The sequence below is a fragment of the Calypte anna genome, chromosome 21, assembly GCF_003957555.1.
Source record: "Calypte anna isolate BGI_N300 chromosome 21, bCalAnn1_v1.p, whole genome shotgun sequence".
Lineage (NCBI taxonomy): Eukaryota > Metazoa > Chordata > Aves > Apodiformes > Trochilidae > Calypte > Calypte anna.
In genome coordinates, this window is record NC_044266.1 from 3,877,712 (window position 1) to 4,166,069 (window position 288,358).

General features: G+C 41.7%; 5 protein-coding genes across 11 annotated transcripts; 1 reads left to right on the forward strand and 4 right to left on the reverse strand.

The window, feature by feature from the left end:
• Positions 1-3,346: 3,346 nt before the first annotated feature.
• RERE (arginine-glutamic acid dipeptide repeats) lies at positions 3,347-204,560 on the reverse strand. Of its 4 annotated transcripts, none has more exons than XM_030463519.1 (22): positions 204,493-204,560; positions 137,606-138,075; positions 124,767-124,837; positions 103,929-104,034; positions 102,715-102,811; positions 99,311-99,415; positions 85,250-85,298; positions 82,773-82,897; positions 81,848-81,947; positions 71,650-71,748; positions 49,944-50,024; positions 19,422-19,584; positions 17,118-17,210; positions 16,161-16,360; positions 15,148-15,309; positions 13,996-14,109; positions 12,049-13,427; positions 11,401-11,623; positions 9,835-10,558; positions 7,865-8,011; positions 7,469-7,649; positions 3,347-6,400 (listed from the first exon to the last, which is right to left on the reverse strand). In XM_030463519.1, exons 2-22 carry the CDS (start codon positions 137,928-137,930, stop codon positions 6,367-6,369), a joined length of 4,578 nt encoding a protein of 1,525 aa, XP_030319379.1. In that variant the 5' UTR covers positions 137,931-138,075; positions 204,493-204,560; the 3' UTR covers positions 3,347-6,366. The 4 variants fall into 4 exon arrangements, with proteins under 4 accessions (XP_030319379.1, XP_030319380.1, XP_030319381.1 ...); XM_030463520.1 differs by having other exon boundaries at positions 9,835-10,555; positions 204,493-204,559; XM_030463521.1 differs by lacking the exon at positions 99,311-99,415 and having other exon boundaries at positions 204,493-204,559.
• Positions 204,561-216,862: 12,302 nt separating this feature from the next.
• On the reverse strand, positions 216,863-229,442 carry ENO1 (enolase 1). 3 transcript variants are annotated; one of them, XM_030463530.1, is made up of 13 exons: positions 229,090-229,211; positions 228,274-228,372; positions 225,683-225,776; positions 224,305-224,400; positions 221,989-222,047; positions 221,351-221,420; positions 221,029-221,162; positions 220,657-220,879; positions 219,232-219,429; positions 218,789-218,990; positions 218,315-218,423; positions 217,867-217,925; positions 216,863-217,337 (listed from the first exon to the last, which is right to left on the reverse strand). In XM_030463530.1, exons 2-13 carry the CDS (start codon positions 228,328-228,330, stop codon positions 217,268-217,270), a joined length of 1,371 nt encoding a protein of 456 aa, XP_030319390.1. In that variant the 5' UTR covers positions 228,331-228,372; positions 229,090-229,211; the 3' UTR covers positions 216,863-217,267. The 3 variants fall into 3 exon arrangements, with proteins under 3 accessions (XP_030319390.1, XP_030319391.1, XP_030319392.1); XM_030463531.1 differs by lacking the exons at positions 228,274-228,372; positions 229,090-229,211 and adding an exon at positions 229,312-229,442; XM_030463532.1 differs by lacking the exon at positions 228,274-228,372 and having other exon boundaries at positions 216,981-217,337.
• Positions 229,443-240,640: 11,198 nt separating this feature from the next.
• On the forward strand, positions 240,641-248,549 carry CA6 (carbonic anhydrase 6). Its single transcript, XM_030463540.1, has 8 exons — positions 240,641-240,846; positions 243,716-243,864; positions 244,263-244,358; positions 244,959-245,025; positions 245,548-245,705; positions 246,190-246,313; positions 246,688-246,760; positions 247,315-248,549. Exons 1-8 carry the CDS (start codon positions 240,825-240,827, stop codon positions 247,967-247,969), a joined length of 1,344 nt encoding a protein of 447 aa, XP_030319400.1. The 5' UTR covers positions 240,641-240,824; the 3' UTR covers positions 247,970-248,549.
• Positions 248,550-248,556: 7 nt separating this feature from the next.
• LOC103537387 (solute carrier family 2, facilitated glucose transporter member 5) lies at positions 248,557-258,391 on the reverse strand. 2 transcript variants are annotated; one of them, XM_008503671.2, is made up of 12 exons: positions 258,263-258,391; positions 256,611-256,706; positions 256,023-256,183; positions 255,389-255,513; positions 253,140-253,292; positions 252,937-253,062; positions 252,462-252,649; positions 251,970-252,080; positions 251,370-251,471; positions 250,904-250,979; positions 250,405-250,532; positions 248,557-250,086 (listed from the first exon to the last, which is right to left on the reverse strand). In XM_008503671.2, exons 1-12 carry the CDS (start codon positions 258,317-258,319, stop codon positions 249,853-249,855), a joined length of 1,557 nt encoding a protein of 518 aa, XP_008501893.1. In that variant the 5' UTR covers positions 258,320-258,391; the 3' UTR covers positions 248,557-249,852. The 2 variants fall into 2 exon arrangements, with proteins under 2 accessions (XP_008501893.1, XP_030319389.1); XM_030463529.1 differs by lacking the exons at positions 256,023-256,183; positions 258,263-258,391 and having other exon boundaries at positions 256,611-256,692.
• Positions 258,392-262,309: 3,918 nt separating this feature from the next.
• On the reverse strand, positions 262,310-273,158 carry GPR157 (G protein-coupled receptor 157). The gene is made up of 5 exons (XM_030463535.1): positions 272,717-273,158; positions 268,028-268,241; positions 266,243-266,437; positions 265,539-265,799; positions 262,310-263,170 (listed from the first exon to the last, which is right to left on the reverse strand). The coding sequence occupies exons 1-4, from the start codon at positions 273,091-273,093 to the stop codon at positions 265,584-265,586; spliced, it is 1,002 nt and encodes a 333-aa protein (XP_030319395.1). The 5' UTR covers positions 273,094-273,158; the 3' UTR covers positions 262,310-263,170; positions 265,539-265,583.
• Between the last annotated feature and the right edge of the window lie 15,200 nt (positions 273,159-288,358).

Sequence of the window (288,358 nt, forward strand, 5' to 3'; positions counted from 1 at the left end):
ACTGTCCAGCCTTTCTAATTAGGGTTGAAATGAGCTGCAATGCCAGATAAATTTCCATCTAACAGATCTGACTAATAGTCTGGTTCCAGCAAAACCAAGACCCCAGGCAAAGTGAAATACAACTCCATTGACATCACACACAGCTATTTTCCGAGGCTAGTGCTTCAATTTATTCTGTAATTTCTCTCCCATACACATGTTCCCTGGTGCAGGAAACTCAGCCTTGCAGCTATAGAGAGGCAGGAGTCTTCATAAGCTAAGCAACAACTTTGCAGAGCATGCTTCTTTCTGGTGACATTGCCACAGGTAAGGACATTGGACAAATATTTAAAGCACAAACAAATAATGAAACAGAATTGCAACACGATACAGAAACTGAAAAGACCCAACAAAACATTTTTGGCCAGATTCCTGCACTTGTTATTTCTTCAGGGAAGAGTGGGAAAGAGGATGGAGATCAGACATAGGAAAGTAGAATCTTTATATATATACAAGCAGCTGATTTTACAGGGACCAGTTTATCATTTCTACAGAAATGAGCATCTGTAAAGAACAAAAATTAGCCTGGCTAATCATCCAGTTGGTATCTTTGGCTTGTGTTATGTTGTTTTTATCCTGTTCTCCAGTCCACAACAAAAGAAAAATCAGGTTTAATTACCTTACATTCAAGTAAAAGAAGAAAACAAGCAGAACACTAGTTTGCAAAGAATAACTTGCACATGCTGGGCACCTGAAACTCTCTTCCCTCCAATATTAGACATCCAGACTCTCTTTGATACACTTAGGTTGAAAAACTACCCTGGATAAAGACCCAATACAAACACTGGCAAGGTTTTCTCAAGCTTACCTGTCACATAGAAGAGCAAGGGAGGAAAATCATCTGTGACTGTCAACGCTGGAGCAGCTGAATGGGACATTTGGAAGAGGACCTGTGACAGGAACATGGATGGAACTGAGCAAACGGAACAAGCCCCTGGGTCCAAAGGATATTTGACAAGAGAAACCAGCTCCTCTGGGGGCAAAGGAACACTATCAGGAGAGGCAAAAGGGAAGCTGGCTTCCTTTGGGATCAAGGAAAACTGCCAGGAGGGGAAGGGTGACACCAAATGTCAAGGCCTCTGCCTCCCTCCACATGCAAACAGGCACGGCTGTTCTCAGAAGAGCCTGTGCCCCCAGGATCTCTCCAACCACCTTTCTGTCACCCTTTTTCCTCTCACCACAGGGGAAAAGCTCTTACCTGCTCACCACCACGTTTGCCTGCTCTGAGGAACTCGTTCAAATGAGCTCCTGGAACCTTCCAGCTCAGGTACTGCAGGGCTGCCTTCCATCCCTGACCTGAGGCACCTGCCTGCCCTGACCCGAGGCGCCCTCAGCCCCTCACAGACCCACAACGGGGTCTCCTCAGCCTCAAAACAGGGGCTCCTCAGCTCCACAGGGCTCTGTCCAAGCCCCCCAGGAACCTCAGCCCCTCACAGACCCACAACGGGGTCTCCTCAGCCTCAAAACAGGGGCTCCTCAGCTCCACAGGGCTCTGTCCAAGCCCCCCAGGAGCCCCTCAGACCCAAAACAGGACCCCTCATAGCCCCCCAGGACCTCCTCAGCCCCACAGGGATCTGTCCAAGCCCCACAGAACCCCTCAGCCCCAAAACAGGACCCCTCATAGCCCCCCAGGGCCCCTCATAGCCCCCCAGGACCTCCTCAGCCCCATGGGGCTCTGTCCAAGCCCCACAGAACCCCCTCAGCCCCCGAACAGGACCCCTCATAGCCCCCCAGAACCCCCTCAGCCCTATGGGGCAGTCCAAGCCCCACTGTGTCCCAAACAAACCAAACTGTTCTGTTCCCCTTTATTTATGAAATGGAGCGGTAAAAATCCTCTCCGGCCTTGTCCCTGCAGAGTTCATGATTTAAAGTCTGGAAACTTAGAACCTGTAAGAAGAAAGGGAGAGCAGCCTAACCGCTTTCATGTTCTATGTGAAGTACAAGGAATTAAAAATATGCAAGAAATGGCAAAATAAATACCGTAGCACATGTTGAAGCCAGCCTCGGAAAAAGATCTTTGAGAAGCTATTTCCAGTAGCAAGAGCTGACATTCCCCTTATAAAATGCCACAGGGTATAAAGAGGGCAGGCTCTCCAAATATGCAGCTCCAAACTCCCGTACCATTTGTCACGAATAATCCTTCATCTGCTTCAAGAACACTCAAACAACAGGGCTCTCTTTTATCACTATACTCAGACCACTAATGAGCTTGAACTGGAGTCAAAATACCTCACAATTTCTGAAAAATCACAGATCAAAACCAAAGCAGAACCAGACCAAGAATGCAGTCTTCTTGTCTCCCTTTTGACCAAACATTTATTCTCTAAAGATCCTGACCACTCCTTTCCGTGGCATCACAACATGTTCTTCAGTTTTGCAGACGCTAATTATTGTGAACTGCAGATATGGAACCCCCCAAACACCCACCTCACACACATACATTACAATCCCTGACAGATGGAGGACAGGGAGCAATTACAAATGTACACAAACATGGAACTTTACACAATGTGGAAGCAAATTTTAGCTTTTCAGCAAGCAATGAATAGACAAGAAGTTACCGTGCACCTTTCTCTCTGCTGCTGCCATTCTGTTTTTAATTCATCTCTTGTCAGTTGTGTATCAGCTGTGTGCAAGATGACTCCAGTGGCACAAAGCAGAAAATAAGACACCTGAAAATCTCAGTTACTGGGGTTTATACACTGTACTACATCTAATTTCAAGCTTACAGTACACAAGACATCAGGCCTCATTTTCCCTAGCATGTTTTTTTGAACACCTTTGGCAAATTAAAAAAAAATTACAATGATGACTCTGAGTCTTTCCTACTCTGCTGTGGAAAGTAGAGGAACTGAGCCCTCTGCTTTGTAAGTTCTCATTTTGGCTGATGCAATGCAACCTTAGGCACACACTTCATTTTAACTATTTGTTTGTGTGCTCGGGCAGCTGAGTGGCTACAATACATTACCAGGGTACACAGAAACCCCCTGAAACCAGGACAGCCAAAACATCCATACACATTCCTCCTTATCAATTTGACTGCTTAACTTATGGAAAACCATGCCTAAGTTAGGATCCTAAAGCGTAAAAGCAGAGCAGGGAGGCAGAATATACTCTGAAATTGGACATGATGTTGGTGTTTTGCGCACTTTGTATTAAAAATTAAATTACCTCAAGAAAAAAAAAACCATGAAGCTGAAAAAGACAAGACAGCTTTGAAACAAACTAGATAGCCATGCTGGCATCCCATATTATCCCAAATGACAATAACTGTTCCCACTAACAACAATCAACAGACACATTTTGCTTGCAGGCAAAACCTGGCTGCTGTAGTGTAGCTTGGTTTTATTTATGTCCACAAATATTTCAAAAAAATTACAAAATACTCAAATGGAGAGAACACAGAAGTCACGATTTCTGGGCTTCTACTCTGTTTACACTGTGTTATCCCATGGCAAACTACTCATATATACATTAAGCTTCAAGATATATATAAATGTAGCAGTCAGAATGTACACTCTGCTTTAACGGTGCAGTGAAACAAGCTCAACCATGACGACACAGAACAAGAGAGACGTTTCAAAAACATTAAAGCAAAATTAAAAAATAAACTTTCAAAACAGAGATTTCTTAACGAAAGTTGAAAGGTCTGGGTTGTTTTAACAGGGCATTGAACACCAAGATGGCTTCAAAAACCACTGCATGTAAAGTTGTAGTTAATCATTGGTCTAAAATGGAAGAATTTCAGTGCTTGTTTGCTGAATGCTTTTCTGAGAGGGAGGGGGGGGAAAGAGAGAGGAGAAAAAAAAGAAAGATTAATTAATAGCTTTTGAACAGACTGCAAAATTCAGCTGAAAAATAAAATACAGACCAAGAGAGAAGCATGGGACACAATTAGCTTTTTTTATCTTAAGATGACCTATACCTAAAAAAAACAGCAAAAGAAAAGGATCAGAAGAAATGGCTGAAGTGGCTGACAGCTCCCAAATTCCACATGGTAGAATCAGGGAGGGGAGGTTTAAATGAAATGTGCCTAATCAGACCTTTTAAGTAAACTGAGGCACTCTCTCTGCTGAGCAGACTGATCTTACTAGCTACCTGACAGTTACCAGAAGTAAAGAAGTTACTCAGAAGAAAACTGTTTCACCTGATCACTGCAGAAAGTGACTTGAAGGTATTGACTGAAGACTTTGCCATCCTCAGTTCTAGACTGACCTGATGGTTTCCCAATCTCAGAAACACTAGCTGCTCTTCCTAATACCTTCACAGAGTTCAAATACAGCAGCTGGAACCGATTAAATGCTAATGCAGTTTTTTAGCATTGAGAAATCTGGAATGGAGGACAGAAAAAAAAGGAAGATAAACATCAGATGAAATAGTCCTCTCTTCCCTGTACACTCGTCTAAAGTGGGCCTATAATAATATTCCAATGTGTATTTTTAATTGGAAAATGGATGTTACTAACCATGCAACAGTCATCTTTTGGCATGGCCACTGTTTTGAGACCTGAGAGGCAGCGGAAGCACCGCGCATGCCGTGCCTTCCATCAGAATGTATGATTAACTACAAGTTTATCAGACATGGCTCAGTACAGTCCTATGACACAACCATCACACTGAACAGTCTACAACAGCAGAGAGAGAGCACTCATGAGATGAGAGAGAGAGAGAGAGAGAACGGGGAGAAATTTATGCACCATCAGAAAAAATGGCCAGCAGATTCAGATGTCCGTTGGTTGCATCACCCTCTGCTCTGGCAAAGAAAACCCATGGCAAAACAGTGAAAAACTAAAATTCTGCCTAGGCAGTAATCAGAGTTGTCTCCAGAATAATGCTCACTGGCCTTCTGTGTATTCCTCTCCTTTTACCATCCCCATGGGAAGTAGCCAACAGGAGTTTTTCTGCATGGACCTGTTGTGTTGGGAGTCAGTAAATGTTACTGTCCATATATCTGGTTAATCCCAAAGCAGTAAGTTCCTGAGATACAGAACACTGGTGGCAATTAAAAAGTTTTTCCTTACAAAAACCAAAACTAAAACAGTCCAAGAGAAATACATACTGGTCTTTGCAAAAAAACTTGAAGAACACAGAGTTGCCTGTCCACTTTTCTTAAGAATGTATCAAACCTAAGAGGCCAGAAAGAGCATGTCCTCCAAAAATATGCACATGCATACAAAATTCTGGCTGCACTAGTCTGAGCCATGGACATTTTTAAAAAGGTACTTTAGAACAGGTTAATTCTTTGAACTTTTGCCTAAAATCTAAAACCAATGTAGTTAAAGATTAAAAGTTTCAAAAGGTAATAGGAAAGAAGTGTATTATAGTCACATTGAACACGAACCCTTGAAGTAGGCATCAAAAGGGTAAGCTGGTTCCAAGGGACACCTGTACTGCTGAGAAACCCAACTCAACAGAAATAATCTACAGAACAGAGAGATGCAACATGAACAACAAAATAAAACCAAACAACCAAACCAAAAAACCAAGAACAGAGAAACAGTCATTTGCAACATTATCCCTGTGACTCCCTTTAATGCTTATTTTGTTGATATCAAACCAAATGTCAAGCTTTTACCCTTTTGAAATTACTGATACCCATTATTCCCTTTAATTAAAGGGATAATTATATATATATATTTTATTAAAAAATCAACTCTGTATTCTGTCAATACCAGGTAGGAATTCACAATTTGTGATGTTACTGAAAATCAAGATAAACGTTTCTGGGGTTTTGTTTTGTTTCTTCCCTCTACCCAAAAAAAGTTATTTACAGACTTAAAAAGCCATGCTGCAGAACTGAGCTCTCTTTAAAATTATGAAGATTTCCTACAATGTATTAAAATAAAAGTAGATTTTTATTATTATAGCACTTGGATTCAGAGCTTGTTATGCCACCTACTTGCAATCCTTGTTCTTTTTAAAATAGCTATAGATGCATTGAGTGTCTCTTCACGCACAGTGACTCGTGTTGTGAACCTGATTCTAGCACCTACTCAAAACAAACTAGTAAGAAAGAAAGAAAAACAAACCCAAAAAAAGCAAGATTGCAGGAAGTTCTCTGAATATTCCACACAGTCCTGTATTTTCAATAGGCTTCTGAATACGTTGTCATGCAGGGAGACCCACACCAGTCTTGAGAAATCTTCTCTACAAATGAACACTATGCTGATAAGTCTCTACTTGTTGGGTGGTTGTTTCCATTTTAAATATATAAAGAAATCTTTATAAGATATTCTTTTCCTTTTGTAGCTCTTATTGTATGTAAAAATGTTCCACTCCTTCCCAAGGACTGGGGTTTCCATAGCCAGCATTACAAATAAATAATTTATTACAACTGTTTGTCGCCTTCTTTCTTCAGTCGACTGCAAGAGAAAGAAAACTCATTTTAACACAACGAAGGAGGTGGCACTTCAGAGACTGCTTCCTTCCTCCTAACCTCACCCCTGTGTCCTGAAGGGAACAGAGGTTGCCACAGGACTTGGGAGCCTTCAGCACAAAAGCAGGAGCCATTGTAGCAGCCGTGGTAACACTCCCCCGTGGGAGGAAGGGATGACCTTTTGCTACTCCAGTGTTCCTTAAACATGAACAAGATCACCAGTGCCAGCTCATCCAGCTGCAGCTTTATCTCCAGCTACAGATATTGACAGTCAGCTTCAGGCAGCCTGGCTGACCCCCAGCATGAGGCCGGCAGGCAATTTCGGACAGCTGAAGCAAGGACTGAAACAGAGTAAAGCAGCACAAGAGGTGTTTAACATGCTGCTGCCTGTATAGCCTTGCCACACACAGAGATGAGGAATGACCCTTGCTAGGTGCTGGTGGCTTTTTCTTCTTAGCTGATGTATTGTCAGTGGCACTGCCAAACAGCAAGGAAGGGGGTGTCATATAGGGTAGGCCACGAAGAGAACCACTCACTTACCAACACTATACAGCATTCTGGGGAGAAAGAACTCGTGGGATTTGTCAGCTGGTAGTACCCATAGTACTCACACATTTCCTGTTATCCTTAACAGGATTTAATTTCTTAAGATTTCTTACGATCTTAAGATTTTCTTAAGATTTCTTAAGACTGAATGAATTCCTATCGTCTTCTCATACAGAAAGCTTTTACCCACCTTCCCTGACTGTTCTCAAGGAAGAAAGATGTGAAAGCAGCAATCATGGGATCACACAAAAAAACCCACAAGTGTTTCTGCAATGTAAGATGTAACTGATCTCCATCCTGTGCGAGTAATTTCGACCTAGATTCCACTCTGCCCAATCACCTATGCCCAAATTAGGTCCCAGTACAGCTTCACCATCTTTCATAACTGTTATCAAGACAGTAACTTGGCAACCAGTAAGAAAGGCAGTAATTCAGAGGAAAACAGATGGAAAGATGAAAGAAGCTGTAGCACCTGCAAGTTTCCAACAGCCTTCATTGTGTTTCTCACCTGTAATAATCTTCCTGACTTGGTAGATGACCACCATGCATGTGAGGATGCCCGTGCAACCACTGCTGCTCCATTGCTAGTCTTTGCAGCTCTGCTGACTGGGCATGCATGGCCTGCAGTTGGTGGGCTGCTGACATAGGAGGTGGAATGGCACCAGGCAGATCTCGTGGATAAGGAGTACCTAAGAGAGAGTTGCCCATTTTTAGACACTTGTTTGCTCTAAGGTCTGCACAAAGCTGAAGTTTTTTAATTTTTTTAAACAAACCAACCTTTGGCTGTTACTTAAGTTACAGCTTGACTGCCAACTCCCCTCCCTTGAAATGCTAAGACCCAAAAAAAAAGATGATGGTTCAGCTCATGAACCAACCTCAGCAAAGGATCATTAAATGCTCTCACCAAAGACGGGATGTCGGAGCATTTCATGCTCATGAGGTGGCTGACCTAGCAATGGGTTGGGGATGGTCCCAGGTGGGTAGGGAAAACGTGCCAAATGGGGTCCAGCTGCTAAAGGATCCACCAGCGGGTGAACAGGTCCTGCTGAACCTTTGAAAGAAGACAGAAAAAAATAATCAACTGCTTTGGGAAGCACCACTCAGCCTTGGGAGATCAAAAACCCTATTAGAATTGAGCTGGATCAGCATTTGGCCTAACTGGCATGTAGTTCCAGAAGCTTATCTTCAAGTGACATCTGCTTATCAGTCTTAATTGTTCAAGCAACAACCCAGGGCTTTTGATTGCTACATTAAAAAGAAATTCTCTTAAACAGCTGGGGAAGAAAACCTCTTGTTTCTACTTCCCCTCTGCACTCTGCACACATGAAATGGAAGGGTCCCTGGTATTATTCAGTACAGAAGCATTTAAACATCCTTCTGCCTTTACATCCTTCTGCGGCATCCAAGATCAAAGCCAAATTACTCTGCAAATACAGGTAAGAGACCTGACACTGAATTGACTTGGCCTTGTCTGCACCAGTCTCTCACTAGGCTGCAAATGAGAATGTTCTAGCCATGTTTTTATCTGGAATGAGTAATTAGGGAGTATCTAGGCTTACTTGGAACAGAGGTCATGACTTACCTGACCACAAAATCCTTGTACAGACACCATCTGTGACAAATTTCTTCTGCTATCAGTGGAATATGCAAACCTGCCTCAAACTGAACCAGTCTGTAATTTGCAGTCAGTCTCAACCAAAGCCCACAGCACACAGCTAAAGCTGATAATCACTGCTATTATCTCTTCCCTGTAACCCCTGCTCCTTAACAAGCTCAGCCAGGCCCTGCTGATTTCCTTGCTATACAATTTGGCTTCTGTAACAACACTCAAATTCCTTCCAAACTCCAAAAAACAGACAACCCTACTACTTCTAATGCATATTGCTCCAAGGCAAAGTATGCTATAATTACTTGCACAAACACTACACTTGTAGCCAGCTGCACTAGAAACTGTACTTAAAGTACTCGGACACTTTTTTTTCTACTTAGCAGCTACTGCACCTGGTGCCTTGCTTGCTATGTTCTCTCTAGTCTGCCACCAAAAATGAAAAAGATTCTTAGTGCGTCATCTTCCAGACTCCAGAATTCTAGAGGAATAATCATGTACATTGCTTTAGAAATGAGCAGGGTATGGATTAACTTTTGAGATTATTAAATACTTAAAAAAAAAAAAATTTCCACACATACGAATATGCAGTAGCTACAAAGATGCCAACCCATAAATTTGCATGGTTCTATATTAGAACTGTGACAGAGTATTTCAGCTCAAACAAAGCCAGATGGTTAGCATGTCAAATGGCTAAAAAGATGGAAAGCTTCCTCTCTTGAGTTTTTTTCCAGTTTCTATATGGAAACACCACCTATGGCTCCTCTCCAGCTATAGTCATTATACACAGCACCAGCTTTAGCAGTGCTCCCAACTCCATGACATCTCTTCTAGTGATGACGACTTCACCCAGTGGAGTCTCCACCTGCACACACCAGACACCACTGTAAGGTGGTGCTCTGAGACTTCAATACTTAAAAAAAACAGAAACACCACAAAACCAATAAACCAGCAAAGCTTTCACAGTGCCAGTCACCATGAAGATCACTGTTACTATCACTTATTTTATCGCTCGCTGTTCGTAGTCCACCCACCCAAGAAAAAGTCATTGTTAGACACCACTGGTCCATCCTCCCCCAAGAAACCATTGTTTGCATTTCGGGTTTCACAACCTTAGACAGTCCAAAAGTCTCATCACCTACAAGTAAACTGGGATTTTGCTGCTTTAACCAATATCCCAGCTCTGCCTGTTTCGGCTGGGCTGGTGCTACCAGCTCAGCAGAGAGATTCCCTGAGGAACCTCCCAGATCTACTTCCCCTGGGCTCACCTTGATGTAAGGGATCCTGCTGATGTAGGTGTAAATGTGAGTGGATGTGTGAATGTTGGTGATGGTGAGGAGTGACATTGAACATCTGGAGCCGTGCCAAGGGGTCGTTTGTCAGTGATGCCATCCGCTCCGCGTGTATCCTCTCCGCAGCCAGTCTGTCGGGGTAGCTCATTTCAGGCCGTAGCTGTGGCCCTGCCAGTGCAAGTCTCTCTCTTTCCAAGGGGTTCAAACCCGGATGGAAGGAAGCAAACGGGTGAGGTCCCGCTGTCGGGGGAATAGTCAGTGCACCGTGCCTGGCAAAATGCTCCATGGGGTTAGTAGCTGGGTGCAGCGCATCCAGCTCTGGGGGCTTCACCTCAAAGCCAGGTTTCATCCTCTCTCTCAACTCCCTCTCCCGGATTTCTCGCTCACGGATCTCCCGTTCCCGCAGCTCTCGCTCCCGAATGGTGGGATCCACGTTATAGAGGCCGGGCATGTGGTAGGCCAGAAGTGGATCCGTGGGGTTCAGGGGGACAAAGAAGGGATGGTTACGGTTTGTTGGTGACATGACGTGAGGACGGGCGTATTCACTCAGCGTTCGTAAAGCAGGTGTGTCGGGACCGATGTAAGGTGGGACAGCAGCGATGGTTGTTGGTGGAGGTTCAAATGAAGGTCTCATATGTGCTGGCCCACTGAGCTGAGACTCTCCAAGGCGGCCTTCATGGGAGGAGCTGGATACCTTCTGCTGCACAGAAAGGGGAGGGAGGGGAGGGAAGAGAATTTTAGTTCAACACATTTGGCTTAAAAACACAGCAGACACAAATTTCCCTTCCTCCGCTTCAATCTTTACAGGGAGGTAAGTTCAGCCTGCTCAGTCTCACAATTCTGTCCTCCAGCGTGGTTTGGGGAATACTGTCTATTTTATAGGTCAGAAGATAACTACCCTGTGAAGCAGCCTCAAAGTTACACTAACAGCTTTGCCATTAGTAGAGCAGCAAGTGGTTGGCAGTTTTCACAGCCATGGGCAACAGCTGGCTGGTACATGTCGCTACAGACTACCATTCCTGCTTGCAGTGTGCTCTTCCTCTCCACACTTGACTGCTATCCTAAAACTCATCTCCACGATGTGCAACACAGCAAACTGCACTCCTTTCACATCAGGACTTTGCATCTCCCTGGAGTTTGCATCTACCCATAAAAACAAATTTAAAAAGCCTTCAGATTCTTTATTTCAGCAGACAGTACTCTTGTGCCTGCACAGTAGAAGGTACACAAAGGCGTTCACTGTCTTTTCCACTGCAAGTAAACATTAATACTTGTTATCCCCAGTTACACTGGCTTCCCACACATCAGGAACAGACCAGGAGTGGAAACTTTATTTCCCTTTAAGAGGAGAAAGTCACAGGCAGGCCAGGAGGTGCTCGCTCTGGGTGCCTTTCACTTAATACACCATGCTCCTGCATTCCCAAATACCTGCTTGCAAATGCATTCAAGTGCTTCTTGGGATTTGCCCTCCGTAGTCACCACCCAGGTCAGATCCAGCCACCCCTGCTCCCCTGAGCCACTCTTAGCTACCAATAAACCTACCGCAGCTCTTTCTGCCTCTCTTTCACGCTCTCGCTCCCTCTCTCTTTCCTTCTCTTTTTCTTTTTCTCTTTCCCTCTCTTCTCTGGCTTTCTGCTCGGCTTCTCTTTTGGCTTTTTCAATGGCCTCTTCTCTCTTCTTGGCCAGTTTTGATCCTGCCAGAGGCATGAAGTATAAGTCTGCTCTTGAGCAGGAATTGTAGCCACGGTCCAGGTGCTTATAGAACCTGAAAGAAACAGAACAGAAGGAGTGTTAGCACTGGGAAAGATGCAGGAGTGTGAGGTTTAAGAGCTTTATGTCCAAAAAAGAAACAGAAAAGTATCATTCTACATTTACACAACAGCACCACCTCCTTCCCTGAAAACCATGATAAAATTAATTGTATCACATCAAATTAATTGTACCACAGACAAACAAAGTATAAAACCCGTCTCTCACAATTACAAACTGTAATGCCCTCTCTGAATATGCTGGGTGAAACAGCACATTTCTAGAAAAACAGAGGGAAATCATGCTAGAAAGAGAGGCTGACAAGATGCACATGTAAAATACACTCAGCTCCCCCAGGAGCTTATTTCTCAGCTTTTGGGAGTGCCCCGCTACACATTAAACCAGAGCACATTGAAGAAGCACTTCTGACAACCTCCATACCTGGCTGATTGACTAGCATGACTTGGTGTATCCACCACAGTAGGTTCTGGTGATGGACTTCTGGGTGGAGGGGGAGGGCTTTCTGGTTCCTCAGTTTCATCTGGGACTTCTTCTTTGATTTGAATAGGTGGTAGCGTGCAGGCTGTCACCACTGGCACGTTTCCACTAGAAGCTGCTGACGTGGAGATGGAAGTCTGAAGTGGGATGCCAGGCACAGTGGGTGGTGTGGAAGTGGAGGGGCAAGAAGGAGGGGTGATGGAAGGTGGACCTCCTGGGACAAATGGATGCTGAGAAAAGGTGGGCTGGGAGGATACCTGATGGAGTCCGGATGGGGGGTGATTAGCAGGTGGGGGAAGGCTCTGATTCTGTGTCAGCACGGGAGGCTGGGCTTGTGAAGACTGCAATGGTTGGCTTTGAGGCATCAGCTGCAAAGGAGGAGGGTGTGCAGATGGAGGGTGATGAGTTGAGAGGGAGCTCAGAGGTTTTAAAGCAGGTGGCGGAGGCAGGTTGGAGTTCATTGAGAATGGAGATGGGCCAGAAAGATGAGGAGGGTGCTTGTGGGATGGAGCAGTGGGGAGCTGAGGGATTGGGGTAGTAGGAGGAGGTTTGATATGAGGCATGGCCATGGGAGCAGGGGGCAGGGGCTGCTCCCGGGGGGGCTGAGCCTGCTGCAGCGAGGTTGCAGTTGGCAGGACAGGCTGTGAGACCTGGAGAGAGGAGTGAGAATGAGATGGTGCTTGTGTCTGAAGGGGAACCTGAGACTGAGATGACTGAGTGGGGAGGGAAAAGGGCTGGGAAGGTACAGGGTGAGGCAGGAGGGGCTGAGCCTGCAGGCTGTGAGGGGCAGGCTGGGCCTGGCTGTGGAGGGGAGGCTGGGAGTGGGCCTGGGAGGAGGCAGGGGCTGGCTGGCTCTGAGACACACTCAGAGGCTGCAGCGGTGGGTGGGGGGATGGGAGCCTCTGAGGGTGCAAGGCAGGGGCCTGCTGGATGTGGGAATGAGGAGGTGGTGGGGCAGGGGCCTGGGGCTGGCTGGAGGGCTGGGATGCTGACGGTGAGACCTGTGGTGGAGCTGCAGTAGCACTGGACACCGCTGGCAGCGATGCTGGTAACTGGGCTGAGACTGGTGGTGTTGGAGGAGGAGCCTGGCCAGAGCCATTCTGTGCCTGAAGGACTTGGGGCTGTGCCTGCAGCACTTGCTGTTGAGCAGAGGAATCTGAGTCACTTTCATTGTCTTGAGGGCTCGGGATGCTGGGTGAGGTGCTCCGGTTATCCTGGTCAATGTCCTTGGGGTCACTGCTCCCTTCATCATTGACACTGCGGCTGTCGGAGCTCTCCCCTTCGCCCTCACCCTCTGAGGGAGAGTTTGGCCTGCTGATCTCCTGCAGAGAGGGAAGGAATCTCACTGCATGAGAACATTGCACAAAGAACCTTTCCAGCACACCACATGATGCAAACTCTTACACGTGGTGTGCAAACACAAGAGCAAGAATCACCCCTTCAACCTCACAGGACTTAAACCAGCCCAGGCAACACAAATATCATAAAAGAAGGGGCAAAGACAATGAAGCCAGGCTCTTTTTGAGCTGAGAAGACATCCTGAAAGCATTTGATACCATTAAATTTAGAGTACTCCAGTGGTGGTCTTCAAACTTGCCACAGGAGAAGAAAAACAAATTTTAATTAAAAATATTTGGAGCACGGGGTGGAAAATTATTCACATACACTCCTACACAGTTATTACTGATATTAAAAAAGACTTCTGGACTTACCCACTGCTTTTCAACAGAAGGAACACATTATAAAGGTGGTTGCTTTCCAGCCACAGCTTTAAGTTAGAATTTGCTGTGGCTTAAATCAATTTCATGTCTTTGGTTTGTTACTGGGTTTGCACCTCCTCCCACTCTCAAACCAGTCTCCTAAGAAAAAATATTCCTCTGTGGGACTCACTTGAGTTTTGGATTTTTTGGCATTGGACCTGTCTGGTTCCTCTGTGTCAGAAGCTGCCTTTTCCCGCTGCCTCTTGGAGTTCTTGAGAGGAGAAGATGCCTCTTCCTTTATTTTCTGCCACAAAACATGTAGAACACAACAGTTACCAGTGATGTAAATGCAAAAGTAAATTAAGCATATGCCAGTGCTATTTAATGCAAATAAATAAGAAGGGTCCCTATGGAGTACACTCTTCTAAAAGAGACCAACACCAGTTGTTGACAGAAGATGGAGCAAGCATTTCTGCAGTAGACAGGTCCATGAAAAGTCTCTTTCTAACACATGGAAATCTTGCTTTACTCCTGATATTCTGAGAGGGATATTTTTATATCCCCTCAAACATAGGGCTAGCAGTGAGTAGCTATTACCAGATTACTACCTTCTTTTATGGCCTTGGAAAGCTTTATACACCACATAATTACCTAACCTAACTTCAAGTTTTGCTTAGTTCAGTTTTATCATGTGAAAACTTGCTCCATACTCCAGTTTTCAGTTTTTTGGGTTTCTTTTTTAATTATGTATTTTTAACCTGCTACTTTTCAATTTACAGTGCTTAATGGCAAGCTTTCCCACTTCATCTGGCTTGCTTTCTTTAATAGTTTCTTTGAAAGGCACTTATTAGAAACAGACTAAACCGTCAGCTTGCTCTGAAAAATTATGTAAATATACATACAGAAAACCAGTAACAGAAGTAGCCTCAATTACTACATATTCATATTCCTTTGTAAACAAAGATTAAGTACTGCTTAAAAAAAATCCCCCAAACTGTCTACTTGTCTCAAATACAGCATTTCTGATCTGTATTACTTCTTTATACTACTTTAATGCCTACATTTGCATCTGAAATTGAAGGATTAATTTATCATAAGAGCAGTAAGGTTATGTGAGGATACTGTAATGGTTATCACTACACATCCTTACATGCAAGCACAAAGCATCAGTCAAGATGCACCATCACATTTTTTTTGCTTATGCAAACAAGTAGGAATTTCTAGGTCACCAAGAGATTCCCTGGGCCTTCCAGAATCTGCATCTCATTTATCTGCCTGAAGAGGCCACTGATGTCCAGTCCTAACACACACACACACACAAAGAAGAATGGAAAAATTTTACCTTGGTAGACTTCTTCACTGAATCTGCTTTGCTGTCATTGCTGGAGGTGCTGGCAGCACTGGGGGAGTTGCGGCCACTGGAACGGATGTCTTCATTGATAGGGGAGGCTCTACCATCAGGGCTGGCTGGCTGCTTTTTACGACCACTACGTAGTGTAGACATCTATTTGGTGAAGAGAAATACAAGTTCATCAAAGTCAGCATTTGTCCAAACTTGTCATTTTGGTCTGCTTTACAATAGAGGAATGGATGGAGTGCTCCTGTACAGAGTTTGAGAAATGAAATTTTCTTGAAAACTCATCCGGACTTCAAGGCAAAAGGAGGCAAGTCTTTAATTTCTCTACTCAAAACCATCAAGTGCTAGTGATTTTGTTTATTACTATCTGCTAGAAACAATATTAGAAAGATGCTCCAAAGCTGCTGCTGTTTGCATGCTGAATTTTCTTTGTGAAACACAGGCACTCACATTTTTAAGTGTGCAAACACTCAGAGTGACTGAGGTGATTAAAATAAAGGCTCTCTCTTGGCATTCAAGCAGTCAAGACCAGTTTCTAAAACCACGGTTTCAATGTGTTCCTGCTTTGCAATAAGGAATCCCAGTCAAGTGTATTTCAATCATTGAATCTGTTTCCCTCACAGGTTTTTGGATGATTGACTACCATAAAACAATGAAGCCAACCTTACCTGACAGTGCAGCCTCACAAGATATTTAGAAGCAATTATCATACCATCATGATCAGAAAGATAGAGAGGGACGGGTAAGGAAAACAAATCTATCTGCTGCATCTGCCCTTCTGATGACAGCCCACTGCCACCCACTAAACATAGAAATATCAAGCTTGACTAGAACTTGCCAAAGAAAGCTTCAACCTCAGCAAATCTCAGGCTTGCACACACAAATACAGCAGCAGACAAACAAGGTGGAGGAAGAGTCGTTTTCGAAGCCTGACCACCTTTTTCCTTGACAACACCTCCTCTTTACAGAAGAAACTGCAATGTAAGTGTTCAGCCTACCGAGCCTCGACTCCGCCTTGTCCTCATGCTATGCTTTCCACTAAGTCCATCATCTTCCTCTTTGACAGGCTTAAACATAAAGGGGGGTGGGTCTACAGGCTTCTCAATGGGTGGCAGCTCTCCGTATTTTTTGAAGTGAATGCGGCAATCAGTGCACAGTAAAATGTTCTCTCGACCACCGTGGTGCCAGTCCTTGGAAGCTTGGGGCAGAAAAAGCAACAGCTCAAAATACACAATACAACAGATATTCAAAACAAACACATTACATTATTTAAAAAAGCACACCACAACTAGAGAAAACAGCTGCTTTTCTATGAGCAACGAAGCTCCAAGAAATTCTTGGAAAATTCTGTCCTGTTCCAGGCTTAGTCTGTGTTCCAGTGCATATCTTCAATTTTCAATTTACATAATATTTGCTTACTTAAGCAATCACAGCTTTGAAAACAAAGAAAGAAGCCTTATCTGCTCTACCTGGGAGCTAACAGGCAGCTATTCTCCAAAGCTGTGGTTTCTTCAAGAGAAGTGAGCTATGACCTTCTTATTTCCTTCCCTTTCCATGCCATGCACATGCCCAAACATCAGACAACTTTCAGGAACACCTACAAGAACCCAGGGCTTCTGTAGAAGAGATCTGATGCAGCATAAAGTTTTGGGCATGACAGTCAAAGGCCAATATTGCTTTGTTGTATCACAAACTGATCTTATATACTGAATTCTGTAGACTTTTGCCTGTATAGGTGTCTGCCTCTCAGAGGATTCTCCTTTGTCACTGCAACATTAATTTCCAACGACAACGCATGATTAACTCTGCTAGGAATGCTGTGTACTTCAGCTGATTCAAGCCCACAATTTTTTGAACAGCTGTACATGAACACACACTGCTCTTGCTTGGATGAACCCACACTGAACAGGCAGGAGCAGCAAGGAGAGGAACAGAGCAATGACTCAGGTGCGTACTGGTTGTGAAGCAGTGGCGACAGGCGTAGCCCTTCAGTTCCTGTTCACTGTCCTCACTGTCAAAGTCATCTTCACTGGCTGAGCTCAAATCCACTGAAGGAAGAAAAAACAAGGGAAGAAGAGGAAAAGAGAAATGAAAAACTCAGCAGGATTTTACACTTCCTCCCACTTGGCTGAAATAACCATTAACAATAATAAATCTCACACAAATATCGTGGCTTCCTACAGCCACCTTGCCTTGCAAACCATTGTTTCTATTTTGCAAACTAAGCAGGGCCAGACCTCACCAGTGTACAGACTGAAGGAGGATTCCAGGAATGCACCAAGTGATACAATTCACAAAACCTTTAATTCAGTATGCAGTACTCTTCCAATTAAGTTGCCATTCAAATACTGACTGTGCTTGGTTAGAGGCTCTTTTCCAGAAGTACCATTTTCCAAGAGGAAGGAGCTTTCTCTCTTGAACCTGGTCAAGTAAGTCAAATATTCTATACTTAATCCTACTTTACTAGATTCCATGGACAGATACTGTGGTGACATTTCTGGGTCTTATTTTGTTAAAGACAGACCTCATCTTCTAAACCAGATTGTAACTGAGCTGTTACACTCCATTAGACAGTAACTACATTTAACCTAAGAGCTAAATGTGTTTTGTGGGTGGAAGAAACAATGCTTACATACAATGTACCTGTTTGAAAAACATGTTGTGATTCTTCTGCAGGAGGTACTACAAGGATACTACCAGCTTTCCAATCCTTACCACAAGCCTCCTTCAGAGTTTTAACCCATGGCAAACTTACATTTCAAGAATGTCACATTTAGAAGATAGAGAAAATATAAAGGGTTCCCACCCTTTGGGGCAAACAGTATACACCAAAGAAGCTGATTACATGGCTGTGAGCTAAAAAGCACCATGTAAACCACTGAAAATCAGCAGACATCACCAAAACTTTATCTTATCTCATCTTCTAAAACAACTCATCCTTTCTTTTTGAGAGCACTGCATTTTTCCAGCACCATCACTACCAATTCACATCGTAATAGGTCTGTAATTTGTCACAAGCAGAAAGCCCTGAGGCTTCTTTTGTTCACATCTTTAATTAGAAGATAAGTCCTTGATCCAATGCTGTTTTTCTAAAGGTTCCAAGAGGATATTTTGTAACACATGCAGGTTAGAGAGAGGGAGGAATTCTAGAGTATTTGCCATTAACATTTATCAACTCATCAACTCATTACCCTTCAAATTAACACAGGGTCCCCCATTTAATACCAGTAGCTGCTACTGCTACCCTAATGTCTACAATAATTCTTGCAGGTGTTTAAACTGTGACTGAAAAATTGACACCAAGATAGAACTTGCTCTTACTAAACTGATTTTATTTTCATCCTTCAGTTTGATCCATATGGATTGGTCCTTCCAGCCTCATGTGCTCAAAAGTGCTGAATATCTTGGATCAAGCTGTAGATTCAAGATCCTAAATACTTGTGCACACAGAAATCAGCAGTAAATCCCATTAATTTCAGCCAGGAGAAGCTAACAGCCCTTTCTTACTACCTCACCAACACCCTCTCCAGAATTCTCCATCCCTCCTGCTCACCACATCCCCTACCTGTTCTTTATTAACAGGTCTGCCAGTTCCTGCCTTCCACACAGTCCCTTTTCCTTAGAAGGCCCGTGAGATGTGCTGGGTTCATTCCATAGAAAGAACTGAAGTTACAGGGCAACATAAACCTTTACATAAGGATAAAAGTTTATATACCCATACAGGCATCATTAATCAGAACCCTTTGGAATGCAATGCATTTCACTGCTTTGGGTAATCATTCTTGTTTAGACATTTCTGCTCTGGTCAAGGCCAATGTCCTTCCACGATGCATTAAAATCCAGTAGTGCTGACTGCAGCACTCAGTGTGAGATCCAGAAGGTGTGGGTCACCCAGTATGGATGAAGGAGATGTCCTTCCAGTGGGATGAAGGACTTCCTTTTTTTTTGTGTTTTCTAATTCCCATTACTGTAATAAGCCCGGAGAAAACACAACACAAAAACAAGCAAAGAGTAGGGAAATGCAGTAGCAGGGTAAGGTTTCCATCCTTACAGGATGCTTTTATGTTTAAGAACTGCACAAAGCACTTGGTGATCAAAGATGCCTACCACATTCCAGCATAATGGTATAGGAACAGGAGAGGGCAACAGCCTGAACTCCATTTCCCTGCTTCATTCACTCGAAGGTACAGCACCATTACATTACTGTTGCTCCCTGCATCTAAACAAAGATAAATGCATTGCTTTTAGCTTCCACTTACAGAATTCACTGGAGGGGGGCCTGGAGGGAGTGTTGACTGGAGTGGAAGCGGTTCGAGTTTTAATTCTCCGAAACACAGCCTGTCTCCGATGCCTACGGTGGGCTCGAGAACTTGCTGCTTCAGGGGTTTTCTTCCAATAGTAATAGAAGGTGATTAGTTCTCCCTGCAAATACAGAAGGAGTATGTTAGAGGGGCATGCAAAGCTGACTTGCCAGCCTTTTTTCCTCCCTTTTGCTCTCTGTATGCGCACATGTGTATTTTTGTAGGAAGCTTTGTGATGTATTTCAGCCAGACAAAAGAATTCTTCAGACAGGAAGAAAAACTCCATTTTTTTTTTTTTTCGGTTGTTCACTTCTGTAAGGGAGGAACAGAAGTAAATAAACACCCTCTCATTCATCTCCTCCTCCACTAGAAGAGGACAGGGAAGTCTACATCCAGCTTCTGAGTGCTGCTGGTCCCAGCAGTTGGGAAGAAGGTGCCCTTGTCTTGCTGGCAGCATCCTGGGGACACCTCTGCACAGCTCAGGAGGCACCACATCCAGAGAGGTACCACCTTTCAGTGAGTTGTCAGAACAAATAACTGAGACTTGCTAAGAATACCCTGGTGTTTACAGAAAAAAGAGACACTGCCATTTTGTCAACCTACAGTCTTGCACACAGCTATTTTTAAATATCCCTCTTTAAGATGCTGAAAGTTAGAATCAAAATGTGTTCAGCAAGGAGTCTACAGCCAACTCAACCCAACTATAGTAAATTGTGTTTTAATTTGAATATATATGCCTACATCTAAATTAATTGAGCAGTTAAAAGAGCACACCTAGAGAAATGAGTGATAATTTTACAGCATAATGCATCTGGCTTACATTCAAAAAAGTGGAGCAGCTGCCATTCAAACTAGCGGATGTAATGCTGCACTGAGGAGCAGCATGTGGTTTTAATCTCTCCTCTCTTACTTTGAAACCTCATCATTTCCTGGTGACTTGTCTGCCTCTGAGGGAAAAGGTGTTGTTTCTTTCAAGTCGTAAGAGAAAAACAGCAAAGTTCTAACCAGCTCCTTGAAAAAAATCAACATCAGAACAAACATACCTGAATTGCCCACAAAAAGGGTTTCTTTGAACTACATTTTATGTGATCAAATAACCTAACCTCAGCCTGCTCCCTCCCTGGGGAAATCCTGCAGCCTCTTCAGGGCAGATCACTCGCCTCAACTCTAATAAGGACACACCCTTAATCCAAACTCTCCCAAGGGCCTCAAAAAGGCAATTACAGCCATAACCAACATCTGTACCATCCAAACACTCCAATGACAAAAGGAGGATGTTGTTCTAGACATTTAAGACACTTCAGGATTTTACCAAAGCCTAATGCAAAAACAGAAACACGAGAGGAAAAAAAAATAGAAAAACCCCAAAACAACCCACAAGCACAACTTGGAGTTCTGGCAACAGAGAGAAGAGAGGCATTTTAGATCTGCATTGCTATAGCCTGGGACTGATGCTACTGAACTCCACCAGAGACCTGAACAACATTCACACCAGCCTGTACACAGAGAAATATTGGGTGAGGAGGAAGAAGGAACAGGTGAGGAAAACAAATCCTTACCTACAATTGTAGATTCTGAAGAACAAGAGCCCCGCTAAAAAAATCTTCAAATATGCTACTGCTCTTTCCTCAAGAAAATCTAAAACTAAAATGGGAGCAGGCTGGCAATGAGCATTCAAGCTATGTCAAATCTGGGAAGAACAGAGAGTTCTGACACCCAGCACTGCTCCTGCATGTTCAACTGTACGTGTTTGCTTTAGAAATACCATTTACTTGGAGTCCATTAAGCAGGCTCAAAGTCCACCTGGCACAACTTGAGGATACAACCTGTGCCAGGAGGCAGATGAAGCTCTGCAGAAAAGCTTATACAATGCTTTTCACAGGTAGAAAGTCTCTGGCAAATGGAACTTGCTACATTTTACCTATAAATTCATGTATACAGAATCTGAGGTGTCAGCACTGAGGAGCAAGTCAGTAAATTTCATGTCAATGAATCTAATGTGTCCTGTGACATACGGCAACAGCAGAGTCCAACCCAATCTGTTTCTCTTCCCATCACAGGATAGGAAATGAGAACCTATTTGTCCTCTATTTACAAATCAGCTTAACAACTTACATAAACAATACCTCATAACCCAAACTTTTCAAAAAGAAAGGGTGTTTTATTTCTAAAACCCCACTACCTTCATGAGCATAATGTCCGTCCCCCCCTTCACAAAACTGCTGTCACAACTTCACGCAGATAAAGATGAAATAGAAGGTTTTGCATAACTTTCACCCCATCTACAAAATCTGGATATACTAAAAGACCAAAGAATATTCTGTGTTCTGAATTTGTCAGACTGCACAGCTCCGTGACTCAGTAAATGACTCAACTTTCTGACAGAGATGAAGAAGCAGAGAGGAAGCACACACAGAGAACGTTCATGTTCTTTGGATACACAGGGCTTAGACACGTCCTACACTGAAAAAATTCCGTGCCACATCTTATTAGCTGCCTGGCTATCTAATATTATATTGTCTACCTAAAGGATTAAATGCTGGAGTGGAGGGGGACTGGAAGGATTAAAGGCAGCAAACTGCTGACTGCACGGGTGGCAGAGGCTTGAGCACAAAGGAGTAAGTCAGGAAAGCTTTGGTCCTACAGCCAGGGAGTGAAAACAGCTTCCAGCTTCACTGCAATTCAAGTCAAATGAACTTTAATCAAACATGCATAGTGTGTGCTGCTAGAAACCCATGGCACATAAATTCAGGGAACAAAAGCTGTTGCAGAAATCAATAGCCTACTGAAACATTAACACAGGCACGCATTGATCAAAAGACCCTTTTACAAGAGGCAGCCTTGCAAATTAGCTGCTGGTTTTGCTTGCAAGCAAACAGGAAAGCATAAACGGGGCTGACATGAATGGCCTGTAATGATCATTTTGTTCCTGGCCATCTCACCTCAGCCCACCACAAGGTCTCGCAGTCAACACATCTCCAGCTCTGCTGGAACTGCCGGCAGCTGATGAACTGTGGCAGGCGGCTGCTGGCACAGGGCGAGGGCTGACAGCAGCTGCTCTGGATCTGCTTTTCTGGGTAGCAGGTCTATACCCAGGGGAACAGCTCTAACATAACAACCTGCAAAATACACCCTGTGTCCCCTCTGAAGCTGTTCTGTGCCAGGAACTGGGTATTGCAGGCAACACACAAATCACATGAGATAAAGGAGACTGAACCCTCCTTTCATGACATCATTGTACTTGTTCAAATTAAGGGTGACATCCTCCTCACTTCCCAACTTCAGAGATAAATTAAGGACGGAGTGAGACCACTGAAACAACTTCTGCCTATGGTGAGATCTCTGGCTGATGATGAAAAGAGAAACTCCAGGCTTACAAGCCAGTCCAGGCAGGGCTGAACCTGATGCTTCCAAGAAGGACCTTCCTCACCACTCCAGCTCAGTGGTCTGAGGTGCAGGGACCATCTGAAGTCAGGAGAACACTATCCCCTTTTGCAACATGCACCATCCAAGTGTTTCTGGCACCCTCTTCTCCTCCCTGCACTAGATCAGTCCCTCAAGGAACAGCTTTTTCCATCGGTGCGGGGAGATTTCATTTCTTTCCCAGTCTTCCTTGTTGACAGTAACAGCCTCACCCCACTCACCACCACCTCTCTCCTGCAATTGAAACTCCATTTTTCCACATTAACATCTGATTAACTGTCCCAACCAATAAATCAAATCAGAAGAATTGTTCAGGCTTATAATGTCACCTTTTCTCAAAAACACCGACTGAAGTTTTACAAGACACAGGGACTAGGTTCTTCACCAAAAAACAGGGTTCAGCTTCCACCAGTTTTAAAATTTTAAAATACATCCAGCACTCAACTCCTCAAATCTCTTGCCTTCTTCTGCCAAGGCCATTTCACCCCATGTTGTGGGTACACTGGAATAAAAAGTCACCCTTCATCTCCTTTTAGCTCTGTTCTAGGGATTATTTTTAAAGCGAAAGGAATGGTTCAGATCCACTGCCACAGGAGTAGCAGTTGCAGTTCAGCTTTGGAAGCTGAGCTGTGCCCAACAGCCCACAACCTCCCTAACCCAGACCACTCCATCCTGCACAGCACAGACCAACATTTATCAGATAAATGCCTTGGCATCTGGCACCTTCCTCTTAACCTCTCCCACCCTTTTTAACCACTGCTCCTATCCATATTTTTTTGCAGCTCAATCTCCAAGCCCCATCACCAGGGCAGGCTTTCCTAACTCTTCCAAACCCTTGACAAGCCAAGAGCAGCACCAGTAAGTGCTGGTATCCTGGTTCCTCACTTCTTATCTGTAGTTTTCAAATGTAAAGTACACAATACAAGCTCTGCCTCATGTTTGTGTTTAGTCTTGCCCTAGGTAAACACAGGATTAAGTCTGCGGATGCATTTCTGGATTTGAGAGGTTTTGACAGCAGAGCTTGCAGCAGAAGCTGCTCCTGTGGAAGTCAATCACACAAACACATCAGCTTACCTTCAAGTATCTATTATGGTGTAACAGAGTGAGCACACATAATAATTGCTGTTTAATTTCCCCAGAGCCCAGCTCTGCCAGGGAAAAAAAAAAAAACTGGTGGAGGAGGGGAAGAGCTTTACAGCAATTACACAGAAAAGGTAAATGACAACTCTCTTCACTGGCTATAAACCAGTCGTGGCAGAGCAGAGAGGAACAGATCATCCAGCTGGGGTTTTAATGAATTCACAATCTTTCTGGAATGCATCAAGATTTTATTAAGTCAACTCAATTTAGCTAAAGCTCCCTATTACTGAAGCCCTGTGGTAAAACCACTGTCTCCAGTGCCTCCAACTTCCCTGAATCCCCTGACTTTACCAGTCCTGGTTACAACATCTGCATGCCAAGGGACAGCTGGGGAGCAAGGAGCCAGCAAGTGGAGAGCATGCAGGGTTCTCTCTTCTTCTGAGCAGAGACTCAGGCAGAACATCTCCAGCTCTTGTCCTGGTCTAAACAAGACTGAAATTGAAAACATGAAGCAAGGAAGAGATAAAACAGCTCTGTGCAGCCCACAGGACCTGAGCACAGGCATTTTTACCATTTCAAGCTTGGTCTTTGTGGCTCTGCCAGCTCTGACAAATAGGTTTACATATGTTCTAATTAAGCAGTAAGTCTCAGCAGCTTGCTTAATAGCACTGATTAATGTCCACCTTGGGTGCACTGGAATACTGCATAATCTGAAGAATTACTGAAATTTTAAGAGATGCTTTTAAAAACCAAGCAATATTTTAGTAACATTACTAAAAAACAAAAAACCAAAACCAACCAACCAAAATAACCCCCACATTAAATATCAGGGAGTGCTCTCTAGGGAGAACCCTGCAGGTCTCTCAGTTCTCTAACATATTTTCAAAGTACAGGCATTTTATCCAGCAATTCCTCTAGCCACTTATTATCTTTTGCAGCCTTCTCTCCCTGGTCTCTGCTAAGAACTCTACCTACAATTACAAGAGAAGACTGACTGTCCTAATGCTCTGTGTTTCCTTGTTTTGCCAGTAAGGATTCATTTTTTTATTTGAAAACCCAGGCAAAAGAGGCTGCCCAAGTGGGGATCAAAAGAGGAGATTGGGATATAGGGAGCCCACTCCATCTCCTTGGGTTTTTATGCTGTCAATTCGTGCCCTGCTACATGAATAGTGTCAGAATTTCTTGGGAACCCAGCTGAGGCTCCATCTGGATTTTCTGGATTTTCGTGTTGTTGGGGGAAAAGCCTGCAATCAGATACAGCTTTATGCTTTATAATTCTCTCTGCTAGATGAGCACAGATCAGAGGAAGAGTGAGCTTTTATATCCTACAAATTATGGGTTTGTCCAGATAGGTGACACAGGCCAAGCTCACAACAGGTCACTACAGAACCATGTCACCCCAACAGTGCTGGAACCTGAAAATTTTACTCTAAAGGTTCCTCAGGTAGCAAAGAGAATAAACTCATTTTATTTTTTCCAGTTACTTAAACACAGAGATGATTTTTGTAACTGTCCCAAGAGAGTGTATTTACCCTCATTCCCAAATAATAACAATAACACCACCAAAACCATCACGAGTGAGTGTGAACTAAACTCAGCTCTTAGAACAAAATTATGCCTGGGAACTGGAAGTGGCAAGAGACACAAAGTAATGGAATCCCTGTGAGGAAACAGGCAGTGAACTGGAACTGCAAAGTGGGGAGAAAATAGGAAAAAATATGTAACAGAGGATGTAAATAATGTCTTACTTGAAACAAGCATTTATCTGTGGCAAAACAGTAACACTCAACCAGTGTACAGCATCTTCCATTTGAGGACAAAGCCAATGAAGTATCTACAAATTCAGTCTCAGCACATTCTTTTCAGGTTTCATAGGGTATAGAAACAAAGGGACAGAAGATTCATACATTGGCCAAGATCAGTACTGTGTGAGAAGTACAACTGCACTCATTAACCTCAAACTGTGTCAGGAGTTCCACCAGTGGCAGGCCCTAAAACTCCTTTGGAATTTAAGCCCAGGCCTATTGGACAGGCTCATCCATCCTTCTTAAGCACAGCACTGGGTGGCTATCCCTCAACAGCTCAGCTTTCCTTTTGCCTTCAATACAAGCTGATTTTTTTTCTTCCAATTGGATGTTCTTGTTCCACTCCTACCTCTTGATAGCACGGTTGTAGCAAACCAGAGAAATCCCAGTGTTATTGTCCAAAAACTGAAAAAAAACCACCAATAACACAGCTCTGTACCACATCTAACTCTCAATTTTCATGTAGCTCTTTTGCTAAAACTTTTCCTGGGTCTGTAAGGCTGCATATAGAGTTAGGAAATAAGATACTCAGTGCATGATGGAACATACCCTTGCTATCTGCTCCATGCAAACAATTCTTCTCCATTTTTCATTTTTAGGGATTTCAGTACCACTTGAAACAGTTCTGCAAAAACAAATGCAGAACAAACTAACACATCCTTTTATGCCTCAGCTACAGTTAAAAGCTGCTGACCCCCTCTCCAGCTTTACCTCATGCCAGAACAAAAAAAAAAGCTTTTGTAATTAAAGCTTCTTCCTCCAGAGACTCCTCTTTGTTAATCAACAGAGTTCCTAATCCCCACAGACTGTTGGCTGCATCCATTATTAATTATTAGAGCCTATCTTTAATAGTGTCACTTACCGTTCTTTGGGACTTCATAACCACCAGGTATGCCCCACAGTGCTCTCTCTGGCACTTATCAATTAAGAGGTTATCAAAACAGTGAAAAAGTCAGGACCCTGCTTGCTGTTAGACACAGTTCTCAGGGTTTTCTTTTCCATACATGTAAAATCATAGAATGGTTTGGATTGGAAGGGACCTTAAAGATCACCTAGCTCCAACCTCCATGAATGAGCAGGGACACCTTCAACTAGACCACATTGCTCAAGGCCCTGATATATACTGATAATTTCTATTCAATATTCTATATTCTAGCTCCCCTTACCAATTTATATTACCAAATTCCTGAGGTTCGATCCTGATTTGCATGGCCACTTTTAACTCCCAACCATTCAGCTTTTTTCTTTCCCCCTCTTTGTTGAGCCTCTTGCCCATGCTGCAGCACAGAGGGAGTTTCCCAGCCCAGCAGAGCCCAGTTCAGCACTGGTGGGATGTGTTCACCAGGTACAGAGCACCAACTGCTCCACACAGACAGAGCCTGGAGAATGTAACTTAGCTTCTGGGGAGCCTGGGCATCTCCCTATCAAGGCTTCAGGCTGGCACACACTGCAGGTTCCTTCCAACCTGGTTATTCTCCCCGGCAAAAGCAAATATTCCCTTTTCCCTTACATCCTAATGCCCAAAGCACTAACCCTACCAAAAGGCAAATGGGCCAGGTGAATTAAGCACAACGTAGTTCTGAACAACAAAGATGAAATGCTCCTGCAAAGATGGGAGAAGTTCCTGTTTTCTTGAGCCAGCAACTTTTTCATTCCATTTTACAACCCACATCAAAGTCCTGGGGCTTGCAGCTGTTTCACACAACAGCTTTCACTGCCAGCCTCTTGTGAACTACAACTTCTCAATTATGGAGCTCACACACCAGGACAAAAAGCATGGGATAAATATCCAGATAAATTAAAGGCAGACAGAAAAGCTTTCAGAGCACAGCTCACCACTGCCTGCACTGGATCCCCCCTCACATACATTTTTCCATCAATTCTGTCGACATCAAAAATTCAGCAACACAAAGCAAGAAACAGATTTTCTCAACGAAGGTGCCAAGCACTGAAACAACGTCCCTTTAGCTGCGCTTTCCTTTTGTACCAGCACAATAATTAAGGTTTTTTGTTGCATATTGCTAAGAGTTCAGGTGTGGAACAAACCCCCTTTACACTGCCACTGGCTGCATCCCAAGGATCCCTTTCTCGGTGCCTATAATCCATCCCATTTTCTCTGCTGAAAGCAAAGGTATCGGGTAGTGGTTCGGATGGGTGTGTATGTAAGAGAGAAGCAAGCCATAAAGCAGCTAAAACCATCACTCTCCACCCTGTAAACATTTTTCTATTTATCTGCCTTTCATTACATGCACAATCTTATTATCTGCGAACACCCTGAAAGCGACAGCCGTCAGGGTCACCCTATAAAATATACATTGCAATGTTACATGGAATGACTGAAGCGAGGAGAAAAATGAAAGATGGGAGGAGTGGAATACTGCAGGATGTTTGAAAGGGATCATCAGTTATATCTATGCATTTCCTGAGGTGATAATGGAATGACAGTGGCTGGGGGGAAATCCATTTTTGAGCTGGGGAAAGGACAGTTAAGAAAAAAAAGGTTTTGTACTGGCAGGATGTAATGGCTGCCAGAAAATGAAAAAGGTTTTTTTAACCAGAGCACTTCCTATTGTATGGATTTGATATGGGGGCTGAAAATTGTATCAAGTACAATCAGCTATTCAAACCAAGCAAAAAATATTGACAGTCTTGTGTGATTTCATCCCCAACTAGACTATTTTCTGTTGTGGCTTGCATGTCAACCTTAATTAATTTAAATGAAAGATTAATTTGTGTATGTGCAGGCATGTGTAGAAAGTGACATTCCAAACACAAGGACAGCAGCATTTTCTATTTCCATCATTTTCATTTAAACACAGTATTAAAATGTAATTCTGCTATTCAGCAGATAACTCAATCTTCCTGGATTTCAGGAAGGTATACACATCCTAGCTTCTTTTTTAATTCTGTACAACTGATATTAGGTTTGCAATTATTACAGAAGTTTTTAGGAAATATTCTTGATTATTGCAAAATGACAGTTTTACCAACAGAATCAAGCTATACTTAACAAAACATTTCCCATGTTATAATTTTTAGCTTTATCTGTTCTGTCAGCTGACTACTTCGCAGCAATAATGCAAGTTGGTATTTAAAACAAACCAATCCCAGTTAATTGTCACTTAGAATCAATACTCTGCACTACTGCAACACCCAGTGGATGCCTCAGGCTGACTGAAGTGCCACTGACACAACTGAGGGGATGACACAAAACACTGACTTTGAACTCATCAGAACTGGAAAGGTTTTATCTCACTAGAATATTGGGGAGGGGCAATAAAATAACCCCCACACATTCACACTCCTCATTAGCAACAAGAGACACCCATGACATAGCTCAGCAAATTCCCCTTCTGCTCAGCTGGAAATTCACACCCTGATAAGCTGGGTGACAGTTTACTGATCTGAAAAGTGTTTCAAATGCTTAAGTGCACTTAGGCACTTTGCAATTCCAAGTTCCTGACTCAACCCACCTGAGAAGCCCCTGGAGTCTCTAACATGTAAAAGAAGTTTCTAGCAATCTTCCCAGCTCAGGTTTAAGAGTTTTCCAGTAGCCCAGGACTGGACAAGGGTTTCCTGCTGAACCAATTGCATTATTCAACACTTCTGGGGCACCTTGCAGAGTCTGGAAAAAAGTTCCAATTCCCAAATCCCCACAGCTTCTCTGTAATACTCAAATGTGTAAATCTTAAGACATTTCATGGGCCACTGAGGACTGTTCATTATAGCTGGCACTTCTCTTTGTTTCCTTGTATGAAACTCTCTCATGCTTTCTCCAGGTTAAGGTAGAATAAATTATATTGCCAGGTTTCAAAACAAATCCAATCCTTGCCATATTCTATTATTGGAATCTGATGTCATTCTCAGTCAGTTCATTCCCATGATGTCAGACAGTTGGGGTTTTCTTTCCTCCTTACTGCTTTGCAGATGGGGTTTTAGGCTCTAGATAAAGAGCACAGATTGCCTGCACTGTGCTCTTCAGTCCTAGCCCCATTTCCTTCCTGGCCAGGCAGTGGTCACTGAGAAGATACATACCACAAGAACAAGGAAACAAAACCACCTAACTAAGCAAAAAATGGAAATCCTCAGAGTTTCATCCAATTTTCCTGTTTTCATAAGGCAAGGAGAGCTGAGAAGTGGCTAAGAAATTAGCTGTTGGTTTCTCAAATGTCACATTCTGTAACTGCTTTTCTTTAAATAGAAAAATAAGATTTAAGGTCCACTTAGTTCTGAGACAATCACCACGCAACTTTGCCACTGGCAGCTTCAGAGCAATGTGTCTGCACACTGACCTGCATTCCACATTTCAACAGAACAGATGTTTTTGGTTTTCCAAAGACATCTGTGATGAATCACACAAAGCCTGGCTTGTCAAATGTATTCCTTATTCCCCCTGACACACAGCTTCCTCCTTTTCCAGCTCATGACCTATAGGGGAGCTGTTGAGTTTTCAGAGTTTATTATAAAAAGCAAGAGCATTCCGAAAATACTGAAAATTACACAGGAGGCAGCAAACCTCATAAAATGATTCTCACTGCTAATGAGGGAAGATGCAAGCACCTGGAAACACAAAAAAACCCCATCCCTTTTTCACTGCAGCTACCCCTGAAGTCCTCACATCTGGTTATTTCATGATGAAAACCCTGAAGACTGCTAGTATTTGACCTCCTAATAAAAATATTTATCATGGGATGTCCAACACCTGAGCAAGCCAGACAGAGGAAGAAAGCCATCCATTTCACACCTGGAAAAAACCCAAGTAAACTCCCCCCAAACCACCAGGCTTATCACTGAAACTGCATTCACACAGCACACAAACAGGGGGTTGAGGAGGGGTTTCTGCTCTACCATCCAGTTCCCCCTCAGTCCCATCCCTGTCACTAAGCCTTGATTTTAACCAGACTCTGCTGCTCTCAGATCTGACCCCTGAGCAGCTGTTTTCCTTTTACTGCTCTCCAAGAACGTTTCTCTAACCCAGAAGATTTTCTAGATTCAGTCTGGAGGGCTGAGGGCTGCTTAGCTCTTTTCCTGTTTATCAAAGCAGTATATGAAAAGAGGAATATTGAAGCAGGACATGAAGCAACCCCTCGCCCCCCAAACCACAAAGAACTGCCACGTAAGCTGCTTATCTATCAGTTATTGTTGCTTCCCTCCAGTCTCAAATTCTTCCTGTCAGGAAAAATCCTTAGCAAGCAAAACTGAACTAAAAGACAACGGTGAGTGCTGTAAAGCAGCCTTAGAAAGACCCCATGCATTGTAGCTCCCTGTAATACCTACATAGTGAGCTCCAAAGTGAAAGAAATTGCTAATTCTGTGCAGTTCTGTTCTGCTCAGGTGTCTCCTGCAAGTATTAATCCTGGCTGCTCCCTTGGAAAGTCAATTTGACCCCCACTTCACAATTAGGGATCAAAAAAAAGCCCAAAGCCAGTGATTTGGAGCACGACTTTGGGCTCTGACTCCTAAGGTCTTGCAAACCATCCCACGGTGAGTTAGGAGATACATCAGGATGCTGCCATGCACCCTGTTGTCCTCCCTGGCCATGGCCCATGTCCCCAACAGGGACATCAGGACAGGTGATACGGGTGCCACAGCTTATATTACAAAGGGTGCTACCTTCAAATGTCACTGATTTCAGTGACACTGATGTCACAGTTCAACTGTACTGAAACAGTGGGCTCAATTTTACCTTTCTGTCATGTCCACTAAAGGGATTCTGACCCCTGACAGAAGAGCTGTGAAGCAGGAGGGAAAAGAAGTTGGATGGAACAAGGAAGATAAACCAACACTATTTTTCATCAATCCAAAAAATCAGCTGCTATGCAGAACCAGAGATCCCAGAGACAAGAACAGACACAAGAGCTCCAATTCCCCCCACTAGACAAGCTAACCTTCTAATAGCTATTTCTCAGGAGTTGGGCAAATTTCAGATTCTGACCCAGTGGATGACATAAAGCAGCTGCAGCATTCCAAAAGGCATCTTCATCTGCCTGGCTCTGCACAATACCTATTATACAGAATTGTAGCTCCATGTGCAGCTAAGCCACCAGGGAGAGAGAAGAGCCATTAAAGCAAAAGGGCAGTATTGGCAAAAGAACAAATGGCTATAGACCTTATGAGCTTTAATATGAAGTTTGATCCGCTCATGAAAGGGATTTAAGAGATGGTTGCCTGTGACAACAGAACTTCAGATTCAGCAATCCCCCAGCCTTGCTCTGGCCCTGCATTCTTATGCCAGAGGAAAAAGAAGTTGCAGACCCCAGGAAAGCTGTTGAGCAAGGGTGCTGCTCTGCTACACAGCCAGCCTGCCGCTGACCTACCATCTTCCTTAAAACAGCCTGGAAAGCTCATTCCAGAGCTGCTACTCTGCCTCCCTGAAACACTTCTCCACCCATTTCATTTTCCTACCTGAAAAAAACCTTGATTGCCAACCAAGTCAGCTTTATTTCCCTCTTCATAGGCATTAGGCTTGTGCCTGCCTGAGTCCTTCTGCAAGTTAAGCTGAGAATGAGACAATTTCTGAAGTGGAGGAAAAAAACCCAAAATGCCATATTCACCCAGTCAGCAATCTTCTGAAGATGAAGACTGCTTCATGGTACTGTTTTATGATCTATGCAAAACTATGTCACCAACTCCTCCATATGATGCTTGACAGCTCCTACCACACCACAACACTCTGCCTAGACCTGCACCTTACCCTACCAGTTTAGAAATGCTGAAGAGTCTCATCCCACCTGCATCAATAAAAGCTCAGAAATTCTTCTTTTCCAGTTTGACTTTGCCAATATGCACTGCAAAGACAGGCTGATCCAGCATTCCTTGTGGCACTGTTTATTCCCTACTCCCATGTCCACCAGGCAGTGTGCTGATGCCAACCACCACGCAGTGTTCTGCATCTCTAAATGCAGATTCCCTGTGTTTTCCATATGAAATATTCAATAACCAAAGAATGCTCTCAGCTTTATGTGCAGTTCTCCATCAATTAGGAGCCAAAACACAGCAATGACATCTCAGCTCTTAAAGGCTCTGCTGCTTCAAAACAACTCATCACCTCCAGTTATTCAACAGCAACATTACCACCTCACAACAGCCTTTCTGTTCTCCTTAACTCTTCCCTCTCTGTCCAGTTTTTGAGTTGGTGGCATCCTGTTCTGCCAATCACAAGCCCTGTATCCTGCAGCCTCAGGAATAGTCAAACAAAAGGCCATGGACTCAAGAGACAAACTCCCTCCTGATCACTGATCTATCCCACTACCCACCCAGCTGACACAACCAAGGCAGACATCTTGCCGTAACAATGGTTTGAGACATCACCCAATGCTGGAAAAGAACCCCTGACCCATGAAAGACCACAAACACTACTTTTACAATTAAAAATCACTTTTATATGCTGGATCTAGCCACATGCATTATGAGGACAAGGTATCATTTGAGTCCAGAGATGAGGGAGCAAAGAAACACCCTTTGCAAATTCTACACTCTTCAAAAAAGTCTGTCTTGAAAAATACTCATCTTCAGACCTACAAATAACCCATTAATCCTGTTAATTGACTATCCAAAGTTCCTTATTAAGTGAAATACTAAAGTAGGCCATGTTAAGAACTACAATTCCTCCCAGATCCCTTATCTTCCCTCTCTTCTTGGCCTTCTACAGAAACTCTACCCTTTTAGTAGCATTAATTACCACCCGAAACAAAACATTCACCTAATGCACCAACTAAGAGGCACAAAAGGCTGAGGAGGCAGCAATGAATTATGTTCAGTATTTGTTAAGCCAGTGCCAGGGCATCTGCTGCAAGGCTGTGGTGAAGGTGTTCCCAGCACCTCAGCCATCAGCTCTGGACAACTGGAAACCCTGGAGGGATGTTTGCTGCCACAGCTTCAACCATTGGCAAAACAGCTTTCTGACCAACAGGAGTGACAAAGAATAATGCTTCTGTTCATAATACACAGTTGTTCTGGGGAGATTTCTATTTCACAAGGACCCAGGCAACAATTTCCAATTGGCATGGTATGAATGTATGAACATCATCAGGTCTGATCCATTTTGAAGCACACACAGTGTGAAATAAAAAAGCAACATTAATCTGTGAAAAGAAAAAAAAAAATTAAGTAATTCTTCCATGTCAAGTAGAGATAGCTTGGTAGATCTCATTTGTTAAATACAGAATAATTTCACAAAAAGAGAATATAGCTTTATATTAAGCATTTCTCCTATGGTTGGCACTACTGGTTAAACACATTACCATCCTGCTCTACATTCAAAGAAGTTTTTAAGATGTTGTCACAATCTGACTGTCTCTGTTCACACATGTTATAAATCCATCCTCTTTCCCCCTTCCCCTAAAAGGCTTATTTTTTTTAAGAGAATACCAAGCTTTCACAGTAGTGCTTATTTTGCCAGTCATATTCTTTCGTAAAGATATTTTTATCTTCAATAGCAACACCACAAGCAAGTGTAGGAAACAAGGTAGAACCACTTGAAAGGAAAGGTTGGGAGAAACATGGCATAAGACTCTTGTATGCCAAAGGAAAAAAAACCCAATAACTGCCATGTAACCCCAAAATAATTGGCTCCATACTTTCAACATTAAAAGCAGCCCCTTTCAAGATAAAAGAAACCAGGCTGCCCATAGTGCATTCTTATCTCCAAAAGGTTGATGTTAACTGCACATTTGAAAACTAACCTCCAGGAACAGTCACGCTGCCACAAGGCTGTTAAACCCTTTGTGTTTGAAAACTCTGCCTGAACCAAGCCTGCAGCTTTATCAGATTTGGGCACTGAATTTGGAATGATGGGGGGGGCTTGTGTGTGTGTTTGCACTGCTCTAGTTTGGTATTTTGTATTTTGTTTGTTTTAAGCAATGCTACATTCTCATATCCTTCTTGTTCCTACCCAAGAGGAAAAATCCAGGTAACAAGACTTGAACTGTGGAAGGGATAAAACACAAGGTTGAATCCTGAATTAGGATATTCTGCAGGTACTGTATGTATGGATGTGTGCATGTTTTAATTCACTGTGAAGGAAAACATTTGTTTAACACACGACTGAATTGCATCCAACAACGTATGAAAACACCACTTTCCTTTTGGCTTTAGCTAGAGGTAACTTCAGAAAAAGAACATTATTTTACTGTACAGATACACATATTTCTACAAACATTTGAAATTTTAATTAGATAAAATATGAGGGACAAGTTGAAAGCATTACAAGATACAGTCATTTGCCCATGCCCTTTTCTGGTGCCCTGTTCTAGATTCAATGCTTTAGCAATTGAACACACACACACAATAAAATTCAACAAAACCTAACAAACCCACAACTAAAACTATTTCCAAACAATTCCAGCAGACCTTGAGCAGAGTAACATCCAATAATGAGAGCACAACTGGGCATCAATTCCCACAGCACCCTTGAAAACTAAAGTATGTAAGCAATTTTAAGACATAACTCTGAATTCAAGCAGTATGTTCTTATAGTGCTTGTATTTATTCATTCTTTTTTGCATTTAAAACCCTGCAGGCCTTCTTAACTTGCATTTCCCTAGGCAGAAACAAGCTGTTGCTGCCCCAAGTAGCCCCTACTCCTTCCTCCCTTCAGAAAAGACTCCAGAGACAAAGCAGCAAGACAGGTTTTCTATTCCTCATCTTCCCCTAATCCACCAAACCCTCACTACTGCAAAGTGGTCTCCTAATTGAAACAATTTTAATTGACAAATAGAAGAACAAAGCTTTTTCTGTGCTTCCCTGGCCATCTTCTCCTGTGGTTTTGGTTACTCACTGGGCTTACCTGAATTTGCACCAAGGTGACCCTGGACAGCCAGGAGGTGCAGGTGCACAGCACCAAGGCCCTCAGAGCTCACAGCCTTCAGGAGGCAGCTTCAGAGAATCCCTCAGAAATGCTTCAAAGCTGACAGAGAAAGTCTCCTACAAAAGGGCTTTTAACCTATTAAAGGATTTAATTAACGGGTGCTCCTTGCTTCTGCTCAGAGAAGATGCAGGTACTTGGAACTTGGGGTTTTTTTTCATCATCTGCATCTCTGAGGGCACACATCCCATGGCTACAAATGCCCTGGGGATGGAGGCAGCAGAACTGCCAGGAACCCAGCAGCCTTCAAGCAAGCAACGTCAACATTAATTATTGCAGAGACAAGGCAAAATAATACAGAGGCAACAAAGCTTTGGCAGCATCCAACTTATTTCCCTGCTGCTCTTCAGGAGCACTTCTAATGAAATAAAATGGAAATCCCCACTTTACACTGCAGATGAAGGTGACCTTGGGAAGTGAAGGAGAAGAGGAATAAAAGGAGATTGAGCTTAGAAATCTACCTGGTACCCAACAGACAGCTCCATCCCTCCACCTGCTAACAGAAGGGGACAGATCTCCTGAAGTGTCACAGCAAACCTCATCATCTTCTGCCCACTGGGTTTCCCCCACACCCCCCAGCTGCAGAGACTTCAGCTGCAGACATGAACCTTTCTTAAGAAACTCCCTCATCTTCTAAGCCTTCCTTTTGCCAACATTGCTATGGTGAAGCTGCAAAAGCTGGAGGCTACTCAAGGGAGGATTTGGGTAGCAAGTTACACACTCAGCACTGAAGGAGTGAGGAAATGTACCTGGAGAGAGACAGAAACAAGAATATCCCAAAAATCACTACCCCAGAGAACTTCTTAGCCCTAAGATAAGAAGTCTCTGCTAGTCTGGGTTTGTTTTTTGGTTGGGTTTTTTGTTTGTTTGGTTTGGTTTGGTTTTTTTTTGTGGGTTTGTTAATTTTCCCCACCCCCATCATTTTAACTTGACCTTTATGAAATGACAATCCAAGACCAAACAGTGCACCAGAAAGGCTATTTATCTACAGCCTGCAGGACTCCATCCCCATTGTCAGTTGCATGATGACAAGTAAAGAAATCAAACACAATACCCAACTCAGTTTTAAAAAATTTCCCATATCCTTTCTACATAAATCACTTGAAAAGGTCAAAGCAAACCTTCAGTAATTTGAAAAAACCCCAAAGCCTTAAAACTGGTTTGGCACAGAGATAAATATATAAAACCAGCTCCTGAGTGGTGATTCACACAAATTTGCTACATGCTACCTAATTGCTGAAGCAACAAAAAGTCCTACAGTTGCAATTTGCAAAAGCCAGCCTTGTTTTTATAGTCATGACTTGAGATTGTGTAAACATGGACTAAGGTTTACAAAAGAGGGATTGGATGAGGTGGGAAAATGGTGAGGCAGTTTGCACTTAAACACTTCAAAACCTCATCGATTTGTCTTCAGCAGCACTATTAATATGCTCCATGGAAAAATACTCTTGAAAAGTGGGGCAAGTGGGGTCACTCTTCACAACCACAAACAGCAAGCAGCACACAACCTCCATTTGTCTCTCTACAGTAGATAGGCACCTATTAAACAAAGCTTTCTACAAGTCTATGCATTATTTCCAAACACACCTTGGACAGCTATGGGTTAAAACTCTTTGGTTGCTCATATCTAAGGAGACTTCAGCTTCCTCTTTTTCATCCTTCAGCTGAAAATGATCTGAATGATTTTCAAAAGGCTTACAAGTTTAAGAAACACAGATTCCTCTGAAACCAAAACATTACTCATCTTAGAAGAATATTTGATAAATAAGGCAAAGCCAGGGAGGAGAGTTTTATGCCCACAGTGAGCAGACACATTCTTTTTAGAAGCTCTTATGCTCACAACAAAAGAATGTTCTTCTAAAGCCAGGCAACAACAACAACAATTTATCACATCAAATGCTGCAGAATAAGAACATGAGCTGGAATTGTTAAATCAATACAACTTGAACACAGCATTGAAGGTGGAAGGCCTTTGTCCATGCAACTTCATCGTAACAAGGTGAAAGTCCAGTTATACAACCCACAGAGTTATTATCCAGCCTGGCTCTGATTTAACAGGGGGAATTAGGATAAATTGCATTTTTCCATATGCTCTTCATGCATCCAGAGTGTGCAAGATTTATGGCAAAAAAAACTGTAATCAGATCTGAATCTGCAAGGTATGAAATTCTGCAGAACAAAATCAGGACCCAAACCAAAATCACCTATTTCTGTGAATTATGTTCTTCCCGAATCTAAGCCATTATATACTGCAAGTGTTTTACTTGAATACAATGAAAGGAACACTACACAGAAAGCTTAATCCATGTGACACCCAAACTGCAGAGAAGTCAGGAGAGGTCTGGCAAAGCTCAGCCACCAAAGGTGAGTTCAAGGCTCAGGTAACAAAAGCTCTTACAACACAAACTAGCAAGTAGACAATCCCTGAGGAGGACATGAGACCTCTTTCTGGGAGACCTTTTCCTACAAAGACAGGCAACAAATGGGCCTTCTGGGCTTTAGAAATAAGCATTTAGATTGGCAAAATCCCTCTTTTCCTTATGCTGGAACAGAACAAAGAAATCCAAGAAATGCAGCTGGCATTGCACATTTGTCTGAATTCACTCTGAAGCCTGAAGGCCTAAAAGAAACTTCAGGGAAGGGAAAGTAACAGATGGAAAGGAATAGTGGTAGGACTGCAGAAACTGGAAAGGAAGAGAAAATGGTTATTTTCGTAGTTTAAAGAGGTTTTTAATTTGAGTTTTGGTTTGGTTTTTTTGGGTTATGCTTTTTTCTTTTGTTTTTTGGGAAGGGGGGGTGGGTAGGAAGGTGTGGGTGGATATTTTTTTTGTTTGTTTGCTGGGGAGGTGGCACAATTTGTTTCTCCAGTTCCCTCTCACTGGAATGTAGGTAATGAAACACTTGAGCTTTGGCAAAGATATATATATTTTAAAAAAAAAGAATCCTAATTAAGCTTACCGGAAACAAAAGAAAGCAAAGCAAACTTCAACAGTAACAAAGGGCAAAAACCCCATGTTCACTGTATCACATCTTCCTTGCTGGCCAACAGCCCAGAGTTTTCATTACTTTTTTTTTTTTTTTTTCCTACCCCCCTTTCACAATCCCACTACCAAGCCCTGGCCCAGGACACTCAGCTTTACAAACTGTATTTGCAGGAGGTCAAAAACCCAGCATGTGGAAAGTGTTAACTTTTCATGTAGTAGAGGAGGTTCTTCAAACTACTACTGTTCAGCTCCAAAATCTCAGAGCTTCACAGATCATCAGAGGTTTGTGAACCACAGAGAAGGGCAGAGTTAGCAAAATAAATCAAGAGTTCCTGTGGGATGTCCTGGTGCTTTACACAACAAGAGGCACCAGGCACAAAGCAGGCTCAGAATTAAACAACGGGGAGGACTTCTCAAATTGCAGGAGGAAAGAGCTGTTTTATAACCTGGAATGTACTCTCTCTTTCTTTAACCCTTGGGGTTTAGAGGCACTGTACAAAATAATTCAGTTTGTGGCAGAAGCATTGGGAGGAAGGGAAAAGGGAGCAGGAAGTGTGTCTGGGGGAGGGAAGGAGAGGAATCCACTCAACTGTTCCACCCAACTAGAACAATCTATTTCACCATGGCAATAAAAGTTATCAGCACCTTTTAAATGCCAGATTTCTTCCTCCTGTTTGGTAGCATAAAATGAAGCAATATTCCATGCCAGTTTTCTGTACTAGATGACCAAAGCCAATGCAGATTTCTCAACCATCAGTACTGTTGGCATTTTTTATTGTGTCATTACACTCACAATTGTGTCATTACTCTCACAACACAACAAGTCTCTTTCATAAGACTCCAAGTTCTTAAACACAGCAATAATTTAGGAAACAATCTCTTCTGCTTTCATCTCCCCAAAGAAGAAAGTTTCTAAGTTCACAACTCTCAAGAATTTTAAAATTTAATCTTGAAATACCTCATCAGAAGGAAACCTACCTGGCAACATTCTGAGATGTATGAAAAATAAGGAATGTGAAGAGCAAAAGATTTTTGTGGAGTCTGCCTGAATTACTCCATGTTTGATGTGGCACTGCCTGTACCTTCTTCACTAGAGCAAAGGCAAGAAGTGAACAACGTGCTGAGGTTCCTTCCTCCAGAAGGTGTGATGCTACAGCATTAAGAGCAGCTCTACCCAGGACACAGGCAGTGGCAGGACTCGTAGCAAAATGAACAAACAGCACAACTGGTGGCCCCAATCTTGAAAGATATTTATTTCTCACAAGTGGGAATGGGAAATCCAGAGTCTAATCCCATGGCTCACCGTTTCATTACAGTTGTTTTCCATGTACAAGAAGACATTAAGATGCCCAAAAATGCATTCTACCTCTTGGCAGGGAAAGGAATCCCCCATCAAACACAGATATGAGGGCTCTGGTTCAGATTTCCAGCCTCCCACCCACCAGCTGAACAGGTCTCCCCACCCTCACCTGCTGCTGTCCCAGAAGCAGTGGATGTTTACCCAGAACAGAACCCCCATAACCTGTAGGGCATAAAATGCTGCTGATGGCTTAAGAAATTCAATACTATCATACTTCAGTTTATTCCACAATCTGTGTAATCCCTGGGAGTTTTCCTTGGCAAGGAAAAGCAAAAAGCAATGACAAAAAAAACCCCAAGAATGCGTAATCAAGCACTGGTTCTGTTTTACAGCTGGCTTGAAAGAAAAATGAGTGCATCTGCCTACTGAAGTAGTTACTGTCTTGTTCACCCAGTACAGTTATAGCAGCATATACAGGATATTTAGGACTGAATCATGGATTTGGGGGCTGATTCCATGCCAAAACCCCACTGTCAGTACCACTGCTACAGTGCCATCTGGGGCAGGAAGCAATGATTAAGGCCAATGATCTGTTGTGTAAGAAGAAAGTTAATTTCATGCTCAGTGTGGTATGCAAGATGCATTAAAAGTCTAGTTACCTGTCTGCTAATACATGATTTCTCTCTTTTTCCTGATGTCCAGCCTCTTGCCCTCAAATGCCTTGCTCTACTGAACCCCACACACCCCCTGAGCAAGGATTTCATGGATGTATGTGTTAAGGAACTGCAAAGTGCTCTGTGCAGATCACCCCGACTACTGTAACATGACTCTCTCACCACGTCAAAGCTGTCTCTATTTATTTACTTCTTGAACACTCAGAAGAAAACTGCTCCAAGACCTTTTGAAAATGTAATCTCATTCGCTGTAAATACATACACATAAAATGGCACCACTTGGGAAGACATCCAGATAACATTCTCAGTGATGTTAGCTACAACCTAGCTGAGCCTCTGTTGTTTTTTTTTCCCCTTAATGGTACATTTGTAATTAATCTTCATTATGCCTGACAAGGGTAAGAAAGCAGAGTGAGTGCTGAGGAGGAGAAAATCAACTAACAAGACAGAATGCTTGTTCCTCAGATGTTAGCAAGCCACCAGTCTGGCAAAAAGTGTCTGTGAGCAGTGTGCTGCCTTCCAGTGGATAATAACAAAGGATAAAATCTGGCCCAAACACGCACACACACACACACAATGAAAAACCCAATTATATATGGGCCATAAACAGCAAGATAAACCACAGAAGCTGAATTAGCTGCAAAAACTGCCTGAGTTTCACTGCAGTTTGGTTTTCAATGCCTCAACTGCCATCACTGCTAGCCAACCAACCCACTTGGCTCCACATCTCCTTCCCTTTCTAAAACACCTCTTCAACAAGAATTCCTTTCCTCCTCACAGGAACTTTCAAGTCAACATTCCCACTGCACAGATAAGGAGGAGGGACTGCCCAGCACCAGGCAGACACCACCTGCACCACATGATGGGTTGGTGCTCTTCCAAACAGGCTCCACCATCTTCAAATCCACCTGGAAGAGAAGCCTTTGACTTGCCATAAAACAAACCACTGAGCCACTTAGATCTTTGACAGGTGAAATAAGTACTTGTAGGATGAGATTTGCACACCACCATTTTACAGCTATCACAAAGGACATCCAGGCTTATATTCAGCTTTGCCACAGATGTTTTTGGTTTCCCAGAGGAAGTCACTGGGTTTGCTTGTGGCTCAGCTCTTACCTTGTAAAAACTTCTTTCATACTCAGCCATACTGTAACATTACCTATACAATTAAAATCATGAGATCCTCAGGTATCAGTTGTGGGTCAAGGAGAGGATTACGTGAAGAGTAGTTCTCTGTTAAGCCATTTCAAAAATCAAGACACCAGGTGGGATTATACTGGCATTTATTCAAGGAGTTAGCCCAGTTGTGTAATATTAGCACTGTTCTAGGACAGGATGTCCCACAAACATCACTGTTGCTTGTATGACTTTTTGGTTTTTGTCTTTCTGGAAGCCATTCTTCAGGTTTCAAAGCTTAACTGCAGTCACTATCTGAATGTGAAACAAACAACATGAAAGGTTTGGTGCACAGCATCCATGAAATAATCTTGCCAGGATAAGAGACTGAACCATGAAAATAAACTGCACATATTCTCACAGAGATACCTATTTTATGCTCCTGAGATTCATAAGACCTTAAGATTGATGTCTGAGTACTTGATGCAATCTGGCAACTGCTACAAAATAATAACAGCTAATAGCTTGTCTCATAGAGAAAGAAAAATAGAGAATAAAAACTACATAGCAGCTGACAAACAAAAATATTTTAATCAGTCACACATTCCCTTTCAGCATAGATGCAAAAAAGAGAATTCCCAGTATGAAAATAAATCAAGCAAAATGCTTAACGATGGTGAATTATAAACAGAAGGTAAGGAAAACGCAGTGTAACAGAACTACCAGAAGTCACAGAAGCATTGTGTTCTCTCTCTTGTTGAGGAAGTCTCCAACAATATTGTATCCACTTCCAAAATATTCTTGGCTTAGATCTTCCACTGCATACCTCTCACTACAAAGCAGAAATAGTCCTTTTTGGCTCCCTGACAGAACTCAATGCAATTGCCTAATGGCTCTCTTTTGTTTGCCACAATACTTTACCTCTAAACCTTCAGAGAAAAAAATAACAATGAGTTTCAATCTTGTAATGTAAAATTTAAAAAAAACAACCCACCAGAGTGCAGAGTTGCATTATTAATTGTGCTAAACATGATTCTAGAGTTCAGCTGGCACAGTGGACACTGGTTTTAGGGTCTCCACTTATAAAGGTTTCCTAGCAAAAACTCAAATAAAAAGGCCAGCTTTAGAGCTGATGACACCGTAAATTACTTTCAGAAAGCAGAAGTAAAATAACACTATTGAAAATTAATTCTATTCTTCTCTTAGGAGACTTAAAATAAAACCAAGGCACTTGACCTGAAGGTTTGTGAATGGATATTTTGGTTTTGGAAGATTAAGTACAGTTGTTACTCAGAGAGGTGGCACTGGGCCCCAAACTTGAACAATCAATGTAAAAAGACAGTTGAAAGAGCACAGATTTAAGAGCTAAGCAATATATACCTTCAGGATATGTTAAGGCAAGAGAAGAAACTCAAGAAACTGCAGCAAAAGGAACACACACGGTATGCAAACCATGAAGCTGGAACTGTGGCCCAAGGCTCCCCAATAAAGGGTACAGCTCTACCTGCCTAAAAGACCTGAAATCACTTTTAGTGATGAAGATGATGTGTTTTACATTGGAGTTAAATCTTTATGCCTCTGTAAAGACCTTTGTAAACCTTCTGGCTGTTTTATCCAATAAAATGATGATATTTACAATAGGTTTAACAGTTAAAACTTTCCAAAACAAGGCAAATCATAGTGAACACACACAGAGAACACCTCTTACATGTGATCTGGTCTTTGTAAACACCTTCCAGCTCAAGGCCACTTATATTTAGGAATATCTCCATCTGAGCTCAGCTCCTATGAGCTCAGCATTTCATTAAATTCTTTGGCTTACTTAATTCTGCTCCTGGTGAGAAGCGTGATCTGAATTACTGTCTTGCCTCCTCAGTGCACAGCTCTACCTTAAAGCCAAACGTATCAGTTTCCTGTTCTCCCTTTATCCATTAAAATACTTGCACTCAAAAAAAAAGCCCTGCAACGTGTTCCCTACGGAAGAGTTTGTTATGCAAATAAATCTAAGGTTTCGCTTACACAGGAAAAGCAGCAAACTGATGCCTCTGCCTATTTTTTGACGTGAACTGAAGCTCAGCAGAGGATCTGCTGTGGCTACAGAAAAATCTTAGGCTACCAGTTTTTCAAATGTCAAGCCTATAGTCCTCACTGCAACAAGAACAAAACCCTCCATCTGAACCATCCCTGCCATGGAAGCACTGCAGCAGCGAGCAGAGATGAAATGAAAAGAAGCAGTGGCTGCTTATGTTGGCACTTGCTTCAAACTAATGGAAAATTTCAGCTCTCACTGCATCTAGAACAAGTTATTAAGGGAAAAGGTTCAGCTTTCAAACAGAAAAGGCTTACATTGCTTGTTCCCTTCTCAACACTCTTGCAGCAAAGGCAATTCAGGAAATAGCACGTCTTGACTATGTAGTGTATTAATATCTGATTATTAGGGGAATACACCATCAAATAAAATACCTCTCCTCTGGGAAACAGGAACAGTGATAAGAGGACTCATGACCCACACAAACGATTGGTACAAAGAAGATATTCCTCTAAATGCAAATGTTAAGAAGAGCAATGTAAGGCTAACTAATGACTTAATACCAACAGACCAAAATATATCCACCTAATTATACCCCTCTTTTGATCAAAGGAAAACTGCTATTTGGATAATTGTGTCAAGGGAGAATCTTTACCTTTCACACGCTCAGGAGAATTTTGCACAAATATTACTAAGGCTGCTGTTTGTTGACATGAACAGTATATAGTTTGTCCTCAGAGAGGACAAGCACCTTGCCAGCCTGCACATATGGCAACTGCAGTGACCTTTCAGCTACTACAGGTTTGCACTGCATTTAAGAGCTACTTAGGAAGCCAATATTGTATATTATGTAACAAAAGATTAAGCATTAATGAGGCAAGAATAAAACTGTTTATCTAAACCCCAATCTAAAATGAAACAGAAGTTTATGCTGAAAGCTCACATTGCACTCCTTTTGTCTCCTAACATTAACAGAGCACAGCTTATTTAGTCTCAGCTAAATCCCATTTCATTTGGAAAGGAGGACTTTGCTATCAGAGTATTTTTCCTAAAGAATAATGTGACACATACACAGTTAAGGGCATGAATACAGCACGTTGCAGGAATTTTGAGCTAGGGAAAACAGTTTCTATTCATTACTTCTATTTACACTGTGTTTTAAAGCTAAATACAGAAGCATCCACCAAGAGGCAAGGCATTTTGGTTGCACTGTTGTCTCTTGCTAAGCAACCAAACCCAAAATCACACACACCAAAGATACCTACGTGCTCAACAGGGAAATCCAAAACTAAATTAAGCCAAAGTCTGCATGCTTCCTCACTGCCCTCTTTTTAGACTTCTCACTATGCAAGCAGCTCTACAAGACACACTAAGGAGTGTCAGCCTGCCAGAAAAAAAAAAGGCCAGCAGACAATTAGACCATGAGGACCATCACTGGAGCACAAACCTTCCCTGAAGAATGTTGGAGGAGTTAGAAGAGAAGCTGGAAGCACTCAGTGAGGCACCATCCCCAAGCTTCAGAAGAGGTCAAAAGTACTTGGGCTTATTCCCATGAAAGACACAACATTTCCAAAACTTCAATTCAATTGCAGGATATGCCATGGCTATCCAATCACAGAACATGATATTATTCTGCCCCTCTGGCAGCTTACATGGGTTTAAATTAGAATCATAGAATCATAGAATAGGCTGGGTTGGAAGAGACCTCAGAGATCATCGAGTCCAACCCTTGATCAACTACCGCCACAGTCACCAGACTATGGCACTGAGTGCCATATCGAGTCGCTTTTTAAATGTCTCCAGGGACGAAGAGTCCACCACCTCCCCAGGCAGCCCGTTCCAATGTCTGATCACCCTTTCCATGAAAAAATTCTAATATCCAATCTGAACTTCCCCCGGCACAATTTAAGACCCTGCCCTCTTGTCTTACTGAGAGTTGCCTGGGAAAAGAGACCAACCCCCGCCTGGCTCCATCCTCCTTTCAGGTAGTTGTACTCATCCCCCTCCGGTTCTTGTGGCCAATGAACCAGCAGGAGATGTTTGAGTTTGGCTGCTCAGGCAACACATCTGCCATAAAGCAGGCTGCAGTTAAACAAACCTGTTTCTTCTGGGACCAGGGCCTTCTCAGCTCAGACAAACTACACCTGCACCCTGGCTGCAGCTCACAGAAGTGTTGGTGAGTGACCAGCACAGGGATATGCTGAGTGGAACCAGATCCAGCTCCACAGCTGAGCAAGCTGACACCATGACTTGGCCTCCTCTTTCTCCTCCTCTCACTGGGCATCACTGCTCTGCACAAGATCACATTCACTCCATGCTGCTATTTAACTTCTGCCTGTACCTAACGTGGAGTTAAGTTATTGACATGAAGACAAGCAGCCAATCCCCGATCTTGCAGGTCTTTAAGCACACTTCTCCTGGGCCTATCACAATGCTGGGGCTTCTGAAAATCTCACATTCAAGGAGCTCAGTGTAATCACCTAAATAATTCAGAGCAGGAGAGTTTTAAATACTCTGAAAATCCCATACTGCCACATAGGTTTAGCAAATTAACCCAAAAACAGAAGGAAAAACCCAAACAAAACACAAACCCCATATTTAAGCAAATCAGATTCTTAAATAAAACTTGTTGCTAGCTCTGACAAATCCTGTAAGACCTGTGTGTCACCACAATGCAGAAGGAACAAACATGCTGCTAAACATAAACAGATGAGAGCAGGATATTTCACCAACAGTGCCATTTACCTACTGCTATAACTGCCTGTGAGGAAACTATTCAGGAGGAAGACGAAAGGCAGAAAGACACATGGGAACAGAGAAGATAAAGACAGGTCAACAAAAGTCCAAGGACATTCCAGAAGTTTTACTCCATCCCTGCCAGTGTTCAAGGCCAGGTCGGATGGGACTTTGAGCAACTTGGTCTATTGGGAGGTGAGAATAGATGACCTTCAAGGTCCTTATCAACCCAAACCAGGCTGGGATTCTGTGGTAGGATTTCTATGAAGCATTTTTCCTCCAAACTATTCCAAAATTAACACTTGATGATCCAGCATTAAGACTGCTGGCTATCCCTGGTCCCTGTCAGCATTCTGATTTCAGCAGAGGGCATGCTCAGATAAGAGCTGGTTTCAGTTCCTCTGTCTCTTGCTTACACAAGCTTGAAGAGAATGCTACAGCTATTTACACTCAAGCCCACTGGGAATCTCTCTGACATAAGCTTTGAAATAAACAGGGAACTTGAAATAAGCTCGAAGAGTGAAGACCTAAACAAAAATACAGCTCTGCTACGCAGTGAACCCTTTCTTTCTTAAAGGGTTTTTTTTTTCCTTGCTGGATATTTGTTTAGAAGAAGCCATTAATAAAAAAAAGCTGAATAGCTATATTAAACTTATTAGAACACACACTGACAGATTCAGGGTTTTCTTAAAAGATTTGGTACGTTAACTGTGGCGAGAAAAAAAAGCAAAAAAAGCAAAGGCACAAGTCAAATAGGACATTCCTCAACATGCTCCTGGAAACTTAGTACAGGGCGGCCTAATTCTCATCTCTCGCCACAGACACTCTACACCTTCCAATATTATAAAAGAAATACAATGTCATATTCACTGCTACAGCCTGCTTTCCTATAGAGAAGCATCAGATTGATTTAATGTGAAGTAGGCTTGGTCTCTACAGTGATTCTGTATTTCTATTGTACTACTTATCTTCCATGATTGCCATGTTCCAGCTGCAGGGCTTAAGGAGATAATATGACGACTTCTTCCCCAGTGGAAGCAGCATAAATACAAGTGTCTAGAAAAGGTACACATTATACCAGAAGCAGGATAATAAGGAGATTTAACTTTTAAAATGGGTTTTACAGAGAGGCAAAAACCCTGGCTCCCCTTCCCACAGGCCTCAGTGACTAGCAAGGTAAACACCAATAAATTAGAAATGTGCAGGAGGTTATTGACCTACAGCCTGCTTTCCATTGAGGGCAAGTCACTTTAAAAATGCCCCTGACTCATTTTCAAATAGCTTCTGCAGAACACAGGAGTTGTGAGTGTTTCTGTGTCCATATAAAACCAGTCAGAGTTTCACTTCATTTTAATATTGTGGCTAAACAGGAATATAAGGCCTTTTTTTCTAGTGTTCCTGGAGGGTTACTTCACACTACAGTTGAAAAATGGCAAGCAAAATATCTGAAATTAATTCTGCTGATGAAAAAATACAGACAAATTAATTCCACAGCCTTGTAATTTCCATTATTCAGTATCCCACTTTAAGGAGAAAAAGTAAAACTGGACAGTCAAGTATTACTTACTGCAGCCTTTATCCTACATGTCTCACTAAAGCAAAACTGTAAATTGTGGCTGAAAAAGACTGGGAATTGAAAGAAAGCAGAAGTAAGACACAGAGGCAAAAATATGAAACAGATTAAACCATCCGTTGTAGGTCAAAGGTTATTTTTGGATCAGTTACCACTAGTAGCTAAAAATCCTGCTCAGAACCATCAACACACTGCAGCCCAGTTGCTCAAACTGAGTATTTAGTCTTCCCTATACTAAAAATTCAGACGTAATGAAACAAACACACAACACTTGACAAATGATAGTTCATATAAAGTTTCACAGCACTTGCAAAACTTTTAGGAAAAGCCTTAGGGTTGATACCCAGGCTTAAATGCAGAAGGTCAAGCAGCACAAACAGGGTCAGACACCTGCCCCAACTCTCAGTTCTTCAGTTTTTCTTTTCCTCTCTCATGTACACTGTTCTTCTCTATCACAGAGAAAAATTTTGCATTTGATACTGTATTTCATAGCTGTATTTCATAGCTCCTGCAATTCAAACTTAGTAAGAGTACTTCTGCCTCGCAGTTATTTCAGCATCAGCAGAATTCATTTCTAAAGTAAACACCAATTTTCTCTAAATACACTGCTAGGAGATATTCAAAAGAAAAGTGGAAAGAACTGCTTAAGCTGCCTGCATGCTGTATTTGTGAGATGTTGCTAAGCATGCTATTACAGCATTCCTTCTAAGCTGTCATTTTTCCAACACTGGGCCTTCAGGCCTCAAAATCCAACAGAATACTAAAGTAAAACCTACCTAGCCTTGATAGATAATGGAGTTTTTCCATCACTCTCCAAAGAATCAGTGAGCATAAATAACAAGGCACTCCATGAACCATTTCACCCTCCCCTTTCTATTTGACTTACGTGGTGCTACTATTTACCAACTAAAAGACTGTGATATCACAGCATCCATCTCACAAGAACATCTCAGAAGAGAATAGAAGTGATAGGTTTTAAAAATATTTTTATAGTCATGTTCTCCTCCCCAACCATCCAAATTCCACTCACAGAAGTCTAAACAACCAGTTCGGCTTTAAGTAAATATTTTGCGAATCACTAAAACACTGCTAGAAAATAGTCTCATTCCATTACCACTGAGTTACCTCCCTCCTAAATTCAGAACAAATATGAAAACCGCTTTCCAAAACCACCCTCCCAGCAGTTAAATGACACCTGCAGAACAGAAACCGAAGCTTCTAGAGAAGCTTGGCAATTAGGACTAATGGAAGAGTAACAAGATTCCCAAGGCTTCTGAAACCCTCTTTCCTTTGAAGAAGTCAACCACTCCTCCCTGTCCATCTTCCCTCTAAAGCACTTGCCAAGGTTTTCAGCAGAATGACAGTTATATAAGGTTTATGAAGTTCAGGGGAGTAATTAGCCACAGATCAATTCAGGAACTGAATGCACACACTTGCTGGCCATAGGTCTGAGGAAGGTGAAGAGTTAAAATACAACAACTTAATTCTGCAGGTCGTAGGAGCAGGCACATACCTCTGTCATCCAGATTCAATTAGATTTTGTTTTGTTTTACCCTTTCTTTAATTACTCGCTGTCATTTGAGCCCAACTGGGTGACATAAACGTATTATCCCATCATAATGTCAAAATTTAAAATTAGATTTGTCTCCATAAATACACTTCACCCAACCTTCGTGCCTCGGTCCAGCAATGACGACTATTTTATGTAACATCTTTCACACACTAGGACCTAAAAAATTGCACTAAAAATTACAGCTCCCTTTTCTGGCTGTGGATTTATCTTCCATTTATCTGAAGAAGATTCAGTTCGGGGTGAAAAGGAAATAGCTTTGTAAGATCAAATCCTAAAGCAGCAAGAGAAAAAAGCAAATTACATAAAGTCCAAATGTACTTACAGTCTCCTTATTCGGAAGCAACTCCTTTCGGATCCTGAAGAAGTTCTTGCCGTACTGCCTCAGCCCCTTAATAAAACGTTTCTGTGATGAAAGATAACAAAAACAGCATGTCAGGAGGAGGAAATAGAAAATAAAAAATGAAATCTTATTAATCAGCACAACAGTCAAACAGCATTCTTAGCTTAAGTACTGACGACAGAAGCACCGTACACCTACAAAGCAACAGAAAACAGACAAGGGAAAAACGGCTTTGAAAAGACACCGAAAAATTCAAACCACATTCCTTTCTATGTCAAACTTGGAAGCTTTAAAGAAAAGCTTTAAAGAAAAAAAAAAAAGTCAGTACCACAGTCAGTTCTTCCCCAAAACGACCGAAGCCTCCTGCTGCGCCGCTCTTCCGAAGTCTATTTTTTCAGCTAAGAAGCAGGAGGCGAAGGGAAAATACGCAACGCTGATTTTCAGGGGAGGAAAGTGCCTCTCCAGCCTAGGTGCTGCAGGGGTTAAAGAGCCCTTCCCGACGCCAGCCCTCCAGCTTCTCCCTTCCCGATTTTCGGAGGAATCCCAAGCGTTCTCCTCCTTCCTGACCGAGCCCCGGGCCAGCCGAAAGCGGGGCCGCCGCTCCGCCTGGCACGCCGAGACACTTCTTCTCCTTCCTCCTCCTCCTCCTCTCTCCTTGCAGCGGGGCCGGCGCAGGTTGGAGCGCGGCGGGGCGGCCCCGCGGCGATGGCGGCGGCGGGGGCTGCGGAGGAGCCGAGCGGAGGAGCCGAGGCGAGGGGAGGCGACCGGCGCGGAGGGCCGGGCCGGGCGGGCGGGAGGCGGCGGCCGCGGCCGCCCAGCATGTGATGGCGGCGGGGCTGGGCGGCGCGGAACCCGCGGGGAGCGCCGCAAAAGGCGGCCTGGATCACCGGCTCCCCCCCCCCCCACCCCCCTTAACCTAACCCAAGCTAACCTAACCTAACCCCCTGGCCCTCTCCTCCCCGTCACCGGGAAAGCCCTGCGGAATCAGCCGCGGGATTCAGGATCCCGTCGGGCTCTGCCTTCCTCCCCCTGCCGCTGCTGGAGCTCATCCGCCGCACCCTCCGCTGCCCCGCTTCGCTCTCCGACCCCGGCAGCTGCCCCTTGCCCTCGAGTTTCCCCTCTGCAATGTCTTCTCCCCCACCCCAGCTTCAACTAAGTCCCGAGGCTCCAGCTGTGAGCATCGCTCACTCCCCTCCTCCCCTTTCCGGGGCCAGCACCCTCATTCCGTAAATCCATCGCAGCCCCGGCACCGTCTCGCCTACAACCCCAACGTTGCACATCCAGCCCTCAGAAAAACTACAAGGAGTGCAGGTTTTTTTTTTTGGAAGGGGCACTCCTGAGGACTTTTTTCTTCCCTATAAGTAACACAGCTATCAACACTAGCAAACAGTACATTCTACCTGAAAAAAATTTTTTTTTGAAGGATACTGGAGAAAGATGAAGATGAGGGAGAGGAGAATTAGTAAGTCCCTAGTAAGAAATAATACCTCAAGCTGGCTTAATGCATTTTGGACCACGTCTTCTTGAAGGAGATGGAAAGGTGATTAGATCCTTCCATATTGTGACATGGATAAGGAATCCCAGAAAGGATAATTTGCTACCAAAATAGAGCTCTGCACAACTCCTAAGCTTCTACCACAATGCTGAATGAGTGAGCAATCTCTTTGGAACCTCATGCATATTATTTTGCAGAAATACTTCCACAGGGATCTATCCTTACCTAACCCTGACCCTCAAAACCAGCAAGACTGCTTGGGTTCGCCAAGAACACGCCTTGGGGCACAGAGACAAGAATTAACCACCAGTTGTATGTACTTTGAGATTATAGTCCCTCTTCCAATATGCATGATTTGCTCAGACCCACCTGCTCCTTTTAAACCAGCAAACAGAGCACTCAGGAGCAGGGGAGGTCAGTGACAGGGCTGCCTGGGTTCCTCAACAAGGCCACTTTTACTCATTGCAAGGTTCCAGTCCCCCATTTCACAGGCAGAAGCCACACAGATATCTATAGAACAAGATACCAAGTGTGCAGACTGCAATATGCAACTGGTCACTGATGCACAAGCACACTCCTCACTTCTTACCATAGGAATGACACCAAGGGGGGTGCCAGTCACACCATGCCATGCCATGCCCACACTGCTTCTGTTCCCTGCTTTTCCGGACAAGAAACTTCGGCAGCAGCAACAAATGCAGGAGACCAGATTCCCTATTCCTCATTTTGCCAAAGACTCATGATCTGAATTCTCAGGGGACCATTTCATTGAAGATTCCTTTTATCCAAACTATTTTACATGTGCTTTGTGTTGTGACTCAACTCTGTATTAAAAGAGCCTATAACAAACTATTTTTCTTTGAACTCAAGAGATGTCAAAAATCCCTACTGGGAATGTAAGCTTAGCACGTACCCCAGCTGAATAACAGAACCAGAGGCAGCCTGAAATGCTGTTCCCTATTTCCAGCCACAAGTGACATCAATCCTTCTGGCACTCTGAGATTTTGGCCAATTATCAGTGTCGCACAACATTATTTACTTGGGCACTGGGGCAGTGCAAGATACCCGACTGTAAAACAGTTGTGTGCCTCTGCTGGATGGCAAGAAGAGACACTTCTTAATACACAAAGATCAACAAAGCCCACAAAAATTAGCTTCAAAAACTTAAGACAGAAAATCAAAAGCTTAACAAAATTACTGAGATCTTTTTGAAAACATTTCCTTCTTTTTTTTTCCCCTTCCTATTCTAGCCTTCCACTAATTCAGGCATAAATATGAAGTTCTCCCTTAGCCTGCAGCAAGAACTGCTACTTCTTTTCTCCAAGTCAAGCATAATAGACCACTAAATGTTTTAAAAGATAAAAGAACTCAATAGTTGCACACCAAATCAGAAGTGACCTGTTGCTCTCCAGTGCCTCATAGAGCAGACTGCATAACAAAGTTTAAATTTACTCTCCTCTGGACAGGTGACATGCAACAAATTTTATGTCTGCATTTTAATGGTGCAGGAGATGTTGCACTACTCACAGAATGCATCTGAAAATGACAGCTCCTGAATTAAAATAGTCTTGTAATACAGGGCTGGTAGATCAATGAGGCTTAAACCTTATGGATGAGAAAAAAGTTTTGACAAAAAGCATAAGCGGCTCTGGAAGAGCTCAGGGGTTTAAAAATTCAAGTTCTGTACTTTAAAAAAATTTTACCATTTACATTTAAAACATTCTTCGTGAAAGAATTCTGTCAGCATTACTGTTTTTCCTGATCACTTAAGACAAACCATAACACAATTTTAGGAAAATGCTGTGGATAATGATTGCTGTGAAGTAGCACTAGGAAATCCCACGGCTTGCAAGGTCAGTCAGTGCTGAAAGCCAACCCAGCTATGTTTTACAGAGTGGTTACCATGGCTATCGACCAGCCACATCACAAGATCTCCTCATACCATTTTATAATTTGAGCTTCCTCAATGAAATGTATTAGATTCTGCACTATCCTGCTACAATGGGTAAACAGGGAGCCATAAATAACCAAGCAAGAACAAGGCACAAGCATGTTAATGTTTGCATGCGTGTTACTTGCAGGGCCCCTATTTTATCCCAAGAAACAAATATCATGACAAGATACAAAAAGCCATTATGTTGTGACTAACAGAGCTCAGATGGCATGTTTATCAACGTGATGATAATACCACTGGCAAAGCTGTAGTTAAGGTTATGCGTCAGGGTTTCTATTATCAAGAGATTACAGCTTGGCAGGAAAAATTTGCTGCTGCACGCTGAAATTCAGCACCCCAGGTTTTAACTGAGGCTCCCACTTTAGTTTTCTCCTTTGCTGCAGAAATCTAAAATAAAGCTGTTTCTCAGAGCTGGTAAGAATAACATCTAGTACAAAATAAACTGTTCAATCAATTTAAGAATTTCAAACCTAACCCTCATGGGCTTGAGAAAGACAGAATGACTGATAAAGCTGTAAATTCTTAACTGCTATTAATGTCTCCTCTGAGGTGGTACTTCAATCAGATTTAGATCAAATATTTTTCTCTAAGAAAAATCCATGTGCTCTTTCATTCCCTTCCCATGACTTCCACCTGGTTAATTAGTGAAGAGCATGTTGTAATGCCATATATTTACAGAGAGCCTTTTCTATTCCTTCTTAATCCAGGAAATAGGGACTTCTCTCAACCTTTCTTAAAATAAAAAAAATAAACTCCTCTTTAGACCATGTTCAAGAACAGCAAGTACTTCTTCCAGTGTTTTCCTTAAATTAGGAACATACACCAATGGAAGATTTTGCTATCATGAAAGCAATAGGTACAGTGCATATTTTGAGTGGCCCAAGGTTTTCTGGGCAGATGGCAACTGAAGTTGCAGCTTCCAAATTTAATGTGCCTTTTTGAGTTTTATAGTAAATACAGGAGGAACATTTCCAGGGTTTTTTAATAGTTCACAGTAAATAAATGCTAAAGACATAAAAGCATCTATACTTCTTAAATTTGACATGATGGAAAATTATGGGAGTTGTTCTGAAAAGAAAATGAGATTTGGTGATATCTGCAAAAATTCTGTTAAATGTGCAGCACATTTACAGATTGCCCCAAACAATTTTTTAGCATGCAGACACTGTATATGCAGACGAGCTGAATTTCACTGCATGGAGTACATTTTATTAAAAGCTTGGCTGAGTTTTAACATTAGATTCTGCTTGTGTGTGTACAGTGCAAATGAAAGCATTTGCTGATCATGTTAAATGATGCATACTGTCCTCTGGAAACAGAACTATCCTGGTGTTTCCTTAAGAGGACACAGTTTAACCTAAAGATGTCAAGTATATCTTACAAACCCACAACTTGTGTTATCAACTTCTTTTTTCCCCCACCAAAGTGTACCTGGCTGTAGCAGAAAATGCTGCTAGCAGTTACTGTTTTACCTCAAAGGAATTCTACCTGCTCAGTAACAAACAGGACAAAGTATTGCTCAGTAATTCCACCAAGGGCAAAAAGAAGTACTTTAAGTTGAAGAAAATGCAACCCTCTTCTAGCAGTAGAGGGGAGGGCAGAAGGGAAAGATGTTCCTCAGAAATTTCTTGGTTTAACACTGCTCTTCCTCAGACCAGCTTGGCCTGAACAAGGATTGGTCCCAAGGTAAAAGAATATTCTAGGTTACAACAGCATGTAGAACAAGTCACAAGCATGATGACTCAACAAAGCTCACCTGAAACCTTTGTAAAAAAAATAAATCAGTCCACTGGGAAAGAGGAACTACCAGGACAATCTACACTGAGGCCTCTGCTACATTCCCTGAACATGCCCTGCTGCTGGGAGAACAGGTTATGCTCCAGCCTCATCTGAACTTCATTTTATTGTTTCCTGTCACTACTGTAACTCTGCTTAATGTTTTATTAAATGTAATTTTGAAGTAGCAAGCACTTTTACCCTTAGCATTAGATCCTTGTGCCGTGTTACATCAGTGAACAGCAAGCTTGCAAAAATCACCTTGCTGGCAAACTTGTTTCAGGGAAGGACACTGCAAGCCCTCCCTAAATGTCTCTGCAAGTTGGCCCACAGACCTTGGCTTTCTGTTCCAGATCTGTGCAGATCTCAAGGGCACAAAAACAAGTAGGTTTTTGTGGAAATGTCTAGGTTCTCACTGTCCCCTCAGTGTTGTTTTCACCCTACAACTTTTGGATGCTCTTAGGTGAATTTTATTGCTCTGCCTCACCTCTAACCACAGCACTTCTTTGTCTGCTCCTGCAGGAAGCAAGGCTGTCACCAGCTTCCAATTTAGTCACCTCCTGAAAAGGCTGCCCTGAAGGACAGGTCACGATTTGAAGGACCTTATTCTCTTCTCTGACCCAAGCATGCAAAGCTATGAGAAACTGTTCACATTGCTTGGCAACTGCCTGAAAATGTCTGCTGCTTAATTACAGACTACAACTTTTAAAGTAATGAATCGAGACAGGTCTGCTTGTGTTTTTGTTTGGTTTTTTGTTTTAAGTTCCCTTTCAGGACTGGAAACAGGTAAACAGTTCTTAATTTATGCCACAAACGTGTTTCCAGACTTCCAGTCTAAGACAGAAGGCACAAATGCAGGTGGTAACTTTGTAGAGCAAGACTGGAAGAGAACTTGTGTGTACAGATACTTGTTTTGGGCTCAAAGCATCCCTCACCTCTGAAATACACTTACTCAATTTGCTTTTTCCTTCAGCAGATTAGATTGTGACCTTTGCTCAAAATACATATTAAAACCAAATTCAGCTTTCTTTTAAAAGATACTTGTCTATTTTTTTTGTCAACTTCTTTTAATGAAATGATTCTATTGTGTCAAGACAGAGCTCTCCTCTTACCCTTGTGGCATTATGAAAATAAAATTCTTTTTCACCAAGCTCTCTTACTCAAAGGAAAACCAAAAATATTTTGATGATACTCATTAGATGCCAATCTATTTTAAGAGGCATTAATGTTCTCATTGAATATTCAAAGCAGCTCTTCAGAGTGCATTGCTGGTCATCTACATATGATAAAAATCTTCTACTCCTTAGGCCATATGCCTGCAAGATCAAGTACCCTCTACAAACCAACTGACAAGAAATATTATCAGCTGAAAGGCTTAAAGGTGCTGAGCAATTAGCTCTCCCTCCCAACGGGATGGCTGTCTTCCTGCAAAACTATACTGAAAAATTAAACCCTACCTCAAAGTGTAAGGGATTCACCCCCAAAGCATCCTACAGATGCAGAGAGCCACACAACAGCCAGGGTCTATCCAGAGCCATACACAGACAGAAAGTCATTAAGCAGACGCCCTCAAGGGAATGCCAAAAGATCCTCAGATGATAATGATCCCCCTTCCATGGTGCTGCACTGTTGGCTTTTGTTTTGAACAATAGATCTCCCATGGTACCTCTCGCTTGCTGAAAATATTGGTATTAAGTGAGCATGAGCACAGCTGTGTGTAAATTACATATATAAACAGATTAGATTTGTGTATTTATACTGGATGCAAACACATTAATAGTGCATTTGCATACACAGTTGGCTAAATGAGATTGCATGCAGAGCAGGATTACTGGTTACAAACACATTTATTTAGAATTTTCAATAAAGTATTTATATTGCCATTCAAGAGGTCAAAGTGGATTCATCATCCTTTCTCTCCTCTTTGCCTTTACAGAAGTACACAAAAAACAGTCTTGTCAATGCTGCCCATATCCTGCCAATCCCTCATCACAATTATTCTGGGAAAAGGACCTATGAGATAGAAGAAAGTCAACAGGGGTGCTTACCTAAAGGTTACCCAGATTTCTTTCCTTTATTGAAGGTGATGTTTTAAAGAAGGGGGTAAGAGTTCTACATCTGACCGCTGGGTGACCTGCTACCTAAATGGCAGTCTATAAAAATCTTCTTTCCCTTCTGTGTTTAATGCCAGGGATCAATGCAAAAGTCTGTATGAAAGGCAACATGATATTGAAGGTGACACAACAGCTCTTAGACACTTCCAAAGCTGGGGGAGAATTCAACTATTCCTTCACCCCGGGCTTTGAGCTGTCAGGGTGCTGCTAACCTTATGTACTAACCCTAGCATTATTTTACCATCAGGATTTCAACAGAGCTATTTTATAGAGAAAGATTTCACAGGTTCATCCAAAGCTGCCTGCAAAGCTTTGATTCACTTTCCACATTGTACCTGTTTTTGTGCGACAGCCTGAATGAGGAGAAAACGAAACAGCCAAAGCAAAAGCATTCTGTTTAAATGAGGAGTCTTTATTTTTCCTCTAATTGTGCCCTCTGATCAGTGGCTGCGGGTGCTTTCACCACCCCCCCAACAAACGATGCCCCCGCTCTCGCCTTCACATTTCACGTCGGTTCCTGTTAAAAGGTCCAGTCCTGCCTCTTGGGTTCACCACGCTCGCAGCCTGGCCCATAAATCATCTCCCAAGCCTGGCTCTTGGAAAGGCAGTGGCCGCCCTGTGCTGGCTCCGGCCTGCGTTGCCAAGCAACCTGTGCGAGAGGGATGGCTGAGAAGTGCTGACAAATAGCCAAGTGGCTGCAACAACAGGCTTCTCTCTGTCAAAAAACGTGTTGGGGAGAAGTGCCTCCCCCGCCTCTGCTCTGTGCGAAACACTGCGTGATTGTAAAACCCAAATCAAAAGGCTATTGTGATGAACACACACTTCCTGCTCAATTACTAATTGTTCAAAAGCTGCGGGGAGGCTGCGATCACAGGGCGGACGGCAACAGAAATGTGATCCCGTAAACGAGATAAAGTCAACAGCACGCCTAGAAACCTGATCTAAGAACAGCCTGCAGTGGCACATCAGAAGCTGCTGCACAGATCAAAAAAAAAAAAAAAAAAAAAAAAAAAAAAAAAAAAAAAAAGAAGGGAAAAAAAAAAAAGAAAAAAGGGCTGGGTATTAAAGCAGGAGGAGAGAAAGAAAACCTGACTTTGCTTCTCCTGAGCTTCGGAAGGGATATTTGATAAACAACCTTGGATCTTTGGAAAAAACAGTTCTTGGATTCTTACAAACATTATTATCCATCATAACACTGCTGCAGTTGCTGGGTCCCACATTTCAACAGACACATGAACAGCCAGGGCCAGAGGAGTGCTCTTGTTTAAAGACTGCTCAAGTTAGCAATCACTTTTCTCTAACAAAGCAAGGGTAGGAAGAGGAGACATCCATTTTTCCAAATCAGGTCTGAAGAGCTGACCCCCTGGTAGCCCTTCAGAGGCTGAGCTGCAGGAAGGTTTTCCAAAGAGAGAGAGTCCTGAACCTCCAGAAGGCTGGAAATGCACCGTCCCTCAGGACTCAGCATGCCTCTCTTCTGAACAGCAGGGCAAAAAGGCAATTTTAACACAAAGTATTTCCTGGTTCTACTGAATGTAATTCCCACCGGCAAGGCTTGCCATCGTGCTTACATTTATATTTACATGCCCCTGACAGACCTGCTGAGGGATGCAGGGTCCACCCTGTGCAGGCAGGACAGGCAGATCCAGATCTGTGCCACCCTCAGCTGCTCCAAAGCTTCCCTGAGACATTTGCTCTTTCATGAGCTTCAGAAAACAAAGCACACTTCTCCTGTCCCTAAACAAGGTTTCACACAGGGAGTCTAAGATTATCCTCATCTATGGGCACAAACCTTAAAAACCAACATACAGGAGACTGCCTTTGTTGGCAAAAAAAAAAAAAAAAAAAAAAAGCACTTTCTATTTATAGAATATGATGTGAAGATTGTTGTCTTCTGTAATCAACAGTTGCTCAGTGCTGCAAACAAAGCTAAAATGATCTGAGTGTGTTTTTACATAAATGATTTTTTAAAGATGCACTGGAAGAGTTAAAGAGAACAAAGGCCTGGCACATTTGTGACCCAGAGAAACAAAACACTATGCTGCTGCCAAGAGACAACAGAAAGCTTTTGATTATATTTCAGATTGCCTTTTTTCCGGTACACAGAGAGATTCGATTTCTGATTGTGATTTTAAACTGCTGTTAAAATGCTAATATACAAGAAGCCATCTTATATCAAAATTAAAGAGCAAATAGAAAGAAAAAGTTGAACGATATGTTCCTTTTCCAGGACATACTTCCTGTCCCTTATGTCTGTAAGTATCTTCTTTTATAGAGATAAGCAGCAAAAATTCCCACTTAACCTGCAAGCTTCAAGCTAAAAAAGAAAAGAAAACAAACAAACAAACCTATTTGCTTTCCAGTTGTTGGTTTGGGTTTTTTTTGTTTGTTTTTAAACTTGTGTAAATATAGAATCCAAAAGCAGAGATAAAAGCATACATAAGCAGGGTAGGTAATATCAACAAAAACTGAAAAGCAATTTCTGGGGAATACAAACAATGCCCTACTATACCACCTTTCCTCCAAAGGAATGGTTCTCATGAATCAATTTGGAATATTAACCTTTCTCTTCCTCATACTCCATCTCAAACAGCTGTAACCAAAAGCTGCAATGCTGGTGAATTTTTGAAGTTTTCAATATTCCCTTGAATTCTGCCAAGATCAGAATGTGTATCATCTGCCACAGGGCTGAGGAAGTCTCTTTTGTTTTCTCATCTTTACTGGGCAGATATGGCCAAGAGGAAAACATCACATATTGGCCCCTGTCTAAATTTCATTCTGCTCATACTGTTTCCTTTAACAACATGAATTTTACTCGGCTTAAATACCACAGGGAACACCAGTCTGCCTGCTAACACAAAGTGGATCTCCATTAAATCAATACGAAAATGCCCACTCTGGGCACTAAGATGAGTGGGTGAACACAGATACACACCCACCCCCAGCTCAGGAGCTGGAGTTCATCAAGATCAGACCACAAGGCTAATAACCAACATGAGGGTTATCACAAAAGAAGCTTCCACTTGAGCTCTTTCCCAAAGTGTCAGAAGACGGAAAATTTTCTGGGAAAAAGATGGAGAAAATGGCATTCTGTTACACAGATCATCCAGAGTTCTGAAAATACACGTTCATTTACTCAAGTTTACCACTATTATGCAAGCCTGGAGCTGTTCCCTTTCACTGTGACATTCTGTCCTTTCTGTCAATTTGTAACACTATGCACAAAAAAGCAGCACTCAAACTGCTGGAAATACACTGTATGATCCTTTCAAGACTCAAACACATCACTTCCAGTGGAAGCTCCCAATTGCAGAAGTATTGTTCCATTGGGATTTTAACCATTATTGTCAGCTATGCTGGAGACTATTTCTGCTTTCAGTGACTTCACGCAAATGACAGAAGGAAACAAATAAAACCACTTCAAGAGTTCCTCTATTTTAGAGTCATGAACAAATCCAAGAATAATGAGACAAAATGGTGGCAAGGATCCCCAAGGAAATTACACATACAGAGAAGCAAGTGTTTCTGTGGCTGACTTGGCCAAGTAAATCATTAAACAGCAGAGCTGCTCAGAGTAGCCATGCCCAGGTTTGAGTTCAAGTACTGCAATACAAATTCCAGCTGGTGATCCCCATTAACATGGCATAAGGCAACCTCTGCAAACTTCCTGCATTTCTCTCCAGGATTTATCTGCTACTGACTGCAGTGCACTGAAGAGGTACTTGAGAGCACAAGTCTGGATAGAAGAAATACTAGTGATGATAAAATCAAATTCCAAGCTAAGAGCATCAGACAGTTCCTATGTTCCCTTTTCTTTTGTGTAAGGGGCTCTGAATAAAAACAACCACTGATGCCAAAGATGAAAAAGTGACCCACAAATAAGTGAGGAAAGAAGAAAATATTTGAAAATGAAGGACTAGAACTGCAGCTGTAATAATGATGATCACTGGCAAAGGAAATGTGAAAGGGAGGTATGTGAGGGAGGGAGAGGGGAAGTGGTGCTGAGACTATGGCATTACCTCCCCAGACACGTAGAACTGGACAACATCTTCCATAACATAGAAATGAAATATGCACCCTAATAAAACAGAGGTGCCCTCTTTTGCTTTCCCCATTTTGTAACAAATGGAATGTTTGATTTGAGTGTTTGAAGTTATTTCAATGCAGTAGAGGGTAATATGCTGTGATGCTTATTTATTAGCTCCTCTAAATGCATAAGCCCCTGTCTGATCAATCTCCCCATGTAGCCTAAAAGCCATATAAATCTGAGCAGATACTGTGAAAGGGGCTGGGGGGGGGGGGGGAAGGGAAAGACGGAGAAAGGAAGGAAAGGAACAAAAGAGTATGAAAAACCATGGTGGATCATACACAAGTGGGTAGGGGAAAAAGTGAGGTATCAAGAGGCCAGGAAAAGCTACTGCAAAACCACAAACCCAGAAGCTACACGAGCTTTGAGTTTTTACCACAATATCTTCAAACCCACAAGGCACATGGAAGTATAAACCCAGCACTGGCCAGGAAGCAGAGAGTGGTAGTTTTTAAATGCACCTTCATGAGCACTGATCAACACATCTTGTACACAACACCTAAAGAGGAAGGAAGAGAAAACCTAAGCAGCACAGGTTTGTTTGAGCAAACCCCTGCAGAGGCAGAGCCAGGATTTGCTCCCCAGCTGCCCAGGGATTTCTGTGCTGGGGTTCAGCTGGGTCAACCACCTCATCTTTTGAAAAGGTTAAAAGCAAAGTTACTCAGCTTCTAGGAAATGGAAAACAGTCTTCTCCTCCAGTGGCATTTCCACAATCAAATCCCATCTTCCTTCCCAGTCATCAGAAACCCCTTGCATTTAATATGTGAGCAACTGGGAAATTAAACCTTCTCATCTCTAGCAGACCTCCTCAGCATTAGCAGGTACTGAGGATCTCTCTGGATCAAGTCCTTATTTGCTGTCAAATTCTTTTTATGGCAGTACAATCATTAGCTCTACTGGCACTGTTACCCTTGCAGCTAATTAGGAATATCTTGGATAGATGCAGAAAATGATTAATATTTAGTCACTCTGTGTCTATTCAGGAGAAGCCTATTATCAAACAACTGACACCTCCACAAACTTATATTAAATAATGGCTCCCATAGTGGATTCAGAGCCCCTGACAAAATGGCAAGTGATTTAAGTACCACCAAGCTGAGCAACTGGTGATGGATCACAGTTTTTTCACTCACCTCGTTGCAGCCTGTAACAGAACAAATGATCATTTCTCAGCCTAACTGAATATGGCTGCCCCACTAAAACACAAAAGACAAAGATATATAATTTGCTTCATTAAAATGCATTTTTATGTCATCAGAAAGATTAAAAAAGAACTGAAGCTATTGATAGGGAAGATTAGAAAAAGAGAATTCATCAGGCAAACAGAACTTGCAAATATGGTGTATTTTGGCATTTGTATTATGGTTGTGCAAGAAACAGAAGTCCTGAGCACTAAAGCACATGGAACATCCATACTAGAACAGGAATCAAAGTTTCTTAAAGAAGAATTTTGTCACTATTCCAATCTGAAGCAGTATTTTCTCTTTTTCTGCTGCAATAGTAATAGTTCTGGGCCATAGTAAATAGTTCTCAGCCTGTGAGGTAGAACCACAGAGAATCTAATGACATTTGGAAAAAAAAAAACTAGGGAAAAAAAAATCAAGATACACCTCTGCCAAAAGAAAAGGTGAACCTAAAATTCAATCACACTGCAGAGAGCATTTCCAAAACAAAATCTTCTGACACCAGATAGTTAACCAACATTTCTTATGTTTCAATAATAAAACTGCTTTCAAAAGCATCAAGGAACTCCAACAATCCTAGATGCTGAGGTTGGCATAATGCATACCATGAAGTGTAAGCCAAATTATCTAAAGCTATTGATTACATTTGAATTCAAAAGGGGAAGAAAACTGTGAAACATCTTATTAAAACTGTCATACTATTTGAAAGTCAGTCATACTATTAACATATATATATATAACCATTTTTTTTAAAATAAATATCAGAATTTGGAAATGAAGTTACATACAAAGGAAAAAGGGAATGGATATACCAGATCATTTGAAAATTAAGATTGAACCCCTCCCAAATATAGGGCAAAAAAGGTTTTACCATTACCACAAAAGGTGAATTCTTAGAATCACTCACATGGTTTTATCTGCCACAGCAAAAGCATTGACCCTAGAAAGTTCTGGACTGTGGATGATCCCTGCACTCTCCTGGTGCTCTCACTGCTGTAATGTCACGACTCAGTTTCCTTTTGGAGAAGAACAGGACATAGGATGATGCTATATTTAAACCAGGTTCCAGATCTCTCAGCAGATAAAACCTGAATAAAAGGTCAGAGCAGTAACTGTGTCCCTGACCTGATCGTCTGATGGGGAGAAGGCAAAAGGCAGAGGAGGCCGTGCAGCACCTTAGCATGTCTGGTTTGTGTTGTTCCCCTGAACAAGGCTGGGGTAAACAGGTTTTGTTTTGGCTGCAATGTTGCTGAGCTGCACAGCTCATGCTTCTAAACATAGAACTTGTAAGACATACTCGAGCACTAGAACTGACTTGAGCTCTGTTGCTAAGGAACTACGAGGGACAGGTTTTTGGCCCTCTTCATTTATAAAATAACCACTGTGCCCTATGGGAGAACGAATGCAATCTCTCAAGTCCCCCAGTGCCTTGTTCTCATTTTTAAATGAACACAGAAAGATGATGGAGAATGCTAGGAAGTGAGAGTGATCTCCATTTTTAAGATGCCCTTGAAAATAAGATGAAAAACACAGTTTCAACCATCAGCCACTGCTGCATTTAGTAATCTTTCAAGCAGCAGCTTCTTTCCCCTTGGCAACAGTCAACTGTGGGTATAAGGTTTTGCCCTATTAAAAGCCTTTTTCCAGAAAACCAAACAAAACACCAGCTTCTGAAAGCACCCACAAATGATTTAGTTTCTACTGGAGTTCAAGTTGCAGTTCAGAGTTCAGCTGCCATCCCCACACCCAAACAGCCTCTGAAGCTGTGGCAACTGCCAGTGTAAATATTTGGTGTATTATTTTGGGGGGGATCAGCAATATGCCAAGTGCTGCACAGATAAAAATATTCCACATCAAGGCAGAAAGAGGATGAATCAAGAAACACACTGCGGTTAAACAAAGCAAATTTTAAGAAATTATGTTGTTAAGAAAAGACAAACTTACACGGCAGCTGTGGAAAGATCAAGCTTAGCAAAAGCAGTGAAATCACCCATTTTGAAGCTAAGGTCACTGACAGGATTATAGATTTATCCCTGAAGGCAGCCTTTTCTCAACATGAAATGCTGAATTTTATTATTTTTTTTTCTTCTTTTTTTTAAATCTAACCCCCCAGCCCATTCAGGCTCTCTCATTTGCTGGAGGCTTTTAAAATTCATTCCTTTTCCACTGCTAGTTAAACAATGGAATCTTTCTGCAAACTAAAAAGGACAAAATTGATTGCCCTACACAAACTTTTCTGCACATGTAATTGATTTTTAATTCACTGCCTTATTTCTAAAAGGACTTGACAATAAACTCAGTGCTGTATGTGCAGTATTGATCCCTTTAAGCAAGGACTTGGATCAAAGGCTGATGCAAGTTAATCACAACCAAAAAGATTATCTTTTGTCTAGAAACCTGTGTTCAAACTAAATTCACCTTTTATAGCCATGTTACACTTGGTATTTTTGAGCTGTACTGCACTTTGTGATTTTGTATACCTGTCAACTGCTAAGTAACTGTAATTGTATGCATCTTTTAAATCATAATTTTATCTCCTCAAGCAGAATAATTTCATTCTTCATTGGTTCCTTTTTACCGTGAGGACTGATGGTTCTTTTACACTCTATGCACTTAGAATAAGCTACAGACAAGTTTGTATATTCCCACTTAAAATTAAAATCTTATTTCTTCTTAAAATAAAAGTCCTACTAGAGCAGGACTATCTGTGTTTATTGGTTTGGGTTTTTTTATTATTTCAATGCTAAGTCAATTTTCAACACTTGCAAATGACATCAGATGGCTTGATTACCGAAGTCCAGAAAATGTTGATTTAGCAGCTACTCCCTATGACATTGTGATGTTTGCTTTTTGCAGAGAAAAAATTACAACTTAGCAGTAGTTGATATCTTAACCTTCTATGCTCACTCAGTTACTGAAGTGCAGGCCAGCCATGCCTGCTTCCTTTTCAAATATCCCTTGGTGATTTCCCCCCTCCTGTCCACTCCAGAGGCTCTTTTTCCATTTTGCTATGAATTACATTTTCTGTAGCTGCCATATAAACAGTAAATAAAATTCATGGTATTTTTGCCCCAGTAAGCAGCTCTGTCTTCCAGCGTATCTGAAAAGCCTGGCTTCAAAGGACTGAGCAATGAAAATGTTTTCATGAGCAGATAGTCCAGAAAGGGCAGACAAGAGACATTTGAAAATGATTCTAGGCAAAGAAGCTGAGCAAATAAGGCTGTGTGTTTTGCATAAGTAATTTCTTGACCAGCTACACAGGATTACAAATAATGGCAAACATGTTAGGAAATTAGTTTGCTGTATCTTGTCATTTTTGGCAGAAGGAGATCCGCTGGTATTTTATGACAAATGAGCTTTCAGCTGAAGCCAGGTGTGGATATTTTAAAATTTATGACCTTGTAAATCCATGTACATGGCCAATTATGGTTTATCACCAGCAAGGATTAACTATCCCTGCACATAAATTTAAGAGGTTGTTTGAATCTAGCTTGTTTACCTCAACTGCTTAACATCAGAAGCAATGTAAAATATTTAAAGGGCAGCATGTTTAATGATAAAAGGTATCAAGGACATCATGGTGTGGCATCGACAGCTCTGCATGGAGATGTACAAGTAAAAAACCTTCTTCCTAAGGGTCACTTGGCAACTCCTGAGAATTTAACATCTCTGAAAAGATGGGACCAAGCATAGAAGGAAAAGGAGGAAGTTGCCAAGAAATAATGAACTACTACTATTTCACCTGGATTTTCTGACTGAGGAAGGTACAGTGCTGAATTTCAAAGGTGGTTCCATTAGCCTTGATGGTGTTCTTCATAATCAACATCCAAATGCTAATTAGGAGCAGAATACCATGCAGCAAAAGCATCCCTGAGCAATAAACTGCAAGGCAGCAGCAGTGAACTCTGCCTTCAGCTAGCATGCATAAGTAAACAGAATTAATAATTACCCAAGTGTGGACGGGTGACTTAATCTATTTCGATTAGATGCAGCTCAGCCTGAGGCTTTTGTGTTACTTAAAATGTGTTCATCATGTTTAATTAAAAACCTAATAAACTAAGAGTTCTTTTAGTTCTGATTTGTATTTCTCTCTTCTGTGAGTCGTATTGATTTTGTTAATACTTGTGATAAAGAGACAGAAAAAAAGCACATTCTGAATAAAGAGAAAAATGTAAGATCAAATCAGGAGGACAGTTACGTGAAGAACAGTCTGTTTCCTTCACCATTTCCAGTATATGAGGCATATCTGAATTGAAAACCATTTCATTAAATTAACAAAACTTTAAAGGAATATTGTGTCCTCTGTAAATTATAGGCATTTGACAGGTTATTTATCTGAAATGGAAGTGTCTGGAATAGCTCAGTTATGGACCCAGAGCAAGTGTATAGTCAGAACTGTACTAAACATCACTGAAAATATAAATGCCATTTTTACAGAGATTGGGTCCCAAGAGAGGTGGAAATTTTGTATGGACAATTTTTCTTGTGAAATATTTCCTCTGAAATATGGGTGTTCAGTTGAACCTAAACTGAAAGAATGATCCTAACTCCAGGAAGCAAAGGACCAGGACAAGCACTGGAGTTTAAACACAGGGACCTCAGTCCAGATTGTTGCAGTCATTCTCCACAGACACCAAACTCTTGAGTCTGCATGTTTCAAAATACAATTTCATTGTCTGATTTTAAATACTTCCAACAAGAGAAGAACTGACCAGCCCCATTCCATCCCTATTAGGGATTTCTTATTGCTTGTAACAAAAATGTGTCTGTCATAGGTAAAAATAGGCATTTTTAGAACTGACCATGAGATGCAAAGCAGAGCTCACTTCTCTTACTCTCTGACAATCCCTTGGTAAGTTTGAGTGAAGCATCTTTGTCTCCTCAGGTTGCTGAACATAAGACAAATGCTAACTACAGCTTGTCTCTATTCCCACCTGCTGCAGCACACAGAATGACCCAAGCAGTGGTACAGACTGGGTGCCACCAGTGCATGCTTTGAAAGTTCCTAAATATGCAATAATGTATTTATGGCTCAACAGATTTGCCCACAAATAAATTCATGAGCATTACAAAAAGAAACCAACCCCCCAACCACCAAGTCATTGCTGGAAATGGCTGTTATCAGGTGCAGCAGAAGCCTTTATAAACAGGAAACAGCTGCTGCTTGAGCTGCAAATAGATGCATCAGTAAAGAAGTTTCTTTAGCCACTTTTCTTAGTGTGGAAGACTGGTTTTAACAGCATGCCTCTGAATCTACAGACTGGAATAAAAAAAGGTTTAAAAAGAGCCACAGGCTTAGAAACACAAGGGAGACAGCAAACCTCCATCTTCATCTTTATAAAGCCTTCCATTTAATTCAATCACGGGCAAATTTTATCCTCTGTTTAATTTGATCTAAACCTCTGCAACTACATCATTAGTAAAAAATAACAGAATTCCATTCTTTATCTTAATTAGTTCTGATCACTGGAAAGCAGCTCTTACTTGAGTGTGATCACAAGCAAAAAAGCTGTTTTATTTAGAAAAGTCTAACTTTGGACAACAGATAGTCCTCAAAAAACTTAATAAATTTTCAATACATTTGAGTTATTCAGAGTGTTCTATCACAAATACTACTGAACCTACAGAGACCTGTGCTAGATAGTGGTGCTACCATGCACACAACAAAATCAACTACATTAATCACCCAGCAGAGTGGAAATGGGATCTGTTCTCCACCCAGTCCCACACCCTTGCACCCTGCACGAGAACTTTTCTGACATCAGTCTTACAAATCTGCCAGAAAATTCACTTAAGAATAACAAAAGGAGAAGTATGAATTTTGAGGGGGATATAAAAGCATGGCAGGATGCAGGGTATGCTTACAGGATGGGATTGATGACTTATCATCAGGAGACAGGTGGGACACTTAAGATTCTCAACAGAATTTGTTTGAGCTGAAAAATAATTCTTTGCAGAAAATATCAGGCAGATTTTCCTCAGGTTTAAAGAAGAAAAAATAACAAGGGGCAGCCTTGCAAGTCTCAAAAATGCTCAGAAGCACAGTACAGTTGCTTTAATCTGGTGTTTTCTACAAACTGCCAGGGACAAACATGCTATAAAGTTGTGCAGGTGGAGCTTTGCTGTCTATAAATAAGAGCACAGTTTGATCTTTTCTCGGCTGAGGCTGGAGGACTGCCAAATGTTTCTGGAAACTTGGATGGAACAGAACAAGAACAAATATGATAAAACAATCTGAGACTGACAATGATTTATAGAGTCAAGGATCATTATTCTCTACTCACAGAATCTGCACTTTTGCAGTAACATTTCACTTCCCAAGAAACTTTTGCTTTTCCTTATCTGTAAGTTTCCAATTCTCTAACATTTAACACAAATTGCTCACCAAAAACCCAGAGCTACAGCAGCTAAGGAATTCACAGCACAGTGTAGCTGATGGAAAAAAATAAGAGACTGAAAAAAATATAATCTACACAGAAAAAGAGGCGTCAGCTCTGTACAATTTAACTGGGAATCTGGGAAAGAACATACACAGAGAAAACAGAGGTTGAACCAATATGAATTAACTAAACACAAGGCAGAGCACTGGAAGTATCTGTTCCAACAGCCAGTTCCCCAAACAGAACTCACTGTTATGACAAGATAACTGCAAAACTTACCAGGAAACTGTGTTCCAGGGTTTCTATGCTCTCCTTTGCTTTGCTGCTGGACCATGCTGCACATGACCACAAAGGTTCTTTGCTGGCTTTAGAATAAGCCTATTTTAATACAGGTTTATATGGCCTTGTCTACCCCTAACCTAGTAGGCAGTAAGGTTCATGTAAGGAGAGAACAAGAACACATAATTAATTGGAATAATTCTCTGAAAGATTTCCACAGAAACTGGAGCTTAAAACCAAAGGGCTTCTCCAGCCATTGTTTGCCTAATTAAAAATGCTAAGAGACCATGACAGTTTCACCCATTATTAATCAGTTGTTTTATAGAACCACTGCAACTTTAGTAGCTTAACAAGACCACAAAAGTATTATTTTTATTCACTGAATTCTTTACCACTTAACTAACTAGCTTAGAATTCATTCATTCAAAGCAAGAACAAAACCAAAAAACCTTTTCTCTTTCAAGTTTTACATGAGCAACGCTGTCTTGCACCACATGATGGCAAGCTGATTTTCTATCCCTGTGTATTCCAACGTGGTACATGAGAAAGAAGCAGCTTTTCCAACACTGGAAGGTGAAAACCATAAACAAGTCTGAAAGTTCTTTTGTGATAAACATTTGGTCATAACTAACTTTCAATCATCTCATTTTCTACTTTAGTGCAAGCTGCAGCCTAATTATTGAGCTAGCAAATAAAGTATTTTCCATTTTAACAAAGCCAGACAGGCCTAGTCAGCTTGTTGAAGAGGCACTGACATCTTACATGTTACAGTTCACATAAATCTATTCTGTTAAGCACTGTTAACATCAGCATTAAAATGCAAAATATTTTTAGGATGTAATCCAAGTGAACTTGTTCAGCATTTCTCCTGGGTACTGAAAACACATGAGTTTCACCTTTTTTTTTTAACAGCCAAGTACTTGGGTGCTAGCTTACAGCTGTACAGTCTGACAAAGGGCTGCAATGCCAGAAAATGCATCTTGTATTGAATGCAGTATTTAAGAATCTGTTTGTTTACAAGGTGTCAGCAAATTAAGAATCTATAATTTGCTCCCAAATACACATTGATTTATTCTGTTTAAAACCCTACAGAAAACTGTTTAGTAAGCACAGTTGTATTATATCATACATAGACATATATTAAGGCAGCAGAAAGCTCACAATTGCAGCTATTAAGTTGCAGAATGAGCCATAAGAGGCACCTTTACTTCCCTAATTCTCACACAGATACCATCTCCCCAGATGCTGCAAAAATAATCTAGAAATAATTTTAAAAAAAGAGGTTCATTTGAGTGTGAAGTGCTTTCCCAGCAGCACATCCCCTCTGCCAAGCAGAACTTTTACAAGGTGTCTGTCTTAGGTCAAAATTGCAATTTCCACTAATCAGAGTGCAGAGCATCTTTCAGTAGGCTAATAACAACAGTAACACTTCAATCCAAAGCTATGTACACCAAAACCTCCACCTCTGTCTGAAGGAGAAAAAGCCACATCTCCACGTTTCTCCCCTGCCTGCACTTCAACCCCAAAGCAAGAAAAACCATCAGCACATACTGAAAGTGCAGCCTTATGGAAGAACCAGCAGTGGGACTACTAAATTGTATCAGTTGATGAGATTTTGGGTGCAGCAGGATGTTAAATTGTATGAGCCCAAATCCCACAGCAATTCCAGGTCGGTGGCTGTGAGGAGACAATACTGCACTGCATATTTACTGCATGCCTCAAATTCATCATGTCCATACATTACTTTGGGGGCTACCTAGGAGATGGATGCACTGGTTTCAGTAGTTTTGGAGCCTGACAATTTCTACATATTTTAAAGTAAATGTGGATGGCACAGCTAAATCCCAGCTTTCAGATAATCTATTTTTGGTCTGCTCTTTGTCAGAGGCTCATCCATCAAGACCTATGCTAAGTAAATGCTTTTTAATATTCAGTAAAGGGGAACAAGGGACTTACTCTCAAACTCAGTTCAGGAGAACCAGTGATAACCAACCTAGCATCAGCCAACTTCAGCTGAAACTGCAAGCTGCCTCCAATTTTATCAGTAAAATAACAGGGATACTTGGTATGCCTTCTGCATCTTGTCCTACTCCAATTATCAAATGTGGCCAGCCTCCCAGGAGCTAAAAATTAAAGTGACATTCACAGTCCAGAAGTTTTGTAGTTGTTCATTTACCCTACAGCATCCTCTCAAAAACATTCACTTGATCTCCCCTCTTACTCAACTTGTCCCCAGTCTAATAAAGCCCTGTACTTCAAATGAGGGGCTGCTAACTCGGAGCTCTGCAAAAATCTATCCTGTGCAGCAAACTACATGCCCATCTTCCTCCTCACCACACAGACAGCCTCTTTAAAGACAAAAAACAAAAGCAAGGAAAGCAACAAGATCTATAAAGCTCAAGGGAATAATTCATTTCCCTACCACTTCATCTTCAGTCCAACACTTCTCAATCAGTTTTGGCACAGGTTTCTTCACCAAGCGCTGCAGGGCTTTTCCAGCATCATAGTTACTTTCATGTAGCTAAAAAATAAAGAAGACAAATAGATCATTCAATGGAATTAGCAGTGATCTGATATTGGAGAAAAACCACATGAGATATGCTGTGCCTAATTATTCTTAGTGTTGATATACAAAATGAAATTTCAACAACCTGAAGGGTAAGCGAGGTTTTATTAGAAGAATAAACAGCATTAAAACAAAGTATGTTTTCCCCTTCCTTCCTAAACTTCTCCCAGGTAATGTCTCAGCCCATAAAGCAATTTATGTAAAGTAAATTACTGAAATTTACTTCTGTTAAGTAACCCTAAGTGATTTCTGATGAGAAATAAAGGTGGGCATCTGACTCAAGCTAGAAGGATAAAAAAACCCAAACCACTGGCCCCATAGAAAAGATTTTTGGTGTAGATGTATCTGTGTGTGTATCCTAAACACATAAATGTTTCTTGAACACTGTTGAATATGGGGTTTAGATAGGACAAGCCCACTGGGAGAAAGCCAGCATGACTCCAGAGCCACAGTACAGGGCAGAATATTTTAGAAGCCTTCTCTGAGCAGCAGCAGAACCAGCCAAAAGCTGGGAACTGGAAAGCAAAGCTCTGCCCTCTCTACCAGCCTCATGCAGGGGTGAAAAGGAAGCAAATCTGTAGAGTCTGGTACAAAGCAGCCTTCACTCTCACTTCCTGGCTGCTGTCAGCTCAGGTTTTAAATAGCTTGTGCATCTGTAAGCACACAGGTTCCTTACACAACAGGCTTCACGTTTTCAGTAAAAACATAAATACCCTAAATGGATGGGGAATATCCCAGAACACAAAGTGCCCACCTCACACAAGGCACTGAGCTCTTACTGACACACCTGATGGCATGGTGGATTTTGGGTACCACAGCTCATGCTGTGCCATCTTCTCATTGGTTTTATCAGCATCTGTTTTCTAACCAGGAATTCAACTGAACAGCTTGTGACAGCCCATAAAGCCAAAGGATCTGCACTACAAAGCACACTGATAATTACTTCGTTTCCTTTAATTAGTTTCCTTTAGTGAAGAAGTCTGTGCACACAAACCTCAATGTACTAAAAATTTGCAGCTAATTTATTCCATGTGCTGATGAAATTTCAATTCCATATAACCCTGAGCCTCCTTTGTAAATCCTGAAGACTTGAGTTTCTAGAAAAAAACTTTAACAATTGTTACAAAAGGCCTCAAATATGTGGTCTAAGGTCTAAAACCACAGTGGATCAGCTAGCTGTAAAAGCAGAAGTGCAGAGCCCTTGGGAAAATCAGGCCACCCAAAAAGTCACACTGCGTATCTCCTGCTGACAGGGACAAATACGTTATCAGCTGTGGTAAAGAAGAAATTAGTACATTATGGGTTACACTTCTCACAAATTGGCTCGAATTTATTATCTGTAAGAACAGCCCTTGACCTGATGAAAGTGCTCTTTCCCCTTCACCAGGTTATTGGGGCATTCAAAATTTATTTATACTAGAGGGACTTTTAGAGAAAGTGAAGTACTTCTAAAAATAAAAGGTCACTGCTGGCCAAAGATCATTACCTGCAATGTGTTTTTAAAACAAACACTAATGTTCCCTTAACTGGCAGCCTGGAGATTTGTTTCTTTTCCTTACCAACAACTAAAGTAACAATAGCATACAGGGTGTTACTGCAGTTAAAAGACATACTTCACTAATATAATGGGAACAAGGAAGAAAACTAAGCCAGAATGATTTTCTATTCATTTTCAGCTTTCTATATGGCATCTACAGGGAAGTTACAGATACTCTGGGCAACAATTATAACAATATGAACTTTTTCAGAATAATAATAGAAAACAATGCTTCATCTTGGAAAAAAACAAACATTTCCTCCCCACCCCTCTTCATCTACCTGATCTCTGCAAGCTACTGCTAATAGATGCAGCAACACACCAGAGCTGTCAGTACTCCTCACACCCCTCTAAGCCAGGAGATGCAGGAGCTGAGACCACTTAGTTGAATCTGCTGGTTTCAAACCTGGCTGCTCAGGTGGAACTTCCTAGGGTACAACAGAACCACAGCTTCTCAATCTTCCTGTGAGGAGTACACCAGCATCAGCACCCATTACTGCACTTCCATGCCTGTGAAAAGCTGATTTCTGTCCACCTTACATCAGCCTCACAACAAAGAGTAAAAGCAGAAAGCCAGACCTGCCCTGCCAGTGCTCAGTGCCAACACCCAAACACTGCTACTGACTTTAAACTTTGTTTTCTCAAGGCTCCTGTGGTATGGAATACCTTCTTAAAGGAATGGAAATAAGAGATTGTCTTTTCTAGTGGATACACATTAGTTCTTTTCTTTCCTTGCATTCCAGAACTAGGTACATGTTCATCTTAAAGAGAAAAGGACTGCTTGTTCTACCAGCTCACCTTGCAAATCCTTTCCCTCTGTGTGCCACTACCTTGAAGATTTTTCACTTAGAACATTTGACAGCATTTACAGAATAGTTTCTGTAAATGTTTCTCTTCTGTTTCTCTTCCCTCTTAGCTGCCTCCAAAACCACAGAGTAACGCCAAAGCCCCCCTGTAACTTGGAGGACATCTTTATTTTGCCTCAAGTACAATACATGGTTTTCCCTGGTAGTCCCACTGCCCAAGCAGTTTAAGAGGCACTCTGGCTACTGCAAATGGAAAAGCTCACAGGCCATCAAAACTGTCCCAGATCAACAACAAAACAGATGAGAAATAAGTTTTGGCCAAGTAATTACATTAATAACAATCACAAACCCAGAAGGCACAGGAGTGAAAGAAGAATGGTCACAAAACAGAAAAGACAATGTAAAACAAAGAGAACTGATGCAGGTTTAGATTTCTCCTGATAAATAACTTTTAGCAAGCAGGGAAAAAAAAAAAAAAAGAAAAAAAAAAGCTGTTAAGTGCCAGGAGTAGGGTAATGCAGCAAAAAAAGAAAAATATTTATTTTTTTAATAAATGTCAGAGTTAAATTTACTTGTTTCAATCTGGCTTATTAAATCTCTGCTCATTACTTTCAGTGATTTAATACATAAAAGCACTTTATTGGCAAGCAACTCAAACATAAATAATAGCTAATGATGACTGCCTATGGTTTCATTAACTTCTGTCTGAACTTTTCAAGGTATTGCTATAAACACTAGATTACTCCCCTGCCATCTGTAGAATCACCAATTTTAGCATTAACTCTGCCATCTAAAATTTGAACACACTGTGATGTTCTGTGTATCTACAATTATAAGAAAAGAAAACACAGATGTACCCACACTTTAACAAAAGAAACACAAGGAGCCATGCAACACTGGCCAGGATTTTAGATTCAAGAAAAAACCTGTCCAAAAACCTCATTTCTATTACAGCAGTCATTAGGCAATGTTAGATCACAGGCAAGCCCTGATTACCATAAAGTCTGAACATTACCACAAGGTTTCACATTTCCACTCCAGCTTCTCAGCAGAGCTGCCATTTTCTGTCTGCGTGATGTTGCAAATAAATTCTCCTTTTGGCATGGCTCAGCTGTCAGGCACCTCTGTTCTGTAATGAATCCATGAATTACATCTTGCAGCCCTGACATCTCTGGGCTTGCTCATCAAAATATTGTTCTTCAATTGTAATTTATAACTTAATTTAAATGTCCCTTTTACTGCGACCTTTTAAGATCAGAATGGCATTGCATCTGGCAGCTTCTACTTCAGCAAGGCATCCTTTTGCAATTACAGTCATTATGATCTCTGCTGAAAAGCCCATCTGAGTTAGGCTGTACTCATGCTACAATATTAAATAATTGCAGTCCATTAAGAAGACTCTGAGATTCCAGAAGCTTTTCTCTAAGGAAAAATTGCCACTATACATTGATAAAGAAATACTGAACTCCTTTGAAATCTTCCCAGAAAAGCCAATGAATGCAGAAGGGATTCTACAGAAGACACTTCTGTGGGGATGCAGCCAGGTCCAACATTTTATAGGATAGCTCTAGAATTTAGGAATTCTTCATGGCTCCTTTATGGAACGATCACTACCAATCCTGCAAGACCATTTTCATACTCAGGTAACACAGAGGAGCCAAAATTTTCACTGCTGCCAACCAAGAGACTTCAGTGGAACTGCAAAACAATGGCACTTGCTTGGTACTGCCCCAGTTATTGTAATCTATGCAGGGTTAAGAACACTGCAATTATTAATGAGCAATTTCTCCTCTCACTGAAGGGGCCAGTGGCCAAAATATCCAGTGGCTCTGTAAAACTGTAGCAGGTTTAAGAAGGTAGCAAATAAAGGACAGAAGGGAAATGACAAGGAAAATGAAAAATACAATGAGAATTATTGCCCTGTGGCTTGAGTAGCTCTGTCTTTCGGTGTCATTATTCTAACCCAGGCACCTATTTGATACAAAATTGAAGTCAGGCAACTTCTTTCAATTGCAGAGCTGACAAATTTCAGTGTGATGCAGATACTTGTTACAGCTCAAGACATCTTGCCCTACTATCAAATGGAATATGCTCCATAGCAAATATATCTTATTAGGTGAAACAGAAAAATCTAGCTTCAATTTTGCAGCATTCTTTGAAATGCCCATACAGTAAAATGGCAAGATTTGATTTTTATCAACCAAGCCTGATACCCAACAAGACACTAGCCTCAAATTCCCTTTAATTACAGGAATTAAATATATAAATATCTATGAAATATCTATGAATTTCCTTTGCCCCCTCCTCTTAGAAATCCTCCCCACCTGCTGCAACACACTAAACAATCAGGATCAGAGGAAAAATACACTGGCCTTGCCCCCCCAAACAACAAACCCACTTTGCTGAGCTCCCTCTGGTGCTCAAGGACAATGGAACCTTGAACCACTCAAGAACCTAACCCAGGCAACAAAAAGACTCTGCCCAACCACCTTTTTCTACCAACATGCTGTCACAACTAACTGGGAAATTTTGATTTATCATGACTTGACACGGCTTGGTCTGCAACAGAATTTGAAAGTAATAAAAAGAGAAGGTGACAGACACCAGTAAGCTATTGCAAGAGAAAATTACTACTAGATCTATTTTTAAAAAAAAAAAATAAAAAATAATTTTTTGTATTTTACAGATTGAATATAGAAATTAGTCCACACTGCTTAGGAAAAAAAAAAAAAAAAAAAAATTAACAATCAACTTCCATCTCTTCCCCCCCAGTTCCAACCCATTTTAAGCTTTTAAGTAACTAATTGCTACAAAGTGATCTAAGATTCTAACCACGAAGATCCATGAAAAAGCCAGATGCTTGTATTACACCCTCTTTTCACACCCTGGTACTGCCAGGGCTCTGCCAAACAGCTCAAAATACAGTTGCAAAAACCTGAACAGCAGAGGGAGCTCAGTGTGCCAGATGGTTCTGTGGGTCAACAAAAAAGTGCCACAAGCATCCAGAACTCGCCAAATAGTTGTCAAACTTGGAACAAAATTAAAAAAAAAAAAAAAAAAAAAGAAAAAAACAAAAACCAACAACAAACAAAAACAAACAAATACTTTTTAAAGAAAAACATAATCCAAAACAAATTTTAAAAGTAACCATGGCAGTCACTCTTGGCCCGTTCCAACAGTTTCTGAGTCATTTAAAAATTCACGTGCTAATTTTTTTTCCCCTAAGAGCAAGGATAAGGTGAATGAAAGTTAAAAGTGGCAAAAGTGTCTTATGTACTAGAAGTGGCTTCATCTTCCAACAGGCCCAGGCAGAGAGTGATGGCCCCTGAAGTGCTATGCTACCTCATTTGAACCATGAGTAGCTGTTAATTAAGATTCATCCAAAAGGAAAACTAGTAATAATAAGAAATGCTAACATATATTTAAATAATTTTTTATGCTTTCAACCTTGTCTGTAGTTAATGAACCAGAAAATCTGGTCTGAGGGCAAGTTAAAACAGGGAGTAATTTGTCTGGGTGACATCTTCCTTAGAACTGAGTTTCCTTAAGCTGATATTACACTGTCATGTTTGTCACTCATAATGACACGTTCCCATGCAGCAGTGTAGTATGAGAAGTCAGAACAATGCTATTAAAGAGAGATTTATATAATATTATCATAAAATTGTTTTGTCTTCCACGTCGTAGAATGCCAGCTCAAGTGGTGGTATTTTCTTCCCACAGGAGGACAGAGTTGCACTTTGATTTCCTCTGCAAAAACAACGCAGAGACCAAAAGGACAAAAACCTCTGAGATTAACCCTGGCAAGCTCAGTTTGCAGACTGTCATTTCCAGTTTCTTTTCTAGGGTCTGCTTTTTTTTATAACTGGCACTAACTCTTGAACCAGAGCAGTGGGTAAGGCAGGACACTGAGAATTAATTATTATTATTATTATGGAAGATTTTAAAACTGAGAAAGAAGAATCAGTTTAACACTTTCTTGACCTGGATTGTCTGAGAAAAAGTGTGGAAACTCTGACCAGCAGGCATAGGCCAGAAGCAGCAAAGGGCAAGAGAGGTGATGAGTTTCTGACCTTGCATTAATATGTAGCACAAGAAGGATCTTACAGAAAATCTGATACCAAATGAGAGCTCAAGGACAAAGAAATCAGAGGAAAGGAGGGGAAGAAACTACACTAAAGTTTACCCCAACTCTTAGTCCACAGTACTTGTCAGCAGCAGCAACTATATTTATGCTCAGTATTCATCAAGTTAAGTTCTTTCCATGGATTATCAGATTTAGGGCACCAGCTCTCTGCAAGAGAGCATGATAAATTTCTGAGCCTATGCTATTCCTCAGCCATTTCTGCTTTCTGAAATCACTGTCATAGTATTAAACAATTCTTTTGATAGTCCTAATCTGCAGGGCTTCCCAGCTCCAGTTCTTGTAACAGGCCCTCATCACACTAAGACATTTTAAAATTCATTCTTCCAGCCTCTGCATACATAAGCTCTCCATATGACAACTTCCTAATATCCTTGAAAGGTTCTGTCTTCTCTTCTTGGTGCAGGTGAAGCAATGGTTTCAGTGAAGTTCTACCATTACCCCTTTGGTGCAAAGGTCTTTCTCTTTGCTCATAAACTTTGAAAAAGACATTCATAATTTTAACTAGGAGCAGGCCACCACAAATTATACCACTGGAAGAATGATTTCAGATGTTCCTGCCTCCTCAGTTGTGCTAATTCAACTACTTGATAGCTGTTCTACACACTGCACATGTGAAATGATGTTATTTTAGAGTATCCCACAAGTGGTAGGTGGTTTGTTTTGAAAAATTAGCAAAACCACAAAAGCACTGCTTTGGAGGTCACATTAAAGCTTTCATAACCAGAATACTGTCAAAAAGCCACAAAGCCTCTGCAGATCTTAGTACTAAGTCTAAAACAATCATGCCAAAATCCTCCAAGAAAACTCTGACAGTAGACAAAGTTGTGAGAGTGGGATAAGGAAGAAAAACACATGGGAAAACACCTGTGAAAACAAGAACAGTTATTAATATGAAGACACACTAATAAAACCTTGGCTCTTGTGGGTATGAAGCAAGCTGCTATGCAACAGATTTCCGTAAGGTCCTTCTGTGTATCCTATTTAAGGAACCACTGTGATACAACCCCATGTTTTTCCAGCTCTTCATTTTAATTTGAAACCTGCAACTCCTTCTCCCCATGCTCCACAGAATTATTACAAATGGGTGGCCCAGGTTCCCCACCAACTGCATGAGTTACAGAAGAAAATTATCCACAAGAAAAACATAGAGGCGCCACAGCTGGCCATTAAAAAATACAAACAGACAAACAAGAAACCCACAACAAAACCAAACCACTTCCACAAGACTTCTTCTTTCTACAGAAGAGAACAAAACACTGTATGTCAGATGCTTTCCCACACTGAATGTGTTGCTGGAGTGGTGCACTTGCAGATAAAGAATGCTAAACAAAATAACGTAGTTAAACCAGGCTAACTTTGAAAGGGAATGAATTCTAAGGTTTTTGACTGATTTCCAGATTTCAAATAGTTTGGGATAGAAAACAAAAACACAAAACCAAAACAAGAACAAAAACCCCCACAACAAAACAAGAAACAAAAACAACACCCCCACACACACATATAATGCACAGCAGGCTGATTAAGTCCTGGCTGTCCTGCATAATATTCTTACTACCTCCAGTACCTTGTAAATGTGTGTTTTGAGGGGGTTTTGTTTGTGTTCTCATTATTAAAAGCTGATGCCTATCCACACTCAAAACCCAAAAGTACTCAACAGAAAGAATGTCTTACTACCAAGTATTAGTTATGAAACATTCATATCAACCATGCTGGCTCTCAGAATGCAATAATGTTGTCCACAGTGACCCAAAACAAGGTCTAGGAGTAACTCAAATTAGCATTTCCATTTCCTTTTCCACTTAAGAGGAAGAGTTGTGCCTTGAAGCAATGTGGTTCTACAGCTCACAAGACAGGAGAAACTGGGCAGCTATAAAAAATTCAAATCTTTTATTACCTTCCATTTCACCAATAAAAATGGCTTCATGTATTATGGTTCAATTGTGAAACTGGAAATAAAAAGATGTACTGAATAGGGATGGTTTGTGTTACATGACAAATATTTTAGGGTTTTATGCATCAAATGATCTTTGCTCATGAATATTTAAATAAAGCACAAAATCCAGCTACTTTTAGCCAAATCCAGCTACCTGCTTTATGATAGATTAACAAAAAACATGGTGAAACCCTTTCAGGAACTCGTATGTCCTCTTCCATACCTCTCTGTATGACAGCCAGCCCTGATGAGGAGGGCAACCAACTCCACATGAAAACTTTATTTCCTTCCTAAGGTTTACAATGACAAAGGTAGCATCAAACCCTAATTGCCAAACAAAGGAACAACAGTTGAAATTTACCTGGAACATTAAGTGAATAATCATTTCAGTGAGCTGATATATATGTTGCATTGTCCCTTCTATGATCTTCATTTCTATCTGGTGTAATAAACAATAAATCATTGTGGGGGCTACAGCATCTGTTATTACATAAATAAAACACTAGCAAAGGAGCTTGTCAAGACTGATTTATACAAAGTGTTGCTCTGAAGTTTATTGGATTTCCATAATAAGAAATCATACCATACCCATTTTTTTAACATTAATCTTCTGGGTTTCATATGATAATTTCTAAACAAAACCACAGCTTGGTGAAGGGTAAGATTCACACAAATTATTTAGCAGATAAATCTGATCTGTTTTAAACAGATGGTGAACAGGAAGACAAAAAGGGCACCATTTTGTCAAGACAGCAAATTAACTATCAAGAGTTGTTTTAAGTTAGTTCGAGAAGCAGGCTCTCAGAGGTCTGAAACACATTGCTAGAAAAATTCAAAGTGAGTAAGGAAAGAACCCCCACTGGTTTCTAAATATTGTATTAGATCACAGAGTGGATTTTTGAAACTTGAATAAATCAAATATCACAGCAGCCTAAGGACCTTTCAAGAGCCATGAGGGCCAAAACTTGCAGACTGTATTTTCTTACAAGTACAATATTCCATGGTCAGGCAGACTAAGAACTATGCTGTGTCAATACAGGGCTGAAAACCAACCCAGAGAGGAACAGAGGGCTTGCACCCTAACACCTACAAAAGAGAAATTTCAGCAAAGCTGAGGTTAATGAAATAATTACACCACCACCACAGGGCAAGTCCTACTGACATCACACTATGATGATGATATCAAGGGGGAGGGGAAATTATGACGACAGCAGTCAAAAACAGTACAAAGAAAATTCCTAAGAGGTCACTAAGCATCTGATGGCATTATGAATTTTCCTTCTAGGAAATAACTACCTAGACTAAATGCAAGGACCAATAGCCAGGTCAGGTATCAGCCAGATAAGAAGCAATTCCAGCTGGTGTACTTGGCCTGAGCAGCTTCCCTTCAGAACATTCTCTAGCTGTCATCTCACAGGCACCACCCAAATGTTTACCACTGAAGTGCTGCAGGACAGACTTTTGCAAACTAGTTGGTATTTGAAAGGAATTATGATATCCTAGGCTACTGTCATACTCCTACTGTCATCTCAAAATCTGTCTTATCTGCTAAATACTTTATGCACTGTATGGTTTCAGTAGGCCAGAAATAGGTGGAAAGACTTTTTCCATACCTTACTCTATATACTTACTGTATTGAGTGCATTAAGTGTGGTGTCATCACGGGAGGCTGCAACACAACCATCTTCTGTGGATCCTCCATCACACATGCCTGCAAAAGCTGCCATGCTCCTTTGGAGTTTGATGGGGGAAAAGTTGAAGTTATTCAGGTGCTGTTTGATGCACATATCAGGCAGTACAAAAATAGTATATTTACACCTTAATTACAGAAATATCAGGCCCTGGCAATACTGTGGAAACTGGTAAAACAAGGTACCACAAATGCTGCTATTTGCTATGAAAATTTGAGTCATCTCAGCACACAGAATAATTAATTCAGAATCCAATCTAAGAGGACTTCATTATCTAAAAATCTGCACTGCTGTAGTACCACAGCCTGAGCAGGATTATGGAAGACATAACTTCCAGATATGTGAGTAGAGTCTCACCACAGACAGCAAACCTGTTGTAATTGCAGTCTCATTATGTTAGAAAACTGACTTAAATTGCAGATTTCCAACATCTCTGAATCCTTGCAAACTACAAGTAATTTACTCATACTCTGAATCATTATGAGACCCACTAGTGCATCTGATTAATCTACCAGATCTATACAAAACTGAAATTCAAATTACAGCTCATTCAAAAAACATTTAGTCTCTGAAGGAATCCTATGCCCTTGTTACACTGTACACATCCAACACTTTCTCTCACACCACCACATGCTGTTGGCTTTGCATTTTACATCCAAAAACCACAGCCCAAGGGAAGATTCTGTGTTGGCCCAACATCAAATCAGAGTGTTCTTGCCTTAGAGTAAACGTTTCAGCTTATCTGGTTAACACAACTCTGGCACACCAAAACAGAACAGAACAGAGTGACCATAGCACATACAGGGCAGTCCACCCTTCCACCATAGCCTTCTAAAGACCTTGGTAGTATCTTGGCTGAAATTACCTTGCTGCCCTAAGGTACATAAGTAAATCACAGTCATTGACTCCTGGCATCCACACAAGTTCCTCATGCTGTGTCACGGTGTCACCATCTGGGGAAGGGAATGGCTGCAGATCAGGAAGCTTAGCCTAAAAAAAACCAAAATTTAAGAGTTCATACAGACATTGCAGCTACAAATAATGTCAGGAGGATGCACAAGTGTTATATTAATAAGACAAAGCTTGTGAAGTCTCTGGAATAGTATCTCATAGACAAGGATACTTAGACAACAGGTGGTGCAGCATTTGATCCAAGCTTCAGATGTTTGAGGAAACTGGGCCACCAAGTGCCAATCTATTAACTTGATCCAGCATTCCTTTTTTTAAAAGGGCCATTCATTTTCTGACAGCTATGCAGGGTTAACACACCACCTCTCCACCACCACCAGAGAGACCCTTCTCTATGTAGACCAAGTGCAAGCATGTCTGCAGCAACATCACAGCTTGAAGGGAAACCATTTTTTACAGCATGCATGGTCCTCCCTTGCAGAGAAGTCAAATATTGTTGGATAATTTACCCTTGAAGAGACAATTAGCTTTCATTTGTCAAAAAGATACTGTTACAACTTCTGCTTGCCAGGTTAAACCATACTGATCATACAAAAGATGGCAAGGTTATGGCTGCTGTATTTGTACCACTGTAAATGAGCAAAATACTCTATAGAGTAGACACAGAGAGAGCTAAGTGAAATAAACTCTGCTACCACGTACATACTGCACTGCATCCAGAGCGCTAATTAGCATCTTTAGTCATCCACTGGTATGGGATGAGATAGCTGAGAGCCTCTTCCGAAACAGCTTTTCAGCCCTGTAATTACCTCCTATACTTACACCACTAAACATATTTGAGAGGTAACATTTATACATAACCAGTAATTACAAGTCACAGGTTCAGATGTCTTTCATGTTCTGCTTGTTAATCTGTACTTTATTTCACTTCCCTGGGAAAATGGATATGTCATTCAATGTCTCTTCTGAAATAGGCCAAGCCAGCACAATACCAACTTTTATGAGTTATGCATTCCAGCAAGCAGGTGCTTTCACAAATTAATGTTCATCTATGTACCCTAAGAACATGCTTAATTACTGGAGTTACTTCGAAAAGCAACTTCTCCTTGAGCACCTCTGGTCATTAATTTGTTACTGTAAATATAATCTCTACATTTAGTGGAGACTCACTCTCCTCTTCCCACACAAGTGAATTTTGAGAACAACTGCAAGTGCACAGAAGATTTATCTTCACTTGTGTCCCTACTTGCTCGTACGATACAAGCAGTAATTTCAAGTATCAGTGCACTAATTATCAAAACAAGCCAAACAGTTCTCTAGCACCTGTAACATGCACAACAGACACTAATCAGAAACCACTACTGGGATCTCAGGTTTGTTTCTGATTCTGCTACACAGGCCTAAATCTCAATAATGTGAGGGAAGGAAGTTAAGAGTACCTATTCCCAGTTATATTCCCAGCTTATGGAGGAGACTATTTTGACACTTTCCACAGAATGCATCAGCCTGCAGAATGGAAAGCAGCAAAAATCTTCTTCAGTCTGACTCCCTACCATAGCCTACAACCAACAATGAATGTATCTTAAGATACCGATTAACAGGATGAGAATATATTGTCTTACTGATGACATTTGTCAGAATCACAGACGCTCAGCAAATGAGTGAAAGAACAATGGAAGTTTAAAAGCAAGCAAAATTAACTGAATCAAAATTATTCTGAACAGTAGACCCTCTTCCTACTTTTTTCCCAACCATAAATGCATTTGGTAATTATACCTCACAGTTCAGGTAACCAACATCTGCCAAAACAGCAAATGACAATTTCAGATGCAAGCTGTTCTGAAGGCATCATTTACAGTACTTATTATGACTAGTGGGAAGAATACTAGAGGTTTAATTGCCAAGAACTTTCTTCCTCTAGATGCAAAACATCCCTAAGAATGTTACACAGGTTCCATAAATGTTTACTTACACTAGTTCTTTAGCTATTGTTATAGACAACAACTTGACAATTTTACCATGAAAATTAAAATTTTCATATCTACTCTGAATATAACTGGGAAATAGCACTAAATTATATTTTTGTAGTTTATTGAAAATACTGCTTGGTGAAGCCCAGCTGAAAATGCATTCATTTCAAACTCCAAAACATGCCCAAGAATAGCTGGGACTTTTCCTTCATTTCCCATAGTTACTCAGATTCCTTCAATCTTAATTCTAGAAGTAACACAAAAGAACTTCTGCTACTACAATATTAACATACCAACATCTGAAAATGAAAAATCTCATTAACTTCTAATCAACATCTAGATGATGAATCTAAAAACCACTCACTCTAGTTGAATGCATGCAATTTTATATAAGTGTCCTCTTAACAGATCAAGTGGTAAAAGCATGTCCTCTGGATATTAATATACAAACAAAATCCCTTACCTGATGGCTGGGTCCAACTCTGATTTCACCTTGGGTACTGTTGAGCCTCCTATTACAAAAAGAAAAAAGAAAAAAACTTCTGAAAAAGAGTAACAATTAATGAAATTTAGGATCATAATTTTGTCATTACATGTCTAATGCAAATGGAAGACAGGCAGAAATAATACAATAGTAAGAAAGAATATAGTTGGGCATGTGACAGGCCACACTGCAAATGCCAAAAACCAACAAGGCAAGCCTGGAAGTTTTAGTGAAGCAGATGAAGAGGAGATGAGTGTGATCTGTCCTCAGTGCAGCAAGAAAACACCATGCAGCTGATAAGGGGACAACCATCTCCCTGCTCTGTACTGTTCAGGTTTTGTGTAGGACTGACTTTGAATCAAGATGCTTTAAAAGCCTCTACAGCTCTCAACTGCTCCATGTTTACCAAGCAGAGAATCTCCTTCCAACAACCATCTGGCTTCTCCTAGTGCTCTGTTCCTTCACCTGCTTATTTCAACACCAAATGTGGAATAATGCAGATAACATGCTAAGCATGATGCTATAAGATTAATACACAGGAAATACCATCTTCCTCATTAAAGTATTTGTGGTAATTTTTGTTTTGAAAGAGAAAAGCATCTTAAAAAAAATGTTTGGGGTATATTTTTGGGGTATTAATCTTAGAAGAACAGAGCCTTGTATAATCAGATGTGGCAAAAAGAACTCTTCTTTTTCTAGTCAGGGTTTATGGAAAACCATTCAAGTTAGTTTGGATCTCATGCTAAACTATCTAACTCTTGTTTTAACAAGTTAAAAATTATTATTGCTGCTGTTCATTCACTTGCTAAAATCACATCAGACAGTGTAACACAAAAGCGTGGAAAACCCAAGGAGTAATAAAAACATGTCTTGTACCATCTGTAGAAGTGAATTTAATTCACCTCGTGCAAAAAAGAGCTGTCCTTATAAATTATATGCTTTGCCCTCATATTTTTCCACTATTTTGAAAGCATTTTTATATAAAAGACTTAAAGTTCCAAGTGAACTGTCCTCCACATATTGGGAACTGCACTCTGCAGGGCTCTCTGCTGCTCACACCACTGGTTGGAGTTACTGAAACATCATATTACACAGGAGAAGAAAAATTATTTTCTCATGTTGCAGTAGAATTACCCTAGCAACAACAGAAGTTAGAGGAATGTAATATAAACCAGGATAACACATCTGACATGAGAGAATTTATTTTTCTTCCCAAAATTTGGACAGACTAACAGAACAAATAAAACTATCATTGAAGAGTACCCTTTAACCCTTGCTCTTTATTCAATATACTACAATATAAACACCAAGAAGGCACATGAACAAAACTATTTACTGGAAACACTGATTTCTCAGATGAATCTACACAACCTCTCTGCTGCAGTCTGACATCTGCAGTCTGGGTCTTGTGCCTCAAAACTGGTATTTGGGACACTGAAAACAGCTGCTTGTCTGAAAACTTAAATGACTCCAAAACCTCTGTAAAATATCATTAAAAAATATATGCAAATCCAAGGAAACTCCACATCCCTAAGGACCAACATTTTTCTTGTCCTATAAATTCATTTTTAAATAGTCATATTTTATTTATATGCTGCATATTGTATTAAAAGGATGATAAAATTCAGATGTATAGGACTTATGAATTTATGAACTTACGAATTTAACACTTAACTACAAGACATTTAAGTGACTCTCAAAACAGTGGCAGAGAAGAGCACACACATCAACTTAGCAGATGACCAGCTTCAAACTTGAATTAATCTTGCAATTTGCTGTTACAGGAAGAATGACATCATCTTAACAAGTAGGCTGCCACCCTGCAGGATTTCTTACTCACCCTGCTCTGTTCACCGTGATCAGAAGCAATGACTGAGAAACAGTTTCCTTTAAACTTTAAAAATGAAAATCAGGACCTTAAATTGCCAGCCCTTAAAAATCCTAACAATGGATAATCCAAGTCATGAAATACCATTTGAAGGCAAGTTGGTTACTGGAGGGTTTGACATGATCATTTGGCACAGGTTTATGAAAACATTTTCACCTCAACGTTTCTAAGTGTGTTGCCTATGTGTCAGAAGTTAAACTTCACCACAATGACTGCTCTGAAACGTTATGAGTTGGTGCACAAGTGGGCAAACTATAGCAGTGGATCTGAAATTTACATCCAAGACAATGTGACAGGAGAACCTGTCACACAGGAATAAACACAGGTTTTGCAACACTCAGCCTCATGATTTGATGCCTATGCAATGCTATCTTCCCTGCTAAGTAGATCTACTCTAAAACAGGTGCCTAAAACCTCCTGAAAAAAATGAGAAATGTCAAAATGGTTTCCTCCAGGGTGTATTTTTGCAAGACTCTTGATCCAGGTTATACACAGAAAGGACTGAATTAGAAAGTCAGTGTTGTATTTACAAAGTTATACATTAAATACAAAGACACATTTTTTTAATGACAAGGTGTCAGAATGTGCCAGTGAGAGTGGAAGGGGAATCTGACAACAGAAAATCCTGATGCTCTTTTATCCCCAGAATTCATTTTACAGCCAGACACATTTCTACTAGTCACTGCAAGCCAAGCTTAAAACATGCCTATGCAGTTTCTGCCACTCCAGCCAAAGGCCCAACAAGTAGGTCTTGTGCTTCAACAGAAATTAAAGCTATTTTCCATTTAGCTAGCAAAAAAACCCCAGTAGGCCAAGCATCCTCCAGCTCCTAATTTCTTCAACTGCATCACACTGACTATGATAAATAAAGTATTTAGCAATCAAGATTGATTACAGGATGCTGGAGCATCCTGCAAGTAACAGCAAAGATGAAAGCAAAGTTCTGGATGGGATTTCTGAATTGTTTGTGTGGAGATAGAATGCTTGGGGGAACTTCATGGGGTTATCCAACCATGTCTCCCCACAAGAAAATCAAGTGTCAAAAGAAATATTTGTGTGCCTTTTCATTGCTCATTTGCCATTTCCTGATTTTATTCACACCCCAGAGGTACTCCCTGCTCCAGCCCTAAAAGATAAGGACTGGGCTGAACAAAGATGCTGTGCAGGCAGCTCTTTCAGATGGCACTAGACTGCACTTCTGTTAAAAAAGGGCACAAAGCTGATTGCTCTCCAAGGGCACACAATCTGTTAAATAATTTTTACTGTTTCCACATCCCCAGGAATGGGTTTGCAAATGGCAAAAAATTCTTGCTGTGGAAGTGAAAATGCACTGTAGATTTTAAAGCTAAATTACACTGGTGGAGAGCAATTACACTAATAATGGAGCAGCACTCTGTGTTTATTCTATGGGAAAGGAAAAAGGCAACCCAACACTGTATATGAAATGTGACACAAAAGAAACTGATGTAACAAAGCAGTATCCATAGCAACAACAACTTAATATTTCAGTCCTCTTCAGCTGCAGTGGATTAAATATAATGACAAGATGTTCCTTTTGAAAAGTAACCTGTTGCCATGACAACGTTGTATTTTGCAAAGTAAACAGGGGCTGGTCAGAAAGGAGATGGAAGCTGCGACTGCATATCAAAAAGGCAAGAAGCTTCTGTAGCAGAGCAGGGCAAAACAAGCACCTTCTAATCCAAGAGAGGCTCATTCTGAACAGTCTGGTGAGAAGAGAGAGGATGTTCAGTTCAATAAAGCTTTGTCCTTTCAATTCCAAAGCAACAGAGGAGGTTGGAGGTTCAAGGCCAAAAAGTTCAAGGCAGCATGGCCGAGAGAAGAGAGTGCAGAGGTGAGGATGAGAAAGGCACAGGAGAGAGGACACAGTGGTGCAGAGCTTTAATTTAGCAGCTCTAGAAAGAAAGAAAGAGAGGAAGGAAGGCTGGGAACATTTCCCACATGATTTCCAATACAGAAACAAGTTGAACTCTGTTTGTTTATTATCTATCTCCTCTATACTGCACACCAGACCCACACCATTTCCATGAGAGCAGCACAGCATTCCCATACTGGTAAGGACTGGAGCCCAGCAAAGGAAGAGACACCAGACCAAGTCTGAGCAGCATGAGGTACGCCACATCAGCTCTGAGGATAACAGTGGTTCTGGACTTGCAACACCAACTGCTCCGACAGTACTGCCAGAGCCAGACACAGCTCAAGGCTGGAAACTCACACCTGAACTTCTCCAGAGATTGGAGGCAACAGCAAAAGGATTTGCAGGTTTCTGCACAGCACTTCCCTGCATTGTCCTGCTCTTGTCCTACCCTTGACATGAATCCAAGTCAGTCCTTACCCAGTATATGTGGTGAAGATCTCTGCTAGGAAGCCAGGCTTCTGACAGAAACACATGCTGAATACATGTGCTGGACCCTCAAGGCCAGGGATCACATGTACAAGTTCAAAGTGGAATCTCAGAAGCTGTGATGCTGCTTCTTTCATGTTTTCATTTTTACTACTGAAGTTCAGCAAGAAACATGCTGGGCTGTAATTGCACATGTTTTACACTAAGTGACTTGCCTCAGACAGGGGTGGTATCACTGCAGTATCACAATGAGCCAACTCTATTCTTCATCAGTTCATTTCACCCAGCAAGAGACACAGTTTTTGTTCTGCTGTGGTCACTACACACTCAGTGCTGTCCACTATGTACTGCACTTCCCCTGGTTTTGGAAACACCTGCTCCTAGCCAGCAAGAACTCAAAAAAATATAAAAATAATTTAATTATAACTTAAAAAAACCCTAAAGCAAAACACCGCAACCTACACATCACATATAGGACATCATTTTGTGCTAGTCCTGTGACCACTCTTGGCATAATCATTCCTGATTCTGTATACTGAGGTGATCTGTAATTAAACTGGAGGGATGCTTCAAGACAAAAGGGTTTTTAAACTGGCCAAATCACTCAGCCACAGGCTGCCTCTCACAAAGTCTTTCAGATTCTCTTCAGGGCTCTCCCGAAAGGGTTTTCAAAACCAGCCAACTCAAAACCACTGCCCACTGTAACACATGCATATTAGGAAGGCAAATCTTAAAGTGCAGAGGAAGTTTCAACAAGAAACCAGAAGCATTCTGTCTGAGTAGCTCACATCATCCTGGAACAGAGCCTGTTTAAAGAGGGGATGGGGCTCTCAGAAATGGGGACCATAGGGTCCAGAGACCAGAACAGTGATTGTCATGCATCCAGACATCACAAGGTGGGGACAGATTGTTAGATACAGAAATGCATAAATACAGTTGGAAAAGGTCATTATTTTTATAGGATGAATGATTAAAAGAGGAAAGACAGCTTAAAGCTGAGATATACAGGGGCTTGGGGGTTGTTTTTGTAAGCAATAATAGGCTCTTAACACTAAACAATTAATTCTATGAGATCTGGGTTTATTTACATGTCTGGTTTTGGGTTTATTCAGCAAGCCATCAATTTTCTTACCAGACTTAGAGATGTATGTAATAGACAGAAAAGGTTGTAATTTGTAATCATTCATTTTAACGTTGGTGTAGCCAAACAGCCACTATTACTGTCAAGATAACCAATTTCCAGTTAGCTGTGATTTCTGCACAATTTATATTAATCTGAAGTAGCTAGGAAAGGTTCAGGAAAATGTTTTTCAGAAATCCTTTTATGCAAATGGTCTGATACCCAAGATAAAAAAGAAAGAAAAAAAAAAGCTCTTTAGAGCAGTTCTAAAAACATCTGTCAAGGATCATTTTGTTCCATCTCTAGAGCAACAAAACAGGAGAGAACAAAATTACTCCACTCCTACTTCAGCTGGTTAAGAAACAGTTCATCAGGGCTTGAAAGGGACTGGCATGACATTCAAGAGATTAATTTGCTAGGACACTGCATTTCATTTTATGCCATGCATCCATAAAACAAAATTCAGACCCTCCCTTGCCACATTCTTATCCACTGCTATGCAGGCTCTGCCTGCAAAGATTTAACTATAACAGAGCAGCTTTACATATATTTGCTCCTCCACAACATTAAAAAGTCAAGGTTTCACCACAGTGATGCAAAATAGACTGCCCAGAAACACAATAAGCCTCTGTCATAGAGCACAGCTCTATTCTTAGTTTCTCCAAGCATCTGCCTATGGCCACTGTTGGGAGACAAATGGATCTGCAACTTGACCCAGCAAGACCCTTCTTATGTGTGTTATGTTCCTGCATTACACATTCAAAATACAAAAGTGACAATCAGGTGCAGGTCATTCAACCTTTAACCAAAAAATCCCACAACTACCACAAAGCTGTGAGTGCCTAAGAATAAGAGAATGGGTTCTCTACCCCCTTCTAAACAAACAGCAAATCTTGTTTAAAGACTGAGTTAGTCACATTACTTCATTTTTTGTTCCATAAGAATAGGTACCAATTTACGGGTTAAATCATGGCTTCCTAGCTTTTCCTATTATTTTTACATGAAAAAGCTTACTTCAAGTTTAAACCAATTTCATGTATACCATTTGCAATTGTGCCTCAAATAATTTTTTTTTAAAATCAAGGTTTTAGAACTACCTTTTCTAGAAGTACTTTTCTAGAAGTACCCTACTGCTCAGAAACACATGCCTGCAAATGGCCAGCCCCCAGTAAGTTTAAGTTTTGTTTAAAACCTGTTTTAATAATAAAAACTGCAGTAGCTAGTCTGTGTCCTGAGTGAAAAAAAAATCAAATTTGTGTTTCAGGCAAATGAATTTATATGGGAACATTTTTAGTGAGTGCTCAATTTAAAGCAGGAATGAATAAACATGTGCTAACTTTTGTACCTTCAGTACAAGCTCAAACCTGCTGAGTGCAGAGCCAGACATTTAAGGAAGTGGAGCACTGGGTGTTGCACATGCTGCTGGTTGGAGAAGGAAGTAGCTGCAGAACTGAGTCAAACAGGAGAAAGCTGTTTCAAGATAACATTATTTTTCATCAGACTTTTATCTACATATGAGCAAAAACCACCAAACATCACCATATAGGCCTTAGAAGTGTTATCCCCTACTCAAAAGGCAGGATGGAAGTGATCATAACATAGCCTGACAGGCAAGTTACTGCAAGGAGACAAGTGTTCTCTCCATTCAGGAATTACCTGTGTAGGTGACGTTTTCCTGGTAGAGTTCAACTCTCTAATACTGTTTTTTCCAGTATTTCTTTACCTTCACAAAAGACATCAGTATTTTGGGCACAAGTTAAAAAAAATAATTAGTGGAAACTTTTGCATTATACCAAGTTTTTTATCTAGTCTACATATGATTTTACTAGAACCAGAACATTACTTATCTGCAAGCAACATAGATATGTGAATTAATTCAACAGGGAATTATGTTGCTCTAAGTGTTTAGCTTGTATAGTTCCTAAAATGTCCAGGCAGTACCTTTGCACTTCCCAGAGTAAATATTAACTATTAAACCAGAGTATATACTACATCAGCCCCATTTCCTCAGCACAACTACAGTTTATATGCAGGGCAATGGAACCAGGCAGCAACCTGGCAGTTAATTTTTCCAATAAAGCTTCATCAAGGTTAGATGTGGTAACTCACATACAGCTTCCCTGAACAACAGATAACCTGGAGAATCAATAGCATGTGTTAAAGGTGGCAAGTATGAAAAATGTGAAGCACAAAACAAGCTTGTGGATACCCCTAGTTACATCACATGCTTGGAAATACAAAGATCTAATTAAAACCAATTACAGCCTGAAGAACTGGAAGAAAGAGTAAGAGGTTAAGTTTTGAAAAAAAAAATTTTTAGGGGGAAGAGTAGGGTGTGTGGAAGTTGGTTTTCCATTTTTGTTGCTTTTTCTAAGCCAAAGTGTAGGTCTCACACCTATGCACAAATCTAAGGAACTGCTCTTGTAACAAACTGGCTGACTGACCCCACAACTGGCAAAACAGGTGAATGACATTTGTGAAGCATGTGTAATGGGAGAATTGAGATCTCAAAAAACACTGAAGGTTTGCTGTGAGAGGAGTACTGACACAGGGAATAAGAATATCTATACATTTGCTATACATCAGGACCCATCTGACTGTACATGAGCACAGCACAGACAGAGGGGTCAGCTTTCCAGGGGGAGTTCTGGGAGCCGAAACAACCAATATCTCATCAACAAGTTCTCATGTGTAACTGATGAAGTGAGGAATGCCTTATTTGTTGTATTACCCCAGCAGTATTTTTTTGCCAAGTGTTTTGTTTCACAATCACATTTCTTTTACTACAACCTAGAGGCGTTTCCATTTTTTCCCATTACTGTAAAAGTTAACCTTAGCTTTTTAAAACAAGCTTGACCGAAGTTTCATTTAAAATCTACGAGTGGCAGGTTTTTTTTTTTTATATATTCTTTAAATGCATGCATGAGTTGCCACTGAAGAATAGCACAAAACAGACTGCTTTGTACCCTCTCCATCCATTAATGCCTTTTGTTCTGGTTGTAAGTCAACATTTAAAACAAATGTTAAGAACACAAGGTGTCATATCCCTGTATTCCTGCAGAGCAGAGTCACATTCCTGTACATATTCAAGTAGCTGCTTTATTAGGAATGTTTCTAAAGCCTTGGCCTACAGAGACAATCTTTCCAACAAAGAGGTGATTCAGCCAGACTGAAGTTCAAGGGATTACTGCCCTATAATTATTAGCATGACTTTTCTGCAGCCAATGGCAAAAGTGACCAGTGACCCACATTAAAATAGGTATTCTTGATTTTTATGCTCTCTAGGTATATAAAAGGAAATGGAAAAGGGAAAGACACTTCAGATGGCACACAGATGCAGCCATGGGACACTAAGAGAAGTAAAATAATTCACCATCCATTCCACAGCTTCTGACAAGAGCAGGAAGGTAGCTGGAGTAACCCACACTGCACAGGTGAATGGTTCAAAGGCTAGAACTCACCTTCCTGCTATGCAGTCCCAGAGATGTCACTTTGAGCAGCTCAAACCATCCCATCCCCTTCCAATTCAATGCACTCCAGTAACTCACAAATGAGTTACCCTGACTCGAGTATTTCAGCCACAAACTTCCATGATGCCCAGATCTGTCCTGCAAGCCAAAGGGCTATGCAGAGGGCCACAGCAGCACAGCACCCAGTGTTGCACAAGTTCAGTCACTAGTGCAAAGCAGAACAGGCTGCAGAATCAACTCGATTCCCACTCAACACACCCAATTCCTCTCAAACTCATTTATACTTAACACTGAAAAGCCACTGCTGGGTGTCCCACAGGGACCTTGAAGCCAGCTGCAACCACACAACTGTTAACACAAAACTGTGGAGCCCCAAGTCCTCTATTTTATTCAGTCTAAAAATGTAGGGGTTTTTTGACTAGCCTGCTGAAACCTATGGGGGTATTACAGCTTATACAGATGTCATCTGACAAACTCCTCAAAGCATAAGACAACACTGCTGTGTTTCAGATGCCCAAGCGTCACCCGTGTGCCGTGACAAGCAGGCAGAACCATGATGCTTACTTTGTTGGGTTTTTTTCTCTTCAATACTTGAGGAAGTATCATCAGGATCTCTGCCCCTCGTATCCAACCCAGAACCTCCCATCTGTAGAGCAACCAATGGCTGCTGATCTACAGCCCCTTTGGAACATTTTACCCCAACACCCTGTTGCAGGCCCGAAACATCTCACAGCCACCCCGGGGTAAAGGCTGCAGCTCCCCACAGAGCTGATACAGAAGCAGACAGTACGACCGAAATTCAAACTGCACCAAGAAAAGGAGAGGCGACACACACACACACACACCAAACAAAAAACCCCAACAAAATAAGAAAAATAAGACCCCACAGGTTCAAGGGTTTGCTGCATGCACCCCCTCAAGGCAGCAGATTCCCGGCTCAGGGCCCTCATGCACCTAACAGCTGCACGGCCACGCTGCCGTTATCCCGAGCTTCTGAAGAGCATGCAAGAGTAATGAAATGATTTCATAAACATTTCAGAAGTCACAAACAACAGCAGAAATCACCATGGTTTTTAGGGGAGGCTGGAGTGATGTAAGCCTACCTGCAGGGGCTGAATGGATCATCCATGACTATGACAGGCTCTTGTGGGCTTAGATGTATTCCTCAACCCTCTTACTTAACAGCTAAAACTCTGCCTTTTCCACTCTACCAACTCAAAATGGAGGCACATGCAGTCTGAGAGACCTCGGAGGAGCTTTCACTGAGCTTGTGCTATGACCTAAGCCTGCACGCAGAACGCAGAAACTTCGCCCTCGGACTGACAGGACTGAGCATGTGCTGTGACCCTCCCCTCATCCACACACCGGCTCCCAACGCAATCAATCTCAACCCCGCGGTTTCCGTCAACACCGCGGCTGAGCTGCAGCCTCCCAGCAGCCTCCGGCAGCTCCCGCGTTCCGAGCCCGCCCGCAGGCGCTGGGGCCATGGCGGGGGGAACCGGGACACCCAACGCTCCCCGGCACAGCCACACAGACACCCTCCCCCCCCGCCTGCTCCATCGCTTCCCACATCTCCAGCTCAAAGACACATCAGGTTTTTAAAAAAAAAAAAAAAGGCTGAGAGATTTTTGTGTTTGTTGTTTTATTATTTTCGCCCTCCTGGCTCGTGATTGGCTTTCAAAAAATGACATTAAAAAGGCGCGGGGGCTTTCACAGCTGCCAGAGACAGGAGCCTCGCGTTTTCATCCCCCGCCTGTTTGTCAGGAAATGAAGCAGCAAGCTGGCTGACTGACTGCTTAGTTCTACCTGACAGTAAGGCAATATCCAAGGAAACTTGAACAGGGATTCTCAGCGCCAATGCTGCTGCATTTCCAAGCTTGTGCGAACAGAGGGTGAACCCCAGACCTGACTGGCACTGCCTCAACTTCCTTCAGCACCCTGGATTTGTGGGGCTCCTGTTTATTATTGGAATTTTCAAATAAATCCTTTGCTGTGCATTTATATGGAGGTAATATCCCTTTCCCCTACAGCATGAAATGCTGTAATTCATATATCTGCCTCCCTTTTTAGAGCACCTGAGAAGCACCAATGTACTGCACAGCTAGAAAAGGATAAAAAATTTCTCAAATTCTGAATTTTAAAGCACAGAAACAGACTCGGCAAAACAGATCAGGCCACAGAACAATGCAAATTTTTCACTCCTTTAGAATAATCCAATGAAATTTTTATTTTATTCACATAGGTGGATACACCTTTTTTGCTATCCGGGTAACATTTTCCACCCCCCTTTCTTTGGGACCTACACCAACATAGTCTGACTCCTTCTATTCCTTAAATAAACCTGCACTAATAATTTATAATTTAAACATCCTTATGATTAATGGTCTTTTTGTTTTGCTTTTTAATAGTAAGCTATGCCAAGGTATGCATTTAAAACTTGAATAAACACAATGACGTTTTATAAAGTGATTTATAAAATGAAATCCACCCTAACATTCTATCACCCAACTCTTGTTATAAAAATTTTACAGGAAGCAACACTTTCAGAACAAGACTGACCAAATTTTCTCAGACTGCAGATTATTAAGAAAGGTAAGTGGTCCAAATATGTTGCAGTCTTTGCCAGCTGACCTACTGATACACAGTGCTGGTGCTCAGCACCTTCCATAATTCCTTCCCAGGAATATTAGGCAAGAGTGATACAAAACTAATTCAGTAAGACATACACAAGCCATCTGTTTCACATCACATGGGCATACCATACAAACAGTCCCTGATTTCTCTGAACAGGAGGACTCCTGATTGTATTTAAAATTGCTAAACCTATTAAAAAAAAAATGGATTACAATATGATGTAGGAATTGTCTTACTCAGAGTCTGCCACAAACTGTGAGTGTTCTATTAAGTATAATAAAACCTTGTTTTAAGGCTCTGATTGGAGATATACAGATGGATACAATTAAAATCCCTGATGATCATTTCACCCTCTATCACTGCTCCAGGCATTACAATAAGCATAGAATCAAAATACTCTGACAGCTAAAAATTAACCAGACAAAAGGAATCAAAACAGGCAAATAGAGCTCTGCAGTCCTCTTTACCCCCCTTAGTTCACATTTTAGCTGTACATACCAATTTATCATGCAAATAAAGTTTTTTCTAAAGAGCAATATTAAGAGGAAGCTTTGAAAATCCCACTAACACACAGCTCCACAAAGCCTTATTATTATTATTACTATTCTTATTGGTTTTAGAACTGAATACACTGCAATACTTCTTAAATATATCTAGAATTAGGTATTCAAAGAAGCAGTAGCAAACACACAGGTCAAAAATAATCAAGCAACTCAGGCTCAGCTCTAAACCTCCCCCTCATTCCAAGAGGAAATACTGAATTAAAGAACTAGAATTAAAAACTGGAAAACAAAAAAACAACAAAACCCCACGACCCTGACTTCAACCAAAGGAAGAAAGTCCTACACTTTGAGCACTAGCTGGTCTGAGTAATTAGCTGATAACTAAGTGCTATGCTTTGTCATTTCATTGATCTGCTCAGGCTCAGTTATTTTTTAATAGCTAAAAGAATTAACAGCTACTTCTACGCAGCAAGTGGCTTTAAAACTGCACTGACAACTCCCATAATGGGCATTTCATAGGAGAAACATCAATTATACTCAGAACTTGAACACTGGTACAAATAGTTCATTTAGCATTCACACCCTCAAAACCAAAATGCATTAGAAGTGACACAATTAAATATACAGGTCAAGCATAGTGCCAAATACCAGAGAGGTAACAAACTTCAGTAAATACCTCACCTCGTCAAACTGCTCCAAAAATATAAATAAATGTTACAAAACCTTTCTAAAATATTGCATTTTAAAATATTAGAGGGTTTCATGCTCTTTTACCAGACCTCAGCACTATACAGTTAGAACTTAAACTGACAACAACTGACTTATGGATGTGAACTGAATTGATGAAGGGAGTTTACCCCAACCAGTCCCCTCTGTCTCACTTAAAAACAGTTTAAGACACTTTAGAATAAGTTACAGGAAGCCTCATAAATAGGCAAATGCATAATAATATGCACACACAGGGAATTTCTTTATAACTGCAAGCAGTTAGGAAGAAAAGGATGTGGTTGGCTATGCCCTGAAGCATAGAGATTCCTATCTGCAATAAAAACAGTGAATCTACAGTATAACAATTCAAATATTTATTATTTATAGGCCTAATTTCCACTTAAAATAATACTTTTCTCAACGATATCTCCAGCAATCAAGGTCCACAAGCTAATTATGTTTTCTGCATTGAAGGAAACAATACAGCGTTCAGTCAGCACAGACCTTGCTGAGCCCTATTACACATTATTAATCTTCTACTCATGTGCTCACAGAAATAAGCCCCTAGACAACCAACTCTTTGAGGCTGGTATTTGCAAGGCTTTCTCTGGGTTTACAAAACTACAGAAATGAAAAAGGAAGAGTTAGGATTTGGACCTGGAAAATAATGAAGGTACTGTCTAGTGTCAGCTTTGCTTTCCAACAGCTGATAAAGATTAGCTGGGCATCAGCCAGGCAGACTGAAAGAACTGTGAAATAAAAGATACCTTCTTCAAATACGTGTTGATCCCCCCCCCAAAAAAAAACCCAAACCAACTCTTTCTGTACCTTCAATTTGTTCCTGGCCAGTGAAGCATAAATGAGGAACTGCTGATGCAGGATCCTATAATGAGCATTAACACTTGAAAGCATGAATCCTCACGTTTAAAAACTTTCAAACTGATTTCTCCTTAGAGTGAAAATTTCAACATTACTTCCTAAAAGATCAATGGATGTGGATGTGTTTTTGAAAACATTTTCAGGGGTCTGCATTTAGCCCATGAGACAGCTAGGAATTCCTGCTAATGTCTGCAACCTTCAAAAAAATTCACAGTTCTAAAAACCTGTTCTGAAGCACTAAGTTATTTACCCAGAGATGCAACCAGATACCATGACTTATTGCCAATTATATTCTCTACTGATAGTTTTTCTCCCATAGATGCACTAAGCAGGAAGAGCTTCCTCCCTCTTACTCTTCCACTCCACCTTCCTATCAGCATCATACTTCATTTTAACTCTTCTTCCCCTGAGCAGTTTTCCTGTTCCTACAGGCTCTGATCAGTGGTAAAGTTTGCCTGAAAAGTCACTTCACTTACCTTGTCTCTGGATTATAGCCCAGGATGTAGAAAAATGAATCCACTCGGGCTTTAAACTCTCTAGCAGCAAATATGTCAGAGAAATGGGAGATATTACATTTCCCTCTGAAAGAAAGAGGGAAAGTGGTATTAGAATTCTATCTTGATTTAACAGGTATTTTCATTCACTGCCACTGCAATCTCTGTGTTAAGTCACTGACATCCTTGAGTTAGATGTCTAAAACTTCACAAACAAATAACCATGCTGATTCTTCCCATGCTGGAAAGGGAAAAAAAATTCAGTTAGTGTCTCAGATGGTGTTCCACAAACATTCATTAATTCTCATTCTGGCAGAACATAGTCCCCCAAATTAATCAGACTAGTGAACAACATCCATCCTAGAAATACAATCCTGAAATCATCTTATTTTCAAACTTTTTGAAGTCCTATTACATTTAAATCTGTAAGGAAGCTTAGAAAATTCTACTATTCATGTTACCTGGGAAGTCAGCTTTTTATTTAGAAAACTAAGTAAAACTTCAGCTTAATAATACTTCCAAACAAAACCAAAGCTAATCTGCTTTAGCAAGACTGCAATCCTAACAATGCAAATTCCAAAACACACAGAATTTACTTCCTTTTACTTGAATAAAACACATAAAGGCATTTTTTACTATTTAAAAAAAAAAAAGAGACAAAATACAAAAGAGGATTTATTAGCTTGTTCTACAACGAATTGCTAATATTTCTGTTTAATACAGCTTGTTGATGAAGTCATTATCCTTAAGGATGAGCATGAAGCCTGGCTGTAAGGAGCTGCATCTCATTTCCTCAAGGGTTTGTTGGGCTGTTAATGTTCACCAGCTGCTCCTGGTTTGTCAGGCAGTGCCTGCTGCAGTTCACTGCCACCAAATCCATCAGATCAGAAGCGAGCAGAGACAAACAGGGCAGACAGCAGGGGAGTTGGAGCTTTTTGTCTAACCCTGATCCCATGCAATAAACAAAGCACAGGATTTTGCTCTTTTTCAGGCTGTCAAGCTTTCCAGTATTAGAAAGCATCTCTTTTCTCATGTATTTACTGAACAGTATCTGCTATTATGAATAAGCTGTGTTAGGCCTTATTTAACATTGCAAAAAGGTTTTGCAGTCTTGCTTAAAATGGAATGCAAAGTGTTATTGCCACCAGTACACCACAATGAATAATTATTTGGCCTGCAGTAATACTGGATCTGGTGGCTTAGTCTTCTCAGCAAGGCTCAAAAGCACTGAGTATTTGCAAAACTACACTAGAAAGTGGAAATGTGAAGCTTGCTTCCCTCTCTCATCTTTTCATGGTAAAACACTTCAATTGCACACCCACTGGCAACTCTGCCTTGTGATATCTGCTCTCCCAACATCAGCTACTACAGGTGAGGAAAAAAAAAACCCACACCAGAAGGATGAAGAATGAATACAGGTGGGACTATCCTAAAACAAAACCAGTATGACTATCCTGGAAGCTGAGGCTGCAGAACTGTCCCCATGATTGCCTAATTCTCAGCCAATTGCCCTTCTGGCAAAGGACAAAGCAACACTGGATTTTGCACAGGTAATGCCAGGTTGTAATGAACATTAACAAGGCTGCTAATTGAGACATCAGACAGAAATACTGAAAGACATACTTGTTTACTAATATTTATTTTATCCCTGGTGGCTGAAGCTGGTTTCCTGGTTTAGTCATTTGGAAAGAAAATGAGAGGGGTGGGAGCAGGAGATTGGTAGTTACAATCACTGGTTTTATTTCCCAATTTGTCATCAATTCACTGCGTGTCCATTTGCTTGCAGAGGGCAAAGAAATAATCCCATAGTATAGTAAATTAGAATTTGATGTTAACCTTCCTTTCATGCATCACAATACATTCTGCCTACTCTATGTTCTCATGGTAAGAACACCATGTGCAATTACCCTTATCTTGGTCTTGTACAATGAAAATTACTGACTTGGATTAATCACCATTTGCTAAAAAAGAATCAGCAAAACTATAATCTTTATTCTGCAAAACTATATTCCCTTAATTATCAGCACCTTTAGATACCTTCTACAAACCTGTAAGAATTATCAGGATGGTAACAATCCAGAACACAACAAAACAACAGTGGAACCATATGCCAAGGTGATCTGAAAGGTGCCAATGGAATGTATTTCCAAGCAACAAGAAAATAGATAAAAACAAGACAGGTTGAGAAAGTGATTGGTTTGGTCTTTCAGCAGCCTCCAGTCTTTTTAGAAAGGGAGGTTATTTTTCATGGGGTTTTTGGTATACAAATATATTCCATTTGTATCTTTTCCTTAAAGACAACAACAAAGGATGTGGCAGAGAACTTCAAATACTCCCAGGTGAAAATTCCAACACATAGTTCAGTTTCTCTCTGTTTAAGCAGTTACATTTCCAAGATGCTTCCATCAAGACAACAAACCTCCTAATACCCCATTTCTAAGCATGCCAGTTTAAAATTGGAAGGTGTCCTGTAACTCAGAAAAGGCACTGTGGAACTTCGTAAGATTCTAGAACACCAGTGGAATCTCCTAAATTTATGAAAAAGTCTAATATGTTAATCAAAGACTTCTTCCTACTGTTATAACAGAGGTTGCAGCTAGTTTGTCTCAAAGTAAGTGGCTTCAGCAAAGGGACTCTGAGAAAAAAATGTCTCCAGATGGTTTGAGTGAAACACCATCTGAGCATTATTTTCAGGGAGATTATTCAATTTGCATTTGACAATATCCAAACACGTTTAGCTTTCTGGAAATCTGCTGGGGAAAAAAAAAAAAAAAAGAAAGAAAAAGCAAGCCTTGCTGTTCCTATTTGAAAACATTTTTAAGTAAGTGTGTATCCCCTGAACCCAGGCAGAGGTTTAGCACTCAAAAAACTGGTGGATAAAGAGGGCAGCAATCTCCAGGGAAGGGCAGAGAGTACAGAGAACAATACAGGGGTCCATTACCTCCTGTCTGTACAGTGAGTTTTTAATAGAGCTCTTAGCTGAGCTGCAACAATGACAAGTGCCTCCCAGCAAAAGCCTTTAACACAATTTAATCAGGGCAACACACTAACAGTCACTTCACCAGGAGACACTGCTGTTAATAGCCAAATCAAACAGGGAGGAGGGAAAGGGAGCCTTTCTGCAGGAACTAGCAATAACCTAAATTGGCAATGATGGGAAACAATATCTTCTGAGCAACATTGATTAACTGAGATGAAAACGAGGCTGGAGAATTACAGCTTCTTTTTGAGGGAGAACAGATAACACAAGTTAATTACTGTAGGAGAAAGCAGAAAGCTGAGCAGTATGTTAATGACCCCACACAACACCAGGAACAGCATCTCACTCCATAAGTTTTGTTTTTCTCCTCCACCTCAGCCCTGGAACCACATCCTCTGGACCTTACCTGAGGGCAGCAGCATGGTAAGTGTCAACATAATCTGAAATGAAGAGCTCTCGATTCTTGATAACTGGGTCTGTAATAACAAGCTCTCGTCCAGAGTCTGCCAGAAAGTAAAACCACAAACAATAATCATAAAAAACCCCAAAACAACAAAAATATCCCCACCAACACATCAGCTACAGTCTGAAAGCATCTCTCCCATTGCCATTCTGCAGGCATCTTTTACAGGTCAAAGTCTGAGGATGTTTCTGAGGCAGAGTCTCCTCAGGGTTAAGGTGATAAACACTGAGATTGCTTACATGGCCTGTCAGGTATGGAAATAACACAATCACCATTTCTAAATGTGAAATCTTCCTTGCCATATCTTAACTGCTAGAGGTAAACAGATTTTAGGGGTCCTGAGTGACACATCCACTAGTCACCAGAAATGGTCACTCCTAGCTGACATATTTTACCACTGACTTGGATTCCAGGTTAAGGTTTTAGTTGTTTAGCATAATTAATCTCAAATCCTCAAGAAAATATTGACAGCAATACCTGCTTAGTGCTCTGGCTTTGAGATAAATACTGATACTCATATTCAAACATTGAAAAAATCTCAATATTAATGAAAAACTGGGGGACAACTTTTTCCATTATTTCTTTGTAACACCTTTGAAGAACACACAGGAATACTTGTCCTCATGCATAAGAGTGGGACATAAAAAAGCAGCCATGCTATCAAACTGTAGTTTCTTCTGCTTTTATTAAACCCAAGATCATGCTTGTTTTTGCAGAGAAAAGGGGCAACTCAGCAATGAGTGCTTCACTTACATCACTTACTAACCACAGTGAGTACTCATTATGAATCTAAAATTCAGGTCTAGTGACACCGTGGCAGAGTCACACACACAAAAAAAAAGAGATTCACAGTTTCTTCAGACAAGCTGGTCTTTAGCCAGCTAGGTATCAGTACTCTTACAAAGGATCCAATGATTTTTGTATTTAAACCATACCTGAAAGACTTATAGCAATAGTTATGGGACATCCACAGGTTAGAACATACAAAGCAGGTAAGAAACACAACCACCCATCCTCTTAAGTGTTATTTTCATCATCAGACCTTGCTTCGTTCCCCTATGAAAAGTGTTCTTGCTTTCCAGACTGTTAAAACTTAAAAATTGAGAGTACAAGTAAGAAAACCACAACAAAACCTGACTCTCCAGAGCCTAACTTACCATTCTCATTGTGTCTGTCCTGAACCAAATGCTGATAGACTGAATCTGGGACTTCAGACTGGCGATAGTACCATTTGACATTCATAAGGAGGTGGTCCCGTTTACTCTGAAAAAGAAGGTCTAAAGGCATTACTAAAAAAGAAATCAGACCCCATCTGACATCATTTTCTAAAGTATCAAGTTTGTTTTCACACTGAAGGAAACCTGAGGGAAGACAACATTTCTAGGACAATGAAACAAGGGCAATGTGCTAAGGATTGACTTTCATATGAGACAAAGGCAACATACATCTCCTGCATCTCTACCTATCTGACCAGCAAATACTAATGTATTCACTCAGAAAAAACAAAAGGAAGGAAAAGGAAGGGATCAGAAAAGAACTGGAATTTTTGGCCTCACGCAACATGATCTTACTCTGTAAACATGGAAGAACAGAATATCAACAGCATTATGATTTAATGTTACCATTCTTAACAGTTGTAAAAAACAGATTGATTGATTTTTCTTTTCCCAAGGACAGCTGGATTCAGACATAATCATACATGTTCTTTATTACAATCCTTTACAGAAAATAATAGGATGCTGCACTTCAGCCCTATTAATTATAGGTTCTGACAGCTCACATACCTCACAAAGCCAACAGCAAAATTTACACAAAACTATCTTCCTCATGTGCTCCTTTGTCACTGGGGAATCCATCTACCACTTTGTTCCTTCTTAAATGGAAACTGAAGCATAAATACCACTTAAAAGAATTTTTAGATCAAGTCATTACAGACACTGCTTCAGTTGAACTTTGAAGCCCTTGGTAGTCAATTTTTTTTACTGCTCCAAAACACTTGAAGAAACAGAGGAAGGCCTAAAGGGAAATGAACATTCCTTTGGAATGAAGCAGCTGCAAGCACCGTTCCTTTTTCTGGGCTCCAGCTCTCCAGACCTTTCTCAGACTGCTCTTCAAACACTGACATTTAAAAGCTAAATCACAGCTTACTGGACCAGAAAGTTCTTATCATCTCTCCTGTTCACCTCAGCCTGCTTGTTCCAGCAATTTCCACCCTTTCTGCTTAATAAACAACCTCAAAATCTTTCCATTAAATGCACTTCTCACAGCCTTTGATCAAAACCCCATGTAATACCGCCAAAAAACTGCTAGTGGCAGCATTGTGCCAGAAAAAAAGTTTAAATACTCCAGCACAAGTGCTCAATGTCCTGAACGCCTCAAAAAAACCATTCAAGAACACGCTAAGCGTATTTTGCTGTACAAGAGAAATCTGAACCTACTTTTTGTTTCGGATCACAGTCAAAGACAAGAAGCTTAAAAAACAAACAAAACAAAACAAAAACCCCAACAACTATAAAAAACCTAAACAAAAGACCAAAAGTCTGAGAAGCAACACTGAGTTTTGCTCCCAGCTTTGCAGGAAGACCTCCAGAAGGGTACAAATTCTGTGGGAAATGGTGTGTCCTTCATGTATGTGGACATTGAGATTACACTGCAACAAAAAGGGAGGGCTCAAAACTGCCAAATGCTTTCATTGCTTTGGCACCCCAGAGCTGGGAGTTGGCAGGTCACAGCTTTATTCTGAATTAGGCCAAGGCTGTAAAGGAGACAGTGATGCAACCACTCAACTTCCCTGTCTCAGTTTCTTAATAGATCACTGAACAGCACAAGGCTTTAGCAGAACAGTGATGAAGCTACAGTCACCATTTACAAAGCATTCTTTTGCTCTTTGACAGAAGAAATCCGTGGTTGCAAGTGAGATTTTTCATCCTGCTGCCATGAAGAGTGACCACAACCCCCTCCTCCCCAAAGACCCTCCTGGATTTTGCTTTCAGTCAATGGAAAGGGAAGATTTGCTCACTGTGTCTCCTGTAAGCTTCACCATCAACATCCAGGTTGCCCAAAATGTATTTTAAAAAATGGGGTAGCAGAGGATTACCTAAGAGCTTACTAGGAATATTCACATATTAACACAAGGAAGGCAGGCAAAGGTTCTACTGCATTTTGCAGTATTCTATCATCTCATCATTAAAAAAATCACAACCTTAAAGAAGCCATTAATATCTACAGTCTGAAGCTTTTTGCTAGTTCAAGCATTCGAATTTGATGGGAAGGGGCTCATTTCCCAACTGGAAACTTTCTTCTCAAAGTCACAGAAGGGCTTAGTTCTTCCCTGCCCCTCACTCCAGAGGTTTGTGGTGACTGCCCAGTGAGAACATCAACATCTCCCCTGCAACCAGATTCACAATCAGGAGGAAGACAGGGAATGTGACTGAATTGCAGAATGCTTGAATCTAAAAGCTTTTCAGGGAAATGATGAATTGTCCTGGAAATTACCCTGCAACCTGCAAAAACGATGGGACTGACTCAGGTAAAGTTTTGAGGCATGGCCAGAGGGGAAGATGACACAGAGAAAGAAATGATAGGGGTTTTCATAAACAGAAAAGAATGGCTTTTCTTTCATTACACCTCAGAAACAAAACTAATCTATCTTTAAAAGCTATGCAGAAAAAGAAAAGAAAAAAGATGAAGGTAGATTTAGAACCAGAACTAATAATAAAACCAGTATACAAAATGGTGAAAATAGGCACAGATTTGAAGCCCTGGCATACACCAACTTTCTATGCTTTTAACATCTAAAAACTAAATCTTATGAAACAGGCATTTCAGAATTATTCACACATGACACGGAAAGATGAGCATAGCCAATATACATATCTTTAAAAATTGTCAGACTCATTCTATATCTTTCAAAACAGAAAGCAGCCCCTGCTCCACAGTGCTGGTTGTTCATCATTAGAATCTCAGAACACACATGGCTCGACTCAGTGTCTCCACGCCAGGAATGCAGTGACAAAAACATCATTCACAAAGATGTAGATGTATAAGTAACTTTTTACAGAGGAGTCTCTGGACAGTGATGCAACTAAAAATATGGTGACATAGCAAGAAGTTGCTATTGCTGCTCTGCTGAGAGCAGTAGGGTTTGGGTTCTGGGTTGTTCAGCTCAACTTTGGCTTTTTAGGGTTCTTTGAGAGCACTGTGATCTAATCTCCTTTCTCGTTTTACCAAGATACCTGGTTTTTACCCAAATCATTTCAAAACTTCATCTTGAGAAGCATTTTCTGTACCTACTCTCCAACATGAACAATTCTGAGGATTTTAACCTGAACTTTCAATCTCCTGAAAAATCTAAAACGTCTGTCAGAACCTTGTTTTACACATTTACATCCCTCATTGCAAAGAAATTCCTAGACATGCTATTTTGTCAGCCAATTTTCTAGATGTCTGTCATTTACAGTGCAGACTACACTCAGAGGTGTCAAGGCACCAACTTCTGTGGTAGACTATTTATTTTAGAACCGTGTACACACAAAAAGCAGTTCATAAAGTGTTACTTTTTTTTTTTTTATCACCCTTACATAGGAAAAGCCATGGATAGTCACATGCCAAATTCAGACTTGGAGAAATAATGCAATGGTAAATGCTTTACAGTGTCTGTCAGCTCAAAAAGATGCCTTTTGCTACAAAACTCCATTTTCCCCTTAAAATAAATTATTGACTATTATGGCTGTTCTCAAGAATTCCTGACTTGAGGGTAATTATTGTTGCTGCTGGTTTGTTTATTGTCCCTTTGAAAAAACATGAATCAGGTTTGGACTTCAGCAAGAATCAGATAAAATCTGTAAACGGATTAAAGCATCCCAGTTCACAAGCATGTGGTCAACTTCTGTTTAAAAACAAGCCTCTCCCTTAAGAGGGGAAACAATTCTCTTGCAGGTTTTGTTTCAAAGTCTCAAAGTACTGATTTCCACAGCATACAGCTATACCAAGGTGCCAGGTTTCTTTTAGAACACGCTTAAAAACAGAATTACTGCACATTACAATTTTTATCTTGAAGAGCTTCCACATTCTCCTCCCAGGGTTATGTCTAACCAAATTGTGCAAATGATCACAGATGTCCTGCAGACTCTCTCAGAGGGATTTAAGCAGTATCCTTCATTACTTGCCCTATTTAGATAGCATGTTAAATCACAACTAGCTTTGGAAACAATATACCAAATGCTGGAGATGACAGATGGGCATGCTAGAGTCAGTGAATAGCAGTTAGTTCAAAGAAACAAACAGCAAAATAGAAACAAGGGAAAGAACATATTTCCTTTCAAACATGTTTCCAACAATGAAATTTTTCTATTAAAAAAAAGTCATTAACTCTAAGCTATCAAATTCCTTGTTCTATTTTAGCAACACATTAAATGTTTTATCAGTCACTGCACTGTTCAAAATAAACATTTCTGCATTGCTGCAGAGAAGCTCTGGCCACACAAAGCCAGTTTTCCAGTGGACGTTACATATATATATATATATATATTTATTTTTTTAAACACTACAAATTAACCCACTCCTTTGGGGTGCTGTGTTTATCTCCAAAATATGATTACTTCATTTCACACGGTCATTTCTCATTATGCTCCATGACACAGTATTATCCTGATTCCAATACAAGCAGAGATTTGACTTGTTCCACATGCTGTGCCCCCCTCCCTCCCCTGCTGAATTGCTACCCATATTTCTACTCCTACCGTAGAAATATTTTTGCACTTACTCAATTTTGATATTCACTAATATTTAAAGGAGGGGAAAAAAAAATAAGCTGCTCACACCAGATCCACTAGGGGTAAAAAAAAACAAACAAAAAAATCCCTAAAGGGGACACAAAATAAAACTCTTTAGAAATCAGGAGCTAAACAGATACAGCAAGGATTTTTTTTTTCCTTGCTCTGCAACAGCATGTGTAATTTCAAGTTCTCAGGGTATCTTTCTGTAGACTGTTTTTTAATTAAATAAGAAATCTGATCAGCTGTTTGTAAGCCAGGAAAACCTACCCTGGAAATAGAGAGGTTATTACTGCAAATGAACGCTATTTTTGCAGCTTGATTATTTAATTGAGATGCATGTGTATTAACGCACAATTATGTCTTGCAAACACAGCAGCACTGTCAAACGTGAGAGCTATCAGGATTCAGCAAGAAATCAAAATGTACATTAAGAGCACTAAACCTGGCAACGTGCAATTTCAGTGCCCCTCCAACACAACAACCCAAGGCAGCGGCCCTTTTGGTTCCTGTCCTCTTAACCTGAACCAACACAAAGCCTGCAACCTTTAAACCTGTTAGTGTTATCTAATGACTATTCCATCTACAAGAGCTTTTCTAATAGAAACATGCCTTGATGGCTTATCTGGCTGCACAAGGCAGGCCACAAAGAAGCAGCAGCTTGATTGAGCACAGTAATGGAAGGCAGGAAATGAGAAGGTTTGGTTAAGCCGCGGATAATCGATCAGTGTATTCAGTGAAGTGTGAGCTGAGCTGGGAATAAGCTGCCTGGGGTATCAACTATTGCTGTTTCCAGGGTGAAGCCCCATTTCTGTGATCTATGTAGGAGAAAGCATAATTTATTGACAAAACAATACGGGATTTTCTCGCCTCGCCTTGCTCTTGACATTTTGTGGTTGTTTACAGAACGAATTTCTCTTGTGCCCCTTTTATTCACAAGTTAAACAAATGGAACTCCTTTTGGAATGCAGGGAAGCACCTCAACGTGCTGGAAATTAATTCAGTCTCATGTCCAAATAACTCAGAAATGTAAAACGAGCACGGCACTCACCTTCCCCTGAATTTCAAACTTTCCCACTCAGACACCTATCACATGAAGACTCGGCCCTCTTCAGGGATCTCCCTGTCCTGGAGAAACCCAGTCCTGCTGCTCAGAGCCACCCTGCTTTGTTTCGTCCTACATCTCTATAGCAAAGTTCTAGCAAAACTGTTTGCAAACAAACATTATAGACTGCAGACAGGTTATTTGCAGGCAGAGTTGCTTCCTATATATGGAGAGGGGAAAGCATACGAGTTCCATAAATATACCTGCTAACCTCATCCTACGTGCCTACTGCTATACACACATGCAAGCATTAAACAATCTGTTTGCCTACACTTGGAACATTTGCAAACTATGGTCAAAATTAGTCTGAGATCATGACTTGTTTTCTGCAAGGTTGTGTTTCCTGCTGTGCAAGGCGATGGCCACAAAGCCAAAACCTCTGAATCCAGCTATCAAGGCTCAAGCCTTTTTAAACACACCAAGAGATATGCTGCTTCTCTGCAGGTTAATTCATAGTAGCTGCCATATGTTGTCTCCTAGTGTGGGTGGTTTGGCACTGTAGCTGCTAGACTGTCTTAAAAAAAAAAAAAAAAAAAAATACAGACTTAAGCTCACCAGAACTTTACTATCAAAACTTGCTACACTGCCATTTGATGAACAGGAGATGTTCTGGTGGGATAGTTATTAAAGTCACACGCAAGAACTTTACAGGATATCTGACAGACAAAGAATATGCTTACTGAGTAGGGATAGATCCATCAGAAACTGCCAAGAAATAGCACTAAAAAACTGCATGGACATCAGTGACTTCACTGGTCAAGCCTGCCTGGCAAGGCTACAGCTTAGCACTGAATTTCCTTGTGCTTCAACTACATGCACTTAGACAAAGCTCAATTGGAGCTATCCAAAAGATGTAATAATTCCCAGCTAGAATCACATTTGGTGGCCAAACTCTTTCAGACACCTACATTCCCTTCTTCTATTTTCTCACTGTTTTCAAAACAATGTCCTCTAATTATCTGCTTCCAAATGAACTGCCTTGGGGTGCATGGCAGTAATTCCCCTTGACATGGAAACGTTGACATTGATTATGCAGAATGCCAACAACAGGAAAGCAATCTGTGTATTAGGCACCACATGAAAGAAAAAGGAAACACAAGGAACAAATAAAAATACCATTAGGCAAACAGTCATTCTTTTCCAGGACCTCAGCCCCTATGGAACAATAGCTTTAATAAGACACTTGCCACAAGCCAAATAAAAATTAAGCCCATCTTTTTTCAATCTTGGAAAAAAAAAAAGACCTAAAAATCAACTGTGAAATACCAGTTGAAACTGAGTCACCACTGGTGTTCTATTATCTTGTTGACAATGTTTCTTAAAGGTATAGGGCCAGTAACAGTTAACATGAAGTCTCCTGCTTTCCACTAAGAAGAAAACAAGTATTTTTTAATTAACTCTACTGTATAAATTACTGGCTTAAATTAGGTAAGTTACTTACAGAATACCATACCTTTATGTGTGCTAAAGAGCACAGGTAATTATACAAAAACAAGTGCAAACTAGAGCTAATCAAAATGAATACATGGCTACTCTAAAATGAAGCTCCGAGGGCACTGCCCAACTGTCAGAGCAGAACAGTTCTCAACATCCTCAACTTCTAACCACCCTTTTGTACCCAGGTTCCATGCACTCTTTAAATATTAAAAAAAAGCCTCCCTCTTTTCTCACTCCTCTGGAATTCCACCCCTACTCACACCCCAGAAAACATGATCAAATCAGCAGCTGACACATCATCTTCTCTGCTTTTCAGAAGATGAGAAGAGGTCAATTAGGACCAAATAAAAAATCACTCTATGAAGTTTTTGACCAAGATACTTGTGTTTTCTACCCAAATTCTTGAGGCAATTTCTTTCTTAACCAAAACACTCAGTTAATGCCATCTTCCCTACTTTCAGCTTGTGGTGACACAGGAACAGAGGATCAGAAACAGCACACTCCCAACTCATGGTATATCAAGTATTAGATATTAAACACATTGAATCATAGGCTTTCAACTTTTGAGCCATCCAGAAAGCTGATCTCAACACAGCCTCATTCAGGCTTTCAAGGAGAAAACCAACATTACTCATTTCAGGTAATGACCACGAAAGACTCCTGTGTTTAAAACAAATATTATTATTTGTTTCAACAACTTTTCAGCTTTACTAGAAACAAAGCTGCTTCCTGTGCCAAGATGTAGCAAGTCCCCTGCTTTCCTATCAGTAAAACCCACTTAAAAACAATACTCTAAAATTTCAGTGCCATTCTATATGGCAAAAGATCATCTCATCTTGTAAAAAAAAAATATAAAAAAGCAGTTATGCTTAAAAACCAGCTGATTTAAAATAAAACTATCATAAGATCTTCCATGAAGGTTATGGGTCATTGCTTACTACCTCTTTTAATCCCTTTGTGGTATCTTTCTGCTCCGTTTCCCTTTGATGTTCTTTGAATCCCATCTGTGGTTCATGGTGTCAAGTTATGCTGAGCAAAAGCATAAAGTAACCAGAGGATTCCAGCCTGCAAGTCCCCACCAGTGAGGCTCTTTAATTGCAGCTGAAAGGGCTGTGTGTCCACCCACCTCCCCTCCAAAAAAAAAAAAAACAAAAAAACAAAAAACCAAAGCTTTTCCCCAACTGACTGCTCCCTTCTTGGGGAAAATAGGAAAATAAGCAGCAGATCCCCATCAGGTATCTGATGAAACCCAAGGTGAACTTGGTGTTGTCCCCAAAGGAGGAGGGCAGGGGACAGATGGACAGATGCCCACCCCAGGTCTGGGCAGGTTGAGTCCATCCAGGATGGATTCCTGGTTTTAGGAAGCCACCTCTCCCCCTCCAAGCCCCACACTGTGCTTGTGCTGAGGATTCTTCAGGAGGCACAAAGTCACTGTAGCAGTTCTGGATGTGTGTACACAATACTCACAGCTCCAGGGAGCAAAAATCACAGCCCCAGCAATGGAGATCCCACACCCTGGGTGTTATTTCTCTGAATTCAGAAATGGGCTGCAATTAAAAAAAAAATCACAGAGAAAGCCACGAGCACTATTTTTGATCACAGGATCTCTTGCTCACGTTTGCTGCTTCTAGAACTCCACTTTGATTACAGCTTCTGCCTTCCCCACAGCAGCAAATTTGGCAGCAAGCTGCTGACACAGTATTGATAGCAGCACAGCCTTCCTTCACACCCTCCTGATTAGCATTTCTATTGCTGCACTGCCTACCATACACATTGTACATCAAATACACCCTGTGTCAAGCATAATAAGCAAACAGTTACCTAACAACTAATGGTATTACAAACACATTTAACTAATCATTGAATATATGCTCTGGTAATTCCATTAAGGTTTTTTAAGAATTATCCCAAAGAAACACAACACCGAAATTAAGATACCATTCAGACTGTGCCTGACATTTGCCATTAAATGTCATTTGTTGTAGATAGCTCAAATCTAATTGCTGAGCACCACCAGCTCCAGTATTTATCACTTCTATTAAAACAAGCAGCACACAGCAATGGGGCTATTTGAAGCCATCATATATGGTTTAAACAGATTTCTCACCTTTTAAATATCAAGAGGCCACATTTTCTTAAACATCTCACTAAGGGGTTTACCTTTTAACAAAGACATACCAAGAGCTAAAAGATAAAACAATCAGGAGAGGTTTGCTCTGCAAACCCAGCTCTGAGTTGCTGTTAAAATATCGCCTGATAGTCAGGGGAATTTTATGACAGGGAAAATTAAAGCACCTCTGCAAACTGGCCTGCTTTGCTAGCAAGCTAGGGCTTAGAATTATAGAAAAGGGAAAAAAAATGAAGACTGATCAGCCAGATGCTGTGACTTGGCTATTTCACCCAACAAGCAAATGCTGTTCCTATGAGGAAACAAAGTGCACTTGGAAAAATATCCCTGGGAAGTAAAGGTTTCCTTGTGCAGCTTCTCAAGAGGATGTAAGCATTTGCTGATGGAACAAAGAGTTACTTAAATGCTTACATCTTCTATGAAACTACACCTAACATGCTGTGTTACAGAAAAGCTAACATTTTAAACCAGAAAAACAAAACCATTTTCTACACATGTGCTTCACATATTAGTACCTGCAGACAATGGCAAATAAACAGGGTCACTACAAAGCCTTAATAAGAATAATGTTGTCAGTAATTAGTGTGAAACAAACCAGGGCAGCTAATATAGAAATAAAGATCCACCAGTCTTAAAAAAATGTCTATTTGTGGAAGATATGATTGTACCTTCCCATACAGGGAATTTCTAACAATGCCAATTGCTGCTGCCTGCTGTGATATCAATGGCTAGAATTAGCAGTGCTAGATCTTTTATCTTTATTTTGTATATATATGAAAATCAGTACTACCTAAGTATATCCAAAACTAGGCCCACAGCTTGCAATCTAATCTAAACCTGTAGACTGGAAAGATGGCCCCCATCCAGCTGGAAATGGTCAGCTATTGAAAATGCTAAAATCAGAAATAACTACACTGGAGTATAAAATGCATGCATTTACCTGCTTCAGAAGAAAAAGAAAAAAAAAAAGCCTATTGTCAGGTGCTGCAAGTCATTTGTGAACATCCAAACACGATGAAGCACAAGAAACAAAGAGTTCTGAAACAGATACCTGGTTTTTAACCACACCGTGGATGTACCAGGGACACCATCTGCACTGCACTCATTTGACTCAAGATTAAAGTGAATACAGACAGAGAAGCTAACATCCAGTTCTAAGGCTCATCATCTGTCTTGGGCAATATAATCCTCACAGAACTGCAGCTTTAACAAATGAAGCTACTGATAGCTTCCATTTTAAAAAGTCAAGGTGCTAATTCAGTCAGATGCAGAAGTAGACTGCTTTGAGACCAGCAAGTAGTTCCATAAAACATTCAGTCCTCCTGTAGAAATAAAAATTAATCTACTTTATTCCTAGAGGCACTGCATGGAACCCATCTTTGCCAGATTCAAACACTCTTGACTCAGAAAACATCATATATTGACACTGAAAGTTTACACCTTTGCCACTGTTCTGGGCACAAGGATTCACACGATGTCATCACAGCCAATTTTTTACAGATGTATTGAAAACAGCAGGACACCTGATTAAGAATTCTGTGTGCAACCATCACCTGTAATTGCAGAAACTGGCAGATTACTTAAAAAAGCCAACTTCTCAAAGCAAACTAAAGACACCCTTAACCAAGTGCTGCTGCAACCTATTACAGAGATTTGTGTAGAACCTTATTTGACCGGTTTAGACATAGGTCATTATTTAGATCAGTTTCCTTTTGCCAAATACAATCTTCTCTATATGACTTTAAAATTGTTTTTAATATCCCATTGAGCATAGTTCTGCAAACTGCTTACCAAGAATCTCACTTGGAAAAGAAAGAAGTGTTAGAGATTACACAGTAAACCTAGGGGCTCTCCATCTCTTTAATGCAAATGTCAGGGGGAGAAGCCCACCTGAACCTCTATTCTTGCACATATTTGGGAGGCTTGTGCAGCTGTCTGCAATCCTGGCCATTCCATCTCTCTGACTTGTGCTGGTTCAAGTGACATCAACAAATGCATTTTCCAACGTTTATCTAATGCAAACTATGGCACTGTCCTACAACAGAGTACAGTAATAAATGAATATTTCATATAGTGCAATATTAAGCCGGATGTAAATCTTTATTACAGATTCAGTGGATTTCAGATGTAGGCATGCTTCAGATACTCACCTAGCTGTTTATTTTCCTGGCCCAGTCTCTTTGCTGACAAATTGCATCCCTGGTTTAATCACCTCTCATCATTCAGCATCAAAAGGCAAGGATTAAACACCAACTAAAGGCACTGTATTAGCTCTCTGCCACCAAGGGCAGTCACTACATGGGGAACTGAGCACATTTAAAGGACGTGCCCTTCCTACCCAGAGCTGAAGATGATGCAGTACCCAGGATGACACCAAGTGGCAGGTTATCCCAGAAGACTACAGAGACCATCACACGAGCTGCAGTTTCTGGATGAAAGCTTTATGATGATGTTTTACCACAGTTTGGAGAATTTTGCACTTCAGAATATGAAGCTTTTAGCTTAAAGGCCCAAACTACTTCAAAACTCAAACAGCTTATATTGAATGAATGTTCTGTGGGCTCAGAAAAGCACTCAGGAACAGCCTCTGAAATGGATAGGCAATTTTCAGATATTTCCTTACAAATCTGCCTCAGCTATTGCAGGGAAGCACTCAATCACAGCCCATATTGGTGATGATAATCTTCTTTGATCACAAGCACAGCACAGGGAGCAAGAATTCCTAGGTTTACGAACAATTTTGTAATACAAATATGCAAAACATATCAGAACCAGAAAACCACCAAAGAGCTCCCTTTTTTGAAATCATTTCTCCATCTTTCCAGCAACAGAAAAAATGAAAAGCATCCAAGGGAATACCATTCTGCAGATTTCTTGCCATACATTGCGTGCATTGTGTGATATTATATATCATGCACTTTCTGCTTCACTAGGTCCTAAGGTTTAGGCATATCAAAGCACTCAATTGCCTTTTTTTTTTTTCTTTTAACATGAAGAATATGAAAGCACATACTGAAGCTGGTCCTTGTTAGCAGGCCTATTTTCATCTCTTGAAACTCAAAGAGAGCAATTCCCTTGAAAACTGTCACAGCATTTTTGCAATCCATAAAGAGGAAGTTCAACAGCCTTAGGTCACTAATCATAGCTACATTAGATACAGAGCATAAATTATGTCTTTCTATTTCACAGCAGTGAATCATGTATATTCTTTTATCTTAATTACTTGATTCTTTCCACAAATCGAATATTGCAGGGATGTTTGCAGCCAGGAGGGTGTAAACAGCTGCAACTCCTTTCTCTAAAGTAATATTCCTCGCAATAATGTTCCTTCTTTTTTCCTTCCTGCAAGGTTCTGTGCAAACCTCATCTCAACCATTCCCTCCCATTTTCTTTTTCTTTCTATACAATTAACATACAGATACAACATTTATTGCTGTTTCCACTGCAATTACTCCCAAACCACTGCTAAAGCTGTCAAGTGGCCTTAACTCTAATCAAGAATCTTCTCCATTCATGAAAGCACTGTTGTGTAGCCCAAGCTGCAAGTATTTTGGGCAGTGGCTACTCTTGCATTTCTTCGTCACTTAACACAGTCCATGAAGTCATTACATGGAGTCACACAGACTTCCTAGGATGTTCATTCACTGGAAAGCTTCAGCTTTCCCAGTGTAATTAGGATATGGAGCAGAAAAGAGCAAGTGCAAGGACCTGGGTGGTGTTAGGCTGTTTGAAAAAAACCCTTCTGAATCAGACACCCCCAGAAATTCTTCCACCTGCAAGTCACAGCAGAGGGGATGAATCTTTTCCCCCCACTGTCATCAGTATGAAACAGGGCCAGCAACAGCACCTTTAAAATTCAGTGTTGTAAGAACTAAATTGATTTTTCGACCTGTCAAAATCCTCAGACTGCCTGGGACTAGTAATGAATCCACTTCAGGGAAATCTCAACCCTAAAAGAAAACATTCAGCTTTGCACAAATACTTAGCTGTGAAATCTGGACATGCAAGACCCAAAAGTTCAACAACGCTGGAGCTATGTCTGATACAAGAAGAAAGGAATTTGTAAGTAGAATAACCTTCTTTATGGCTTGTCAAACTGGATTTACCATGCCTTAGACTGGAGACTGATGCATTGCTCATGGGCTGATTCCAACACTTGTCCCATCAAAGATCCTGTGTGCATCCTAAGATGGAGACACCACCTTTACCCAGGGTTCTACAGTAAAACTACAACTCCTGTATTCTGTGTAAAAGCTCCCAAGAACTTTCAAAGAGCTCCATGACATTAGGTTCAATTATTGTGCTGCTTTCACCTCTCTCCACTCTTCTGTTTACTGACCTAAAAGAGGAAAAAAAATTCAGCCAGAGCCAGGAACATCCACTTATCCAGACAATTACAAAGTGGATTAAGGCAGTCACAGAAAACATCCTGATAACCAGGAGAGATGGAACAGGACAACAAGATGGAACAAGAATTGCTTTAGAGAACGGTACAGCCTGTATATATTTTCAAAAGTTTAAGATTTGCTTAGCACAAGTTTGTTTTAATATTTTTGCATTGCTTTTAACCTTAAAAGGTGCCAAGAAGCAAAACACTGGAAGGTCTAAGATTTAAAAAAAAAAACACACCAAAACCAGAAGTTCTGCGAAGAAAGCAGAGCAGGATACTTATGCACTACTAATTTAATTAAAGAGTTATTTTCTTTTTAAATTCGCTCTAATGGCTCAAAACAAACTCAGCCTGATTTAAAATCAATCACTTTAATCAAAATTACAAGTTCAAATTCTCCATGGATTAGTGTTCAGTGACTAGAGCATCAAAACCACACATCCATCACATCCCTACTTTTCACTTGGTTTAAGTCCCAAGCAGGGAAAAGAAGCAGTTACCTCATTTCCACCATGCACACCAATCTCTGGCTTCTGCTCTAACACCCACCCCCTGCCTGTCTTCTGTACAGAAGAAAAAGAGAATTTGCAAAAGATTTGATGCTTAGACAGACATGAGGTGGAGCTGACTTGAAGCATTTTCCCAAGTGGCTCATCCAGCCCTTGCTGCATCCAGAGGGAGATACATCACCCTTCCTGCAATAGAACACATCCCAGGTCTCCAAAGAGCATCCATGCTATTCCCCCTTCCCTTGGACAACTGCTGGTGAGATGTTAATTATGTCCTAAACCTCTACCCTGAGAATTTTATTGCCACAAAAACCCCAACATTACCACTGCCTTGAAGTGCAATAGAAAGCCCATCAGTAAGGTTGCCCTTTCCCTGCAAAAGGCAAGCAAGCAAATGGGGAGGGATGAGACACATACTAAAATTGAGTGACCACAGTGACATTTCACATCTGTAAGGAAAACCATTTTCAAAGCTGGAAAACAAATTTCTATAATGAATTATCTTCACTGGCTTATGAAGCATAACAATGTATCTTTGGAGACTTAGCACAGACACAAGAAATCTGACAGTGCTCAAGTACCCCCAAATGACCAGAGAGAAAATTTCAACTTCAATAATCCTAAAGGTCAGAAGCATTATTAAACATGACAGATGCCCTCACTATTCAACACTAGAGGACATGGCTAAATTTATTCTAACTCCATTTTCTCTTGCTACATGTAAAGCAGCTAATGTACCATTAAATATTTTTTTTCCCCTAAAAGCTAGAAATAACAATCTCTTTTCTCCACATTCAAGTTGACACTTACTGATTTATTTAGCAGTCAATTATCTCAGCACCAGGTGCAGGAAACAGCTAAGTTTACTTTGGGTAAGTAGGAGGAAACAAGAAAGTAGAAAAGTTTAAAAAAGCCAAAGTTGCTGGAAGGAAAAAAAACCTTAAAAATACAGCCAAGTCAAATATGAAAAGGGATGTTAATAAATCCTATGGTTCCTGTATCTACACTCAAGCTATTGCTATTAAAGGTGTCCTCATGTACAACTGACACACTTCCCTCTTGATAACAAAGAATGGGAATCTCTCTTTTACTCCACAGCCATGAGTGGTACATTCCTGGTTTTCCTCATTTTCTACATATCTGGTTTTGTCCTTGGCTCACAGTCAGACTGCAGGCTTGGTAATGGAATTTGCATCAACTGCTTCCTGCTTTCCCTTCTAAAAAATTAGGAGAAACAACACAACAGCAATTTTGCAAAAGGAACATGGGATGTCGCATCCTGTCCTATTTTTGTCCCCCCTGCAATTTTTAGAATTCCCTTTTCAATTTCTGACAGAAGCTGCCTCTCAAAATAAAATAGCTTCACAATGAATGGGAGCAATTTTCTGATTTAAAAGGAGCTGACAAACATCAGCAGCTCCTGTTCAGGCACTGCCCACCACGTTCTGTCCTTCGGACTCTGTGTCCAATGGTGCACACAGCTGAGCATCTCGGCACCGCCAGCACCGCTCCCCGTCCCAACAGCTCTGCTGTCCCAGGGCAGGGCTCTTTGGAGGGGGTAAATTCTCAACAGCCTCCCAGACAAGCTTTCATTTTTCACCTGACAAGAGGCCAGCAGTGAAAATTCCAATTCCTGGCTTTCTGAATGCCCAGTGGTGCAAAACCAACGGGGTCAACGCATGAAAACAAAACCAAGCAGAAAAAACCAAACAAACAAAAAACCAAAACAAGTGTTTTAGCCTGTGGTTTGGTTTCTTCTGCAGCCCTTAAGGTTGGTCTGGATTCCAACTGTAAAGATTTAGGCCATATGGAGGGTAATGCAGGAAAAGCTAGAGTTCAGCCTGAGAATACATGAAGTCTTAATTTATAGCCATTTAATCCTTCTCCTTAACAACGTTACCATTTGTTTTAACCCCAATCATCAATATCTTCACTCTTTCCAAAATACAATGATATAATTGTGACAAAACATTGTAGCTCTGTATGAATCAATTCAGTTGCACTGGTGCATTATCAAAGCTTCTCAAAGAAGGAAAACCAAAAAAAACCACAAAAATGCTAAATATTCTTTACTTGACAAAACGATGCCAGTGATGAAGTTAGAGAACTCCTCCAGAATCCACCAGGTCTGCAGACAATGCCTTTCCACAGTCCTGTGCACTCAGGGAATGCCAGATATGCTGCTTTAGCTACTCCAGAATGGATGGTTTCTGCTCCTGCCATCAGAAGATATACAACAACAAAAAAAGGAATGTTGCTTTGTTTTCCCACCCAATTCAGTGAAACTCCACTTCCCTTAAATCCACAGAGCAGCCTCATTCCTCTTTCTTCAGTTCTGAACTCTCATCTGCAATATTTTGCTAATTTAACACACCAAAAGCAGACAAATCAACTCAGTCTGTTGCTACAAAAAGAAATTCTTTTGTACATGTATGCGACAAGACCAAACCCTCCTGTGGACCACAGCTCAGCATCTCTGAAAATTCAAAAGTGTCACCTGGGGAAAAGTAAACAAGCAAACAAACAAAAAAAATCTACAAAGCAGCATTGTAAAAAGGAAGAGAATTATCAAAAAGGATTCATATGCATCTGCAATGATTTTAATACAAAATGCCCAGCAAATCTCCCTGCACTGCTGACAAATCACCAGCTGAGGTAAATCCCAGATAATGAAACATTGTAAGAAAGGCTCTATTTAATAATTTAGCCCCTGTCAAGGAGTTTGTATTGATTCTTGTTTTCAGCACAGAGAGAGAATGTTATCTTCAGCCTTACGGCTCAATGACAGCATCAGTGAATTTAATCACTGTGCAGCTCCTGCCATGCAATCCTTAAACTGTCACCTCTGATTCCTCATCACTCCTTGCCACCACTTTGTTCAAACGCCCTGTCCCCACATTTTCACACTCAGCTCCCACCCCACACGTGCCCCACTGTAATCACAGAGGCATTTCAATCTGCTTCACATTAGACACAAAAGCACATCTCATTTGCAGACTAAATTTTTTATTTTAAATAATTCAGCACTCCTTCAAATGTCTCCTTTGTCTCTCTCTTATTAGCAAGTCTGCTCCCTACCTTAGGAGCAAACTAAACCTTGCTGAAGGGAACATTGAGCAATCAGGGGACAGCAGTCCTAGCAAAGGTTTTGAGTAGAAAGAAAACCTTTCAGTCTTTTGTTGGCTGTAAAAAGGGAGATGAATCTGGAGAAGCAAGAATCTATATTAATCAGCATTTTTTTCCACGCAAAAAAGAAAGGTCATGCTGCTTCATAACTGGCCAGGAAAAAATCAGCCATCAATTAATTCAGCTGCAGTTCAAGAACAGAACATCAATTCATATACAAACAGAATGAGGCTTTTAAATACATAAATGCTTCTGGCTACAAAAACCTGACCCAGACATTTGCATTCAAAAACACTACCTCCTGTAAAAGTGCAGAGAATAACAGATGTAATTTTAACACATTGGTAAAATGCAAGGCCATATGCAGGAAGACTGCAAAGGAGAGGCAGCATACACTGCTTCATTTAGAAAAACATGTTTCTTTTCATTTTTCCTTTTTATTCCAGGTGAGATGCAATACTTTCCATTTTATAATCCTTCGGATCACAGTAAAATGATCCCACAGGCCCATACAGACAAGGTCATCATACACAGATTTTCTATTACAGGGCACTAGTGGCATTTCACAACTGTCTTTTTATGCACTTCTGCCTTTCCATCCAGACTATAAATTGTTACAAGGCCCTGGGGCAATCCAGCTGTACACTCCATTCAGATCAGGCTTCAAGGAGAGAGAAAGCACCACAGTCAAGATGCTTCAATCAAGTAAACATCCAGGCACAAAGGGCAACTGCATCACAATTCATAATGTTTTCTTTTGTACAGCAAATTCACCATTTTTCTGTTTTAAAGTTTCCTCTCTCATGTTCAGATTCAAAGGGAAACCTATTGGCATTTTAAAAGCAACATCAAATTAAGTCAAAATATGAGAAATCAGGAGCATGCTGCTGAAACCCGTTTGCAGGTTGGGTTCTAAATCTGGAGAAAAAAAAACAAAGGAAAAAAAAAAAAAGGAAAACCTTAAAAAGGGAATTTGAATTAATTTATCAAACACTGGAAATTCATACCAAGACAGGTCTAACTGATAGGATTAGAGGGCAGCTTTGCAAGATGTGGTGTATTTGTATAAATTTACTTCTATTATGGTCAGAGATACCCTGGTATTACCAGCAGCAATTGCCCTCAATGCTTGGGAATCAAATCTTCTGCTCTCCTCAGCTTGCCCTAATACAAGAACTAAAACAAATCATGAAGGGAATGACCAAGGTCTGGAGCACCACAGCAACACAACACACGACAGCAAAACAGAGACAGATTATAAAGACATGGACAGTAAGCTTCATCACTAGGATGTTTTATGGCCATGGGTGAAGTGCAGTTGTTGGTCAGGAAAGCAGAAGAGCTGTTCCTCTAGCATAATTTTTAGTAGAACTGATTCATCTTAATGTCAAGGGAAATTCATGATGGAAGAATAAGATAAAGAAACAAAAAGCACCATTCCAGCTGCCCTAATTGCTGGAGCTGCAGAGGCCATGCCAAAGGAAACAATAACTGCTTTCTCCAAGTCAAAAGATCTGGACACTAAAACACAAAGCTGCACTGAAATTGTTTGTCACATCTGCTTGTGGAGTAGTTTGGCTTCATCAAGATTTAAGGCCTTACTGGGAAAAGGAAGTTAAGCTTCAGTTTTCTCTAAGATGACAAAATTGTTCTCAAAGCCTCAGCCCCAGAATGACCCTCAGTACCTTTCACTCTGCAAGGCAGCACCCATGTCCATCAGACATCATTTACTTTGGCATTTTAAACTTCTCTTTTCTTTCTTAAAAAAGCAAGCTTGCATTTCTTGTTCTTATCAGTAAAAATCCCACCAACTCCTATACCTGAACTGCACCTAGAACAACAGAAGTAGAGGGCAAGACTCACATTCAGCCAAAACCTCTTAGCTTATGACAACCAACATGATAATGTACTTGATTAGCAGGAGACATTTCAAAGCTGCTGAATTTAACTTCCCCGCTTCACTTGACAGATTTAGCTGAAGGCAAAACAAGACTGTTTTCCTGTTGGTATCTCACACTAGAAAAGAAAGCAAGTGTCCTTTCCACTGTACAGCTTTCCTTACCCAAAACAGTAAAATCAACAATGACAAACACTGAAAATTCATTTTTCTGGTATAATCAGCATCAAGGGGTTTGTTTTGTAATTTTTACAGGTTCCTACCTATGCATTATGATAGTGAGAAAAAAATTAACTGCAATTAACTACCTCAAGGCAGACAAAGGTAAACATAAAGCAATGATACTATTTCCATGTGACAAATTGCCAGCAACCCTGAAGTCCTATCCTCTATCAGTTGAAAATCTGAGATACCACTGAAAAAAAAAATGTAAAGTATGAAAACATACTGCAATACACTTCCCTCATAGCTTTGCAAACAGCTTTAATGTGTTGTAGGAGACCAATGCTGACACCAGAAGCTTCAGCTTTTGTTGTTAATACCCTGAGCAATTAATGTAACTCAGCAGGAAGGGATTGCCCAGAATGGCAACGATGCCATTGTCATTCCACTCAGACACAAAAGCACCTGCTAGTGGGCAAGAGCAGTACAACTGTGGCTTAACCCACTGCTAGAACCTGTTAACTACAAACCCAAATTGAAAATAAATAAATGAATGAATGAATAAATAAACAGGAGGGAAGGGAAAGAGAGAAGATGTGCTCAGGAGTGCCAAGCACTACCATGGACACCAAACCTGAAGGATGTCTACTCATTCTCCCTGAGTGTGGTCTCAACAAAATCAACTTCTAAGGAGTAAAATGCAAGACTTGAATAAAACTTGGAAGACAGATATTCTGAGAGGAACAGACAGTAGGTGATTTATGCCTGCAGGCTATAAAAGGAGGATGGCTTATGACATGTGCAAAACTTCCATAAACCAACAACAGTGAGATGATCAGCAGTAACAGTCACCTTTGCCAAATACCCAGCTCACTCTACCCAAAGCCCTGCAAAGCCCAAAGCAAGCCCAGGCATCCCATGTGTCAGGGACAGGAGGTTCCTGCCCTGTGCTGAGCAAGAACCATGTGGCTCCTGTCCTGCTACAGCACCCTGGGAAGGGGCAGGGTTTGAGTCAAGTGCTAAAGCACTCCTGAATGTTCTTTTGTGTTTTTCCAAACCAGTACAGACTTCTCATGGTGCTCTTTGCATCTCCAGCTGTCACACAGTGTCACACAGCTATGCTACGGAGAGCCAGAGGTGAAGGCAAAGCCAAATTGAACTTTCCAGGAAAAACTTCACTTACCAAGCCACAACTTCCCAAAAACCACACAACCCAAAGTGACTTTCTGTGGATCACCAAACTGTATAATGATGCAGACCACACCAGCCTGGACTCTTCAGCCCTGTAGCTAAGTCTAAACCAAAAGCCAGATCCCTGTCTGAGCAGCACACCAGAAACTATGGTTCAGAAGCTAAAGATTTACTCAGAAGGAGTAAGGAGCTACAGAAAGATAGAGACTAAGGAATATTGCCATCTCACTGGAGAGCAGGACAGGGAAAGGGAGGAGATGTGAAAATTTTCCTTACCAGTTTGAAGTCTTGAATGCTGCAGATGAAATACGGGGTATTCGGCCGGCGACTTTCAATATATACGCAATCTTAAAAAAACAAGATTTTACAATAATGGAGATTAACTTCTGTACCTCCAAGAAACAACATGAAAACAGGATAAATCAAAACAGCTTAACTAGAAGTTAGATGCTTTATGATTTTAACAAGGGAATTAACTGGATCAAAATTAACTTTTAATTGAATAGACATTTTGCTGGAAAAACAAGAGGAAGTCATATAAGACCCTTCAGAATTTACTTAATAAAAATGACCAGGTCACAACCTATGAACCAGATCAAAATAAGAGACAGGAAACTAATCTTTGTCTTTAGTTTGCTAATAAGAACCTAGCACTGACTTATTTTCTCTTCTAATTGTGAAGAAAACCAATCACAGATGAAATGCAGCAAACTAAGTCAGATTTACCTCTTAGGTAGACTGGGCTTTCTCAAATTACATTTGGCATAATACAAACAGAGTAATTATTTTTTGTTTGCTTTGGCCAACTCGTCTCAACAAAGTTGCTACAAAAGAAGATCTGTTGTATTAAAAACAGCCTTGCCAATAACCACAACAAAAGCCGTGCCTCCGAACAGAATTACAGCAAGGATGGGACCTGATTAATAATAATGACCTTAGAAATTAGAAAATTCACACACAGCTTGCTAGAAGGCAGAGATGCTACCCCCAAAGGAAAACAAATATTTAAAGTACAGTCATTGTGTTCTTTTATATTCAGATAGTAACTGCTATTCAAAAGACACAGAGAACATCAGCAACTTTATGAATGATTTCTCCACGGATCTATTTCTATTGCTAGAGAAAAATTTGGAAGTTTTGTAAGACATGTTTTAGTACACAACTAACACCCTGCTTCATCTCTTGTAAAAACTCCAAGTTCTTCAAGGCAATCATTTACCAGCTCTTGTTCCTAAGGAAGCATTGCCATTGTTTACAGAAAGAAAACATTTTCCCCATGAAAGGGGAAGAAAAACCCCTTCATTAATCATTTGAAATGCAAGGCCAGGTTCCTCTGGAATTACCTCACCTCTGAGAGTTAAAGATTATTTAAAAGAAAGAAACAGCAGCCAATTAGCAGGAATTCCTTAGGACTATCAAAAGTGAAGCAAGAGGCAGAGTAGTTACATCAATCAAGCTGAAAAAAAACTCTGGCATTTCAAATCTGTACCACTTCAGTGATAATATGCCAGAATTACATGGTTCTGCATCTGATTTTAAATGTGGCAGCAGCACTTATGCTGCTCTAACAAGAGACAGAGGCACAGCGTCCACCTTCATTCAGTTCAGGTAACTGATGCTCTACCAGCAACAAAGCAACTCTGCTGGCAATCCCAGCTTCAGGTGCACTGAGAACCTTCTCCCCAAATTCTGCACTCCTTGCTGCAGCCATGCAGGTCAGGGAGTGCTGCTTTTGGCTGCACCATGGTTGATCCAGTATAACCACCAGGTTATACTAGTATTCTACTACAACACTATCTTCATTTTAGAGGCAAGAAAGCATAGCCTGAAGAAGTCAGATGATGGGCCAGGATTTCAGAGAGTTTAATTAATCTATTTAGCCATATCAAAATATTCCTGCCTCGTTTTGTTACCCCAGACTTACTTGGCTCATCTTTCCATTTACTCAGCCCTCTACTCACTCAAACCACCTGCTCAGTATCCCAGGTGAATCTCCACATTCCACTCCTTCCTAGGAAGATTTTCAGGATTCACTGGGATACAGGTATAAGAGAGGTACAAGACTTCAGCTACAGGAAGCAACCAGAACTTCCAAGTTGGATTTTTAAATACCTGTTTTGCAAGCCTTACTTTCAGAGCACTACCAGACAACAGAGAATAAACAGCTAAGCCTCCCTCTGAAATGGTTGACACAAAAGAGAATCTCACATCTACTATGGATAAAGCAAACATGTTGACTCACTAGGATATAGCATTTAAGTAAGGCACTGCTGGCTGCCTGCCAAGATTTAAAACAAAGATGACATCCAGTTAAGATGTCTCCAAAGCAGTGGAGGCCACACAGATAAGAAAACAAGTTTATCCAGGCACAAAGCAATGTCATGAATGCTAGGAACTGGAAAAATGCCAAAAGGAGAACATTTACAGATGTATCCAACATCAGTCACTCAAAACTCACCATAAAAAGCAATTACTTTCCTTTACCAGGAACTCAGAAGACCAATCCATTATTCTGAAGAACAGCTTCAACGTGGACCCGAGCAATAAAGAAAAAATAGGTATCTTTTTGTTGTTGTTGTTGTGATGCAACAAACCTGAGTGGGTAAGATTTACACCCATAAAAAAATACAGAATTGCCCCTCTTCATCCTTAGCACACTGCAATGTGCTGTTGCACCCTTTCTTTCCACTGATCACATACTTCTGGATCCCTTTTATCTCTGTGAGGCTGCAGAAAAATTCTGCCTTGGGTTTGACAACCTGGGTCAATTCTCCTCAGTACTGCTCAGGCTGTGTCCAAGCACCTATAGCCTCAACTAGAAAAGCTGCACCATTTGTCATAAAGAAACTGCTAAAAAACCCTTAAAAATAAGAATGCCTCTCACACAGACAAGTTTCCTGGCTTCTGAATTCTTTCCCTGATCAGCAGGTTTATATAAACAGAATGACATGTACTCTCTTCATGCTAAATGAAGTCTGAAGCCTGAGGCTGTTTGTCAGCCTCAAACACAATGAACCCACTCACCCTTCAGACACCTCAAAGAAATTCTGGTCAGTTCTCCATCTATTATTCTAGAAAGGAATTCACAACCCTGGCATGTTTCAGACATCTATTTGCTCCTGCAATATTAATATTCATTTCTACTAACCTTAACATTCAATTCTTTAATTCTTTCCACTCAAAAAACCCAACATAAAAAAAAAAAAAAAAAGAAACTGACTGTAAATTTTCTATTTTAACTATGTCAGCACTAGAATGGGCTTCGTGCCACATCCTCTGAACTTGCTCTGTGGTGATGCAATTCCTAACCCCCTGGTTTTCAAATAAATACTGTCCAATACTCAAAATGTTACTCATTTCACTACTGGGAATTACACACTGAAAATAGAGCAAGGAGAAATTGTTGCTCTGAACATCCTTTCACACTTAACAAAGAATAAGTTGATTTCTTTTCCTGAAGGACAGTCACCCTCACATCATCCTGCTTTGACAAGTAAGAAAGAGCAAGAAAACAAGTAACCACACAGGAAACTGGGGTGCTATAAATTCACACTCTGGCTTTCTCCACAGCAAGATAACACCCATGTGTCAACTTCCATGGGCTACCTCAGACACATGAACCCTCTGATCTGTTACACCACAGAGCTTACTGGTGACAAACCAGCAAACTCACCAATGGAATAAATAAAATATAAATAAAAGGGCTTTCCATAACCTTTACCACTAGGGTGGTAAAATAGAGCATAGAAAGCTGAAGTTCCCTGCACAGCTGAGTGGAATCCACTGCCAGCCTCAAGCCAGAGCCTTTGCTTACTTTCCTATTTCGTGTAAAACGTCCCACTGGAGATGAAGTATTTCTATGACACATGGTACAGAGTCATTATGCCTTTGGGCCTGTGATATGCACCAGATGTGCCCTACTTCTGAAGGGTTACATTAATATTCCCACAGTGAAAGCTGCTTTTAAAACTAAAGCTTCAATACATGGACTTAAAGACCTTTTGGTAAAAACACCCCTACCACCTCACTTTTCCAAACACGAGAACCTTTATCAGCTAAAAACCTGTGATTTATGGAGAAACCATCTTCCTTATTAGAAGACATAACTTCACTTTTATGTTTCACCTAATGTGTCAACACTTGCATCCCCCAAGCAGCAAAGCTGGAGGCTCTCTGCACAGCACCACACTGCCACAGGAATGCTATTCCTTGAAAGCTGGTGTCAAGGATTTGTCTGCAACTCCCTGCTCTCATTCCAACAGTCCCCAGCTCAGACCTCACAGTGCAGCTGTGAGCAGCCACAGTTCCAACACACACACTGTTCAGTTTTGACATCCCAGCATCTAACTGGATTACAGATGCTTTCCCTCATTTGCAAAAAACACACACACCAACATTTGGGGTTTGGTTGGGTTTTTTTGTTTGGTTTTTTTGTTGTTGTTTTGTGGGGGCTGCTTTTTTGTGGGGGTTTTTTGGTGTTTTGTTTTTGTTTGGGTTGTTTTTTTAAAAAAAAAAACACCACACCAACCACTTCTTAACTATTTAAGTACAATTTGGGGAAGCTCAGACTCCTGGTGTGAATAGCCCATCCACATACTCTTCCCTTGTTCCAACCATACAGACAAATCACCAGGCTGCTGTAATCAGCAACAACACATGCTCTGTATTCAACCAGTCACTCAGTGTGCTAAAAACCCTGCCTCAGGTATACTTCTCCCTGCAGCAGACATGTTCACTCCTGTTTCACATCCACCTCTTCTAACTTAAAGCAGAGAGACAGCCCTTCTCCCAAGACTCTCATTAAGTGTACAGATTAGGTTGCACCCCAGTAGAAATCCACATGATGAAGATGAATCTTGTTTTCTTAGCCATATGATAAGAAATTGTAAAAGAAACAGCCCACAGAAGCCCTGTGAAATAGATCTGTTTCATCAGAACCATCCTGGACTTAAATAAAAAAAAGGGGAAGAAAACAAAATCCACCTGTTACTGAGGAAGAGCCCAATTCTTTGGAGGCAGAGTTTTATTTATAGGCTTTACAGAGAATATAAATAAGGACATGAGACACTCTCTTTACCTGTGTGTCTGTGTGTATATATATCAATATATCCTGAATACAAGTTGTGGAATAGGCAAATAATTGAAGGATATTTACAACCCAGATCTAAAAAGCTATTTACATTCCTCCATTCCGCTGTCTAAAATTAAAAGGCTTTGTTGTCCCAGTGCCCTCTGCCAGGCAGTAAGGAAGCACAATCAGGCAATTCTGAACTGTTCTCCAGAAATATCTCTTTCTAAGCCAAAATCAGTGGGATCCCCAAGCAGCAGGCTCTTCATTTCAGTGTCTCGGGTACTTAAAATTAAATACCACAATCCTTCACCACCACCACCACCATCACCCAGAAGAGTTCCGTGATTAAGAGCATGATATTAGCAGTTCCAGATCATTAGTAACCAAGTGGTGCCTTTTAAAGGATCAGAAAAATATTTGCAACGTTCCGTGAATTCTAAATGTTGAAATCTGAATTCCTGTATTGCAAAGACAGGAAAAAAAATCACCAAACCTTTGCAAACAAAGGTCAATAATAGGAACAGAGCTCTAGCTACTGCAATACATTAGGCATGATGGTTTAGTATAAATGTAGAAACACAGGGAGGAATGCACTGGGAACAACAAACACATGGTTTTAACTAGAAAAATATTACCACTGACAGGTAGGGAGCTATACAGTTGCCTCTTCCCCCCATATGGCTGACAACAAACAAATTGCCAGTCTGATCTTTTAGTGTCGCTTCCTGCTGAGCAGATTTCAAGCAACACTGCTGGCTCCTTGTCAGAAAACAATGTGCTAGAGCCCTGCTCTGCAATAAACGGTTCAACCAATTTACTGTGTTCATTTGAAACTCACAGGAGTATTCCCACTGCCTGGACTATAGTTCTTATTTGGCAAATGATTTTATTATAAACTGGTATCATAGAGAATCCATTTTCTTTAAAGGGCTTTGCTGCTGTTTAATGGACTGTCAGGATAATTTAGATTTCATCTATTTAAACTCATTCAAGCCTGGCTCCTGATTGTACAATAAATGGAACATATTTCTATTCAACAAAATTAATGACAGCTAATTGTAGTCCGCAGTTCTCAATTTTATAAAAGCAACTGTTCTGCACTTCAGGCACCCAGCTACACCATTTCCCACCCCTATTATTGTTCTGCATTCTTCATGCATGTCAACAACAAACACTGTACAGTTGTTCTTTGCCAGATACATCCAGAAATACTTCTGTTAACAATTTTGATACAAACCAAAAATGTTCTTTGGGAAAGCAGTGTTACAAACTTCTGCTAGAGATGCAGCATTTGCTGGAAATGCTTCTCACCAATCTTTTACAAATGCCCACATGGTCACTGGTCACTCAAGCCTGAGCTGGATGCATTTTAATAGCTCTTCATGGACTTCATTCCTGCAGTTCTGTGGAAGACAGACAGGCACCACCAGATACCACATCACCAGATACCACATACTCACCTTACTTGTTAAGATAGCCTTAGTTCTTTCCCATTCAAAAACCCTAATATGCAAATTTAGCCACACTTGAAGAACACCAGGCACAGGTTTAATACCTTCAATACCAGCAGTAATAATAAGCCTTAAGAAATCAATAGAAGATACTCTCACAGCCTACATAAAATCAACTATCTGCAACATCTTCTGAATAGAAGTGCATGCAGTTGGCCAAGACACAAAAAACCTGAAGACATTTAAGGATCAGGAGTCTGGATCCAGTTGAGATACACTGGATTTTTCTTCTCATGCACTTCCAACAGCTTCTGTTTCCCAGGCTTTACTAAGGAGTCAATGGTGATATGAGGAGCACTTAAACAGTACAGAGCTGGCCCATGAAGCTATACTTCATGTGCCAACTTGCATTTGTATGACTTGAAGTTCTATTGGACCATGCATAATTATAACTCCATGCTCTAAGAGGCAAAACAAGCACACCAAAAGGACTTGGAAGACAAAACTTTTCTATTCCCAAGCCCATCACAAATACCAAATGGTTGCTTAACTCCTCTCCCTTAGCTTCCCTTTTGATAATTAAAGTGCAACACACAACAGTGCCTCATCAAAATATGGATGTGCTTTACTTGTGTAGACCTCAACTAGAAAAAGAAGTAACAGCCAGTACTATTTCCCCAGTACTGGGGAAATATCACTTCATCTGCCAGATTAGACAAGCTCATGAGTAACCCACTTTATAAGTTATCTGTGCAACCCTGAACAGAAACACACATTCAAAAGGGGAAAACTATGTGTCACCTGGGTGAGGATGATTTTCACACAATACTGTATTTCAACTACTTGCCTTAGAGCCTGCTGGGATGCAAATACAGACACTCCCACCAAGTAAACTCATGGGATATTCTCCTGGTTGTCAGCTAGACTGATACCTAAAAATACCCAAGAGCACTGAAAAATCCCCTGTATTTTAAAGAAAAAAAAAACTAGAAACAAGGTGTATTTATGAAACAAAATATTTTCTTATTGTTTATACTTGTTATCCTGAATTTTCAGCCATAGCTGTTGCAGACACACCAAAAAAAAAAAATCATGTCAACAAGTTTTTCATGTAAAATTCCTCATTCATCCTTCAACAGCTCCAAACCCTCACAGCTTTACAAGGTATTTTTATTTTGCATGACAAGCTTCTCAGAGAAGATGTTAGGAAGATCATTTAATACACAGTATACATTCATTACTTCTAGTAATGCCTCTGTAGAGCAGTCAGTGGCAGTCCACCTTTTTTTTAGTGATCCCATTTTGTTAGGATGGAACACAGAGGGATGACTCATGGATAAAATATTAACAATAACCTTAGAAAGCCTTATCTTCAATTCTCCACTTGCACAATTGATCTGTTTGGAAAACACTATCACAACTGCATGTACTAATAGGAATAACTACCAGTTAGCCCAACCCTGGCTAAGCAATATTTCCAGTCCCAGACATCCCACCCCCACCCCATGGCACACTCACCTCCTCCAGGATTTATACACAACAAAGCCAGAGGAATCCATTTGCTGTATCAACCTTGATCTGCACTTAAGACTCCATCTGTCAAGCCCCAGCAGCTGTCCCCATGCAGAGCAATACTTGCCATGGTAGAGAGTAAACATGAACTCAGTAAATGCAGTGGGGTTTTTTCCCCCCCCCCCCCGTTTGTCTCATGCTTTCTGCTTATGTGAACAGCACATACACAGAAAATTAGCTACCTGCAGGTAAGGAGTCAATACAGTGTCATGTAATCTGATTTCTTTGACACAGTATTACCTACCCACCTGATCTTTCTAAACCACATTTTCTGTAAAATTTTAAATGAAGAATAAAAACTAATTACAGTTGCTGTTATATCCCATAGTACAGAACAATAACAAGAAAAGTGTCAGCTGCAGACAGTTCTCCACAGACTTCAATCAACTTCAAAGAAATCCTTCTGTGATGCTTTTTTTTTCTTTTTTTTTTTTTTTCTTTTTGCATTTTTAAATGCTTCTCATAGAATCCTAGGGGTTGGAAGGGACCTCGAAAGATCATCTAGTCCAACCCCCCCTGCCAGAGCAGGGCCACCTAGAGTACCTCACATAGTACCTTCTCTGCATTTTGTTAATCCTCAGTATGTGTTTTAAGACTCACCTACTAATCCAAGCCTTGTCTGGGCTTTTTTTTTTTTTTTCCCCTTTGCTTTAATTACTAAAGGAGGAAAGGGTAAAGGTATTTATTTCCATTGAAACAAGTCTTAAAAAAAAGCCTTTTCTTCTGAAAACAAGATTGTTCGAAGTTTTTCTCACCACTATCCACATGTGCAGAAAGGTTGAATACAGCAGTGGGAAGTGTGAAAAATAAGAAAACTCTTCTCAGTAGGGGAAGCAGCACGGCTCCTGAGGTTATTGCTTTTCCCAGCAGCCAAAGGTCTACCTCTATCTGATGATTCCAGGGATGCAGTATCAGGATGGTACCAAACTCTCCAATGAATATGGCAACACCAAGTGCATCATTTTAGAGCACACTCTTCTTTCAGCTACCAAGCTTCTGAGGGAGGAGAAGGCCACACATGTGAAAAGCCACGTCTCTGTGACAAACTCAGGCAACCCACACAACATGGACAGAAAACAGCCTGTCCAGAGACCTCTGAAAATTCACATGCACAGCTGAAAAAATAATTTCGTTGCATTTCTTCCTTCTGCCCAAGCATAAAATTCAAATTTTAAAACTTCCCAGAACAGAATTAACTTTTTTTTTTCCCCAAAATGACTCCTCAACAGCCTGAAAAACACTTGCCAGAACTTCAAGTTTTATGGGAAAAAGAAAATCATGCTTATATTGTATGTATTTTTATACTTAATTCTGGCAAGGCCAGCTTTCTCAGCTGGTAAAGCTGTCAGAATAAATAGAAGGCAGCATCTAGAAGAATGACAAGCACATGGGTCACATCAAACACAAGCCAATCACTGTCAGATTGTGAGCCAGATTCCTGCATTTCAATTTCCCCAACATTCAACCCAAATACCAGTGTACCACTGATTAACTATGGAAATGGCAGGAGGAAGCACTTTTTGTTTATTTATGTGTTTTTTGTACAGTTGATGGAGGCTTCTAGATTAAAACAATCATTCCAGCTATTTTCTCAGTTACAACAATGCAAAGCAGGTGTTGGCACACTTCTAATAAAGGCAACATTTAACAACTAATTATACCAGCAAAAACTAAAGCTTAGAAATGTAGGAGCCCTAATCCTTGCTTGCTAAACCAAACTGACTGTGGATTTTAAGACAGCTAAAAGGAACCACAGTCTGACTAGAATTTAGGGAAATATAATGCTAGTTCTGCTGTGATGGGAACTCCACCTTTGCTATCAGCCCTGCAGATGCACACAAAGATACCCCCAGTCTTCTGCTATTTGCTCATTGTGACACAGCAACAACCCAACACCTCCAGGTTTCAAACCTGAGCCACTGAGGGCTGCAAACTCTTTCAGAGCTTCTGAAGTGCTCCCTTTGAAAAATGTCCACATACTCCATAATCCCAGAATGGATGAAAGTGAAATGTATGTAAGATCTCCCTTTGATACGTTTGGTGACCACTGAGCAGCAGTATCTCACAACAGTGCAGCTGACCTGCAAATTCAGTCTCTCTCTCCTGCTCTGATGCATGTCCAGATAATAGCTTATGGGGTCATGGTACCTCCTAAACAGCTCTTGGGGACAGAAATCTAACAAAATTTTAAAGGGACATCAGCCTATAAATCCAGAAAAGTTATTTCTCAACTCGAGTTCCATTTTCCAATAGCAATATCTCACTTTCATTCCAGTGGCATCGATTTCCCATACCTTAATAGAAGAAAAAAGCACAACTAAACCACTAAGTCCAGCAACTCCCCCCACCAGTGATTTCCTGAAACATCACTAAGTGGCAAAAGAATCACATGCCTGTTTTTCTGTACATTAAGCCAGATGTTCCAGCATCCACATAAAGCAAACCCTGCCTCTTTCACTGCACAGGATCAAACTGCATTTCCCATACCTAACACTGCACCTCTTTTTCCAGCTTCACACAGATCTTAAAACACCAACAAAGAGCCTCTCATGTAAGCTATTCCAAAGCAATTTGCTGGAAAATGATGGAGTCCTATAATGCCTGCTCTCCCTGCAGAAACATTTCACCTTGTGTCACCTCATGTTGATTCCTCTTGCTGATGTGCTGTTTATATAGCTACTGATGTCACTGTAGAAACAGATCCTCATAAATCCTTTTAATTCCTGCAGATCCTTTTAAATGTTTCTACATAGGCAGCACAAACAACAGTGTCCTCATCTCCAGGTGATATATCACATTTTCCTAAGGCTCCAAATCAACTTACACTTCATCCACCAATGTTTTTTTGATCCAACACCTGAGGTGCCACAGTGATGACATTACAGCACTCTGCTCAGCAGCAACAATATACTCAGTATTAAGTTCTGTGGCTCTAATATAGTAATATTCCTTCCTGACAGGCTGACAGACTGAGGGTGAGAGGACAGCAAAGGTCTGCAAGAATTCAGTGACCAAGGCAGAGGGCAATGAAAGCACTCACAAACCCAGCTATTATTTTGAGGCAGTTATTCCCACCACATACACTTTCTGAACTTTTAATCCTTTTACTAAGATGCTGAAAAGAAAATCTCCATGTTCAAGGACAAGCTGTATACACAGACGAAAAATATCTCCTTATGTCAGACCTTGGTAAGACCTGAGCCATGCTGGTGCCCTTTTTCATCTTTAATTACATTGGGCAGGAATTCAAGTTCCAACAGCACTGTTTGTGTTCCATCCCACAGCTGCCTCTTCCAGGGAAGTCATACTCTCAACCAAGACTTAAAAGTAGGACCTACACAAAAGCTGCTGTTACTCAACAGTGTTTGGAGTAGCAGAGCACTTGGAAAAAGCCTGGGCAGCTGTTCCCAAAGCACCTTGGCTCAGGACAATCCAGTGACAGCCCTCTGACTGACAGTTTTCTCTCTAGAAGAGAAAACCCCACACAGAGACCAATTGTCTAACCCAAACAACAGATGTAGTTACAAAGTCTGGTTTGCACAGCAGAGTATCAAAGTATTCAAATTGACTTACAGTCTGACAAAAAAAAAAAAAAAAGGCAGAGCTGCAAAAAAACATACTACAAAAGAAGACCACCAGTTTGAGAGCACACCCAATTAGGAGCCATGTGTTCAGCATATTGCATGTGCACACAAATTGTATGGGAAATCAAGGCTTTCATCAAACCCTGCTCTATTTTGGCAAAAGCCAGCAGGATAGAAGGGCCTTAATCTGCACTAGAAATGAAAGGAAATGCAATGTTAAATAATTAAAAACTAAAAGGAAACAAAAAAAAAATCTCAGTCTTGATATAGATATCTTATAGTATCATTATGTTACGCTAAGGAATCTATAAGCAAATCTGAATACACCTTGTACAAGAAAAATTAGGTACCCATGGTCATTATTTTGACAGAAGCAAGGTAAGAAGTCCAAGGGAAAAAAAGGAAGGAAAAACCAAACCAAATTAGATTACACTTGGAAGGAAATGGGAGGGAGGTTGTGGAAACTGGAGGACAGATGGGGACTTGGGCCAACAAGCTTATAGAGTAGAGCTGTGTGATTTCCAACTTGGTAGAGAAGATTAATTGTACAGCATTGTCTGAGCTTTACTCAATACATTTTAATAAATGGTTTAAAGCTCTGCATACATTCATTGTATCAATGCAAATTAAGACGAGTATTTATATAGGAACAATATAGAGTAACCTTTAATTTGAAAAAAGTAGCTGGCAATAGCCACAGTTTAGATCTTGAAACCTTACATGAGACCCTAAAAACCTTTTATAAGTTTGGCGGTAATTTAGTGGCACATCCAAGACATCGAGAGTTCCTGGCAAGCTTCTGTTTCTGTCCCTGAAATGTCTGAGATTCTTGCTGGTACTGGCACTGATATGGACCAGTAGCTAAGCTGCCAGGCTTAGGCATTAGCTATTAATTGTGAAATCAATGGCATAATAGGTCTGAGACTTTCAGTCATCTGAATTATATTTCACATAAAGAAGAAGGGAGAGGAGCTCTATAAAAAAAAATCATGTATTCACATAAAATGCTGCCAGAAAGGTTGGAAAATTTCTTCATGCCACCTAGACAAATCTCTGACTGGGATCAGGTCTCATTTGGAAGTTGGAACTAAGTGCTCAGTGCTTTATCCAATTTAGTTTTGAAGTTCCCAGGGACAGAGATTCCATAGGATACACAGAAAATTCATGCAGTAGAAAGAAAAAAAGGTGGGTTGTTTTCTGTTCTTTTCTCTTTTCCAAAGAGAAGCTAAGTTCATTTCAGCAAACTGGATATTACCAGATAGAGTCACTGACTTTTGCATGCATCTCTCTATCTGTTTGCAGTTGAAATGTGGGGATCTGCCCCTAGGACAACGATAATTTAAATTAGCAGAGAGAACACTGTGCTCTCTGCTGCAGCCACCTAACTGGTAGCTCTGTTGCACAACTGCTTTCAAAGGAAACAGAATGATTTCTTACCTCCAGGCCTGTATACAACATCATCCTCAGTGATGAAGGATGTTATCTCCCCGTTGTCTGTTCTCTCATATCGGGACTTTTTCTTGGGTGGTTTCTTTTTGCTTTTCTTGGTGGACTCCTCCGTGGTGGCACTGTTGTTGTCATTGTCCTCATCTTCACTGTGGTCACTCTCTGCATAATTCTTGGCACCTCCTTCCAAGGTACAGCTCCGGCGAGGCCGGGAGTTCTCACTCTCCCTCACCTTCTCTCTCTTGTCTCGCTCCTTGTCCCGGTCTCTATCCCTGTCCTTCTCTTTGTCTTTGTCTTTTTCTTTGTCTGCTGTCATGATTCGCCAGGTGCCTTCTTCTGTCCTCTCACGGCTGGGCCTCCGTGAAAGGTAGACAGTGAGCCTGGGCTTCAGTCTTCTGAATTTCTCACTCAAATCCAGGAAAAATTCAACCACTCAACAACCCCAGCGTTTTAAAAAGGTTCTTGAAGGAGAGGAGGAAGGGAGAAAGAAGGGGGGGAAAAAAGCCATGTTAATATGCAAAATTCTTTCCATTTCTCAAAACACAAATTACAACCAAAGAAAACCCCACATCCTAAAGCACTGCAGTGTGGAAAATGCAAGGCAGCAAAATACAAGACAGACTCTTGAAGCATTTGTAGAAGTGGTCGCTTATGAAGTGACTCTAAAATGTCTGCAACTATCTCCCATCCTCCAAAAGATCTCAATTCCTTAAAAAATTCTTTTGTTCACTACAAAAGAAGAACAACTTCTGAAATAGGAAGTGCTCACTGAGAACATACATCACTTACACCTGAAGCTGAATAGGAAGCATGCAGGTGAAACAAAAACATCTGGGAAGGAAGGGAGAAGTTCAAGACAGGAAAAGACTACAACTTTTTTTCTTGAAGCACATTAAAAAGTTTAGCAAAGGCTGTGCTGTTTTACATCTCAACACCACCAGTAACTGATGCCCTACAAAGATGGTGCAGAGTAAAGAAAGCCATCTGCCACCTCCAAGGCAATCTGTCAGGAAGTCTTCTCCTACCCTGCTTTTCCAAAAATAGGACTAACCTGTAATCCACAGATTACAGGAACCAATTAACTGAAACCAAACCACAGTGGCTACACATGCACTGATAAATTCTGCTTCTCCATATAACAACAACAACAACAAAAAAAGACCTTTCACGCATGCTTTACCAACAACAGAGCACAGGGAGATGAATTTTATTACTCATCACCTTCACACATTCAGTTTCCTGCTGGGGAACAGGAAGGGAAGAGAGAATCCTGTGGTTTTATGTCCCCAATCATTTCACCAATACAATTAACAGGAACTGTATCTTCTTCTTCCTTCAATGCAAGTTTATATTCTACAAACTGAACTTGAGTGTTACAAGAATATTTGCAAGCTTGGACCTATAGATCAGGACCCTCAAATCACAATCAAGTGCAGAGAGCAGTTGCTGCTGTCATGGTCTAACCCTGATGGCAGCCAAGCATCATTCAGCTGCTCACTAAGACTCCTCTAGCACCCAACAACTGGGCTCTGGATTGATGCCCCACTAGTTCACCAGTTCAGGATAAAGCTGAATTTCCTCACACCCAAATTCCTAAGTTTTCAGGACGCTATTATATGGTACAACTTGAAATTAGCCCACTGTGTAAAATGCTATAGAGTGGAAGTCAGGGACCCAAAAGGATTGAATGTTCACACATTAAGCATCTGAAAACACATTAGAGAAGGAAAAAGGCTGTTTTGATTTTTAAGAAGTCAGCAGAGAAGTCAGTGATCGTGTGTGTTTGAAATTTCTTCACTCTTACATGAATCTCAGGCACTGATATTCTTGTCAATGTTGACTACTATTCCCAGCAATGGAAATAGCCAGAGAGAGACAAATTGCTTTTGCTGATACAATTCAGGCTGTGGCTTGAATCTCTCAGGCATTTCCCGAATGAACCAATCATCCAGGTAGGAAATGATTCTATTTTCTTTCCCCCTTATAGCAGCTGCCATCATTCTGATAACACACCAGGGGAATCCAATGGAACTCCAGTAGAGACCACTACAATGAACCTGTCAGTCAGCAGAGAAGTTGCAGATAACACGGACAGCACTGGTCTACAGGGACTCAGCCAGAAAGGTCTGAGATTTCTAGAGGCCAGGAAATTCCCCAGTAGCAAGCTGGAAAGTTTTTCCTATTGTTCTTAATAAAAAATTGACTCTAGAGAGTAAATAATCTATACATTTTGAATGAAAACAAATTATTTTCCATGGGCAATCTAAAAATTACAGGTAATGGTGTTTTAACTTATGTTCAAAAGATGATAATGTACTCTTTAGAGACTACAAACTATAAAGTGTACAGGATAAACCTAAAAATGTTACTCAATGCCTTCCATGGATGGATAAAATCCAGGCACTTCTGACTATTCTCACCTCCCATCCTCAGTTCTCAAATGCAGTTTTTGAGTTAGGTACAAAAAAAAATATAAAAAAAAAAAAATCACGGGAAAATGATGTTCTTTTCAGAGCTTTTTCCATTGCTTTTCATCTTAGTTGTAGTGTATCAGTACCCTCTCCTGTTTGTTAAAACCTGAATGTTGTTTCCAAATTGATTTTGGAGAACTTCAGAAAGAAATAAGCCAGGGAACAAGCCCTTCAGTCTTGTTTTCAGACATCACAAGCACTATTCAACTGTCTTAAACATATTTCCAAGAATATTTTACTAAAAAAATAACCCATTTCAAAAACATTGCAGGATTAAACCAACATGATGAAACAATGATTACTTTTGCCTCTCTAAAAATAGTCACACAACCTTAAAGTAGCTGCACCACAGCTATGGGGAAGAAACCAAAACAAACCAGTGGAAAAATATTCCTATTTGACCTCTGCTGTGTAGCACTAATACCAGAAAAGCAAAGAAAAAATGTTTTATCAGCAACCACCTAATTAAAGTGAAACAATTGCTACCACATGGAAGTATTTTATAAATAAACTTTATTATTTAAGCAATGATCCAAGCTGCTTTTAAAAATTTCCAAGATATATTTCACCTCTATGGGGAAAAACAACACTTCCCCATGCTACCTCCCCACTCTTTATTTAGTAAGCCCAAAACCGAATCATAGAATCATAGAATTAGCCGGGTTGGAAGGGACCTCAGAGATCATCGAGTCCAACCCTTGACCCACCGGAGCAGTTGCTAGACCATGGCACTGAGTGCCACATCCAGTCTTTTTTTAAATGTCTCCAGGGACGGAGAATCTACCACCTCACCGGGCAGTCCATTCCATAGCCTGATCACCCTCTCCGTGAAGAAATTCTTTCTAATATCTAACCTAAACCTCCCCTGGCACAACTTAAGACTGTGTCCTCTTGTCTTGTTGAAGGTCGTCTGTGAAAAGAGTCCAGTTCCCACCTCGCTACAGCCTCCTTTCAGGGAGTTGTAGACAGCAATGAGGTCTCCCCTGAGCCTCCTCTTCTTCAGGCTGAACAGCCCCAGCTCTCTCAGCCTCTCCTCATAGGGCCTGTGCTCGAGTCCCTTCACCAGCCTGGTTGCCCTCCTTTGGACCTGTTCCAGGACCTCTACATCCTTCTTAAACTGAGGGGTCCAGAACTGGACACAGTACTCGAGGTAAAAAGCAAATAGTCATTTATAAATTACAGCCCAGAGTTTGGAAGGATCTCTTCAACTATCAAAGCAGAAAGTATCTCATAACTGAAACATCACATCATCTGAACTTCAGTATTTGCATTCCCCCTCACATTTTTACTTCACCCACCAACCACACTGAGATGGCAGAATACTAACTCCATATTCAAAAGCTATACTGCTGCCTAATTACTCTTGACCAGAATGTAAATACTGTGAAAACATAGCTGCTAACTCAACATTATTCATCAGTTACAGATGTTGTAGTGAGTTAAGCACTTCTATCACCCCATACAAAATTATGCACAAATATGGAATACATAAAACCAACACCATCAGAAACATGACAAAAATATTGCAAGCCTTCTTTTTTTGTTCTCTCAAGTAAACTGGGATAATACATCATCCTCATTGGCAAACACAGTGATCACACAGATGTTTAAATCTGGTTTAGGGCAGTAGAAGCAAATACACTGAAAATCTTAAGTGGTTTCTGGCAAGCTCTGTAGCTTGAGTTTCCAGTAATTTTACTCCCTGGCAGCCCCTCGTTCTCACTGTACCAAAAAAAACCACCAAAGCAGCTGCTTCTGTCATCATACTACAGAAAAGAAATTCCAGTTACAGCACCACAGGTTGAAGAGTATTAACTGCCTTTGATACTGGTTTACTGCTCCTTCCATAGGGAATTTTTCAAAGATAAATATCAGGAAAGAAGTCATTTAAGCTAAAAGGGGAACATGCACTTTACAGTGGCTGAGCCCAGTACACAAAGGAGTGGAAGAAATAGCTTCCAGCCATTATGTGCTCAATGCAAGTTGAAAAACCTGAGGAAAAATGTCAGCTTCACTACAGTCTCACTCTAAGATTTTGTTTATTGGTTATTTTTTAACTAGAGCCTCAGGGCATGTCCATTTAGCCAAGTTCATTATGACCAGCACGGGCTAACTCTTCTCTCCATCCAATATGCCCCCAAACAGGAAAGGTTCTCCTTATCTGCCACTGTTTAGAAGTCAAACATAAGCCAGAAATGTGTTTGCAGGGCTACTTGCTGCTTTTCTGTCCTCAGAAAACAGATACCCACAGCCTCAAATAATATTCCAATGCCCTTATTCCTGTATAAATGCTCGTGCTTTCTGAGAGAAAGAAACAGAGGAAACCAGAAATCTGGAGACAGGAACCTTCCCTTAGGAGTCAGGGCCAGCCAGGATGGAGGCAAATTGGCAATAAGTGTCCCAGATAAAGAGATGTCTTATCACCACCTCAGAACATCGCTCTTACAGAATTCTGCCACCTCGTGTGCTTGGGATGTCCTGCTAAGCACCTGCAAACACTATTTTTTAACAGAAAAGGTGTTGAACATTGTGCAAGGTTCTCACACCAATATCAATCCCAACAGCCAAGTCTCAAGGGTGACTCCTCTGCTCAAAAGAAGTTTCAGAGGAACACTTCATGCAAATGAATTTGGGAAGAAAAGCCCTGAAGTGACAAACCCAACACTCATGAAATGGTGTTTTCTATCTTTCTATTTGGCAGGAGATTTGAGAGCAGCAACACTCCAGAAGGAAGCACACACAGGTCCCAGCCACCTTTCAGGACACAGGATACACCCCCCCCCCTTATTACTTCTTCTTCTCTCATCAAACTCAACAGCAGCCTGGGGTTCAATCTGACTCCCACTGAGCCCTTCTTCAGTTCTATTCCCAAAGACAGAGAAAACGAGGTCATCATGGATAGGATTAGATCTGCCTAGGGATTTTCAAATACAAACATCTAACCAGAAGTTACTGCCAGAACAGCTTACAAGAAATCAAGCAGGCCTGACATAACCTTTAAAATTAATTTTAAACAATTAAGTGTGGAAGTTCATAATCATTATTTTCAAGTGATCACCACCCCGCATTCACCTGGTTGAGGTTTTTTTCCCAGCAATTTAAATCTAGTCCGAATTAAAGTTGTGTCATTTATTCAGACAGAAAAAGCTTCACATCCTCCCACCCAAGTCAGACAAGCAGGATAAGACTTCTCGCACAAGAAATAAATTAAGACTCAGATCTGGGCACCATGAGCTCTTAAAGATGTCCAAACTGCAGCTCCCCATTTCACAAAGCTCTGCAGTTATTTGATCTATATACCTGCAAATGATTAGCTGAGGAACACATGTCCCACCTCTCTGCACATTAAATGCTTAAACCTCTTAACTTGTATTAAAAAGTCAGCTTTTAAAGCTAACGTGAAAGAAATTCCACCAGAACTGCTGAGATTGGACCAGGAAGGCACCAAGGTACACAGTAACTGAAATTATGGAGAAGAGCTGTTCTCTCTTATTTAAGGCAGACAGATAAATCTGTTCACAAGGTCTGGTCATGTGTTAGCAGTCTCAACACACACAACAGGACCATTCTTCTGTGAGCTGCTGGTCTCATACTGCAAGATAAAAAGGCACTGTTTTCAGTGAATGCCAGATTAAAGGAAGTATGTGCTGAAACTGCTAGAGTCAGAGTTCCTTCCATTAAGTTTTTCTAATTCTGATGTCAAAGAAGAATTTTAACTTAGTTTTAATGCAAGAGATAAAATTATTTAAAAAAAAAAAAAAGAAATGAGACAACCCATGAAGATTCTCCCATTTACTCATAAGGTTTGAAGAACCACTTTAAAGAAACCTTAAAAGATAATTTGTGAAAAACAACTGATAAGACAGCATCTGTTATCAACTTTCTCCCACATTCTTTCCCTATCTTCCATTTGCTCTTGAAAATGTGAGCTGTAGATTTTCAGAGTAACAAAGTTAATTCAGGATAACCCTCACAATCTTCTCCATCTCCTCAATCCACCCATCCAGCCTGCCTAACTGGAGCATCAGAGCTACCAACCTCATGCCATCATACATACCCAGACTGCAAACTTAAGACAAATGAGAAGCCAGTGTAGGATGGAAAACAAGAAAAGAAAGGAAAAAAGAAAAGAAAGAACAAAAAGATAGAGCAAGATAGAGCATTTATACCATGACATTGGGACAGTGTTACACACAGTTCAGAGACTTTACTGAAGATACTTGCCACAATTTTTGGGACCTGTTGAGTTGACCCACAGTATTTTAAAATCAACTGCCACAGACAGAGCCTAAATTCAGATCTCTCTGAAGGAGAGAAGGAAAGGCAAAGAAAATGAGCCCAGCTCCCAAAGGCAGCAGAGCCCAATCCTGGCTGGCAGCGTGGACCGCAAGCCTGGCAATACCAGAACTTCACAGTACCAGGCCTTCTGTTCATTTAGACTTTGTCTTTCAACAGAACCCAAGACTTACATCACATCCCACCAGACTACTCCACAATGCTGGATAGGCTCCAAAAGAGCCCAGATCCATGCAGCCTTTCCCACTGCTGCACTACCTGGTGTGCTCTGCTCTAATCCTGGGTTTAATTTTGCTACTCCTGCATGAGAGCAAAAGCTTGGCAGGGGCAGAACTGAGAAAAGATTACTTCAAATAAAAATGTTTCTGATGTGCTGCACAGGGACTTTGGGTTGGGTTTCTTGGAATGCTGTGGGGGGGAGAGGGTGGGGGCCGGTCCAACATCTGTCAGACCAAACAACCCCCTGCAGCAGTACCTGTTGCATTTGAACAGCTGTAAAGCTTTGAGATCTCTGAGTAAAGCAAGATAAATGTGATGAGCTTTTTATTACTTGAGGATTCCTTCACCAAGTTCCCTGCATGCTCCAGAGGACAAGTGGCTTCCAAAGTTCTCATATCTATATACACACAAATTTCTCTACAACAGGAATGCACTGGGCAGCAAAACCTCATTTTCTTCCTCTGCTCTTGGGCACCATAGGAGTTTTCTCAGAGGTCTGTGTCAACCTGGAGCCTCAGCAGCTTTACAGCTGAGTGGGTGCTGAAGGAGTCCAGTGTGTGTTCCTGGATGCTCATGGGCCTGGCCTGTGACCCTCCTGCCAGCAGGCCTGCTGAAAGACTTTTAAAAAGCTCTTAGAGTCTCTCTGCACTGCGTGATGTGTCTCTTATCGGTTGTCTGCCTTATCTCCTGCACTGGCATTTGGAGTTTATTACACAAATACAGTGCTGGAACACTTTGGCCAGGACTGGCCATTAGGAGTTACACATTTACAGTCCCTACCTCTTGTTAGCCCCCTAAGTGCAAGCAATTAAGAGAGTGTCTTGTTCACTTGGAGTTGCTCTCTCCTAATCACCCCCAAATGGTTTGGTGGGCAGAGAAAGCAGCAAAGAGGCACTGACTTCAGCAGCATCCCTCACAGCTGAGAAATCATCATCACCCAAATAAAAGCTGACAATTCAAGGTGTTTACCATGACAGCCAATGACCTTTTTCCCCCCTTGATATTTACCCAACTTGACCTAAGAAAAACAAGAGCTCTCCTATTTCTGAGCCATGCTTTGCACCAGCTCTGCTCACAGCTGTCAGGTTTTAAATCCCAGCCTGTGTGATGCTGCCTATCAGCCCTCTCCCACTGCACATTCCACCTCCACACTGATACACTCTGACTTGGGATATTATGGCATCATTCTGAAATCCAGGTCGAGGGGCTGTTTGACAGGCAAGCTATGCAGGATGACAGCTTAGATAAGATCATAATTCCCTCTCTTCAACACAATGTTGATGTTGTAAAACTTAAAGGAACAGGAGGAAAAGAATGAAGGAGATGCCTCAGAAAAGCAAAGCAGGATTTCACATAGCAAAAAAAAAAATAAATTAATTACTGCTTCATTTATTAACAAAAAATGACAGGCTATGTCTCCAGCTGTATTTTCAGTGGAGGAAAACTTTTCATTTTACTCAAGAATGTTTAAAGTATCTTCCCTCAAAAAGCAGCCAGGTTTCCCCAGAAAATGTGAGGATTTTTGAAAACTGGAATGATAAGGGTCTGAGAGAGAAGTTGCATTGCACTTCATTTGTGGTATTCTAATTGGCACAGGACAGGATCTATCTGCAAGAGGTCATGAATTCAGGAAGTACTAAGGACAACATTGTACAAGATCATGAGCTTTAACTGCAGAGGAGACTGAAGGACCAGAGATAATACTTGGGGCGAATGCATCAGCTCCTGCCTCCTCTGGATATAGTTGGGCAATTTATGTCCCAGACTCACAACAGTGATCCCAGAAAAGCTTTGAGAACACCTCCTTCTAAACACGTTTACACACAGGCTTCCATCCCAGTACAAGAATTACATCCCAATAATGTAATTCCAAGAGCAGCAACATAAAATCAATTCAGTGTAAGAAAGTTTCTGTACTTCCAGTAAGGTTTCCCAATCCTAACAGATAAATCAGCCTGATTTTCTGTTCTGTTTGGTGAGGGATGGAAAAAGCAGCAGGACACTGGAGCTGTCTGTGGACTGCTTTTGATACCAAGACGAGCTCTTCAGTTTGCTCACCAGCTGAAGCCTTCAGCCCTCATTTACCACGCTGGGATACACAAAACATTGAAGACAGTCCCTGCAAACCCTGTGCCCTTTTCACCTCTCACACATACCAACAAGTTTAAGTACTGAGTGGTTAGGTGGCCTCTTCAAAGCCATTTTAACCCAGACACAGTTAGGACTGGAGTACCAAATCTCAGATCCCAGCTCCCTGTATAGATCCATTCTGAAAGAGCATGCTTAGAACTCCTGTAGTCACTTCCAAAGGTGATTTTATGGCCAAAATACATGTGGTCAAAATATATGGGAACAAATAACAATCCACAGACAATAGATAATGAAGCCACCTCTTTACAACTTTTTTCCTGAAGTCATTCAGACTAATGTGAGTTATTACTACCAATATGGGTAGTCATCCCCTAACACCATTAAAAAATAGGACTTTTTAAGGTGTCCATATAATGCAATATTGTTCCCTCACTTTAAAATGCTGTTCGGGGAGAAAAGGCCCAATGGACCTCTAAGGAGCTGCTATTGTAACAACTGTTACCGAGGGAATTTAGTGTCACTTGGAGCTAAGAAAACATCTGCATTACAATGTTGCTTAAACACGGTTAAAATAAAAAAAAAAAAAAAAAAAAAAACAAAACTTTTAACAAGAATTTTATTATATACAGCAGATCATTTTGAACATACTACCAGCCACAATTACTCTGCTTTCCTTACAGCAATGGTATCGAGCCAGAACTGGATTTGCAGGATAACTCTTCAGCCAACAAAACACAAGAGAGACAAAAAGTGAGATGAGGGTGGAGAACCTAAAACCATGGCAGTAGTTACCATTCCACCATCAACAGACCAACCATAAGACCATTCACACACCAATAAAAAAATTACACTTTCTGCTGATAAACCATCAAGTATTTTTTAAAAAAATGGTTCAGAAAAAGATGACAGACTTTTGGATACAAGAAGGGTAAACCTTGAAAGCATGCATATGGATTTCTTGACAGGCAAGCCTGTGGAAAAGAAATCTGTAGTGTGTTTACTGAAGTAGGTAAAATATAAACATTCCCAAATGCTGCAAATTCAGACCAGAGAACGTCAACAAAGAAATCAAAGCACAAAGAGAAATTCCTGGTACACAACAGTAACCAAGCTACGGGCAATGCTAAATCCATCCATGAGACGAACGTACATTTATTTTGCAATAGTTGTAGGACCTATCAAAGTTACATCACATACCCAGATCTTCCTGTGAAGTCACCAATTTTAAGACAGAAATGAGTCTTGCATTAATCTGAAAACATTCATCTGTGTGTTTATTAGAATGAGACCACTGCTGCTTTGCAAATGCATCTCCATCTACAACTCTACCCACTTACAACTGATTTCAATTTCCATTCCAAATCTTATTTTGGTGCCTCCATCTCTGCAATATGTCTACAAATACCTACCAAACTGTCATTCCCTCTACGTACACAGCTATGTTTTGCTCCACTGGCTGCTTCAATTTTATATCCTTGAACCCTCAGCTGCCCTCTTGCAATCCTCCTGTCTTCTGAAAAGCCTCCAAATTATATTCATTTAAACCACCCATACAGAAAACAAGACCAGGTTATTTTTGGAAAACCCTTTTGAGCAGCAAAGGCAAACCTCTGGTCTTTAGCCACATGAACTGTTTTATTTAGCTCCATCCAACTCCCTGTGTATTTGAACTACTCAAAATGGAAGGGTAAGTGCAGGGTGGGCTCCTGTGATGAGCTGACTGACCAGACATTTCCAGTGAAATATGGCTATAATTAAAGCATTTTCTCTCTGAACAAAGCATCATCCTACGAGTCAAAGAGACCATCTACAAGACTAACTAAAGCTATACCACTTAACTGCTCCATAAAATTTCACAGCAGTGGAAACAAAGAAATTCTGTTCTTTCAGTCCTGCGACAAAGGGAAGGGGGTGGGGGGAGATGTACAATGTTATCAGAATGAGCAACAGACAGTAATAGGACACAAATTTTGTTGTCCAGGGTTTTAAAATACTTTTTACATGAGTATTAAGACAAAAGATATTTCTGTCTGGCAAAAAGGTCTTTAAATTCAGACATTCAGCTCATTTTCTCTGAGGAGCACCTTATTTTGGTTAATGACAGAGCAGACGTCAGAATTTTCTTTCCTCCAAAGCCTCTCTTCCCAGTACAGAAGCACTGTTGTAATCATGAGATTAAGTGTGCTTATTCATGTGTGAAATGCAGGTTTGATGTCTCATATTGTAGACTGCCAACAGTCAGCATATTCTTCATAATTTCACAATACTTAACAACGAAAATGGATTAAATTATGTCTCACCACTTCCTTTACTGCATTTACAGACAACAGCAACAAATACTTAGTATTTAAAGCAGTTAAACCTTACTAAAAGAAGAATGACCTTTGATCTTCACTCTCCAGCCACACAAGAAGGTTCTGAGCAGCAGGAATAGCATTCAAAAAGCAAATATACACAATTGTGTGTGCAAGAAAGAGCAAGGGCAAGCACAGCAAGCTGGGGGAGATGGGTATACTGTCCCTACTGTCCCAGTATGTTTCTCTGTAGCAAGCTCATTGTCATTCTTTATTCTTGCTAAGGATTTCAAAACACACATTAAAAGGTATGCACAAAGAGGGTCTGTATTTCAAGAAATTATATGATCCTGTGTACGACCTTGAGTGATGATAAAAAAAAAAAAAAATCAAAGCTGCCAACACTGGTGTTAAGTTTCCAATGTATTTTCATTAAAAAAAAAAAAAAAAAAAAAAAAAAAGGTGTCTTCTAGACATCCATGAATACATCCAACTTGCCCAAGGTCTCAGTGAGTCCCTGGGAGCCCTGCAATCACCTGTCTCCAGACTATACCCATAGGACTCATTATAGCTTAGCACATAAGATCAGGATGCACAAGAGATTAACAAACAAAAAACCATTACCAATAGTCATTTTGGGATTATTCTTTGCAAATTAAGGAGGCAGTTAACATTTCCTTTAGCACTAACTCCTATGACCATATTCCTGGCACAACCCAACCAGTTCCAGTCACAGCACTGTACAGAACATGCATCTGCACAGGTTGGACATCACTCACCACTGACACCAGAATGAGCCTTTATTTTGTAATTCAAGACAGACCACAATCACCTCATTTTACTTCTATACATAAAACATTAAAATTTACACGAGCTGGCTATTCTGAAATTTCAAAGCCTAGAGGTTAACTCACTCAATTCAGAATAGTCCAGAGACACAGATGTTAGCAGGAATACCTCATGCAACTACACACTCAGGAGGTTTGAAGCACGAGTTTTGAAGAAAGTATCAGTTCACAGGTGTTACAGATCAGGTGTTCCAACACCATATGTTATTGTCCCATAAAGCAGCCTCTCTTTGCTACAAGAACTACTGGACCAGTAATCTGCTGGCCACTGCCAGTGAGCCCATTAAAAAGGGACTTCAGAACTGGCTGTGTCTTTCAGGAGAAGAGGAAGAAAATGCTCCAAGTGATTAGGCTGCTTCTAATCTAAGCCAAGAGGATGTATTTTAATGCTGCATGAAATAACTTCTGACTTTGGTCACACTTTAGACACAAATATAATTTCTATTTCCAGTACTTTCAGTAGATACTCTTTATATTATGAGTAACCTTGTGGCATCTCATGTAACATGAGGCAATAGAGTATTAAAGTCTTTAGCTCTGATTGTGTAAGCTGCTGAGAAAAACTTTAAAAATGAGACCATAAACCCTTAAGCATAGAAAACCCAATGCAAACCATGATTAATCCACACATGAAATCTGTGGGTCCCACTCACACTGCAGTCACCCCCACACTGCATCATTTGCCTTCAGAAGGACTCAGAAGGTGGCAGAGGGCCCAGAATCAAATTTTTGCCACAGTGCCTGTGCCTCCTTCAATCCAGGACTCATCCTTTGTGTCCTGAATGACACACTCACAAAAATAAGGAGACTTGAAGCATTTAAAGAAAGCAATAAGTACATTAAATGAATAATTAAAAATAAAGGAAAAAATCATCTTAGCTTTCGTAATTACATCTTTATACCCCATGACATGGAAATTAAGACCACACAACCCATGCACCATACTGAAAATACCTCCAAAAAGGAAGTCACCCTCCTTTAAAGGAAGCAGTATGAAATTCCTCACTTTAGAATAAAGGCAAATTTTTAAGGTTAGACACCTAGAACAGCTCAAACAACAGTAAATGATTACTAAAACTATGTGCAGACTTCAGTGGACATTACAAACTGTTCATAGCAGTGTTCACAGATGTATCAGGCAAGTCTTTTAAGACCTTCTTTAATCCCACAATAACTAAGATAACCCAGTTTTGCTTTTTCTTTCAGAAAACACACAAAAAACCTACAAAAAATAAACAGAAACAAAACACACACACAAGAAAACCACCCACCACAAAAACTTGAGGTGATCCTTTAGCAACCCAAGACAGCAAACCAAATTTCACTATTAATTATAAACATGCAATGTAAAAGCACACCTCTGAACATCCCCATCTATGAAATTTCCCTCATCTACTGCACATGAGCATTCAACAACTCTACAAGCAGGAGTTTGGAAGGATGCCAGGTCACCAAGTTTTTTTTCCTGAAACACTAACCTAATCAGGAGCTGACTTACGAGCTACTTTCAAAATACTACACAAGAAAATTTACCAAGCACCAGTTACCCAAGCAACTGGGACCTAATTAAATCTATCCAGCACTTGAGGGATTAGCCTGTTTTCTCCTGCAGTCTTGTAGCCTCTCCCATGAGATAACATATACAGCAACTCTGAGATTTATTACTTGCTGACTAGTTCTTAACATACACTGAATTATGACCTGGCCTGTGCATTAGAATTAACTTTGGTATGTGACCTTTCAAAACTTTTTTTTATTCAGAATATGAAATAAACTTTTATGTGTAGTATTTTCTCCATATGCATACGTACATTTTATCTATGTAGCTTTGATTTATATGCAAAATCTCACTATTTTCAATGGATATTTCAGCTGCATCAGCTGTCTTTAGGAGAACTGACAAAGATGCAGGAGCACAGGGAAGACAGCTGCCTGTGGTGTGTACTCAGAGCCTTCAGCAGGATAACTGAGGCATTCTGCTGAAGCAGCCTGCTGAGGACTTGATTTTTCAACTAGGAAAAAAAGCCTATGAGAGAAAGCCAACATATGAGCTTAGCTTCAAGTCATGGCACTGTCACAGCATGGAATTGTTCACAGCACTTGAACACAGCTCACAGACAGAGGCTCCTGACCTGTGCCAAGCTCCCACTTCTGCCATGCCACAGGGCTTTGCATTGCAATCCAAAGATGCTCAGGCCACCACCAGCTGACCAGTAACCCCAACTAAACAGCTGATACTGGTGGCCCCCCCAAGCTCTCCTGAGAGCCCAAAGGCAACTTCACCCATGCCTTGTGGCATCATCTTCAGTTCTAAATGAACTCAGGATTGTATGAATGGCAGAGAGTGCTTCTCATTTACCTCCACCAACACTTCTCTCCTTGGGAAATGAGCTGAGAGGTGTGTGCTAAGGAAAGATTTACTGTCAGAAATTCTTCAGTGCTCCTGAAATCCTAAGCCACTGTTCAACTCCCAACGTGAATGCAACAGAACAAGATGGTTATGTTTCCCTTTGGCATCTCAGACACCACAGTATGTCCTCAGAAGAGGAGCACTGAGCCAAAAGCATGGATTCAATAAAACTTGATGCCAAAATAAAACTGTTTACAGAAGCATTTGTTAAAGAAAGTCAAGCTGGGAAGCTCAGCACATACACCTAAAGCTTCATTCTAATTTATATTACTGACTCTCTGCTTTAAAAATCCACAATAATTTCTTTTGCCAACTATACTGAGTTTGCACATCCTTCTAAGAAAAACTCCAGAGCCAGACTCTGACTCCCAAGGCCTTGCAGACAAAAGTGACACAGCACAGGACCCCTGTATTACCACTATTACCTCTGGCACCTGGACCTGTCCTCAGAGCACTCTGTTAACTCCCAGGAAATCACAACTGCCTTACAAGCAGCTAAACCACCCTTCCAGAAGGGAGGGGATTCACTAAAGGAAAGACAGAAAAAAAAACCCAAACAAGCCCAAGGAAAAACCAGTCCTAGCTGTGTTTTAGAGATTAGACCTAAACTTTTTTCCATTAATTAACAACAGTTTAGTCACAAATTGTAGCACTCAAGGATACAGATCTCATTTGTGCACAAAGTCTAATTACGTTAAAACTTTTTTTTTATATCTTAGACATTCACAATATTCCTGATGCATTAGAACATTTGATCAGGTGTTCCTTGAGTTCAAATTAGTGCCATGACTGCTCCTTTCCAAACACCACCTTTTCTTATGTCAGGGCTGCAAAAAAATACCCTTCCAACAGATGCAGTTGCAACAACCCTGCCCACTTGCAACCACAATATCCATCCATGAAAGAATTCTTTCAGTTTAGACCACCAGAACACACTTCCAATTCCCTTAGCAACCCTGGCAGGCATTATTGGAAAAAGAAAGGTGAAACCCAAGATGAAATATTATCAAGAATTTAAAACCTTCCCAGACAACCTATATAAACAGATGGCATAATCTGTTGTTTGGGTTTTTTTGTTTTTTCTTTTCTTTTAATGCCACTTAGCATTTACAGCTGGAAGTGGCAAATATCTAACATGCTTTGAATATGCAAATTGTAACATCAACACAAAAGAGGACAATGCAATTTCTTTTAAAGACAGGCAGTCATAATGTTGAAACAGACTGCAACCAATTTTCATACACTATTCATAATTACTTTATTACACTGTGAAAGGGTAATCAGTTTCCAAATGATCTAATAACCTTGGGCTGCTCTTAACTCTTTTCTTCCACGCTTAACAACAAGTCCAGGCTACATCTCCAACTTTAAGCCAGTTACAATAGACTAATATTAAACAGGCAGGTTACATGTGCTCTTCCTCACATATTCTCACACAAACCAGAATGAGATTACCTAACAGCATTGAATTAACAAGCAGGAACTACTGCTATACAAAAAAAATTTAAATTTCATCCATTTCCAGGTCTATTCCCAAAGAAACAGTTTTATTTTCAAAGGGAAATCTGATTATTTTTTGCTCCTTTGTTAGATTTTGATAGGAAATGGGGCAAATACAGTATGTTTTGACTGCTTGGAAGAGTAAATTCTTCAGAGACCTGTTACTATGTCAAACTTATAGTAAGAAGTCCCCAACCTTAAGTGCTTGAGTTGTTTTGACTCTTCTATTATGGCTCAGCCATTTTCATATTGCCTTGTAATTTAATTACCTGCTGAGGCCATTTTTAGTCATCAGTCAATGACTAAAGCCAAGAAACTTCACAACATGAAAAAAACCAAATAACTAAATTCCCAGGCCCAACTCATACTCGAGTTAAAATATCTACACTACTTTCTGCTGGATTTCTACATTTTCCAAGCACTATGTGGGGCAGGGAGGGTGGCACAGGCAAGAGGAGCAAGGCTGTGACCCTCAGTTAGAGGCAGTCACATATTGTTCCTGTTTAGGTCAAACACTTTGATTTTGTAGAATAAAGGGCTGAAACATAAAAAAAAAAAAAAAAAAAAGGCCATAAAGCAACAATTTTTAAGTTTTAAACTTTTTACTGCCCTAACTTAATGGCTGAATGAGCAAGAAGAGAGGTTACAGAATATATATATACACAGAATATATACACATAGACTGAAATATCCAATGCAATGGGTAAACTCTGCAAAGGTCCCAACAATGGTGATCAAAACAAAGGAACTGATCTTCTAAAACCACATTAACACACAAAACCTGACAATAACATTCCAACTACTAAATGCTCTCATTTTAAACATTTAAATAGAATAGCAGCTTAGACTCCAGATGCTGCTGAAACCCTTACTGCCTATTAGCAAAAATCCAGGTTTCTTCAAAAACAAGACATGTTGATCTCCACAAAATAAGCAAATTCACAGAGAACACTGCCAAAACCAAAGCATTTTTAATTGCTAGTTTCAAGAAAATTGAAATCAGCACTTAAGACAAAATTTATTATATGTAGAAAATTGGTGTTACAGAAGCAGCAAGGTATCTATGCCAAGGCTGTCTGGTTTCAATAAAAGGTTTGCCTATCACTCAGCTTTTAATACTCTGTTAATTTAAAAAATAAAAGAAAATTGGAAAATCTGCAAGTATCTAAGCTTTTCGAAACCAATACTAATGCATTCCAGATTTGTTATTTCCACTGTGCTATCTTATATGAAAATGGAAGTTATAATCTAACCAAGGTTAGTTTCAAAATTTCTTGTTACTTCCCAAGAGAAAGTGTACAGTGATACTGTTAATGCTAAATTTACAGCCACCATTTCTTCTGTGCTTCTGCTAACACTGGAAGTCTGAATTCCAAACCGACTGTTATATAAAAAACATGTGGTTATATGAAAATTTATGCATCACAATCAAAGAGTAATTAATTCCAGTAGTAAAACGTTTACCATTCACCAAGACCTTTCTTGGCAGAACAAAAACAGTTTCCTGCAGAAGGCCAGCTTGTTTTAATCATTTCCATTTTTCACTCTTTGTTATCACTTTGCATCCAAAGGTCAGAACTGAAACCACCACCTCAGGCAAACTTTGGAATAAATATTATTTCTTGGAAAGAATTTCATCACTGTTAAGAAAGTTGGAAAGGGATTTCCCTCCAATCCTTCTAAAGATGCTTCAGGATTTTTTGTAAACAGAGAGCTGGCTTATAGGTATTTTTCATGGGTTCTATTCTTACTTAATTCAGAGTGCTAGGTCATTGCTGTTGCTTTCTTCAGTAACAGAGCAATTTGTTCTGTAAGAAATACACATCAACATGAGAAACAGTTAACCAAAGAGCAAGGCTAAGCAAGGTCCAGTTCATGTGAGAGTTTGAACCATGTCAGCTATGATTATGCTTTCCCTGACACAGCCCCTCTGAAATCACCTTATTTCATACATAGTAGGGAATATTCGCACATTAATCTCCATGTTATTGGTTAGTAAACTGCTCTAAGAAAAAGTCTGCCCTATTAGTTGGGACTTTCATTACAATTAGGGCTTAAAGCCTACTCCACGCAGCTCAGTGATGTGGAAGATTAGAAAACTGGCAGAACCTTCCCTCCTACACCAAAGCACTTTTGCTTCTCCTTGGACAGACCTATTTCTAAAGCAAGTGACTGAAAACAGAGATTCCGATCAGAGTAGCAGGTAGATTTCTGGTCTAGGGCTACAGTGATGAAGACACCATTTCTTTATTCACCCTCAAAATGCAACACAGAGCTACTCAGAGTTCAATGTAATTCACTGACCTGAGTCTTATGGTTTAAACACACAAGGTTCAAAAGAAGACAAAAAAAAAAGTATTTTAAAGCAAGAAGTAGGTATCTTGGCAAAGACATCACAGCTCAGAAAAAAAACTAATGAATAAGCAGTCTTACTGACTGGCCCACTCACACATCTGTAAGCCAGCACTCAGCAAAGCAGCCAAAGCTACTCCGTAGGCTTCAGAGATAAAAGCTCTGAGCATGTGCTCCACCACCACAGGCTACAGGGAATTTCTGCTTCCTAATGTCTAAAAAACACTGCTATTTCTATCCAATTTTCTGGATCTCTGAGCTATGGAGCCAAGTCCTTGACAAGTATCACACCCCTAAGAACAAATGCACTTCTGACTTCACTCCTGAATTGCTTTTGTTTTCTGCCTGGTGCATTCAACTAAAGTAGAATTTGACAAAACATGTCTGGACTAGCACAGTGGCAGCTCAAAACCAAGTTTCACTCCTGGTTGAGATACTCCTTACTCCTGCTCTGGGGTAATAAGGGCCACCAGAGGAATAAGGCCAACAGCTGGGGGCTGCAACATCTCCAATCATTACCTTCTAATCCATTCATCTGCCAGAGTCCAGGCTAATGCTGCAAAGAAATATCCTTAATTTGAAAAACACTTGGCCAAAACTATTTCATTATAATCTCAACACATGAAATCTATTTCTACGTTCTGCTTTAGTAATGTTGTTGGTTTTTTTTTTTCCCCAGTAACTGGGTCTCAGGTGAAATATCATGTTACCCATATATATATATATATATCAACAAATTACAGAAATACTGGTTTCCAGTCTTATAAACTTTTACTTCTCATTCAGCATACACAGTATCAGCACAATTTATTTCAGTTGAAAACCGAAACTTGCTGAATGTTCATTAAAGAACACATCTCTGCAAGGAACAAACATCCTAAAAACCTGCATCACCCCATTATCAAGATGAAACAGAACATTATTGGAAGAATGGATTTTTCTATCTGTAAACCACAACCATGCCAAATGTCACCAAGTAGTTAATTTCAGTTCTCTGATGGGATTTTTGGACTGTGAGCTTGTTATGAAGCTGTACTTGGAGCTGATGTTGAAGCAACTCCACCAAGTTGGTGGAGAACTGAGTATTTTCTTCCACCTGCTGAAATTAGGCTCATTAAATCAAAATCTCAGCAGTATGGAGACTCTCCCGGGTGCCAAAAAGGAATGGTGTTGTTTCTATGCTTCTGAAGTGGAGAGGTGTTTTTCCAGAGAGTATAGTCACCCTTCACAAGTGCTTCACCTCCATCACTGTAGCAGGAACCCGTTCACAGTACAAGAGAAAACCATTTAAAATAAATATATCACTGGCCCTGTAAAATTAGAAACTTTGGGGTTCCTTTTGGCTATGCTTAATCAAAACAGTAAGTAGCATAACACCCTTCAATCCAAAAACCCAAGGAGATTTAGATTAGTTTAATAATAAATGGCTTTAGTTCCCACACACAAAAATCAAAACAGCACTTGCAGATGAGCCATTAACCACTCACCAGGAAACAAAAGCCCCATCTTGTCACCTTTACATAAATAAAAGTACGAAAAAGAAAGGCTGAGACACCAAGAGATTCCCTACAACCTGTAGTAAAATTGCAAAGACATTTGATGCACTCTGACAGACCAGCTGTACACATCATTATGTTAATTAAAATGAAAGTCTCATCTAGTTAGCATACAAGCAATTCACTCAACCTTAGTGACAAAACGAAGGAACCATTTCCTCCACGGGGCACAATCCAACTTTAAGTAGTTGTCTGCTTATACTGAAGGCAGAAAGGAGACAGAAAAGTATTCAAGCAACAGTCTTGGCTATTTTAAGTTAAACAAAGCCCTATCAACTCTAAAACACACACAAAGGAAGTGGTGGGATACATTACGTCAGCCCTTGCCTCAATTCATAAATCCTAACCGCAATCTAAAAAAAAAAAAAAAATAAAAAAAAATTTTAAAAAGGTCAAAATCTTTTTGTCTGGAAACACGCTGAAAGTGAACACAGGCAGTTTATGTCTTAGAATACACTCCTGCCCAGCACTCGCTGATGCATCACTTTTAAACAGGCAAAGGGGGGAGAAGTGGTGTAACCCGAGTCCTTCCTATGGTGCAGGCAGATCAAATAGCGCTGCGAGACCCGCCTGCCAGAGTACAATGAGCACTCAAGTGCCTTGGACTCCAAACCACCTTTCACTGGTCCCAGAGATCTTTATAAAATAGTTTAAACGCTACTAAATTACAGGGCTGGAAAAACAAATAAAAGCTTTTTTAAATGCTGCTCCCACACAATTCTCAACTTGCTGTTAAGCATCTGAAACGTCTGGCTGGTGATACTCAAAAATGTGCCTGTCTGAAAGAACAAAAAAAAAAATAATAATAATAAAAAAAAAAAAAAACCAAAAAAATTCATAAAAACAAAAAAACCCACCAAAAAACAGGAGAAAAAGGCAGAGTTGGTTGCACGTCTGGAACTAATTGCCTTCAGATTAACGGCTTTACATTGGAATAGTGTTCGTCTGTAGGGTTTTAAATCCAGTTTACTTTAAACCGAGTTCCCAGAAGAAACATATTGGTGAAGCATCTGAAAGAACACTTAAATACATTTCTATTCTCTAGTTTCCTCCACGCCTAACATTCACGTCGTGTTTTGTTTTTTGGTTGTTTTTTTTTTCAATATGGTATTAAGTCGCCTTGTCAACTGCCATTTCCATTCCCAGACAACCAAAGCAGCCCCACATGGCTGGAGGAGCCCATCCAGGCACACAATGCCCCATGCAGTGCAGAGCCACATGCACTCCAGAGGAGCTTAAAAACCTATTGCAAAACAAAGCAGAGCTGGTTTCTTCCTCAGGAAACAAAGTGGCCAAGCAGGTCTCCTGTCGCTATCTTAAAACATGACTGAACATCGTTAAAAGAGAGTTACACCACAGACCGTACTAATTAGTACTTCAAAGGAACTGCATTTTATCTACTGTAGGGAAAAAAGTACTTTCTTTCAGGATAAGGAAAAATCAAGCCTTATCTCCTGATCTCATTTATTTGAAAAAAAGCCCTGAATTAAACACAGCACTCCGTGTAGGTTCCCTGTTTCTATTTAGACACAGAGGTGAAGCATTTGTTATGGAAAGAAAACCCTGCGGTCCCACAGCCTTCCGAACTTCTTAGGCCAATAAAAACTGTCGCCTCACCTACTAAGTCGATCCAACTTTTTATTCTGTAAAGAAATGAAATGGAGCAGCCAAAAGGGGAAAAGCGAATTCTAACTCAAAGCTTGGGGTTGTTTTTTTTTCTTTTTTTTTTTTTTTCCACCAGCCAGGTGTTTTCTGTGTTATCGTTGGCTCAGTAACAATTAAGTCAACTTTAACAGCAACCTGAACGATTTTCCCGGTGGAAACACAACGTCTATGCAGCATAAACACCAAAGTTACCCAATCGGTCCCGTCTTGGAGACTCAGTCCTTGACCCTCGCCTCCCTGCCTTTCAGCCCCGTCCCGGATGGGCTTTTTCACCGATATCCCCGGGGCAGGCAGGGAGGGGAGGGCTGCACTCACCCACCGGGCTGGGGGTTCCGGAGCCTCCGGTCAAACCCAACTCGGCTATTACAGACTGAGCCCAGCGAACCGGAGGGAGGGGTGTGGAGGGCGGGGGTGACCGCGGTCCCCAGCTCCGCGCCGGACCCCGCGAAGAAGAGGAGGGAGCGTGGGAGGGGAGGGAGCGGGGCTGGCGGGAGGGCGAAGCCGGTGAACAAAAGGAGGCCCCGGCGCCTCGCCCGCCCAGCAGCTGGGCCAGGGTTCGGAGCAGGGGGTGCCCCCCCCGGGCCGACCGAACCCTTCCCTCCTCCCCCCCCAAAGCAGCGCTGCCGCTGGTTCCTACCCGGCACCGGGAGGCGGGGGAAAACCCGGCCCGGACCCCGCCCGAGCCGCCCCATACCCCGAACCTCCCACCACCCCCATCCACCCACCCAGCGCCCCGCCCGCCTCTCACGCACCGGCTCGGCCCGGCTCCGCTTCCCCGCTCCAGACACCCGGAGAGCCGGGCTGGTTCCCCCGGCGGGCCCGCCTCTGCCTCCTCCCCGCTCAGCCGAGCCGGAACCGGGAGCCCCGTGATTGATGGCAGCTCTTTAATAGCGTGGTCAGCTAGAAAATGCATCTGCAAGCGAGATATTAAGGAGGCAAAGCATCCCCGGGAGTGATGAGCGGCTCACATCCCCGGAGCTGCAGGCAGGAATATTAATGCAAACAGCCCTCCTCGCCTCTACAAACGCTGATCAAAACACACAGGGGGTGGGGAAAATGCAGATAAAATAAGAGGGGTGGAGGGAATCCAGCCACACACGGCATTCATCCCTAAGATGGATAAGAAAGAGATGCCTGTCCAGTGTCACGTTAAAAGACGCTTCTACACCAGGATTTTGTTGCAGGGGATTCAATTAGTAAGCCATTTCGTTTAAAATCCTGTCCACTAAGTCTTCTCTCCCCCCACCAGAAAGAGAAATTCATCTGCTCAGCAGAACACGTTCCTTTTAATTGTACTAAACTGGCAGTTTTTAAAAAAATAAAGAGTATTTATCTTTCACTGTGTCTTCACCCAAACCTGTAACTTATCTGAATCTCAGTGTCTTGCACTGCTTTAACACCACAGGCATGACCTTTCAGCTGCTAGTACCAACTTAATTTTTGAGTAAAGCTTTGCGAATTTCCCTTGCAGAATAGGATGCAAAACAAGTCATCTATGTAATCCATTACCCGGGGGCAACACAGACTTTTTCCCTGCCAAGCTACACAGAAGTATTTTACCTATAAAAGAAATAAGGCAGTAGACTAGCTCAGAGATGGTTTACAAAGCCATGTTAAAAACTAAAAAAGAAAAAGAAAAAATAATCAAAGTTCATGGATCCAGTTAATTAGAGCAACACCCTCAAGTACTGTCTGCCAACTTATTCTTTCCAGATGCTGTTAATTATTTGTAGCTGTACATTTTCCTTCTATTCATCCACAGATATTTCTACGCACGCTGGAGTCCTTCAGGAGACAAAGGTCCAACTTGAAAATTTATTCTGTACTGTCTAGAAATAGCTACCTAAAACCACTAACACAGCTGAAGTGGCTGATTAATTCTAATGCCCTTGCAAGACTGCTATGATCAATACCAATTGAAGATGGTGTGTGTGCAGGACAAGCTTTGCTCTTGCAATATTCATGGTACAACAGCTTCTGAACTGGAGCCTCTCTCTGAAAGAACCAGTTCAAAATAAGCTTTGTAACTGAGCAGCCATGTGATGACTCCAAACCTGCCAGAGCTGAAATTCAATCCTCAAAGTCAGTACAAAGCAACCACATTGCATTTATCCTCACTTCAATTTTCTAATCAAACGTGGCCTGACATCTGGCAAATCAGAGAAAGGAACTTACTGCTCCAGTGTGTATTTAAATCAGTGTTTAGTTCTAATGACTTCCACAAAAGCTTTCCAGCAGTAAGTTAATTCAGGCCAAATTCCATTTGTTTGGAAAAGAACCTGCTTGTTGGTATTTGTTCAAAAACACCTTGTCTCTTTAGGACAGATAACCCAGCCAGATTGGATTACAAAACCTAAAAGTCAGTGTATATTGGAAAAATGCACTCAAAATAAAAAAAAAAAAAAAAAAAAAAAAAAAGAAGTGTATCTGTAGAATTATTTTTTTTTTATCCCATTAGGGTGAGAGCTGTGCTGTAGAGTTCAGCATCCAGCAGCAACAGAACTGGAGAGCCTTCTTGAATTTCAGACACTCTTGCAAATCAGCTCCAGAATTCAGCTATGTGGTAGATGGCAGTGAAATTACCCCATCTGGTTTTAGAGAGCACATTGGAGATTCCTGAATGAACAGAGCAGCTACAGCATTCGAACACTGACATCAGAACCAACTGAATTTTCACTAATTGGCTTTCCTATGAGATGGAGAGATCTGCCCCCATTTCATATACTAAAAGGAAAAAGAAAAAAAAAAAAAGCAAAAGCCACAGTCAGAGTACAGCCTAAAGCTCCATTCTGCAGTAGGGACTTTATCTTGTCTTCTGGTAATGGATTATAAAAGATTAAAATCTTGGTCATGAATGACACCTTTGCTCACCATAGCATTCTATACTTAGAACAGCAGTTCTCCTGATATCAGCAGAGGAAAAAGGAGGTAAAAGAGTTATAGGCACACAACCCCACCAAACAAGCCTACCTCCAGAGGAGTTAAATATATCACAGAGAATGAGACCTAGAGCCAGCCTGAATGAAGATTCCCTGAGTGCCAGCTTTGGAAGGATTGCTAACAGACTTCTCACAACACCTTGTTGTGTTTCCATTAGTTAACTGCTGTTCCACAGTGAAATAAAGCCCAATCCCACTGCATGCAAAATCCAGCCCAGCTTTCCTGGCAGCCACCATTTATCAAAACAACCCTGTCATGTTGAGTACCATTAACAGATAATGAACTGAGACAAGGGATGCAGCTACAAGCAAAGTACTCTGCATGCTACAGGCCTAAGCACGAAGCCAAGGGAGCTGCTACCTGGCATATAATAAACATTATAATTAAATACAACACCTATTTGGAGAAACATTAAGGTCGTGACAATAAACAACAGAAGCTGGAAATCTGAAAAGATTAAAGCTTTGACTTGCTGTCAGTAATTCCTGGCATTGCTTAAAGGCACATCCCCCCAGGACCATCACCCCTCCTTGCAGCTCAGGACTGGAAAGCACCAGCTAACTTGCAGTTTTCAGTCTTCAGCACTTTCCTTGAATACTGTAACATTTTGTATACTGTACCCACGCACTTCAGTTCATGAAAGATTGAGCACTGTGAAGTGACAGACAGTGTATCTTCAAAGGGCTGTAAAATGTGCTGCTTTCTAGACATGCTGCTCATAACAAACAGGAATAATTCATAACTTCGCACAGGAGTCCTGCTGTATTTGAAGAATATGAAATACAGACATCCAAATTTGAAGTATATTAAATACAGATATACTCCCTCCAAGCCACACGATCTATCCATCAGCAGCAGTCTCCACTTCTGATAGAATTAGCCAGTGAGTACACATAAAAATTTCACCCACTAGAAAAAACTGCTCCAAAGGAGCAATTTAAGGTCTACCAGGTATGTATACACTTGAAACACAAACTAACCAGAAACAGCCTTAGTGAGATTATGCAGATTAAATGCATAATTTCTTCATTTTTAATTTTTTTTTTAAGATTCCAGGACCAAGAGGTCCCACAAACACTTAAAAGCAGCTCACTCTGCAGTCCTGCAGTTAACTCAAACTTCTTTTGCAAAGCATGCACACAGTGTGGCTTGCACAAACTACACAAAAAGAAACTTTAAACTTACTTATAAGAAGCAAAGATATGTGAACATGACAAGTGTTTTTTCAAAGCTAATTTAACACTACTTCCCAGCTTAGGCAAGCAACAAGTGTAACACATTAAACCCCTGCTAAGCTGAACCTATTTTTAAAAGAGGACTTAACACTGTCCTCAGAGCTCCATGTAAATCAAGCTCTCCCCTTGGATTTGGCATTGAGCAGGGGGGAAAAGGAAGGGAGTAGGTTCAAGGAGAATGAGCTAGCAGCTCACTGCACTGTTTTTCTGAGGCCACTTAATTCCAGTCCTCATCAAAAGATTCTCTTTCAGTGTAGGTGCACATACTCCCAGCCAGAACAACAGTGATACTTCCAGTAAAACCAAAAGCCTCGAGCAGAGGAAGTTGAAGCTAAAAAGGAACTCGAGAATTCCTGAGGCCAACGGTCAACTGAAGATTCCTCAGCAGAGGAGAGGAAAAGCAGGATGGGTACCAGCATGAAAGGTCACCTCTGAACTGCTCAGAACCAGAGCACTGAATATTTATTACCCGTTTCTGTTTGTTTTCAACTCAACATCAAAGCTTTTAGGCTCTATTCTAAACACAAAACCTTTGGTCAGGTTAGAGGTGACATTTTCTTCCTTTGCAAATAATACACTGTTTTATCAGTAGAAACACAGCTGAGAACAAATTATACTCAGCTCTTGATAAGATAGTTACTACTGTCTACACAAAGTTCTTCAAACCTGCTTGAAGCTGGACAAGTCTTGTCTGCACCTGGGAGCACATGGGAATACACAACCAGAAACCTGAGTCTTAGCAGCTTCTTGCCACAGCACTAATTCAGCTACAGTGTGCTTCGTAATTCTAGGAGGGTGCTTTTCCACACTACTGAAGTGTAATTTCCATGAGGAAATTCAGTGCAATGTTATTATAACTTCAATGTAATCAAAAGGCCATTCCATTCTGTAATTCCAGCCTGCGTAAGGAGACTGTAAACTCTGCACGCAGCATCTTGTCCACTCCAGCCCCTTCATACATCCAGCAGGCAGCAGTTCTTAAAGATCAACACATCGAGTTACTTGAATTTTGTGTTTAACTGCTGGGATTTGGCTCAACCACTTCCCTGCCTCTCTCAAATCCCCTGATGGAAACTGCACCCTTTTCAGACAAGGAACCTTCAGAACTGTTTTGTCAGCTTGGTATTGCTGGGATTTTTGTTTGGAGTGTTATGGTTTGGTGGTTTTTTCCCCCCCCAAGTCTCACAGCATCAAACCTAGAACCTGCTAACCCAAACAACCACCACCACCACAACACGCTTTGTGGTTCAAGAACAACATCTCCTTTTCTGTACTTACGTGGTGGTCAGGTTTAGGTGTCAAAAAATTCGAAGTCCTCACAGGTCACTATCAAAACGTGACACCACATTGCTGCTCTGGGAAAGCACAGAAAGGTCAGAGGAACATCAGCCTCATTTTAGCCATCCTCAGGCCCAGGAACTCCAGGCACAGCCCCTGCAGCAACTGTCACCAACAACAATAACGTCTGTCCCTGTGCCACCTCTCCGACAGGTGTCCAGGACAAGGTAACACCTACAACCAAACTCCACCTGACAAGAGCTGCACAAGTCTCAAGAGCAACACACAAGCACGAAGAAAAACCTTTTCCAAAGAAAAGAATTTCATAAATCCCAAGACCTGGCCATCAGTGGTACTCACTGTTTATTAATACAATCGCTTCTTAGGAAAAAAAAACAACTTAAAAACCCAAGTTCCCTCCAGTTCCTCCTATTTACAGTTTTAAATTAATGGCAGGACAATGCTCTTAAGTACCTGCACCTCAAAAAGGGCAAAATTCAGCTAGGAGGCCAGTATGCTTTATTTGGGAAATAAGATTTTGGGGAAAAGAAACCCAAAACAAGAAAACAAACAACAAAAAAGGACTAATAACCTGAGGAATGCAGCAACTTGGCAAAATGTTTAAAATAATAGTGGTACATATGTAAGGATAAAGGATAAATCCAGTTGGAATATTGTCAACAAGCTACCAGTGAGACACAACCTGAAACCCAGCTAGAGTTTTCATATCCAGAAATCAAACCAACCAGGCAAGAAAACTTGGAGCAAAGAAGTTCATGGCTGTTATTCACAAAAATCACTTTTTTCACTATTTCCTTTTTGGGTTATTTCCTCTTCTCTGTAGGGACCAATATTTAAATACAAATATGTTTCCATAAAATCCCTGCCCTGGGAAGCTCCAAATTACAGAATAGAACATTGTAAGCCAAGAAGATTTTTAAAAAATATCCAGTTGTGTTTGCCAGATTTTGTAGTACTTAAAGCAAAACACCAACCTGTTCAGCAGCTTCTTGAATTTAACTACAAGGTGGCACACACAATTTTAAGAAGGTATTATCTTAAAGAAAAAAAAAATCCAAGTATTTGTAAAGGAAAAAAAAGTCATATTAAAAGGAAAATTTTACATACTTAAAAATATAATAAAGGGATTTTTTTAAAAAACCACAAGGAACAGTTTGGTTTCAGCTGTATATAAAATAGTAAACATTATAAATCTCTCAATAGATTTGTGGGGGAGAAGGAAAGGCAAAGCAAGCTAAAGAAAATGAGGGAAGGAAGCAGCAAGCAAATGTACTTTTTTCAACTCTATCAAACAAACTATAAAGCAGAAGTTTTCCAACAGAAGTTTGCCTGTTCTTTCCTCTCATTTCAAGTGAGAGTAACTTTAGGAATGGAAAATTTGATACCTCTATCAACAGCCTGTGGTATGTTTAAACTATTATAAAGCATGCTTATACTCACAAGCTGAAGGAAATGACTGTCAAATGCTTCCTTTGCAATCTCCTTTCCAGAATAAGATTCTTTACCAGGAGATTTTCTCAACACACCAAGTACAGCAGAAATTGAACTAACAGATATGTAAAATTTGCAATGGATTTCCAGTCTTTTATCACAGCAGAGAGGAAATGTGACTTCAGCTCCCAGGTTTTCAGTGTAGTGATCATTTGCAAATTCAAAGGCTTCAGAAGATAGACTTTTTTTTTTTAAGTGACAATAGCACAGGATGTGACTATACCTATGATAATCTTTCCCTCCAGACAAGGAGATAAGCTCTAAAACCAGGAAGTTTCTACTATAATCTTGAAAATATGTTAACAGTCTAAAACCACATGACTCCAGTTACATGGGGAAGAAACCCTTGATTTCCCAAAACTGCAGGAGATAGAGGGTATGAAACTAATTCATACACTGTAGCACCACACCACTCCAGAGTCACCCAAATCATGGAATCATGTGAAGCTACTTCAAATATTCTTCTCCTTTTCCTTCCAGAAATTCATAAGTGTAAGCAAACAAGCTTCCTTCTCATATGAAGAGTGTTTTTTGGCAATAATTGGTACTTGCCATCCATATACATTCCTTAAGAGACTTAAAAAAAATATACCAGAGTAAGAATTGCAACCAAATGGTAGGCATGTATCTGTCCTAGCCATGCTATTGCATACTATACTTAAACTAGACATTTTATTCTTCTGAGAAAGGTTTCTTTCCCCTTTGGAAAACTTTATAAAAGAGAGAAATTCAAATCTGTACTGCTCAGAGTACAACAGGACCGTCCTTAAATCACAGGCACAGTTTGTTGGACTCTACTTACCTTGATTTGTTTTTCAAACCAACAGGGATTTACTGATGTAGGAACATATTTCACACAGAAATCTTCAACCACCTACACAGAAGCTTTAAGTGAGCAAAAATGGAAGCAGCAGATTTTTTGATAGCTGGGTATCAACCAACTAATGGTCAAAAAGGTCTTCTCAAAATTATTTTTACAGTATTTCTCACACTGTAGATGAAGAGGTGGCACCAGTCAAGCAAGCTTTACACTGACTTATCACACACACACACAAAAAAAAAAGCATACTGCAGTATATTTTAAGATAAATCAGTTCTGTTCAGCTTGTCAAAACAATGCAGCATTGAACACAGAAATCACATCAAAGGCTTAATAATCCCATTCACATAACTATATGCTGACTCTGAACTTCCTTCAGAATTTTCAGCAGACTGGTCTTAACTATGTTGACCTTGGTTTCATATGTATTAGAGCAACACACAAGTAACACTTCGCAGTTTTAAAAAGGCAACACTGGCAACAAGTGACAATTTCTCACTCGGGTGACATGACCAAGCTGCAGGATGCCATCTAGTGTCAGCCTCCTAAAAGAAACGCTATAAACCCCACTCAGCACTAAATTCGAGTTAGCCACAAAGCCCAGGTAGAGACTTGACTTTGCAATTTTTAGCCTTCAGATTTCCCCTCACGGGCTGCCAGCAGAGAAAAAAAAAAAGCACAAACCAGCAACATCACAGGGAGTTTTTTTACTGCCTTTGCTTCCCACTGCAGCTAACAACCCAGTTCATGAACTAAAATCAACAAAACCCATGTGCAAAGTGCCCAGAAATCCAAAGGGGCAGAGGCAGCTCCTTTGCCATGTGATACACAGAACCTCAGATGTGTTCTTGGTTGTGTTTAGGAGCTGCTGTCCCCTGCTCCTTTGCAGAACGTGTCCAGGGGTTGAGGATATGATTGTCAAGACCTGCTGAATTTTCATGCTGACCTTCAACAAGACAAGAGGACACAGTCTTAAGTTGTGCCAGGGGAGGTTTAGGTTAGATATTAGGAAGAATTTCTTCACGGAGAGGGTGATCAGGCTATGGAATGGACTGCCCGGTGAGGTGGTAGATTCTCCGTCCCTGGAGACATTTAAAAAAAGACTGGATGTGGCACTCAGTGCCATGGTCTAGCAACTGCTCCGGTGGGTCAAGGGTTGGACTAGATGATCTCTGAGGTCCCTTCCAACCCGGCTGATTCTATGATTCTATGATTCTATGTACACACGCACACCTTCCAAGGTCATTCCTAACCCACTAATAAGAAATAAATAAAATCGATTTCTTTGCTTTTCAGGATCAGAATGTGCCAAGGGTAGCACATGAAGAGGTGAAAATATAACTTAAAGGTCATACCCCTACCACACTCATCATTAAACACTCACAGCCCACACATTCTGTTTCAGAATGGAATTTTTCATGGTGTTTATACAACAGCACACACATGTAACCTCATGCTCATATAACTCATAGGCCTACCAGAAAGCTGGAGTAGGGCTTTTTACATGTGTGTGTAGTGAAAGGACAAGGGAAAATGGTTTCAAACTTGAAGAGGGGAGATTTAGATTAGACATAAGAAATTCTTTAATCTGAGGGTGGTGAGACACTAGAACAGGTTGCCCTAGGAAGCTGTGGCTGCCCCATCCCTGGAAGTGTTCAAAGTCAGGTTGGATGGGGCTTGGGACAACCTGGGCTGCTGGGAGGTGTCCCTGCCCATGCAGGGTGGTTGGAATGGGATGAGCTTTAAGGTCCCTTCCAACCCAAACCATTCTGTGATTCCATGTCTAACTTCCCTGAGGATGCCCCATCCCTTCAGTGTGCAGCTGAAGTCATGGCTGTAAATGGTATTTATTGAGGAACTGTCAGGAGTGAACTGATAGGGAAAAAAAATTTAAAAATCAACTGATGTTTAGAAAAGAAGGGGAACTGGCAAGCCAACTAAGAATCAACGCTGTATTTTCAGGCTCATTGGTAGAGCACAGTTGTTAACAGCAAATTAAATACTTACAGTGATGCCATTTCAAGACAGCAATGTGAAGTGTATTCTGCAGCCTCCTTTTACAGGCATGTAAGCAATGATTACTTCAGCCATTACCTGCACTTGGGGATACCACAAACCAGCAACACAATAGGTATTTAAAGTAAGAGAACCCCACTGGACAAATGAGGTCAAGAACAAGCCCCACAGTCCTGTCTGATTTAGTTGTGGAATGAACAGACTGTCTTTCTGGGCTTCCACTATGAAGAAGCCCATGATTATACCTCATTTTTCTTAATTCAGCCAAAGGCTGGAGATATATACAGGAGGTGACGTTTAAAAGGAAAGACTTTTAAATCAAGCTCCCAGGAATATCCCTATATCCATTTCAGATTAAAACTTCTGCCACCTTCCCTCCATTAGTCCTGCTTAAGGTAGGAAGCACCATGTTTTGCTCATTAGTTCCAGAGCTTGGGTGTTTGGTTTGTTTGTGGGTTTGGGTTTTTGTAAATAACCTTTAAGATGGCTGTCTGTTGATTAAACCATTTTCATCCTTCAATGAGTTTGATTCCTATTAGTTCAGCCTGCAGAGAAGACATTGATTTTTACTACAGTCAGGATCAAGAGAAGTAACAGCTTTTCCAATTAAACAACTGCTCACCGCGTTAAGTAGAAAAATATGTCCACAGCAATAATGTGCAAGTGTCCAAAACACTCTTCAATGCTAACAAAAGCTCAGAGACACACTTGTAACAACTCTAACCTTTAACTTGAGAAAGGAGGGAAACTGTATGTATTACAGACAGCTCAGGTCCTGTTAACTCTGCTGATAAGAAGCTGTAACACTGAGAAAGACTCAAAATTACAGACAACTCATCTTCCAGCTCTGAATTACCATCATTATACCACACAAATCACCACACTGGGCTTCAGTTTACTAAAACAGAAATCACAACCAGAAATGGTCTGGTAGGCATCTGCTGCTTCTCCTCTTAAATGAAGCTTTTATACCAAACAAATCTCTACAGTTCTTCCATTATAGCCTTTCGCAGAGTTGCACTGTAAATCAAATACTTTATTCCACAGTCTGCAGCTATTCCCACATTTAATAACTGACATGGGAGACAAGTTTTAATCTCCATCAGGCTGAAACAATTACTATCCTCATAACCACGAGTCAGAGGTACAAGTTATGAGTTTTGTTTTACCTCACTGTACATCCAGGGGAAGCAACTATACTTTTCCAGGTGAAAAAGACAAAGCACATTTAGTACCACAGAAGAGGGGAGCCCAAACAATCACAGTCCTTAATTTTGCATGGACCAGGATGACCACACATTCCAAGCAGTCAAGACTTCTTTTTAAACTGTACAAGAAATGCCACAGAGCAGCAGAAAGAAATCTGAACAGGCACCATATCTGCAGATTTAAATATTCTCTCTATTACAGCTTTAGGTAAGATCACAAACACTGGGGGGACTTTTCTTTTAGTTATCAGGGAAACAGCTCTCCTGCTCAGAGAAAAATCTATTGCAAAGCTACCTGGATTAAGTGACCTGGAAGTCTATCTATGCAATTATTGCCAGTGCCATGTTTTCAGGTTAAAAATACTTGTTAAAAGAAGTTCAGCTCTTAATTTAGGAAGTTACTTCAACAGGAAGAGCCATGACTGAGAATAGCAACAGTTTGACTCTCCTTAAAATGCTACTGGCACTTCCAACACTCTGCTTTGGTTCATATGCAGCATGGGAAATCTCAGTGGAAGTTACACATTACAGCATGTTTTACTACCAGTTATTCCTAGCTGCTAGAAAAGAATATTAAAAAATCACAGCAGGTCAAGACACTTACTGATTCTTTCTCTGAATTTGAGGAAAAAATTTACCTCTTGTCCAAGGAAGGAAGAAAATGCAACCCAGTTCAAATCGTTCACTCTTATTTATGCTCTACAAAGGCCTGGAAAGATACTTCACACATCCAAATTATCTAAGTCAGCATGAAGACAACAGGTAGGATGGTAGAGGTCACAGTGGGTTTTTGGTTTTGTTTTGGGTTTTTTTGGAAGCCTTGGGAGTGAATCCCTCCAGAGCTAAATTACTGAGATGCATCTTCCAGAATAACTCTCCAGGCCAAACCAATATTCATGTTTCCATTCTACCAAGAGGCCATGTGGTTGGTGAGAAAGACAGAAGGAATGCAGAGCAATTTTTATTGCTTTTCTTCAGCTAAATGTCATCTTGGCATCTTAAAAAATGGGAAGGAGAACACTATTGATTTCGAGTGCCCTCTAGAGTCAGCTCCTCAGTAATGACTGATGCCAAACACCAATGCCCTCATTTACTCCCAGAATTCATAGCAGTACCTGCAGGACTGCAAAACCCAGTAGTATTTTACACAGAAGCTGATAACAAACCCATTATGTCTCAGTAAACACAGCATCATTTTTTAGACATCGAAGATAAGTTTTCAAAATGTACATACTCTATGTGTATTGTTTTTATAGAGGTTTTATTGAGGGCAACCAGGCTGGTGAAGGGACTCGAGCACAGGCCCTATGAGGAGAGGCTGAGAGAGCTGGGGCTGTTCAGCCTGAAGAGGAGGCGGCTCAGGGGAGACCTCATTGCTGTCTACAACTACCTGAAAGGAGGCTGTAGCGAGGTGGGAACTGGACTCTTTTCACAGACGACCTTCAACAAGACAAGAGGGCAGGGTCTTAAGTTGTGCCAGGTTGGATATTAGAAAGAATTTCTTCATGGAGAGGGTGATCAGGCTATGGAATGGACTGCCCGGTGAGGTGGGAGATTCTCCGTCCCTGGAGACATTTAAAAAAAGACTGGATGTGGCACTCAGTGCCATGGTCTAGCAACTGCTCCGGAGGGTCAAGGGTTGGACTAGATGATCTCTGAGGTCCCTTCCAACCCGGCTAATTCTATGATTCTATGATTCTATGAGGTTACACATCCACTCCAGCCCCAGCTGGATAGGGGGGTGAGACAGAACCAGTGGAGTTGTGTCATATCCCTAAAAATTATCTGCATTTCTATAGCTTATTTAAAAAAACCAAAAAAAAACAATAATCAAACAAAAAACTGCTCCTTTTGGGCATCATCTTTTCTACTGACAGTCTACAGACATATGAAAATTGAAACATTTCATATTTCTTTACAACAAATGCAGCCTAATGCTTGCCCCTTTCTGTGCAAATTTCAGTAAGTTGAAAACCTGAAGTGGTTGAATTCTTAGAATAAATTAACTCTAAGTCAATCCTAGACAATGCAACTGTTTCCAGGACTTAAAGATGCAGGTCCTTCCATCCTTACCAGCCTTAAAGGCTGTAATTTTTATCTCCATCTAATTTGACATTCTTTATCTAACATCAGTCATGTCTGTAAGATTACCTCAGTCATACCAGCTGGAGTTCTTCATTATTATCTGTAAGTTAAATATTTTAAGGCATATATTTCAGTTAATTAAAAGTCCACTTAATTATCAAACTACTATTAAAATATCTATTTCAATCTCATATGAGGATAAGTTACTGCCATGTGGAAATACCTCATTAAATTCTTGCTCAGTGACTATAAACTTTTTGCTTAATGCAAGTAAATGCAAAAGATCATACTGACAAGAAAGGAGCTATGCAGACAGCATCTAAGAGGTAACTATTAACCAATTCAATTATTAGTGATTACTTTCATCCAAATCTGAGCCCAAAAAACCCCCAAAAAACACACCCCAGACTGCAGAATTTAATGATATCACTTTGTTTTAATCCTCCAAATGAAGCAGACTCACAACGTATGACTGAGAATAATGAACAAGCTATGCAATGCAAGTCACATCTAGTGAGCCCTGCATTTAGCCCAAGTTCCTAACCAAGAAGGGGGAACCCTCACCACCACTACCCACAACTCCTCCATCTTCATTCTCCAGTCTAAGAGCCACATTTGTGCAAGAGAAAAGCAAGGAAGCATCCAAGGGCATGCTCCTCAGCGTTACTCACATCTCTCCCACTGGAAACCTGTCTTCTGTTTCAGAAGATCTATGATTATCCTTCTAATCTTTCTTGAAGAGGATATTCAGCCTCCAACTAAGGGGATTCAGGAAGATCTCTTGAGGACCCTGATTTTGGAAACAGGCAGGAACTATAACAACTTAATAGCTGTAAGAATTCAGGGCTATCTTCAACCAACCATTTCCTGTGAAGTTAATCAAAGAAGAACTGAGGAGTTAAAAATTATTTTTGTTTTCAAACAAGCTCAACATATAACCAAAGAGGAAGAAGAAAATAAAGTTCTCTACACCACACTAAGTCATTACCAGGAAAATAAACAGTTTGAGGGGAAAAAAAAAAAAGTTGGAAAGGTTTTTTGCAATATGAACAGGCAGAATACAGAAAGGATATAGTATGTTTCCATCACAAATTATCTTCCATAGAGATACCTGTGGCACAAGCATTCTCCTAACAATTGCTTATCAAATACAAGTAAAATCCTCAGCTTCACAGCCATAAGTGCTATTCCACAGCTAAAAAATCCAGGCCAGGCTACTCAGACTGCAAAAGACATCACTCAGAAATCCTAGCACATTTAGTGTAATTTAAAGATTAAGCCTTTAATCTTTATGGCTTGCTTAAAAAGTCTTTTTTTAAAACTTGGTTGTGGTCAATATATCAAAATAGCCACCTTTTTACAGAAACATCTGTATTAGTGGCCATGATCTACAATACCAGCAGTTTCTGTACAGAGGTTAACATCAGGTTCCCATGAATCACAGAATCACAGAATCCTAGGGGTTGGAAGGGACCTCGAAAGATCATCCAGTCCAACCCCCCCTGCCAGAGCAGGGCCACCTAGAGCACTTCGCATAGGAACGTGTCCAGGGGGGTTTTGAATGTCTCCAGTGAAGGAGACTCCACGACCCCCCTGGGCAGCCTGTTCCAGGGCTCTGTCACCCTTACAGGAAAAAAATGTTTCCAGATATTCAACTTGAACCTCCTGTGCTCCAATTTACACCCATTACCCCTTGTCCTATCACTGGTCACCACTGAGAAGAGCCTAACTCCATCTCCCTGACACTCACCCCTTACATATTTGAACACATTGATGAGGTCACCCCTCAGTCTCCTTTTCTCCAAACTAAAGAGACCATGCTTTAACTACAACCATTCTGAATGTAATCTTCAGCAATACTTTTCAGAAATAAGTGCCTAACTATCTAAAATATTGCTGGATTAATAATACCATTTGCAAGACAGTGGGTCTTGAGCCACAAAAGCTGTCAAATCACAGCTTTTAAGGTCTAAATTAAGTGTCAGATACAGCTAACATATTCACTGGGCTCCTTGTTCACAGCTCTACACTTCTACACATACAAAGTCTGCAGTTTTCTAACAGTTGTCAGTGTAAGAAGCAATCTGCCTTCATGTATATTTATTTACTTTTGAACAGCAAAATCAACAAATAATTGAGAACAGTGGCTACAAATAGCACCTATTGAAAGACAAATCTACAGCCCTATGATAACTACAAATCTTTACTGCATCTCTCAATATAGATTCCTTTTCAAAAGGATCAATAGCCTGGCCACTCTTTTAGCATAACCCATTCCTTACTGTAGAATCCCCCACTGCTCAGAATCTGTAAATGAGCAAACTGCTGTGCACATTTAAAAAAATGTTCCCTGCAATGCAACTGACAGATAAGCAATCTTGGTAGCTTTCCCACCTTTTGCTAAAGAGCATTTCCTCAGACCTCATTTCCCTTTCACTTGACCAAAATAGAAAGATTAAGGTAAGCCATTTACAGCTAGGAAAACTTAAACTTATTACATGTTATTTTTACCAAGCTCCATATGTTTAAAAGCCTATTCAGAAATTACACTGTGGCTTTCAGCAGCAACATTTATGCCTCCCACAGCTGAAGTCTGTGCATTTTCTCCCTCACATATATCACTGTGTTTAGCCAGCCAAAATTCCATTGGTGTTATGTAACCCAGACAATCTTCTTAAGCATTTTATCATTATCTCACCCCAAATCTAACCCACTGCACACACACACCTGGACTGGAAGCCTGGTACCTCTGGAGGCTTTGCTGACATACAAGAAAGTGATGCAGAACTAACCCAACCCCTTCCTAAACTGAGCAACCCCCTTGGTACCCTCAGCAAAACTCCCAAAACACAATGACAATATCACTGCCCAGTGTCTCTTCCTCATAAACACAACTTACCACAACATTAAACAATTGTAAGAGTTGTGATTCTTCCTGTAAGAAGAAAAAAATCATCTTAGAAACACAATGTTTGTCAGCTGTCTGCTTCCCCTGCATACCAAATGGAATAAATACTATTTGCAGTTATGGCTGTAATTTGACATTAATTCCTTAATCTCCTTAAATCAGGGCAAGCTTGTGGATCATTAGGAGGTTATTTAGAAGAGCACATTTGAAGTCTTACATGAAGTGTGTATTTTATTAAGAAAACAAGTTACCTCAAGTTTTGTATTTTGTCATCCGTACACCTGAAAATAAATCAATTGCCTTTGGAGAGCAATGAAAGATACACTATGAACTGTTATTGCTATGTAATCCTCTTTCATGTGGTACAGTATCTGCTAACAAGATTGTGTAGCTTTCACATTGGATCAGCAAGAATGTGACCTTTACTGACAGCTGTTCTAATATTAATGCTGGAGAGATGGTCAGTGCAAAAATCCTCCACATTTATGTTCCCCCACACAGAGACCACATGGATTAACTTCCACTGCCTGCCACTTGTTCCTTGCTGGTTTTGGAAATGGAATGGAAATCCTGTTTTTCAAATGTTATTTGCACTTTTCTGTTCACCAAGTGGGAAGAATGGCATTTCATTCCCTTTTCCTTCAAAACACCAATAGAAAAACCATACAATGGGGAAAATCTTGCTTCAGGATTTTGCCTAAATATTCAAGACATATAAACAGTTATTAAAACAAACTCAAAAACCTGTTTTTGTTGGCAGGGACAACTGGAACCCAAAAGCAAAGAGCCAGCCAGGCACTGATCATAAACTTCCTCTCTCTAGTATGTAGTTAAAGACTTTTATGTTCGGATTCAGGACAGAGCTGAGTCCATGAAACAAGGAATTTTTTAAAAAAGGTTTGTTTCTAAAAATAAAAATACAGAACACCCTATGAGTTATCTGGTACTTCCCCACAAAATTCATCAAGGCACTGGTACTGCATGAGCAGATGCCTATAAACCATGTTAGAATTATCACAGCTCAGTTAAAAATGTAATTCTGAGTTAGCAGAGCCTGGCACTGAAACAACCAAAAGAAATCCCTGACCTTTCCCTGAGTCAGTGTCAATTTAAAGATGGGTTACTCATGCAGATTCCACTCCAGGTGCAAGCTGCCTTGATGTATGCCAAAAGGGCTGCGTTTGGAGCAAGCAGTAGTACCCATTCCAAAAGCAGTTACTTCTCAGCCACTGGAGCCTTGGGTTTGCTGTGTAGTGGTGCTACTGGAATCCTTTAGAACTGAGTCCCCAAAGGAAGGGCCTTGAAATTGGCAGAGAACAAAGTTATAGAGGGATATTTATCCAAATTTCCTTCCCCAAAACAATCCCAGTTAACTCTTGAGATAACAAATAACTCTGGACAACAATTCATCCACAAAATTTCTGCTTTAAGGGATGAGCAAGCAGTAATTCTAGCTGAGAAAAAGTAATCCTGTTTTAAGAACTGCTTTTAATGCATCTCAGCTCCATGTGACAATTTTGGTTAAGAACCAAATGACTTTGCCCTTTCAGTTGATGAGGCTCTAACCAAGGTGGATTTGCTGCTATTTACATTTCTCAGATTGTCCTAATAAGATCAAGTGAGATCAACACCACCAACCATGAGATTTTTCTTTTCCACCAGACACCACGAAAAGCAATCCGAGTTATTATCTGAGGTGACAACCAAGCCAGCATGTCTCCAGCTGTGGTCAGAAGTGACAAAACATTGCTCCTCCCTTCACATCTACACCTCTGCCTTTTCATATTTCCAGGTTTGGCTCACAGCTTAAGTTTTGCAAACAAAAGCCGTTGTGCTCCTGCCGGCAGAGGATCAGATTTTATTATCATGGATCACCGTAAAACATCCATTTACCTACATAAATCAGAGGCTTCAACTGCAAGTGTCTCCCCACCAATTGCAGGAGAAATGATCTTTCTACCAGCTGCAGACACACGCCGTGGTGCTTGGCAGAGATTTGCAGGGCAGTGTTTTCATCTACCATGACAGCTGAGGTTGTGTAGAGACCAAACACAGAGTAAACGTAGCAAACGTTTCTTTTAATAAACTGCCACAGAGAAAGTATGAAAAAAATTATTCCAGCTGAGGACATATTGATGGGTACAAAATCCTGGAGGCATTATGTGGCTCACTCTGGCTCATGGATCAGTATTATTGCAGCACCAACCAGGGACCTTCCTATGGGAGGACCAGATCCTCAGGATGCCTGCTGGAACTGTCAGAGGAGAGAGAGCTGCAAATCTGTCACAGCCAATTACTGCCTGTGTTTTACTGATGTCAGGATACACCTGATCAGTGAACAATAAAGCTGTTTTAGAGAAAAGATGATTACAAAAACAGAAGGTAAAATGGCAACAACTGGGAGGAAAAAAAAATCATGGCTAGATGAAGAGGGGCATGCATGCTTTCCACCCAGGAATGGGAAAAGAAAATTCCCAATGCTGAGGCAGTGGCACACACAGGTTTTAAGCCTTTGTCTCCACATTGCTTTCTTTTTTTTTTTTTTTTTTTTTTCTTTCAAACACCCTGACAACAGGCTGACCTGTCTATAACTCGTGTCAGAGACAGGAAGCCACAAGTCAATACTCTACAGTGAATTTGAGAATTTTAATTTTACAGAGGAGGAAACCAGAGAGAGAAGGGGGGAGTTGAAGACACTGATGCAACATGGAGATAAGGCCAAAAGAACATCTTTTCTTCGCAACACCAACCTTTATTTCCATTGCCCAACCAACAAAAGAAAAAGGTTATCTAAAGGAAAAATACAGAAATTTTCACATTCTCCAAGGCTTGAGAGCCTGTTTTGCACTTATCTGTCTTCAACTTACAATACACTGTCTGCATTTTAAACAGATTAAAGTTTAAATCTGCCCTGTGGCCATGGGACTTAAATAAAACAGTGATTATTTTTTTCCTCCCACAGCTCTATAATCTGTGCTTGGATTTATTAATGGCAATTTTCAACTCACTAATTTCCAGGAGAGGGCATTGTACCCAACTGCTCTGAATGAACTGATCAGCTGGAGCCTTGTCAGGTGAAAATGCTGTTGGGGAAATGCTTCTGTAAGCAAAACTGCCCTCCCAGGCAAAGCTGCATCAGCCACCCAGCTGGGAGGTGGCACTTACCTGGACAATTCTCTTCAATTACTCTGCTGCCTTAAATTCAGCCATCTCCTGAGGCTCTCTGGTAAAGGATCTATCATCACTCCCTCCCCAAAAACACCCCAGGCACACATGGGCAGATGTGAAGGAGATTCAGTGACTATACCATCCACTGATCTCCAAATGGGATTTCCATAAAAGTCACCTCTGAAACAACCAAGAAGCTTTTTCTGAAGGGTGGACTTGAAGTACCAAATCTAACTGAGTGATACTCCCCTGGTTTGTGAAGTACTTTGAAATCTATTGAGAACACCAATATATATAATGAAAGACACATTTTCTTAAACAAATAAAGGCAGTAACGGGAGGGGGGGATGTCCCTGTTACTTATGTTTCCATGTTGAAAATCACTTGGAATAATCTAATTATTTAATTTGCTGCTCTGAAGAGCTGCCACTTCCGTTTACTCTTCAGTTTTAAAGCATAACAGTTCAACCTGGGGCCTTAAAATAACACATGTATATAATTAAAGGAAATACAAGAGACTATTTATCATACAAAAGGCTCCCATCTCAACAAACACTGCAAATATTTTAAACCTGCTCATCCCCAGGATCCTATTTCACTTACTCTCTGAAACCAGACAGAACCTGAACTACTCTGGTTGTTCCACAATCCTGCCAATATTATGCAAGCATTATCTTCAACTTACTTTACAAGGAAGACTTTATTGAAAAGCTGACTAACAGGTAAGCCTTGACAAATCAAAAGACAGACACAAAGCTGAAGGAGATGAAAAGCCCCCCCCAAAAGCTACAGAAACATCCCAACCACAGTGAGGATACAGGAAACCTTGAAGAGACAGCACTGCAAAGCTGAACCCAGCTCAGGAGCCAGCTCTGCCTGTTGCAACAGCCACCTTGAAGACACAGAACATGGGTATGGCCTTCCCTGCAAAACAGACTGGAAAGACTGCAAATAATTGGCATTTCAGACCTGAAATATCAGTATGAAAGGAATGGCTGTTAGGTGCCAAGCTGAGTATTACATATTTGGATTCTCCCTTCCCTTTCACATGTGGTATATGAAATATTCCTCAAATGGTTGTTTTGTTCACATGCCAGACACTCTGCAAATACAGCTGCAGAATAAGAAAGCATTTGAAAATAAAAAAACACCCTCTAGTTTTGTGTATACTTTGGTATATTTTAAAAGTATCTGATTGGTGCCTATTAGAAAGAGATGCATAGCTTACTGTTTTAATAGAGCTAAATGAAAGAGGATCAATATTATTTTAATTTTTAAAGGTCTGTTTATGAAATGCAATCATCCTTCATTAAAAATGCAAGCTGTGCTTCACGAGAGGTTAGTGTAAATGATTCATAGTTTGATATCTCTCCAGTATAATCATCCTCTCTCAGGAGGGCTCATTGGATGCTTCATCACACCACTCAAGATGCTATTATTAAAAAGTACTGGCCTGTGTCAAAAAAATAACACATTTTAAAAAAAAAACCTCTGGCCCACATTCACCTCTGGTCTCCTACCTACATATTATCAGATGGTTGCCCGTGTGGATTATCTGTGGCTAAAATGGAACAATCAATCCAGCCACTTTGCCCTTAACTCCCCTTTTCCTATCTTTGAAAAACTCAAACAGCAAAACCCACTACAATAAATCAAGCTGGTACACACACATTGTATTTGCAAAACATCTTCTACCTAAAACAAAAACAGCAATCAAAAAAACAAGCTACCATTTCACCCTCATCTCAAATTCACAGAATCCCAGAATGGTTTGGGTTGGAAGGGACCTTAAAGATCACCTATTTCCAACCCCCCTACCTTGAAATTTCAGTACAATTTCTGCCTTTCAATAGAATAAAGAGAAAATTTACCTTCAACATTGGACTTCAATAGGTTCTAAAGATTGAAATCTTCAAAGTCAAGTCTATACAGCACTAAATGCAAGACTCTTCTATTTAAAAACACTAATTGCAGCTAACCATTTCAGAATAGGAGCATCTGGCTAATTAGAACATGAGGTTTTAACTAATAAATTCTTAATTATTAAAACTCCAGCAATCAATTTCCTTCACACAAATAAAACAGCAATTACAAACACTGGGGATACACCAGCTAAAAAAAAAAAAAATAAAAAAAAGCACCACCTTGCATCATAGAAATCCCTTTTTAAAAGCTCACCAGCTGCCACATTAAAGTGCAGAATACAATGCCTACATTATAACAATGTCTATCCAAGTGTCCTTATGAGCCATTATACACAGATGCATACAGCCTTTATCTGGCTCCCAGATATTTCACCTTGCTATCTGTGCATGCATAACACAGCAGTTCTGTTTGTGCCCATTACAAGCCTATCTGCCAATAATTTTCAGCTTTATTCTTTTCTCTCCAAATACACGCCTTTGAATTTAATCTAACTGGTACTACCATCACCCAGCATATTTATGGATGTGATACTGAAAACATATTTAATCAAGGCAATATTACACACTGTCGTGTCTGAGCTCCTCAAGTCCCCCAGAGAATACATTTGGTTTAGGCTTTAATACCTGACAGGGACACCTCTCCCCTAAAAAAAAAAATAAAAATAAATAAATAAATCTGAAATATAGCAGATATAACAGAATATTTTACAATGGAGTTGCACAGTATATGCATTCAATTGCTCCATTTCCCAGAAGATTCATTACAGTTACATTAGAAAGTCAAATCAGGCAATTCTGCAGTCTGGTGAAAGCTAGCATATGAAAGCAGGTTAATACAAAAGAATTTCATTTTAAATAGAGGACATTTAGGACTTTTAAAAGCAACATTATGATAAAAATTTCAGGGTGTTTGTTCTGGCTTCAGAGCATGCTTTTCAAGTCTTGTTTCAATGATGTAGCTGATTTTCTAAGGGAAGAGGGAGGGGATGCTGGATCTCCAAGGTTTGCCATCTTAATTACCCTTCTGCTTCCTCAGTCTGCTAAGAACCACACTGCAGAGATGCTCTGTGCCAGGGCCAGGGGAGCCTTGGTATCATCTCTCAGCAGTAAAAATTCCAAATGCATTGGTTAGCATTTTCAGAGCCTGTGTATTAACACTAACAAATCCCTGGGGACTGCATTTTAGACAAAAGGTATTATTAAGTACAAGATACAACCCATTTGGCTTTTTCTGCTTACCTTCCAGCAAAAGTATTATATGTAATTATTACCATTATAACCCAGCCTCCATTTCAGCAAGTTAAAATGCAGATAGGGAATGTAATTACACATTAAACTAATAATGTAAGAATTGATTGACAGGATGGAGGAAAAAAAATGTTCAAAGCAGTATTAACCTTAAGAGTATCAGCTTATCTGAATGAGGCCAACTAATTTTAAAGCAATTCTTTACTATAAGCAAGACACCCAAAGACACAAACCTTATACACAGTTAAAAGCAGCACCCCAAAAAAATTACCAAAACCACGGAACACAAAACATAGCTGTCAACAGCTCTGGCATTGGCAGGATTAAAAATGAACTTCAGGCACTCCTTACATTTAATTTAATACAAAACTAAATGCAGTCAAACACATCTGGTGCATTACTGATGGTTATCATGACCAATGAAATTTGACATTTTTGAGGAACCCACCATACAGTCTGTGTATACCCCATACTTACCAAGTGAAAGACCTACATTTGTTTCTGATTTTACGTCTTTAGGAAAAAATGTGCTTTGTGGATAACTGAGGCATCATGAAAAGGCAGCTGTATGTATTAGGAACTGTATCTTCTATAGGAGGGGAAAGGCAGCACTTGCTAACATGAGACCCTCTTTCTTATTTTCTTTCACCACATTTCACATCCTTTCTCAGTCATCTCACTCATTTTCAAGACAAAAAAATTCAACTCCTTGCCCTCCATCCCCAAGCTATTTAAGAGGCCACCTTTTTTTCCTTTTTTTTTCCATTTGCAGAATTATAGAAAACCTGTAATTTAAGGTTATCAAGACAGAAACCAAATGCAAGCTTTTGCTCAAGTTTAATTCAAGAATACTTATCTACCACAATTGAAAGATAAATTTGTCAGTCAGGCATATGATGCTGTTTCTAACAATGCAGTTAGGTTTAATTTTTTATTATTATTATTTTTGCATGCATATTCACTGTGCTATTTGCATGCATTTGATTAGGTTCATTACATTCACATCTCTCAAATTATTCTGAGACAAACTAGAGTCCCAGAAGCACTCAGAACTCAGCATGTTTACCAGTTATTGTCTTAATTTGAAGCAGGGGGAGGAACCAAGACTTGTGAGTTTTCCTATCAATCTCCATTTGATCTTGAAAGAAGCAAAAAAACCAATCAACTCCTACACTGAACTACCAGAAGAATCTGAGCTGATACCCCTGACCACATATGGCAAAGGAATCAACTTGCTCAGTGGATCACTAGGAAAATTAAATGAAAAGCATTTTACAGCAGCAATATCACTTTACAGCATGGAGCAGGTATACCAAAACTGGCAAATGAATATTAATTTGACCACAAAAAAAAGACTGAAAAAAACCCCAAGGATCATCCCCTTTCCCAGCCTCTGATGGAGAGGACAAGAATTTAAGAACCACAGACCACATTTCCTTTTCGGTTTGTTTGTTTTTTGTTTACCTACTACTAAACCCAATGCTACTGAAATTCAAGGTAATTTTCATAGCATTTTGTGCCATTTGAAAGGCAAGAGATGGCAAGAAGGGGCAAGATGGATATAGGGTCATGCAGCTCCTAAACACAGATTAGAAAATGGACTTGCATCTCTGGTTTAGCACTCAGAGGCCTCATGCAGCCTTTTTACATGTCTGCACCAGATAATGCCTAACATCAGGAATAAATACACTGCAGTCAAACTAAGCCCCATGCTTCCCATTAATTTCTCACATCTTGACTCAAGAGCTGTACGAAAAGTTATTAAAATTAATGCAAACTATCATAACTGTCTTTTTTATTACTGGTAATATTCTTTCTAAAATATTAGTCTCCTTGGCTGAACCAGCATGTATTTTTGAAAGTTGCCTTTGAAGATCAGAAACTCTTTAGCATAAAAAGTGAAACATGCAATCATGTTAATTTGACAAGGTAAAGGGGGAAGAGGAAGGGGGAAGATAATTTCAACTTAGGATTTCTGAAACTCAAGCTTTTCTTTCATTTCTAAAAACAAAGCATTTTTCTTCCCTGGTTCCCACTACAGTCACTGAAGTGAGGATGTAACAAAGGCTTTTATAGTCCAAGCATTTCAAAAACAACATAATAAAGTACCAAACTTGGCAAGTGACCTAAGTAAACACTTCCCATCTCAAACAAAACTGGGTTACAATAAATTGCTGAGGCATCCCAAGCAATGCAGTGAGTACTCATTTTCCTTGTTTTTATATTAAATACCACAGTGTGTATGTATACATACATATACACACACACATATATAAATATATAAAAAATGCATATATATAATGCATATATATATAAATGCGTATTTACACATATATGAAGGAGGTGAGAGCAGAGCATGAGCACGTTTCATAAACAAGAAATTGAAGCTGGAATTTCTCACTCCTTCTGAAGTTGAAGTGAGCTACGTGCTCAGTCTGAACACCCCATTATCTAGAACTGTTTTGTCAAAAGCAAAACCTGAGCATCCCCACATTTTAAGCTTTTTTATAAAAGAAAAACATTGAAGTCAAGAACTTCCAGAGTTGCCAGAAGTATCAGTTTTCCAACATTCAAGTGCAGCATTTCACCTGTTTTATACCAGGAAGTTTACAATTACTGAAAAGCAGTTGGAATAGCCCATTTCTCACTCCTCCCATGTAATACTGTGTTCTTACTAAGCAATCCTTGTTCTATTACTGTTCCTAAATATTTATTAATAACTTCACAGTCAATAACAGGCTTTAGTCAGACATCTGCAGTACCAATCAGCACTTACTTGGAGAGTTGCAAACTTCTTGGACTTATCCTATGGGACAACCTAAATGCCAACATTCAAGAATCAAAAGGATGCTGGGGTCTGATTTTGTTTATTTCTATATTTTGCAGAATTATGCCCTTTGAAACACAAAGTTCTATCATACACATATTAAACCTCCTTTATTAACAGACACACAGCTTGGCACACACCAAGTCCGAAGTCACAAAACAAATGCAGAAGCAGAAATCCTGTGAGTGCAATGACTGCTGACTCCTGATGCTTGTTCAAATACTGCAGACTCAACTCTGACAAAGGGAACCATTTGCAGAGTGGCAACTAACCTCCTTTTCATAATTGCTCCCTCAATGTTTTAAAAGCACGTCCCTCTCCCTTCCAGTTAGAATTATTTCAAAAAGCAGGAACCCATTAAACATTTGCCTCCATCTGCCCTCAACAATAGCCTTGAGAGATAAAAATTCTCATTCATTTCAACAGAGGCCCTATTGATTGTGCTGTCACAGAATATGACTATTTTCCCCCTCATGTGGCCTCAGAACAGAGCATTGTGCCATGAAGCTATAAATTTATTTCCTTCCCTGTCTCTTCACAGCAGCTTTGTAGCAGTGGTCTCTCACACCTTCCCTACCCAGCAGATCAAGATGCAGACAAATCCATTCCACAGCAAAGTTAAGGCAAAACAGCAGCAAGGGGTGGGCTTTCATCTCCAGGCACTTACAGCCAAACGGGGGGAATTTCAAAACTCTCTTCCTTACCCTACTTGTTTCACACCACCCAGCAAGAACAGCCAAAAATCCAAAAGCCTGGAGACGAGCTCTTGAGAGAAACAACCCACTGCATCCCACAAATGCTTCCATTTATTTAGAAACACCGAGTCAGAAGACATATTACTGGCAATTCTGTAAATGTGAAAGTCTCCAGGCATGATGCTTGGCTGTCATTGTAAAGCTGCCAAGTTTTATTAGAACTGGGGAATATCGACTGTGCTCTGTCCCTTGAATGTCAATGATCCCATCCCTGGAGTTCAGTCAGGAGCAATTTCCATCTCCAGTGCTGCAGTCAGCTGATGAATTCGTGTCAGGGTTACAGAAGCTTAACAACAGCTGTTTAGGAAAGGCAGTGCTACTTATCACAACTGGATGTAACCAGAGGTGTCCTTTACTCAGCCTTCAATAAACATCAAAGACTGGGACTGTCTAGTCCCCACAAATCATTCAAACATGTTGTTTCCCAGGAAGCAAGCACAACATCAAGGAAAAAAAAAAAACACAACCAAAAACAAGTAGCTCTGCAAACAACAAAACCAGGCACCTTCTGATAGACTTTGGATTCTTATTAGATAGAAAGAAAGGCTGTTCTCAGCAAGATCACAACTACATCTTTTCCTTCACCTGCACAGATAACTGTGTGGTGCCCCACTTCTTTTTTCCTTCTAAAAATCCTCCAAAACCAAACAAGCTATGCACAATGGGAAAAAAAAACCCAAACATTTGAGAGATCTTGTAGAGATCATGACATTTGAGTCTCTCCAAACATGCTCACCACTACTCTAATGTTCTGCTCTCTCTTTAATACCTCTCAAAAACAGTTGGCTCAGTTTTCCAGACACATGAAGAGGAGCCAAACAGATGCACCTACTACTGCAGAAATCCAAATAAGTGACAAGATTAAAACCTGCATTCAGTACCACTCTCTCTCCACCCAGAATTAAAAAAAAAAAATTGATTCCTCCCTAGGAAGTAGAGAAATTGTTTTTATGTTCCCCAGATTCCTCAAACACACCACTGGTTTCAGTTTCATTGCTCTATGTTTCATTTCTTGGTGGACTCAAGTCACCACAGATGCTTCATTTCCAAATTAAACTCTACCTTCCCCTTTAGATTTATGCTGATCAAGTGTTTTGCATTCTTCCTTTTAAAAGATATTTTGTTTCATTCAATTTATTATTGGTTTTAATGTGAAATACTACAGACACTCAGTTTCCACTCTTGACAATTTACCACCCAGCAGTATTTACTCATCTTTCTACATTACAAACAAAAAACTAGGAAAGGGAAATTGCAGGAAGACAGATGGGGAAGCCTGCATCAAATTAAAACCAAAAGAAAGCTGTGTGATAGGTGCTTTTTGTACCAACTGCTTGCAGAAAGCAAACAAACTAAGCAGAAAGATCAACAGCCACAATTCAGAAGAGATCTCCCTGCTGAGGGGGCTTTTCAGAGCTTGACACTGAAGAGCAAGAACTATTACTTGTTTCCACAAAAATTAGTCAAGTTTTTAGAACTCCAGGTTTCTCAGGAAACCACAGGGTGCCACTGTTGTTAAATCTGCATCCTACCTCAGTCCAGTCTACACAGGCAGATAACCCCCTACAAATAAATTAAAAAAAAGTTTTCAGTATTGATCTTTGGCCTCTAAAAGACCAAGTAGCCAGTGAAGCTTAAAGGCACCTTAAATAAACCCTAACTTGAGCTAAGTTTCAGGTTCTCTCTGACCTCTGCATTCCCCATGGCAAGATATGAGGTGAGCAGAACAACACACAAAACACCAAGAAAAATTTTCTCAACAGAAGCAATTTCTCAGAGCATTCAATTCAATGCTGCTATAAAGCAAAACACACAGAGAATGACGGAAATTCCCTGCAGCTTAGAAATCTTGAACCTTTGACCATCCACTTGGAGATGAAGCTGCAAAAACACACATATGCTACATACAAGAAAGGCAAACAATTCATCCTAAGAGAAAGCACTGCACTTTCAGTCATGTTGTCTTGGCATATCTTTGTTCAGCCTTCAAAAAAAGCAAGGCAATGCACCTTACAGAAATAAAATGGGGGGAAAAAAAATGTTTGCTAATATTTGGGGAAGTATGGACCAGTCTTGAAACATTTCCCCATTGATTGAATTTCCACCTCAATAAGGAATAAAGACATCAACATTTTATGGGGTTTACAGCTGAACCTGCAAACATTTTCAGGGATCCTCCAAGGCCACTGAAGCTATAATGCTGCACTGTCACCTTTAGCTCACTTAAAAGAGATTCTGGTATTGTGAAATAATAGCTTCTTTGATAGTAAGAAAAGAGCAACTAGTGAAACCATTTCAAAAATATAAGTTGGAATCCAGATATGAATTATTCAGGGATGGGGTACAGCTAATTCCAAGAGGCAGATGAAGCTGTGCAGCCTCAGAAGCCAACAGTGGCAAATGAGACTGTTCATTACCTTGCCACTGCACTCCCTGCCATCAAAGCCAAGTGATTTTTGCAGCAGGCCGCTCACTGTCCTACTGAAATCAAGTATTTCCAGTCCTAGCAGAGTATTCTGACAGCCTTATAAATCTCCTCTGAACCTCTCTACTTTCCCAGCCCTCAGAAGTCTAAGAACTATTTTCCAGTACCCTGAACAGTTTCAGTGGTATATAACTGGCACTTGAGGTAACATATGGCTCAAACAAGCAGCAGATTCTTGCGTGGTTTTCATACCAGCCCTCGTAATCCCTGGGTTCCTAACATCTGTCTTTCATTTGTGATATAATTACACGTTTATTTTCCATTTTACTAGTTTACTGTTCACTTGATCTTGGGTATGCTTTTGCTGCAGCCAAGGGACATCAAGCTCCTTCTCATGGACACAATGATGTTTCATTAGGGCTTACCAAGTTCTGCAGTTCACAAACAGATTCACCCATGTAGAGAAGAAAACTGCTCATACAGTTTCTTTCCTCTAAACTACAAACATCAACCCTTCATACTTCATAAACATTTAGAGGAAAAAACTACGGAAGCTTGACCCGTTCTTCTAGAACACAACTGCAAAAGCTTTAAGAGTGTACTGGAAGGTGAGGAAGAGAAGGAGGTATCAATATTTAATGTATTGATGCTAAAAATGTAGCATCAAAGCTGCATCAGGGTGGCATAATGTTGCAGCTGGTTCCATTTTCATGTTCTTACATTAAGAAACCAGATTTTCTTTTTGCATTATGTATTAAATAGTACATATTTTAGAATCTCAGAAAAAAATCTCTAAGCCTTTATAATTGAAAAACTTGCATTTAGCATTTTACAGGCTAGACAGGCATGCAATACTAAAGTCAAAGACAGAACTCAAGCTAATTTCTTGATAGTCTCTTGCATATGCCCCTTCTCAAACTTGCTACATCTGGAAAACAGTGATCAATGTTGCTAATCTGCCTAACTTAAAACATGCTTGCATTCTTCACGTTTGAACAAAGAAAGCTCAGACTTTTTTTTACTCACACAAATTCCTTTACTGAGAAAATTGCCAGCACGTGGTGACTAGCTATCAAGTATATGTTCCCTCTCTGGAAAAACAGAAAAAGCCCCAAGAAGTTACATTTCAAACCACGATTCATCACAAGTTCTGCAGCTTGCTCAAGACAGGAATTGTGTTGTCACAGCTCAAAGCTGAGCACCAGGAATGGTCTCTGCTTTTTAAGTTTTCAAACCTAAATTTGCACACACCTCACTCAATACATGACCTCTAAATACAGCCACAGAACACAAAAAGTCTTCCTGTAAATTCAGTGCACTAGGCACACATTTGAACTGACAGCAGCACCACCACTGCAGGGCAGAAGGAAAGCTGGGTGAGGATAGATTGGACATACTGTTAGCAGAACACACTTTTGGCAACCAAAGAGAAATTAAAATTAGAACTCTTAATCATCTCAAACAACTACAAATTTGAGAGAAGTGTATTAGCAGGGGAAGAAGTGGTAATGTCAAGTTTCACAGTCATCACCAGTTTGAAGCAGTGGGCTAAGCATCAGACTTGTGCCAGCACTGTGCTGTGCTATCACCTCCCTATACCCAGACAAATCTCCTTTTCCCCCATCCCACCCAAATGTAAAGAACTATAAAGGAAGTTCTTGTTAAAAATGGGAGGGGAAAATCTGTTAGAAGACATACAGAGCAGAACAGCACAATACATTTCTGGAGCATCTCAGAATGCTCTGGAAATTGGTTTTACTCTATTCCATTAACAAGTTTTATGTTACCCAAAACAATTCACCCCACAGATTTCCTTTCAAAAAACAACAGGTCACATTGCTACACTTTATCTGTGCACAGGCAGTGTAAGAGTTTACCAGGTCTTCTCCTGTTTTGTTTTTTTATTTTTTCCTTGATGTAACTAAAATGCTTGCACAGCTAAATGCTTGCAGCTAAAAGTTCTATAACCTTCCTGGTATCCATTATTAAAAGTTAAACAGATGTTTACTCAAACTGTAACATCACTGTTTGCAAAGCATATAGGAGCTGTTTCTATCAGCACAGAATGGATCCCATTTACTCTCTGCCTGCTCTGGGATGCAGCAGAAAGCAGAACAATGAAAGGCATTCAAGCACAGCAAAACTTGCTCACAGCAGAGAACCCCCCTGTATTCTTCCTTTCTGCTGCCCAGTATTTCACAGTTAATTCTAACCAGATCTAGACGCACACAACCACATTAAGCTCTGCATTTATTAATCTAAGTGCAGGGTTCCTCCAGCCCCTTTCCTACACTGACTAATTGGCCATCACAGCAAGGATTTACACATCCACCAGAATGGAAGCAGTCTGCCCCTGGACTTGCTCCTCAGTTCTTTATGCTCAGTTGTGCTTTAAGTGGCTTCCCATATTTTAATAAAACACTTTGCTGGTCACACCACTGAGAGTAGAATCAGAGTTACAGCACTCAAATAGTGAAGGAAAAAAACCAAAACCAAAAACGAACTCTTCTTCCACGCAGTATTTCTAAACAACTAGACACACTGCATTAAAAAGATAATCAAAAAAAAGACAGTCACTCCAAAATACAGCTTAGTTTTGTCAGCTCGTGTCGATTTTAAAATTCAGATGCTTGCATTTTCCTTGTCTGCCATTACTGGCAAATTAAAGCTCTGAACAAATGCTGCGTAGGCAACAACTAATTCTACTAACATGCCAACAATCACTTTAATCTCTTCCACTTAACAACTCATGAACCTTTTATGAACATAATCTTCTAGAAGGTAACTGGTAATGCAAGATAATCCCAGTACAAGTTTAATTAAAAATACAAACTACATATAACTCCATGCTTACCAACTCTTTCATGCTTCAAAAGCAAGAGTGGTTATTATTAATAGCTCTGTCAATCCTGCAAACTGAAGTGCACAGAAACAAGCTAAAGAAGCATTCAACAGACCATTTCACACTGAAAAAATACTTTGCACAAATTATAACTTGCCTCAGCATAAACATTTAAAAAAAACCTGTTTTAAATGGCTAAACTGAAGCATGCTGGCAGAGTTATAGATCTGACTTAAAGGAAATCCAGTACAAGGTTATACATTGTTATGTGCCACTATGGAATTATTCCAAAAGAATAAAAGGGTAATTTTCCTTCAAGAAACATAGAATTTAAGTCACTTGGCTGTCAGATGGAAGTCAACATAAATTTCATTTGAGTTTTGAATGCCAAGAACCTTATTTGACTGGACGTAAAAGACACTTGCTATTTTTAAAAATACCTCATGGAATCACTTAACCAGAGCCCTGTAATTCTAACTGGGGAGCACTTTTCACATTAAAAAGCTGACCAGAGGGCTTTAGAGTTGTGTTGAAGTGGTGGCTGGTTTCCATAAATACATTTTGAACTTCCCCTACTCATCTTCACCCTTCTAAACCCAGTTAGAAATGTTTCAAAACTGCCTGAAAGCTCCCAGAAAGATTTTTCTGCTTACCTTGACCCCAGCCACTGCCTTATACCTGTGGTTAGCAGTAACTGGTCCAGTCAGGTCAACACTGGCCACACTATGGACACTCAATAGGCTAATGACTGGATCCACCTCTTTGCCACGCTGACCAAGAATCAGGAAATTGTCAAACCTGTATCCCAAACCTGAAACAATTTCTCACCTCAGCTGTGTAATGCTGAGCTTTACAGTTATTCAAAGGAACAAAAGGAATTCTCTTTTAACACAAAAAAGTCAATGTAGCTATAATGGACTATTCTGATACACAGACTGAAGTGTTGTGTAGGTGAGATGTGACATTCTTCTCATGTAGAAGCACATTCCCCAAACTGCTCTTATAATCATTCCCTAAATTTTTCTTATAGTCTCCCTTTGGCTTAGACTATGTCATGATGCCAGGCACTACACAGGCTCTTTTTACACTGAGGAAGCAGCAAGAAATTGCATATTGTAGGAGAAAAAAAAAAACAGGATGTCCAAAAGCAGGAAAAATTAAAACTTGTAATTTAACGCAGATTTCTTTGAACATGTTTCAGCCATGGCTCTTCACTAAGAATTAAAGGTCTGGCAAAAACTTTTGCTTCCTACAAGAAAGCATCAAATTTTAGATGCAGCTGATTGAGCTATCACTACCTAGAAATGTGGGTTTCCTCAAGCTCAGGATCATCAAAAAAGCAAGACTACACAAACCCTTTGTCTTTTCAGGAACATACTCAACTAATCACAGACAAATTTAATTCAGATGGATATTCAGCTCCTAAAGGGATTAGGGAGGGGTGCTTGGGCTCACAGAAATTCTTTTACATTTGAAACCAACTCCTTCAGCTGCTGCACTGTAAGAGCCAACATCAGATCCCTCCTCATCTCATTACCCAGGGCTACCCCAAATGTCAGACTTTCTGCACACCCTTCATCTCTAAGCAGCTCCTCACTAATGGGAAAACTTCCAATTCACTGCTTCTGCAGTGCTCAGTCCCCATAATAGAAATTTGTTTTGATACCAGTGGCTTAGGGAAAAAAAAACACAAAACCTAAAAAAATAAAAATTGTACTGTGCTATAGAGACAACACTTCCAGCTCACCCTGACAGCCAATTTATCTACAGTCTAAATTCATAGCTAATCAAATCACCAGGGCAAGCATATCAGCCACGTACCATGCTCTGCAAGTTCCTTCTGACAAACACTTAACATCTGCAGTCTTTTGAAACAGAAGACATTTTTCCACAGCTACAAGAGTCAAACTGTGCTATGGATGACTGGCCTCTCAAGTCCTCCTTCTGCAAGCAGGAACTGATGACCTGAGAACTGTTAACATCAAGGAGCTAAGCAGGCAACAATCTCAAAGGGGAGGTTAAGTGATGCTACCCAAATAGCTTCTTTCCATAGAAAAATCCACTCCTTTCAAAATTTAAAATGCTTCTTTAATCATGACAAGATTTGCCTGAACTTAACCACCTGAAGACAAGGGTTCTGTTGCTAGAGTGAAGCTGTATATTTACAAGTACCTTTTCAGTCTGGTGTCTTTCTGCTTCCTCATAGTATGGACAATGAATGCAGGGGACATTGTATGTTCTCTCAGAAAAAACCAACAAACTAGCAGGGTGGAATAAATCACATTCAGTGACTGATAGATGCTCATCCACATGCCTAAGTCATTTCAGAGAAGTAAACCTTCTTCCCTCCAAGACATGCTTCACAGTAACTGTATGATTTTATTTTAAAGTTTGAAGAATATTCAGGTTTTACTCATGCCACCAACTCACTACAGCCACCACCTTATCTCCTAACCACAAAATAGACAGTAAAGCCACACAAGCTCAAAAATACACCCAGCCAGAGAACAGACCTGGTTGGACTTCAAACAGAAACTGAAGATCCCAGAAGGAACAGTCTGTTTTCTGCACTGCAAGTATCAAACTCTTCTGCCTTTCTCCTCTGGAGCCCTTCCTTCCTCTCACCTGGGGGAATGAGGGAAGCAAGCTAGAAAGAACATGAATTTTATTTTTCATACACCCACTGAACCACAGACTGATTTTAAAGAGCCACATTTCAATGAGGTTCAAATTATATTCCTACTAAGCTAGAGTCTAAAGATCATGTTTTTATTGAAAGCCAACAGATACACAGGAAATAACCTCCTGGCTTTCCTTCACCTGCTAGTGGGTAACACCCCTGTTTTCCATCTTGGAAGGCTCATTCAACATTTATATCCCCACCTCTGTACACCTGAAAGCAAAATCCCTGCTTCAATCACTTTATTAAGGAGGTAGGGAGAATGTTTCTCAGAAGGTATTTCCAGTATTGATTCAGAACTGCCCTGTGAATGAGCAAACAGTCAATTAGGAGCAAGGAGACTAAGTATAGGAGCTCTCCATTAGTAGTATCTAGAGACATCTTGCCATTACAACACATCAAGCCATATATTTTCTGCTAAAAGCACAAACAAGCAAAGCAGGGAGTAAGAAGTTACAGTAATTCCTACAAAGCTCATTTTAAAGGACTTGATTCAGGACAAGAACTCCAGTACAAAACAGTTCTGAGAACCATGGTGAATGAACTAAAAATTTGTTCTTAAAATTTAAGAAAACTTAATAATTAATTTTGGCAGATAACAGATCAGGTGTATAAAAATAAAGAATAATTTCCATTCAATACCAAAGTATTAGGTATCTTCTAGAGATGTGGTTATCAAAGATAACTTTTATGAGGACAATATCAAGTATTGATATATCCAATATAATGGCTGAGGACAATATCCATGTATATGATACATCAAGACAAAATACCAAATGCTATGATACAAAAGAGAGTTGCCATCAGAGTTAGACTTGGAAGTAAAAGAGCATCAACCATGTCTAAATTAAAAGATACGGTAAGAAAGTCATGATCTATACCACACAAAACAGAGCTCACTGGTGCCTTGATGCAAATATATCACCTTTTATTTATATATTTATAAACCTCCAGAAATCAATAGAGGGGAGAAAAAAAAAAATCAAAAAATCCACAACACAACATCAATACCTTTAAAAACAGGAGGGGAAAAAAAAAAAAAAAAGAGAACACAAAATAAAAATACCAGAACTTCATTCTTCACTGGGAGAAAAAGGGTCCAAGTAACTACAATAAACTGAAAAGAAAACTGCTCAAATGATAGCTTTGAAGCGTAGTCACTTCTTAACCAGTAGAACAACAGGTTCCTTAGAGTTCACCAGTTGTTCCTGGAACCCACTGCTGAGCACAAACTACCATTCAAAAGAAAAAAGAAAAAAAAAATCACCACATATTTCATCATTATTTTATAGCTCACTAGTCCTCTATGCCAACAACAACATTCCACAGAAAGCAAGGTAAAGCTTTACCACAGCACAGATTTTCATGGTTCTCAGCTACCAAGTCAAGAGCTCTCTGTATTGAGGGGGTGGTAAAGCTGGTTTGGGAGGATTTTTAATGTTGTTTTTAAAGCATTAAATAGTTATTTCATGGCCATTTCAAATAGGAAACATGTAAAACATTAACAAAGTTAATGTATTTTCTGATTAGCAAAATAAATGGATATTAAAAAATTAACATTTTCCTATTGTACAACATCTATAAAAGCTTCAGAGAGAATGACCAAGTATCATCACACCTATTTCATAAGTAGAAAAAATTCCAACAAGTTGTTCAGCTGGAGGTTATTCAACAAGCTGTATTTTAGTTGTCTGAGTTTTGGGGCTTCTTAAGTGCCTGGAGCACATCTAAATTCTTGTTATGAATTAACAACATGCAATCTTTCCAGTCTCTTGTTGTCTACTTGTAGCATAACCCTGTATCATCTTCAGGAATTGTATATATGTCCTAATTAAAATATCCTTGGGATTTAATACAGGAAATATTACATTTCAAACAATGTTATGAACAAGAGGCCTCATTCATTAATAATCCCTCACTGTCTTTGTTTCTATTCCAGAATATCTAACATGTGCACTAGGCCCTCAGAAAAGTCCCAGTAAGGAGAAATGTGAATATAACTTAAAGACTCAGAAGACTTCACTAAACATACACAAAAGTAATTACTTTCACATCTTAATAAACTTGTACTTTGGGACAAAAGCTATGGAAGTAGTTATTTGATGAATAATTAGTGTAGGAATAGAATATGGTTCTCATTAATTGCAGGCAGGCAGTGTGAAGAGCAGTGACATACAATGAGAAAACAAGTGGAGCCAGTTTCATTTTTCATATATTACAGACATGGAAAGAGAAGCATGCAGTGAGACAATAAAAAGCAACAATAAAAGACTAAGTGTATTCAACATGAGAAGCAGGAAATAAGAGTCAAATTCCTTTTTCCAACTAGGAGAATGAACAGATACACTGTTTACAGAACAGCTGGACAAAGGCAGCCCTGGAAGGTAAGGTGAGATAGTGAGGGAGACTCACAGAAAAAGAAACAAACATACTCAAATGCTCACATTAATCACTAAAAAAGAAGAAAAGCAGCTAGAATCCCAAAGTCTACAGCAGGGAAATTGGCATAGTTATGAAAAAATATAAGCAGAGGTACAAAAGAAATGTTACAAGCCACACTTCAACTCACCTGCTAAAGGCCATGTGCCATACAGCAATATATCCTAGCACCTCCTTATCAATTAGTGAAGAAAAAAAAAGAAATAAAAAGGAACCCAAACCTTAACACTACCACATCCAGCACCTACTGCACTCCCACAGTATCTCACAACTCCAATGAAGACATTCAGTCAGCAACCAGAACTCTTCCAGTAGGTCAGAAGGGAACTTGGATTCTGCCAAAGTCTTCTTCCAAGACCATCTGGTAACAGTCAACTTGGCCCTTTTCTAATCCAAATATTATTCAGACTTTCATCCTGAAGTGTCTGCACTGCAACCCCTCCTCAACACTAAGAGACTGCCTGTCAGCAGGAAAGCCCCACATCCATATTCCTTTGATGCACATTAGGCTGGTTTATTTGCATCTCTGCCCTCAGAGAACTTCCTTATATCACCATCTCCCTGTTTCTTCCCAAACATTCACACCTTCACCAAGGTATCTACATTTGCCACTTGTGACTAAATTCATTCAATTAAAAGCTTAACCTTTGAAAGCAAACCTCACTCCAGCTCTGGCTTGCCTTAAACAGCTTTTCTACTGTCATCAACTGAAAGCCTTCGACAGCTTCTGCCTTGAGTTCAGTTGAATTAAGCAGCAGGGAATATAAAATTTACCATGGAAACTGAGTCACAGAAAACACTATGAACAAGAAAGGGAGAGGAGGTTTCCCTGATTAACCACAGATACAAGGGGCAAATCACAGCAAGTTCTCAAAAAAATAAAACAGAATGGATTTTCCTTCACTAAAAACATGTCCACTTTGATTTTGTTCCCAGTAATATCAAATTGTGTGTGAGAGAGATAGCAATAAACCTTTAGTTCAAGTCTTACAAATAAAATAAATTACAAATTAAATGCACAGCTCCTACTAGATGGCCATTTGACACGCAGCAATCTTTAAATTTATGGATACCTTTCAATTCATTCTATCACTGGGTAAATTTTCTCCTCTTAAGGGTTCACGTTAGAAGGCAAGTAGCATAACTCAGTGGTTTAAGGGGCAGTCAGAGGCAGGGCTGTTAAGTTTTGTGACAATGAATGACCTTGGAGACATATATTAGATTTCCTGCCTCTCATCCCTAGTTTGTACAAATGACGATTAAGCGTTTAAGTCTCCTGCACTGACCTCATTAGAAGAACTGTAATGGAGACACTGCATCCCTTGTTATATGATACGTACCAGTCTGGCACAGAGATACCAGGTACCAGAAGAACACACAACTATGGTGTTTTGTTCACCTGAAGAACCTGTGGTTTTTCCCATTTTTAAATTTACTAGAGAACAAGGAGCAAGGCAAAGCTTTCTTGCCAGGATCATGAAGGATACCAGGTCAAATCCTTAATCCACCAACTTCACCAATATAAGTTGATATTTCAGTATTGCGAAGTTTCTTTCCTACTTGAGTTCTAAATAATCCTGAAGCTGATGCACCTGAACAAGAGGTGAAACATCTGCATTAAAGCTATTACAGACAGAGAGGGTGGAACAAAAAGTTGAAAAAGAAATACAAAGGAAGGCACACAGAATTCCAAGAGACAGATGGAGTTGGTTTTCTGAGCAAGAAAAACTTCCAAACAGATGAGCAGCACTATTAAAAAGAATAATAATTAAAAATACCAAAATCAAACAAACAAAATCATAGAGTAGAAGACAGATATTTAAAAGCAGCTCCCTTCAACTCCCAAGTTTTCCAAGCTCGGAGCTAGTCTTCAATTACAGGCACAGGAAAAAGCATTTGATGTGTGTCCACCCTGCCACCATGAAGAATCCTGCATGCCAAATAATTGCTCTTAATTCAAAGCAAATCTGAAAATCCTGATTGCCTTGGCATCATGATTTTGTACTGGGTGTAATTTCTTGGAGAAATACAACCCATAAAGCACTTAAAATTTTATAATGTACCAGCACTTTCTTCTCTCATATTCATGACTTTTTCCATGTTAACATGCATGACTGGATGAAGATTCCTAAATCAAGGAAAGACAGAGGCACTTTAGCACCGCCACCATGTCTTCCAGCCCCTTGTGATTGTTGGTATCAGCAAGCTAAAGTCATATACACACTTGTTTAAGATTTAGAATCCTTAAGCACCTATTTAATAAATTCTATATTCAGCACAAAGCTTCTGATCCCCTAACACCCTATAATAAATAGTTAATTACTAGCTGCATTTGCCATTTTTCTTTAAACTGGTTGCCAAAATAGTAGGCTCTGACAGGAACAATCATATTCTGGTTTAATTCTCTATTCCACCCCACCAATACACCCATGTCTAGATCAACCTGCTTTACACATCAACACAACCACATCATTATCATAAGTGCTCAGGTTGAAAACAAGATTCAGTCTTATGTGCTGCCTCCAGACCATAGTGACTTCAGTAGCAGTAAAGAAAAGACCCCTCTCTGGCATCAAAAGTCTGACTCAATGCCTTTAGCTGCAAATCTAACACTAAATGTCTACTTTTCACTACACATTTTAGCTCTCCCACAGTCTATACAAGCGTCGAACTGTTTCTCCCTTAAAGGAAACAAAGCCTCTCTTCAACACAGCTTCTGCTGCTAACATTACAAATATCTTTTGTTATAAATGTGAAGATACGAGCTAAAACAAGACAATCTGTCAGTTCATGCAATACACAGGTGGTTCAGGAATGAGTAGTACTGCACAGGCTGCTGACTCAAGGTATAAATGCAGAGATGAGGTCCCATGAGTCACAGTCAGTAAGTGCCCAGAGCCAGTTCCTACAGGAGAGAAGCAAACAGGGCTGCTTGAAGTTGGGAAAGAAAACTGCTTCCTCCCCTCTATCCTGTCACTGGGAGCAAACCTTTGCTGTGTACCTCACATACAGGAACATGAACAGCAGCTTATCCTACACAAACTCATAAATGTGTCCCAACCTCACATTAATAATATAGATATATAGGTTTTCATGACATGCATGACCAACAATCCCCCCTTCTAAACCGATCCCCCCCTTCCATTACCCTGAGCACCTTCAGACCAGCAGGATTCTGTGTCAAACCAAACAAAAGCTTGGTTCTCCAAGTCTTTAGTTATGATTTATCATTAATACAAAACTCTGCTCCTTAATGCTTTTATGGTTGGCAGAATATATGACACAAATGTTGCCCCTATGTATTTTACCCATGTTGCCTGCTCCCAGACCAGCTGATCACTAAGAATGCTTCCTAACAGCTCCAAAGAAAGGAAGATCTGCAGGAAGATGACCCAAGTGCCCAATAACTTGTGTTTCCAGCCCAGAACAATTAGTCACACCAAAACCACACAGACAAAGGAGAAACTGCCCGTCAGCAGACAGAAATATTTACCAGCACTGGATGACAGACCTTCCTTTATCTTTCTTTAACCTGGTTTCTCAGAGAAAACCAGCTTCCATAATTCACCTCAACTGCCCCCCTTTTCAATTCCCTTTATCCTCTCATTTCATGCCAGTAACTTCTGGTGCATGAGTTTCAAGCCAGCCTGCCATGACAGCCATCTCAGCAATAACCAACATTCCTGAAAGTTTTGTGCAAACCAGCAGATGGAGAAGGGAAAAAAAAAAACAAACCAACAACCAACAACTCTAATTAATTACATCCCCACCAAGGCATGGCCAGACAGAAACCAGCATTTTAAGTTTTGCTTGGCAGCCAGCTCATCCTTAGGCACATCCATGCTACTTGCCCAATCTGCAAGGAATGGCTCGGGAAAGGAGGAAGCCCTGGGGATGAAGAGGACAAACTGCAGGACTTCCAAGCTCCTCTCCTCAAAAGAACTACTAAAACAGAAGCTTCATTAGTATGGCTGGTAATGGAAATAAATATACACTAGAAACTTCACTGCATGCACCAGAAAAGATCACATCCACCGTTATAAAACAGGCCAAAACTGACTCTCAGTATCAGGAATTGATACCACCATGATAGCATTTCTTTTCTAATTAAGACAAATAGATTAAATACATAAATTAACTAAGACCTCAAAATTAATGAGCACTCGTTTTCTTCCACTTATCTTGAATCTTAAAGCAGTGAACTAACCTCTCATTCGTGTTCTGTCAGAAGAACAAAAGACAACCTACATGTTCAAAGCATTACCTGGTTTTCAGGAGCTCAGTCATAAAAATTTTTTTAATCTAACAAATTTATGCATATCTAGGAGATCTACATTTCTAGAGTTGCACTTTTAACAGAGTTAAGATGCCAAATACAAATGCAACCCTTTATGCCTAAAATTCAGAGAAAGTGCTCTAATACAGTGTATTTCATGCACACACTTCTAGCAATTTCACAGAAAAAGGCCATCATTATCCCCATTAGGCACAGAGGGAAAACTAATGCTTGTATGCAAGCTAGTTTCACTTTTCTCTAGGTCAGTATACCATTTGGGATGTTCAGTGAGCTAAACAGAAATATTAATAATAAAACAAAATAAAAAAAACCAACCAAACATCTATTGAGACTGGAATAGTCAGCTAATATTTCAATCTGTTTTTTTCAGCCACTTACAGCAATTCCTTGCCCCAGTAGCCTGCTAAATCAAAAGGAGTCAGTCCAGTATTCATATCTTGTTTGTGCCTTTGTTCATACATCAGCCTCTCTGAAAAGAGCAGTTGGGCACAGCTACCAACACTATAAAAGCCTGTGTAAAATGCTGCTGGCAAAGCAGCCTGAAGAGCACAATACCCCCTTGTAGATCCTGCTCCCTAACACCTCCTATCACTCCAAGAAGGGGCAAGATTTTCTTCCTAGCAACCTACTGGAAAGGCCATTTCCAAACTGCCTCTGATCACACTCCCCTCCTTCTGACACCTTCCACCCCACCAATCCCAATCTCCCAAATCTTCCAAACCCTACTGCAAGAAACCAACTGAACAGCAGTGGAGCACAAGCTTCATTTCAAGAGCTTTGAAAAAGCATGCTAAATAAACAGGCCTCCAATCAATAGGGCTTTTGTTCTGCTTTGGTTCCAAGATAGGTCTTTCTTAAAAATACACCCTATTTTAAGCCTATTGATTTAAATTTAAGCTCTGAGCTAAAGTCAGATACTCTGCATCCCTTTAAGTCAAGCAGGGTAATTTGTTTAGACTTCATGCAACTGAAACAACTGGGATATATTTTCATTGCAAAACCAGAGTGAAAAATAGATGAACCTTAAAATAGCCTAACCAGGATACCAGCCTAAAAAAAAAACAACAAAACTGTACATTACAAAGTTAAGAGTTGTTTGGGTTTTGTTTTGGTTTTTTTTTGATGGTCAGCTCCAACTGTGACCATTCCTTTTAAATCTATGTATTTGCTCACACATTTCAGGATGACAGAATAACTGTTTTCCAATTGTCACTATTTTTTAAACTACATATTAACTACAATTTGAGTACAGTATTTGTATGCCAGCAACACAGAGCCTAACATGTTACTGAAGCTTACAGGGTCCTCAAATATGGCACGTAATGAAATCAAAGCTACCCTCAGGCAATCTTAATGTACAAAAAGCTCTGCTGAGAGGGTAACACGGGTTCTGCTGTGCCATTACCCAGCCAGTAACACATACTTGCAAAATCTACATGCTCATAGAACTCTTTTTTCCTCCCACTCCCCAAAGTGAAATAGCTTCTTTATGGGCAAAACAACTACCTGGTATGGCAAGAACAGAGAGATACATTTTGTAGCTATGATAGTAAATTTACAAATAGCATGTTATTAAAAAAGTCAATTATTAGACTGCAACACCAGAAGGCCATTTTTCTCACCTAAGGTGTAATCAGCATTAAGAATTACACACACCATCTCTCTTCACATTCATGAATGTTGCTAATTATTAGCCTTTTGCTGCAGTAGCATTTAATCTATAGACACAATTCCACAGGATGGTCTTGTGCACACCTACAAACCCCCCCACAAAGGTAAAACAAACCCCTGGACATAAAGAAATCACTACTGGTTAATCTAGCTGTGTAATTACTGTTTAAGGCAGGTCTGCCTCTCCTAGTTCCACTTACCTTTTCTGCCTGAGAAATGCTTTACATTTTGCAGAGGGATATCAAGAGCTTTGTCCAGATGGAGAGTTATTCCTCTCTCAGTCACTCCACAGTGCAAATTCACATGCCAAAAGAATCATAAAGCCACAGAGAGGCAGCATAAGGATTTCACTGAACCTCTCTGTGAACTCAAATCGTAGCATTCATGCAGACAATAGGCTACAACAGGGTTACAATTACACCTAGCCTCACCAAAGCTATGCAAGTGGTAGAAAAATAAAATCTTGAAAAAAGAAAAAAAAAAAAAAAGTGTTCTCAATCCAGAGGCAATCACCACATTTTATTCAAGCACAAAAAGTGAAGTCCTTTACCTCAATTATACACTGAAGTTAGCCAAGGACTCAGAAGCAAAACTTAAGAGGTCTCATGACTAAACTGTGACAGTCACCTATGTACCACAGGGTCTGGCCCACTGGCATCTTCTCCTTAACACCGACATGTTATTCTTTTACCCCTTCTGCTGGTTAAAGCTATCCATGAGCTGAAGGAGATGTTACCATTCCTCAAGAACCCAACCTACAGACCAGAACAAGCCCTTCTGCATCCAGAAAGGAAACCAGGTACCCACCAAACCCAACCTCTGCACACTTGCTTTGCCTTTTGCCATCCCCATGCATTTACCAGGGTTCTCCCTTGGCAGCAGCCTCCAGACCAAACACCCCGAAGCTAACACACAAATCTGAAGAGGAGAAACTTTGATTTCAAGCCAGCTGAGGTTTTGATCCGGAGGGGGGGAGGGAAGGAGGAGAAGGTAAAACATAAAAGAAAGTTGAGAGGGGTTCAAAAGAGTGTACTTCCGAGTCTCACCTCATGTGCTCCCTCTCTCTGTATATATTCGCTTACAGACAGAGAAAGCAGCAGAGCCAGCACTGGGAGGGGAGGAGGAAAGAACATACAGAATGTTTTGGCGCCCTTTAGCTTCTCCTTAACTACCTTGCTTTTTTGCAAGGGTAGCAAAAGGCCACCCTGGGGAAGAGAGACAGAGGTAAAGAACGGGAAATATTTTCTTTCACTTTTTAAAAGAAAAAGATACAATGCTGGAGCGAGAACACGGTCCCAAAGAGCAGAGTGTACAGCAAAGAACAATGAGCTCCAAGCCTGGGCATTGTGTGCATCTACCTCCTCTGCTTCCCTCCCGACCTCATCAGTCAAAAAAAAACCTCTAAAATCACTCTTCATCCACACCAGGCCACCAAAGTCAGCCCCGGTTCACAGCTTATGGTACAAACTCAAGGAATAAAACCAAAATAAGACATATTTACCAGAAATGCTTTTATTGTAATGTAAAAGCTTCCACCCCTCTTAACCACCATTGATTTTTCAATCCTAAGGGAGCAGGGTACAAAAAAACGGGTGCCTGGTAATACTAGAACTAGAAAAAAATCTTACATACTGCACATTAATCAGAAAATTGACACGCACCTTTTACAACCACCAACTACTTGTTTAAATACAGTGTTCATTTTTATATGATTAATATCCATATGTAAGAACAGGCACACTGAATTATGTTCAGGTTTGTTCTGAGGAAGCATTTTTACTAAATTGTGACAATAAAAAATAGTGGCTGAGGCTCCTCATTTCTGTCACACTGGTACACAAGCAAAATTATACCTTTGATTTCAACAATCGGTCCGTGAAACTCAGGAGTAAACAGACATCACCCTGCTGATTGCATCAAAATGTCCTGAGCTTCTAATCTCCAAGAACATTACTGCTTCGAGGAAAAACTCGGCATAACAAGTCAGTAAATCAAAATAACTGTAGCCAGTGTGTAAAAATAAATCTCAGGAAAACGACACTCCAACAATGAATCATATTGTTTTCTTCCCAGTAATTTCTTGAACAGGCAGTTTCTGCAAATGAAGCCTCCAGTGTTGTCTACCTCCTACTACTTTTCTGATTCTGGTCATCTTCTTTTCACAGTTTAGAAAGGGAAAAGGAGGGGAAGAAGGAAAAAAACAAAACAAAACAAAAAAAACCAAAAAACAAATCCACCCCTACGTTACTGAAAATGTTATGATTAAACTCATTTGCATAAAATATTCAAAGTTCCATACCTACTACACATAGAAATGAGGTAGGAGAAGAAGCTTTTTAAACATCTAAGTCGAATTCTTCTCTGGGTGCCTATTTATGTTAAATATTTGCCAGCCTTAGGTTTATTTGGGAGGTTATCAAGTTAAACCTTGCCTGAGCGCCCTTCCTCTATTGAGCACCAGAGACCCAACACCCCAGCTACAGAAAATAATAATAATTAAAAAAAATACAATAACAATAATTTTCAAATCATCATAAAAAAAAACCAAACAAACAAGACAAACCCCAGCCCCTGGGTGCATCCTCCCCAAGCCGGAGCAGGCAGGAAGGAGCAAGCAGAAGTCTGGCAGACTTCATCCCCACACACCCCCCACCCCATGGTCTCAAGCCCGCAGCCGCGATCCCCCTCCCCCGGAGCCTTTCCCGCCTCCAGCCCCGGGCGTTCATCCCGGAGTTCCTCACCCCGCGCCTCCTTTTCTTCTCTCCCAGACTCATTAATCCCGATCACCTCCGGGCACACCGAAGGGAAGGGCCTCACACCCCCCACACACACTCCCCAGTCTCGCCGCCACAACAAAACCCCGGCCAACCCTTCCCCTTTTCTCGGCGCCCACCTACCTCCGCGGTGCCTCACACCATCCACGGCGGCTCCGTTTCGCTGCCGGGACAAAGCGGCGGAGCGGGAATGGGGCGGAGGTGACGGGGAAGCTGCTGCTCCCCTCTTGCCCGGGCGGCGAGCGGCGAGCGGCAAGGAACCGCGCGGTGCCTCAGGAACGGCGGCTCAGGGGCATTTTAAACAAGGAGAGACAAGGAACGGGGCGGCGACCGGGCCCGGAGGAGCGTGGGGAGGGGGGAAAGGAGGAGGAGGAGGAGATGGAAGAGGAGGAGGAGGAGGAGAAGGAGGAGGAGGGGCGGCGGCGGGCTGGGGTCCAGGCAGCCGGGCGCTGCCTCCGCCTGCCTTCCCTCACGCACGCACGCACCGAACGGGCACTCGGCAACGCAGCCAGGCCGGAGCCGCATGGCAGTATCCGGGCTCCTGATTGGAGGAGGAGGAGCACCCCGTGACCCGGCAGAAGGCCGGGACCAATCGGCGGAGTGGATGGAAGTGATTTAAAAGAATAGGGGGAAGGCGGAGGGGGGGTCGGGGGTGCTGAGGCGACGGTGACGGTGGTGGGCCCGCCCGCTGCCACAAAGGGACCCCCGGCATCCCCGGACACCCCCTGGGGGGTTGTGTCCGGAGGTTCAGCCATGACATGGGGGACGGGCTGTAGGGAACAGGCTGTAGGTTGCCTCCAGCCAATGGCTTGCTCAGCAGGAGAAAAGAACGTGGAGGCTGAGCCCCACGGGGCTGTCAGGGCCCCAAGGTGCTGTCAGAGCCCCAGCATGGGCCAGGCCTGGTTCCGAGAGGCAGCAGCCCAGGGCTGTGCTGCCTCATTGTGCATCGTGTCCCTCCCCTCTGAGGCTGTACCAGCCCAACCTGTGCTTTTGGGAGCTTGTCCTCCTTTGGGAGCTCTTGTTCTCAACAAGGAAGCAGTGATCGGGGCTATGGGGCTATCTCAACCCTAAAAGAAAACATTCAGCTTTGCACAAATACTTAGCTGTGCTATGTCTATGGGGAAATGCATCCCAAGGGGAGATGAGACACCACCATGGTTTGGGGCTCTGGCAGAAGCTCTTGGCCATGCTGTGGCTCCCATCCGTCAGATCTTTTAGCCCCACACTCCAGTCACATTAAGTCCCTATCTCTGGCCTTGCATAGAAAGTTTATGCATGAAGAGCATTGCTAGATAAAAAGCTGATGATGCTTCTTCCCTGGCAGTGTTGAAGGTTGGATGGGGCTTGGAGCAACCTGGCCCTATGGGGGGTGTCCCTGCCCATGCAGGGGTTTGGAACAAAATGATCTTTAAGATTCCTCCCAACCCAAACCATTCTATAATTCTGGGATTCTTCTTGCTCTGTCTGGGGAGGAAGTCATCACAACAGCAGAATGCCAAACAACAGTTAATAAAATACTTGGCCACTTGGGAGATTTTTAAGCAGCTTCATCTCAGAGCCATCACGTAGTCAGAAAAGATAACACAAAGGTACCAATGCCAAAAATAGAGCAAGCTTGCTACTTAACATTAACCTCACCTTCCATCTGCAGAACACAGGCCAGCAAAATAAATCACATGGCTGTGAAGCAAGTCACACATTCTTCCCAGGGATCTGAGAAATTTCATGTGGAATTCTATCTTTTTTGCAAAAAGCACCAGGATATGTCAGGACAGATTTTGCCCTCAATTGCACTTGTATAACCCCAACTGTTTGCTGTCTCTGTAAACTGTCCTCATGGCTGATTCTAGTAGTATCACAGATGATAATTTGGATGCTGTTAACATTATTGCCTTTAGCAGGGGGACATGGGAACTGGTTTCACTGAAGAGAAAGGCACACCCAAGGAGATCTGAGGTCTGTACATAAGAGGAATTTACTTCCTCACCCTGAACATACAGCACAGATTTATCCCTAGCCTGGCTTCAGGGACATTGCCACCAGAGGTTGAGACACAGCGTTGATTGTGTTCTAATAACAAATTTAGATAAGTGTCTAAAAAGGCACATCAGTTAAATGTCTGACACAGCCATTTTGGAGGCTACACTTAAGCTGTCCTTGATAGAGGCTGATTCCATCTCTCCTATTTTCTCTGCTAATTACAATTTCATGTTTCTTGGTCTCTGGATGTGTGCATTAAAAGCTGTACAAGTTGCCAGAGCAGCAGCTTTGCCTTCAGCATTCTCCAGTCACTGTCTCCGTGATGGGAAAATTCTCCACATCCTCTCTTTCTCTCCACACAATGATTAGACGTATTTACTCACAGCATCTTCCTGTAGTTTGTTTTTAAACAAAATAAGCATATTTTGGGGGGATTTCCTTCTGTATTAGTTAACTAACATCTGTGTACCCCCTGGAATTTGTACAAATTAACCTGTACAAATTACAGGTAGAAGGTGATTACTCACTTTTTTTTTTTTTTTTCTTTAGGCAAAGGTGCAGCCCTCCCTGTAGACAATAATAAACCAAGATTAACGTTTATCCTGTAATCTTCCACCAACTAAAGTGGCACAAGGTTTAGTTAACACAAGGAAGACCAAGGAAGACCCCCGTGCTGCAGAGGGAGGTTGTTGCTCCTCTGTCTGGTGACTGCAGATTTTCATTCCAGTGGAGAGTGATTGATGGTGAGATGGCTGGGCATATTCTACATGTACAGTGTTTTATATACATATAGATTGTCTATATGAGAAGGTAGCAGGTCTCTAACAAGGTAGTTTCTGACATCTTTGCAATGTTGCCTGCATCTATCCCTCAGCACTCCTGGGAGGCATAAAATTGCTGATGCAGGGAAAGGCTAATTGTCCAAATCCACAAAGAGACTTAAATTCCAACATGCCACATAAGGTATCTGCACACAAAATGTTAATCCTCAAAATCCTGTTCCTTACCCTTGGATATTTCTAAAGATCTGATGCAGCAGTATTTCTGCTATCTGAGTGTTCTGGAACTGAAACTCTGCTCCTGCTGCCAGCTGGAAGTGCTTCTGTCCTCACCACACACAGGGTCACACCAGAGTCCCAGCAGTACTACACCCATAGGTGGTCATCCCAAAGCCCCCTCTCAGGTGCTCCTGAGCCTTGCTGAAGGCTGCAATGTGCCTTTCAGGTGAGCAGAAAACACGCAGCATTGCTCCTGTCTGCTCTCCCACCTTCCCCACTCTCACAGCCCTCCTGCTCCAAGCTGCTCTGCCAGCTCCTGTCCTGCCTCTCAGCTGCTGCTGTGCTGGTCACACACTGAGGCAAAAGGCATCGTAGAAATATCAAATCTTTGTTGTTATTTATTGTAGAGAAGTACAGAAAAATACTCCAAAAAATCCCCAAAGAAACAAAATCAATCTGTGGCAAAATACCACTTAGTGAACAGGAAGCAGGCACTGCTGCAAAAGGAAAATCACTTTTAGACAACATAGGTCATCAATAAGTGAAGAATTAAAATATTTCATGACAAGTTTGCTGCCAAATCCAGATAATGCTGACATGGGTAGAGACAAATATCTGTAGTGCAAACCTTAGAAACAGTCTTGAAGCAAAGAAACACATTTGCATAACAGGGACATGAAGTGTTTCTGGATAAATTAGTATCATGCAAGAAGAATTCTTACGCTGGGTAGAGGAGGACAAAGCAGACAGCTTTGGACTCTTTTCAGATGCTGATCTCTTTCCTGCATGTGCATAACACTTTTCTGACACTTCTCCTTTTGCTGCAGAGTTTACTGTCAGTGTATCAGAGACCATGAACTTCTCTGTTCAGGCAGTAGCCATGGAGGTTTATTACACAGATAACAGACTTCATTCTGGCCTAAATTGTTTTTTCTTTACAGCTTTAGACAAAATTTCTTTCTTTCTCCTTTTTTTCTTTTTTGGTTCTTGCATCTATTGTCTCTGGCACCCATATGTCAGGGTATGGGACTTTTAGTTATATTTAATTTTTAGAAATTCTCTCTCTACAATTGTATTTTAACATCATGGCTCTGTTTTAATGACTGACACTTCGCCAACTGAATGAAGCAAAAATCTATGAGGGGAAAAAAAACCTAACCAGGAATGATAAAGTCAAAAACCATCAATCCTGGGAAGGCTGTGAACATCATTTCAACCCAACTAGTTAAAATGAAGGAGATTTTTTTTTTTTTCCCTGATTCTACAGTCATGAAATTACAAACCAGTCATGACCATGACAGATGAGTCAGGTTCTAACCTCAGCAATGCAGTAAAAACCCAGCTCTAATGAAACAGGCAAATGTCAATACAGTGATTAGCTTGGAAGATAATATTCTGAGGCTTTTACAGATGACCTACCTCCACTCACAGAAAAGGATTATATTCTTGCTTTCCCTTTGTAATATCTGAATACCAGATCTTTAACAGAAGACTGTTTGCTTTGAGGGTTTTTCTGTTTTGTTTGCTAGAGAAATCTCAGGAATTTAAAATCTTTCACACATATTACTGGAGAACTTTTTGGAAGGCTCATAGTGCTTGAAGGACAACCCACTGGATGGTTGTGGACTCCTCACTGACACAGTTATGTCTACATAAAACTGGCTGTGTGGGTTGCAGTGAAACCAAAAGTAATGTAAATGAGATTTAAATCAAATTGAGCATATTCACACACATTCAACGTCACACAATATCACCGGTGGCTGCATGGACTCTGTTACAAAGAATCACGTTAACCATTAATCTGATGCAACATTTCCCAGGCTGGAGAAACAAGTTACCAACAGGGGAGGCTAAAATGACAAACTACCAAGGATCAGCAGCCTTGTGGTGATGGACTCTCTTGATGGTTTGCAGGGCCACTGGAAGAGGAAGAAGTGACTGGTTATTTATCACAGGATGAGAACACAACCACTGCAGAGATCATGGCACCACGATAACATATTCACACCCAGCTGCCACCTTGGTGGCTTCTTGCAGATTCTTGAACATGAGGCTCCTAAGTCACCTTTGAAGACATTTTCTTTTATCTAAAAAAAGTATCTTGTCTGTATCTTTGCACATGACTCAATCATTAGATCTTGGCTATGAAGTTTTGAATATATTCATAGCACATAAAACCCTGAAATTTCTGGCTTGAATATTCTAAAACATCCCAGAAATGTAAAGTGTTATAAATTAGACTCCTCAGGAAAAAAAAAATAAAAGAAATTTTTTCTTTTTATCTTTTAAAGGTTTTCCATTTCCCTGACTCAGACCATTTCCTAGTGGGTTCTGCATAATGAATATTAGCAGAGGTTGGCTTACCACAGTGTCTAGTGAGACTCATTTATCAAAGCCCAGGATGTGCACCATGCAAAGGTAAAAAAAAAAAAAAAAAAAAAATCCCCTTGAAAATGAGCAAAAAATTTCATCCCTAACAATTGTTCCTCTCATTTGTGTATACTTGGGAATGTTCCAGTGCATGCAGTGAGGAGACAGAATGGCCATCTGCAGAACATGAAATGTAGCTAACGAGAGATTTGTACACCTTGAAAGTCACCAGTGCTGAAGCTGCAAATGACTAATGACAGCTTTTCCTCATGAGTGGGATTAATTGCAGCACCCCTTGATGCTTCTTTCTGTAGCCCGTTTATAACTGGGGATGGTTACAAGGTAATTCATTCTGTGATTTATTTACCAGATAAATTTAACAAAAAAAACCCAAATTTATTTTCAACCCAAACCAGCTTTTGGATAGTAATAAGGTCACAAATGTTTTAATTTAAGCAGCATATTGTAAAAAGGATTCTGAGGCTTGGGGGGCTTTGGGTGGGGTTTTTTTCACTGGCTTAGCTGGAAAAGGAACTCTGGAATCACTTGGTCTGACAAGGATCCTGCTAAACCACAGCAGTTACCAGTTGAGAACAGTGGTGATGGGGGGACTGGAGATCTTCCCAACACCAACTGATACCCCTGCTGCCTGGGGAGGCTGGATCCCACCACTCTGGGAAGAACCCCCATTTTTTAGACACAGCTTTTCACCCCCAGGCTGGCAGGGAAGGTTTCAGGGGGAATGACAAGAAGGCTGCCAGCACAATGGGACCACAAACAAAGGGGGAATCAAAAGGAGATGGGGCGTAGGCACCTCTGTGCCTTTTATCAAAGCCCAGAGCCAGGGCAGTGGGAGGAAGATCAGTCCACAGAGCTGTCTGATACATCTGAATCTCAAGGCCTACCTGCTTTCTGTTTGTTCAAAGGTTTGCTCTGGTATTTTTGAGCCATCCTCTATGGCTAATGTGGAACACCTCATCTGTGCACTTACTGCATTTCCACTATAAATTCACTGCTTCTCCTTTAGTGCAGAAAGTAGTAAATGGATTTACAAGCTTCTCTTCTTGTCCTCAGTGACTGACTACACTTTAAACGGTTATAAATGGCCAAAGCATTCAAAGGAGAGAGATGGATTGATTTCAGATTTGCATTTTTGTCCTTCCCACTGCAAATCTGTTCCTCCAGGAGGAGGTTTCTGGCTCCCACCTCCCCATTGTAGCTGCTCTATCCCCAGTGTTGCAACACTGCTCCCTTTGATGGTACATTTGAATGTACTTTTTTAAAAGGAGATAAAATAAAGTGATGGAAATGGGAAAATTTCCATTTCAAGGACCGTCTCTTTTTTTCCCCCTCAGCACTTGTTATCTTCAAAGCACTGTACAAAATCGACTGATGAATTCTCCCAACCTTGCTGGAAAGTGTCATCCATCCCATGGGACAGGTGAGACAAGTGAGCAATAGAGAAATAGAACAACATGTCTGAGCTCTGAAAATAAGGCTGGGGCTGAGCAGAGCTCACAGGCTCCTGGCCCCTGTGTGGGGACTCTGCTGCAGACCTGTACCTGCACTTTTCAGCCTGAAAACCTGGGCAAGAAGATTTTCTTTTTTCTTTCTTTTTTAGCAGAGAAATCTATCTGCCTTCCTAAAGACAGAAGGCTTTTCTGTTTAGGGACTGACAGCAGGTTCAGGCTGTACATGCCTAGAAACATCTGCTCTCTGGATTTTGGTGAGAAAATAAACTTGTAGGCTCTGAAATCAGCTATTCCCACTGTCAATGATTTTATTACTTCACAGAAGCCACACTACACATCTTTCAATCAATGCTTATTGCAGGAGATGAGAGAAGAACCCGAATACTACAGAGTATAAAACCCAAAGGTTAGGACTTATTTAAAGCAGTGAAGTAAAATGTATCAGCCAATGGAGGATCAGGGCAGCAGCCTGGAGCTTTGCTTTCCCAGCTTTTGTTTGCACACCTAGAGTGCATCAGATCTGATAGCTCTTCAGTCCCTCTTGAGGACTGAGAGAGGGAACACAAATGGATCTCTCCCTCACTGTACAAATGACCAAACCTGGACTTTCCAGGACAGGGAGACAGATGCAGGGAGGGGTGATGTTCCCATGGGCTCAGAGAGCAGGGCTGGCTGCAAGGGTTCTTGCATTTTATTCTCACACCCACCCACAGCTCATATCTACAAGGAAATCATTTCACTCAGCCATACAAAGAGAACAGTAGTAAAAGCTTTCCAAGGGAGTGGTGGGACTAAGCTGGTGCCTGGCACAGCTCTTCAAATCCTGCTGTGAAAGGGAGCATGAGGCCATCGCCTGAGATGCTGCTGCAGGGCAGGCAGGGCTGGCTGCCTGCCCAGCAGAGATCCTCTCTCCCTGCATCCCCCATCCACCCTTGTGTCTCCTTGCATTCTACACAGCAGCAGGAAAGCCAAAAATCCTCCTTCCAGTGGGGAAAACACAGCAGCTGCACTCCCTTCATCCTCTCTTACTGGTCCTGGGCATGGTCACGGGCTTTTGCCCTCTGGCTGATGAGCCCCTGGCAGCCCAGGAGGCTGCTGACAGCACTCTGTACACCTGTGAATGAGCAGAAGGAATGCTCACTCCCACTGCTTCTTCCTCTCCAGAGACAGGGGAAAGTGGCACGGTTTGCCAAGGTCCCTTCCTGGGGACACCAGGGGGCATGACAGCCCAGAGCAAGCAGTGCAAGTCAGGGTGGCTGCTGGATGCACTGAGACAGATACATTTTATGCACAGGGTACTTAGAAATGTCCCTTGAGGCGTGCCCAGGATAAACAAGCAGGAATAAGAAAACCAGCAGTGAGTATAAAATTGTTCTTACCCACTTTACAGGCAGCTAAACCTCCTACCTGGCAAGTCTTAAGGTTTCAGTGAGCTGAGCAGCTCCTGAAAAGAGTTTTCTTTTTTTAAAAAATCAATGACCTAAGGAGAAAAAAAAAAGTAATTTATCACATTACTGAATGACATGAAGACTGGGGAACAAAGGTAAACAGGATGAAGTATGGACATTGCGGAATCCAGATCATCACCCAAGCCAGCATCACATTATGGATGCAAGTCAGGCCTGTGTCCTCAGGGGACAGGGGTGTCCTCTCCAGGTGGGTGATCTGAGAGCTGCTGACTGCACCAAACAGAACTAGGAAGGTTGCTGTACTGCTTGCTATATTTAACACAGTTGCTGGAAGACAGGGTCCAGTTTTGATGTCCACTATATTAGAAAATAAATGAGAAGGCTCCACAGGTGGTTCAAAATAACCAAAGGATTGGAAACCATGCCTTGGACTGACAGCTTCAGTTCCTGAGAGTGAAGGTCATGAATGTGGTGCTTCCTCCCTACCGGGGGCTAACATGTAGGGAGAAAGGCAAACATTGAATCACTTGGTTTCTCATTCATTAGAGAGGAATGGCAACATTCCTTCCTGTCCAGAACAAACTCTGGGAGAGGAAATTAATGCCAAGAGCAGGTTGGGCTACAAAGCAGAAAAGTTACCTTTACAAACCTAGAAATAGAGACAGTGGGTAATGGGAGATCTTTCCCACTCCAGCTCTTTGCATCACTCCATTACATGTCCTGTTACCTGAATAGCTCCTGTGCTGCCTGCCTCTCCTCTCTGCTCATCACTCATCTCTTCTGCCTGCTTCTTACTTCAGATCTGCTTTTAAGGCCGCCTGCTATTCTCAGAATAGCCTCCCAGTTCGTGTTTGCTAAGCTGATGCCTCCTTCTGCTCCAAAGAGTGCCATCCCTGCAAATTATTACAGTAATAAAGACACTGGCTGTGCTCCATTTGCACTGCTATAAAGCACAGCTTTCGAGCAGGAGCTCCATGGGGACAGTACAGAAAGGTGAGGAGCTTTGCAGCAGGATACAAGCCCTGATTAAGGAGCAGACACATCTCTCCCCCCTTCCAGCACTGCAGGTTTAGGTCTTGATTTTCAGCAATCAAATCTTGTTCCCTGTTCACTTCTTCCCCCTCACTCCAAACACACACATAGAGTCCCCAGTCATTCACTTTTCTCTAACACACTTTAAATTCTTATCTATAAACCACAGCCCCATATTTCAGCACTTACCCATTCTGGTCTCCTTTCTTCTTTTGCAGGTGACTCCTTTCAATGCTGTAGCCTCATTAGGTAGAGCCTGGATCCTCTGCAGCTGGAAGCACCTTGCTGATCTGGCCCAAATACTCTCTGATGTTTAACTTAAAAGCTTTCTCTAGCTCTGGTTTGATGAGACAGGTGTGCACAGCATCTGACATTGTGGGATTGACTAACTGGGGTAGGGAGGCACAATATAGTTCAACAAAATCTGACTTCAGTTTTTTATTTTAGAGTCCAAGCAATAATCCTCTAGCCCTACCATTTTTGCATGCAATTTCCTGATTTAGACATGACAGACCTGGTAATTGTGTGGGTAACTGTTCATCATGCACTGAGAGTGTGCACAACAATGAATTAATACCTGGGCTACATTTGCAAGATTATTAACCAGCAGAAAGAGAAGGCTCTTTTGTCAGAGCTGGGACCATTCTATTCATCTGAACAGGATTTCAACCCAGGGTACCAGGTTCTTTCCCCCCCAGGTTTGTGTTGCTGCACACAAGTCCAGCAGCCCCTATGCCAGCCCCTATTCATGTCAGCTGGACTGCCATTTAGGGGTTAATTACAATTTCTGGCAACTGGTGACCTCATTTCCCATCTCTTTCTACTGCTTATTAAATCCCCAGGTGTAAATACAGAAGTCCAGGTAAGGGGGGTTGAGAATTTGGACTTTGCTTTCTGAAATCCCAAGTGAGAAACAGCTGTGTTATTGCCTTCTGGCATGGTTCTGCTAAAAAGCTTCCTAAACCTTTTTCCACATATTACAAGCTTGCCTCTTTGACAGAAGAAAAATCCCTTGATAGGATTTGTGTGTAATTAGCTGGTTTATTCATTTAACAGGTCTGATTCAGAGATCAGCTATGTGTGAGAAGTGCACCAGGTTTCCAATCTGGATGAAGTGCAACCAGCTTAGATCAATGCCTTATGAAAAGACAAATATGTGTGCAAGGAGGAATTTACCATATGCTGACCTTGGGCTGGTAAATTTGGTATTTATGGTAAAGCCCTTAAGAAGAGCCTGAGAGAAGAACCTCATAAGGAGAAACAGTTGCCAGCTGCCCAACAAAGGGATGTTTTATTGCACCAGTTAGGGGCTTGGTTTCCATAGTCAGCTGTGCCTGTGTTTGTAGGGTGTTTGTAAGGAGCATTCTTGGTGTTGCAGCTTCTCCAGACTTGAGACAAGATGTTTTGGAAATGCTAACAACAGGTGAGACTTTCTAGTTAAAAAACATTAATAGACACTAACAAAGCCAGGCTTTGCAGTCATCTGTCCTCTCTGTGCTTTCACAGCTCTTACTCACACTAGTACTAGGCAGATCTAACATCTCCCAACAGAACTCACACCTCTCCAGTCTGGCTTTCTCCTCACAGGCACTCAGAGCCCTTGCCCTCTGATGGCAGAGCACTGGTGTACAGGTTTCAGGGATGAAACAGGTCTTACCCCTCTGTACTTCCTACCAGCAGCTTTTCAAATAAAATCCGAGTTGTTTTTTTTTCCCAAGCTAGAACAGAAAATATTCCTTAAAACCCAAGGTTTAAGGGAAATAACACGTATCCTGCAGCATCACTGGCTTTCAATGCACTGTTTCCATCTTGCGATTTTAAAGATATGAGAAAAAATTTACTTGCAAGACATCCCATGTCCACAGCGGGGCACTGCTGTGCTCCTCACGGATCATCAACATAGCCACAGGTGATCCTGCAGGGGAAGAGAAAAAACTTGGAGGTCTTCCCTCATTTATCACACAGGTAATTCAGCTTTCGGAAGTGAAAGACCAGCACAACACTCATTCAAGCGATCCAGAAAGTTATTTTTCCTTACATATCTGCCATTACGGAAAACAAAACAAAAGACCATAAACAACAAGAACTGGTTTATACCACCCCTTCCTCAATTATGCAAGAATTTGCTTTGTCCTGCCTGGTGAGCATTCCAGCTCTGTTCCCCACTCCGAAGTTCTGACAATGCTGCTCTGACACAGCAAGAGAACAGCAGTGGTGACAGATCCACTGAAAAATCTCTTGGCACATTCCAGCAAAAGGAACTCTTCCTTCCCATCTCCAAGAACTTAGGTACTGCCTTGAGGGTGACCCATATGCTTCCCTTCTTGGCCAAACTGGCAGCTCAGCAAACCAAACAGAACAAAGGGGTTTGGAAATAAAAATATTTGCTCATGAGCCTTTTGTTTCTGGCCATCTGTACTCACACAGCTAGAAATCCCCTCTAGTCTTTTTTTCCTCCCCCCAAGGGAAATTCAGCACCTCAGTACTAATAGGGCAAAATTTAAAGTGCAGCTATGAGATCACCTTTCAATTACACCTTTTATTAGTGGTATTAGCAAAGATAAAACAAATGCAGCAGTTAACACAGTTTTGTTTTTAATTGAATACAGCATCTCACTTGTACCATATTACATGAAAGTATTACCATCTCCTAGAATCACTACTTTCAAGTGTAGCTTTCCCTTTTTTCTCTCTTCCTGTTCCCCAAGTCAGATCCCATTGAACTCCACCACCTGCTAGCAACAACAGATCAAGATGGAGGTTACACATTCACTTTTAACATAGTTAACACCATGTCAGCCTCCTGCTAAATGCCAAGGGTATCACCAGAGTTTTTTCAGCATTACTCTGACAAGACTGATAAGCAGACATCTCTGACAGTGCATGATAAAGGTTAATCACAGCATTTGTAAGCACACACCCCATCTTTTGTAAGTGAAGGAAGACCTTCAAGTTTTTTCTCTTCCCCTGCAGGATCACAACAGATCTAGGAGCAAGAAAGCTATTCTTAGTCCCCCTTCCAAATTACTAAACATTTTTGAAACCACCTCTTGATAGCAGGCACATAGAGCTAATTCTTTGTCCATTTGTCACAAAGAATTTAAATCCTCTCTGTGGCCAGTTACAGCAGCAGAACTTTTGATCCCTAAAGCCAAACATCAGGATACGGTTATGGAGAGGCAGTATTCCTGCTCCTCAGCCTCCCCCCAAAGGAACTCAAAGCCACACTTCGTCAGGTTGTTTGATGCTTTTATTTATCACATGTAAAACCACTACTATTTCTGTTTGCAGGTACCTCTTGCTGGGCTGCAATGCACAGAGCTCCAAACATTGAAGACCAGACAAGCAGAGAAAGAAACCAAGGTGTTTATGCTCAAAGTCACAAGGTCATGAGCCCAGAGGGTGGTGTCAATACACAACCCCCCCCTCTCAACAGGGACTGTTCTACAAAAGCAAAGCATCACAAATAACAGATCAGAGTTGAACATACTAGGTGAAGTAATCATCTAGAGGGGAAAAGGACCTGCAAACCAGTCTTTCTCCTTCAGCTGCCCTTATCTTACTAGTACAGGTAATTGTTATCTAAGCGGATGACTAACACTTTAAACCAGAACAGGGGTTGGCTGATCCAAACAGCTTATTTGCCACGAGGGTTCCTGAAGTTCCTTCCAGCAAAACGGGCCTTACTGCCAAGCTCCTCTTCAATTCTGATGGAAAGGGAAGAGAGTACTGGGTGTGAGCAGAGTGCATACCTCCCACACCAGCACAGCTGCTGGCATGATGCTAAATCCTCTGATCTACCTGGCACTAGACTTTGCCACTGAGTCACAAGCCAGTTCCCACCAAGCAACTTCAGTTACATGCACATTCACTGCTGCACTGGTCAGCACCATCCATCCCATGCAGCTCCACTCAAACACATTAAATGCTTGCCCAAGGGAAGGGCACTGTGCAAACAGAAGGACAATGTCTCCTGTCTAGTGTCACAGAATGCTCTGTGTGATATTTCCATTTAGTGTGGCTGTTACTGTCACCCATCCATCTCCTCACTCAGCCTACAGACAGCTCTGCAAGCACAGCACCAACCCAAAGACACCCCTGCCAGTGTCAGTTTATGTCCTTAAGCTGCAGAGTGTTTCTGAGATGCAACAGACCAATGTGTGCCTCAGATGCATTAGTAGAACACTCCTTCTGTGTCAGGTTTTGCTCCCTTAACCCTTCTCCCTTGAGTCTCACCTCAGCAGCTGGTTGTACTTGGCTAGACGCTCAGATCGGCAAGGGGCACCAGTTTTGATCTGAAAGGGAAATCAGAAAGATATTGAAGAACTCCAGCACAACTAAAGCCACAGGTGCCAAGACAATCCTGGTCAACTCTGTTTAAAGCAATAAGCACAATCACAAGCTTTATTTCAGCATCAGACTGACAAGTTAGGACTTGGGAGCAACAAGCAATGTTCATTTGCTACCAGCTTTAGGATCAGAAAACACTGATATACCCACTGGAGTTTATTTTTTTAACATTAGTGGTTGAAGGTGAGTTTATACAAGATACCATGTTCCCTGGTCACTCCCAAGAAGAAGAAATCCACATGCCTTAGATTAGAACATAGCCCATCTACTGAGCAGCATGGCTTCATCACCAGATTATCTCAAACAAAACAGCAAATCTACAGCAGATACCAACCTGACCAGTGCAGAGACCAACTACCAGGTCAGCAATGAAGGTATCTTCTGTTTCTCCAGAACGGTGACTCACCATCACACCCCAGCCACTAGACTGGGCAAGCTTGCAGCTAGAAGAGATAAAGAGATAAAGCTCCACACCACTGCCACATGCTCAGCCTTTGCTTTGGTGATGATGGCTTAGGCAGGTTGGACCCACTCTTTGGTTCATGTTGGGGCTAGAAGCACGTAAAAAAATAGTGATAAAGAGCTACTTTTACACATGCTTAGACCCAGTGAAGTTGTCTGATGTGCTTTTACCTTCAAGACTTCAAGGCCTTGAAGGTACAGGCTTCCTTGTCACTATGCTCTATTAGTTACCAATTCACAGATGCCCAATCAATAGATTTCTGTCCCATTAGCTCCACTCAATACGTTCATCTCCCTCAATTAGACAATCTCCTTCCCTGGCACAGCTAAGAAGGAAAGAACTTACGCTTGCAGAGACTCTGTGACAGAGCCAATCTGGTTGACCTTAAGCAGGAGGCAGTTGCAGGCTTTCTCCTCCACAGCCTTGGCAATACGCTTGGGATTGGTCACAGTCAGATCATCACCAACAACCTGGATGCCAGCACTGGCAGTGAACTTCTTCCAGGCAGCCCAGTCATCCTGGTCAAATGGGTCTTCAATGGACACCACTGTACAAAGATACAAGGAGCTTTAAGACAATGTTACCCTGAAAGGTCTTTTCTGAAAGCAGTGGTACCAAAATGCTGTAGCCAAGTACTACCCATCTCAAAGAACATTCCTAAGACTCCTAAGAGGCTACCTGCTTGTCCTATTCTTGATCCCTCTTATAAAAGAAGCTGCACCTCAACCCTTCAGTAATCAACCTGTGTTCACCACTAACACCACACTTCCTGTTGACACACAACTTACAAGGGTAGTTCTTGACAAAGCCCATGTAGAGGTCAGCCAGCTGATCAGGAGTAATGTATCTGCTGGGATTATCAGGGGATTTGAAGTCCAGGTCATACTTTCCATCACGGTAGAACTCTGAGGCAGCCACATCCATACCAATGACAATCTTTTCAGAGTAGCCAGCCTTGCTGATAGCAGTCTTCAGCAACTCCAAAGCTGAAACATAGTAAAGGCATTTCTTTCTTACCAAAGATCTTAACTCAAAAGCTGTCCATTTATCACCGATAGATCATTCACTTGGCAAAGAATCTCCAAATGAGCCCAAAGGCTGCAGAGAAAAGGTTCTTAAACTCCCATTTTTGAAGTGACTGAAACAAGGTATAACTTTAATACTGCTTTTAGCTCGTAATGCCCTTGGAGACACCATTATGGGATCCATAATCTCTTCAGGCTGGACTGCATGTCAGCCCAGAAAGCTTAATACTAGGTGATACCAGGAAGCAGTGACTGCACTTTAATCTCTTTTAACTCCAGATCAGATGTTGACCATGAAAGTGGTGAGCATCCACACCCTGACATGCAGGGTGATACACAGCCTGCCTCTGCACAGGGCACCCACTTGGCATACTCCTCATGCACATTTTTGTGCAGAAGAGGGAACAGAACTGCTCAGCAGCAGTCTCTGGATACTTCACACTATGCTACTCTGGTTTGGCAGAGACCAGCAAGGCTCTTCCAATCAGGCCTCACTCAAAGCCAAGCAGCTGGATCAGCCAGGCTATTTACAGTAGGAAGCTTAACGGTTTTGTCTGGGTTTCCTTGTGTGTGGTTTTAAGATGATAATGTAGTACAAACTGCAAAAGCAGCAGCTGCCAGCAACATATATTCCTTGGAATATAATAGTTATTCAAGGCCATCTTCACTGATGTGTGCCAGGGTAAAGACCTAGCAACAGCTGTACGTGACAGTATTCCTAAGCAGCCTGATAGCTGCTGCAGACTCAGGACCTGCAGTGTCATAAAAACCAACACAGTTCAGAGGCCACCTTCAACAATAATGTAATTAACAGCTTTGAAGCAACAAGCAACTTCAGAGTTCTCACATCCTACTGGAATATCTTATATCATATTCTACTGGCTTATCTTCATGCACTCCTACACATGATCAGGCATAGTTCAAACTGTTTTCCTCCTTTGTCAGCACAAAAACTCCACTAAACTGACTACTGATTTGGGGGAAACCTGCAATCCATGTACACATTCCCACACCACTTTGCAACTGCAAGGGAGTAAGATCCTCTCAAGCTGCTACAGGAATGAAACAGCAGTGAAACATTCAAATCAAAGTCATTCTGTCAGGCTGCATAAACTGATGTCCACTCATACTGGACAGGTATGCTCTGGCTCTCTCATTCACCTCTTCTCACACTTAGCTCATTCTTACCTTCTTTATTTTCCAGGATGTTGGGGGCAAAGCCACCCTCATCACCCACATTGGTTGCATCCTTGCCATATTTCTCCTTGATGACATTCTTAAGGTTGTGATAGACCTCTGCACCGATGCGCATTGCCTCCTTGAAACTGTCAGCACCCACAGGGAGGATCATGAACTCCTGCATAGCCAGCTTATTGCCTGCATGGGAGCCACCATTGATCACATTGAAAGCCTTGGAGTAACAAGAAAAAAAAAAAAAAAGGCAGGTCTCAGAGCAAATTGCTAACTTAGATTCTCCAGTCTCTAATTTGATCCAAGCCCACCAGTCATCATGAAACACCTGCTCAGATCAAGTCTCCAGCTACCCCTACCAAGACTTACTGGAACTGGAAGAATGACATCTGTATTCCCAGCAAGGTCAGCAATGTGACGGTACAGGGGGACACCCTTCTCAGCAGCACCAGCTTTGCATACAGCCAGAGATACACCCAAGATAGCATTGGCACCAAATTTAGCTGCAATAGGAAGCAATTACTTACACAAGTGTCAGAAAAAGACTTAGCAATACCTGCACTATCATCTTGGCTATGGGAAGTGCACAGCATATGCCACTCACTGCCCATTGTTTCTGGTAATGTAAGAAAGAAACCTATACACCAATCTTCATCTTTTCACACCTCACTGCAACACACAGCTCACTTACATTTGTTCTCTGATCCATCCATTTCCAGCATCAGTTTGTCAATCTTTTCTTGTTCCACAACACTGAGTTTCTGCAGAGAGAAGCAAGAAAACCACTGCCTGACCCCAAACATTGCTTGGATAATTCTCACCCACCCCCTGCATTTTTATGTCCCTGGCAGGCACCAGTAACTGTCCAAGGGCAAACAGCAACAGCTGAAGAGATTAGATCTTGTCATTACCACACTGCAGCATCTTCTGGTCACGTCCAGCAGACCAAGGCTGACAGATTCATATCCCGTAAGATTCCTTTCCAAATTAGACAGCTTGAATAAAACCCAGTCCCTCCCTATTATTCAGCCACCCTTTGAAGCATAAAGCAGTTTGTATCTTAACTACACACTACTGAAGCTCCCAGGTGCTTAAGGATTTCTGCACACTGCAACACTAGGTTGCTAGAGTTATTTTAATTGTTAGATATGCAGTCATTAAGTAAAGCAATTACTGTAGGTCAGTTTGTTCACATGCACTCCCATAAACAGGGTAACACCCCCTACCATGTAATACAGTTCCTGCAACTATCTCTAGCAAGAAAACCCATCAGTTAGGAGACACTGGACTGACATGAACTGATGTTAGCAGAAGACAAATTGCTCCTACCTTGCTAATCAGTGCAGGTGCAATTGTTTTATTGATGTGCTCAACAGCTTTTGAGACACCTGTAAGGAACAAGCAAATCAGACACTGGTCAACCACAGCAGCTCTGCAGGTGTTAATAGATGATCTCAGTAACAATCAAATCTCAGAATACCACCTCATGCTGTTCAAACTGCAATCCAACCTGAGCTTACAGCCGAATCTGAACACTGAACAGAAGTCACCTCAACTGAATAGACGTTGCATGAAGTAAGCATCATCTAGGAATGCCTGCTGCAATGTTAGTTTGCAAGACCATGCACTGGAGAAATTCATCCAAGTGACAAGGTTGCACTGAAAGCACATCCATTACCTGTGTACATAATGCTGTCCCCAGGAACTCGTTAACATATTTAACAGCTCTGGATACACCTGACAGAAGCGAAATGGACAAGAGAATCAAGGAAGAGACGAAGACCCACAGCTAAAAACAGAGGCAGTCATGCAAGCAAGAGAAAAGGACACAAACAGGTAAACAGACCTCCAAGTTAGCAGAACAGCACAAACAGAAGGGCTCAAAGAGTAGAGGAAACTACAACAGCCACTGGGGCTGGATGGAGTATTGCCATACTATCACAAACACCACTGAGGACCCAGACCTCAAGTGGCTGAATGACAGCATTTAGGAAAGGCTTTAGGATAGGCTGCTCATATCCATCCATAGAATGGATGAGTAAGGGGAGAGAAAAAGGCTTCCCAGAAGTTAAGCATGCAGTACCTCAGGCATTTCACTATCTGCCACCACTATGTAACAGCTAAACCATCACCTTAGCACATTTTGCACTTGGTACAATGCTGAAGTACACTGTCTCTGTACCTGGATGCAGGCACAGAAATGGATTGTCTGCTTTTGCTTTGGGCAAGGAATAAACCATGAACACAGCACCATCCTTTTAATCTACATTGACTCCCCACTGCATTAAGCACCAGACCTTGCTTCTGCCCCATAAGCAGAGACCATCATTGGCCAACTACCAATATTAGCCTAAGGAATACTGTCATCCACGTACAGTGTAAGCTTCAGAACATGTAACTGCTAATTAAGTGTACCCGGAACGACATTAATTGCTTTTCAAATGGTCTAAGTCTGCAAATTGATATTAAAACAGACACACCAGCTATCCAGTCTGCAATTCATCCCACTTGATGATTTTTTCATAACTCATGTTATTCCCCCCAGCTGACAAAACCTTTCAGCTGCAATAGCCTGTTGAGGAAGCTCAGGCTGAGCACCACAAAGAACTGCCTACAGGATCAGATTTAACATGTCTATACATACACACACACTTGTGTGTGTTTGAAGACAAATAACTCTCCCAGCCAAAAGTTAAGTTGATTGATGCCTTTTACTTGAAAGGCATCACAAACGCTTTTACAGCAGCCAGCTAGAAAGGAGTACTGACTATCCAAGCTTTCAGAGTACTTGAAAGAATTACTATCAGAATCTTTATTAGGTAATGACATATGGATATTAATTTTCCCCCCATACTTGTTCCCAAGCCACGTTGGTGACTTGCTGTGTTTCCTTTCAGAACAATCAGTCCCCAGACAAATAAAGTATCACACTACTAACACAAACTTATGTATCCTGGCTACCAATAATAAAAGACAAAAAACTGAGGTAAGCTTTAGCTATTGTGCAGTCCAAAACAAAAGCATCTTCCATGATTACCAGTGTAAATCTGCATGTTAGCTGTGATCAGCAGCTGGCCTAAACCTCAGTTTTTAACAGGATTTAACATGCTGGGATCTAAGGAGTCTACAGTGCCAAAGCAGATACATTTTACAGTTCTTTGAAAATTTGGTCTGTGAAGAGATCTTGTGACAAGCTGCAGTAACACCAAGCCCTTAGGAGCAGGTGGCTGAGATGCTTTTCCAACACACTGCTAAAGCACTCTGGACTCCAACATGCAGGTCACCAGGAGTGGCATAACACACTTATGTCTGGGCATACTGTGCTAGAGACATGATCACCTCATTGCCCTGCCTGAGCTCCATGCAGCCACCCATGGCAGCAGAGTCACCTGCAGCACTGCTGAAAGCAGTCTCACTCTGCATTGTCCCCTGGAACTCCCAGCAGGCTGTGCTACACCTCTGCCCCAGCCACACAGCCTATGTGCAGCATGCACTGCTGTCCTCTTACTGCTCATCTTCACCATGTTTGCTTGCTTGTGCATAATATGGATGGCACTGTGTGTCCTCTACTACAATCTGGAGTGAACATATGCAGCAACACAGTCACTGCAATGGGCCAAGCTGGGTGTCAGGAGTCAGGTTTACCTTTCCCCAGGTAGCGTGTCTTGTCATTGTCACGAAGCTCCAGAGCTTCATAGATCCCAGTTGAGGCACCACTGGGAACAGCAGCTCTGAACAGACCTGTTTACAAGAGACAAAACTGTCTTAGGACGTTCCAACCCAGAAAATGTTCTCCATCCATACACAATCCCAACCTACCACATACTTCCATCCCCAGAGGTAGCAGAATTGATCTCTAAACAGCAGCTCTGCTCACAGGGATCCTGCAAAGTATCTGCTATGAGTGTCCCACTTACTGATCAACACCAACCCAACTCCCTCGTTCTCTGCCACTATGCATTTCAAGTGTTTAAGTTCAGAAAGTCATCCATTCCCCTTCCAAAAAATGTCTTTATTCACTGAATCTACTTTTGACCTCAGTCTGGATGACAAACTCTTAAATTCTTCTAAGATATGACATACAATGGACAACTAGGAGGCCTCTTTTGGTAATGTGAGTTCTGAACTCCTCTGACAACAGGACAACCACCCAGCCAGCCCATTCTTTCAGCCAAGATGCTGAAGTTTCTGAGCATTGTTGTTTGAGGTTCAAGATGCCAGCTTCAGTCTCCAGTCTTGCCCTTATCCTGCTACAGCAAAGAGCTTAGTAAGGGGAATCTCATTAAATGACTGCATTAATCTTCTGAGGCAGAAAGATCAGCTATTTTGTTAGTTTATTACAACTATTATGTTTGCGCATTCCAGCAAACCATACTGCTGTGTGTTTGCACAATGCCTTTGTCAGATCTATCAGATGTGCAATGAACAACTAACAAACCAAGAGAAAAGTCCTACAATAATTAAAAATAAGATGTTATAAGTAAAAACCCAATTAAGCAAGTTGTTTAGTCATGCCTGCATACTTATGCATAGAAGAACCCATTACCCACTATTCAACTCTGCAGCAGAAGACTGTTTCATTATATAAAGTGACAAATCAAGAATTAAGTGCAGTCACACAGAGCTCAGGGAACACTGAAAACTAAGGTGTGATTAGCAACCACTAAAGGACAGGAACTTGGTTTTGGTAACTCCGAGTTTGCAAATGCTATCCCAGTTTATGGTCAGGGCAGGGAAGGCAGGCTTGGATTAACACTTGGACAATTTAGACTGTGAGAAGTCACACTTCAAAAAAATCCTTCATCGTCCAGGCCAAGACCTTGAGCTCAGCAAATTCATCCCATTAGAGCAGGGTAGAGGTTTTTCTGGAAGTCCAATAGCAAGCTCTGCAACATGTTGTATGCTTGGAGAAAAGGCTAAGCACAATTCCACTGCTGGAACAGGAGAAGTGGTATTCTTTTGACTGCCTCTTCAGTACTATCAGATACAAAACAGTAATAAACATCTACAGCTACGGACTCACCTTTGTTGGTATGGAGGTCTACCTCAACAGTGGGATTCCCACGAGAGTCAAAGATTTCACGAGCCTGGATCTTAAGGATGGACATCTTTAACACCTGCAAAGAAGAGTTTAGCATTAATTATAGAATGATTTGTGTAGAAAGGGATCTTGAAAAATTACCTAGTTCCATCCCTGTGCCATGGTCAGGGACATCTTTCAGTAGGCTTGGGTTGCTCAAAACTCCATCCAACCTGGCTTTGAACACTTCCAGTGATGGACATCCACAGCTTCTCTGGGGACCCTCTTCCAGGGTTTTATTGCTCTTATGAAAAATTTCTCCCAATATCCAAACTGAAGCTACCCTCTTTCAGCTATTTTCAGTTTGAAACTGTTAATCAGTATTACTCAAAACATGGCTCTGAACAATAAACTTTTTTTTCTTTAAACCAAAGGGCAACCCACACACCTGCCTGCACCTCCTGAATAGTTAATAACCATTGATTGCAGCACTCCATTTCAGTGATTCATCTCAACTTTCAGCAATAGCAATTAGATCAGTTTTTAAAAAGAATCTAACTACTAGTAGTAAATTGCTCTATTTGGATTGCTTGTCTGCTCTTATTTGGTGAGGTGACATTCCTTTAGATACCTCCAGAAACAAGGCTTCTGTTTTTCAAATGTTCTTCCCACCTAGGTTGGGATGTCTAACATACAACCTTTGATAAAAAACTACAGTGCAACGGTTCTTAGTAAGCTCAGCTGTTCAGAGCCAAATGTGACTCATCTTGAAATAGAAACAGTTACATATCTAATTAAGAACTTGCATTAAGAGTTACAACCCATCTTGAGTATTTACAGGAATAGCTTTTCCTCTTACAAGGAAGAGAAATCACAATTTTTTAATACTTCCTTTTTCTCCCTTTTCACAGATCTCTACACTTTTACTTAAGATAACTGCAGTAAGAAATCCCTTACGTAAGCTCAGCTACATTTTAAAAATCAAGTCATACAAATGCCTGTACAGCATTGCCTGGCACCAAACCCAGCTCATCTGCAGAGAAGAAAGCTCAGCCTCAGACGCAGAACTATCTGGAAGCCAGTCTTTTGGCAAGCCAGTGTGGGTGGTAACCCTGTTTACAGAAATGGTCATGAATTCTCTGCAGTTACTGCAAAGTTAACAAAACCAAAAAGACCTTAAAAATACTGTGTCCCTTCGAGCTGTCCTGCCTCCAAGCATTATATTGCGTAAGGCAGCTCAAAAATTGTAGTTACTGCTGCTTTACAAAGACTCACACGCTGACAGATGATACGAATAACCTAGGAGGCAAAACAACTTGGTTCAAGATGGCCTTCATGCTGCCACTACTTAATCAGTAAATAAAACAAGCTAGAAATAAATCCTGCAACTCACCAGTTATCAGTCCTAGCTGTGCCAACACTTATCTCCCTGCACCTGCACTGAGCAGTGCTGAACAGGAAGAATTTCCTATTTATCTAGAAAGGACATTTCGAGCTGGCACCTGCTATGCTTTACTTTCATTTTCAAGAACCACAGCTTTGTGACAATCGGTGCCTCATTCTTTGAAAGGTCAGCCAGCTTGGAGGAAACTGTGATTGGTCACCTTCACAAAGGTGGCACTTCAGGCAGTGTCTGCCAGGTGTGACATGACTCAAGTGTCCTTGACAAGTAACCTCTCCAGCAGTCTGTCTTTAGAGGGAGGCATTTCACAGCACTGCACCCTTCCTGAAATTCTTCACACCTTTTTTTTTTTGGCTCATTTTTCACCCCCTCCCCTCACTCTTTAAGAAACAGTTTGCCCACTGATCTATTCCCAAGTAAAAATCTGATGCTGTTTTGCTCACCAAAAGCCATGACTCATGTATTTTGAAAGAGAATACATGAAGTACAGAAAGTGAGAGTCACCCCATGCACACATCTAGGTGTGGAAATACTGACTGCAAAAGTTCACCAGTAGCACCACCTGCCTCAGACCTTTGTACTTAGTGATAGAGCTATGCAAACACACACAAATGCCAGAGTAGTGCTTAATGCATGCTTTGCCTTAAACCTTTTTTATAGTATTATCTGCTGGCAAGGTCAGTGTCTCCCTTTAGGAAAGGACACAGCAGATTTCCTGGCCTTCTCTTCCAAATCGAGACCAAGTTACTGCCCACTGCACCACTGCCAGTCCTGAGTACCAGCTCATTACAACTGAAATCCAAGAAATCACACATTCCTTGCTCTGAGCCCCTGCTCTGCACAGGGAATGCAGTACTCCTAACACCTGAGGACCACTCCAACTTGAAATTATTTCCAGATATTTTGTTTGCAGCCAACTGTATCACCAAAAGCTGTACTTGTGAACTATTTCGCAGCCACATTTCTCTCAAGCAAAGACAGAGTTAAGACTTTGCAATGCATGCATCTGAATAGATTTGGCCACAGAAAGAACTATCCCAGTTAGTGCCTTATTACAGAACTGCAAACTTACATTAAAATTAAAGCTTCTGTAAGACTGCAAATCTCATACTATTGCCACTCCGAAAAAAGCTTACTACTCCTTGGAACTGTGACCTATTGCTGCAGCCCTCCTAAAAATACTGTATCTTACCAATCCTACTGATGAAGCCCTCCTAAAACCAGGACAAATATGGACCAATGAGGGCATCTTCCAGTCCTATTCCTTCCACGTGGTATTCACCTCTATGCTCTGCAACATGATGCAACACGGTTTAAGTAATGCCTAGCAGGGAATAGGTCACAGACACGTTGAACTACTTTCTCTTCAGGTTATCTAAGAAGATGGAAGCCTGAAAATGCACTGCCCCAATCAGTGGGTTTGGATGAAGAACTTCACTGCTTCCTGCCAGGCTCAGAAAGTCCCAGTCCTGCCCTGTGACTCAGCAGCCAAGTAACGGAACAGGACAAAGACCAAGATCCTCTCGGGCAACCCTGCACGAGGTGAACTGGTTAAAAGGCAGTTAATTGTTTCCACACATTAACATCCAGAGATGCATGTCAAGCTGTCAGGTGCTACTCCCCTACAAAAGCTGCCTTGAGATAATAAGTATTAATTAACCCCACTCAGGAAGAGACCTAAGGCCCACAGGTTTGAGTGCTGAAATCAAACGTTAAATATTTGAGATGCAAAGCTGAAGGACATCCACCGCCACTACAGAGGGGAAGGTCCAAATCACGACACGCAATCCCAGAGTGGCTGTTAATGATTAAGAGAGAGACGTTAAACCCCGTCTTTTCAAGAAGCCTTGACCCGCCGAGGTCCCCAGGGGATTTTACCCCTTACACACTCCCACCCCCACCCCCCCACCTCCCACGCTGATGGGGCCCGGTCCGGCGCAGGCCTCCTCCCGCCCCCGCGATGCGGCCGTTAGCACCCCCACAGCGCCCAGCACCCCTCAGAGATCACCCGGAGCTGGCCTGACCCTCAGGCAAGGCCGCTGCAGCCCTATCTCACGACCCCATCTCACGGGGGCGGCAGCGGCTCCTGGGGGAGAGGTCTTGAAGAGAGAGACGCGAAACCGCGGCTCACGGGGACATCTCACCCCGCGTACAACTGCGGGAAGGGAGGGATGAGCCACTAAGGCTACGCAGGAGCCAGCAGGCCGAAAGGCCGCGCCGCTACACTCACCTTTGGCCCAGAAGCCCCGAACCGACCCTCCCGGCTCAACGCCTCGCCTCAGACTGGGAAGGAGCAACGGCACAGCCGCCGGGCTATAGCCCGCCCCATGCGGTTGAACCGCCCACCGCCCGATCCCCATTGGTCGTCTCAGCCCCTCTCCGCTCTCCCATTGGCCATCCCCTCCCTGCGCCGCCCTCCCATTGGCTACCGCTGCCTCAGGCCAGAGGCGGGTACGAGTGCGTGCGCTACGTGCCGCGGCGGATCGGTTCGCCTCGTGGAAAAACCCAACGAGGGAGGGGGGGAGCCGCTCGTCCCGCCCACAGGCGCTGAGGGGAGGGAGGGAGGGAGGGAGGGAGGGAGGGAGGGAGACGGTGCTAAGGAGAGCCCGCCCTGAGGGGAGGTGGCCATGACAGGAGCCTTTTTCTGAGGGGAGGTGGCCGTGAGAGGGGGTGGCCCTGAGGGGAGCCGGCCCTGAGGGGAGCGCCTTCGTGAGAGGAGGTGGCGGTGAAGGGAGCCCATTCCTGACGGGAGGTGGCCGTGAGAGGAGGTGGCCCTGCTGGAAGCTCCTTCCTGAGAGGAGGTGGCCCTGAGGGGACCCCCTTCCTGAAGTGAGGTGGCCATGAGGAGAGCCTCCTCCTGAGGGAAGCCCCTTCCTGAGAGGAGGTGGCCCTGAGGGGAGCCATACTTGAGGGGAGCCTGCCCTGAGGGGATCCCCCCCCAGAGGGGAGACGGTGGGAACCCGAGTGTGCAGGAAAACACTTACCCGCGCTGAAGAGTTGGGTTTTTTTTCCTCGTGTGACAAACCCTTGAACCTGTGACATCCATAGGCCTCTATATATAGCAAAAGCGTTCTTTCTGACCAAAAAAAAAAAAAAAAAAAAAAAAAAAAAATAGAGTGGAGCCCAATGCCTAGGCCATGGAATGGAAGATTGTCTCAAAATAGAGTGACTCACACTTCCTGAACAGCTCCAGTCCCACTGCAGATGTTGAAAAAGCCATCAAATTATTCATTGATAGTTATTTAGTCTGCTGCATTGAGGTGAGGGATAAACTTCATGACAGCAAAGCCCCCCTCCCTGGAAAGTCAGATTCAGCTTTCTGTGGACTCGGCAGCAACCACGTGCCATGGTGTCTGATAACAACATGACTGCTGACATGAGTTGTCCCCAGTCCTCCTCCTTCTCTTTTCACCTGACACTACAATGCCTGGGGGGGCCTGGCTCTGCAGTATTTCAGGTAAATAACAACAAAAATCTGAAATTCCCCAAACCTGGAGTTGGGGCCCAGGGGTATGGCAGTGCTCAGTCCATCCTGTCTGCACCACACAATGCCACACTGCTGCTTGCAAAGTTAACTGTGGTTGTGCTTGCCCCAGAACTGCCTCACCCTTCCAGCCTATGACCCATCATTTCTTGTGGGCACATTTTTCTTTCTTTCCTGAGAACATCCCCTCAAGACAAGCTTTAAACCTAATAAAAAGCAAAACGGAAATGCATTGAGCTGACTGCCATCCCCAGGCTCACCGTCCTGACACAGTACCCCACCAGCCCCCCCTTGTGACTTCCTGGGCTCCCCATAAAGAGACAGTGTTTGAAGGCCGAGCTGTTTTGTCCAATATGGTCACAACAACCCTGCATGCTGGGGTTTTTTGTGCCTTTTCTGTCTTGCTGGAGGCACACATTTATGTGGGCTGCTCAGCCATGAATCAGGTTGAAATGCTGCTGCGTTGCACACAGCTGAGATGAGAAATATTGGCCAGGAAAAACTCTTGGAATTAAACTGTCACTTTATAGGCAAGCGATTCTTTGCAGAGCCAGCCTCCCCAAAACTCCGTGTATCCCTTACAGCTGTGTCCTTGGCAGTAATTCTTGAGTTATCATGGAGGCAAAGGCGTAAGAGGGGAGTATTCCCTGCAAAAACATGCTCCTAAGCAATCAGATGCTGGAAATTATAAAACTGGATTTTTGTGCTGGCTAACTTCTGGATTAGAGATGCTCCACCCATTTTTGCACTTTGTGGAAGTCCCTTGATTGCTATGCATGGAAAATCACTTAGAGGTGCAGAGTCTTATAATGAGCTAAAGATGGAGCACAAGAAAGCCTAAGGCTGAGGGAAATTCAACCTTGTAGCAGTCTTTGAAAATACCATATTTCCTTCACCGTGTGGGAGGGGATGTATGGCTAATGGGGTGGGCACTGGGAACAGAGAGTTGCAGGAAAAATAAAGCCACCGGTAATTCAGTTTGACAGCCCACACAAGTACACTAAGACATCAGTGTAACATGCTGCTGGGGCAGATGGAGAAACACACTGACACAGAGCTGGCTTAGAGGCATCCACCACCCAGAAATGGAGAACAATTCTTGTGATCAAAATTCCCTCCTAGTGCAAGGCCGCCTGCTTTACAGGCCATGGTCTAACTATAAACGTAATACATGCAAGTTTTCTGATTGCTTTGACAAGCTCAAGAGCACAGAGGCTGACCAGGCCAGCCTCTTCCTCTTTTTAAGTGGTTGGGCAGGAATGTTCAGAGCTTTGCAGAGTGTGAAATCACTGATTGAAACAGTTAAGGATGCCAAGGCAAGGAGCAGAACCACCACAGATCAGGACTTGTTTGCTGGTGCACTAATGCATAATCATAATCATTATGCAGTGCAGGATGCATTCCAGGGTGTGAGCTTTTATAACACCTTGAAAGGACTTCCTGAATCCTCAGGGATTTCTCTTTCTCCCCAGAGCCTCACCAAGCACCTGTAGAACATGTGCCTGGGTCACTATGGATGCACCACTCTGTGCTACTCTACCTGACAGTTCTGCAAGTGTCAGCCTGTTGATGTTTTCCTAGGTTTCTTTTTGAAGAGCAGTCCCACAGCTGAGTGGCCTCATAAATGAAGCTTTCTGACTGCGTTTCTGCGTCACCACAGCTGAGGTGAGATCTCCAGAGGACAGCCATCGGATGCACAGCTGACTCCCCTCTTGCTCAAATTCCTTCTCCTTGTTGACTGTGCAGATTGGAGTGTTTTTAAGGAACATTCATTGGAAAGGTAATGGCAGAGTTTGACTAATCCTGTTTCTGGGTATCTATTAAAATGACTGAGTGACTGTTTAAGATGTTTTCTCCCAGGCATTCAAAACTTCCCCTAACATTATGTTCTTCTCTATTGCTTTTTATGCTTTTCTGTCGTGCTTTTGTCTTGCATCTTAATTCTATGCAATCAAACACTACAGGTTTTAGGCACAGGAATAATGACATGACTTGAGATGACAGACCTGATGACTTTTTAATGCTTGCAGCTTCCACTGCTTCTCTTAATTGTTGTCTTCTTCCAGAATTTTAGACACGAACTGGTTAGTGTCCTGAGAGTTATTTAAAATCCCTGAGTTCCTGCATTTAATAGCCAGCCTCAGAGTAACTTCAGTACAATGCTTGGGTGTTGGAAGGACTTAGACTAAATTAGATCTTTCATGTCCTCATATAGAAATTTCAGAATTACAACACCGAAATGAAACAAAGAATTATCAGGGAGGATGTGCTGGGAGAGCAATTAGCCCTGCATGGCCACCGGGACCTCAATCTGCTATCTCAGCTGGCATCCTGATTCTGATTTTCTCCAACTCCAGCTGGCTTTAGGAAGTTTGGGATTAGACTTTTCTATGGAAAATGCTGCCCTCATTTTGCAAGCCAGCAGAGACAGGGCAGGGAGCTTACAAACCTTGGTAATAGAATTTTATGTCTAGCAGTCTATGAAATGGGTGCTCAAAGTTTTTTCAGTACTAAAGAGGGATGCTGAAGATACAGGTAACAATAGACAAGTGCTTGTTTTTTGAGGGGTGATGCTCTTAACACAGGTTTGTGTGTAGTTATGAATATGTAGCATGAAGCAATCACCAGCCTACATGAGTATGAGAGCTGAGTACTCATGTACTAGGCAGAATATTTTGAACATATTTTATTTTAAATGGAACATTACTACACAACAATGATGGCAACAACAAAAAAAGCAGGTAAGATGGCTGGAATAGGAAAAATATGCACTACTTTTCAGCTACTAGAAAGGCTAATATACTTATAAAACTACTCCATCAATTTTCAAGTGATGGTGACAGGTTTTTTGGATGTGAACCAAGTAACAAATCAGAGTGCTAATACCAAAGAGTGCATTTCCCAGCACTTAATGATCTGGTATGGTGATTTAAGGTAAAAGTGAAAGCTTCTAAACCAGCTGGATATTTATTGCCAGGAATTGTTCATCCAAAGACCATAGCTGCTATTTCAAAACCATGACAAAGCCATTAAGTAATCCTTTTTATTGGGCCCAGTGTGTTGCACAGCCTCTTAGAGGGTCTTTGATCTTCCTTGCTGATCAAGTCTTTTCCTCTCACTTTAAAATATATTCTGCTATCAAGGGGAAAGCAAGCTTGGAATCAATTAGCCAGTAAGAAACTATATTTGGTATTTAAATTATTTTTTTTTAATGGAAACCTGAAAAACACAGTATGAGTAAACCATTAACAACTCATTTGTTTTCATAATGGGTGCATAATATGTAAAGCAGAAGGGTTATCAAGCAGGATTCTCTTGTCACAGAACAGGTACAGCATAGGCTGTAGGATTTACATTTCCTTCATGTTGTCCTCCTGCCTTAAAAATTTGCCTCATTCCCATGGGAATCACTTTTATCTCCTACCCCTCCCCTGTCTTACACAGACAGAGTACAGTGGTGATGAGCTGATGGGAGAGGACGGGCTCTGGGTGCTTCTGCACTCACTCAATATGCCTGCATAGACCTTACCTGCAGCATAAAAGCAAACATTAGGGTACAGACAGCTTGGGGAAAGCAGAGACTGGTATCATGATCTCTGAAACTGAATGCATTTGTCCTTAATTTGGAGCTCTGAATCACACAAGTCTGCTTTTATAATCAAAAGGAAACAGGCTTGTCTGCCAGAGGCTTGTCTGGATTGGCCATGTAAGACACAGCATCTGTATCAAGGATGTTTCTCTGCACAGGTGGATGCTTAGGCATGTACCTCAGCACACAGCTCAAGCACAGGCAAAGAGCTGAGCAATGTCTGAAGTGCAGCAGATGCACCAAGTGCTCTGATCAAACCATTGTCAAAGGCTTTAAAACCCACAGCCCCTCCCCATTAGTGTGGGCTTGGGAAAGCCCATCTTTTAGTCCATTTCTTTCTTTGTGAAACAGATGTTTGCTGAAATCAGTCTGGGATGCCCTGCTCCATTGGATGAGACCATGCTCCTCTTTTCCACCAATTTGTTTTCTTGATTTTTTGTATCCTCCAATTTACTCATCACAACAGGAATCCCCATTAACTACTGGGATCTCATTTCAGTCACATCTTTGATTCTACCACTATATTCACTCCACCACCAATCCATGTTTGTGTCCTCCTTCCCTACCTTCCACATCCATCAAAAAAAGTCCTGATATCTTCAGAAAATCACTGCAGAAGCCTTCTCTGACCAGGTCTCTGAAACAGCATCTCCTCCAAAACACCTCTGCTCCTACTGTGTCTTCTCATATAGCTTTCCCCATCCCATGTCTTGAGCTCTTTTGCTCTTGGGAGTAAGAACCCAGCCCCTCCCTTAGGTGTTGCCTCTCCATCAGAGGCTGAATGACCTGCACCTTTCTGATCCCTTCAGTCTCAGCAGCTGCTCTCTGCAGTGGTGGGTGAAGGTTCTGCACCCTAGCCCCAGGGCGGGCTCTTCAGCTGCCTGGAGAGCTGATTCCCACACTTGTGGGGAGCTTGGTGAGTGGTTTCCCCTTCTCGAGTACTTCCAGGGTCAGTAATTCATGTGCCTCACTGAGCTGTGTAGGGGTTAATGAACTACTGGCTGCACAGCTCTTAGAAGATGAGAAATGCAATGGGAGGGCTCTGTTATTGTAAACATCTCTGAAGAGTTCTGTATCAAACCCAACTTTATTGTATTTGGCCACTGGATGTCACAGCTGCTCAAGGCACAATGCAGCTGAAATAAGAAAGAAGTGCTTACCCAGCAGTGGGCAGCAGCCACGTTTCCAGAGGCATTCTTTGTTCTCTGAAGAAAGTCTGTTTGCTAAGAGGTTTGGGGGCTTCTCCTGTAGTTATTCACTCCTAATATTGATTTTCGGAGAGACTGAGCAGTAAGTGCTTCCTCTGCATCTTGTTCACTGGGGGATCAGGAGCAAAGTGAGTAGTTTTTATGGATGGAGATGCAGATATATATACAATACTACTAACAGTGTCTGAGAAGGCAGACGAGCATTTGCATTACTGAATTAATCCTTCTCTATCCCACCACCATCCTGTCCACAGCACAGAGCCCTACTATGATGAAAAAATTTCCCCTGGGGTGTCTCTTGCCAGCACTCCTTCAATCCTCATGCTCAGGCCATGCTCTTGTGTCCCTCACACTAAATGCAGAGGGAAGGATTGACCTCCTCCTCCCTTCACTGAAAGTGACTTCAGACTTTGAAAGAAAACAAAGTCTGCAGAGCAGACCTATGTAGACATTACAAGAATTGTAATTACATTTCCTGGAAATGAAAATGAAGAGGGACTATTTGACCATGTTCTGTTCTTTTTATAGCATCACATTGTCCTTTTTTCCACCTTGGGGAAACTGTGAGTTGAAAGGCTGCTTGTGCTTGTGGCACATTGAGGTGATAACCACCCCAGAAGTGATGTGAACATTAAAGAGAGAAACGTATTTTAAGATAATCCAGGGGCTATAGCTGTAATGAAGAGTAATTGGCTGAAACTGAGCAAAAGAAAATTTAGGTTGGCAATGAGCTGCAGGTTGTAATGCTGAGGCCTTTTCGACGATGAAATGGAATTGGCAGAGGAAACCTCTCTGCTTTAAACCAGGCAAAGCCTGCTTTTAGGAACACTGATGTAAGCCTCCAGAGTCTCTGACTGCCTCAAAGCCTGTTTATATCACAAAGCTTGAAGGGAATGAACAAATGTATCTGAATTTATAGCAATAGAAGGTGAATTTAGCCAACGACATCAAAATAGTGTATAAGAGGAAGGTGGCCTAAAGGGATTGTGTGAACTGGAGAAATATATTCTAGTGCTTTTCTGCCTTGGAATTCTGTGATCTCTGTAGGTTGTTGAAAGCCAGGGGGCAAAGGGGGGGAAAGCATATGCAAAATTTCAAAGAAGCAAAGGCCAGTTTTAGAAGGAAGATGTAAAAACACTACAGGAATTACTGAATAAAAGGATGTCATGTTCCAATCCATACAGCTATCACCAGCTTTACTCATGTGCCTATCAGCACTAGCTCCTTTCTGCCTTTCTGTAAAATTCATGTAGGCTCCGAATACTTTTGTTTACCCAGCATAGCTTCAGCAGAGAAAGCTCTATTTGAAGAGGTTTTGGACTCAAAAATATCTGGATAGCCTGATTGAAGGCAATCTCTCCATCTCACATCAAACAGTCTCTGTCTGGTCAAATGTTTGCTGGACTTGGGAGTGATACAGCTATTACTGCAACCCCTGATGAAATTCCAGCTGATACAGAGAGAAAGGAGTTAACCCTTTCAAGTTCTGGGTCAAAGGAGCACCAAGGTATTGAGCCAGCTACTTCAATGCAATGACAAGGTTGTGACTACCAAGACTCAGAATGGATTTAAGTGTGACTGGAGCTGAGCTGTAGCCCAGTGAAGACAGAGAGGACAGCCTGTGAAAAGCAGGATATGAGAGATGGCAAAGAGTCAGGGAAAAGTGTAGAGACAAAAGAGGAGTGTACGGAAGCCAGTGATGTGGGATTAAAGGCTTATTTCCTACTGGAGTTGGAGCAGGAGGGGGGAGGCTGAAGTCTGTGTAACTGTGTGTGAAAGTAGCCTGCCTTTGGGAAGAAATCATGCCAACACTATTAATGGCTGAGCTATACGACATTAGATTTTTCCCAGTGCCTAAATTTGGGTGCAGAAATTATTCCTCTTAGACCCACAAGGTTCTTCACCTGTAAAACACCACTTTACTTCAAGTGCCATCCTGCTGTGATATCTGGAGTTCTCTCCAGCAATTACATTGAGGTAGCAAAACAAATGACTAATAAAGACAAGCCTCAAGCCAGCCACGTTCAATACCTGCATATGCACTAAAAAAAGCTGTAGCTCCAAGAACCAGTAAGTGACTGTTGACGTGTACAATGCTTTGTACAGCTTGTAATTAGAAGCTTAATAATCAAATACATTTAAAGAGTTTAATTAACACTATTGTTCTGTCGTAACACCAAGACAAATTCATACTTAGTGCACTTAGTAAATCCTCTCCCCAGATTGCTGTGTCTCACAGAGCAGCCACTGATTTGGAGGAAGTGAGCCAACAGATGTATGGAATTTGGATGTGCTGAGCATCCACAGCTCCAGATGATGTCAAGTGGAATGTCACAATTTTAGCATGTTGCAAAAGCTCCATTAAAAATTAATTCACTGTCATCTCCAGTTTCCAGGCATCAGTACACTCCCAAATGGGCTTTATTTCAAACCCTTGGTGCAGACTGGGGTAGCTGATCGATAAAGCACAGGCAAGAGAAGCAGCTTGTCCCTAAATGACACCCATCTGAACACTCAACAAGCAGGGTGACAGGAGGGATGCTATAGTGCAGAGGTGACCTCCTGTTCTTGACTCTTGTTCACACCCTCACATGATGCTGTGTGGAATTCTGGAGTGTAAACAGCTATAAACCCCACAAATTTCTCCCTCAGCTAATTTCAAAAGCCTGTTTACCCAACTGGATACCCAAGGATTATGAAGTGCATTGCAGGGCATGTTTGATTTGTTTAGTCTTACACAGTTCAGTGCAACTGTCAGAATAAATAACTTCTTTTACGGAGAGAGGGGAAATGCACATTTGCTTAATCAACTCAATATTCCAGCAGTTCCCAAAGATTAAATATACACTGCACAAAACAGCAAACCAAAAAAGTCCTTTCAATGTTAAAAAATTCACTTGCAAAGAGCAGTTTTGAATAAAAAAACCTGCTTCTGTTCTTCAGCATAGTCCAAGCCTAGAAACCTAAATTCACATGAAATTAACTCACCTCTGATGAACTGCTGTTACTACATACATTATTGCTGAACAGAATAATTGCAAATATTATTGCAAACAGCACAGCCATTGTGAACAGAAATGCTGAGATTTCACTGATTTTTTTGCCAAATGTTTAATATTGCTGCCTGTCACCTAAAATCAACAGCTGAGTTGTACTGCACCTGGTGGAAGCCTCCTTGGTTCTGAAAGGGGATCCAGCAAGAGAGATGTGGATCACAGCTGTCTCATTCCACTTGCTCCTGGTGCATTTAAGCTGCTCTCACCTAGTGCACTGGACATACAAAGGTAATGAAAAGTAAAGCTGTCTTGGGATTTTTTTCTGCTTGCTTCCATCCTTTTTGTGCTGCAGGAGCAACATTCAGCTTGAGCCTCCTTCCATTAGTGGAAGATCTCTGCAGAACAGCTAATTTATTCCATTTTATTGATGCCTGTGTGTCTTGAGAGTGATTCTCTTCAATGTCACCCCTCTTTACTCCTTTGTTGTCAGAGTTGGCAGACCTATGTGGTTTAAACAATGGGGGTTAATATTTCAATGTGTTAGAATAAAAGCTGCCCTTTGGATGACCCTGGAAGGAAAAGCTTTAAATACTGCCTGCTTTTTACGTCATTGTCATATCCCATTCCATACAGATCACTGAGAAGCCTATTTATATATTTAGTGAAATATGTTCTGATTTTTGTTACAGGGTTTTTTTGCAGAGCTCATTCTAGTAAACCCTGATCTTTATATGTATTGGGCTGGGAATCAAGCTGAAGCAAAGGCTACTGTTAAATAGATACAATATTGCAATTAGGACTCTCAGCTATTTGCAGAAGTTCTCTCAGCATTTTCTTTTAGCCAGGCTGTCTGCATCTGCCAAGCTCCTCCCCGTATTTAATCAACATCAGGAAACAAATACCTGCAAACTGACATTGGTTAAATGAAATAAAAAGAAAAGAATTAGAAAAATCATAAATTATCAGGTATGGTTGTAACTATAATAATTTGAAAATTAGGAAGATGATGAAGTAACTTTGAAGAATTTTCTTTTTAAAACAATTACCTCTCCTTCCAAACCATTTCTGCAGGATTTGAAATAGAAATTCAACAATTACATTATGATTACTCCTTGGCTCTGGCGGTCTCAGACACAACTGATATTGATCAATATATTGCAGTGAAGAAGAAAAGGCTTTCTTACTGATTGTCATAACAGCTATGATAAAAATGGCATCAAAATTTCTACTTATCCTTAAAATCCTAAATACAGCTCTGTAGAGAGGGCAAACACCTTGGAAGGGTTCATTTCTTCAAAAGTTTCAGCAGCACCCAGACCTCTAGAGGAAAGATTCAAATCAGGTCTAAGAGGCTTGGAAACCTTGGAAAAAGTAGAGCATCCAGCATGCCAGGTCTCCTACACATTTGCTTCCTCCATAGGTTACCACAGGAAATTTTTAGTATTAAAGACTTGCAGAGATGATGAGCACGTGCAGGTGAAGCTGAGGCCTTTAGTTCTGAGTCCCAGGTTTCTGTCTGAGCTAGTGACACTGAGTCAGAAAAGGTATTTTTATCAACACTTAGCATGATCTTCCGTGGCTGTTAGGGCTGGGATCAACGGAATCCTGAAACTGGGAGGTTCAAGACCTATATGACACCAGGTTCTGTCTCCCAAAAGCAGTGAATAATATTGCATTGCTTTATTGTGTGTAAAAAAGGTGGGGGGGGAGGAGGACCAGGAAGAGGCAATGCACTGTGCTCAGGAGAGGGTTGGGGTTTGTTAACAAAAACACACCCAGAACACCAACTCCACCCCAGTTCACTCCTATCTCAGAAAACATACATAAGGTTTCACTTATTTAAACCATTTCACTCCCATTCTTCATTTGTTAGCTCTCTCCTTATTTAAAAATAGCAAATTTGCTGCCAGTTCCTAATCCTAAGCAGATATTTCCCACCTCCTGCCCTAATGCCCTTCACTCAGGAGAATCTGATCCCACACCTTTGGCAGTCAAGACCCATTTAAATCCCCTTTCTATAGAAACACTGCTTTTCTTTCAGTGGAGGCTCAGTCTCCAGCAATCAGTAAGCTATTACTGCAATGCAGGTTTCTTATTTTGCAGCACAGTTGTCCTGCAGACAGAATAATGTGTATTTTATTTTCACTCCAGGGAAAGCAGAGCAACCTTTTATTGCTGCAGCTCCTGGTGTTCTAACAACTAGATTGACATACCCTGCCGGCAAATGAGGAGGCTCTTCTGACTCCTGAGCTAACAGCAGTTCTCGCCACGTCCTAACAACCTGGTTTGCTTCTCCTCCACACAGAAGGAGAGCTGGATGAAGAGCACTGGGGAGAACACTTTGCAGAATGTGCAGGCAAGCACCAATCTCCTATTGACATCCAGAGGAAAAAAGTGAGGTACAACCCCCAGCTGCTGCAGCTGGAGCTGAGTGGTTATGATGGACCTTTGCAGGGGGATTTCACCATGACCAACAATGGTCACTCTGGTAAGACTGAGGGGGTCCTTCTCAATAGCTACCTAGGAAGAGGAGGTGGTAGAGAAGTCATTACTGCAAGGAGCATCCTGAAACACACATCAGGGCATAGAGTTGGAGTGGGAAATTTTTTTCTTCCTTGGCTGAGCAGCTGTCCCGGAAGGGTGTCAAACTCATGACAGTGCAGTAACAGGTTATTCTTTTTTTTTTTTTCACCTTACTTTGCTTTGCCATTTCACTTCATTCTCCTCTCCTAGTTTTGCTGTTTTCTCCAATCACACAGGAATGCTCTCCAGAAACTCATATGTAAACCAGAGAAATAAAAGACATTTATGTTTCTGCAAAGTATTTTCTCTATTAGCCATTAAGAATAGAATAAAATACAGACAGAGCTCAACCATTTCTTTGGTGACCTACTGCAGGACTATAATAGTGAGTGGTATTTGGGGTCTACTGACTCCTCTCTCCACCCAGAAAATGCATCTTTTTCCCTGTGGAATAACAAGAATTAGGAGTGACAGGAAAGGAAAACCATTGTGCAGCATGTTTGCATTCGAAGTTTGTCTAGATGTAGGTCACACAAAATGCAAGTCAGAGGAGAATCCCTCCCTTACAGTTAGAGAATTGGTTTTTTAGGTCTCAAGAAGGGAAGATGAAGCACAGCACAGGTTAAAAGCCTTGCCTTTGGCCACACACCCTCAGGCATAGTTTATAATTTTGGAGGTCCTGGATTCCCCTGCTGCTGCCTGTAATTCACTGTCTCAATAATCCATCAGCTGGTACTGTTGGAATAATGCTTTGGGACTATAGATGACCAATGAAAGAATTTTCTAATAGTTGCAAGGGGGGGGAAATGAATATATTTTGGGAAGGTGTTTAGGGCTGGTAGCTCTTTAATCTCTCAGAACAGTCATTTCTTCCTCTCTGTAATAGAGAGAGAGAAGTATGGAATGTGAGCAAGGAAATAATATGATGAGAGACATACTGCTTTCAGAGAAATACTATTGTGATTGTATTTCTGAAAATAATAAGGAATAAGTACTTCTGTTTGTTGCCTTCACAAGCTCAGCATTCAGTTAGAGGCTCCCATTGGCTTCTACCCTGACTGCCTATGAATTAATTCCTGCAGGTTTGGCTTTCAGATCTCTGACTGAACATGTATAATTTCCTATTCTTTTGTTAATATCAAACCAATGGTTTTGTGATTCAGGGCATTTTAGTAAAGCACAAAGGCAAATGACTCTCCTTATTCACAGCTCTCCTGCAGGCAGGCTGGATTTTCCTTCTGGCTTCAGTGCATTAGGACAGGGTAGCAGTATCTCAAAGAAAATATTCCACTAGAGCACATCATAAAACACACACAAAGCACATTTGACGGGGACAGGAAATTGATTTATCAGCAGGACACTTCTTATAGTCTCTCAGGAGCTGAAGACCAAGTGTCTCACCTAAGAAATGAGCTACATTTTCTCTATATGGTCATATACTTACCAGACTGAAGTATAAAGCCTATTTGCATTCGTGCACAGTGTCTGCACAGAGAATTCCAGAATCCTCCAGTTAGAGATTTGTTTTTGAACTGGGACCTCAAGTGTGACCTTCATTAACTCATCGGATTCAGAGGCCAGAGATGGGAAACCAGGCTGGCTGCATGGGCTGTGATCTGAACAGCAGGAACTGCCAAGAGTCCAAACTGCAGAACAGAATCGGGCAGTTGCACTCAAATTCATTCTGCCTAAGCCCTGATGATTTCCCTTGGCCTGGCAAAATAGGAGCTGTGGCAGCAGGAGGGCACTTCCAGCTCAGAGCAGTTAGAGCATCCACACACCTTTTACACAGGTGAAAAGTCTAAGCAGCCTGGATTGGTGCCTACCTTTGTGCTTTCAAAGTATTTGCATAACATAGCTCACAGAACAGTTAAGCTTACTGTAAACTCAGAACGCAATTCTCTGGCTGGGTTTTGTAGAAAGTAGAAACCATAATGAAGTACTTGAGGTAAATAACCTCAACTAGGAAGGCAGCCAGAGGGGATCTTAAGTGAACAGAAAGGCAGATGGTATTTTTCCCCCAGTCCAGACTCTTGTTTTCATCTTTTCTGTAAACAGTTTATAAAGAAAAGAAACTTCCCAGAAAACCTAACTATGACTAAAGTGCTACATTTTGCAAGGATAGTTGCTATTTTTTTATAACACGCTCTGGACCTTCATTAGGATGAGGCAGTTCTCCATTTTCACTCCTGGGTTTGGCATATTGAGGAACACAGTATATGGTTTGTGGCAGGCAGTACATTAGCAGGAAGACAAGTGTTTCATAGTTTTTTTGTGAGTACTCCTTGGCAAGGAGAAGCTGTGACTTGTCTCTACAAATCCTTCAAGCTGTGTTAATATACAGCCTTTTCAAATTTGCAGGGTTCTGGCCCAGTATGGCTGTTCCTACAAGATGCAGAATACTGGAAAGTATGATGACAGGTTAGATGAGGCTACTTTGTTGAGTCTATCCCCCCTTTTTCCTTGGAAACTGAGTTCTTACCAAACCTGTGCAAAGCCCTACAGGATGTGATATACTGTGCAAAGGATGAACATTAAAGAATTTTTTTTTAGTTGTTGTCAGGCAGAAAAAAGGTCTGCAGACACAGCTAGTTCTCTTTCTGCCAGATGTGATCTTTGTGATGCAGAAGCCTGAGGTGAAGAAAGATTTTAAGCACATCTAAGCTTTAAGCTTCAGTGGTTTTCCTTATGTCCTGGCATTAGTTCCCTAAACATGACTGTGCCAGCTTATTTCAGGGAGAGTGCTCCTGGCAAAAAGAACTAGAAATTATAAATGTAAGTACAAGAACAGACATGGCTGCACCCATTGCTGTCTCTAACCTTGTTTTTTTCAGTTCAGATTGATTTGCCACCTACCATGCACATCTCCAGAGGGCTCCCAGGACTCTACACAGCTGTACAGATGCATCTGCACTGGGGTGGCCTGGACCTGGAGACCAGTGGCTCTGAGCACACTATAGATGGGATGAGATACTTTGCAGAGGTACTTGTGAAGGATGTGGACTGGCAGGAGGGTGGGTTCCAAGTCTGGCAACTGAGGAATGGGAAGCTGCAGCCCACAAAGCCTACAGTGCAGTGCAGAGGCAAGTGGGAGGAACAGGGCTCGTATAAGAGGCTGGGGAAATGCAAGGGCTGAGCCTAATGATGCTGGCACAGAAGACTAGGAAAAGCCATTGTAATAGCATTAATTGCCTTCAAAAATGGAGTTGATCCTCCATGTTCATCACAAATCTATTAAACTAAAGATCTGTTTGGTTGTGCTGTGAGGCAGAGGCAGCAGGAATGGGAATGGGAACCTTCCCTTTGGTCTGCATTGGGTCCTTTAAGTGGAGGAAGCCACTTAACAGTTCTTGCTAAATGACCCTGTATCTCTTCTGACAGCTGCACATTGTCCATTACAACTCAGCTGACTACTCAAGCTTTGAAGAAGCCAAAGACAAACCAAATGGGTTGGCTGTGCTTGCCTTCCTGTACGTGGTAGGTTTAACACACAGAACAGTCTTTAATCACTGTTTATACTGTAATTCCTGCTGTACCTGAAAACTTTGCTCTGATTTGCAAATGGGAACATTTAGTTTTGTATTTATTTAGAAATGGTGAAAAAATTATCCTTATAGTTTACTATTCTACCTGAGATCCATGTAAGAGAACTTACCTTACCTTGCCTAGGACTTTCAACAAGACAAGAGGGCATGGTCTTAAGCTGTGCCAGGGAAGGTTTAGGTTGGGCATTAGAAAGAATTTCTTTCTGGAGAGGGTGATCAGCCATTGGAATGGGCTGCCCAGGGAAGTAGTGGATTCTCCACCCCTGGAGATATTTAAAAAGAGCCTGGATGTGGTACTGAGTGCCATGGGCTGGGAACCACAGGGGGGAGTGGATCAAGGGTTGGACTTTATGATCTCTGAGGTCCCTTCCAACCCAGCCAATTCTATGATTATATGATCTCCCAGCCCATCAAGAGAGTTGAAATAGGATTTGTTCTCTTTGACTCCTAATTCATTAACCCCCCCAGCTGATCAGCAGTATAGAACAGGCAGGTCACTAACCTTTTGTTCTGCTTCGTATGCTATGTTTAGGATGGGCACTTAGAGAATACCTACTACAGTGAATTCATCTCCAAACTGGCAAAAATCAGGTTTGCAGGTAAGACCTGGGAATACCCTTCTCCAACCTTGATATTCCCAAAGCCTGTAGGTGTGTCTTGGGGCTGAAGACAGACATTCTGCTTTGCTTACAGTTACATCCCCAAGCATCCTCACCCAGGCATAACTTCATGCAGCTTTAACATCAGCCCATACAGCAGGGTGAGGTGGAAGATGCTCAAAGCAGATAAACATACTCTTGGTAGGTCTACACAACACACTGCAGCACCAACAGATAACAACCTCCTATGGTTCTGCAGTCTGGATGCCCAGATAGCAGGTGCTCTGCTCACTAGCATACTCTGCTTTCTGGGAGAACTAAGGACTTCTGGCAGAGCACTGAGGTGCAGTTGCCCACCACCTCCAGGACCCCATACAAACCATACATCTACTGAAAGGACCATTCACTTCTCTCCATCTTCATCTAGTTCTGCCAAAGGTTGCCAACCCCAACTTTAACACCACTCTTACTTTTCTCTTTGGTCCCCATTGTGTTAATATTGCTTCTTTGCTTCCTTTTGAGGTCAATCAACAAAACTCACATCCCTGGATGTCCAAGCCATGCTGCCAGAAAACCTTTCACACTTCTACAGGTACCAGGGCTCACTAACAACCCCACCTTGCTTTGAAAGTGTGACCTGGACCATCTTTCATTCTCCAATTGTCCTTTCTCACACACAGGTAAGTGACAGCTTCTTACTAGACAGAGCAGCTTCTCTTCCCTTTCCCTTCACCTTTCCATCCAAGTTACTTTTTCTGCCCTCTTTCATGAAAAAGAATGAGCAGAAACATTTTCTTCCAGTAAAAAAACAAGATAAAGTGGAGACTCTAGTAGTGGAATATCATCATGTGTTCTCATTTCAAAAAGAAATGCTCTTTTTTTGGCAGGAGTGCTAGTAAGCACTTTTGGGAAAGCAGAATGCTACAGAATAGCAGCACACTCTCCCTGCATAACCAGCAGGCAGGTGTTAAACATTTCCTCCAAGCAAAAAAATATCTTTATCATTAAGATAAAGATAAGAGCTGATAAGAGCTCTCATATCCTGTTCCTTTCCTTTGCTCGGCAAGACCCCCGGTGAACAAACTGCTAGAATTAATCCTGAGTTGCAGAATCTGCACTGCACTTCCAGACAAACTGATGTTCCTGTCGCCCTCTGTAACACAGATCAGCCTCCTGGAGAGCACCTTGCTGGACTGGCAGAACAGAACGCTGCGCAACGACTACCGGCACGCCCAGCCCCTCAACCACCGGATGGTGGAATCTTCCTTCCAAGCCAAACTCAGCCAAGGTAAAGGCACTCAGGAGGCAGGACTCCCCTGCAAGGGACAAGAACCCTGTGTGGGAGGAGTTAAGCTGCAAATCGCTTAAGCGAGGCATGAAGGGGATCACCTTCCCCAGAAGGAGCAGTGGCCCCGCACAGCAGGGGGAGGTGGCCCATATGCTTCTTTGCACCTCACCAAAGCATATTCTAACAGTGCAGTTGTGCTGCTGTGAGGTGCACTAGAACCAGCTCTGGCACAGCTGGTTATAGAGGTGAGATCCTATGTTTGGAAACAAAGGTTTCCCCAGATTTTTCTGCAAACTAGAAAGCAGAAAATCTATCATGTGCCATTTGTCAAATGTGCCTGGCCATTTGTCAATTCATCCATCTGATTGCTCTAGAACAATGCTGTTCAGAAGAATTCAGCATCAGACTGGAACAAATCCAGATGCAGCTCCAAGAAATGAAGAGAGAGTTGCTGACTGGAGTGAGTCACATAGGTAAGAAACATCTTACATTCCTTAAAAAAACCAGAAACATTCTTGAGTCCAGCTTACCTTCTGAGGATGAAGAGCCCATGCCTTGCTGTCCTTGATGTCCTAAATCATTAACAGGCTTGGAAATTATATATGCAGGTAGAATTTTGTCCCATATCTAGATCTGCTGGTGGAAATTCTTCAACTAGATCATCACTAAAGCTAGCCCAATCTAGCTACTCTCACAGCAAGATCAGCTTTCTCTTGCAACGTGTAAACATGTTTTTACACACACAGAGGGATTTAAGCTCACAGATCCCCTGGGATAAATAATCATTGTCTGCATTTTACACAAGATGAGAGAAGAGGAAGAGGGGCTGGGAAAGTAATTTCCTAAACATTTGGGTGAGGAAGACAAGCTTTTCATCATTTCAAGCCCTTTGCTTGTTGGTATGAGACATGCCCAGTAACTGCAGCTCAAGACAACTAAGGCTGCCACAGCTCTGCCAGTTCCTGTGGGTGTGTTCCTCAGGATTTGGGCCGACTTAAAAGCCAAGTAGGAAATGTAACAACTGGCTTTTTGGTTATTTCAGGCATTAAATCCTGCACTTTTCCAGCCTTCTACTTCCCCGTGGAAAACTTTGAGAGTTTTGTGAATGTTCATCCCCTCCACGATATGTCTCTCCAAGCCTTCACCTTATGTTTCTGGACAAAAGCCCAGCGTGCTGGCAGTCAGACTGTGCTTTCCTACTCCACACAGGAGAGGGATAATGAGCTAGTGATGACTGTGGGCACAGCTGTAGGACTCTGGATAGGAGGCCATTTCATCAGCTTCCCCTTGTACAACATGGCACAAGATTGGCTTCATTACTGCATGGCATGGTCCTCCCAGTCTGGAATGGCAAATTTATGGATCAATGGAGCACCTGGTAAAGCCAAGAGTATCCAGAAAGGGTATGTGAGCCAGGCTGGAGGGACACTTGTCCTTGGGAAAGACAGAGACACTCTTTTTGGGACATTCTCCAATAGTTTTGCAGGGTGGATGACTCAGGTGAACCTGTGGAGCCAAGCTCTGAGTCCTGCAGATGTCCGAGCACTTGCACTGTGCAAGCCAGGGCAACTGAAGGGAGATATCATAGCATGGGGAGAAACCCCCATGACCCTCTTGGGAGGGGTGGTTCTGCAGTCTGACACCAGCTGTCAGTGACTCTACCTTTTTTTTCTTTTTTACTATTATTATTTTTAAGGCAGTAGAATCCTACCTGCTTACTGGGAAAACTGAGAAAATCTTAAACTATTTGCTTCTTTCTTATTCTCCTTTGTTCAGGCTCACTATGCACCTTCTAGTGCTCATTTGTCCAAGCAGACACATGGGAGCAAAGCTTCCATCAGTGGGACAGAAGCAAAGAGCTGAGTGGAACTTGGCTCAGTCCAACTCCTTGCATTGTCACATCCCTCCCAAGACTTAGCCCTAGGTCCTGTGTCAAAGAGCTCTCACATCCTTCACCAAGTCTTGGTTCCCTGTGTGCATCCTTCCTCTCCACTTCCACCATCACCACACCCCTTCCCCTGCAGACACAGGACAGGACACATAAAGCCCTCGCAGCACAAAGTGTGGTCCTATGCAATCACTGTGCTTTGATCAGTGACTTCTGTGAATGGATGTAGAGACTGAGCATGGAAACAGCTTCTTTTTTAACATGTATACATCACAAATTTCAGGGCAGGTATAAAACTCATCTTCTGAGGTTAAAGACTATCTCCATCAACAATACAAAATCAGTCCCAGGCTGCTCAATGTTTTTCAAAGCAGTGGGCAGCAGCCCCACGTAACAATCATTGGAATTTAATATTCTCATGTTCTGTTGTGCCATTATTAACCCCCAAGTCCCTTTAGCTAATAAATACTTTAAGAAATCCTCAACTTTTATCAGTGTGCACTTTACTTTCTTCTGAGAGTCTGCACTAGTCCCTCAGACTGGGATCTTTTCCAAACCATTTTAGCCATGAGGTGGAATGGTGTCCTTAGGGGACAACCAGAAGACAGCAGATGGATCCAGCTCCAAAACAATTGAATATTCTTTGAGTCTTTTTCAATACCATGAGATGAGTTATTTCAAAAACTAAGTTTAAACAACTCAGTGTGAGAAACTAAAGACAAATTTGGACATGTTTGCAAACACAGGCTCCAACTTGTAATCCATTGCACAGGAATCAACCTGAATTTGACTCCTGTGACAAAGCAGGGAGGTTCTGAGTTCAACGAGTGATCTCCCAGGTGGTTCATGTGTACAGAATAGGGACAGAGGGGTTTTTAAAGGATTAAGAGAGGGATTCGTTGCCCTTTGGTGACTGAAATGTAAACACTGAGGAGTGAAATTATCTAAACAGCTTAAACATGAGAGTGACACTGGAGCAAATGAGTATAAATTGGCTGTGAATGAACAACCAGATGGAGAACTCCTAACCCCAAAAATGAGGCTTTGGAAGCACTCATCAGCAATGACTGGGGAGTGGGTTTGATTTGAAGGAGAGAGCTGAGTGAGTGGAGTGGAGGTGAGGTGATTTCCAGTTTAGTGGTCCTCTGAAGCACACAAAGGACAAGGGCTGTCAGGAGAAGTGTTATTATCAGCTCATCTAACAAAGTACCTCAGAACAACTGACACTCTCTCCACCCCAGAGCATGGAAGACTTGGTATCACCCATGCTGAACCCTCAGATACATGAATGACAGTTCCTAAGAGGAACTCAAAAGCCTGGCTTGTGTCACCTGAGATGTCAGTCAGGACATGTCAGGGATGTGCCTCAGCTTATGACATAGGATACTTGATCATAGGATTGAGCTGGCTGAGAACACTGCCTTTTCCTCATGACAAACACCATGGATGGGTACTTTGCCTTGGCAGAACAGTTCTGCTAATTACTCATAATGAGAACACTCCTAAGACAATGGCTTATTTGGAAATGCCTGTTGTGGGAAGTTTGAAGAAGGTCTGAATGAAGGTCAGTATAAAATGATGAACCAATGTATTTGTTCTCCAAATGAACAGATCCTGAAAATGTCTTGGCCAGTCCAAACAATAGGCTGGGTCACAGCTCACTGCTGGAGCTTACTGTCTTCCCTGCCTGCCCACCAGGGGCAGTGTGGAAATCCTTAAGTTCATCTTTGTCTTCCTGTATCTCTACCTTGTTCCTCTTGGCCATGATCCTATTGATTTCCATGAAGGTTTTGTTCTTAGTCTCAGGAACAACAATGAAGATGTAAATTATGGTGGCGAGGCAGATGGCACAGAAGATGAGGAAGCTGTAGGGCCCCAGTCCAGCCTAGGGCAATGAAAGAAGACAAATTCAACTAAACTCACCAGCTCCCTTTGCACAGGCTAAAATCAAAAACTAAAGCAATTTATGGGTTGCTGCTGCTGGGGAACAGTTTGAATTGATAATCTAGAGATGAAAAGCTAAAACTGGCTCCCTTTGACACAGCTCCCCTCCCCATCAAACACCAGTTTCTTGCCCTTGATTGATAATTCTGCATATGGGTACCAAGCACCAGCTTGGACATTTACAGCTCTCAGGATCAAAAGAAGGTGAAGATATTAATTTTAAGCTGAAGTCTTGCCCTGTGATGAGATTGTATCTTACCTCCATATAGAGGAACAGAAGCCCCACAGTGAAGTTGCTTAACCAGTGCACAGAGCCACCCACCATGAATGCTGCAGGCCGGGATGACTGCAGGAACATCTCAGTGATCAGCACCGAAGGGATTGGACCTGCAAGGGAGTTGCATGTTTAAAAAAATCCCAAAGACAATTCTTCCACTCTGAATTCTTAGGTTTCACTGTTCATTTCAGTGGCATGCATTGGTTTCTAAACTACTAATGTTTAGAAATGCCCAGTAAGTCAAATAAAAAATATTTTTAAAAAAATCATAGTCCCCAAAGAGATGCTCTCCTGCCTCACAGACACAGCCAGCAAAACACTGGAACAGAAATAACCCCAACCAACAACCAGCAAGGTACATGGCCACACAGAAAAGAAATTCAACCTCCTTGTCTTAGCTCCACAAAGCTTTTGATTGGAAATTCACCATGCCACTTGCCTTTACCCAGCTTGTGGAGGAGACTGGACTGTGCATACTTACTGGCTCCTATAGCATGGCCAATGATGTAAACGATGACACACACTATGCTGATATAAGACATCCACGTGACAGTGTTCTGTGAAGAATTTAATGACAGGTTAGATGAGGTTCACATCTGAACATCAACACATTTGAAGCATTATTTGCAGTTAGCTTTGCAGATGTTCTAAAGCCAGGGTCACCCCCCATTGCCAGACATGTCCATACTTAGCCACTAAAATCATAGCCTGGGTATGATCCTTGCTTCCAACAAGTGGATGCAATGGGTATTATGAACCTGAAATAATTTGATGGAAGGAGCATCTGGACAAGCAAGATCACAGCTTGTCCTGGGTTTACTTTAGGTAGGCAAGCTGCCTCCTGCCCCTTCGGGTTGTAGAAACAACTTCAAAATGTACAAATGGCCTGTTCTCTGGGAGGTCAAAGAACACATGGGCAGGATCACCTGGACTATTCAACTACTCACCTGGAGATTGAGGGCCAAAGTTAAAACTGCACAGGAGAGACAGCACAGCCCAAAGCCAGCAAGAAGAAGGATTCTCCTCCCCAGGGATTCTATGATGAAAACCTGAAAGAGGTAGAATGGAGTGAGACACCAGACACTTGGGGCACAGCACATCTTATTCTAGCAACATTTATTAATTTACTAATAACATTTATTATCTTTTAAGAAATTCAGAGAAATTTCTGCCATCTACTGATGGATTGTAGGCATGAAATCACCCAGGAACAGCCAAAAGCTGGATGTGTCAATAACAGAGAACAGGCAGGGCATTCTTCAGTCCCCAGTCTCAGTAACAGATGGGCAGAAGCCCTACATGGTCACACTGCACAGCAAAAGGAGTGGAGTCAGTCTGGAGACCAGAGACTAAAAACAAACTTCTTTGTGAGAAATCAGCACGATTAATCACTTTGGTTTACAGAGCTGCCTTCAACCAAAGGACACTGCAGGGCATCTGTTCTGCAAAGCAGCTCTAGTATGTGTAAATGACAGTTTTAATTTAAACACTGACAGGCAGAGGAGGTGTGACAAGCAAGAACTGGAAGAGCCCTCTCAGAAGCTTACAGCAAGCAAGGTCATGACGACGTTGATGGCACCGATGGAGACAGTGACATACTGAACACTGTTGGTGTCCACACCTGCTGACTGGAAGATTCTGTCTGCGTAGTAGAAGACCTGTAGCAAAACCATAGCTGTGTTTATATGCGGCCAAAGGAACACAGAAATCCTGCTTCAGCTGCTTCTGCATCCTGGAGCTGGTGCACAGAAGCCTGAGAACTGAGTTATTTGCTTTCAGGAGACACTGGTGATTGGATCCAGGCACAAGCACCTTACCCTAAACCATCCAACCTGTCCTCAGCAGGACAGCTTGGCTCTGTATGATCTGCATGTGAGTAATGGCTTTGGTACAAGCAACAACATGATGCAGAACCAGTGTCCCTGAGCAAGGGGTACTCCGGTGTCCTAGTTTCCAGCTCCCATGTCAGCACTGCCCCACATCATCCCCTCTGAAGTCACATCCCTTCATCACTCACCCCACTGTCCCTTCCCACTCACCGCATTAATCCCCGAGAGCTGCTGGCCCATCATCATGACAATGATGGAGATGAGCTGCCATCTCAAGCCTCTGAAGGTGAACAGGCTGAGCACAGAGAACTGCCCTTCCTTCTTCTCTGATTCATCCTCCCGACGCATTTCTTCTATCTCATCGTAGACATCATCACAGCCTCTCAGCCTCTGCAGAGCTAGTGGGGAGAGGAAGGTGAGATATGAGCCCCAGGTCTACAGTGAGCTCTCCTGCTTCAAATCAAGACAGAACACCACATAAACCATGGGCAGCAGTGCTTCCATGGCATGGAGTCAGAGATTCACAAATGCAGAGAAAGGAGCAATGTTGCTGGAATTCCAATCACCAACAACATGTAGTGAAGAATTCCACACTTGTTTGCTGCACTATGGCTGCCATCAGTCATGCCCTGCAGTCAGATCTATCCCATTCCACCTTCCTTTTCATTAAAGGATGGTACTGTACCTTGTCGTGCTTGCTCTTCATTGCCCTTTTGTATCAGCAGATATCTGGGACTTTCAGGGAAAAAGGGCAATAAAAGGATCTGAAGTAGTGAAGGGATGCCAGTGAGCCCCAGCAGAATGGGCCAGCCTGCAACAAGGGAATGACAGCTGTAAGTAATAATTCCCTTGTGGAGCCCACTGACAAGTTCCAGGCCAGGGCTTTACCTGCAGCATTCCCAAGGATGCTGTTGAGACCAAGGATCTGAGCTGAAAGGATCCCAACAGTAATGAAGAGCTGGGGCACTACCCCAATAGCACCTCTCAGATTTTTGGGGGACAGTTCTCCAAGGAACATGGGAACCACGTTGGAAGCCAGACCTAGGAGTTAGAGAACAAAGTTAGACATGGACATGCCTGACATCAGCACACTCACTACCATTTTCCCATGTGAGACAACAGTGATACCTTCTGGACCATAGTCCATATGGAAACTTCACACTCAAGCCCTTGTGCTCCAGCTGAAGATTTAATGTCATCTTCCAGCCAGTAAATAAGCTGTGTATGCTTTCCTCACTCTTCAGTGGAAGATGAAACAAAAAAAAATGTATTTGTTCACTCAGTATGTGGAGAGGTACAAAAATCCATCACTGCATCCAGTGCCCCCAGAAACTGAGGCCTTGGGAATTCAAGCTGCCTCCCTTCTGGGGCTTATTAACCCCTCAGCAGCAAAGCATCTTAGGAGCCCAAGAAGGCTGACAGCAGCTTGTCTTGCCTACAGAGCTGGCAGGTAATTTGGAGGCTCTCAGTGCTCATCTTTCTAAAAGCACCTTTCACCCAGCAGGGTCTGCAAAGTACTTCAACACAATAAATGCAAAAACAAACAAACAAACAAAAAACAACCCCAAAAAACCCAAACAAAACAAAGTATGCAGCTTTAGGTTTGGAAACAAACTCAAAATGTAAGGGATGAATTTCTACTTCCTCTAAAACAAGAAAAGAAATGAGTATCCAAACAGTTGATGTGAAGGTGAAGGATGACACACACCTTGCTGGCTTTTAAAAATTCACTAGTTTGCTTTGTGGAAAGCTTTGCTGATTTGAGATCTCTTACATGTTGCATGCTGCAATAGGTATTTCGACTCTGCTAGGACACTAAGGACATGGGCTATTTTGAGGAACATTGCATAGTTACCCACAGTAACCTCAGCAAGCTGCCAGCTTGCTGTAAATCCTGGCATGCAAAACTCCAACTCCTGTAGTCAAATGACCACGCGACTCTTATCTTACATTACTCAAGTTCCTAGCCTTCAGGAACTTGGAGTTACAAAGGTGATCAAGCTGTTATCTGAAAGCCAAAAGGCACAGAAGCAAGTATTAAAGCAACTAGAAAACATGATAAAACTAAACTCATGAGGTGTAGTGTTTTAAGTTACACTATAACCAGCCTTCTGATTGCTCAGATTAAACCCTGCTAGCAGCAACTCCTGCACCACTGTACAACTCAGATCTCTGCTGATCAAGCCCTGTCACAAAGGGTCCCTGTATCCAGCAGGGCTGCCAGCACCAGAGCCACTCTTTGCCAGGCAGTGTGACACCAGGATCACCTCCAGAGCCCAGAGCATTCTAACGTGGTGGTCCAGCACCTTCCCTCCCCAGGGCCCATATTCACAGGCCAAGTGAGGTCAAGGTGTGAGTACCAAGTCAGAACAGCCAGTCTGGATTCTTCTGTCAGTTATAAATAACTGGAAACAGGGATCACACTTAGCAGGTCCCTTAGTATTTATTTAGGGATCCAATGCTGAGAGCAGCTGCCAGGTTTAGGAGGGTCAAAGGCAAAATAAAACTATTGGACAATATAAATTTCTTGCCTTGGCTTCCCCCATTGCAACTGCTGCATGTGACAAACTGTGCCCTTGTCAGTTTGTTTTCTGATTTTGTCTTTATAGGATATCCCAACTCACTAATAAACCTTGCAGCATGTCCATCTCACCAGCCCAAAGCCAATTAATTGAGGCTAAACACTATCAGGACTTTTATCAACCTGCTCTGCAGAGGCATAATGCAGAACAGGGCACTCAGCCCAGATGGGTTCTGCTTATTCCGGATTACTGTAGCTCTAACACCAGCAACACACCCTCCCCCCTTCTCATTGTCTTCCCACTATCTTTTCAATCCATTGGCTCTGAACCCTTCACCCTCCCTTTTCTCCTGCAGAAAGAACAGTCAGTTCCAGGACTGGATTACTGGATATCTGGCATTGTCTCCTCTGTGTATCTCAAATTCCAGTCTCACTGCCATCATTTACAAGAGATCTTTAGGACTTCTGCAACATGCAGGTGACAACTGTCATTAAGGCACGTACAGCATTGTTATGCAGATGTATGGCTACCTGTAAAACCATCTGTTGTGAGACTAAAGCCAACTTGGTGTCACCAAAAATTACATTTATTGCTCTCCCTTTGCCATCCACTTACCAGCATATATTCCCATTATAACACGTGAAAGGATGATTACTTCAAAGGTTTTTGCTATCTCTGAGGTTCCCATAAGGACTGCAGCAACAATGGAGAAGATGTTATTTATCAGCAAAGTGCCCTTTCTGCAAAGTAACAGAGGAGACAGATTCAGTTTATTTTTTCTAAAGTCACAAGAGTAGATAGGTCCCCTCTGTTTTGTACTGCCCCAAATTCAAATGGGTCACCATCCCAAAGACTGATCACAGAGAAAATGGAAATTGTCCCATTTTTCCTGCAGGGAATGAAGGCTTTCAAGAACTAATTGAAGTTTCTCAAGAAACCTGAGCAGCAGAAGCTGGGCCTGATCTCATATCTCAGCCCAGGACTTTCATCATTGCTTTGCACCTGGCTCAGTGCCCAGCCTAGCCCTGACTGCATTGAAACTATAAATTCCTTTACACATGGAAAAAAAAAAAACAACTGTATTGCCAAACCCAGCAGCTAATCACCAGCCCATCCATCTTACAATCAAGGTGTGCATGACCTGGTCACGCTCCTTATGGGCTTGGCAAGCTGGAGTGACCGGTGAGGCAAGCCTCATCTCAACCCACCAAACTGCTGGGGACCAATTCCAAACACAGCTGTCACGTACCGACCACAATTGTTGACCAGAGGCCACACCATGAGGGACCCAAATAAGCCACCCAGAGGGAACATGGACACAGTAAGAGACCAGAGCAGTGTCTGGAACTCACTGCTCATGTACTCTCCATTCCTGTAGTAGTAGGTTTGGTTGTAAAATTCTTGCATGAACTGGAATGAAACATGGAGCATGTTCAGTAAGTAAAATTTTCGTGCTATCAAAGCTACTTAACAACAAACACAAGAAAGCTTTAAACAAATGCCTTGCTAAAAACCACAATGGCAGAGCTGGAAAACAAATATAAGAGAAGGAGAAGCCTGGGCTTGATAACTGTTAAGACAAGTTTTCCTGTCTTCTAGAATTTGCCAGAAGGGAAGGTGTTTCTCATGCCTTGCCTCTCCTGGGCAGTGTCTGAACCATTGTGTTCTACACCTTACCAGCTCTTCTCTCCTGGGGAACCATTTCTCACTGGCTGCCTGGTGATATATGAACTACAAGCATCTGCCTACAAACACCCATAATGTACTTGCAGGCTCCTGCCTTGTTTTGTTTATAAAGCTACTCCTGGGTCATGGTCCACTCCACAGTCCAACCTACCGGGGCTGGAGAGTTGATCACAGACACATTGTAGCCATACTGGAAAGAAGCTCCAAAGGCAGAGATGAGCGCTACCAGGGCCAGTGTAAGTGTCATCTGCAGAGAGGAGAGAAAACACACAAACCACACCTTAGAAGCGAGTTTTGCTTTGGGGTATAAACGAGATTCAGTAAAACTAAATAAGTACAGACTTATCTTCTGTGGTTTTCACTTCACCTTACTGTATAAAGCAAGCCCAATGGGTTGCTTTCATTATAATTAATTTTTTTCCATTTGATTCACACAAAGCCATCAGAGTAATTCATTCTGCTCTTTCCTGGTACTGATGAATGATTTGGATGATGACTAATTCACCATTCTTAAAACACAACCCCACAGGGAAAACAGCTGTATGCAGTTATTCTTATACCAATGTGTAAATTGGTTTGTGAAACGACACAGGATATTGGCAAAGACAAACCAGGAGAGATTTTGCGTGAAGTGGCAAAATCCCTTTCCTGTTCATTTGCTCTGCTTCCACATGCTGGCTTGCCTTGCCTCCCACACTTCAGGAACAAGCTGCTTACATATCTAATCCGATTGCCATCGAAGCCAATTAGAACTTATCCAAGTAGCTCAGGGAGGGCTTGGTCGTGGGGTGTAACAGCAGCAGTTAGCAGTGAAACAGAAGGGTAAAACTGCCACCCTGAGTAGGATCAAACAGCAATCATGTTTGTGGGTACGCAGTCCTCAGAGTTACAAGCAATTTGCTCTGTGAAACAATTTAGTTGCTATTCAGTCCTCAGGCTGGCTGTGTTCACTGGACCATTTTTTGGTTTTTTTTTTTTTTTAAATAGCACACTAATATCTCATTGACTATTGCCTTATTGATGTAGCAGCATTCAGACACAAACAATCGTATGGCACCATCATTCACCTTAATGTCTGCAAGGCTTTATGTCTCAACTCGGGACCCACAAGGATCTGTCATTTCTCTGATTGAACATTTGTCTGAGTAGCTGCTTGTATTCCTCAGAAGCTCCAGCAGCTCACCTCCAGACATCTGCAGACCTTAAGGTGTTGCAGGAGACCAAAAATAAAGATCTCAGAGTAAAGATCAGGAAAAAGCTGAGGCTTCCAACCACATTTTCTACAAACAGACTGTTGACATTCTTGCATTGGTGATGAAAATCAGGCTGCCTTGCTCTCATTAGACAAATCCCAGGAGCTCAAAAGAGCCACCGGTGTTAATTAATCACATTCAGTACTTTTAGGAAAACCTCTGGCATACATGAGCATTGCATTGTGTAACATTCCACAAAAATGCTGTTGTGAAAGGCAGATGCCATCCGGAAGCATCTGCAGCCTAAAACCTATTAGAAACTGGGAAAGAGAAAACGTACACAAGAAGGGGAAAGTCAAACTGAAGTGACATGGAAAGTCAGCTGCAGACAAGGAGGAAAAAGACCCACGAGATTCAGTGCAACACTGTGCTGCAGCCAGCCATAAACTGAGTTCAACAACATGCGTCTGCTCTCCCTGCAGGATCAGTTATGGCTACGTTAGCCCTGAAGAACTTGGGTCTTCTCTATGAGTGCCTGCAGATGTCCAACAGCTTGCTCTGAGCCCCTGGAAGAGGCTCAAGTTGGGAGGACAGAGTCTGCTGTACTTACCCCCTTTGAGCCGTCATTGTTGTCAGAGCTCTCGTGCTTCTTCCCTTTCAACTTCATTTTGGCGTCTGAACCGCAGATACCGAGTCCAGGCTTTTATAGCCCAAACAGACAACACGGGGATGGAAACGCCCTACGCACAAAATCTCCTCTGTGACTTTTCAGGAAATGTCCAATCAACGACAAGCTCTACCAGCTGCAGTAACTCGTTCTCTTATCATTCCCTTACTCAGCATGACTGCCTCGTGTCTTCTCTTCCTTTTCCTTGTACGAGTCTGTCACCGCTGTCAGATGTTCTTTTGCCAAATGCTTACTCAAAACAGAGGTGCTGCCTAGCTACGGCAGAAACAGCCTGCTCACTAACTAGAAGGGGTGGATTTCTCACAAAAGCTTCTAAATGAGCTGGTTTTCCCCCAGCTGCATGTACAGCAATGATGTCTACAGCTCTAGAGCTGCTGTTGCTGCTCCTCCCCTGCAGCTGAAGGGCAGCTGGAGAGGCTGCTGGGCAACCACTTTGTTCTGCTGTGTTCCAGGGAAAATGGGGCATTCTATGGGTGCAGCCTTGGGGTGTTTGCCATGGGCAACAGCAATAAAACTGAACTGCATTAACCCTCCTGCAGCCACAAATTGGGTATCTGCCCTTGGGCTGGAATACTGCTCAGTGTCCTACTTTGCACAGCCCAGCTTGCTCAGGGCACTTTCGCAGTTCACAGAGAACAGGCTCATCCCCCCCCCTCTGATCTGTGTTTTTAGTAATGCACAGAGCATAGATTTTTCCAACAAAGCACATGAGCTCCTTTCCCCTTGCATGTTACATACCACACGTTGCTGGCTTACTATTAACCTCCTACGAGTCTACTTTGAACAGTACAGTACTTGGTTAATAGTCGACTACAATTCCTAGACTTTATCAGAGAAATGCAAAGTTCACAGATACCTCCAGCAACCAGAGAAATTGGAACCTTGTTATTGGTCTGGCTGTCTTTAACAGTCAGCTTAGAAAAAATGCATCCTCTTGAGCGACACGAGTTGTCCACGTGCCTTGTACACGTTCCTTGGTTGCAGCCTCCCTTTCTCCAGGTGAAAGCATCTTGCTCTGAAGACATGAAGGGGAACACATCCCTGTTGCTTTCAGGGTAGTGGAGCTTAGTCCCTAGATTTCTTGCCATTGGCCTTTTATTGAATTTGTTTTAAGTTAAGGGCCTCAAGGAGGCTGTTTGCTAGGAGATCTTGACAGAGGATCACAGCTTAATAGCAATCTTGTCTTTCGAGGACTACTCTTGCATCAGTCCCACCTAACACTTAACTGAAGAGATGAATATCAGAATATTCATTTCACCCATAACTCATCTCTTGATCTCCTGTCTTTGCCTTCCCATTCAGAGTTGTAGCTGTTTGGCACTGACCTAGACACTCTGAGCTAGCTCAGCTTTTCCTATGCAGCCTTCAAACATTGCTCAAAGCACTCCAGAACAAATGGGTCAGGCCATACATGTCAATTAGCTTAGTTCTCACTTTCACCTATTTTGGTCAGAAGCGGAAAAAGGAAAAGTCAGCCATTCTGCCCCAGGACTGGGGAAGTTGCAAGGAGGACAAAATTCTTTCATTAAATTTGTGGTCTTAAGAGACCGTACTATTCTTCTGGGAGCTCTTGACAGAACATCAGTCATTCTGAGACTCAGTAATTGTAAATAAGGATTCTCTGTCATGGTCTTTTAACTTCTTCCCTGAGCTTGAAGAAATAATCTTGACACATAGGAAATCAAACAGGACATGTATGATTGCCAGAAATCCTTATTCAGAGTAAATATTTCCTCATGGAAGCAGAGCTCTTTAAATATTTGTCAATCACAGCAAGAATCTGGTAACAAGATCCATAAGGTAGTAATTGACACGGATATGTCCTTGGAAGGGATCAATGAAAGGTGACAGAATGCTGAAGGAACATCTTGGACTTATAAAACAATTGCAGGGGTGTAACTTCAACAGCTGATCTCCTGTTGGACCTGGGCAAAGAACAGAGCTAGGAACAAGTAAGAGTTTCATAAGCATTTTACAAGCATAGCTTCAATTTCAACTATGGCACATATTAAGCTCCTTACATCTGCTCTTCACCCCAGAGTGGATTTACCTGAACACATTAACTCTTAAAGGTATCTTCTCTCCTCTACACTTGCCCACCACATGCTAAGTGCCCCTGCATGCATGCAAGAAACTGCTTATGCTCATTCCAATTGTCTGTACTCAAAGCTGAATCCTATGAAAACCTCCTATATTTACCAAAAATAATTAAAAGGGGAGGTTTAATTGCCAGGAGAATAAATCTGCTCTAGAACATGAGCAATGAGCTCAAGAGACCCAAGGGTTACATTAGGAGCTGGCAGTCAGCCACACTGCAGTATGCTGATTGCAATCCTTGCAATAAGGAGACATCCCACAGTGCATGTCCAAAAAAGTGACATTTGCAGCCTTTATGCCTGCATTTTGGGAAGGAATTGCACATTCAGTCAAGGCTAAGTCGGTATGATACACAGTCCTGAGGGATAAGTGGGGCCTCAAGGTGGAATAATGATTTATTTAACAATTGATTTGCCTGCAAATAACTCATACACAGATACCACTCTATCATAAATGACTTCCAACCAATTAAGCAAGAGGTAGATATGGCAGTCTGATCCCCTAGCAATAGGAAAGGGTGTTGCTGGATAAATAAGCACACCCTGCAGGTAAACAGCACATGAGGCCCAGGAACTAACAGGTAGACTAGACCCATTTTCCCTACAGAAAGGCAATGCTAGATAGCATCCTGCCAACCTTCTTCCTCTTCCACTCATGCCCCAAGGACCATCTCAGAAGAGCCTCAGCCACACATTCCCAAAATAAAAAGAAAGCAGCAGGCAGATCTGTACACTTACCATGAGAAGCTGATCTGGGAACTGGCTGGCCCTTTCTCTATTGGCAGGGTTGTGTGACCCAGAAGATGTTTCAAAAAGCTTGGATATTAAATCTCCATCTGCACTTTGTTCAGTAGAAGCACCTGACTGTCCAAATGCCCACTCTGCCCTCTTGGACCTCGGTGGCTTCATTTTTCTATCCAGCACAGAAATACGGATGTGCCAGCCAAGACCTTCTGCCAGCTCGTGGCACTTCCATGGATTTCTTGGTTCCCTGTAGAGCTTGACAGACTCCAAGGCATGAGGTATTAATGTAGTACAGGAGGAACAGGAGAATATTGTATCTTAATTCTTACAAATATTTGGTTTGGCAGCACCAGAGTACTCTGGTGTCATCTCTGCAGCTGTTCTTTGTGATGAGAGAAGATTACAGTGGTACAATCAGGAATTACTTTTCTTAAGATGCTCCTCTGCTTTAGCACCATGAGTTATTCTTCTCTTGCTAGGTCTAACAATACACCCTGTGGCACAGCCAAGAAAGTTTGAATCTATTCTGAGAAAGGTTAATTTAAAAGTTGGAATCACATGGCATGTACAAAGTAATACTCAACTGTCACCCTGCCCATGCCTCAGGGTTTTTTTTCCCCTACAATGACTTGAATTTGCTCTCTTTGGGCAAATCCTGGGCTTGCCCCAGCTCTCCTGGTCTCACCTACCTTACAGCTTGGCCTCATCTGGAAACAATCCAATGTGTAATCTCACGATTACATATCACTCCTAATCTCACATAGCTGAGAGCCACAGTCCTTAAGGTCAACTGAGCTCTCACATAGCTGAGAACCACAGTCCACAAGGTCAACAAGATCCACACATTCACTTCTCAGAACTCTTCTCAGTTCACAGCAACAGGCCAAGAAAAATGAACAATAGTAACACAGCCTGGTGATCACATTGCTCAGACTGATGAGAGGTTTGTATTTCTATACATATAGAAAAGATAGGAAGAGGAACATTATCTACAAACAGGTAGAGATTTGTCATCCTGTACCTGGTTTTGAGGTAGCCAGAAAGGAAACCTGAAGGATGATCTGGCAACACTTTCTCAACCAAATTCATCAAGGTGCTGAGACCCATCACAACATGACTGAACAACATCTTGGTAAAGAAACAAAACTTTATTTTGTAGAAGTTGGAGAAAATGTTTAAAAAACCCCCCACAATTAAGGAGCTATAAATGAGATAAAACACTATCTCCAAATAGCAAACAAAAACAACCCCCTCCCCAGCTCTGATATGACACTCCCAATGCAAGAACAGACAGTAACCTGCAGCTTTGACAGAGAACATCTGGAGTTCAGAGCACATGCCAGGCACAGCCTGGCTGCTGGTGAGAGCTGCACTTGCTGGAGGCTGGGGTGGTACATCCAGATATCCCTGAGCACCAAGGGAGTCTGCAAAGTTCAGATTTTCCCAGGAGGCAGTAAGCATGCTGCCACCACAAACCCTGGTGATAATGACCTTAAAACCACCAAAGAGGAGGAATAAACCATCAAGAGGAACTGTCCATCACCACCGCAACACAAGCATCTTTGCACACTATTGTCCACATTCAACTGAAGAGCAGGAGACAGGCTGGAGCTCCCTGGAAGACCTCACACAGTGGGACAAAAATCCATGCCCAGCATAGTCCTATTTGGCAGTTAAAGTTTTCCTATCATCACGATACTCGTTCATCCCAGAATACACAACACATTCACCTTGTCAGACAGCAAAGCAAGACCCCAAACAATTTTTAAGATTTATAGAAGAAGGTGAGGGGAAGGATGGAAGAAAAACCAGAAAGTAGGAGTACAGGCACACAGTATCTTCCAGAGGATCCTGAGCAAAGTCCAAGACCAAAGCAGCTGGTATCTGAACGCTGAGGAGCAGCAGGACCTCTTCTGTTTGCTCAGCTACTCCAGAGGTGCTTTTCCCCAGGCTTTAGCTCCCTCTGTGGGACTTGGGGATGATCCAGCACCTGCTCAAAATGAAGAACAGTTAAAGCCCATGACTCCATTCAGCCACTGCACACAGGTTTGCCCTGAGCCAGAGCAACAGACTTGCTGCAGCTCAAACTTGTGGCACGATGGACACCAAAGTTCAGCCAGGAACACCAACCTCAGCCACCACCAAAACCATCCAAGTTGAAATTCTCCAATCCACACCTGACAGGAAATTGCTCAGAGATCTTCGGAGGTAACTGGGGTTGCAGGGAGAGCTGCACTCCAGCATCACCCCTGTACTTGCACTTCACACCAGAGGCTGAGAGGGACTGAGAAGCAGCAAAGCCCTTCTGCACACCACCTCCTCTCCTACTCCAAGCACTACTGATATTCAGGCTACAGTCAGCCTCAGTGTTAGGAACTCCAGAGACTTCTAAGAGGTTTTCTGTTGGCTGCTTTTCTTGCTGTCCTTGCCCGCACCAAGATGACCACAGACTTTCCACTTGTATCAGCTTAAGTGCTATTGCCAAGAGTTGGCCTTTACAAACCAGAATGTTCCCCTGAACCCCTGGGAGATGGGAATGTGATTCTGTTGAGCTGCACATTGCTCCAAAAGTATTACTCAGAGCTCTGTTATGGAAAAAAGCAAACTGAGAGCAAGGAATCTGTTTTGATTAGGGTTCTTTTTTTCTTTTTTTTTTTTTTTTTTTTTTTTTTTGGGGCAGTGGTTTTTTATACTTATAGTATGTTGTTTTCCCTTAAGCCAAATTGGTGACAATTTCCTTTCCTCTCTGTGAGGCTGGATCAAAAAAAAAAAAGAACATGGCACAATTCTAACTCTCAGAATTGAAGATTTTCTATCCTACCTTCCTGCAAGAGGCTTTTAACACAGCTTCTTTTTCCAAGCCATGTGGGATTAACATGAGGTTGAGCTAATAGGGTTGCTACTTAATTTTTAGAAGTTAAAAAAAAATCTTTTGACAGGAAGCAAAACCCCCTGAAGTCATCTATGCCAGAGATAAAGATGCTTGCATCTACCCTTCAAAGACCTTAGGGATGCTAATGAGCTGAGCTACCCAACAGCCCCATGACAGGGCTGCTGTGCTCTTGGGGACTCCACCTTCCCATGCTTGCAAAATTTGTGTACAGAGGGGACTACAGATATTTATATAATAAAGTTAATGCCAAGCTTCCAAATTGGGAAATAACAGGACTTGCCTCTGCCTACAGTCCCATGAGATCACAGTATCATTCAACTGTTCTACATGTTGTTAAAATTAAACTAACAAGAGCAGCTTTAGAACAGCTGGGGGCCTGGAACAGCGGGAGCCTGACAGCTGCCCTCACTCCCCAGGCATTTCATGAGGCGCCTGTCAATATAAATTAAAAAGAACTGTTAACTGATTTCAATTTTTTTTTTTCCAGACTTTGTGGTCTGGGATGACAAGAAACAGATACGACAGGTCTGCTCAGAGCCTTGTCATACCCATTACACAGCTTTCTCCCCAGGATGCTCAGTCCCTGCTGTGCCCAGGTTTGCTGCCTTGCAGACACAGCCCTTTTTAGCAACCCAGACCCACAGGTCAGTGCAACTGCAGAAGGGTTTTGTACTCTCTGAAGAGACTGAAGTCCCCAGCACATCATGGTTTACATTTACCTAAGCAGTCAGAACAGCTGCTCTAGGTTTTTACCTCCTTCAGCTGTACTCTGTTACTGAGGAGAGTGCTATCAGCATCTGCTTCACAGACAGAAGCCCACCCAGCACCCCAACCCCAAGTGCTCTTACATGGATTAACTTGACACCCCTGCACGTTCCACAACTGTCACTTGTAAGGACAAGCACAAGGAAACCAAGATGCTTACACAGCTAGACCAGTGCAAGGGTGTCAGTGTTAATCTCATAGTCAAAATGATGAGACATTTCTGTCAAGTTTTTGCTCATACAGATCTTGTATGTAAGCTTGGATGAATCACTCCCCTTCTGGCTTTCTTTGTGTGTAATGTAGGGATAGCATTACCTCATGAGGAACACTTGGGGCACATCTGAACTCTGCAGAACTAAAGACACATGTGCATGTTTTTTTACAACAGAAGCAGCTACTAATTCCTCTTTAAGTTTTTTCTGGTGTCCTGTCCTTCTGGGCCAGACAGCACTGCAGTCTATTTCCTCATTTTGCAGACTTGAATAACAGACACTGCCTCAGCTGACAGGGTAGGGGAGTGCATCAGCTCTATCTTTGGTTTCACCCCAAAGGAGCGTGATGGGGAACTGCTCTGGTGTCAGAAAGGGAACTGCCACAGCAGCAGAACAAACCTACCCCTGGCAACTGCCTCCTGCAAGCTGTTCCTCACCCCTCCCATCACGAAGATGTACACAGGAAGGGCAGAAGGAGAGATCCTTACCGAGACAGAGAAAAAAATCAACACTGAGCTGTAGGCAGCCCAGACTCAGGTGGTGGAAAGCAGAGGCTTCGCCCTCTCCGAGCCTGGGACATCCTCGTGGGGTTCTGGGTGCTGCCAGGAGCTGTTGGATCTTCCCAAGTGCCAATCCAACTCGTCACAGTTGCAACAACAAATGGAGGAAAACAGCCGAGCCCGGACCACCCGAGTGCAAAGGACAAACATAACACAATTGGCACCTCCTTGGAACGTGTTGCCGATTCCCTGCAAGGACAAGAAAGAAATTAACCAGTGCCAATCCTACAGGCACCCCCCAAGAGAGGAGGAAACACCAGAAAAATCAACCTTGCACCCAAAAGCAGCCCAGCTGGCTGCTCCGCATTCGCCCTCCAGACCTGGGCTAGGGGAGGAGCAGTCTGAGCAGGGCAGACACCAACACCCCCTGGCTGAGCCCGCCTGTCCTGCCCTAGCACTACCCAGCACTCACTCCCCTTGCAGTGATTTTCCAGAGCCACTAGATGTTGCTGGAATAGCTATTGCTGAGCACCCCAGGCAGGGCTTGCCAGCAGGGAGCAGATGTTCTTGCAACAGGCATGGTCTTTACATGTGCTGCATCCTGCCTCAACAAAGAAGTGATCTCAAGAGTAGCAGGAGCCTTAACTCCCTCTCAGATCCTTATTCTAAGGCATATCCTAGCAAATACTTACATGCAGGACAACCAAGACTGAATTTTGCACTGCAGGGGAGTTACAGAGGGTCAGAATGAATCGCACAGTGCTCCAGATGCGGAGGATGATGAAGATGACAGGGATGAGAACCAACTTCTTATCTGCTATGGAAGTCCGGGGCTGAAATGCCGGTGCTCTTGAGAGAATGGGGCGATACTCTGAGAGGGCTGCGTGCTGCCATGGAGGGGGGAGGGGGAGACAAAAATGTGAACAAAAAGCTACAGATACTGGGCATTTTAGCTCTAGGGATTCTTTCCCAAACAAACTAAATTTTTGCATGTTGTGGGAATCAGGGATCTGTGCCCTGGATCTGACTGGATGGAGGTGTAAGGTCCACAAGACTCTTCCTATGGTAGAAGCTACTGGACACAGATTCCTTGGCTGGGAGGGAACAGGACAGCACAGCACCCAGAGCAGCTGCAGGGACACATGGTGCTGGATACCAAGATGTTAATGTGGGTAAAGAGATTAAATCTCAGGATACTCCTCCTACCACCAGGCTATTGAGCATACACAGCTGTGATGCACAGTATTCCCCTTCACCCCAGTACTCCAGTCCTGAAACTTTTCTTCCTCCAGAACAGAGCTGTATGACAGCCTTAGTCAAATGCCCTTGGGGGCTTTCAGTGCAGCTTCCCACCCACTCCCAAAGTTTTTTTTTTCCTACCTGGAAAGCCCCTAGATCCCGTGGAGGAGCCTGCAGCACAATACCCTGCATATCCCCAACAACAACTATTTCCATAATTCCCCCTGCCTCTCAGACCGTGCAGGAGGGAAAAAAAAAAATCAAGTGCCCAGGAATCTCTGGGTAGGGGCCTGGCCAGGTGGAGGGTCATGTTTCCAGGCAGTCAGCTGCTATCTGACAGTGCTGAACACAGAGTCCTGCCTGATTCATGTCAGGTGACAGTGACAGCACAAGCAAACCCTTCCCAGCTCCCCTCTGCCTGGACCCTTGGGATTTGTCTGCAAGATCCTGCCCTAACCAGGTCTGTCTATATCCCAGCTACCACTGCTATCACTTCAAAGTGAGCAGGTTTGCTATATATGGAAGGACACCTATCCAACTGTGCTTGGGTTTTTTCCCCCTAATACAGAGAAGAAAAACAAATCTCTGGATGTAGTTCCTTCTGCCACTCTCAATCTAGATCTGTTATACAAACATTGTCCTAGATGTTTGGATTCTTTGTTCACATGGAACAGCAGCAAATAAGCCTCTGAATTCTGAAACCCTCCCAGGACAGGAGGTTTGCCTATATTGTACATACATGTGGTGTCTAATGCCCACATGGACATGGTCTAATGCCATACATGGCCATACATGGGTGTTACAATGCCCACACTCTATATGGGGGCTTTATGCTGCTAGTAACAAAATAGGTATTGATAAATTCACTATCATTAGAGATCCTAAAATAGCTGAGATTTGACAAGTCCAGTCACCAAACTCAGGCTCAGTACAAGTGGAACTGTGGAAGAGTGATTAAAGATGAATTTTGCCCTTCACCTCATCTTTACATTTCACTCACATGCATCCCCATTACCCCTTAAATTTCTGAGAGGCTTTTACATTCTTTTTGTGCTAAGTCACTGTGTCACGATGCTACAGGCTGCTCAGTCAGAGCTGCTGCTTCTCCCAGAGATGGGTGCACACAAAGCAGTCCCTGCCTGTGAAGCTGCTAAACATGCAGCAAAATCTTCAGAGCACAGGAGGAGATAACCCCATTGCAAGTCTGTAAACTGATCTGAAAGCAGCAAATCACTCACCGCTATATTGATGTGCTTCTTGATGAGAATGTAGAGCACGGGCAAAATCACATAGGCCAACATCTCCCAAACTTTCCCTGTTAACAACATCCACATGACCCGATCCTCTGCATCCAAGTTGACCCAACACCAGCCCACAGAAACATTGGAGGCATCATAACCAATCTTCTTCAGAGCAACAGCAGCCACTGTAATACCAAGGGGAACACCCCAGCTGAGGAAAGAATACAAAGAGAAAGGTTAAACCAAGAACATTCTGCTTTTAGTTCCTCCACAGCCCAGGGAAAGTGGATGAATGACCAACGAATTCTTCATCAGAATGCAAAAATCCTCCTCCTAGGGACCTACTCCAGCAAGGTGGATCCCCAGTCCTGAAGGACAGATGCACCTGGCAAGCAAACAGGGTCCAGTGGGGCAACCAGGAGATTTCCCACCTACTCCTCCCTGCTGTCCAGGTGAGGTCAAGGATTTGAGCAGGCTGGAGCACTGTACAAAGTCACCGTCCTGCAGGACCCAAGCCAGCTGATTCACAGTTTTCAGGTCACAAGGAACCAAACCCCTGACATTGATTCCTCAGTGACACTTGGGACAGACCAGCACATAAAGAAATCGACACTTTTATCCCACCAGTTGGTTTTGTTTGTTTTTAAGTGGAGGTGTAGTCACTATTTTAGGAGCAAAGAGATAATTTCTGCAGGTTTCTTCCCAAGGAAGAGCATTGGCAGTAACACAAACAGCTGAAAAGCAGAGAGGAGACCTGACATGATTTGGAGCTGTGTGTTGATTCTAGCCTCTCACTTGGCTTCAGAGGCAAATCTAGGGAAAGATTTAGAAGAAAAATAACTGGTGACACATATGAATTAAGTCACTCAGCAGCTTGGGCTGCCCACGGAAACCATGAGCAAGAACTGAAAATTCCGGGAGCCCAAACATAAAAACCCTCAGCCCCTTCCTGGGTGCTGTAAATACCCAGGACCTACCTGCCCTGCCCTCATTCACAAATTAGTCCACAACTGAAATTTTCCCTGCATTTAACTGAATGCATCACCTGCCTTTCCTATGTTCATCCTCAGAGAAAGGCTTTGTGAAGCCTTAAGAGGGATATCAGACACCTCCTTAATGAATACAACAAATGCTTCAGCAAGTGCTCAGACTGAGCTCCCAGCATAACCTGCCTGGGGGCTCTCCAGATGCAAAGAAAACAAAGACATCACTGTAGATCTCTCCTTACCTTCCTGGTTCACACTTGTCTTTCACTGACAGCCTGGAGCAGCTGCATGGAACATGAGAAGGATCTTCCTCCCAGAATCTCTTTCACATGCATCAGAATATGCAGGCAACCAGCAGTTGCCTAGACCAGATTATCCAAAACTCCCCAGCCCAGCTGAAAAACTCAGAGATAATCCCATGACAGTAGATCTCAAAACCACCCTCTTTGCCACTCTTAAATAATGCCTGCACTCACTTATTCACAAAACAAATGTAAATATGCTGTAAAAATATCAACCTTTTGCCATGTCTGGAACATTTTGTTTCACTGGCCAGTTCAGAAAAAACAGTGCTAATCCAAGCCCCTGTGGTTACTTGAGAACAGTTCTGCTGCAGGAAGCTTTCCCTGTGCTATTATCAGGGCAGGCTCCTTAAAAACATTCCCAACATTGCCACCGCTATGAAATTCTGGGCTCATATTGGTAAAAATGGTGATTTGCCTGAAAACAAGGATTACAGATGCAAAGACGTGAAAATTCCTGTACATTTGGAAGAGCTGACCACTAAGGGAAAGAATTCAGGAGAACTGGCACTCCCCTAAGGAGCCATATGAAGTCACACAAGTACAAATGAGTCCAACACCAAGGAAAAGGAAGTATATTTAAAAACTAATTTGCCTAAATAATGATCTCCCCAGTGACCTGAAACTGAAAGAGAATTATACAGGAAGCTAAAACCAGGTCTAATTACTAGACATGGATATGAGAGAACAGCATAAATACAGTGTTGCAATTACACAAGGCAGGACAAGGATCCTTAAACTACAGCAGTGTCCAGCTCAGGTTGTGTCATTTTCTGGTTGTCAGAATGCTTGTCTGGTCCATTCCTCACCCCCAGCCTGGGCCAACTGCTCTCACAACAAAGATGACAACCCACTGAAGTGATACTTAGTATTTACAAATGCAAAACAAGTGAGGTAGTCAGGAAATTTATGCTTTGGATGCAAGAAATTACACCTTACAGCTACGTAAATATTTTTAAAGCTAATTGCAAGCTTGTTTTCAAATATTACCTGAGCACAACACAAGTTTAAAATCAAAACAGAGCCTGTAGTTCTCTGGTCTAGCAGTAGAAGAGGTGGATGCATTTCCAGAGGGAATCAACAAGGAACAAACCTGTTAAACAGGTTTCATCCAGTGTAACATCTTCCTTTCCCTAAAAAGAAAATTAATCAGGTCCTGGCTTCCAACATGCATTTAGTCAGCTCCACTCAGCTAAAGAACAAACAGTCTGTGGTCATACTCAGCATGAAGAGTTATTCACCTTAACAAACACTTGTCCCTTATGAGTTTCTGCTTGTGAAGAGTAGTAAACATGCAGGACCAAGCTCCATCCTGCCTTGAATCCCTCTCAGAAGGGCCTGGGAATGACTCTTCACACAATGGTCACTGCATTAGCAACCTATGAAGCAAAGAGGGAAAAAATAAAATAACCCAGGTTCTTGCCTTAGACAAACACAATGGAAAGATCTTGAAAATATCTGCTCTTTGCCACCTTTCTTTTTGTTCCAGACAGGTCTCCCTCACCTACCTTCTGCAGTCCATGTACTTGCTAGTGGGTATCTTTCCATATCAGTGGCAGTAGTTCTTGCCTGTGTGGTATTAAAAGATTTTTTACACTAAAAGCTACCCCAGGTAGTGAGTGGAACTTGGAAGAACCAAACAGTGTGAAGGGGAAACCATCTCTGAGCAATATATTCAGAATTCGGTCTTACTGAGTTCTCAGCTAATTATAAAACTGCAGGGAAGGAATGAAGGAGGATGTATAACAGAGGGATGGGCAGGGAACAGGTCCTAACTTGTTTTTGTGGCTTTTTATATAGATCATAAAGCAGGAAAGAGCTTTACCCAGAATGTGAGGCTTGATCAAGCAGAACCTGGTGACAGCCCTTCAGTGACAGCTTTCCCTCCTGCCCTGCCAACATAGCAAGTGGAACTGATTGACACCAGGGACAGAAGATGGCATTTTACTTTTACTGTAGACATCTAAAGGTAAACCTAGTAAATTCTCCCAGAGGAGATTCAGTATGAACACTCCCTCCCTTCTGTCACAGGGTTAGAGCAATCTTTGAGGATTTTTCAGTGCACAGATCACAGTCAACATAATTTCACTCAGTTGGACTGTTTCTTTCAGCACTTTGGAGCAGATAAGGTTGAAAAACATGAAATCAGACAGAGAAGTTAAAGTACAAAGGAAACACAAGTGATTAACAGACAGGAAAGTTGCAATTAGGCCAGATTTCCATTAACTCTGCTGTAGCCTGCTGGAGGCAGCACATCCCTAGAGGAGCCAGATTGCTTTTTTTCTGCTCCTCAACCAAAACTCTGCCCTCTCCATAATTTTTATAGTACAACTCTCTTTATCTGAAATGAAAAAATCTAACAAACCCTCTGCACTCCCTCACTGCATTTTATTCCAACTTCCCCAGCAATATCCTGGTATACCCAGAGGTGTGGGCAGTCCTTGATGACAAGCACTAATTAGCACCGCCAGGGTAGGAACTGAAGTTCCTCCCTGATTCACACTTGGCTTTAATGTCTTTCTCTGGCCCATCCTTACCTGGCCTCAGCTCTGATTCAACCATTTCCCAAACGATGTTGTTAGAAAAGGTGACAAATACTTGACTAAGAACCCAAAGAAAACTCAGTACATGCCCTGATGCCTTTTGTTAAAAACCGAAACAGAACACCACCAAATCACTCCTCTAAGCTTGGCAGCACAGAGGACTAAGGGATCACTGTTTTGCTCAGTGTGGAGGTAGCACATGATTCCACAGGCTCCAGTTGCATAATAAAAGCTTTTACCAAACATGATGTGGAAAAACAGCTCAGTAAATAGCCGAAAGTGAGACATAAAGCTACACTGTGGTCTGCTATGTCTTGCTTTCAATCAAACATGCCAAAACAACCTTCAGAGTGCTTTTCAAGCTGCCTCCTCACTTGTAGACTAAATTCTATTCCAAGTATTGAATTACAGCAACCTGCCTGGGGAAAGGGGAAGGTTCTACAGACCAGGCTGGAGCTGGGAAATCGGTGACCTGTAGAAACAGATCCCAGACACAGGATCTTTGGCAGCAGAGCATCAGTGCTGCAAACACAAGTTTCATGATACTATTTTCGGGATATCAGAACAGATTGTGAAGGGAAAGTAGAAGCCAGGATTTTCAGTCATTACCTCTTGGCCAGAGATTTTTCTATGGGACGTTAAACAAATGATTTTTAACTTTTCCACATCCACAAGTTCTTCACTTGGGATGAGAAACGGGAAATAAGCAGGGATGGTTAGCTAAAAGGCAGCAAAACCCTAGTTTAAAAGGCGCTTTTGAAGGGCACAGTATCCTTCAGAAAAGAGCAGGTGACTGCAGCACCCATCACAGCACCGGGTGCCGTCGGGATCCGCACCTCCTGGAACAGCACCCACCTCACGACATGGAAGCAGCAGAGCAAGCCTGTGCTTGTGGGCGAGCCCCTCACAATGGTGATGTAGAGGTAAACGGCAATGGCCATCGTCCAGAAGAAGGAGCTGGTGTTGGAGAAGGTGGACAGGGCGCCCTGGAGCACGCAGTCCCAGGAGGTCCTCTGGAAGTCTTGCAGCACCCCGTAGAAGTAGGAGAGGGCAGAGAGGAGATCCGCCAGCGACAGGTAGAGCAGAAGCTGCCGGGGACGGGTCCGCAGCTCCGGCCACAGGGCATGGGTGCAGACCAGGAGGCTGGAACCCAGGAAGGAAAGCACACAGGAGATCAGCACCACCACCCGCTCCGAGGTGTACAGCTCCGTGGGGGGCAGAGGCTCGGGCATGCCGAAGGGACCCGGACCCCAGCCCCGCGAGCAGCCGGCAACGGGAGGGGAGCAGGGACGGGGTAGGGGCGGAGAGAGACGCGGGAGCTGCGCGGGGCTGCGCGGAGCTGCCCGCCCCCACCGTCATGTGAGCCCCGGGCCAACCCACCCCCCCCCCGGAGCTTCCCTTGGGAAATCCCTGCGGCTGGGCTGGGAGCTGGAACAGGTCTCACCAGGGCGCTTAGAGAGGAAACCTCCTGCCTCCCCTCACAGCCCTGAAACAGATTTTGCTTTTTCTGTAAATGACAAAACCCGCCCTGACTGTGCGGGGCAGTGTGACAGGAGGAGCCGATTCAGAAATAAGCACCTTTTTTATTTTTGCTATTTTCTCCTAAAAGCCATGCTTCATGTCTTTCCTCCCACAGAAAGCACGCCCTTTCCCGAGACAGAATATCTATCTATCCATGTATATATATAATCAGAGAATTACTTAATAGTTTTGGCTGGAAAAGCCCATTCCGATCATTGACTCCAACTGTTCCCCCAGCACTGCTGAGGCCACCGCTGCCTCATGTCCCTCAAACCCCACATCTCCAGGGCTTTGAAACCCTTCCAGGGATGGGGGCCCCATCCCTGCCCTGGGCAGCCTGGGCCAGGTCCTGGCAGCCTTTTCACGATAGAAATTTTTGGTTTCAGCCAATCCAATTTAAACCTCCTGCAGCACAACTTGAGACCGTTTCCTCTTGTTCTATTCCTCATTACTTGAGAGACCAACCCCACTTGCTGACATACAAATCCACACATATCTTGGTACTTCACAGCTCTCAGGGGCAGAGTTTGCCATATACACATTCAGATACCCAGGGGCAGGGGTTATCAGGCCAGCAACCTCCCCCAGCTCCCTCACCCTCCCGAGGTGGCCCCAATGTTATCTTTACCTTCCACATTCTTTACTTTGAAAGATGTCAGCCCTGGCTCTCAGTCTCCTGCATCCTGTCAAGCAGAAAACAAGAAGCAGAAACAGAGCATTCACAACTACATTAAACAGATTTTAACGTTTCTGTTGGGAAATGGGATCTTTTTTAAACCCCTCTTCAAAGAACTTACAAATTGGAAGCATCTCCTTGTTTGCTTCTAACTTGCTTGATACTTTGGATTCCACACAGACAACTCAGACTTTGCACCTTTGATTTGGGTAGTGATGTGCTCAGATTCCAAAGGAGATGGTTATTGTTTCAGGTGGACTGTTCTATCAAAGAGTTTAATCATTGCCCAGCTACCTAGCAATGAAGGCTCCCTCTTGAACTCATTTTTAACAAGGTTTTATCTGGCCTGTAAAACCAGGTGCCTTTTCCCCCACCCAAGCACCTATCAGCCTATTCAGTGTTTCCATAGACTTTTGGCCATGATGTCCTTTCAGTTTTACACTCCCAACTTTCACATTTATAATGGGTTCTTCTCAACAGTTTAAATCCTTTATTTTTGACCAGTCTTGTATTTGGAACACAGCAGTGAGTTTTTCAGGATAACTAGTACTTAAATGAAATCTATTTTTGCAGTATTGCCACTTTACTGCAAAACCCCCATAACTTTACCTTTGAATAAAATAAACCCAAATTCCCCTCAGATGCATAAGAGGGCTGCTACTACTTACATGTTTCTTTAAGAGCAGGTTTTTCCATTTTTTCACTGCAGAACTTTCCTCTTCCACTACTCTGCTGTTCAGCTGTATTTAAAACTTGCAGCCAGTTCCACTGTCTCCTTAAACTCATTATCTTCATCTGGTTTTGACTTATAAATTTAAATCAAATTTTCTAGAGACTCCTGGATGTCCCCAGGAATACATCAGTTTGTCAGGACAAGTCTTCACCTCTACCCAGTCCAGAAAGAACTTTGGACTCATGTTCAGTTCTGCCTTTGCTACTCAGGACTGGGTGCCAGCTCTGATGGAATTCCTCAGAGTTTTTCTCAGACTGATTGCAGTCAGCTTTGCCACAGCACCAGAGGGGGGCACCTGGGTCAGCACATAGAGCACTCCACAAATGAACCATCTTCCAGTTGCCTTTCCTGTGCCATCCAAACACGCGGCTTCTGATGCAGAGATTCAGGACAAGTCACTCTAACACCTTTCCAAGAAGTCCCTAAGTAGAACTTCAGAACTTTAAAAAATTCTCTTTACTGAGTGTCTCCAGCTATATCCAAGCTTAGCATGCTGCTTCTTGGTCGCCTTGATGCACCTGTCATTTGCCTGTAGAGTTACTTCCTTTGGAAACAAGATCTTCTTTCAGTGTATCTTTTTTGACCTTTACCACCCCGTTAAGCTTCAGGCTTTTACATTTAGAAGTAGTTTATTTTGGAGCCTCCTGCCCTCTGCATGTTCTTTCTAGGAAAAAAAGTTGCAGCAACTTGTATTTGCCCTGAACACTAAAGGCTTTTTTAAAACTTATTATTATTCCAGGCTTTTTTTAGCTACCATCTGACCCCAAAAAAATCATGAGACAAACTTTGTCAAGGCTGCTGTGTTCCCAGTCATTGCTCTTGCACATTCTTGGCTTCTTCCTTGTTCTTTGGTTTCCCTTTCCCCACTTTTATAGCACAAGACACTCACCCACTTATCACAAATATCCAGACAAACCACTTCACCAAATACCCTGGCTTTTGAGTATTGATTTTATCTTAGGTCGATGCATGAGACTCCACAACACAGCTTAATTAAGCAAGGCAAAACCAGGAATTTTCATTTCCACTAAGTTGTGGTTGTGAGTCAGACATTCCATTCTCCTCAGATCTAAAAAAAGAGTTTGTCAGGTCCTCAAAAGTTGTGGGAGTAAACAACAGATGTATCCTTCCCTTAGCAATCAGAAAGGGACAGGACAGACATAGGATCTTCTGCTGGATCTCTCCCTATTCTCTAAAAAAGTGAATATGATAAATTTATACAGAGAAGCCACCTCTCAACAGAAGGGCACATGAGGAGAATTACGACTTCAAAACCGAGTAGTAAAGGGCAGTAACTTCTTACTTCTTGGTAAGAAGAAACTTCTTACTGAAGTTTCCCCTTTTTCATTACCCTGATATTTGCAGGACATCCCCCACCCAGCACCTCAGCAGCACTCCTGTGATTTGCCACTGTTACCTTCTACTTGCTTCTGCCCAGAATGACATTCCTGCCCCCAGTCCCACAGAATCTGCACTTGCCAGAGAAGAGAAATATTTGGAAACTACCCTAAGATACATGACATTTCAAAGGCAGTGTTTTATGTAGCTTGGAGAAGTAAAAATACAAGCAACCAGCTGTTTCTCCTAAAGCAGCAGACAAAATGAACATTCTCCTTTGAGAATTTCACCTTCAGATACTCTTAGAGCTCTGGGAGGTGAAGCAGCCTGGTTTTTGGTAGAAAGGCATAGAAAGCCTTTTTCCTGACTTGAATTAATTGCATCAACTACTAAAAGAGCTTTCTGATACATGGAGTACACCCTGCATCTTCCAAAGCATCAGTTGAGCTGTAACTACACAAATTTACTTCCACTATCTGTGAGATGGAATGTACTGACATCACCTTCCAAAGAAAAAAGCTTCAGCAAGAAGTTCTAATTTGCCTCTGCAGGTGGCTGGGAAGCAGGGCTGAGGCACAGTTCTGGTAGCTGTGGTCACATGCCATAGGGAACTGGTTTTGTACCATAGGGCTTTTAAGTGATTATTTGGAGTGGAGACCCCCACGGTACCTCTGCACACCACAGACTCAATGCTTGCTTACACTGTGCCATGGTACCCTCCTGATTTTGTGTCAAATCAGTGGGACAAGCTCTTATCAGACACGAAAACACTTCAGGAAAAAAGTGCATCAGCAAAAGTTCTGGTCTGACTGTATCTTACTGCCTTGATATGTTCAAAGGCCAACTCCAGCTTCACCAGGGAGAGAGGAGCCTGGGCTGTTCCTGAGCAATCAGAACACTCTTTCCCATCACAGCTTCAGAGCCCAAATGTGGGAGGAAGAAAACTGAGCACCACTTGTAGCTGTTGTTTCCAACCCCTAGTCAAGAGAATCCGAGCTCCCTTCAACACCTTCACTGGGTGACCACATTCATTACAACCCTGACTCCAAGTGCCAGCAGAATCAGCCATCCTCATTACCCACAAGAGGTCACTGCTGTTCCAGGCAGTGATATTTTTCCCATCATCATTGTCCCGATCTCCCTGATGAAGGCAGATGCCTCCAGCAGCAGCAGGTGTCACCTTGGCCTCCTTTTGCCATCTCTGGGTCATCCCCACAGCTCAGACAGGAGCTTCAAGTAGGAGCCTGGCAGAAACTGTGTAAACACAGTTTCATTGCACCCATAAAAAGAGATAGACATGTATTGCAATAACCACAAATTTTAATTAAAAATAAAGTTATCCAATAGTTTTACCAGCACCTGAGCTCTTCGTTTCCAGGAGAATGAGACTTTTTCTAAGCCATCACCTGATCCTTCAGTTCACTGCACCAGCTGAAAGGCAGCCAGGGAAGCATGGTTAAGAGAAGGCATCTGAGAGAGGCAGAAAACCTCATGTTTGTCCTTTGTCGCTTTTTTAGCATGTGACTGAAAAAAACCCCCGTATTTACATTTCTAGCAGTCCTGGCACAGATTAAAGACCTAATCCTTGATTTTGTTAACCCCATCTATTCCATTTTGGATGGACAGTAATTGAGACAGCTTTAATACAGTACTAATAAAAGACACCAAGGGTTGCTCAAGAGATTCCAAAATGATCACTGCCAACCCTCACAATGATTTCTCAGTAGCTGCCCCCTCCTGACAACTTCTTCAAATAGGTTTAGAAAAATCAAGAAAAAAACCAAAACCAAACAAACCCAAACCAAAACAAACACAAGGAAACGTATTCCCAACCTATTTACTTAGAACACTGAGTATCCAGGCAGTTACAGAGGTGCAGACACTACAACCAAGGCTCATGCAAAGCTTTGCTTTTCAGAGATTTGAAAGGTTTTATTTGTCAAATGCTGGGGACAAGACAGCTCAGTAACAAGTACTGCTGGGTATCATCAAGCCCAATAGGAGGAACCTGCCACTCACATGCAGAGAAGGATGCTGGAAGTCCAGCACAGGGGCCCATGTCACACACAGGCTTTCAAACCACAGCTGCAATACACAGAGGAGAACATAAAGCCAATACAGTATTTTGGAGCTATAAAGACTATGTATTTTTTTGCCCTGACCTTCCTCATGTGGGAAACTACAAAGCAAAGTTCTGTAGTTTTCATTTCAATTTAACCCCTCCGTGAAGGAAGGTTAACACCAATAGCTCCTACTCTCCACCAGGAAACAGAGGTATTGGGCAACAAAAGCAAACTACTAAAGTAGAACCAGAGCTGCCCTCATGGTGTTAGACTACCTGAAAATACCCACATAACTATTTAGTTTCACTTCATTCTAAGTGGTCTGAAATTATTAAATTGTGTAAATTCCTATTTCACCTTGATTATGCAAGACCAATTACTGTGACTTTGCTGCTGCTACTCCTAGACTAACACCCACCATTCTCCTGCTTTCCATCCCTCTGTTTTCACTCAGCTTTCAGTGTCTCAATACAAACTTTGGCACTTTAAGGGCTTCTCCAACCTGGCTCCTTGTGATTCTCATGACACTGGAATACACAGTCCCTTTATCTTCTCCAACCACACCATCATCATCGGCAACCCTTTGAGTGACAAATTTTCCACTGTTAGCAAGCTCAGGAGTTGGACAGAACACCCTTGAGGCAAGCATGAGTGTGTAAAAGCCTGGCTGGAGCTGACCCTGGGATTTATGCAGCCTGCCATGGCCCCACCTCCTGTGCCCCTGCTGGAACAGGACACAGCTCAGCCATCCCAGCACCTTCCCCTGCAGCAAGGAGATGCTTTGTCATTTTAAAGCAGTTTCCCACTAGCATCAAAATCGTGTAGTCAGGCTGCAGAGATCACACAAGAATTCAAGCCAGCAGCTCTTCAAAAAAAGCCAGGAGACATTTTTGCAGGCAGAATGTAATTAGCTGCACTCCTAGCATCAAGCCAGAGCAAGCAATGAATTAAAGTATGCTCCAAGTGTTGTGATAGGTTTTCATTTCACATTTAAATGAGATTAATATGGGATATTCCTTCCTTCTGTGGCTGCATGGAGAAAAATAAAAGTATTAATACTCTCACCATGAAACAGAGTACACCATGAATGAAAAAATTTAGATTTAGGCTCTGATATTAAGGTCATGCAGGTCAGACAAGTATGCAGTGGTGGCACTTTGGAAAAGGGCACACAAAGAAGCACTCTTTGTAGTCATCTGTCAATTATGCTTTTTTAGCCATTCTCATTACCTATAATAAATATGTATGGACTGCACTTCTAATATTTAGTAGTAGGAAAAAAAGGCCAAAAAGTAGGATGTGGGGGGTTGGAGATATCCACTGTAATAATTTGCAACAGAAAGGTCTGCCAACAGCCTGCAGTTTTAATACAGCTGAGACAGGAATATAAGAGCTAATAATGAGACCCTCAAGTAGGAAAAGTCATGAAGCATGGCAGCTTCCCTGGGTACTGAACTAGAAGCCTCACTGTAGTTATTTCACACAAGTTGTTTGAACCAGCTGAAATGTGAAGCAGCAAAGAGACAGTTCTGCTAAAGGGTGCAACAGGAGCCCAGGAGACTGTTTCATTGGCATAAGAACATCAGCATCTATAGTCCAGAATCCAAATATGACCTCGAAAAAGGGTTGTAAATCATCAAGTCATACTCCTCACACTCCTTCTTTGAAGGCAGACATGAAACATTTATGTTAAACCATTTACAGATTCTCTCTCCACATGTAGGTGCTGCCTGCAGGTCCCAGCACAGCCACTTTTATCCAGCCATGGTCACATCCCCAGCACCAAACCCCAGAGCACACCACTTGGTACTCACCAACACTGCTTCCATCATGCTTCTTTCCCAGCTACCAAAGGGCACATTTAACAGAACTATTTGACATCCAGTGCCCACATCTTTACAGAAACTACCTGGAGGATCCGTCACTCCGAGCCATCCTAGTTTAAGCACAACTGCAAAGTTATACACAGGAAACTCAAAGAGCAGAACGTGATCTTACTCACTGACTTTATTAACACAGGTGAAGCTGCTCAGGAATGACATTATAAGTGAGGCAGGTCAAGCACCACATGTTTGCCACCCCAACCACATTCCAGGCATTGCATCAGTTCCATTCAGCCACCACCCAGCTCAGACTGAGTGTGGAGTGGTGGCACTTTGGGGAAGGACACTAGAGAGGGCACAAAAAACAAGAGGCTCTCCCTGTAGTCATCTTCATGGTGATTCCCCAACCTCCCAATGATACTTTTTAGCTGTTCTCATTACTAAGAACAACACACCCTGTTTCTCCACAGAAAGTGTGGAACTGATCCTCATCTTTAGCTCTAGAAAGAGGAAAACACTCTGAAATTTAAAAAGCCATTGAAAAACAGTAATTTATCCCCAATGTACCAGCTCAAAACATCTGTCTTATGACAAATACCCTGGAAAGGTAGAGGTGAAGTTTTAGAAAATTTGCAACAGAAGGATCCCCTGCTGCCTTTGTCTTTTGAGTGCAGAATTTTTAGAGGCAGTTCATGAAGTTTCACAACTCCCTGCTCCAGACACCCCAAGCTCCAGTGCAACACAGGACACCCAGGCAGCATCCCAACCTGGATCCCCATCCACCTCTCAAGCCGTGGAGATAGGAGGCAGGCCCAACAATGTGCAGCACTTCTAGGGCAGTATACTTGCTGATTGCTTCCTTGATTACTGTTCACAACAACCAGCTAAGACACTGCCAAAGAAACACTCACAGCTGGCATCACCCAAGGAGGGAAGTTAGGGAGAGTTGATTTGAACTCCTCATTCACAGAAGGCAAAAGTCTGGGGACAAACAAAGAGTCAATGAAACAACAGCAGCAGTACTGAAGAAAAAAATCTTTCAAGGGAAAAGAGCCATAAATTGACAGCTACTTTATTCCTTATGCTTGACCAGGTTAAGGCCTCTGAAAATTACAACTATTAACAAGATAAACCCATCTGACTTGCCCACCACCCAGATTTACCTCAGTGAGCTCCCCAGTATCACCCAACATGAATCAGGCAAGACAGGGGCCTAATAAAGTGCATCCAGATGCTAAATAGTCTAAGACACAAACCTGTTGAAAGTCTTGGAGGGTTCACTTGACTGCCCAGCTCTGCCTTAGGTAGCTCATACTATGTTAGACAAAAGAGAACTCACTGGGAATTCACTCCTAATTACCTGCAAAACAAACAAACAAAAAGGGACTGATACTTACCTGCATGAGAGCCATTTTACTTTCTTATTCTTCAGATGCAACAGCCTGGAATACACAAGATAAGGTGTTATCCAGCATTCCTGCAATCCTGAACTCCTGGAAGCACAAGAACATGTGAGGAAGCAGCCTGAAGGGCTGAAGGGCATTGCAATTCCTTACCTCTTGCATCACAGCCCCAGCAGCAGGTTAGTACCCGGGGGGGCCTCTTGTGCAACAATTGAGTATAAATGTAGAACATGCTGCAGTACCAGAAGCTCAGACTTCCGTCAGCCTCTAAATTCTTTCAGTGGCAACACTACAGCTGTGTATTCTGAGACATCCAAGCTTCCTGTTCCCCCTCCTAATGCACCAGGAATTTGGTTTGTGTTTGGATAGCAAGACAAAGTTAACAATTCTTCCCCACTCTCACCTTGTTTTGCTCTCACTGAAGCTGTATTTCAACTTAGGAGTTACAGAAACCTGCAAAGAAGGGCATGAGCACCACCTGAATGGCAAGAATTGAAAGACTGGAAAAAAAGCAGATATTAAGACCCCAAACTCCTGTCTGTCACTGAGTCTTCAGAACAGCCAGCCTTTGGGTATGGAATTTTTCAAAAGACATGGAATAACCCAAACCATTTTGGTTTATTGCAAGAGTTATGTGATGAAGCTCAGTGGCCTCTTTTGTAGAGGGTGCAGGTAATGGGAAAAGCTCATGCACTGTATATAATAACAAAGGAGACTGCCAAAGGTGAAATGAAGCACTGTAACTGCAACACCAGTCAAAGCAGAGAGCAGCAATACTCACCAGACTTTGTGATAACAGAACCAGGGCTCTATTCCTTGGGTCCCAGGAGACAGCAACAGCTCCTTAATAAATCACTTCTTGACTGTAACCTTTTCACCCTAAGAAAAACTATTCCAAAACATCAAAATCAAAACTTGACATCAGAACCCACCTTCTTGCCCTGATATTGTGTCCCACTCTGGAACCAGCTGTCTTGTTTAAACAATGACCTAACCATCCCTCCAACATTTCCCATCAGGATCAGAACAAAGCAGACTATCTCAAAGGCAATTAACAGGTCAGGGACAAGCACAGCTATAGGAGAGCAAAACAATCTGGTACAGAGGAGGAAGACAGTACATCTTTCATCTTTCTCTGGGGACATATGAGACTGCAGAACTGCTGTTTTGGGAACTCTAAAACTCTCCTTTGAGCCACTAAAAATTAAGCATGACAGGGCCAGGGAAGAGATGCTTTTGGGAACAACCTTGTATCTGTGCAGCAGGATGATGATTCTACTTTTAATGTTTGAAACCATTTTAGCTCCCCTCTGCTGCTTGCTACCTGTAAGGATTTCTAGTGCTTTAGGAAAGGAGGAAACAAATCATCTGGCTGAAACTGCTTAACACCCACAGAACATGGAATAGCAAAACCACCCTTGTATTTAAGTCTCACAGAAAAGACAGGCAAAAAAAAAAAAAAAAAAAAAAAAGTGCCCAAAGCAGAAAAGAGGAAAAGAGTGAGTGCAACATCAGTGCCACTCAGCTGCTCCACACAGATCTAATCCATTGAGTCCTGCTCCTGGCAGCCAAAGCTCTCAATAAATCTAAACAATATCTATTAAATCTGTGCAGCTTATTATGTTTTTTCATGGTACAGTCTAAGATGTCAGCTGAATGGGGACTGCTGTACAAGGCAGTGCAGTGATAGGGTAGAACATATCCCTACCCCTAAGGATTTAATTCTGCACTGACACTGACAACTGTGCTGCATGAAACAAGATATTAATTCTTCCTTCAAAATCACTGCAGAGTCATCTTAGAAAAACCTCATCTCTCCTTCATATAGACAAAAACCTTCACAGTACTGAGCACAAATTAAATCTCATCACAGGCATGTATGCAGGAGCATCCTTCTCCACCCTTCCTGTTGGTGTATCTGCAGAGTACATAAAAACTGCAACTGAAAGCTTTTACTTATAAGAGTCTGGGAAAAAAGACATGGGTCTGTTCTCTTCCACAAATAAGATATCCACAAATCCCCTCCACAGGTGTCAATGAGATTAGCATCACGTGGAGTTCAAACAAGCTGGGAAGCAGGCAAGGATCCTTCAAGTTTTACAAGCATAGTTTGAAAACTATGCAGCAAATGCTCAGGGGCAAAAAGCAGCCTCTCTGCAGACCTAGAACCATTTCACTCTGATAATTTGCTGCTGTGGCTGTAGGGAAAACAAGAATTTCCCACAGTGAAGAAAGTTATCCAGCTCCCAAGTTTATTCTTATTTCCAGGTGGTCAGAAGCTATATTTCTAGGGATGACTGACTTGGAAATAGCTTTGAAGTCTTCCAGGAAAACCAAACAACTTCACTGGTTTAGAGTTGGAGGAGATCTGTGCAGAAGTGCAGGCCAATAAGTTGTGCAACTTTCCTGCTTCAGTGGCTTTTCTGACAGCAAATCCTTTTGTCCTCCCTTTAGTTCGAGTACCTGGCAAATCTGCTGTGATTGTGCACTTATGGAAAGTATTCTGGCTTTAGGGAATTGCCTACAAGGAATTAACCTACAAAGAAATCACTACTACAAAAAACAAGCTGATGGGTGTGGAGGATGAAAATGCTCTCCTGTTACGGAAATACTGCATTCCAAAAAGAAAGAACTCGTGTCAGGTAAGATCTGCAGCAATCACTTTATCATCAGTGAAATATGTGATACCATAAGCTTCATTTAACCCAGCACATTTATCACAGGTTCATTCCCAGCTTTGTGTCATCCTCCTGTTGTCAACAAGTAAAATTCAAACCATGACTAACCTAGTCACAACCCTTGAGCTAGTACCCAAAGCATTACATGAACTTTCTCTGAAGTTCTGAACAACTCCTGCTGGAAGCTTGATGCATCAGATCCTCTGTCCCTGGAAGCTTCAAACCCTTCCTGTTTTAAGGCAAAACAAAGCTGAATTTTTATACATGAAATCTGTGAGTGAAGCTTAGCAACAGGAGAAAGCTTGAAAAAATTGAGTTTTTCAAAGTTCAGAAGTATTTAATTTAGAAGAGACTCCTGATGATCACTTCAGCTGCCTAATCTAAACAGGGCTAACTTCCAAACTAGATCAGAATGCTCACTGTCTTTCAGACAGACTGCTTTTATCAACCCTGCCTATTTCTAAACCATAAGATTAGGAATCATGTCCAGCTGAGTCTATTACATTTACTAGGATGAACTGGTATCCTAGAGAAAAATCACCTTAAAGCAACACCAAACCACAGTGGTGCTTGCAGAGCAAGGACAAATTCTCTCTTTTCTCCCAGTGAAGGTGTCAGTGTTTCCTATTATGGACCTTCAGACAGAAGAAGAAGTGTCTTGCCTCTCCAAACACAGACTCTCTTCCTGACTTACAACCTTACAGAGGGTTCCCTTTCTACATTTTCATACATCTGATAAATTCTGACTGGTTTGATACAAGCCCTGTGATATGAGGCTCCTGTGGTTTGGCTTAGTGTCTCCAAAAATTTTCAAATTAGTGCTGTATTATCTCCTACTGCAATGCCTGAGAAATGTGACCAAGTCAACCAGAAAATGATTCTAGGTTAAGACTCTTGGCAATGCTTATTAAGAACTGTTACTATCATACTTCTGTCACTCTCCTCCAAACTCCCCAAATACAGGACATAAGCCCCATAACAACAACTGCTGGCCTTTTTTTATTACTCATACAGCAGAAACTTCCCTTAGGAGATGTACTGCCATGCCCCTATATAGGAAACATATTTACCAGTTTCTTACAGCTCCGTGGTAGGAGATGATCCAGCTGGCAGTGCTACCCGAGGTCCAGCTCAGCTCCCAGGTGACCCCACCTTGCTGCTGCTGGGCCTGATCTGCCTCAAACAAGCTGAAGAACAAGTTCCAGAGCAGTGCAGGCATCTGCTTCATCATTCAGACCCACTGCAAACTCCAAGAGTTCCTGCTTGCTTGATATAGCTGCGACTCCACCCCACCTGCTGCACCTCCTGCAGGCAACCTCACTGCTAATCAGGAATTGTGACAATACCTCTGCAGTGAGTCACAGGCTGTCTAAAACAAAGCAGAATTAGGAGAAAAGACAGGCAGTGCTAGCAGCTCCTTTCTGTAAAACATGAAGATGAAAATCACACAAGCTACGGAAGGGACAGAATGCCAGAGGAAAAGAGAGAGCCCTGGCTTGAGACTGGCTGGCATTTCTACCTGCAGGACAGCTGCATTCCTACCCCTTGGATTTCCAGTTAGTCCCTCAGCTCAGAGAGCCATGGCCATTTGGGTAACAGGCTATTTTCATCCTATTCCAGGTGACAAGTGAAAAAGCAACAGCAGTTTCACAGCCCCAGGATCATGTTGCAGACAGAAGCCAGATCTGCTCTCAGAGCTTCTTTCCTCAAACTTTCCTGCACTCCAAGAAATACAAAAGCTCTAAGATATGACAGTGAAAATTCAGGAAGGATTTGAGGTTATTAGAAACCCGAGATCACCAAGACAACTATTTCTGTCACTCAATCAGCTACTTCCAAGAAATACAGACACAAACATTCCTTAAAACATTGTACAATTAAGGATAATACGAGAAAAATCTACAGCAACCATCTTCTCCCATTCACTAAAAGACATCATATTTAAAGTCAACCATATCTCACCCAAGTGAATCTGCATTTAGGACCTCACTGGGCCTGAACAGTATCAATGGCTTCAGCAACATGAAATTCCCACATCAAAATTAGATAAAGCCGAGTTCACAAATTGAACTTAGTGCAAATTACCTCTTCCCTTTACATAATTCCCTCCCTCTATCTTATTTAATAAATCACAGAGTGAGAGTGAACTTCATCACTCAAAGGTTTAAGCAGAAGCAAAAATGTTCTGTTAAACCTACTCTGTGGTCCTTTATCAAATACCCTAAAAACTGGTTCTCCACATATAGCATCTCAAAAAAGGCCTTTCAGGAGTTGTCAATTTGGAGCTAACAAACAGCTCGCAGTTCTACCAACAGCTCAGCCAGCTCCTACATCTACAAAAGCACAACTAATTTTTTTGGATAAAGATGCCCCAAACAAAAGTACTTTCCAGCAGTGAGCTGTGCAAAACAGTACAGTGTGGTGGGCAGCCCCATCCAAGACTGCAATACTGCCTGGGCCCCTGCAAGCAAGGCTGACCCTTTTCCTGGCTGGCTCTATTCCACAGCAATCAGTACAGGCTGAGAACAACAGCTATTCAGGGGTTCTGCTGAGTCAGCACCTTGGGAGAGGCCTGGGCAGACTGCAGAGGACTGGAAGCCATACAGAAGTGCCTGTGACTCATGAGCCAAGCATCAGCCAGAGATCATAAACCCAGAGTCAGAGCTGTCTGTAGCCCCATGTCTGCTCTAGCATGTGAGCCCCAAAACCAATAATCTGTGGGCTTATAGCCTAGATGGGCCTGGGAAAGACAAGTTTATCCAAGTCAAGAAGTTCTTGCCCTGTAACCCCAGTTCACTGTGTTGGGACAGAGAGGACACTGATTCATAGCAGAGATTTTACTGTCACAGCACTATATCTACTTGCACGAGAAAAAAGCCCATCATCCCTTGTAAGGTGCATTTCAATTAATCATAAGTGCACTGCAATATTCTACATGAGGATTGAGTCTTTGCATCTCAGCTGCTTCCCTTGTAATGACATCCAGCAGCCAACCCCCATCACCAGGGGAGAACATCTACAGCAAGGTTCAAGTGAAAAAGACTCAAAGTCATTTTTTACTAGTATACAATTTGTTTGCTCTAATTCCTCTTACCAAAGCCTTCTCTTGTCCACTGGGTGAAGGATTCTTTTTTTCAGAGAGAAGGTTTCTTCAAGCAGGCTGGGCATAGTTTTGATGCCTGCTCACTGCTCCTATAATACATTCAAATGCAAACAGAAGAAAATACATAAAACTGAAGGCTCAAATTAGATTCCCACAGTCCTATAAGCCCCTTCAGCTGAGTCTCTCTGGAAACAAAACAATGGCTCATGTGTTATTAACTTCTCCCCATCTGCAGTAAGAGATGGTCTGTACCAGTTACTAGAAGATTACTGGTGTTCCACCTCAAAATACAGGGGAACACAGGCTTGCTACAAAATGGACTGGCAAGTTTCAGACTCCAAATGAGACCCCAGTCATACAAGGACACTTGCTAAGGAGAAGTCCTCTCTATCCAGCTGTAAGAGAACAAGCAGAAATACTGTTTTTATAAAAAAGGTTGACTGACATCTTTTCAACAGGAGAACACTGTTGTGTTTCTTATTTAACCAGCTTTCTGTCAAAGCCACAGTGTGAGTGCAAGGAAAAGATTTTCCCAAACCTCTTCTAAAAATCCTCAGGTTCCCCCATCTTTGAGACAGATAGAGGTACATGCCCTGAAATACCAATAGGCCAGGTCAGAGAGAAGCTCTCTTCCCATTATCAGTATGAAATCTGCCATTGTGTCACACCCCAGGCCTGTCTAACCCCCATGCTACAGAACAGATCAAAACAGAGCAAAGCGTTGTTGAAACACAACAGTCAGAAACAGCAAGCAGAAACAGGCAATTTATTAGCTACAGTTTTCAGAAGAGTTTTTCTTTCCTGCTCTGACCATACTCTCTCCCCTAAGGCTCATTCAGTTCTGTCTGCCTAGACAGATGTTTTTGTCAGCCTTTTAAAGTGAGGAGAATGTTAAAAAGCCCCACAAAGCCACCAAATTAACGTTGGAGACTCCCAATCTGGAACCAAAAGGACAAAGCCCCAAGCATCCCCAGCATTGCTTTACCAAAATCAGTGGAGTGGACCAGGCAGTGATTTTAGCTTCATGTTCCTGCTACAACATCACTCACCCCTAAAATATTTCTTTTTTTTTGTGCCTCAGTTTTCTGAAGCTACTTAAAACAGTCAGAAATGTGGCCACCAGCCCTGCCTGTACTCAGCATCTCTGGGGCAGGTACAG

Coding starts and splice junctions, on each gene's coding strand:
- RERE (XM_030463519.1), bottom strand. CDS start 137,930: ATGACAGCAGACAAAGAAAAAGACAAAGACAAAGAGAAGGACAGGGAT. Junction 85,299..99,310: donor GGCTATAATCCAGAGACAAG/GTAAGTGAAGTG, acceptor TTTTTGTAATAG/GAGGCTCAACAGTACCCAAG. Junction 19,585..49,943: donor TGCTTCCGAATAAGGAGACT/GTAAGTACATTT, acceptor CTGTATTTGCAG/GGAGAACTAATCACCTTCTA.
- ENO1 (XM_030463530.1), bottom strand. CDS start 228,330: ATGCCCTCATTGGTCCATATTTGTCCTGGTTTTAGGAGGGCTTCATCA. Junction 218,991..219,231: donor CTTTGTCAAGAACTACCCTT/GTAAGTTGTGTG, acceptor ATCTTTGTACAG/TGGTGTCCATTGAAGACCCA. Junction 217,338..217,866: donor AAGTACAACCAGCTGCTGAG/GTGAGACTCAAG, acceptor CCTTTCCATCAG/AATTGAAGAGGAGCTTGGCA.
- CA6 (XM_030463540.1), top strand. CDS start 240,825: ATGACCAACAATGGTCACTCTG. Junction 240,847..243,715: donor GACCAACAATGGTCACTCTG/GTAAGACTGAGG, acceptor TGTTTTTTTCAG/TTCAGATTGATTTGCCACCT. Junction 245,026..245,547: donor GGCAAAAATCAGGTTTGCAG/GTAAGACCTGGG, acceptor CTTCCTTTTGAG/GTCAATCAACAAAACTCACA.
- LOC103537387 (XM_008503671.2), bottom strand. CDS start 258,319: ATGAAGTTGAAAGGGAAGAAGCACGAGAGCTCTGACAACAATGACGGC. Junction 255,514..256,022: donor CTGGTCAACAATTGTGGTCG/GTACGTGACAGC, acceptor GTTACTTTGCAG/AAAGGGCACTTTGCTGATAA. Junction 250,980..251,369: donor CTTTGGCCCTCAATCTCCAG/GTGAGTAGTTGA, acceptor AATTCTTCACAG/AACACTGTCACGTGGATGTC.
- GPR157 (XM_030463535.1), bottom strand. CDS start 273,093: ATGCCCGAGCCTCTGCCCCCCACGGAGCTGTACACCTCGGAGCGGGTG. Junction 268,242..272,716: donor TGCTGCTTCCATGTCGTGAG/GTGGGTGCTGTT, acceptor TTCTTTCCTCAG/CTGGGGTGTTCCCCTTGGTA. Junction 265,800..266,242: donor CAGTCTTGGTTGTCCTGCAT/GTAAGTATTTGC, acceptor TTGTCCTTGCAG/GGAATCGGCAACACGTTCCA.